Below are 288,358 nucleotides of genomic sequence, written 5' to 3' on the forward strand. Positions count from 1 at the left end.
CGTCTCCCTCCCTCCCACCCTCCCTATCCCACCCCTCTAGGTGGTCAAAAAGCACCGAGCTGATCTCCCTGTGCTATGCGGCTGCTTCCCACTAGCTATCTATTTTACATTTGGTAGTGTATATATGTCCATGCCACTCTCTCACTCTGTCACAACTTACCCTTCCCCCTCCCCATATCCTCAAGTACATTCTCAAGTAGGTCTGTGTCTTTATTCCCGTTTTACCCCTAGGTTCTTCATGACATTTTTTTTCTTAAATTCCATATATATGTGTTAGCATACAGTATTTGTTTTTCTCTTTCTGCCTTACTTCACTCTGTATGACAGACTCTAGGTCCATCCACCTCATTACAAATAGCTCAATTTCATTTATGGCTGAGTAATATTCCATTGTATATATGTGCCACATCTTCTTTATCCATTCAACCGATGATGGACACTTAGGTTGTTTCCATCTCCTGGCTATTGTAAATAGAGCTTCAATGAACATTTTGGTACATGACTCTTTTTTTTTTTTTTTTTTTTTGCTGTACGCGGGCCTCTCACTGTTGTGGCCTCTCCCGTTGCGGAGCACAGGCTCCGGACGCACAGGCTCAGCGGCCATGGCTCACGGGCCCAGCCGCTCCGCGGCATATGGGATCCTCCCAGACCGGGGCACGAACCCGTATCCCCTGCATCGGCAGGCGGACTCTCAACCACTGCGCCACCAGGGAGGCCCCACATGACTCTTTTTGAATTATGGTTTTCTCAGGGTATATGCCCAGTAGTGGGATTGCTGGGTCATATGGTAGTTCTATTTGTAGTTTTTTAAGGAACCTCCATACTGTTCTCCATAGAGGCTGTACCAATTCACATTCCCACCAGCAGTGCAAGAGTGTTCCCTTTTTTCCACACCCTCTCCAGCATTTATTGTTTCTAGATTTCTTGATGATGGCCATTCTGACTGGTGTGAGATGATATCTCATTGTAGTTTTGATTTGCATTTCTCTAATGATTAGTGATGTTGAGCATCCTTTCATGTGTTTGTTGGCAGTCTGTATATCTTCTTTGGAGAAATGTCTATTTAGGTCTTCTGCCCATTTTTGGATTGGGTTTTTTGTTTTTTTGCTATTGAGCTGCATGAGCTGTTTATAAATTTTGGAGATTAATCCTTTGTCAGTTGCTTCATTTGCAAATATTTTCTCCCATTCTGAGGGTTGTCTTTTGGTCTTGTTTATGGTTTCCTTTGCTGTGCAAAAGCTTTGAAGTTTCATTAGGTCCCATGTGTTTATCTTTGTCTTTATTTCCATTTCTCTAGGAGGTGGGTCAAAAGGATCTTGCTGTGATTTATGCCATAGAGTGTTCTGCCTATGTTTTCCTCTAAGAGTTTGATAGTGTCTGGCCTTACATTTAGGTCTTTAATCCATTTTGAGCTTATTTTTGTGTATGGTGTTAGGGAATGATCTAATCTCATACTTTTACATGTCCCTGTCCAGTTTTCCCAGCACCACTTATTGAAGAGACTGTCCTTTCTCCACTGTACATTCCTGCCTCCTTTATCAAAGACAAGTTGGCCATATGTGTGTGGGTTTATCTCTGGGCTTTCTATCCTGTTCCATTGATCTATCTTTCTGTTTTTGTGCCAGTACCATACTGTCTTGATTACTGTAGCTTTGTAGTATAGTCTGAAGTCAGGGAGCCTGATTCTTCCAGCTCCGTTTTTCGTTCTCAAGATTGCTTTGGCTATTCGAGGTCTTTTGTGTTTCCATACAAATTGTGAAATTTTTTGTTCTAGTTTTGTGAAAAATGCCAGTGGTAGTTTGATAGGGATTGCATTGAACCTGTAGATTGCTTTGGGTAGTAGAGTCATTTTCACAATGTTGATTCTTCCAATCCAAGAACATGTTATATCTCTCCATCTATTTGTGTCATCTTTAATTTCTTTCATCAGTGTCTTATAATTTTCTGCATACAGGTCTTTTGTCTCCTTAGGTAGGTTTATTCCTAGATATTTTATTCTTTTTGTTGCAGTCATAAATGTGATTGTTTTCTTAATTTCACTTTCAGATTTTTCATCATTAGTGTATAGGAATGCCAGAGATTTTTGTGCATTAATTTTGTATCCTGCTACTTTACCAAATTCATTGATTAGCTCTAGTAGTTTTCTGGTAGCATCTTTAAGATTCTCTATGTATGTATAGTATCATGTCATCTGCAAACAGTGACAGCTTTACTTCTTCTTTTCCAATGTGGATTCCTTTTATTTCCTTTTCTTCTCTGATTGCTGTGGCTAAAACTTCCAAAACTAGGTTGAATAAGAGTGGTGAGAGTGGGCCACCTTGTCTTGTTCCTGATCTTAGTGGAAATGCTTTCAGTTTTTCACCATTGAGGACGATGTTGGCTGTGGGTTTTTCATATATGGCCTTTATTATGTTGAGGAAAGTTCCCTCTATGCCTACTTTCTGGAGGGTTTTTATCATAAATGGGTATTAAATTTTGTCATAAGCTTTCTCTGCATCTATTGAGATGACCATATGGTTTTTCTCCTTCAGTTTGTTAATATGGTATATCACATTGATTGATTTGCGTATATTGAAGAATCCTTGCATTCCTCGAATAAACCCGACTTGATCATGGTGTATGATCCTCTTAATGTGCTGTTGGATTCTGTTTGCTAGTATTTTGTTGAGGATTTTTGCATCTATGTTCATCAGTGATATTGGCCTGTAGTTTTCTTTCTTTGTGACATCTTTGTCTGGTTTTGGTATCAGAGTGATGGTGGCCTCGTAGAAAGAATGTGGGAGTGTTCCTCCCTCTGCTGTATTTTGGAAGAGTTTGAGAAGGGTAGGTGTTAGCTCTTCTCTAAATGTTTGATAGAATTCGCCTGTCAGGTGGATTCTTAACCACTGCGCCACCAGGGAAGTGCCTAGAGAGGTCTTTCTATTGAACATGTTGGCTCAAACTTCTTCAGTGGCTCTAAATTGCCCAAAGGGTAAATTTGAGCCTCCTCTGATTTATGCCTGTCTGGTCTCATCTTCTGTCTCCCCTTCCTTTCCTCCTCACTCTAATCTTACTCTCTCACCATAGTGAACTGTTTGTACAGAACACATCATTCTCTCTCATGCTTCCATTCCTTTGTACACTCTGTTCTCTCTTTCACATGTACTTTCCTCACTTATATACCCAGAGAATTCTCAGTACGTATCTTTGCCACTGTGAAGTCTTCCCTAAGTCAGAGAAAATACGGGCTTCTCCTATGTTCTGACTGCCCTTTACATATATCGTTATGAAAGGAATTTCTCATTATATTATAATTCTTGGTTTGTAAACTTTTTAAGGACAAGAACAGTTTCATCCCTGTAACCCCTCTGCCCAGGACACACTAAGATTAAATAAAAGCTTGTTGAAAAATAAAATAAACAAATATATTAATACTGAATCTCTAGAATAATAATTGGTGCTGTTCTAAAGAGAACAGAGGTTGATTTAGCAAAACATTGCTGTAATGAGTCCCAGATCAAGAATGCCAGTCTTGTAAAGATCAAATAACTCTACTCATCTCCTTGCCAGCTAGCCATCAACTTTTTGCCAACAATATGGGAATATTGGTAAAAATGTGTCTACTGTGCAAAAAATAAACTGCATGGGGACTTCCCTGGTGGCGCAGTGATTAAGAATCCGCCTCCCAGGGCTTCCCTGGTGGTGCAGTGGTTGAGAGTCTGCCTGCCGATGCAGGGGACACGGGTTCGTGCCCCGGTCCGGGAAGATCCCACATGCCGCGGAATGGCTAGGCCTGTGAGCCATGGCTGCTGAGCCTGCACGTCCGGAGCCTGTGCTCCTCAACGGGAGAGGCCACAACAGTGAGAGGCCCACGTACCACAAAAAGAAAAAGAAAAAGAATCCGCCTCCCAATGCAGGGAACATGGGTTTGATCTCTGGTCTGGGAAGATCCCACATGCTGCGGAGCAGCTAAGCCCGTGCACCACAACTACTGAGCCTGTGCTCTAGAGCCCACGTGCCACAACTACTGAGCCTGCGAGCCTAGAGCCTGTGCTCCGCAACAAGAGAAGCCATGGCAGTGAGAAGCCCATGCACCACAACGAAGAGTAGCCCCCTTTCACTGCAACTAGAGAAAGCCCACGCACAGCAACAAAGACCCAACGCAGCCAAAAATAAATAAATAAATTTAAAAAAATAAAAATAAACTGCATGGTCTATTGATAATAGGACATTATTATGTACAGTGGAAAGCACATAAAAACATATTTTGAGATAAAATCAGGTATGCAAAACACTTCTAGAAGCTAATTCATCCATTTCCTTTCATCTAAGTTGGTATTAGGCCAATTATATTAAGATATATCTCTTATTTTTAATCTTTTATAAACCCCTGCAACCTTCCAGTATGAAATTTTTCTATTCTACATTTTGAACCTCCATGCTGAAGGGACTGCTGATTCTCTACTATTGTGCCTTGATTTTTTTTTATTGCTTGGAGAGCAGGTTTGGAAAAAAATATGACTACTTCTATTTGATAATGTTTTGCTTGAGATGCAAGGATAAGATTGGCCCAGATGGTCATTGGATGTGGGTCTGGAGCTTAAATTTACCCGTTTCTGTTGCTATCCATAGTAAATGATGTCACTGAAAAAGTTCGCGAATGACGGGGTTTGGGTGAGTTTGTGTTTCTATCATGTAGACTTTTCTCTCTTTCTTTGTATCCTAAAAAATTTAGGTTACAATTTCTAACTAAAATCGGAATCTTTTAGTGTGTAAACATTAACAGTGACTCAAGATAGTTGCGTACAAAGTGATGGATTGACCTTCTATATAATTTTCTCAAAAAGCACACATCAAAAATCATGTAGTTATTGGGACTTCCCTGGTGGTCCAGGGGCTAAGACTCCACATTCCCAATGCAGGGGGCCCGGATTCGATCCCTGGTCAGGGAACTAGATCCCATGTGCCGCAACTAAGAGTTCACATGCCACAACTAAAGATCCTTCATGCCACAACTAAACACCTGGCACAGCCAAATAAATAAACAAATATTTTAAAAAATCATATAGTTATTAAATTCAGCCTTAATTATATAAGTCTTCAAATTATTTGGAATTTAGAAAGAATGGAAGTATGAATGTATTGATGGAATAAATAAAGAACAAGAGTTGAAGCCTGAGCGTTTCTTTAAAATATCTTCAGGAATCCTTCAAAAGGTCTCAGATTGCTCAGAAATAAAGTAATTTATGGTCAGATCATTTTAAAACTAAAATTGCTAATCTACTTAGTGAAAAGTTTATAGCCTCACTAGTTACCATTTTGGCTTACTTTAACCTGAGCTAGGGCCACCTAAGAAATAGTCTCCATTGCCATCAGAGTTGAAATTAAAATTAAATAGATGAAATGTGTGTTAAGTTCTTATCAATAGAGTTTTTAAAATTATAGGCACTTTGAAAGAAACAAAATCTTAACAAAATTTTATTATAATCCAGTAGGGAATATGAAAAAAAAAAACAAACATGACTCTGACCCTTTATCTTTTCTCTACCCTGAACTCCCCTGAGATGGAGATAGTTATTCAGTCTTTTCTTCTTTCTGACAGAACTGTCCCCAGATGGATATGCTCCCATGGCAAATAAAAATGCCATAGGAAGCAAATGTATGGATACCAAGGGGTAAGGGGGGGAATGAATTGGGAGATTGGGATTGACATACATACATTACTATGTGTAAAACAGATAACTAATGAGAACGTCCTATTATAGCACAGGGAACTCTACGCAGTGCTCTGTGGTGACCTAAATGGGAAGGAAGCCCCCAAAAGAGGGGATATGTGTATACGTAGAGCTGACTCACTTTGCTGTACAGCAGAAACCAACACAACATTGTAAAGCAACTATCCTCTGATTAAAAAAAAAAAAAGAAAAGAAAAAAGAAAGAAATGCCGTAGGATTCATGCACTATAGTCTCCTTGTTGGGGGCTGAAAAGGGATTCATGGGAAGAATTCAGGCTGAGAGGAGGTGAGAATGAAGAGAAGGAGAGGAGGAGAGCCCCCTAGAGAAGCTCATAAATATGCAGACAGAAACTCACAAACCCCACCACAACATGGAGGGAAAAACTGGCACCCTGCCCAGAGCTACATAGCATCCTTTGTGTCTTCTTTCTGCACTGTCCAGGGGAGACACCACGTACATAATACTGTTCACTGGTGGCTGCGCAAGGGTGTGGGATGGGAAAAGAAGAGGGTACTAGACATTGTTTTTTGTGGATTTAAACTTTATTTAAATATTAGTGTATACAATTTAAATATGTCCAGTATAACACTCTTTAAGTTTTTTTGGCTTAATGTTTTTGAGATTTATCCATATCAACATGTGAAGCTCTAGTTCACTTATTTTAGTTTCTATATTGTTCTATAGAGAAGAATGGACATTTATGTTGTTTCCAATTTTTTTCTTACAAACTGTTGTAATTAGCCATTTTATATATATGTGTCTGTGTGTATTACATATGTATAATCTCCTTATACACATGCTACAAGAATTTCTCATAGCTTATACAAGTGAAGTGGATCAATTATAGCCTAAGCACAATTCTTCGACTTTACCAAGTCCTGATATTGCAATTTGCGCTCCTCTCTGGAGGTACCAGAATGCGCATTGCTCTGCCGTCACTCAGGACTTTCTGACTATAACACTTTGCTTATCTTTTGAGTCTGAAGTGCATCTCATTGCTGATTTCATTTGCATTTATCAGAGTAGCGTGAGCTTGAGCAGCTGCATATTTGCTTTATTTGTTTTTCAAAAATATTCAGTTAAAGTGTACTCATTAAAAAGTTGAAGAAAGAAAACTCAGGAAGAGAAAGGTCACCTATAGGAAAGGTTCTTGGGATAGAGGGTCTCTATTGTTATTGCCAAGGGAAATGGAGACACAGGGCACGGCAGAAAGAAAGACAAATTATTCTAGTAGGGGAAGGTGGGAATCAGTTCAGAAGCGGCTCATAGGAGGAGCTGTGCATCAGGAGATGTGGATGCTTGTGCGAGGCTGGTGTTGGCATTCCACAGAGGTTACTAAGACTCCACGGACAGGCATTTGAATCTGAGGTAACTGAGGAATCCTCAGAGCAAATTTAACCTATGATCCATCACCCTGTTGGACCAGCTGGGGTTAGAAACACATTTCCATCCTGCTTTCCAGACCCCATCTCCATAAGAAGTTAATTTGCATCACACAAGCCAGTCTTCTGGCTTTGACAGAGACATTTCATTTTTTAAAAATTAGCCCAAATATTTATAGCTTGACTAAGCTAATTTAAAACACACAGCAAAAGCGTGCTATGCCTCACGTTCACTGGGCTGCAGCTGTGGAGTGGCCGTGCATCTCGAAGCCAGCGATGACCTGTCAGGGCCACTCGACTAAGAGCCACACTTTCTAATCATCAGGACCGCTGCTCAGGTCACCTAGGACCTCTTGCTCGCTAGGTGACCATCCAGCGTGGCTGCCACTGTTTCCTGTCACTTGTCCTTCAGAACCTAAACTTTCGAGGCATTTGGGCCTGGAGCAACAGTCTGAGCGCATCTCAGATTGAGGCATGTCATGTCCTGACCCAACAAAATATTTTACAGTCCATGTCCTAATCCAGGAAAAGCTGAGTCTTACCCTTGTATAAACCTGAAAGTTTGCCCTGAAAAATGAAAGCAATGAAATCAAACAATTGGGAAAAGATAGCCTTTGTTCTGCCGAGAAGATTCCACATATGCTCCAGGGCTGTAGGCAGCCCCAGCCAGCAGGAGTCACAGCCAACATCTGAGGGCAGCCAAGGCTGCCCAGAGCACCTGAACCAGACACCAGCCATTTCTGCATCTTCTCCTTGGTGCTTCAGTGGAAGCAGGAATTATTATGAGCTTCTTTAATATTAAGAGAGACACCCAAATGTTCACAGATCTCCAGAGAATAGGAATATCAGTGTAGGTATACTGGACAAATGCTTATTTTTCTGATTAAACTAGTTAAATTCCAACTGGAAAAACTTTTGTCAGACATTAGAAAGGGCATGCAAGGAGAAATTTTTATAAAAAAATTTTTAATGGATTCACTTTGCTGTACACCTGAAACTAACACAACATTGTAAATCAACTCTACCCTCCCCCCAAATTTTTTTAATTTAAAAATTTTAAAATTTAAAAACCAAAAGATTTTTTCTGCTCTGAAATGTCACATGAAGAAAATAAAACCGGAGGAAGGGAGCCAGAAGGGGGCCATTAGGAAATGGGAGTGACCAGCAAAGAGCCACGTTTGTTTTGAATAGTTCTTGAAGCAGATGTTGACTTCACAGCCTGCATTTAATTCACACGTGCCTCCCGATAAAAGCAAAGAGAGCAAAATGACCAAGTCCAACACTTCATCACCATCAAGGAATATGCAAATTACGGTCTTAAAATAAGGCTTGGGAGAGGCCTGGGCAGCTTCACCCACATGAAGGCCATTTCTTTGCTCTGTTCTTATTGTCTGAGTACGCTCAGCGCCGGTGAAGTGAGCCTGGAGTTCCTACCAAGTGCAGTGTAATGACTCATGACATTTAACAGATGAGGAAGGGCCTCTCCAGAAATGAGCCACTGGGCTGAGACTGGGCAGAAAATAGCCTGAAATGAGTCACACCATGTAAGACGGTACAAAAGATGATTCACCAGGTCCCAAGGCAAATAAACAGGAGGGGATGCTTGTGTACCCAGGGACACTCGGTCCCGGCGGGCCAAGTTTATTGGCCTGCATCACACCGGAGCCTGTCACCAGTCCCTGGGCTGCTGCTGGGGGCGTGCCAGGCCGGGACAGCGAGCAGCACCTCCTGGGGTGGTGGCACCACAGGGGTGGCTGCTCTTCGGTCCGAGATCTTTGAGGCCGGGGGATGCATCTGCACTCAGTGCACTGAAGAGGGTGGTGTGAAATGATTTATCCAGAAGGTCTCACCGCTGGCATCAGAGAACACATTTGGAATCGTCTTCGATGTGTGTTACCTAGAGGCAGCATTCTCCCTCCAGTGCTGGGTGTAAACCATTCCTGTCATTTCGGACTCTCTATTGAAACCTGTTTCTCCTAGAATGTCTCTGTCTTGGAAGTAGCATGCGACCCCCCTATAAAATGGAAGAGAATTTGAAGCATATAAGTCACCCGTTCTTCTGTCTCCCTCCCTCTGTACACACACACACACACACACACACTCACACTCACACACACACACAGCCCTCTCTTTTAAGGAAAAAAAAATTTTCAGGACAGAATAAAGAATGCATGGAAGCGAGAGGGATGTGCTTCCCAGGACGGGGAGGGGCTGCTGGCTGGAGCCTGCCGACAGCTCCCAGGCCAGCGGCGCTGCCTGACTCATGCAGAAGCCCCAGGGACATCACCGGTTTCCTCAGTCACCCTTTAGGAGAAGAGAGACAGCAAACGTGATATTATAAACGTTCCCACAGAATCATAGTCTTACTGGGTCCAAGGGAACCACAGGCTTACCCGGCTTCTCACCATGCTGGAGAGTAAATCAGCTGACGAGCCCTACATAGCTAAAGACCTCACAGAAACCGTCACACACACACACACACACACACACACACATACACACACACACACACACACGAGACGCAAGATCCAATGGGAAAGTTTACAGTCTGATAGAGTGTCCTATTCTATGCTCGAATATTACAGCAAGTTTTGAAAGCTCCCAGTATTTTCTGATGCAATTTAAAAGCAAAGTCAATATGTGACTATTAATACCCTTATCTCAGCTGTAGATCCCATGACTGTTTCAAGAAATTAAAAACCAAGTTTAAGCAGAACTCGGGAAGAGTTCCGGTTTGAAGTCTCCTTGCTGTTGGTAGACGGGGGCCTTGCTCGCATCCCTGACGATGATAGCCCGCAGTCACGAGAACACCACGTCTTCCACTCTGCCCACATGGCCTGGTTTCTCATGGTGAGGACGCTGCTTCTCACCCGAGCCCTTCAGTGCGCCTGGGGGGAGTTAGCTGAGGAACGGGATGCTATTGCAGGGGGGCCAGGAAAAATGCCTAGGATTCTGCACAGTTTGTAGCCGTGCTCGTAGATGTCTGTAAGCACAGGACAGGCTTAGCGAGCTTTATCTTGACTGAGTATCCTCCTCCCCCCACCCCATCCCCAGCTCCATGTGGCTCAGAAAGAGCGTGTGACTAAGTGCAGGCTTCTAGCCCCCTCTCCTAAGGAGCAGCCCAGCAGGCTACGAGCAGCCCTTATCACACTGGCTCAGTGAGAAGTGGGCAGAGTCTTTGGCTGTTCTCTGCTCAAGGCAACAGCCTCTCTGAATACTTCCTTAGAGAGTCCGGACGCTCCAGGCTGCTGGGTCTCTTGAGTTTCCAGGGTTTTCTATCAAAGCCTCTTGCAGAAGTGCTGTTACCACTGTGCGCTGAGGTCTCGGTGTTCAGTAGATGCGGCTGGAAGCTTCCACTTGACGTTTTAAGGGATGTGACATAAAGCCACTAGGGAAGCAGGTGGTTCTTTGTCGGAAGTTCTAGATGCCTACATCATACATCACTTCAGGTGTCAGTCTTCTTCTTAAGCCACGTCATCAATGCTTCCAGCCTTAATTAAGGCAAGGAAACCACCTGCAGTCCTCACCCTGCAGCTAAGAGCTTTAGCCTTCCTGAGGTTCTGCCATGTTTCTCACCCATACTAAGTGTCGCTGAAACACCTAATCCCCTCACATGGGTCTTAGTGAGGGACTTGCCATCAAGAGGATGTTTTCTGAAAAGTCAAGCCATCATTGACAATCTAGTGTGTATGAGCATGCACTGGTGAATGCAAATTACTGTTTTGTATCACTTACCACATCAGCAATACTTTGTGATGACGGGCCTGCACATTGACCACAAGATCAACTGCAAAGTCATCTGTGGAATGTCACCACCTCCATAGCGACAAAGATGACATTGCTGTATTATCCAGGCAAAATGTGCAACATTGGCTCTAGCCTACAACTTGTACTGCTGCTTATAAATATCTTCTGGCTGGAGTTAGGCCAAAGTAAAAGTTACTGTGTCAAAGGTTGTACGAATGCAGGCAGTCCAGTCCCTGCTTGGTCACTAAAATCTTTACTCAATGCTCAGAACCAAGACGGATTCCCTGCTGATGTTCAGAACATACACAAAATCCATATTTTCTCTTCGATTAAAACATGCATTGATTAGCAGAGCCTGGCAATACGTAGTCACGGAAATTTTTTTTTAAGTATCACAAGATGATTCATAGACAAGAGTCATGAAACCAGGACTCAGAGTCAGATATAAAATGCAGCACAATTCTTCAGCATATATTTTTCCTAATAAAAAATATCTGCCGAGCTCTCCTTTTGCCATAAGAAATAGTTTTGGTTCTTCAGAAAGCTAGTTTACAATACTGGCTATCTCCTGAGGGTTTCCAGTACCCCTGGTCAGGGCTGTGCTTTCTACAGAGGAATCAGGGTGACCTAACAGATGTGTGTGAGGGGGACTCTGAGCTGTGCCCTGGGACTTCCCTGGTGGTGCAGTGGTTAAGACTCTGAGTTTCCAATGCAGGGGGCAGGGGTTCGGTCCCTAGTCAGGGAACTAAGATCCCACATGCCACGCGGTGTGCGAGATTAGCTATGCCCTAGGGCCTGGGCCAGGAATAGCCTGTTTTAGAATAGAAAATAAAAGCGAATTCCCACTTCGAGAGCTCAAAGAGCTTTGCAATTTTAAAAAACTAACTTTGATGGCAACTCACTGAGATAGGGGACAAGAGTTAACCAGATTCTTGTTGGAATATTGCAGTTCTAGGCAGGGGAGGGGATAGTAGGCCAGCCAACAGATTTCAGCACAAGCAACTGGGCTTAAACCTCTTTGCACTAATTTCTGGTCTATGTGCCACCAGCCTGGCTTCCTGCTGAAGCATCACTTCATGCTTTTATGCAATACACTTATCCAATATGTAAAACTAAATTCAGACTCATCTTCCTATGCGTGTAAAAAACTTCTGCTAATTGAAACCCTGGCCTTCATAGCCAGTACTGTCACTGTTAAAATACAGCCAGGGTGATGCTTGGTACCACTTGCTGTTATGTTCTAATGGAAAAATCTATATGGAATATATGCCAAATTTAAGAGTCATAAGGGCAGCTGAACAAGTGCATTTATCACTGCAATGATTATTCACAGATGTTCTGTTGAACTAAGAGCGTGTGTTTCAGTAGCGTCCTACACTAAACCCAAGATTGGGAAGCACTGCTTATTCAGCAGCCAATGAAAACAGGCCTCTCATCTGTGTGGAAACACTGACTATCAAATTGATTTTTTTAATGTCCTCTTTGTAAAAGCCAGACTATCACTAGAGATCACATTAGGTCCTAAGAAAGGATTTGGACTGTGTACCCAGTAGCTGACATTTCTAACATTCAAGTAGGGGACTGAGTCACAGCTGTGTATGGGCAGGAGTGTGGAGTTGGGGCAACTGCAGGGCCATGGAGGTGGCCTCTACGAGACGCTCTTCCCGGGGATGTGGTGGAAAGGCGGGACGCTGAGTAAGACAACCAGCATTCATTCCTGTGACCATTTACAATATTTTTAAAATAAATTTTATTTATTTATTTTTGGCTGCATTGGGTCTTCGCTGCTGCGCACGGGCTCTCTCTAGTTGCGGCGAGCGGGAGCTGCTCTTCGTTGCGGTGCGCGGCCTTCTCACTGCGGTGGTTTCTCATCATGGAGCACGGGCTCTAGGCGCGCAGGCTTCAGTAGTTGCAGCACGCGGGCTCAGTAGTTGCAGCACACAGGCTTAGTTGCTCCACGGCATGTGGGATCCTCCTGGACCAGGGCTCGAACCCGTGTCCCCTGCATTGGCAGGCAGATTCTCAACCGGTGCGCCACCAGGTAAGCCCCACATGACCATTTACAATTAATGAGAACACACGCTCAACCTGTTGGCCCAGCCCCATCTCCTGGGGGGCAGGGATGGAAGGAAAGAGCAGGTAACACCACGGTTTACTATCTTGGAAAGAGAACAAGAGACCTACTTGGTCAGGGAAAGTTTTAAGTCCAGATACTTAAATGTACTGACATAGATTTTTTTTTTTTTTTTTTTGCGGTACTCGGGCCTCTCACTGCCATGGCCTCTCCAGTTGCAGAGCACAGGCTGCAGATGCGCAGGCTCAGCGGCCATGGCTCACGGGCCCAGCTGCTCCGCAGCATGTGGGATCTTCCCGGACAGGGGCACGAACCCGTGTCCCCTGCATCGGCAGGCAGACTCCCAACCACTGCGCCACCAGGGAAGCCCTGACATAGCTTTTTGGGGGGATTGCATTGCGATTATTTTGAAAGCTCTTTCTTGTTCAAAGAAGCATGGACAGTGTCCATGAAGCACATAGACACTCAAAACCCTCCCTCTGTCCAAAGAAACAGAATGACTTCAGGTCACCGTATGTGGTTTGATTCTGCCTAAGTGTAACCTTAATCTTGGTAAAGCCGTATCTCAGTTCTATAAGAAGAAGTACAGTGCTTTGCAAATTGGAAACATGTTTAAGAAAGGCAGTGGTAAAGGAAAGGAGGTGAAGCCTAGGATTCCTTGGAAGAGAAAGTGCCCTAATTCTCTTTGTGCTTTGACCCTCGCTTGATTTCTGTCTGCATTCTCTGGCGCCTCCCCGTGAGGGGTCTCTCTGAGATCCAGGGCTCTTTCGACAGTCTGTGCACTTTACCTGCCTCTGGACCCCACGCTGCAGGACTTGGTGATGAGTCACACAGACAGCACAGGACCCACTGGCTCAGATTCCCTCTGCCACCAAAGCTCCTGGGGTCTGCCGAATCTCAGGCTACCCATTCCCTTCTCTAATTTGGCCTCATTTTCAGGATGGGATCTCTGTCTACATTTTCCTTTAATTTTTGTCAGTTAATTACCCATTCTAGTAGACTCTTCACCCTCAAAGACAGACACTACATCCTGAGCCTGAGTTAATGGAGTTGGCGCCATGATGGTCTCACCAAACCGTGTCTGGGGCCTGCCCCGTCCTCTCAGCCAGACATGGGGAGATCATCCAGGGTCACAGCTCTTGTTTGTTGGCTCCAAGAGCCCGAGTTCTCAGTCTCGGCGCTACTATTTACTCACTTAGCTGTAGGGCTATCTAACTTGTCCCCAAGATGGTGGCAATAATCCCTCTCATCCCACATGCACTTTTTTTTTAACTTTTGTATTTTGAAATATAGATTCACAAGAAGTTGCAAAAATGATAGAGTCCCATGTAGCCTTCAACCAACTTCCCCAAAGTATGATATCAGAAGTATAGCTATAGTATGACATCACAGTTATAGGACAGTATATAGTGATGTAGAGCAATATCAAAACCAGGAAATCGACATTGGTATATTACCGTTAATCGGACTATAGACCTTACTCAGTTTCCATCATTTTTTAACCTGTATTGATGTGTGTGTGTGGGTATGTATAGTTCTATACCATTTCATACCATGTATAGATTCACATAATGATCACCACAGTCAAGACGCAGAACCGTTCCATCACCAGAAAAGCACTCCTCTGTGCTGCCTCTTTGTAGCTGTGCCCCCCCTCTCCTAACCACCCCCTTCCCTCCCCAAGCTTCTGTCCTTGGCCTACCACTAATCTGTTCTCCATCTCTATACTTTTATCACTTTGAGAATCTTTTTTAATATGTATTTGTGTATTTTTGGCTGCATTTGGGTCTTAGTTTTTTATGAAGATTAAATGAGATAACATATATGAAAATACTCAGTTTAATAAGTAGTGATTCAATTATGGGATCGAATTATGAATCATAAACCAATGCAAAATGTATATTTTAATATAAAACAGTTCAGATTTTTCCTATTGCTTCACAGTTGTCTTTGGTGACATACTGCCCAGTTTTCTGGGCTTGTTATTGTACATTCTGCCAAAGAATTACAGTGGCTGCATTTGTGATCTCTCCTTCTCCAATTAATGCTGTTTTGATAAGTCAGCATTTTTGCTGCTTATAATACGCTATGTTCTTTACATGAACTAGCAGTCTCTAATATTCCCATTAGGTAGGAATTATTCTTCTTAATGTATAGGTGAGAACCCAGGCCTCAGGGAGGTAAAATGACTGGCTAGTTTGTCTAATTCCAGAGCTTCTATATCTAACTTTGATGCCAGTGTGATTCAGATATTCTCCATAGAACTCCAGTCCCTAGGGATATTGCTAAAAGAAAAGAAAAAGAGTTCATTGATTAAATGAATTTAATATACATGTTAAAATGAAGCATGTTATAAAAGTTCCTTCTTGAGAGTTTTCAATGCATATTAGCAAACTAAAGGTTCTGAGAAGTCCTGTGGTCTTTAACCCAGCATTTCCCAAATTAAATTAGCCACTGGGCTTTTTAGAAATATATAGAACTATCAACACCCCTCAGAATTAGCATTCCATAGAAAACATTTTAGGGAACTCTGCTCTGAGCATACATTTCTGCCCTATTTTTAAATGTTTGCTATTTCTGTAAACTGCCTAATCCTGTTGTGATACCAAACTGCTTCAGCCTCACAAGAACTCTACAAATAGTTCATTTATATAGCGTTATAGCATCTTACTGATGAAAGTAATAATCCTATGGCAAACTTAGTGAAATTATATATATATAATATATATATATATATATTATATATATATGTCTTTGGTTTCTACCCTAGAAGAATAGCAAGTTTACACCAACAACTCTGAGGGCAAATGATGTTAAAGAGAAAATAAACCTTCTTTCTAAGAAGTCTGCTTTTCACCTTGAATGGTGTACAGTTCCAAAAAGTTTAAGAGAAGGTCATTTGGAGGTCTCTATTTAACTAATGCAAAATAAATGTATAATATACAACCAAAGAGCAAATTTATTTTCTTTCTTTAAATTAATTATTTATTCATTTATTTATTTATTTGGCTGCGTTGGGTCTTAGTTGTGGCACGCAGGATCTTCGTTGTGGCACATGGGCTCTAGAGCGCACAGGCTCAGTAGTTGCAGCGCACAGGCTCTCTAGTTGTGGCGCTCGGACTCCAGAGCGTGCGGGCTCAGTAGTTGCGGCACACGGGCTCTCTAGTTGTGGCACGTGGGCTCTAGAGCATGCAGGCTTAGTTGCCCCGCGGCATGTGGGATCTTAGTTCCCTGACGAGGGATCGAACCCGCGTCCCTGTCCCCTGCATTGGAAGGTGGATTATTAACCACTGGACCACCAGGGAAGTCCCAAATTTATTTTCTTTAAATCTCAGCCACTACCTTTAATTATAGTGCTTATTTCCAATATCCCTTCTTATAGGTTCTTAGAACATACTACATTATATTACTTCCTGCCACTCATCACTCAAACATCAGTCCCTAGGCAGGAGGGCTACATGCTATTCCCTGTCCTTGAATTCTACTCTCTATTTAAACAAGTGCTTGGTAATGAGTGTGATGTTGATGGTTTTAGATACATAGTTATGGACTTACATCTAATATGAACCCATACTAAATGGCTCTTTGTCTCTAAAAGTTTTCCCTTTCTAATGACGCAAAATGAGTCTAATACACTATTCTATTTTATGGTAACAGAATCAGAGTAATGAGCAAACCCAGGCTGGTCACTGCTATGTTATTCTTAGAAGGTAAAGGAAAATTCATCTTTTCACTCCAGCTTAATGTTATTTCAATTTCACTGGGATTGAAAATAAAAGGAATACTAGAATTACAAAACTTCAGTGTTTATCTATTTTTTTTTTCTTATGAGCACGTCAGCTTTGACTTCTTGAAATTAAGAAATTGATCACAAGGTAATTTTCTAGCAATCAACACAAGCTGGTCTACAGACAAGTCACAAGATGGAGCTTGATCTTACGGAAATTAAGGAGGTGATACACAGAGATTAAACTGAGGGGTTAAATCAGTGCACTTAAAGATGATCCAATGACACAGCCTTTCAATTTGTCAACATTTTGCTTTTGATGATGCTGGGAAAGAGTAAGCAGAAAGCATGAAGCCAAAACTTCAGGATCAGGTCGGCAGCCTGAATTTGTACACAACAAACCACAGGGCAGTTATCGATGTGGAAAATCCGATGATCTTCAGCAGGCCTGTCACGGAAGGCAGGTTCCTCTCCCAGAAGGTGTGGGTGATTTCTACAGCTGGAACATCCTCTGATTCAGGTTCTTGGACCCATATTTCTTTCTTTGCCGCCTTCCCCAAAGCATTCAAGACCTCTCTAGCTGCCCGTTCTCCAGCCTCTACTGCTCCTTGCATGTGACCGCGCCACTATGTGGCAGTCTTCGTGCCAGCAAAGTAAATCCTGCCTACAGGCTGGCGAATCACCCTTCCGTACTGAGCCATGATCCCAGGGGGGAAGTAGGCAGTGTAGCAGCCCCCGGAGTACCCCTCCTCACACCAGTTCTTCTCTTCATAGCACACTGTTGTAAAGCTTCTTGGGATCCTGGCCCTTTGGCAGCTCACAGATTCTCCTCTTCCTTAGTTCTTTATGGACCTCAGGAAGGCGGTCAGCTTTTTGAGCAAGGATGAAGCCCATGAGGGCGGGCAGCGATCCATCTAGCTTGGTGTCATCCAGGGTTATTGAAATCGGAGCTTCCTTATCTTCGATGATCATACAGCCGCAGTAATCCTTTTTCTTCCAAAAGGCCTCCTTGTAATATGTCATGCACTTAATGATAGCCCCCACTGGAAGACGCTGGATTAACTGGTTTCTCTCTGAAGGAAGCTCTGGTCTGAAGTGTATCTTGGAAGTCAAAGTTGGAGGGATGGCGCTAATTACGTATCAGCACTCATAAAGTTGATGATCCAACATCTCTATCATGATGTTGTCACCTGACTGGTCCACATAGGTGACAGGACACCCCAGCTTCACTCTGTCCCCGAGGAGGTGCATTATCCGTTCGCTTGCCTGACCAGATCTGCCTACAGACTTCCGTTCCTGGCCCCGTTGGTAATGGAGAATATCCGAGTGGTGCCTCCACACTGCTTCACATACCACAAGAACCACAGGGCAGACACCTTGTGGGGTTCAGAGGTCACACTGATATTCACAAAGAGAGATGCAAACTGCCTAGCAGTCCTGTCTCCCCTCACAATCACTGTGGTTCATGCCTCATGATACCACCCTTTCACACCATCCACTCTTCCTGTAACATCCATTTTTCTATTTTTACTAATAAGTGTGATACAATTCACAACTTAAAAATTCTAAACTAGTATGCCATCTGTTGCTATGAATATGAAAGATAGTGCCTCATTTGGAGACTTTTATTACATTAAAGCATGAAATGTGGACTCGTGAACTCCCAGTAACCTGTAAAAATCTCTAATTTCTAATTTTGGAACATCTTTAGGATTCACATGCTCCCTCTTTTTTTTTTAATAGATATTTATTGGAGTATAATTGCTTCACAATACTGTGTTAGTTTCTGTTGCACAACAAAGCAAATCAGCCATATGCATACACATGTCCCCATGTCCCCTCCTTCTTGAGCCTCCCTCTCATCCTCCCTATCCCACCCCTCTAGGTCACCGCAAAGCACGGAGCCGATCTCCCTGTGCTCTGCTGCTGCTTCCCACCAACTGTTTTCCATTCGGTCGTGTATACATGTCGATGCTACTCTCACTTTGCCCCAGCTACCCCCTCCCACCCCGTGTCCTCAAGTCCATTCTTTATGTCTACATCTTTATTCCTGATCTGCAACTAGGTTCATCAGTACCATTTTTTTTTTTTAGATTCCATATATATGCGTTAGCATACGGAATTTGTTTTCCTCTTTCTGACTTCACTCTGTGTGACAGACTCTAGATCCATCTACCTCACTACAAATAACTCAATTTAGTTTCTTTTTATGGCTGAGTAATATTCCACTGTATATATGTGCCACATCTTCTTCATCCATTCATCTTTTGATAGACATCTACCTCGGTTCCATGTCCTGTCTATTGTACATAGTGCTGCAGTGAACATTTTGGTACATGACTCTTTTTGAATTATGGTTTTCTCAGGGTATATGCCCAGTAGTGAGATTGCTGGGTCGTATGGTAGTTCTATTTGTAGTTTTTTAAGGAACCTCCATACTGTTTTCCATAGAGGCTGTATCAATTTACATTCCCACCAACAGTGTAGGAGGGTTCCTTTTCACCACACCCTTTCCAGCATTTACTTTTTCTAGCTTTTTTGATGATGGTGATTCTGACCGGCATGAGGTGATACCTCATTGTAGCTTTGATTTGCATTTCTCTAATAATTAGTGATGTTGAGCATCTTTTCATATACCTCTTGGCCATGCCATCTGTATGTCTTCCTTGGTGAAATGTCTCTGTAGGTCTTCTGCCCATTTTTTAAATGGATTGTTTGTTTTTTTGATACTGAGCTCCATGAGCTGTTTGTATATTTTGGAGATTAATCCTTTGTTGTTTCATTTGTAAACATTTCTCCCATTCTGAGGGTTGTCTTTTTGTCTCGTTTATGGTCTTCTTTGCTGTGCAAAAGCTTTGAAGTTTAATTAAGTCTCATTTGTTTATTTTTATTTTTATTTCTGTTACTCTACGAGGTGGGTTAAAAAAGATCGTCCTGTGGTTTATGTCAGAGTGTTTTTCCTATGTTTTCCTCTAAAAGTTTTATGGTGTCTGGTCTTACATTTAAGTCTTTAATCCATTTGGAGTTTATTTTTGCATATAGTGTTAGGTAGTGTTCTAATTTCATTCTTTTACACGTAGCTGTCCAGTTTTCCCAGCACCACTTATTGAAGAGGCTGTCTTTTCTCCATTCTATGTTCTTGCCTCTTTTGTTGTAAATTAGGTGCCCATATGTGTGTGGGTTTATCTCTGGGCATTCTATCCTGTACCAGTGATCTATATTTCTGTTTTTGTATCAATATGATACTGTCTTGATTACTGTAGCTTTGTGGTATAGATTGAAATCGGGGAGCCTGATTCCTCCAACTCTGTTTTCATTTCTCAAGATTGCTTTGGTTCTTCGGGGTATTTTGTGTTTCCATATGAATTGTAAGTTTTTATTATTCTAATTCTGTGAAGAATGCCGTTGGTAGTTTGATAGGGATTGCATTGAATCTATAGATTGCTTTGGGTAGTATAGTTATTTTTGAAATATTGATTCTTCCAATCCAAGAACATGGTACATTTCTCCATCTGTTTATGTCATCTTTGATTTCTTTCATCAGTGTTTTGTAGTTTTCTGAGTACAAGTCTTTCACCTCCTTAGGCAGGTTTATTCCTAGGTATTTTATTCTTTTTGTTGCCATGGTAAATGCGAGTGTTTGATTTTTCATTGTTGGTGTATCGGAATGCCAGAAATTTCTGTGCATTAATTTTGTATCCTGCAACCTTACCAGATTCATTGATTAGCTCTAGTAGTTTTCTGATGGCATCTTTAGGATTTTCTATGTATAGTATCATGTCATTGGCAAATAGTGACAGTTTTACTTCTTCTTTTCCAATTTGTATTCCTTTTAGTTCTTTTCCTTCTCTGATTGCTGTGGCTAGGACTTACAATAGTGTGTTGAATAAGAGTGGCAAGAGTAGACATCTTGTCTTGTTCCTGATCCTAGTGGAAACTTTCAGTTTTTCACCACTGAGTATGATGCTCGCTGTGGGTTTGTCATATACGGCCTTTATTATGTTGAGGTAGGGTCCCTCTATGCCCATTTCTGGAGAGTTTTATCATAAATGGGTGTTGGATTTTGTCAAAAGCTTTTTCTGCATCTATTGAGATGATCATATGGTTTTTATTCCTTAATTTGTTAATGTGGTGTATCACATTGATTGATTTGCATATATTGAAGAATCCTTGCATCCCTGGGATAAACCCCACTTGATCATGGTGTATGATCCTTTTAATGTGCTGTTGGATTCTGTTTGCTAGTATTTTGTTCAGGATTTTTGCATCTATGTTCATCAGTGATATTGGTCTATAATTTTCTTTTTTTGTGATATCTTTTTCTGGTTTTGCTATCAGGGTGATGGTGCCTTTGTAGAATGAATTTGGGAGTGTTTCTCCCTCTGCAATTTTTTGGAAGAGTTTGAGAAGGATCAGTGTTAGCTCTTCTCTAAATGTTTGATAGAATTTGCCTGTGAAGCCATCTGGTTCTGGACTTCTGTTGGAAGATTTTTAATTACGGTTTCAATTTAAATACTTGTGATAGTTCTGTTATTGTCTAATTCTTCCTGGTTCAGTCTTGGAAAATTGTACCTTTCCAAGAGTTTGTCCATTTCTTCGTGGTTGTCCATTTTATTGGCATATAGTTGTTTGTAGTAGTCTCTTATAATCCTTTGCATTTCTGCAGTGTCAGTTGTGATTTCTCCTTTTTCATTTCTAATTTTATTGATTTGCATTCTCCCTTTTTTTCTTATGAGTCTGGCTAAGGGTTTATCAATTTTATCTTCTCAAAGAACCAGCTTTTAGTTTTATTGATCTTTGCTATTGTTTTATTCATTTCTATTTCATTTATTTCTGCTGTGATCTTTATTCTTTCTTTCCTTCTACTGACTTTGGGTTTTCTTTGTTCTTCTTTCTCTAGTTGCTTTAAGTTTAGGGTTAGATTGTTTATTTGAGATTTTTCTTGTTTCTTGAGATGAGGTTGAATTGCTGTAAACTTCCCTCTGAGAACTGCTTTTGCTGCCTCCCATAGGTTTTGGGTCGTTATTTATCATTGTCATTTGTTTCTATGTATTTTTTCATTTTTTGTTTGATTTCTTCAGTGATCTCTTGGTTATTTAGTAGTGCACTGTTTAGCCTCCATGTGTTTGTGTTTTTTACAGTTTTTTTTTCCTGTAATTGATTTCCAATCTCATAGCAATGTGGTCAGAAAAAATGCTTGATACGACTTCAATTTTCTTAAATTTTCCGAGGCTTGATTTGTGACCCAAGATGTGATCTATCCTGGAGAACGTTTCATGTGCACTTGAGAAGAAAGTGTATTCTGCCACTTTTGGGTGGAATGTTCTATAAATATCAATTAGATCTATCTGGTGTATTGTGTCATTTCAAGCTTGTGTTTCCTTTATTATTTTCTGTTTGATCTGTTCATTGGTGTAAGTGGGGTGTTAAAGTCCCCTACTATTATTGTGTTACTGTCGATTTCTCCTTTCATGTTTGTTAGTATTTGCCTTATGTATTGGGGTGCTCCTATGTTGGGTGCATAAACACTTGTTATTGTTATATCTTCTTCTTGGATTGATCCTTTGATCATTATGTAGTGTCCCTCCTTATCTCTTGTAACAGTCTTTATTTTAAAGTCTATTTTATCTGGTATGAGAATTGCTACTCCAGCTTTCTTTTGATTTCCATTAGCATGGAATATCTTTTTCCATTCCCTCACTTTCAGTCGGTATGCGTCCCTAGGTCTGAAGTGGGTCTCTTGTAGACAGAATATATATGGGTCTTGTTTTTGTATCCATTCAGCCAGTCTGTGTCTTTTGGTTGGGGCATTTAACCCATTTACATTCAAGGTTATTATTGATATGTTCCTATTACCATTTTCTTAATTGTTTTGGTTTTTTTTTTTTTTTTTTTTTTTGCGGTATGCAGGCCTCTCACTGTTGTGGCCTCTCCCGTTGCGGAGCACAGGCTCCGGACGCGCAGGCCCAGTGGCCATGGCCCACAGGCCCAGCTGCTCCGTGGCATGTGGGATCCTCCCGGACCGGGGCACGAACCCGTGTCCCCCGCATCGGCAGGCGGACCCTCAACCACTGCGCCACCAGGGAAGCCCCTTGGGTTTGTTTTTGTGGGTCTTTTTCTTCTCTTGTGTTTCCCACGTAGAGAAGTTTCTTTAGCATTTGTTGTAATGCTGGTTTGGTGGTGCTGAATTCTCTTAGCTTTTGCTTGTCTGAAAAGGTTTTGACTTCTCCATTGAATCTGAATGAGATCCTTGCTGGGTAGAGTAATCTTGGTTGTAGGTTTTTCTCTTTCATCAGTTTAAGTACATCCTGCCACTCCCTTCTGGCCTGCAGAATTTCCACTGAAAAATCAGCTGATAACATTATGGGGATTCCTTTGTATGTTATTTTTTGTTTTTCCCTTGCTGCTTTTAATATTTTTTCTTTGAATTTAATTTTTATTAGCTTGATTAATATGTGTCTTGGTGTGTTTTTCCTAGGGTTTATCCTGGATGGGACTCTCTGTGCTTCCTGGACTTGTGTGACTATTTCCTTTCCTACATGAGGGAAGTTTTCCACTATAATCTCTTCAAGTATTTTCTCAGACCCTCTCTTTTTCTCTTCTTGTTCTGGGACCCCTGTAAGTCGAATGTTGGTGTGTTTAGTGTTGTTAGAGAGGTTTCTAAGATTGTCTTCAATTCTTTTCATTCTGTTTTCTTTATTCTGCTCCTTGGCCGTTGTTTCCACCATTTTGTCTTCCAGCTCACTTATTCGTTCTTCTGCCTCTGTTATTCTGTTATTGACTCCTTCTAGCATATTTTTCATTTCACTTATTGTGTTGTTCATCTCTGTTTGTTCTTCAGTTCTTCTAGATCTTTGTTCAACATTTCTTGTATTTTCTCAATCCATGCTTCCATTCTATTTCCATGATCCTGGATCATCTTTACTATCATGACTCTGAATTTTTTTTTTAGGTAGATTGCTTATTTCCTCTTCATTTATTTGGTCTTGTAGGTTTTAACCTCACTCCTTCATCTGTGACATATTTTTTTGCTGTCTCATTTTTTTTTTTTTTTATGAGTGGGATTGTGTTCCTCTTTTACTGGTTGTTTGGCCTGAGGCTTCCAACCCTGGAGTTTTTAGGCTACTGGGTAGAGCTTTGTGTTGGTGCTGATATGGGGACCTCCGTGAGCCCTCACTCCGATGAATATTCCTTGGGGTCTGAGGTTCTCTGTTAGTCCAGTGGTTCGGACTCAGAGCTCCCACTGCAGGAGCTTCCCCCCAACCCCAGGCTTGCAAATCAAGATCCCGCAAGCCATGTGGGGAGGCAAAAAAAAAAAAAAAAAAAAAAAAGGAAAAAATAAAATTAGACTAGAAACCTAACAGACATGTTAGAAAGAATGTAAAAATAAAAATATAGATGAATCAACAACTGGAAGGTACATCAGTACCACAATATTAAAAAAGAGGAAAAGGAAAAAAGGGGGGCAAGGCCTTGGCTGTGGGGGGCAGGGCCTAAGCAAGGGCGAGGTCTGGGTGGTGGGCAGGGCCAATGCTCAAGACCTACAGGGCTGGAAAAGGCCCTGGAGGCTGTGGGGGGTGGGGCTTAGGCTCAAGGAACAGAAGGGGCCCAGGCATGCCCCCCACCCCGGTCTCAGAGGGCAGGGGACCTCACCTGGGAAACCAGCAGGCCTCCTGGGCTCCAGTGGGCAGGGCAGTCGCCCTCCTCTCCTCTTCTGCTCCTCCTGGATGGCCCCTCCTGCCTGCCTCTCCTGATCTCCCTGGCCACAGGGGTACTGATTTTGTCTGGCCTCCACGTTTCCTCTCCCCTCGGTCCCCCTGCATCCTACCAGTTCACTTTGGGGTTCCTCCCATCTCCTTGGGCATCAGTGTCCCCCACCAGCGGCCAGGCAGGCGCCCTAGTTGTGGGGAGACGCTAACTCCGCGTCTTCCCACACCGCCATCTTGACTCCTCCCCACATGCTCTCTTAAAAGAGCAATTCCAAAGAAGACTCTGTGGCTCAAATCAAACACAAAATTAAAACCAGCTTTAAACGTGCTTAACTTTAATAGAAATCAATGTGAAGGCTTCATAAATTTTAACTGACTTTAATTTCCTGCTTTGTATTTATTTTCTTTACTGATAGTCCATATAGGAAGACCCAGCAATTAATATGATTATTAGAAGAGGGTTTATTCAAATCTGCTGTCTGCTGCTATAAATATATGGCACATATTGGTAACTTATCAGAACCCCCAATTTACCTCTTTTCATATAATTAATACATCATAATCAGATTCAGAAGTTTAGTTTTAACAAATCTGAAGTGTACTCAGGAATGGGAACAAGATTTTATATATGTAAATAATCTACGTTTGTTACATTCCACCATAGATTTACCTTAAAATACCTAATGCAGTTACAGTACATCAGAGTGAAGATAGATGCTTTATACTTGTACGTTTTGTGAAACTGGGGCTTATATTATGAAGGAAACTTGGCTTAATAATTAGAACTTTCATGTTAACCAAGTTTGGGGCACTTATTTTATACAGTCTCAAATTTTAAGATTAAACACAATTTCAATCAATATTTATACTGAGCAAAAATTATGTCTGGTTCTCTTTTCTATAAAACCATCAATCTACTTACTACATTTCTGAGCTTATAGTTAACTTTACAATCTTTAAATTATTATATAAGTAACATACACTTGCAGAGCTTAGAAGTCAAACCCTGCTAAAAAGACTTGTGCCAAAAGTGGCCCCTAACCTCGGCTCAGAGGCATCACTTTCAGCTTTTCTGTTCTGTTTTTAATTGTTTACTTTTAAAACCACTTTACTGAGGTATGATTGATATGTAAAAAGCTGTACGTTTTTAATGTATACAACTTGATGAGTTTGGGAATAAGAACACACCATGAAAACATCACCACCGTCAAGGCTGTTGACAAATCCATCATCTCCCAGTTTCCTCCCACCCCCTTTAACAGTAGTATTTTGCATGTGTGTGGTAACAACACATGATCTGCATGTTTTTAAGTATACAATCATACTGTTAGCTACAGGCACTGTGCTGAATAGATCTCCAGTACTTATTTTTGCAAGGTAAGTTAATTCTGGCCCCTTCCAGTCAACTGGGGAAGGAGTGCGCGCGCACACAGACACAGACACACACACACACACACACAGACACACACACAATCACTGCAGGGAAAGGGAGGCCGTGCTTTGTGGGCTGCACCATGGCAGTGATCAGTAGAACAGGTGATGAGCCAGTGAGGTGCTGGCCTGGGGTCCACCTGATGTTGAGATGGCTTGGGCCACGAGCAAGCAGCATGCTGAAGATTATTACAAGCCGGTTTCATCAGTTGACCTACAATACCTGGAACTCACCAAAGTGGATGACCAAGTCTACTCTGAGTTCTGGGGACATTTTGAGAAGCTCAGGATAGATGTATTGGACCCAGAAGAGCTCAAATCAGAACCAGCTGAAAAAGGAAAATAGTTAAAGAACAAGGGCTTCATGTAGTTACAATAAGCTAATAAAAGTGGAGGCCATTCTACTAGAAGTTTCATGGGACCCACACTCATTCTGTCTTCCTACACTGTGGTGCAGTCTTAGAGATATCTCCTGATTTGATCAAAAGTGAACTTTGTGTTTGCTTCTTGCTTTTCTTTTAATTTAGAGGTGATTTTTCAAGAGAAAGCTGAAGATGTCTTTTCTCTATCCTAAAAGTAGAAATCCTAGTGCACGCTAAATTGTGCTTCCAAAGTCTCTGTAAGTTAAAAAAAAAAAAAAAAGTCAAATCACATTTTTTTCATCATCTCATGTGCAGATGAAGGGATTGAAGACTCCCTTAATATTTTTAGCCAAATCTTAAAAGGTACAAAATATTTGCCGTCTATTTCAAATGCCATCTATTTTAAAAGGAGAATATTTGTAGGATTTTATTTTTTAGGAGCTCCAAATACACACTAAATTAAGCTCCATAGCTAAACAAAAATTTTAAGCATTTGGAAAATTGTGTGCATTATAAATTCATATTCACAACCACTTAACAATGTATCCAGTTCTTCATTTTCTATGCAAATTAATTCCAAACTTAATTATACCAGGTATGGAATCCAAAAAGACTATATGCACATAATTAAATGTATAAAAGATAGGTGAAGGGAGACTATAAAACAGAAGACCTGATTACTTGAGAAGTCACAGTCTGTCTTGAATATTTGAAATTGAGTTTGGCCCTATAATTTTTCCCACACAGTCTTAACTTGGGCTATTTAATTTTTATTTTCAAACAAAGAATGGTGCTAGAAATTTTTTTATTGAGGTATAACTGACATAAACATTTTATTAGTTTCAGGTGTACCACAGAATGGTTCAGTATTCACATATACTGAGAAATGATCACCACAATAAATGTAGTTAACATCCGTCACCATACACAGTCACAAAAATTTTGTTTAACAGTGCTGTACATAACACCCCATGACTTACTTATTTTATAACAGGAAGTTAGTACCTTTTGAATCCCTTCACCCATTTTGCTCACCCCTCACCTCCCACCTCTGGCAACCATCAATCTGCTCTCTGTCTCTATGAGCTTGGTTTTTTTCTTGTTGTTTTCTGTTTTTCCTAGGTTACACATAGTAAGATCATACAGTACTTGTCTTTCCTGTCTGACTTATTTCACTTAGTATAATGCCCTCAAGGTCCTTCCATGTTGTTGCAAATAGCAAGATTTCCTTCTTTTTATGGAATATTCCACTGTGTGTGTATGTGTGTGTGTGTATCACATCTTCTTTATCCATTCATCCATCAGTGGACACTTAGGTTGTTTCCATATCTTCACTACTGTAAATAATGCTGCAATGAGCATGGGGCTGCATATATCTTTTTGAGTTAGTATTTTCATTTTCTTCAGATAAATACCCAGAAGTGGAGTTGCTGGATCATACAGTAGTTCTATTTTTAGTTTTTTGAGGAAACTCCATACTGTTTTCCATAGTGGCTGCACCAATTTCACTTATACCAACAATGCACAAGGGTTTCTGTCTCCACATTCTCACCAAAACGTGTTATTTCTTGTTTATTTGATAATAGCCATTCCAACAGGTGTGGGATGTCTCATTATGGTCTTGACTTGCATCTCCCTGATGATTAGTGATGTTGAGCACCTTTTCATGGCCGTCTCTATGTAGTCTTTGGAAAAATGTCTCTTCAGGTCCCCTGCCCATTTTTAAATCAATTTTTGTTGTTTTTTTGTTTGTTTTTTGCTACTGAGTTGTATGAGTTCTTTTTATGTTTTGGATTATTCCCTTATCAGAAATATAAGTTGGAAATATTTTCTCCAATTTAGTAGGTTGCCTTTCCATTTTGTTGATGGTTTACTTTGCTGTGCAGAAGCTTTTTAGTTTGATGTAGTCCCACTTCTTTGTTTTTGCTTTTGTTGCCTTTGCTCTTGGTGACAAATCCAAAAAGCCATCGCCAAAACCGATGTCCCCCCTAGTTTTATGGTTTCAGGTATTTCATTCAAATCTAATCCATTTTAGATTTTTATATGATGTAAGATAGTAGTCATTTCATTCTTTTCCCTGTGGCTGTCCAGTTTTCTCAACGCTGTTTATTGAAGACACTATCCCTTCCCCATTATATAATCTTGGCTCCTTTATCATAAATTAATTGGCCATATATGTGTGGGTTTCTGTTCTGTTCCATTGATCTACATGTCTATTTTTATGCCAATACCATTCTGTTTTGATTACTATAGGCTTAAAATCAGGAAGTGTGATGCCTCCAGCTTTGTTCTTTCTCAATATTTCTTTGGCTATTTGAGTTCTTTGTGGTTCCAAACAAATTTTAGGTTTGTTCTATTTTTGTGAAAAATGCCATGGGAATTTTGATAGGAATTGCATTGAATCCAAAGATTGCTTCGAGTGATGTGAACATTTTAACAACATTAATTCTTCCAATCCATGTGCACAGAATATCTTCCCATTTGTGTCTTCTTCAGTTTCTTTCATCAGTATTTTATAGTTTTAATAGGTCTTTCACCTCCTTGGTTATATTTATCCCAAAGTATTTTATTCCTTTCGATGCAATTATAAAAGGGATTTCCTTAATTCCTCATTCTCATAGTTCTTTATTAATGTATAGATTCACAAGATTTTTATATGTTGATTTGTATACTGCAACTTTACTGAATTCATTTATTCTAACAGTTTTTTGATGGAGTCTTTAGGGTTTTCTGTAAATAATGTGTTACCTGCAAATAGTGAAGTTTTACTTTTTTCCTTTCCAATTTGGATGCCTTTTATTTATTTATTTAGCCTAACTGCTCTAGGGCTTCCAATACTATGCTGAATATTAAGTGGTGAAAGTTGGCATCCTTGTTTTGTTCCTGATCTTGGAGGAAAAGCTTTTAGCTTTCAACCACTGAGTATGAGGTTGGCTCTGGGCTTGTCATAAGTGGCCTTTATTCCCTCTAAACCCACTTTGTTAAGAGTCATCACAAATGAATGTTGGATTTTGTCAAATGCTTTTTATCCATCTATTGAGATGATTTTTATCCTTCATTTTGATTTGCAGATATTGAATCACCCTTGCATCCCTGAAGTAAATTCCACTTCATCATGGTGTATTAGCCTTTTAATGTATTGTTGAATTCAGTTTGATAATATTTTGTTGAGGATTTTTGTTTTTATATTCATCAGGGATATTGGCCTGTAGTTTCTCTTTTTCTGTGGCATCTTTGCCTGGTTTTAGTATCAGAGTAACGTGGCATGAAACAGAATCACCTGGAGGCCTTGCTAAAACATTGATTGTGGGGATCCACTCTACACGTTTTGGATTCCATAGAACTGGAGTGGAGCCTGATAATTTGTATTTCTCTTAAGTTCCCAGTGATGTTGGTTGCTAATGTGGAGACCAAACTGAGAACCACTGATCAATGATTATCCTCAGTTTCTTCCCTGCAGTTTAGGAGAAACAGATAGTACTTCTCTCCTTTCCCACAAGTTTTACTTTGTACTCTTGATTCCATCTTCATCCCCATTCTGCAATTATTTACTCTATTCCCAGCACCTCCAATCTCTTTCTCTATGCATTGACTTCTCACCTTCTGCTTTCTTGATGCACAGGCTTCCATTTTTAAAACACAAAACAAGTGACCCATCTATCATTTCTGTGTCTCATGCATCTACCTGTTCACTGCCAAGTTTCTAAATGAAATATCCTTGAATCAAAACCTCTACATTCTCTTACTTTTCTCCATTACTCGGATCATCTCTAATCAATTAGAGTCCTAGCAGGAAACAAACAGCACTCTCAACTTGGGTAAATTACTGAAGGACTCTTTATAATGTCGGCAGGATATAGAGAAACTACAATGAATACCGCAGTAACCTGGGCTAGAAATAATGGGAGATCTTTTGCCATTCCTAGAACTGAATGGGTGAAGGGAAACAGAATCTGGAGAGAAAAGTGCTGTGTGGAGAGTGAGCTACCTGATAGGAGCCTGTGAGACGTGTGGCCCATAGCAACACCATGGAGGTAAAGGGCAGAAAAAAAAAAAGCTTTATCTTTCCTCCTGTCAATATGCCAGTATTCTGCTAGTGTTCCAAATTGGCTAATGTAACCAGAAGCCAGAGGTTGCCTAACCCTGGCTGGTAAATAAGCTGACTGGTAAAGTCCTAGAGTTCAACTCCACAAGACACAGTAGAGGGGAGAAGAACAGAGAATGGATCTGAGGTGCAAACAGAATATATCCAGCACAGACCACTCCTTTTCTTCTTCAGCATCTATTCTTGTCCTTTATTTAGGCAACAAATTTATGTCTGCAACATAGGAAACAGAGACCTGTAAGCTACCATTTCATAAGAGGTTGATGTCAATTAAGTCATACTCTTCTCATGAATACAATGGAACTTTCATATGTTAGATGATAAGACATGTCTCAAATTTAAAGGACTGAAACAATAAAAAATAAGTATTCCAAATTTAACAAAATTATATTAGAAATCAACAACAAAAGGATATTGGGGGAAATTCACAAATGTTTTGAAATTAAACAATATAATTTTTAAATAATCCATGGTTCAAAGAAGAAATCAAGAGGAAATTAGAAAGTATTTTGAACTGAATGAAAATGAAAACACAACATATAAAAGTTTATGTAATGCAGCTAAAGCAGTGCTTACCAGCAAACTTACAGCTTTAAATGCCTATGTTTTGGAAAGAAGAAAGACCTTATATCAATAATCTAAGCTTAAACAGCCAGAAAAAGAACAGCAAATTAAAGCTAAAGCAAGCAGGAAAAAAGGAAATAATAAAGATCAGGGTTGAAACAAGGGGGATGCAGGCAAACTAGGGAAAGATCAAAAGGATCCATAACGTTGGTTCTTTGAACAGAACAATAAAATTGATATGATCAAAGAAAAAAAGAGAAATGGACTACCAAAATCAAGAATGAAAGTGGGGACCTCACCACCAACTCTACACAAATTAAAAGGATTAGAAGTAAATGCTATGAACAACTTTATGCCAACAAACTAGACAATTTAGATGAACTGGAAAAATTCCTAGACACACAAATTACTGAAACTGACTCAAGAAGACAGAAAATCTCAAAAGACTTACATATAACATGTAAAGAGAAAGAAACTGAATTAATAATTTAAAACCTTTCCACAAGGAAAAGTCCATAACCAGATGGCTTCACTGGTTTATTCTATCAAATATTTAAATAATACCAATCATTTATCAACATCCAGAACACAGAGGAAAAGGGACTACTTCTTAAATCACTCCATAAGGCCATTATTAAACTAATTCTAAAGCTAGAAAAAGAGAGCACAAGAAAAACCACAGACCAATATGATGAATTATAGAAACAGAAATCCTCCATGAAATACTAGCGAATCAAATCCATCACCTCTTTCCAAGAGGCTGTTAATGGTCCATTGCTTGACTTACTGGTATATCACTAAAGTAAACCTTTTTGTCTTGTGTTACAGTTCAAGATTTTGAAGATTTAAATACACACAAATACACACAAGAAAGAAAAAAGTGCCTAGCCTATGCCTTCAAACCATAAGTAATAGTAAAAGTAAAAGGCAAACAGAAAAACAAGAATAATGGCAGAATTTGACAAGTTCCCTAAAAGATATAAAGTGTTAAGAGAGAATGGGAACATAATTGATCCATGTATACTAATACTTTATTTTGGTTTACTTTTGAGGAGGTATGAGAAGGAAAAAACAAAAAGTTTATATGGAAAATAAAATTGGGGTTGCCTTTATCATGGACGGGTAGAATTTCAATAGGTGAAGAGAAAGAAAAATTTAGGTAGAGATCTACACGAGCAAAGCTTGAAGCCTATTTGGGAGAAACATCAGGTCAGGTTTGGCTCCACCACTGTGTATAGATTTTTTAAAAAAAGAAGAAGAAAAAGAAATCACTGGAAGCCCAAGCTGAGGGAATATGAACTTAAAGTGTAGAGGGAGTAACTTAAGTTTTCAGAGCAGGAAGATATGCTTTGGGGGTATAAGTTTGAGAGTTAAGAATTTAATGGTCTTGGACCAGGAAACAGAGAATGGGGTGGCAGTTAAGGGACTCAACAATTAAGGAACTTAAGCAGTTAAGTGGACCACTTTCTCGACCTTTCAGGAGTTGGCAAGGTCAAAACTATTTTCATAACATGTTACCTGCCTTTTTCAATCTCAGTCTTTCAAGTTTCCAGACACCATGACATTTGTTTTCACAACAGATTAAATGTGGAAGCAGATATGAGAATGTAGGAGTCCTCTATTAAACCAGACAGTAAAGGCCTAAACCTGAAATACTGAGTTACATATTTTCATATATATGAAAATATAAAACAAGCTCCCTCTTCTAATTTTGTTTTGTAAAACAGTTACATTTTCATTAAAAATTTTATTTATGTTAGTATGTGTTGGCTTATGATTTTTAAATGAACTAAATTTTAAAGTTTGTTCTAATTTGCAATACATTATATGTGATAGATATGTAATGAATATAAAACAAAAGCTCTTTGGGGTCCTCAATAATTTAATCAGTATAAAGGGATCCTGACACCAAAAAGTTTGAGAACTTTCAGAAAAACTCTAGGACCTAAAACAGAGTAGTAGTAATGTGAATGAAATGAAAAAAATTAGATAAAAGATATTGCAGAGACAGAACTGACAGGAGTTGGACAATAAATGTGGGGACAAAATGGGGAAAGAGACAAAGAAACCAAAAGTTTAGCCTTAGTGATTTAGGAGAATGACAGACTAAGAGATAAGGAAATAAAAAAAGATCAGAGAGTTTGGAAAAGGCAAGAATTCAGTTTTGACACAAATAGCCAAGCAGCCAAGTAGAGACATACAAGAAAATGAAATATATATAGGGTCTAAAATATAGTTTGATGGTCATGTGTATAGGAAAGACCAGGTTGTTTTGGCATCTTACATGATTGAACATCACCTCAAGCAAAAAATATATACATCAACATTACCATGAATATCTTGGATACACTTGTCCCCAATTCCCTGGTGGGAGGTTGCTGCAGTTTCTTCTGAAAATAGCTCTTAAATTGATAATTCTGGAAGCTTCTGGGTTATATGTATTTTTACTAAGTGCTTTTTAATATTTTCTTAGTCTTGGCTAAATTGCTACAGACATTAGTAATTTCTAAGAGGCAGTCTGGTGTAGTTGTAGGTGGACCAGACTGAAAAGACAGAAGATTTCAATCTCATTAGTCACTTTCTCTGGAGTTCATGCTCTTCAATTTATATAATAAAGCAAATATACAGGGTTAATCTACAAGGACTTCCCTGGTGGTGCAGTCCTGATTCATAAGAATCTGCCTGCCAATGCAGGGGACATGGGTTCAATCCCTGGTCCAGGAAAATCCTACACGCGGTGGAGCAGCTAAGCCTGTGCGCCACAACTACTGAGCCTGCGCTCTAGAGCCCGCAAGCCACGACTACTGAGCCCACGTGCCACAACTATTGAAGCCTGTGCTCCATAACAAGAGAAGCCACCTCAGTGAGAAGCCCGTGCACCACAATGAACAATAGCCCCCGCTCGCCACAACTAGAGAAAGCCGGCGCACAGCAACGAAGACCCAACGCAGCCAAAAACATAAAGTTTTATGAATCAGCTATCAACCCCCTTATCATGAACTAAAAAATACAACCCAGCCTCCAAAAGAGTATAGAACCAACCAAGATATTAACTAGCAATACCTTTCTCAACTGACTATCTGTTGTTGTTCCTCTATAAAGATTGTCTACAATTTATTTTAAAAGCCACCTCTTTAGACTTTACGAGAAGTCCTGAACCCTAGTATTTTGTCAACAAATACGACTTTACCTGACTGGTCTTGACTTTGCAAATGTTAAGCATATTCTGCTCTGACACCTCTACCCCCAATCCCAATTCCCCATCCGATCAACACCTTTCTAAGCTAAGGAGTTCTATGATTGTTCTGGTCAATCTTAAAAACCTCTTCATCCTACTGATCCCTTAAATTGCCCATTTCTAGAGTCTTAAGACTTTCTTGAAGTCATGGGATTAAAGATGAGTTAATTATTGTAGGCAGAATAATGTTAAGGAGAAAACCCATCACTTTCCTGGGCTTTTTGGTCACAATGTATCAGGTTGCTATCTTCATGTAGTTTATAGCAGTGCTTACCTTTCATTTTACTAGCAAAAGAACTTTTTTCTCCCAAATGAAGTTTTATATAATACCCCACTATATAAAACAGGTCGTAAAGTGCAACTGCTCTGAATGAGGTTTGTGAAGACCTAAAACCCCAGACTTGGTCAACCCTGGCCCCTCCTTCACATCCCACTCACCAAAGGCCCTTAGGGTGCTTCCCAGGCAGCATGGGGTACACCACGAAAATCATCACTTTATGGCATCTTTAAAGATGCCAAGAAGCATGGAAGAATCAAAGGTTCAAATGAAATAAATCAATTACTTCAGAAGATCTCTTTACAGCAGCATCCATAAAACATTATAAAATTAATTGCTTCTCAATTTACTCAAACATACAGGTGCACTTGAGGAAAACTGCCCTTTTTTAAGTAGTTAAGGAATGGATACAGCATCAACTTCAACAAATACTGGCTACAATATATGATATTAGGAGGAATCATTAGTAATTCCTCCTATAACAGATGTCAATATAGTATAAGATATCAAACACACAGTAACAGTGAAATGGATCAAGATTATTTTTTATTGCACATTTGCTTACAAGTTTGCTGCTTTAGGTGGAGCTAAAGCTCAAGTGTTGAGTTAATTTCAGCCATATTTTCGTCAACCTAATTATAGCAGTGATTTGCCTGTATGTTCCCCTTGGCTTACTATTTCTCAGAAACATTAACTTTCCCAATTTGTCTAGGTGCTGGAGCACAGATTTAACATTTGTTTTTTAAAATATTTAACCACTCAAAAACAACCCAAACAGCATACTGTAAAGGGAACAATGTTTATGTCTATTCATATAACCCAGGCTCAGAGAATTTCTGATTATATAACATTGTAAAGGTAACTGTAAACCAACCTTCTTCCAAACTATTCATTCTTATACGTATAATTAAGCATTTATTTTAGAAAACTGTAACACTTTCAGAAATGGATTCTGTCACAATAAGGCTTCTATAAGGTCTCCTCTCCCCATCCAAAAACAATCCCCACAATGACTCCAAATCTTATAAGAAACTATTATCTTAGACTAAGCTGCTCAGAGTAGTATTCTTATTTCCTTTCCACCATACTCCACAGTTTAATGCAAAATGGAGAATGTGCTGTTGAAACCGAAATAAAATGGCATTCAAGCAGCTCAAGCTTTAAAAATCAGGCCAGAACGTTCAAAGCCTGATGAAAAAGACGCAAGAATGGAGGCATAACTACTATAGCAAACACAAAATTTTGGCCATTGATGGATCAAAAGTAATGGCTGACGCTCCTACTTTAAGCTCATCAATGTCACACTAAAAAAAAAAAAAAAAAAAAAGATATTTGGCAAAAATCTTCTAAATTATTTATCCCAAATTCTCAAATGGAAAGTTAATTTTTAATGCATCACTCTTAAATTTTACACTTCAATCACTCATGTTTTCCTTTTAAGACTATTCAGAAAAATAGTTCTATTTAAACTTAACCTAGTGTTTCCTCTCACACATTTTTACACAAAAGGTTACTAAAATCACAATTCTGAGGGATTTCTTCTTAATCATACAAACAGTATATGCTTAAAGTTCAGTAAAGAAAGTAAATCCTTTCTTATTCTACCTAGAATGATCTGTTACCAAATTTGTAAGAACTCTTTTTCCATAGCATTTATTTATAACAGTCACAACTTATGAAAACTGTATCTCAACTCCATGGTGAACTAGCATCCATGCTTATTCCACATAGGTACTGCCAGTGGTCCCTGTGGTGTCCTTTCAACAATGACAAACTCATCAGGGTTGCCAAATGCTTCATAGAAAATCAATAAATCTTGTATCGCATGCTCCTCAATCTGAAAGGAGGAAGGAAAAAAGAGAAGTTGCTTTACTCCTTCAATTATAAACCGAGCAGGATTCTATTAGCTTTCCAATTTCCTTTTGTGGAACTACCACTTTCTATGCATACAAGACAGTGGAATAGGTATCCTCCTATCCCCTTCAAAAGGAGAAGGGTTGAGGCCTGAGTTAGAATAATCAGATACCCACCTTCCCTTGATTTTAACCTAGAGCAGGGAAAAAGAAACTGAAGATGGCTGTTGGAATCCATTCATTCCAATTGCTCATCCTGTGAGATACTTTCTGTTGTTGTACAAGTCTCGTTCTTTAAGCTCTTTAGGACAACTATGAGTCTTGTCTGTTTCCTAAGCCTGGCTCTCTGGCTTTCAGCTAAGTCTGTGGAATCTCAGTGTCTCTCAAATAAGTTCTCTTCTCCTTAAGTCAGCCTGACTTGGTGTCTGTGGCTTACAACCTAAGAACTCCTACTGATACAGAAGCCAGGTGTAGAGCTAGATAATGCCAAGTTCTCTACTGGTCACTTTTAAGAACAGGCCAAAGCATCACCAGTGCTGAAAATATGAGCTTTAGCACAATTTATGAGTTGTAAATTAATCATCCTGAATACCTTCAATTAATACTTGCTGGATGCTTCAGTTTTGTTTTACATTGCACTCACATTTTAATGTGATAAATACATGCACCTCTGCAAAGCAAACAAAGAGAATTTTCTTAAGACCTCCGAATGAAATGTAGTACAGTTCTTACCCTAAATTAAACCCAAATAAGCATGTTATTTACCTGAATCAAAGCCAAGGGTTTTTCTCGACTTCTGATAAGAGCTGCTTCCTGCTGTAGCTCTTCTTCTACAATAGATGCAAAAGTGACTGGGGCTAGCAGGGAAGGAGCAGGCAATGAAGAACATAGCCAGGGACTGAAAGAAAAGGAATTATAAGTTTTCATTCATCTTGCCAAACTTTTGCACACAAAATCTCCTCTGAAATACTCTTTAACAGTGATACGTTTTTTCCTTGTGACCTATAATATAAGGGGACCTGGAAGCTTTTGTATTCAACTTACAGAATGACAAAGTGACAAATAGAAACAAGGAGAACTAATATTTTATTTGGATTGGTGCTGTAGAGAAAACTTTGGAAACACCAAAAAGTGGAATGGAGCAAAGCTATATAACTAAACAGAAAGGTAACTCAAACTGTGGAGCAGAAAGTATTCAGATAATACATTCTACTCGATACCATACTATTCCCAATTTCTTAATATTCTCTCTCAGTGCTAAAAAGCAGTCTAGCTTTGAGGTCCCAAAGCTAATCAATTAACCTTACTTGGGACTGTCTAGAAGTGGTACATCTGAAATATGGTTGCCTTCTGGTCCTGGGGAACCATGAGTAGAACATCTGCAAAACAAGAAAAACTGAAGATTAAAGCTTCTAGTACCATTAGTAAAATCGCTTATTAATAGAAATACAGAGGAGGAATTGCAAGGCCCTGACTCAGAAGACAAATTAATATATGCGATCAGACTTACCTTTAAAATTGTAAGTAAAGAACAAAAAAATCTGTAGGTGGTTATAAAATCTTGTGTATAAAACACCATGGGGAAAGATCTTGCAAGAAATGGTCTGTTTTTCAGAAACAGAGACACAGATGTAGAAAACAAACTTACGGTTACCAAGGGGGAAACGGGGTGGCAGAGGAATAAATTGGGAGACTGGGACTGACATACACACACTACTATATATAAAATAGATAACGGATAAGGACCTACTGTATAGCACAGGGAACTCTACTCAATCTCTGTAATGGCCTATATGGGAAAAGAATCTAAGAAAGAGTGGATATATGTGTATGTATAACTGATTCACTTCGCTATACACCTGAAACTAACACAACACTGTAAATCAACTATACTCCCCCCCTCAAAAAAATGGTCTGTTTTTTCTAATAATATTCATATAGCCAATTTACTGTAATCAAACATATGTTAGGACATATAGACAACTTTGTGAAGAATGTTTTATATTGGTACCATTTATGAATAAGAGTGACAAATTAGCACTGAGTTTCAAAATATATAGAAACAAGATAATTAGCAGCCAAATTTTGTGACTATAATATAGTCTAAATTTTGTAAGCAAGAAAAATACAGTAAATACTCCGATACTCTAGGGATTATAGATAGGACAGAAATTTTTTTTATTGAAGTACAGTTGATTTACAATGTTGTTAATTACTGCTGTACAGCAAAGTCATTCAGTTATACGTTTGTATATATATACACACACACACATTCCTTTTTTTAAAATGTTCTTTTCCATTATGGTTTATCATAGGACATTGAATACAGTTCCCTGTGCTATACTGTAGGAGCTTGTTGTTTATCCATTCCATATACAATAGCTTACATCTGCTAAACCCAACCTCCCACTCCATCCTTTCCCCAGCAACCAGGTGGTTCCCCAGGTGGTTCCCTCGGCAACCACCAGTCTGTTCTCTATGTCAGTGATCCTATTTCTTAGGTTCATTTGTGTCATATTTTAGAGTCCACATATATGTGGTATCATACGGTATTTGTCTTTCTTGTTCTGGCTTGCTTCACTTAGCATGATCATCTCTAGGTCCATCCATGTTGTTGTAAATGGCACTATTTCATTCTTTTTTATGGCTGAGTAATAGTCCATTGTTTATATATTCCACTTCTTTATCCATTCATCTGTCGATGGACATTTAGGTTGCTTCCTGTACTGCTGCACTGTACTGCTATGAAACTAGGGGTGCATGTATCTTTCTGAATTACAGTTTTGTCTGGATATATACCCAGGAGTGGGATTGCTGGATCATATGTAATTCTATTTTTAGTTTTCTGAGGAACCTCCATACTGTTTTCCACAGTGGCTCCACCAGTTTACATCCCTACCCACAGTGTAGTAGGGTCCCTTTTTTTCCACATCCTCTCCAGCATTTATCTGTAGACCTTTTAATGATGGCCATTCTGACTGGTGTAAGGTGGTACCTCATTGTAGTTTTGATTTGCATTTCTCCAATAATTAGCGATGTTGAGCATCTTTTCATGTACCTATTGGCCGTCTGTATGTCTTATTTGGAGAAATGTCTTTTTAGGTCTTCTGCCCATTTTTGGATAGGGTCGTTTTGTTGTTGAGTTGTATGAGCTGTTTGTATATTTTGGAAATTAAGCCCTGTCAGTCTCATAGTTTGCAAATATTTTTTCCCACTCTGTAGGCTGTCTTTTTTTTTTTTTTTTTTAATGGTTTCCTGTGCTATGCAAAAGCTTGTAAGTTTGATTAGGTCCCATTTGTTTATTTTTGTTTTTATTTCTATTGCCTTGGGAGACTGACCTAAGGAAACACTGGTACGATTTATGTCAGAGAATGTTTTGCCTATGTTCTCTTCTAGGAGGTTTTATTGTCATGTCTTATATTTAAGTCTTTAAGCCATTTTGAGTTTATTTTTGTGTATGGCGAGAGGGTGTGTTCTAACTTCATGAGTTACATGTGGCTGATAGGACAGAAACTTAAGACACAATCTGCCTTCTAAGAACTCACAAACTAGATCAGGAAACAACATATAAAATGACATAATACAACAGAAAAGAATTTAAAAAAACAAAGGTCTTCTGACTGACTATAAGGACTATAAAAACCATGGAGAAGACAGTAAAAGGGCTATAGAATGAGGGGGGCGGTGGTAAGAAGCATTCCTGTAAGGAGAAAAATTAACAAAGGAACTACAGAGCGTGGCCTAAATGTGGAATTCTATGCTTAGAAAAATACCTAGAAATTACTTAGATTAATCCAATGCCCTCTTTTCAGCAATAAGCAAATTTAGGTCCAGCTGGGTTTAACAACAGAAAGTCAAACAGCAAGTGAACAAACAGGGCCTAAAATACTGACTTCCTGATTCATTTATGCACATTTATTAGGTTTGTTTCAGCACTATGGTACTGAAAATCAGGCTGATTAAAACTCAGTCCCCTCCACTAAAAAAAACTCTGGTAAAAGAGACTTTAAAAGGTATTTAAGAATGATAAAGCAATGTGAGAGTATATAATTAATATTTATACCAATATGTACCAAGAACTATGGATTCACAGGAGAAATTAACAATATGGAGGAGGGTATAAACTCTTGGCTTCACTGAGGAAATGACATTAAAGCTGAGAGGAGTGGCACTGAGATAGGGTTTTGGTCATACAAATACATGGAACAGTATAAGATTTTTGTTGGCTTAAGTAAAGGTAGGTTGTTCTCTTCAATAAACTGAATGATTGGATTAAGAGATTAGGAGGGAAATAAAGTTAAAATGAAATAGGAGGGTCAGAGTACAAATACATTAAGAACTAAAATGTTTAAACCTGATGTGTGAGTGGGCAAACAAATTTACTGAGAGTATTTTCATATCTCATTTAATCTTTGTAATACTCCGTGAAGAAAGCATGCATTATTTCCATTATACTGATTAGTAAACTAATACTCAAAGAATATTCGATAATTTGCCTGACTCGCAAATTGGGGAAATGCTAAGGACAGAACTCACATCCAGGCCTTTTTCACTCAGAATACAGTGTACTTTCTATACACTGTGGTGTAGAATACAGTCCATTAAAAATGTCGTCTCATTCTTTAAGGACTGGTTCAAATATCACCTTTCCTCTTTTTAGAGCACTTCAATTACTGTTCTAAAACTTCACACACATCTGTCTTAACTGCTAGACTAGTCTCTCAAGGTACAGGACTCTGTTTCTTTCATCTTTGTATCTCAGTGTCCAGCAAAACACCTGGAACATAGTTGTTTGTAAAAAAAAAAAAAAAAAGTAATTAGAGAATAAATAACTGAAGCAGAAAGCCAAAGGATTTAAAATATGGGACAGAATAAAAGCAGAGTTTTTCTTTAAAAAATTCCTCATTCTTTCGAATTACTAATAACTTCTTCCTTCCAGATGTGGGTACTGGGATACAAAATGAAATGAAAATGGGTACTCATTAGGTTCTTAGTTTTAATGAAGTGCTATGACTTGAATCCTGCCGGATACCTGACCTATGACATCCAAAAAAATAAGGGAAGTCTCCAGGATGAAGTAAAAGACTTAAAGCCAGAAGAAAAATGAAGCCAAGGAGATGAACTAGAAAGCTGTTGGGATAAACCTGTTAGGAAATGATGAGAATCTAAACTAAAATGACTATAAAATAAACGGGAAAATTCTATGTTCTAATGGTATAGATAACTACCTTGGACAGGCTAAATGCAAATCCCCTTGGTTAAGTTCCTTGAAAGGTCCTTAAGTCAGGGCTGGAGATTAGAGGCCTTCTAGGACAATAAATTATAACATAGCATAACAAAACAGATAATGACTAAACTGGTGCTCAAAAATCATCCTGGTGTCTAGGGATCAGCTAAAGTGTTTTGACACGTTCAAAGAAATGCAACAATCATGTAGAACCAATTATTTTTTAATTGTTAAGTAAGAAGCAGCAACTATAAGCCCTATCTTTGAAAATGATGTCACTGGCAAACAGAACTGAATATAAGGACTAAAGTATCTGGTATAGGCCTTGTTAAATCAAAGCCAAACAATCAGAGCTTAAGCATAACAATTTTATCTATGTAACATTCTATAGTTCATAAAGTACTTTCATATGATAGGCATTACTGTTCTCGTTTCAGAAAGGTTCCCAGAGGGCTGCTGTAAGCATTAGACTTAAATCTGTTTCATAAGATGTTAGAATTCTTTCCATTAATGATTTTCCTATGGATAATCTCATTAATTATAAATTTACTTAAACAGCTATAAGTCTGTCAAAATTTCATCTTACAATGAAGCAAAATTGCCAAATAAAACAGAGCTATGACTAAACAAATATAAAAACAGTATAAGCTTTCCAAAAATAAATAGCATTATTAAGCCTTAGGTATTTGCAACACAAATAGACATCCCAATAGATAATCCATATAAAATTTAGCCTTCTGAAAATAAAACCAACATAAAAGGGCTGGCTAAAATCTTTCAAAGATTTTTGTTCAAACTGAAGAATATTAATCTTGCCAAATTTAGACTTCAAGAGAAAAACTAAATTACTTTTTGCTCACATAGTTGACTATTTTAAAAAAGAATTTTATATTATCCCAGTTACAAAGATTTTATATAAAATTAGAGCTGATATAATGATTTTGTCTCACACATAGTTTTTCTTACTAATTAGAAACACAAGATCACATTTTCTGCCTAGAATTACATAAGGAGGTATTTAAGTGAAAGGAAAATGAAAGAAAACACATTAAAATGAAAAAGAACACAGAAGTAACAATAAACAAACAGAAACAGCATTAATCCTTCTTTTCACATCAATAAGTAACAACACTGCCATTCTTCTAGTTCCCTAGCCTTGGGGGGCGGGGGGAATATCACATTTCCTACAATTAAAACAAGAATTTATTATTTGTGGCATTTCCTGAGATGAGCCCTCCACCCCTGCCACCCTGACTCCCTAAAGAATCATAAGCATTCTTGTCTTCTTGCTTTAATTCCCACCATTTCATCTGTTTATGCTGCCCTTTCTCCTCTCTTCCTTTAAAAATCCCATCCTATGTTCAAAAGCTAGTAGCAATGAAGTGGATCGATATTTTTCTAACACTATTCATATGGCCATAAATATAACGATCAAATATTTGCGACTGAATAGGAAAAGTGTTTATGAACGTAATACTCAAGCCTTTCCTCCTCAATGAAGTTTTTCCAGACAACTCTAGCCCACTGTCATTTTTCCTTCTCTGAACCACTCATACAGCACTTAGTCATATATTGCTTTGGGACTTCTTTAACACTGTTATATTATACTGCAATTTTATTCTTGTTCTGTCAGTTAAATTCTGTGTGTGCACAGACTTACCAACTTGATTTCAAACATAGTTAAGGATGCACCTGTGTATTATACTTTTATATATACCCAAGAGAGGCCAGCAGAATACTGTACGTATGTCAAGTGTCCCATAATTTGCTGAGTTAATATTTTACTTTATCTGTTATGTTTTATTATTTCCTTAAAAAAAAAAGCTCTCCTATGATAACATATTTTCTATGATGAAATTAAAAATGAAACCCAAGCTGTTTTCTTTCTCGGTGATCAGATGATAACAAACAGCTATTTAAAACATTAACTTCCACTTGCCAAACACCCAAGCTATGGAGAGCATGATGATACTACACACTCCTTTAACCAGGATTTGCAAAGCAGTCTAACAGCACACACCGGTTTTCACAATTAAGAGCCTGATGTTACAGCGCACCCTAGCGATCAAGTATGAAACCACATATCCTTAAAGTTTTAAAGTTCCACGACAAATAAAAATGTGTATCCAAAGAAAATAAATTTTAAAAAATACATTAATTTAAAATGTAAAAATATTACAAAAACAATTGTAACATGCATACCTGAACATTTATACATCTAAGGCATACAATATAACTCATTACACTAGAAGGAAATGGTACTTGAAACAGCTACAATTTTTTTTCATTTATTCTTCTCCTCATTCACCAGATGCTCACTGAGCACCTACCACATGCTAGGAAACATTCTAATCAGTGATGAGCAAAGATCAATCTTCCTCACTCTCATTGAACATACAGCTAAAAATTGAGACATTAAAATACTTGTATTTGAAAACATTAAACAAAGAATCACACGAATAGTAAGTTTACAGTAATTCCCCCCTTATCCACAGGAACACATTCCAAGTCCTCTAGTGGATGCCTGAAACTGCGGACAGTACTGAACCCTATACATACCATGTTTTTTCTTATACATACATACCTATGATAAAGTTTCATTTATAAATTAGGCACAATAAGAAAGTTACAACAATAATAAAATAGAACAATTATAACAACATATTGTAATAAAAGTTATATGAATGTGGTCTCTAGCTCTTTCAAAATATCTTGTACAAATATAATGCCTTTTCCATCTTAACTAGGAACTTACGCACTGTGGCCGTAACTTCTACATTCTGAGGTATGATAGCAAAACTGACATGAATTTCTTTTTCCTTCTTCATAATGTCATGGATAGAAGACTCATTTGTATCACAGATCTTAGCAACCTAAGGATACAGTTTTTTTCCTCTCCTTATTAGGTTGAGAACTTTCAATTTTTTCACTTAAAGGAAGCACTTTATGGCTTCTCTTTGGCATATCTGAATTGTCAACATCACTACTCTTGTGCTTTGGGGCCATTATTAAGTAAAATAAAGGTTACCTGAACAAGCACTGTGACACCCTGACAATCGATCTGATAACTCAGATGGCTACTAAGTGACTAACAGGCAGGATACGCTGGACAAAGGGATGATTCACGTCCCAGGTAAGATGGAGCAGGATGGCGAGAGATTTCATCACACTACTCGACAGCATCCAGTTTAAAACTTAAAAATTGTTTATTTCTGGAATTTTCCATTTAATATTTTCAGACTACAGTTGACAACGGGTAACCAGAACCACGGAAAGGAAAACCGCAGATAAGGAGGGACTACTCTAACTGTGCTAAGTGTGATGAGTGAGAAGCGCTATGAAGATGTAATAACAGGAAACTGACCCAGTAAGAGAATACGAGAAGTCAGACTTCTTCAAATACGACTGAACAGAGATCGGAGGAGAGTCGACTATTCAAAGGGTAAGTAAGTGGGAAGAAGTAACTGGTATTTGAGAAACTAAGAGAAGGCCAAGGTGGCTAAAATACAGAGATCATATTAAAAGGTAAAGCTAAAGAGGCTGGCAGGGGCTAGACTATGTGGGCCTTGAAGGCCATATAAGAACCCTAGCTTTTATCCTACGAGGTTAAGATTTGCATTAAAAAAAAAAAAAAAAAACCACCACACACACTAGCTCAATATATTGTAGAGAAGGAAGAAAGGCTACGGCAAGACCAGTTAGGAGGCTTACTCAGATGGCCCAGGTGAAAGATCACAGTAGTCTGAATGAGGGTGATGGCAGTGGAGATGAGGTTTAATACATAGATCTGAAAAATATTTAAGAGATAAAACTGTCATGTCCTGCTGAAAGAATGGAAATTGCTGAAGAAGATGGACATGTCAAAGACTTGCAAATGACATTTACCGAGGAAGAGAAATCAAGAATAGGCTGGTTTTATGTTTTGTCTGTGTTTTTATTTGATTTGGTTTTATGATAAGGCTATGAGGAAAACATTGTTTGGTTGTGGACATAAAGTTTAAGGTATTTCTGAACATTGGTGGTATCAAGAAGGCAGATGGAGAATTAAGTGTGAAGCTCAGATAACAGAGGTGGACAGGCAGTTTAACTTTGAGTCTTTAGGGTATAGCTGATAACTCAACATAGAAGCTCAGGAAATATCAGCATAGAAAGAATATAAGTGAAATGAGAAGACGACCTATAAGTGAACTTCAAGTACGACGAGTCATGTAAAAAGTCCGTGGTGTTGGCAATATGGAGGTCACTGCTGAACTTATTAGCCTGAACTGTTTAGTAATGGGATTGGAAGCCAGAATGGATTGAGAAGTGAGAGGGTGCTGACAGCTCTTTTGAGAAACCTGGCTGTGAAGGAAACAGGAAATTGGTAACAATAGGACAATTGCTAGAAAACACGTGGGGGATAAGTAGGGGATCGATTACCCCACCCATTCCACGTGTGAGAGACCTGCGCATATTCAAAACCAGACGGGAAAAAATCTACTTAGAAGGAAACCACGTAAGAAAAAGAGAGGGATATTTAATAGTTGAAGCCTTCAGAAGTGGAAAGGGGTTAAGGTACAAGGTACAGGTATAAATCCTAGCCTTAGATGGGAAGGATAATAACTCTTCTACTGTAAAACAAGAAAGGAAGATAAGATGAATACAAATAGAGGCAGATTTGTGTCTTGAAGTAGAAAAAATAAAGAAGTTATGTCTTTCTATTTAAAAGCATGGTCTACAGGACAACACTCGTCATATAACTTACCATATAACTTACGTTTTTTCTTCTATCAATCAGAAGACTATTCATTTTTAAAAAAATATAATAGATGTAGGGTCATTACAGAGGATGATAAACAACCAATTAAATTTTTTTCTAATTAAAAATTTGAATAGAAAAACCTCATGAGATGTGTATACATATGTAATGCTACATTTATGAAATAAATATATATAAAATATATATGTATAAGTGTGTGTATGTTTACAAGGAGCACTCAAATGTAGTTTGGACATGGAATGCCAAGGAGTTGACACGTTAATTTTGAATGTAAAAAAATATATAAAAATCTACCTCATAAATCTTTAAAGATTATTTCAGGATACAGAACCACCACAGCACATTTTAAGGCAGGAAAATGATTATTACCTTACAACTTTTGCAGCCTGGGAACTTTCAATTCCTTTAAAACAAACTTTTTTGACATGATCTCCTGAGCTTTGGCCAGTAATAGATTTTTTTTCTTCTAGTAAGAAATCCCGGAATGACTTGGATGAAACTGAATGTAGAGAAGATGCCCTGTAAAAAAATCAATAGAGATCATGTAAAAAACACTCCTTTTTGCTGGAAGTGGCAAGGGGATAATGGAGAGAATATATACCAAAAATTTTACAATGATATAATTACAGTTTTCAATGTGATGTTGGATCCCTGCTGTCAATTGTAGACTAATCAAAACTGTGTGATAAGAAAAAAACAATCAATGGAGAACAACACTGGTGATAACCCAGATGGTGAAGTAAAAACAGCTATTATAACTATGCCTCTGGTAACAACAAAAAATATGGTCAGAATAAATTAATAAGAAAATCTGTATAGACCTATACCTACCTCTTTTAAAAATTGAATTAATCCCACCAGCTTTTTATTGTAGAAATGAACAAAGTGATTCTATAATTTATATGGGAATACAAAAACCTAGATTAGCCAAAGTCGTTGTAAAAGAGAGATACAAAACTGGAAGAAGATAAAACAAGGTACAGTAATCAAGACAGTGGGGTATTAAGGATCAACTGATCAATGGAACAGATTAGAGAACCCAGTAATAGACCCTCATGTAGACAATCATTTTACTTTCAATAACAGAACTGCCAAAGCAACCCAGTGGGAAGAATGTTTTCTATAATAAACAAATGGTTTATAGAAGGAAAAAAACCCTTGACCTTTACTTCACACCATACCCCAAAATTATTTCAAGATGAATTATAAAACTAACAAACATAAAAGCTAAATATCCTGGAAGAAAACAGAAGACTATCTTCGTAACTCAGTGGTAAGCAAAGGTTTCTTATTAAGAAAACAGAAAATATTTGTAAAACATACATCTGGCAAAGGACTTCTACCCAGACTCTAAAAAGAAATCCTAAGGACTTCCCTGGTGGTGCAGTGGTTAAGAATCCACCTACCAACGCAGGGGACACGGGTTCAAGCCCTGGTCTGGGCAGATCCCATGTGCTTCTGAGCAACTGAGCCCGTGCACCACAACTACTGAGCCTGCACTCTGGAGCCCGTGCGCCACAACTCTGAGCGTGCTCACCACAATGCTGAAGCCCGTGCGCACTAGAGCCCGCATACCGCAACTACTGAGCCCACACACAACTACTGAAGCCCGCGTGCTCTAGGGAAGGTGTGCTGCAACTGCTGAAGCCCACGCACCTATAGGCCGTGCTGCACAACCACAGAAGCCACCGCAATGTGAAGCCCACACACTGCAACGAAGAGTAGGCCCTGCTCGCCACAACTAGAGAAAGACCACGTGCAGCAATGAAGACCCAACGCAGCCAAAAAAAAAAAAAAAGAAATCCTAGACCTAAAAAAACACAAATATAGAAGACAAGGCAATTTCAAAAGGCATACAGAAAGGATCTGAATAGACACTTCACAGAGGAAGAGGAGAAACCACTACACGCCCACCCAAACAGGTAAAATTAATTGACAATACCAAATGTTGGCAAGGATGTGAAACAACCAACAGTCTCATAAATTTTGCTGGGAGGATAAAATGATACAAATGCTGTGGAAAAGATCTGGCAGGTTTTTTTAAAAAGTAAACAAACATGCATTTTCTGTAAAATCCAGCAATTCTACTCCCTAATGTTTACCCAAGAGAAGTTAAAATATATGTCTACAAAAAGGACTAAACAAGAATGGTCAGAGCAGCTTTATTCTTAAGAGCCAAAAACTGGAAAAAGTCCAGGTGTCCATCAACAGGAGTAAACACAAATTATGGTATATTCATACCTTGGAATACTACTAAGTAATAAAAAGGAATAAACTGTTGGTATACACAATCCAAATAGATCTGAAAAACATGCTGAGTGAAAGAAGCCAGACACAAAAGTATATTATGTTTCATTCTAATTACATAAACTTCTAGAACAGACAAAACTCAACTACAGTCAAAAAAGAAAAACCACAACAATGGTTGACACTGGGGTGAGAGGGGGGCAAAGATAAAAAGAGAACTTTTTGAAGAAAATTTTCTGGGATAATGGTAATGCTCACCAATTTACTAAAAAGGTAATAAACAATGACCAAGTGGGCTTTATTTAATGCAAGGTTGTTCTAACGCTCAAAAAAAATTAATATATTTCATCACATAAAGGAGAAAAATCCTATGGAAAAGTTCTATGATCCAGTCAATGGATGCATCAAAAAAATTAAATATTTAGGGATACAATTAACAAAACTTGGATGGACATGATACATATATTTAAAACTATAAAAGACTGCTGAGAGATTTTAAAGAGAATCTAAAGGATACCATGTTCATTCTTAGGGGACTCAATGACCCAATATTGATAACCTGTCAATACTCTTCAATTCATCTACAGATTCAAAGCAACACCCAACAAATCCCAGTAGGCTTTTTTTTTTTTTTGACAAGCCAAATCTAAGACTTATTTAAACATGGTCAAAACTAAAAATAGAAAAAATAATTTTGAAAAAAAGAACAAAATCAGAGGAATTATACTATCTGATTTCAACACTTATAGAAGCTATCATCAAAAGCACATACATATAGGTCAAACAGAACTGAGTAGAGTCCAGAATTAGACCCCCACACACATCATGGTCAACTGACTTCCAGCAAAAGTGCCAAGTAATAAAATGGAGCAAGAACAATCTTTTCAACAAATTGTGCTGGAACAACTAGATATCTGTATGAGAAAAAAAAGAATAAACAAAAACCTTGATCTCTACCTTACCCACATATAAAAAGAAAATCACAAATCCAATCACAAAAGCTAAACTTAGGAAACAGCTAGATCAAAACAAAAAAGTTTTGTAACCTTAGAGTCAAAGACATAAAAAGCCCTAACTTTCAATGTAAACAAACCAAAAAAATGGATGTAATGGGTTTTACCAAAATTAAAAACTTCTGCTCCTCCAAAGACAATGTTATTAAGAAATGAAAAACCAAAATACAGACTGGGAGATAATATCCACAAAACATATCCAAAAACATCCTTATTTTCAGAATATAGACTCTCAGAATTCTAGATTAACAAAATAGCCCAATAAAAGGCAAAAGATCTGAAAAGACATTTCAGAGATATGAAAATAGCCAATAAGTCCCTGAGAAATACAAAATAAACCACACCTACTAGAAGACCTAAAATTAAAAAGATTAAATATACGAAGTGTTGGAAAGGATGTGGAATAATGGGAACTTTTACATGCTACTAGTAGGAATGTCCAATGGCATGACCATTTTGGAAAACTGTTTGGTACTTTTCCTAGGAAGTCAAACATTCACTTAACATACGAACCAGCAATTCCAATCCTAAGCATTTACTCAAGAGAAATAATAACATACGACTTATACATAAGTAACTTTTTCATAAAAATAAACTCAGTATTTCTCAACAATAAGAAAGGAAGAAATTATTGATACATGCAACAACATGGATGAAGCTCTAAACCTTTATGTTGAATGAAGGAAGCCAGACACAAAAGAGAGCATACTGTACTTACGTGCCATTTACAAGAAGTTCCAGAACAGGCAAAAACTAAGCTATAGTGATAGAAATTTCATCAATGGTAGCCGGGGGCATGGGTAGAGGGTGGGGGTTGGTCAAGATAGTGGGATGGTGGAAATATTTTTCTTAATTGGAGTGGTGATTACACAGGTGATACATTTGTCAAAACTCCCACTGTACCCTTGAAATTAGTGCATTTTACTGTATGTAAATTATACCTCGGTAAAGCTATTTCAAAAACACAGAATGCACAATGAAATCTACTGCACTCCTTCTGAATGACTAAAACAAGTTTTTATGGAAAGGAAGTGGGAAAAGGTCAACTCACATAACACTAGTGAGAGTGTTTAGTGGTATCTACTAGAAATGACTATATGCATATCCTGCAACCCGGTCATTTTATTCCTGGTTATGTACGCAACAGAAATGCCAATATGTTCAACAAAGACGTGAACCAGCATATCTACAGCAGCACTAACCCTAACAACAGTGAAACAACAAAGCTCCTAAAATGCCAGCAAGAACTGAATGAGTGAAATAAACTGTGGTATATGTACACAATGGAGTATTAGACAGTACTCATCAAGATATGAATGGATTTCATAAAGATACTGTTGAGCAAAAGAAGCTAGAAACAATACTGATTGTGTGTGTGTGTGTGTGTGTGTCTTAAAAAGGGAGAGATCACGCCGTGGAAGTAGAAGTCAGGAGAGGCGACTTCTGAGATGCTGGCAGTGATACGTCTTGCTTTGAGTGCTGGTTGCACAAGACGTGTTCAGTCTGTGAAAATACAACAACCTACACACTTATGATAACCGCACTCCTAACTATACATTATGTTTCCATAAAAAGTACTTAGAAATTGAAATCTAATTTTACATGGAGAACATAGAGGAAATAAAAATTAAGTTGATCTAAAGAATCAAATATACACAAAACTAATCACACCCAGTATAGGTGTAGAACTTTGAGAATTAGTTGAGTGGAATGCACTTTAGAATATCTACCAAAAAACAGTATACAAATTAAAAATCACCTTTACAGGTTAATTTAGCTTCCAAAGATTTCATGCTCAGATTGCTATGGTATTAGAATCTTTTTATTCAACAATGTTTTACTGCAATCAAAAATGTAAAAAGGATTTGCAGGGTAGTAGTCAGGGTCAGGCACACAGGCTCTATGGCTGCTACTGCTGTAGGTTCAAACCTTGGCTCTGTCACATACCAGCTTTGACCCTGGGGAGATACTAACCTCTGAGCTTCAGTTTCCTCATCAGTAACATGGAGATACTGATACCATCTCCTTCCTTACAATGCTTATTATGAGGATCAAATGTTAACCTATGGTAAAATACTTAAACAGTACCTGATGCTATGTTAAGTCTGTTACTATCCACAATTTTCACAGCATTTAACATAACTAATTTAAGAGAAAAAGAAGACAGTGAGAACACAGAAATTCTGACATGAAGAAATATACTCAGTTCATAGGCATAATATCTTTCCTTCCTGAAGTTTAACTTAGAAAAACTGATTCAGAAATGTAACCTTTAGCTATGATTTTGTATACTAGAACTACACTGTAACCTTAGCATCATTTTCAGAAACCCTTAATAAGTCAAAATTATGAATAACAACATAAGCAATTTCCTAGTATAATATTAATTTCTTCTATTTTATTTACTCAGAATACAGAATAAATATCTTATTTACTCAGAAAACGAAGTGAACACAAATGCTAACCAGTTAATTCCCCAAAAAGTTAAATTCATACTTTGAAGAAACCATAAAATCCAAACCCAGATTAAATTCATAAACTATTTGGGGTTCCCCATAAAAAATTAGCAAGGCCTTCTAATATCCTGTATCTTGTCTGAATAACTCATCTGTACCTGATTCTGACCTAACCACCAAAACACTTTTACATGCATCATCTCATTTAACCCTTACAATAACAATCCTTAAAGATAAGTATTTTCATTACTACCTAAGTTTAAAAGAAGAGTACAACCAAAGTTGAGGGATCTGAATGATCCTAAGATCACCAGAGATAAGGCAGAACTGGGATCCAAACCCAGTTCTTAATGATCACAAAACTCATGCTTGGCCATCTAGTCTATCACTGGCTTCAGTAAGAAATGAAAACAATACTCCTTGTAAAGTGCCGAAGATGACACAGATGGGAGGAAAATAATGGTGATTCACACTGTTTTGTTATCATATGAACTAAGCATCTATTCATAACAAAATCAGCTAAAAACTTTTACCGAATTTTTATCTACTCAATAATTAAATCAATACAAACTGCCTCACATAAAATTTTTCTAAGGAAAAAAACTAACCAATAACTTAATACATGGTAAAGAAATCAGTTAATCATGTGAACATACTACAGATTAAGTTACAATTTATTTAGTACATAATAAATGGTTGACATTTATACATTTGATTATACAACACTGAAGGTGCCAGGCTAAATGTGTTTCATTTATTAACTCAGTGTACTCTTCACAATACCCCTGTGAAATACTGTGTTTAGCCCTATTTATGAACAAGGAGACAGAAGAAGATTAAATAACTGATCTGACAGAGAAAGATTAAATAACTTATCTGAATTCACACTGCTACCAGGTAACAGATTCACAATGTCAAGCTCAGGCAAGGCTCCCTCCAGAACCCAGGAGATCACTATAAGATCACCATATCAAGATCACTGTACTCTACTACTGTGTCCACATTTAAAAACCATTTACCCTATGTAAAATCTTAAATCATAGAAGGGAAATTTTCTTTACAGATTTACCAGAAACATGACCTACTACAGTATTCACGTGAAAGATATTTCTTCAAAAGGAGCTTACCTGACTTTACCACATAATTTTCTCCAAAGCACATACATATGCAGAACACTGAAAAATTAAATACAAAGAACCACTCTCCGTTTCCTTACCAACTCCTTTCTGCTCCCGAAAACACACATACCTGAAGGTTTCTACTGGCAAACAATGTAACTACGGTGGAAAGTACAGTGTCTCATTAGTCATTAGGGAACACTGCTGGCGAATACTCTGCCCAAGAAATCCGCTGAATGTCTTCTGTAAGTAGTTCATGTCTCTAAATACAGAAACTTCACAATGATCTGTGTAAGAACCACACGGTGTCAGATTCATCTTAGTGGTAATTTGGGAACTTCTAGATGTGGTAAATAATATACACACTAAAAATTTTTATTTCTTTAATGGCTACTTAGGATAACGTCTCCTTAAGAATAAATACAGGTAACAATGCTTACAAGACATCTTAAACTCACGTGTTCATGAACCATGCACAGTGGTTACCTATAAGATGTCTTATGCAGACTTCTTTAAATGAGCTCTGTTATTCTTTCCACTGATCATGCCATACTTTGAAACAGTGTTTGATTTCCAACGATTTTACTTTCCTAAATCAAAGGTTCTGGCTCTTTTCCATTTTAGCAGCCACAGAAACTTAATGAAGAAGCATCTGTAGCCACATAAAAAAATTAATCAAGATTTTGTTCCTCAACTAAAGCAGCCGTGAAATTTTTGCTTTAATGAATAAAATTTCTAGCTCTAAAAAGTTAAATAATTGAAATTAGTTTATAATTTATAGGTTAGCTCTAAATGGAATTTGGAGAATTTACATTCATACATCAAGCCAGGCCACAAAGATTGTGCATTCTTCCACTCAAGATGACTGGTGAGAAATGTTGTATTATTTCTCCAAGTAAAATAAAGGATGATGAAAAGTGACCAACTCCCATGTACACTTGGCGTTTTCACATTAGATTTAAAAGTCAACTGGTTAGAACTTCACTGTAATGCAAAAACCAGTTATCTTTCATATTTAACGCTGACACAAGGTGCGTGAATGTATGAACAAACTAAGTAAAATTCCTTACCACGACCAGAAGCAAACTTAGAGGGCTAATGTGTGATTTGCTAATGAACGGCACATTAACCTCATTATTAAGATAAACACAGTATAAAAACACCTTCTAATAAATAAATAAATAAAATCACATTAGACGATTCATCAGGATGAAGATGTCCCTTTGAGAAGAATTTAAAAAAGATAAATCACTACAGTAATGAATATAGTCCATAAATACAATCTGTAAATCAGATTAAAATGCTAATTTCAGATGAATTTTCTACTCTTTTCAAAGCTGGGCAAAGTTTAAATTCTACCAACTTTCTATAAACCAATATTTACAAGAGATATTCTCAGGAAAACAAATCTATTACTATTTTATTTCTTTAAGCATATACCACATATATTTACAACCTATGTGTAACTGATTAAAAATGAAGTGATATACTAAACCTGCAGCCTTCTAAGAATTCAAGAAAGAAAATTCAACAACCTAAAAATGACTATTTCCATTTATACTAAATATACATCATAATTCAAGAATACCAAACATCAACCATTTTACATAAATATGTTCTTAAAAGTTCTAACAAGGGACTTCCCTGGTGGTGCAGTGGTTAAGACTCCATGCTCCCAATGCAGGGAGCCCGGGTTCAATCCCTGGTCAGGGAACTAGATCCCACATGCATGCATGCCACAACTAAGAGTTCGCATGTCACAACTAAGCAGCCCGCAAGCCACAACTAAGACCCGGCACAGCCAAATAAATAAATATAAATATTAAAAAAAAAAGTTCTAACAAATGTTTTCTGATCCCTGTCATTAATTTATATGCATATATTATATACATATATACTTATATATGTATAATTATATACATTTATTGACATATGTTACATACATATATTCTACTAAGTTAACTCAGCCCACTATTTATTTAATAACTCAAACAGTACATAAATTCAGAAGAATTAAGCAGAAATGAACTTTAAAAGATCCTTCAGATACCAAAAATTTGGTCTCATAAAGTGATAAAAAGGGTATAAATGATTGATTTTATGACAACTCAGATATCTCTCACTTTCATAAAAATTCAGAATAAATTACCTATAATTGGTCAGTTAGATAAATTTCTTTGGTTCCGTAAAATACATAAGATCCATTATTCATTTGTTTGTATTTAGATTTTCCAGTCGCATTTTCATCAACTAAATATATAATAAACATCACTTATAATTCAGTCACCAAATTACTTTTCAAAGAAAAATACCCTGATTATATTTTTGGCCAAATTTTATAGCATTCTTCCCCCCACGTTCCTAGAATTCTCCTTAATATGCCATAATATATTTCTTTTGAAATTTAGACAGTCTCTTCAACGTAGGAGTCTGAGTTCATATTGCTAATGATGGCTAGGGAAAATTTTTTCCTAAACCTGAAAATCAAAGTCTGAAGTTTCAGATAAATGATTACTCTAATCCTTTCCTCTAAAATCCCATGTTGAATGAACAAGAGAATAATCAGAAAGACATAAACCCACACAGGCAAAAGAATAAGGCATTAAGACAATGGCAAACTAAAAGTAATAATACACTATTGGAGGACAGAACAGGGCCAGAATGAACCTTGATGTAGTGGAGATAAAGAAAACCTGTCATCAAGTGGAGTGGGGGTAGAGTGTGAAGCTCGGAACCCTGAAAAGTCTCCTACGTTGGAGACATCTTAAGTATCAAATCCCGAAGTAGCCATGCAGATGAAAACAGGAATACTGGCTCAAGGTTTACTTGTGGAGTGGCAGAGAATGCCAGATGCCCCCCCCCACATCTCCACGTGGTCAGATGACTGTACTTCCTTCACCTTGGTAGGAGGAGGATTTGATTGAAAATCACCAGTATACAGAGGCAGGTAGGACTAAACTGCTGTGTTTAAAATCTGTATACTAAATGATGAGATATGTGAGAATCTAGACCAAACTGTGAGAACCTCAGTCCCAGGCCTAACTGCCTCACCCTGATCAGCTTCCAGAAAGCTGGCAACCAAATACAAAAATTAAAAGGCTTCTCCTTAGAGAAACTGACAGACCAAGGAGAAAAAACACAGAGACAGTGGTGCGGGGGTCCTCTAAGGGCACCGCTGGGTCACCCTGCAGTCGCAACCATCAGTCAACCTGTCCCACACGGGCACACAGGTTCCAACCAGGACTTAAACAATCCACCAAATAAGACAAAACATAACGAAAACATACATGAAAAAAGAGTGAATACACATCAATGTAAATCAATGACTATTTTTAACTTTTATAAATGGAATCATATAGGTTTTTTTTTCTGATTGGCTTCTCTTGCTCAATATTACATTGATGAGATTCATTCACACAGTTGTATTTAGTCCTAATTCATTTTCATCATTATATAGTACTCTACTATACTAATAAACTATAATTTATCCATTTACTGCTATAGACATTTAGGTTGTTTAGTTTTTGGCTTTTACAAATAAGGATGATAAAAATATTCTGATACATTTGCCTGGTGCACACATACATATATTTCTGTTGGATATATATTAAAGAGTGAAAAAGTTTATAGAGTACAGGTATCTTTAACAGTTGAATATTGAACAGGATACTAATAAAAGGGCACTATTGGCAAATAAGAAAGAGCTCTTGGCAATTAAAGATTTTAGTAATTAAAACATTCAGTAGGGGCTTCCCTGGTGGCGCAGTGGTTGAGAGTCCGCCTGCCGATGCAGGGGACACGGGTTCATGCCCTGATCCCAGAAGATCCCACATGCCGCGGAGCGGCTGGGCCCGCGAGCCATGGCCGCGGAGCCTGTGTGTCCGGAGCCTGTGCTCCGCAACGGGAGAGGCCACAGCAGTGAGAGGCCCGCGTACAGCAAAAAAAAAAAAAAAAAAAAAAAAACATTCAGTAGAAGGGTTGTAAGATAAAGTCTGGGAAATGTTCCAGAAAGTATTTAGAATAGGAAGATAATTATATGAACATTAGAAGAGCAAAAGTAAGAAAATTAGGGAAATCCAGGAAGAGCCATATCCAACTAATGTGATTTCTAGAGAAAACAGTACAGAACAAAGTATCAAATAGAATACAAGATGTTCCTAGAACTTAAAGACATGCTTTTCCCAATTAAAAGAGCCCATCAAAGTACCCAGCATAATCTATAAAAAAAGAACCCACGTCAAGGCACATCACTCTGAAATTTTAGAACGCTAGAGATAAAGAAAAAGGGAAAGGGGGGACTTCCCTGGTGGTCCAGTGGTTTAAGAGTCCTCCTTCCAATGCAGGGGACGCGGGTTGGATCCCTGGTTGGGTAACTAAGATTTCCACATGCCCCGGGGCAACTGAGCCCACGTGCTCCGGAGCCTGTGCCACAGCTAGAGAGCCCAGGCGCCGCAAAGAGGAACCTGCATGCCGCAACTAAGACACAATGCAGCCAAATTAATTAATTTTAAAAAAAAAAGAAAAGAAAAAGGGAGGAGGGGAGAGGGAGGAAACTGGTAAACATAGTAGGAGTAAGGAATTAGAATGGCATTAGACTTCACAACAGCAATAAGAAAAAGGAACTCTACAAATGATTTGCAACTCAGAATTCTGTTCCAATCTACCAGTCAAGAATGGTGAGAATAAAAACATTTTCAAAGATATAAGAGAGCCCGCCTGCCGATGCAGGGGACAAGGGTTTGTGCCCCGGTCCAGGAAGATCCCACGTGCCGCAGAGCGGCTGGGCCCGTGAGCCATGGCCGCTGAGCCTGTGCGTCCGGGGCCTGTGCTCTGCAACGGGAGAGGCCACAACAGTGAGAGGCCCGCGTACCGCAAAAAAAAAAAAAAAAAAAAAAAAAAAAGAGAGAGAGAGATGCCTCCAATAAAAAACAAAAGTAATAAATTACCTGGTATGTTTCATCATAATGGAGAGAGAGAGAGGTAGGTTTTAGAGAGTTTTGGGGGGAAAATTAGTGATGAGTACCTAGGCAGTACAGGAAAACTGACAGAATTAGTTATTCTAGGGAAAAAACAGAAGAGTGTAAAAAAAGGAAATAAAATCATCCTCACAATATGACTCTGTTGTGAATCTTAATTAACCAGTCATAAAAGAGAAAGTTTGGGGCAGGGCAGGCAACTGCTATCTTTCATGATAAGAAGCCTTGAAGTATTACCATACTATTAAATATTTTAAACTATGTGTTTTGATTTAAAGAATTATTTTATTGGGGCTGGAAAGAACTCCTATGTTTGAAATAGATGCTAAACCAAGAGTATTTGTCCAGTAGTTGGATTTCCTAACTTGAGTGATCATTGTTTTGTTCCTTCTTTTGTTCGTTTACTTTTTATGTTTAAATAAGGAAACTGGTTGATGGCAGGGCTAAAACTGTATTTACTAATAAGCCCAAAGCTTCCTCATGTGCTTAGCTAATTCTCTCAAATTGCGACATATTTAGTATCTTGAGAGCTAATCAAAGAACTTTTTTTTTTTTTTAAATTAATTATTTTTTTTTTTTGCTGTGTTGTGTCTTCGTTTCTGTGCGAGGGCTTTCTCCAGTTGTGGCAAGCGGGGGCCACTCTTCATCACGGTGCACGGGCCTCTCACTATGGCGGCCTCTCTTGTTGCAGAGCACAGGCTCCAGACGCGCAGGCTCAGTAGTTGTGGCTCACGGGCCTAGTTGCTCCGTGGCATGTGGGATCCTCCCAGACCAGGGCTCGAACCCGTGTCCCCTGCATTAGCAGGCAGATTCTCAACCACTGCGCCACCAGGGAAGCCCCCAAAGAACTTTTTTTTTTTTGGTCTTTTCCATACTTTTGTTTAGGGAAAACATAACTCAATATTGTAACAGGGGACTTCCCTGGTGGCACAGTGGTTAAGAATCTGCCTGCCAATGCAGGGGACACAGGTTCGAGCCCTGGTCCAGGAGGATCCCACATGCCGCGGAACAACTAAGCCCGTGCACCACAACTATTGAGCCTGCGCTCTAGAGCCCGAGAGCCACAACTACCGAGCCCGCATGCCACAACTACTGAAGCCCGTGCACCTAGAGCCCGTGCTCCGCAACAAGAGAAGCCACCGCAATGAGAAGCCCACACACCACAACAAAGAGTAGCCCCTGCTCACCACAACTAGAGAAAGCCTGGGCGCAGCAATGAAGACGCAACACAGCCAAAAATATATTTAAAGTAAATAAATAAAATAAATTTATATTAAAAAATATATTGTAACAGCTACTCCATAAACCCTACAGAGGCAGTGATTTAATCAGTTTTGTATATATTGCCTTATCATCAGAAACTAGAACAGTGCCTTTCATGTAGAGAAGGTGCACAACAAATACCAATGAATTAAAACATTCTACTTGGGCTTCCCTGGTGGCGCAGTGGTTAAGAATCTGCCTGCCAATGCAGGGGACACAGGTTCGAGCCCTGGTCCTGGAAGATCCCACATGCCGCGGAGCAACTAAGCCCGTGAGCCACAACTACTGAGCCTCCACAACGGGAGAGGCCGCGACAGTGAGAGGCCTGCGCACCGCGATGAAGAGTGGCCCCCGCTCGCTGCAACTGGAGAAAGCCCTCGCACAGAAACGAAGACCCAAAACAGCCAAAAATTAAAAAAAAAAAAAAAAATTCTACTAAACCCATTCCCTCAAGTTTTACTCTCTTTTCTCTTTCACTTGGGTTTTCTCACCTCTTGTTTTCTTTTTCTGTGATCATGTTTTAGATTTACTAGTAGGTCTGATATTTAGTCCTATTGGTGGCAATCAAAGTAAAATGAGTTGCCACTCTCTTCAAAACAATTTACATTTTAATGGGAAAAATATTGCCTCTTACAAATAGAAAAAAGTGGCATTAGAAGTAATGAAGGGATTCCCCCAAACCAAGAGTAGTCTCTAATACCCTCTTCAACGCTTGTGAGAACAACAAGGTTCTACTGATCTTTCCTGCCCTTCATACTATCCATGTATTTTTTCTCCTAAAATTGATTTCCAATTATTATGATATTAGTTACCAAAAAAAGGGAGGATGGGACGGGAGCAGAAGTACAACCTATTTTTCATATGTCAAAATTGCTATCTGACCTCTTTGGAGATTATTCCTATTAATGTTGCATTATGGGTAAATTCTAATTGAGAAAAGTTATATAACACAATGTTAAGTAAACAGCCCTGCTTAAAAGTGACAATGACACGCTATGATTATAAAAAGTTAAAGATATTCATGATGCATACAAGGAATATACAAAGAAATTAGGGTGCTAAAAGAAAGCTGTTTGCTTTTATCAAACTTCTCTATGATATACATGTTTTATAAAAAATGAAAAAATCAGAATGTTCCCTTAAACTGCCTTAGCAATAAACATTAAAATACCAAGAAGAAATTTTATCTACACATATGAAAAAAATTCAAAAATCATGATGCACTTCTCAAAACAAACAAAAAAATAAAGTATTTCCCAAGGTCCAATTTTTAACTTGAAAGCAAAGACAGGAATGAAATATTTGAAAAGACAGGAAGGAAAAAAAGAAAACACCCAAAGCCAAGAACTACCTTAAAAGCTAATGTACAAAGCTTATTTTAATAAAATTAGAGCATACCATGCATTCGTTGGTTTGGGGGTTTTTGAAGGAGCACTCAAAGCTGTTTCCATGCTATTCATTCCTGAATTATTATCTTTGGTAGTCATTGCAATCATTTTTCGTTGCTTCTGAGACAGTTTAACTCCATGAGAAATCATTTTTCTAGAAATTAAGTTAAATTAAACCGATCAGTTTCACCGCTTCTGAGAAACTTTAATTCCATAAGAAATAATTTTGCTAGAAATTAAACCAATTAACATTAATTTCTGCTCAACAAAGGTTACTGGTAATTATATTGCTCTGTGTTTATCTGATGGGATTTTACTATTACTAGATCAAAATGACCACAAGTTTCAACAGTGGCAATATATGTAATTAGTTTATACTATCAAGAATCAAGTAATAGCTACATGGGAGCCCTCCTAATACACTTGCATCACACTTGTAACAGAAACAGATCATTTTAGAGGCAAATTTCTGACATGTAATACTGTATTCCACAAGAGCTAGACTATCAACCCAACTCAGTCTTCAGCATATATTTAAGAAATAATGTTATGGAGGCCAAATTACCTAGAAAAGAGCTTACAACTAACTTTAACATCAAATGCAGAAAAATAATAGGAAAGGTCCAGTAGGTCTTTCCAGTTCTTTAGGGCAGAACTATAACACAACATGGTCTTTCCTTTTACATGATTTTGTAACCAACCCCAAATTTGTCTTTGGTGTAGCTCCACATTTTTGTCTACTTTCTTCTATTTGCATGATGGTTCTGAGATCCATAACAGGAGGGCTTACAGGACTAAAAGACATATAAAAGTTACTTTACAACCCATTCATTTATTCATGAAGTCCAGCACCCAAACATTACTGAAACTGTAAATTATATATAACATCATTAATGAGAGGATAATTTAGGTCTATTTTGTCAGCTGTGGCCAACTTCAAAAAGGATATTTTGAATGAAAGCTACTTTTATATATACATACATAATAATAAAATGCATTGGAAGTCATAATGTTAAGAGATACATGTTTAATAAAATAGTCTAACATTAGTGATTAGAAGATGCTTCCAGGTGTTCCCACAAATATGTTTACTTAGGAAAAAAGGTGTCTACTTTCTGAACTATCTTTAGATCATGAAGCAGCATAAACCGGGACATCATCATCTTTATTCCAACTGTGCAAAATACAGCATATTTCAAAATAATTACACAAATGGCCCAGATGACAATATAATTGGTAAGTCAATTAACAGTCTTAGCCTATTATAAACCATACTAGGTAAAAAAGATGAAGCATAAGCTCAATTAGCTCTTTGAAAGAATACTGTATGTTAATTGTACTTATTCCTTCAGTTTTAAAAACTGACTTTTCTAAGTAAAAAAATATGGATAGAATATAGGTTAAAACTACAGCATAACATTAAATGAATAGCCTCTGAAAATTAATTGTAACAACACATTTTGTGAGATCTTAAATACACTTTAATGTGCAAAAAAAGAAGATATAGTAAGCCTACAAATGACAAAATGGTCTTCCTGAGTGGGAGTTTTTACTAATATACACTATCCATTAAAAGAGAAAAAGAAGCTGATATCAAGTCACTGTGTGTGTGTGGGGGGGGGGTCACTGTGTGTGTGTGTGTGTGTGTGTGTGTGTGTGTGTGTGTGTGTGTGTGTTACAGAGTATTTTACTAAGTATTCCCTGATGACACTGCAAAGGCAACTAAATTCTGTCTGGAAAAAAGAGCCTATTTTAGCTGGTTAGTAATTTGTATGCACTTTAGCTGGTAATTTGTATGCATTTAGGTAATTTTCTGTATATTAGAAATTTATATTAATTTTTTAAATGTACTTCATTAAAAAGTTTCACTTGACTAAAAATAAATGATATTTCTCAGACTAACAAGTACAGAACAAAATAAAAATCCTACCTGAAAGAGCCAGAAACCCAACTGGAAGAGCTCGTAGTATCAATTCTGTTACTGGGAATGGGCTGTGGAGCAGATATTTTAAGTACTGGTGATTTTTCCCATGGTTTTAAATCTTCCCTAAAATGTGTAGGAGGTGTACCATTAACATAGGATTTAATTTTCCCCTGGAGGTAAAAAAAAAAAAGAAAAAAAAAAGTTAAAAAGTGAGTAATAGCAGGTACCCCTAGCACAGTAGCTAACACATAGTTGGTACTCAGTAAATACTGGTTAAACTATATTAAAGAGTAAAAGCTTACAGCAATAATTATCTAGTATTTTCAATTCAGTTCTTCTACAGTTTAGTATCTTGATCAATTCTCAAACCATATCAGTGGCTATAACCCAATTATTAAGAGCTTTGGGAATAATTTTTAGGGACATAAGTTTGCATATCAAGTTCTTATTTACCTGAGCATTAAACAGAAATGTTAATAAATATAAGTTGTTCAAATAAGATATGAAACAGTAACTTTAAAATTAACATCCATGACTTTAACATGAAACAAAATGAAGGTCTGATATAAATGTCATACAATTCACTCTGAATGTAATTAAAGGACTCTGAATACAATTAAAGCCAAATAATATTGACACTTCAAAAGGGCCCCTAAAACTATTGCTATTACAATAGGTCAAGGAAGTTACTGAAATCACTGCCAGGACAGATTCTTCTACTATTGCCAAACATTCACAGTATGCCTTCAACCTTCTTTTAAACCTCAACTGTCTTCCAGGCCAACCTAAGTGTAATATGAATTTCCCCCAAACTTCTACCTTACATAAAAAACTTTTTATGATAAAACTTTGTTTTCCATCAATCCTTGAGGCCTAGAAGACTCTTAAGATAGGGTCGATGTTCTACTGTCCCACAAATCTCTAGATGTTCTAATATATCTTGTGGATGTACAGAGGTTAGAAAAACATTACTCTATATCCGGTAAGTTTCACACTCTCCTTCCCTGTAGATTAACAACTACAGAATTAAATGTTAAGAGATGTCTGAAACATGGCCTCCCCCAGAGTTGACCAGCCTAGGAATTCAGCAGCTTAGTGTCAATTATGCTAGACTAGGAGAAGAACTCCATTCCAGATTGCATTGCTCCAGTTCACACCGCGGCAGAAAGACACTAAACAGATTTTGGTATTAGGCTTACTTTCAAAATCATTTTCCTATGACAATTTTTAGCTGGTGTTAACTGACATTTCACAAAATATATTTCAAGTAATTTAGCTATGAATATATATTTCAATATGCCTATACAGTATTGCTATACTTTACATCAACATTACTTTTATTGCAGAAAGATTAGAAATACAACATCATAAAGGGCTCAAAACTGCAATTAAAATCTTTAAAGCTAGAAATATTAGGCAAATTTGAGAAAACTAACACTACATATATTATGTCATTAATTGTATTTTCTTATAAACCAGCCAGAAGAGTGTTTTAAAGTTAGAGTAAAAATAAAACTAAACTGTCTATAAGACTAAAATTTGAAGAAAATAGTGCATTAATAAACAAAGACAAACCTCAATCTTATCTGAATGAAATCCTGTTGTGAAATCAGGAGACTGTAAATCTCTAGGACTACCCACTCCTGCATAGCTTCCTTCAGAGTCTGATGTCAACAGTTCTGGAAGAGATTCCACAGAATTGGTCTTACCAGACTTTAGTAATCCTAAAAGGTAAAAAATTTTTCATATTTAAACACATATACAGTAGACATATAGGTATTACATTTAATGAACCAAATAGAACTAAAAGCGTCCATTTATCCAGATTTAGTAACATTTAAATTATAGTCACTGTACTAAAGTCTTAATAATTGAAGCCAACTGAAGAAAGAAATCAGTTGAGGTGAAAAACTGAAATGGAGAATTTTAAAACAACAGTTTTATTCATTTTAATTACACACCAATTAAGCAATAAACCTGAGGAAGATAGTTATTTGGTACCTAATTTAAAAAGTGACTCAGAACATTTTTTCCCCCATAAAGATTAGACAGCAAGACAAAATTAATAAACTCTAGACTCCTCCCCTTTCCTTTTCTCATCTGTCTCTGCACCTATGCAAAGGGGGATTAGTCCCAGTCTGTGTGGGAGAAGCATTATAACCTTTCTGCCACTCATCTAAGCCAGCAGACTGTCCAGGTAGCAGAGGCTTTGCTGAAGCCTACTGTGGCCTGTTTGAGGGTTTTCCCTTCTGCAAAATATCTGTGAATTGAGAGCTATTTTCAATTAGCTTATCACCTAAAGCATAAGTTGTTATGAAATGTATATACCATTTGTTCTCTTAGGCAAGCTAAATACCTGTCTCCCTGCTACAGTCTGGTTTCCTGGCTCATTAGCAAATCAGTCATTTCAAGTATAAACAGAGTAAAAAAAAAAAAACAAACTTTTGCTTAGGTTCATGTGTTTATTTCCACATATTTAAAATGTAGTACAATCTAAACAAAGTGGCAAAATAAATACATTATAAAACATATCTCATAAATTCAGTAAGTGTTGTTTTCTTTAAATGTAAATCACTGTGGGCTTCCCTGGTGGTGCAGTGGTTAAGAATCCGCCTGCCAATGCAGGGGACACGAGTTCAATCCCTGGTCTGGGAAGATCCCACATGCTGTGGAGCAACTAAGCCCGTGCACCACAACTACTGAGCCTGTGCTCTAGAGCCCGCAAGCCACAACTTCTTAAGCCCAGGCGCCTAGAACCCGTGCTCTGCAACAAGAGAAGCCATCGCAGTGAGAAGCCAGCGCACTTCAAGGAAGAGTAGCCCCTGCTCACCGTAACTAGAGAAAGCCTGTGCGTGGCAATGAAGACCCACCGCAGCCAAAAATAAATAAATTAAAAAAAAAAAAAAAAGTAAATCACTGACAAGATATGTGCCTTTTTTGTTGTTATTGCTAAAATATAATTTGGAATAACATTCAAACTTTTCTCCCCCACAATGTTTTAAATATTTTTAAGAGTAGCATATTTTTATATAAGAGAGTATATTTAATACTGGGATGCTCCCAAAAGTCAATTAGAAACAAATCTAATAAATAAAGAAGACGATTGAAGTGGCCAACAATTATCTTTGATAAAAAAACATTTTCACAGAATGACTTCTAACTTTAAGGATCAACACAAACAAACGTTAAGCCTTCATACAACTGTCCTTGATGAAATTAGCTTCATACTCAGATTTTCTCCCAGAATAGGTTACTTTGGCTCCCAGTTAAATTTAACCTTTCAATCATTTTTTGCTTTGGCCACAGAAGGAATAGTGTAGCAGGAAGAATACCGAACAGGAATCAAGAAAATAAATTCTACCTCTGGCTGCTACGACCTGAAATCACTTCAAAGTTTTCTGAGCTTGTTTCCTCAAGTTTAAAGGAAGGGGTGTAAATTAATTCATTATTAAGGTCTCTTCCAGCTCTGAAATGCTAAGACTCTTAACACATGTGTTATCAATAACATTCTTTAAAACAAACCAAATATCTGCTTTTTCCATAAATCTTTTAGGTATTTGGAAAATCACTAGCTCCACGACTGTCTATCCATTTATTCATCCTGCCATCAATCCACCTATGCCGCCTTCTAAGGACTACAGGTAATTCATATAACACAGAGGATGCAAAATCACAAAATTTAAACTTTAAAAAGGTCCTAGGGGGCTTCCCTGGTGGCACAGTGGTTGAGAGTCCGCCTGCCGATGCAGGGGACATGACGGGTTTGTGCCCTGGTTCGGGAAGATCCCACATGCCGCGGAGTGGCTGGGCCCGTGAGCCATGGCTGCTGAGCCTGCGCGTCCGGAGCCTGTGCTCCGCAACAGGAGAGGCCACAGCAGTGAGAGGCCCGCGTACCGCAAAAAAAAAAAAAAAAAGGTCCTAAAATAGGAATCAGGATATGCAGCAAATGAGAAAGACCTATAGACCTATCTTCAGTACTTCATCAATCAATTTAGGTATATTAGCTTTCTTTTTTAATATCTCGTGTGTTATCTAAAATGAGTATTCTTCACGTTATTTATCAAACATGTCAAATACCTCATTGGTACTTTTCAAAGTTGCCTGTATAAGGCTGACTGACCGTGAAAACACTGCTGATAGAAACTGCACCAGTTTGTGTTACGTCTATAGACACACCAACTATTTCTGAAAGCCATGCTGTGCTACCATTCCCTTTTGGTTACACTTCAAATTTTTATCTAAAGAAACTGTTAAAATTTAGGTCATTTAATCTGGATCTAATCAGATGAATCCAGAATGTGGGATAGTCTACAATACCACTGGCCTCAACTTCTGAAAACAAAACAAAACAATACAAAACAAAACAAAACAGAAAGGTGTGGTGGTGCTGTTCTACTTAAGAGACTAAAAAGACATTAATAAGCAAAGACAGTGTCAACCCTGATACGACATTAGATTTTTTTTTCTTAATGTTAAAACAGAAAAGGCTATAAAAACATGTTTGGACAATTAGGGAAATCTGAGCACAGACTACAGCTCTAGATAATATTAATGTTAATTGTCTTTCAATGGGATAACGGTATTGTGGTTGTATAGAATAAGGGTTGTATCTCCCTTATGCTTAGGAGATTCATATTAACCTTGAGGGGAAAATGTCATGTCTACAGCTTAGTTCCAAGTGGATCAGGTTAAAAAAACAAGTGTGCGTGTAGAATGTTTGGAGGATGAGGGAACAGAGCATGCAAGACAAAGCCTGCAAGAAAAAGCAGATGTGGTAAGAGGTTAACAAGAGATCTGGATAATGGGTACACAGGTGTGCATGGTATTTTTCTTTCACCTTTTTAGTAACTTAAAAGATTTTCAAAGTTAAAAACTGGGGAAAAAAATTTTAGAAAAACTATATAACCTTACTTTCAAACAGGCTCACATAATGCCTAGATATAAAATGTGTTGTATTTTACTACTGGATTATAACCTCCTTAACACGCATGAATGGAATCCCATGTGGCATCTCACTAGAAGCACTGATATATATGAACTGAATGCACGTGTTAATAGTATCTCTGTCATGTTTTGCCCACCTCTAACCCTCTATGCCTCTAGACAGAGTGGTCTTTCTAAAAACATAAACCTTATCCAATCACACCCTGCCTTAAAAAATCCATCAATAGCTAACTGTAGCCTTCAGATTAAAGTCCAAATTCCTTAGTTTGGCATATAACACCCTCCAAAATCTGACCCTCTCCAACCTATCTCCTATCTGCACCTACCCGATATGGCTGAGCTATGCACAACAAACATGCAGTCTTTCTACTTCCTCCAGGCTTGAAACACACTGCCCCATTCTCTTAGCATGTCAATCTGCCTCCTTTTCTTGGCTAAATCTCTGCACTCTTCAAGATCCAGCTCAGGTATCACTTTCCTCTAACAGATGTGCCCTGATCTTCTCAGACTAGTTTGGGTGCCCCTTCTGTGATCACAGAGCAAACGTCAATCACAGTACTTATCACAATGCATTATCATTTTCTGTGGCCTCCCTAAGACAAGGACTATTTTCTATTTCTGTAGCCCCAGCAGATGGCATAATTGTATTTAATACATGTTAAATGAATTAGATAAGGAACAGAGACATGAAAGATTAGATCAGAAAATATACCCTAAAATATTTTCCACTAACCTGTAGATGGTGGACTCTGAATAATATCTGAAAGGTTATAACCTCCAGAACTATCTGACCGCCTACGTGGCTTCTTTTTTGCTTTCGTTTTTGTCTTCTTGAACACACTTTCCCTAGGAAAAAAAGCAAACATAAAAGTCATTTTAAAAAAATTAAGTTACAGGGCTTCCCTTGTGGCACAGTGGTTAAGAATCCACCACCTGCCAATGCAGGGGACATGGGTTCGATCCCTGGTCCGGGAAGATCCCACATGCCGCAGAGCAACTAAGCTCGTGCGCCACAACTACTGAGCCTGTGCTCTAGAGCCCGTGAGCCACAACTACTGAGCCTGCACACCTAGAGCCCGTGCTCTGCAACGAGAAGCCACCGCAATGAGAAGCCCACGCACCACAACAAAGAGTAGCCCCCGCTCACTGCAACTAGAGAAAGCCCGCATGCAGCAACAAAGACCCAACGCAGCCAAAAATAAATAAATTAAATAATTTTTTTAAAAAATTAAGTTACAGATGAAACAGGAGAAGAACTATGCATTTTGAGCAACGGAATACAGCATTTTGGTCAAAGAGAAAACACAAAAGAATACATATGTTCTAGTCCCATTTATCTAAGTGGCCCAGAGCAAGTTACTCAATTCCACCAAACTTCAGTGTGATACTATCACTTGTTCTAACCCTAGCATTTCTGTGAAAGTTAGAAACAAGATGGTAAATAAGAAGATACTCTGAAAAGTAAAATACTGTACATGTTCACACACAAGCTATTATAATCTATGACCTGGAACTAGAAATACTTGGTGATAATTTTTAAAGTATTTCAGGGGCTGCTTAATTCCTTGAATTATTATTAATCAGGAAAGAGAAAATAATATTATCTATGAGGACTACAACAGTCTTATTTCACCTAAAAATTATAGATCTCATTATATAATTCATCCACAGTAACACAGGTCAGCTGTGAATACTATTATTCTATGAAGGATAATGTATTTATGTCAATGTTAATCATTTTATTATAATTTTTAATGTAGTAACACATCATACATCCAAGTCAGATATTTATAAACCTCAAGTATTCCAATGGCTACCACCAAACTCTAGAAAAGAGGTTAAAAAATTTTTCTGGAACCAAGAGCAGCTTTTCAGTGAGCTACAATTATACTCATACATATATATACACTCACACATGTATGTAGCAAATGACTTGAACATCCGAAGATTTTATTTTAACAGGTCATTTACCAAGCAGAAGGAAAGTAATTCTATAACCAGCTGATAAATTAGCCTAAAATGCAGACTGGAAATTCTAAGCAGGACTTATTAAATGGTCAACAGTGGGATTGTGTAGAACCTGGGATATTTTATTGAAGGACTCCCAAATGCCAGTCACTGTGGGTCATCTCTCTTGAACGAGTAGGGTTCTCTACAGAGAGGGATCTAGAAGAATGGCTAATGAACTCCCCTTGGTTCACCCTCTCTAGAAGGCAAATCGCTTGTCTTCTGCCAAGATGGAGGAGGGGCAATGAATCACTTGGTTCAGGAATACATCAATGCTCTTTGAAAAATTCTCAAAAAAAAAAATGCTCTTTTCCAAATCCAACCACTTACACTGGTCTTCATAAACCTAGTACCTGTAATTCTTAAGCCTTTCCAGAATTCTGTTTTAGTTTTTTCTGTTCTAAGTCATTACTGCTCGGCAACCACTTTCCAACTTCCAAAACCGTTAACATCTCCTGACTGCCATTTACTCCTTTCCTGTTCTCTTTGCTCTAGCGCAATATGACTTTTTAATTTCTTTACTATAATCTCAGCAGGGTTTGGAAAGGTAGTTAAGATAACTGCACTTATTCGACCCAACATACTTAACCAGAAGGCTACATTCCTTTTGTGTTTATACTTAACTTTGTTATATCTGCAAATATTAATTATGCATTTACTTTGTATTATATCAAGGCTAAAAATGAACATAAATACCTATTTTTTATGTTAGGTTTCTCAATTTTTCTTTCCATATTAATATAAAAGTGCCAACAGTGTCCAAGACTGGGGATGGGGGAAGGAGAAAAGGAAGGGAAAAAAAAAAAAACAGAGCTTACGAATAATTTTGTTCCATATTTATTTCTTCTTTCAAAAAGATATCTCCATCTTCTACATCCAAATAGCTAATGTCTGGTCCATCTTGATATGGTGTAATGATTCTTCTATCCATTGCTGGAATCTATAGAAAAAAAGATATCACTTTTTAAATATAAATACAAAATTTGTAGAGGAAAGACATCAGCTACCTTTCTGTCTCCCCTTCAATCTACAACCAGTAAAACATCCAGAGCTCAACAAAGTTGCCTCTGCCCAACACACTAGGACACTAGAGAATTCCACACATTTGTACATCTAAAGGTGGGTAGGCTGGAACACATACAGGAGAGAGGCAGAACAGATCAAAGAGTGGAGTCTGTGCCTGCAATCCTGGGCCTCTAACCATGGTAGCTGAGCCCACAGCTTCAGGGAACCCAGTACCAGCATGTGAGGTGGTACACTTACAACTCTGGCATCCTGAATGGAGGGGTGCTCACAACCACAGGTAGCTTGGTAGCAGTGGAAGTGGGCCCTGGAACCCAGCCGCCATCCCCCACCATCAACAGTGGCGGAAGCCCACGAACCTTATACAATATCAGACACAGTACAGGCACCTGTGCAACCCTGGCTCCCAACACTCCCATGATCCTCCTCCCCCCACGCAAAGACTGTTACTTAAGGAACCCCACAAACTGGGGAAGAGCCCAACATTCCGATGATGACAGGAGCTCTGGCAGAAGAAAGGCAGTAAGGACCTGGGAGGCACAAGAAGCAATAATGAAGGCACAGAAGCACACCTCTTACAGAGCCGGTGGAGGCTGGAAAGTGCCAACTAGCAAATATAATCAGAGCCAGCTCAGGTAAGAGAAAACAAACCTGTGTTATAGTGCCACCTACTGGAAAGCAAAAGAAAGGACTCTTAACTTCTAACCTGTGATTAACTTCAAATGCACCTGCAGAGGAACAATTTAATTCAAGTACCACATACAACCACAGTAACACTCAACCACAAAAAGAAAATAACAGTTCTCCAGAAACCAAACTAAGTCACAGGATATTTCAATCTAACTGATAGAGAATTCAAAATAGCTGTCATGAAGGAACTCAATAAGCTATAAGAAGTCAGAAAGGCGGTTTAATGAGCTCAGGAATAAAATTAATGAACAGAAGAAATACTTTACCAAAGAGACTGAAACTCTAAAAAAGAACCAAACAAACGCTGGAGTTGAAGAACTCAATAAATGAGATGAAGAATGAATTAGAAAGAAATGGAAAGAGAGCAGATCATATGGAGGAGAGAATTAGCAAGCTCAAAGGTAGAAATCTTGAAATGATACAAGTAGAAGAGAAACAGAATATTTAAAAAGTGAGGAAATTTCACAAGACCTATCCAACTCATTTAGGAAGGAAAATATTAGGGTAATGAGTAACCCAGAAGGAGAAGAGAGGGAGAAGGCAAAAGAGAGTTTATTTAAAGAAATAATTTCTGAGAACATCCCAAAGCTGGAAAAGGAACTGGATACACAAGTCCATGAAATTAAAAGAATACCTAATTACCTCAATGCAAAACGACCTTCTCCAAGACATGTAATAAATATTAAAATTGTCAAAAGTCAATGACAAAGACTTTTAAAGGCAGCCAAGAAAAAGGATGGTAGCTGGGAATTCCCTCGTGGTCCAGTGGTTAGGACTCAGTGCTTTCACTGCCAAAGTACAGGTTTGATTCCTGGTCAGGGAACTAAGATCCTGCAAGCCATGTGGTGTGGCCAAAAAGTAAAAAATAAATAAATAAATAAATAAGGCTGGTGGTCTACAAAGGAACCTCCACTAGGATAGCAGCAGATGTCTCAGCAGAAACCCAACAGGCCAGGAGGGAGTGAAATGACAATCTCAGAATACTAAAAGATAAAAACCGTCAGCCAAGAATACTCTATCCAGCAAAGACATCGTTCAAACATGAAGGAGAAATAAAGACTCTCACACAGAAGCTGAGGGAGTTCATCAACACAAGACCTGCCTAACAAGACATGCTGAAAGCAGCACTTCTAACCGAAAAAAAAAAGACAAAGGGACACAAAACTTTGAGCAAGATGATAAAACAGAACCATAAAATTGCAACTCTACGAGAGCATAAAGGTTAAAGGGAGAAAAAAGAAAGCAGAAAAATAACTATAAGCTATTTCTGTTTGGTAGCAAACTCACATCAAAAGGGAAAATGTGAGAAAACAAAAACATAAAAGAGGATAAAAAAACTCATACAGGTAAATGAAGATAACATACTATTAGCAGAAAAAAGACTTTTATCTGTGAGACGTTTTATACAAAGCTCAGGGCAACCACAAACTTTGTTACAGAGCAGAGACATGAAACATAATAAAAGAAGAAACTAAGAAAAATACCACAGAAAACCTCCAAACCAAAATAACATACAGAAACACAAGGAAAAAGAAACAACAGAGATATCAAGCAACCAAAAAACCCACAAATCTCAGGACTACATCCTCATCTATCACTAATCCCCCTGAATTTAAATGGACTGAATTCATCAATCAAAAGACAGAGTGGCTGGATGCATTAAAACACAAGACTCAACCAAATGCTGCTCCAGGAGACGCACCTCAGCTCTGAAGACAAACAGGCTAAATGTGAAGAGATGGAAGATGATACTCCAAGCAAATGGCTGCCAAAAGAAAGCAAGTGTAGCCATCCTTATACCAGACAAAACAGACTTCAAGCCAAAAAGGTAACAAGAGACAAAAAATGGTCAGCATATGATTATAAAGAGGACAACTCATCAAGAAGACATAAAAGTGACTAATGTACATGTACCTAACATAAGAGCACCAAAATATAAACAACAATACTAACATAACCAAAGCAAGGGAACTAGCAGCAACAAAATAATTGTAGGGGACGTTTAACAGCCCACTTACATCAACAGACAGATCATCCAGACAAAAGGTCAACAAGGAAACAGTGGCCTTAACTGAAATGTTAGATCAGATATATTTAACAGATTTAAACAGAACAATGCAGCAAAACACACATTCTTCTCAAATGCTCATGGAACCTTCTCAAGGATAGGCCATAAATCGGGACACAGAAGAAGTCTCAATATAGATTTAAGAAGACTGAAATTCTATCAAACATCTTTTCCGATCACAATGGTATGAGAAACTAGAAATCAAGAACAAGAACACTGGAAAAATGACAGATACGTAAAGGTGAACAATATGCTACAGAACAACAATTAGGTCACTGAAGAAATCAAAGGAGAAACAAAAAATTACCTGAAGACACATGGAAATGAAAATACAATATACCAAAATCTATGGGAAACAGCAAAAGCAGTATTAAGAGTTTGTAGCGATAAAGGCTTACCTCAAGAAACAAGAAAAACTTACACCTAAAGGTACTAGAAAAAGAAGAACAAAGCCCAAAGTCAGTAGAAAGAAGGAAATATAAAGATCAGAGAAGACAGAAGAAAAGATGAATGAAACTAAGAGTTGGTTTTTTGAAAAGACAAACAAAACTAAGAGTCAGTTCTTTGAAAAGATAAAACTGACAAACCATTAGCTAGATTCACTAAGAAAAAAAAGACAGAAGCCCTGATAAATAAAATTAAAAATGAAAGAGAAAAGAAATTTGATACTACAGAAATATAAAGGATTATAAGAGAATACAAAAATTGGACAACCTAGAAGAAACGGACAAATTCTTAGAATCATACAACCTTCCAGGGCTGAATCATGAATAGAAAATCTGAATAGACCAATCACTAGTACAGAGATTGAAACAGTAATCAAAAAGCTCCCAAAAAACATAGGTCCAGGACAAGACTGCTTCACAGGTGAATTCTACCAATATTCAAAGAAGTTTAATATTTATACTAAAACTATTCCAAAAAACTGAAAAGGAAGGAATGCTTCCTAACTCATTTTACAAGGCCAATATCACCCTGATACCAAAACCAGACAAAGACAACACAAAGAAAGAAAATCACAGGCCAATATCTCTGATGGCTGCCAGTTGTAAAAATCCTCAACAACATATTAGCAAAACGAATTAAAAAATACATCAAAAGGATCATACAACATGATCAAGTGGGATTTATACCAGGGATGTAAGGATGGTTCAACAACCTCAAGTCGATCAACATGATACAACACATCCACAAAATGAACAAAAATCATGCGATCATCTCAATAGATGCAGAAAAAACATTTGACAACATTCAACACCCATTTATGATAAAAACTCTCGACAGAATGGTGTAGAAGGGATGATATGTGACAAACCCACAGCTAACATACTCAATGGTTAAGTAGTAAAAGCTATCCCTCTAAGATCAGGAATAAGACAAGGATGCTCAATCTCACCACTCTTATTCAACATAGTATTGGAAGTGCTAGCCAGAGCAATTAGGCAAAAAAAATAAATAAAAGACATCCAAATTGGAAAAGAAGTAAAACTGTCACTATCTGCAGATGGCATGATTTTTATATACATTAGAAAACCCTGAAGATTCTACCAAAAATCTGACACAAATAAATGGAAAGATATGCCAGGCTCAAGGATAAGAAGAATTAACATTATCAAAATGTCCATATTACCTAAAGCAATCTAATTCAATACAATCCCTATCAAAATCCCAAAAACATTTTTCACAGAAATAGAACAAAAAATTCTAAAATTTATATGGAACCACAAACGACCCTGAATAGTCAAAGCGATGCTGAGAAAAAAGAACAAAGCTGGAGGTATCATATTTCCTGATTTCAAACTATATTACAAAGCCATTATAGTCAAAATGGCATGGTATTGGCAGAAAAACAGATGCAAAGATCTCTAAACAGAATTGAAAGCCCAGGAATAAACACTTGCATACATGGACAATTAATTTACAACAAAGGAACAAAGAATACACAATGGAGAAAGGACAGTCTCTTCAATAAATAGTGCTGGGAAAACTGGACAGCCACATGCCAAAAAATTAAATTAGACCATTATCTCACAATATACACAAAAATTAAGTCAAAGTAGATTAAAGGCTTGAGTGTAAGACCTGAAACCATAAAACTCCTGAAAGAAAACACAGGTGGCATGCTCTTTGATATCAGTCATAGCAATACCTTTTAAAATATGCTTCCTCAGTCAATGAAAACAAAAGGAAAAATAAGTGGGATTACACCAAACTAAAAAGCTTCTGCACAGCAAAGGAAACCATCAATAAAACAAAAAGACAACCTACCAAATGGGAGGAGATATTTGTACATCATATGCCCTAAAATAACTCATACAACTCAACAACAACAACAAAATTACCTGATTAAAAAACGGACAGAGGAGTTGAACACACATTTTTTCAAAGAAGACATATAGATGGCAAACAGACAGATGAAAAGATGTTCAGCATCACTAATTATCAGGGAAATGCAAATCAAAACCACACTGAGATATCACTGTACACCTGTCAGAATGGCTAGGGTCAAAATGACAAGAAATACCATGTGTTGGCAAGGATGTGGAGAAAAGAGAACCCTCATACACTGCTGGTGAGACTGTAAATTGGTGCAGTCACTACAGAAGACAGTATGGAGATTCCTAAAAAAATTAAGAATAGACTACCATAAGATACCCAGCTATCCCATTTCTGGGTATTCATCCAAAGAATAAAAAACACTTATTTGAAAAGATATATGCTCCCCTATGTTCACTGCAGCATTATTCGCAATAGCCAATATATGGAAACAACCTAAGTGCCCATCAAGGGATGAATGGATAAAGAAAATGTAGTATATGTGTATGTATATATAAATACACACACACACACACACACACATATATACACATACAATGGAATACTACTCAGCCATGAAAAAAAGATGAAATCTTGCCATTTGCAACAACATAGATGGACCATGAGGATATTATGCTAAGTGAAGTAAGTCAGATGGAGAAAGACAAATACTGCATGATTTCACTCATAGATGGAACATAAAACACTAATAAACAAACAAAAACAAAATAAATGAACTAAACCAAAAAAAAACCCCAAACATGTGGCTACAGAGAATAGAGTAGTAGTTACCAGAGAGAGAAGAGGAGTGAGGGGGTGAAACAGATAAAGGGGATCAACTATATGCTGACAATGGAAGTTAAATGTTTGGTGGGGAGCAAGCTGTAGAGTATGCAGAAGTAGAAATACAACAATGTACACATGAAACTTACATAGTGTTATCAGTCAATGTTACCTCAATAATAAAATCATTAAAATCCAATTTTTACACTGTCCTGATCTTTAGTAAATAAATAACGAAAGACCCCAAAGCATTCAATAACTTTCATTTATAAAGAAATTTAAATATATTAATTTTATCATTAAATATCTTCAATTTTTATTCTCGTGTTTACCTGTAGAGCTTGTAAAGAAATCTTATGTCCTCATTTTTAAAAGATCCTAATGAATCAGAATTCATTAGGAAATTATTCCATTGCAAAGTCTGACCAAATATACTGCTTTAATTGATATTGTAATTGACAAAAACATAAAGCTTACCATTTTTCGGTAAAACACAGAAAGATCCTTCAAAACACCGTCACTTAAAACATCAAGAGACCTAAATAATAAGATATAAAATTCTAACTTAACACTCAAGTTTAATACCTGTTAAGACTTTCAAATATGCAGAGACATTTTATATTGTTGAATAAGGAATATTTTTTTAAAGCATTAATATGCCAGCTGCAACAAATTCTTTTTGGAAGTATGTGTAGTTATATATTTCACATAAACAGCAAACGTATTAGACAAACATACTGAAAACTCAAGGAACTCTTATAAATAAGTGATAGAAAAATATTTTCTATCATAATAGCAAGTATTCAACTTTCATTTTCCACAAATATACTCTTTACTACAGAAGGAGTACTATACTGACAGAACAATGGCCTAACTATCAGGTACCTGAATTCTATCTAGAATTATCACTGCTCCCAATTACCTACATGACCTTGAGCAACTCACTTTCCCTCTCTAGTCCTTAATATCTTCATGTGTAAAATGACGTTTGGGGACTTCCCTGGTGGCGCAGTGGTTAAGAATCCACCTGCCAATGCAGGGGACACAGGTTCGATCCCTGTTCTGGGAAGACCCCACATGCCGCAGAGCAACTAAGCCCGTGCGCCACAACTACTGAGCCTGCGCTCTAGAGCCCGCGAGCCACAACTACTGATGTCCGCACAGTCTAGGGCCCACGTGCTGCAACTTCTGAGCCCACAAACCACAACTACTGAAGCCCACACGCCTAGAGCCCATGCTCTGCAACAAGGAGTAGCCCCTGCTCGCCGCAACTAGAAAAAGCCCACACAGCAACAAAGACCCAACGCAGCCCAAAATAAAAATAAATGTAAAAATTAAAAAAATAAAATGACATTTGGACCAGTTCAATTGCATTCAAAGGAAATTTTAAGGAACTCTCAGGTTCCAAGGAGGTACTTTGAGGCATCAGTAAAATTTAAATCAAAGTTTACATTCTAAAATGTACTTCAAGCTATTTTTAAAACTAATACAAAGCAACCATATTCAAGTCTGTACCATACTAGTTTTTTAACATTTTGAAGACAATTAACTTGTGATGTACATCAATTTTATGCAGCTCTGTTTTCTTAACATCTCTGTGCATGTTTATTTACACTTCTGGCAAACACATATTTGACTAGGAATGGTTACATTTACATAAATCTTTGCTTTAATGTAAGTTATAATGTCTACTCATGTAAAATTATTCACCGCAGTACATGTGCCACCCTTAATAGTTCAGCTGACAAACTTGTCACAACATAATAATGGAACAATAGTAATGTGACACATCATCCTCCAATATCATATTTTAGATAGATTTGACTTGTTTCACACTGTGGTTGATTCTTTTCTGACAAATTAAACAAGTTAATTTGGCAATGCAAGGGGAAAAAATTGCTATGATTAGAATGACTAATGTAATGTAAGCAAAAAAAATAAATGTATTCTGAAACCTCTGCCAGGTTCTGACAATGAAATACCAGAGGCATTTTGAAATGACATTGTCTAATATCCCATAATATTAATTTGCATTTGGAAAGCATTTTTCACAAAATAACAAAGCATTAAATAGCCAAAAGAATTTTCTCTAAATTGAACCCTAAATGGCAATTATTAAGGAATCTGTTAGTGATTCACCTTTTAAAAATGGTAGAAAACTTTTATTTCAAACATGTTTTAGAATTAGTTTCATTAAGCATCATCCTGACTTTGAAAGGTGAGTTACCAAAAAACCGTTACCATTTATAATTAATTATACGGATCAAGGTTTTCTTGATTATTTGACAAAAAAAGTTTCACGGGTTTTCTCATCCTCATGCGAGTATATAAACAGAATCTACTTCGTAAGGTTTTCATGAAAATTAAGTGAATCCATACAACACTTTTAGAATGCCACCTGGCACATACCAATAATTATCATTATTACTATTACTATTACTGTGTAACTATTATTATAGTACTATTATTAGTTATTACTATTAATAACTATTATTATGGCAGAGTTAGCTATTATTACAATTAAAACAAAATACAGCATTACACTAGACACCGACTTTAAAAATGCAACTGACACCAAGAAATCTAATCTGAAATTCCCGTGCTGACCAAAAAGACTTACTTTTCTCATCACTGACTTTATAGAGAGTAAATGTAGTAAAATTGTGACTTTATGCTAAAAAATAAATCTGTAAATTTATTTCATTAAACAATTCCACTGTGGTAGAGAGTCCGCCTGCCGATGCAGGGGACACGGGTTCGTGCCCCGGTCCGGGAAGATCCCACATGCCGCGGTGCGGCTAGGCCCGTGAGCCATGGCCACTAAGCCTGCGCGTCCATAGCCTGTGCTCCACAACGGGAGAGGGCACAACAGTGAGAGGCCCGCGTACCACAAAAAAAAAAAAAAAAAAAAAAAAAAGAAAGAAAAACAAACAAAAAATTCCACTGCTAAAATAGTTGAAAACAATGGGATTAAATTTCCCAAAATTCCTCTAATTCTAAAATGTCTATGACTCCTAAATCATTAGCATTTATCAAATTCTTTCCATCCAGGTAAACATCAATATAGCATGAAATATTAGCTTATAAAACAGGATACATATATTTAGCTGATTTTTTTCACGTAAAGTGTGTCATTTTTCATAAGAAAAATTTCATTACCATGAAAGCTTCAACACACATATCAGCTTGCCATAAACTAGACCAACTAAATTTTTTCAGGCCATCTGCTGCAGCCTAAGTTTGACCAAAGAATCAATATGTAGTATAGGAAATATCTTAAAAGAGAATAAATACAAAGAGAAAACAGAAATCAACCAGTAACAAACTGTATGCATGCATATATGTGAAGTAATTAAGCGCTGGCTTAATTAGTATTACAGATAGTTTCCAAAAGCCAAGGTAAAAACTACATAGTTACAAATTAGCCTAAACAAGCAAAGATATGAAAACATATACAAATATACTTGTGATAATACTGTCCCACAACCTTCCAACCAGCATGTAAGCACCACTGAGGGCAAGGATATTTTGTCTTTATTTGTTGCCGGTAGTATCTTAGCAATGGCTGGCATATATTAAGCATCCAAATACTGATGGAATGATTAAATCCCCTTACATTTTCACTTTTTCTACAAAGCTGGGATTTATCGTTATTCACTTTTAAATTACTAATATATTTGTTATTATATATAAATAAGTGCTTTTGCAACAGTCTGTATATATCTAACCTACCTTGCTTCAAGTAAAGCTGCCATATTCAGTCCTATAAACTGTAAACAAGATAGTTTCAACTGTTCAGCATTATACATTGCTGCGAATTCCAGTAGCATAGCAGCATTCTTAAGGGTAACTACAAAGGAAAAGATATGCGAAATGAGATGAAAGGCATGTTACTACAGCAAATGAAATATACTTATTTCTCAAGTTGTCAGGTTTGAACATTTAGAAGAAGGAAAACTGAAAGTAGTGTCTTGCCAAAAGTAAGTTATACTAGGGCAAATATACAACTCATTTTCCATCCCAATATACCAAAGTAATTTTAAATGACTTGTTCAGAGGAAGTACAAACACGTAAAATTTTAAGCAAAAGAAAAAACAGAAGGTGCATTACAGTGTCATCTAAAAGCAAACATATAAGAATTGACAATCTTCTACCTAACCTTTTCAGAATATTTTTAACTTTCACTGATAAACAACATTCCTTTTCATTTATATAGCACAGAATAGTCATTCTCCTATAAAACTAAAAAAGTATACTTAGGAGTAGGAGAAACTGATGAAATCATTCTACAAAATATATTTATGTTGAGTCATCTATCAGACTTTACGTGGGTATATTTACATATATAAACACATACAAATACTATATATTTAGAAAATAAGTACATTTAAATCTTACCATATTATTGTTCATGCCAGTGCAGAATCTGGCATACTGTACAAAACATGCTAGATTTTGTTACAATCCTTGTTAACTTTATATATGAAGTGCGTTTTGCTAGAGACTGTCCCAGAATATTCTATTTACCTAGCATGTAACTTTGGCCTCCCAAACCCCTCCATTCTTTTTCTTACTTACTCTGAGTCCCAGCCAACAGAGGAACACAACTACTTTCTACACCTGGCTTCCTCTTCTTTGTTCTTTCTCCCTTATAACTCAGGCAAAAGTTATATGCAGACAATAATGATCGCTGCCTCACTCCTGACTAACCTAAAGTTTCAACTGATGATGAACCCAAATTCTCCCATTTCACAGAAATAAAACTGGATCATACAAAAACTTTAGAGTTGTTCAAGGAGAAGATACTCCAGAGCTCAAGAAAAGTGAGTAAATAAGACTCTAGAGCTAAGACAAACTATCAGAAGTACAAATTAGAAAAATTTGACAGAAAATCCCTTCACACTTCCTGAAGAGGCAAAGAAAGAGAACAAAGTTAGATTAGAAAGCCAAGAAACTTTTATATCAGGGTGAGGAGATTTAACCTTTATCCCAGAGTAAGCGATTAAAAATATATGAACAAGGGAAGACATTATCTCCTTCCCACAGAAAGATTAAAGAAGTTAGAAAAGAGAAACAGGACTTAAAAGACCACTATGACACTACACAGAAGGGATGGATAACAGTGATCTCAACTAGCATAGTGACAGTGAGAATAAAAAGGTAGGGGAGGGCTTCCCTGGTGGCTCAGTGGTTCAGAGTCCGCCTGCCAATGCAGGGGACATGGGTTCGTGCCCCCGTCCAGGAAGATCCCACATGCTGCGGAGCAGCTGGGCCCGTGAGCCATGGCCGCTGAGCCTGCACGTCCGGAGCCTGTGCTCCGCAACGGCCACAACAGTGAGAGGCCGGCGTACTGCCAAAAAAAAAAAAAAAAAAAAAAAAAAAAAAAGAAAAAAAAAAAGGTAGGGGAAATGTGGTCAACACAGTTAAGATTAATCAATTTTGACAGCTGCAATTTGGGTATAAAAACAAAATAACAAAAAATAACTTTGGGTTCCAAAGTTGAGAGTTAGGATGACAGCCATGCAATTAACGGAAATAATAAACAGAGAGAAAAATAAGAGTTTGAGAGATAAGAGAAGTTTTTGATCAAATATATTAACGGGATGGTTACATAAAATTTCCAGCAAATAGCAGGGTAGCTAAGTGTAGACTTACAGACCAGGGCAAGGGTAAAAAATTTCTGCTTTCAAACTCTCATCTTTCAGATTCCAAAATAAGTTTCATGCCATCTTTATTATTCAAGCTTTTATGGCATTTCCAAAAAATTAATGTATTTCAATTCTAAGATGTTCATGTTTTCACATATTAACATCTCTAAAATAAGGATGTGCTTACAAAAGATGACACGAAATAGTTTAAATGTCTTGAATTTTTAATGATACAAAAACATGCATTTTACCATAAACTTCATCAGAAAGTCAATAAAATACAGTAAATCCTGGATCAACCTGAAAACACACTAAGATTCCAATTCAAAAACTCACGTTTTTCACTTAATGCCACTTCACAAATCTCTTTCAATCGAGATATGAGAAGCTGATCAGCCACCACAAGAACGCTACAAACAAAATCCACATTTTGAGATTCTAAAAAAAAAAAAAAAAAGAAAAGAAGCGTCACTCCTTACTATTATTTTGTAAACATTATACTTAAGGGGCAAAAGTTCAAGTAATTAAGACACTACAAACGAGAGAATTATGATGATTATTTTCTAAATGTTGAAATGGCAAGTATGATAAACAGTCATAACATCAAAATATTTCTGTCTTTTCAGTAGAAAGCTGTAAAATAAACACACCCAAAATGCCCTGGTTCATACCAGGACCATAAAATGGGCAACTTGAGTAGATCTTTTTTAGTCTAAAGAACCACTAGAATGCCTGACTTGTTTAAAATCTCCCACTGCTGTTGGACAAACATTTCTCAAACTAATAGAGGGGAAAGTCAGATCTCATCATTAAAGGTAATATACAGGTATATGTTAAATAGATACATATGTTAAAACATATATATACTTATGGGGGGTAGAGGGGGCAGGGAAGGACGAGGGAGAGGTGAATAATGCTCTTAGGCTTCCTTATTTAAAACAAAATTGGTCATCTAAGAGTACTTTTTTTTTAATTATAGAAGTTCCTTAATTTAACATACACTTGATCCAGTGTACTATTAATGACCCTAAGCAATGCTAGAATCACTGCCAGAATAGTAATATAAATAGGAAAAAAAAAATACCACCACCATAGGAAGAAAAAAAATGCTTAAAAAGAAAAAAATGAGAGACTTTCCTGGTGGTCCAGTGGGTAAGACTCTGTGCTCCCAATGCAGGGGGTCCAGCTTCAATCCCCAGTGGGGGAACTAGATCCCACATGTGTGCCACAACTAAGGGTTCACACGTCACAACTAAAAGTCCACACACCACAACTGAGAAGTCTGCATGCCGCAACTAAGAAGTCCACATGCCAACAACTAAAAGATCCCACGTGCTGCAGCTAAGACCCGGCGCAGCCAAAAATAAATAAATAAATAAATAAATAAGCAAAAAGCCCTCAAAATGAAGATGAAATATATGCATTAAAAAAAAAGAAAGAAAGTAGAAAAAACATTTTAAAAGATGAGGGAGAGGTGAAGTCATTGCAAATGGCAGACTAAGAACTACTTCAAAAATTCTCCACAAAAGCAATGAGAATATTACAAAAAATTATCAAAAATCAACTTTTTCAGAATTCTAGAAATTAGCCAAAGGCTTGCAATAACCTAGGGAGCACTGACTCAAAAAACTTGGCGGAATCTTAAGAATAGTAAGCTCTGGGACACTAGCTGCTCCTACTTAGATCCTCCTCTCCTGTCCTCACCTCTCCTCCTCAGTAGTCTTGAAAACCATCAACCCTGCAATCACAGGCAGGTACGAGCAGCTACATCCACTGGAGGAGACAGAACAGTTGTGGAGCAACATTATCAAGAAACTGTCATTATTTGACCTGTCTGGCAGTTACCTGGAAACCCAGCTAGCAGGGGTTTATTTGACCTGACTCAAAGCTTGCCCAGTGTGAACAGCCTCAGAAGAGGGCATTTATTCAAAACAATTAGCAATTACTTAACACCAAAGCTGCCCAAGGCAATAAATAAGGGATAGAGCAAACAAGAAGCAGGTAGGGAAAGAGATATTGTCGTGACTGAATGTTTATGTCCCCTGAAAATTCACATGTTGAAGGTATAATTTCCGGTGTGATTATGTCTGGAGACAGGGCCTCTAAGGAACTAATTAAGGTTAAATGCAGTCATAAGGTAGGGCCCTGATCTGATAGGATTAGTGTCTTTCTAAGAAGAGACATCACAGACCTATCATCTCCCCCGACTAATCCTCTTCGTGTGTGTGTGTGTGTGTGTGTGTGTGTGTGTGTGTGTGTGTGTGTGTACTCTCTCACTCTCTCTTTCTCCACTCACACTCACACACAAGCACTGAGGAAAGGTCAAGTAAGGACATAACAAGAAGGCAGCCATGTACAAGCCAGGAAGAGAATCCTCACCAGAAACCAACCCTGCTGGACCTTGACCTGAGACATTAGCCTCCAGAACTGTGAATAATAAATTTCAGTCTCTGTTATTCTGTTATGGCAGTCTGAGCTGTGTCCATAAAGGGTTTTGAAAAGTTTTAACATATTCCTATGAATCTAGAAGGTCATACATATGTGGAGGGCTGTGCACATGCCCAGAAAAAATTTAAGAAGGCCCAAAACTCTTACTTCTGGCTGACCTTGAGACTGCAAAAGCAGGAAATGAATCTAAGGCACAGCTGTAAACTGCCCAGCTAAGAAATGAAGCCAGGCCGCCACACACACAAAGAGCCCCTAGGCACAGGCTGGGAGATTTACTGGTTTAGGCATTTAAGGAAAATTCTGTCTAATTAGTAGCTGACCACTAAGCTGACCAAGCAGAGACCTCAGTGGTCCTATATGACAAAGAATACGAATTTTAAAGAATTAGTTCCAATAAGTCACTAAACAAACAGCAAAAACAAAAATCCCTGGGGAAGGAGGAAAATCTGATTTCAAGAGTTGCTACATATTATTTAGATATGTCCAGTTCTCAATAAAAAATTATGAAAGATGAAAAGAGGGATGTAAATATATGGTCTATATACAGAAAAAAAGCAGCCAAGAGAATCTGTCCCTGAGAATGCTAAGATGCTGAGCCATTACATATTACAGACTTTAAATCAATTATTTTGAATATGTTCAAAGAACTAAAAAAATCATGCCTAAAAATCTAAAAGGAAGTATAAGAAAAATATCTCATGAAATTAAGACTATCAGTGAGGACAGAAACTATACATCAATTGAGATGATCCAATCAGAGGAACAGAAAGCAAACAAGAATGAATAAAAATACACTGAGTATAAGAGACCTATGGAACACTATCCAGCCTAGATAGATACTTATGGGAGTCCCAGCAGGAAAAAAGAACAGACATAAAGAATATCTGAAGAAATAATGCAGAGGGGGAAAAAAGTAAAAGTGAAGAGGATTTGTATGGAATCAAAGTTAAGTTGTGAATACCAAGATAGGGAGCAACCCCAGTATCCATCAATAGACAAATGGATAAAGATGTGTGCGTGTGTGTGTGTGTGTGTGTGTGTGTGTGTACCTCACATACAGTGGAATATTACTCAGCCATAAAAAAGAATGAAATTCTGCCATTTGCATCAATGGACCTAGAGGGTATTGTGCTTAATGAAATAAGTCAGAGAGAGATAAATACTTCATGTTATTAATTATATGTGGAATCCTGGAATCTAAAAAAAATAACACAGATGTATATAACAAAACAAAAACAGACGCACAGATATAGATAACAAAAGCAGTTGTTACCAGTGGAGAGAGGGGAGGGGGAGGGGGCAAGATAGGTTTATGGGATTAAGAGTTAGAAACTACTATGTATAAAATAAATAAGCAGGGCTTCCCTGGTGGCGCAGTGGTTGAGAGTCTGCCTGCCGATGCAGGGGACACGGGTTCGTGCCCCGGTCCAGGAAGATCCCACATGCCGTGGAGTGGCTGGGCCCGTGAGCCATGGCCACTGAGCCTGCGCGTCCGGAGCCTGTGCTCCACAATGGGAGAGGCCACAACAGTGAGAGGCCCACGTACCGCAACAAACAAAAAACAAACAAAAATAAATAAGCAACATGGATATATATAGTGTACAGCACACAGAAATACAGACATTATTTTGTAACAACTTTAAATGGAGTATAATCAATAAAAATATTCAGCCACTATGCTGTACCCCTGAAACTAATATTATAAATCAACCAAACATCAATTTGAAAAAAAGTTGTGGTTTAAAAACAGACTGTTGTAATTATAAAATATTATTACATGTAAGCCTAATGGTAACCACAAAGCAAAAACCTACAGTAGAAACACAAAAGGTAAAGAGAAAGGAACCAAAGCATACCACTACCAAAAAATCATTAAATTACAAAGGAAGACAGCACACACAAGAGGAAGAAGGGAACAAAGGAACTGCAAAAACAGTCAGAAGACAACTGACAAAATTCCAGAAGTACATCCTTACCTACCAATAATTACTTTAAATGTAAATGGATTAAATTCTCCAATCAAAAGCAAAGTAGCTGAATAGATTAAAAAACAAGGTACAACTATATGCTGCCTACAAGAAAATTACTTTACCTTTAAGGACACACACAGGCTGAAAGTGACAGGATGAAAACATATACTCAATGCAAATGGTAACGGTGGGGTGGGCATACTTGTATCACACAAAATAGGCTTTAAGTCAAAAACAGTCACATGAGACAAAGAGGTCAGTATATAATGACAAAGGGATCAATACATCAATAAGATATAACAATTGTTACAGGCATACAGTTGAAGCACCTAAATATATAAAGGAAACAGTAAAAGAGCTGAAGGCAGAAACAGACATCAGTAAAACAACAGAGGACTTCAATACTCCATATTCAATAGGAATAGATAATCCACATAGAAAATCAATAAGGAAACAGCAGACCTGACTAACAATACATGCCAAATGGCCCTAACAGACATATAGAGAACATGCCATTCAACAACAGCAAAATACACATTCTTCTCAAGTGTACGCAAAACATTCTACAAAACAGATGATATGTGAGGCCACAAAACAAGTCTTAACAATTTAAGAAGACTGAAATCATATCAAGTATCTTCTCTACCAACCACAATGGTATAAATGGTATAAAATCAGAAAAACAGGAGGAGAACTGGAAAATTCACAAATATGTAGAAATTAAACAATATAGTCCTGAACAACCAATATGTCAAAGAAGAAATCAAAGAGAAAGCAAAAAAATATCTTGAGACAAAGGAAAATGGGAAACACAACGTATCAAAATTTACAGGATTAAACAAAAGAAGTTCTAAGAAACACATTTATACTGATAAATGCCTTAAAAAGAAAGATCGCAAAAGAACAACCTTAAGGTTTTTACACAACAAAGAACTATAAAAAGAAAAACAGAGCCCAAAGTTAGGAGAAGAAAGGAAATAATATAGATAGAGAAGGAATCAATGAACCAGACACTAGTAAAACAACAGAAAGGACCAATTAAACTAAGAGTTGGTTATTTGAAAAGATAAACAAAATTAACACACCCTTAAGTAGACTAAGAAAAAAGAAGACTCAAATAAATAATTGTAAATGAAAGAGGAAACATTACCAGTGATATCGCAGAAATACAAACGATCATAAGAGACTACTATGAACTATATGCTAATGAATTGGATAATCTAGAAGAAATGGATCAGTTCCTAGAAACATACCAAAACTGAATCATGAAGAAATAGAAAATGTGAACAGACCAATAACACAGTAAGGAGATTGAATCAATAACTAGAAGTCTCCAAAATAAGTAAAGCCCAAAACTAGAAAGCTTCACAGGTGAATTCTACCAAATATTTAAAGAAACATTAACCTCAATCCTTCTTAAACTCATCCCAAAAATTGAATAGGAGGGAAAACTTCCAAACTCATTTTATGAGGCCAGCATTATCCTGATACCAAAGGCAGACAAGTTCACTACAAGAAAAAAAAATTACAGAACAATATCCCTGATTAACATACATATATATATCCTCAATAAAATACCAGTAAACCAAATTAAACAGCATATTAGAAGGATCATACACCAGAGTGGGATTTACACCTGTGATGCAAGGATAGTTCAACAATGTGCAAATCAATAAACATGATACACCACGTTAACAGAACACAGGCTAAAAATCATACGATCATCTCAATAGCTGCAGAAAATGAATATGACAAAATTCAACATACATTCATAATAAAAACTCTTAAGAAATTAGGTATATAAGGAATGTACCTCAATACAATAAAGGCCATATATGACAAGCCTAAAGCTAACATCATATTCAACAGTAAACACCTGAAGGCTTTCACCTAAGATCAGGAACAAGACAAGGATGCACACCCTCACCATGTTTATTCAACACAGTATTGGAAGTCCTAGCCACAGCAATGAGACAAGAAATAGAAGGAATCCAAGTTGAATAAGAAGAAGTCAACTGTCATTGTTTGCAGATGACATGACAGTATACATAGAAAAGCCTGAAGACGCCACCAAAATACTCTTAAAAATAATGAAAGAATAAAGTTTCAGGGTACAAAATCAATACGCAAACACCTGTTGCATTTCTGTATGCTAACAATGAGCTAACAGAAAGAGAAATTAAGGAAACAATCCCAGGCACAATCGCATCACAAAGAATAAAAGACTCAGGAATAAACTGAACCAAGGAGGTGAAAGATCTGCACACCAAAAACTATGAAACACTGAGACAAGAAATTAAAGAAGGTACAAATAAATGGAAAGATATCCCATGTTCATGGACTGGAAGAACTGATATTGTTAAAATGCCCATTCTACCCAAAGCAATCTACATATTCAATGAAATCCTATAAAAATTCCAATGGCATCTTTCACAGAAGTAGAAAAAGTAATCCTAAAATTCATATGGAACCATAAAAGACCATAAATAGCCCAAGCACTACTGAAAAAGTACAACAAAGCTGGAGGCATCACATTTCCTGATTTCCAAATCCTATTACACAGCTACAGTAATCAACACTGTAACGTAATGCCATAAAAAGAGACATGTAGACCAATGAGACAGAATACAGAGCCCAGAAATAAACCCTCATATATACAGCCAATTAATCTTTGACAAAGGTGTCAAGAATACAAAATGGGGAAAGGACAGTCACTTCAATAAAGGGGATTAGAAAAACTTAATATCCACATGCAAAACAATGAAACTGGACCCACATCTTACACCATAACACAAAAATCAACTCAAAGTGGATTAAAGACTTGAATCTAAGACCTGCAACTATAAAACTCCTAGAAGAAAAAAGGGGAAAAGCTCCCAGACATTGGTCTTAGCAATGATTTTTTAGATGTGACACCAAACCACGTGAAACAAAAGCAAAAGTAAACAAGTGGTATTACATGAAACCAAAAGCACAGCAAAGCAGTCAACAAAATAAAAAGGCAACTTTGGAACGGGAGAAAATATGTGCAAACCGTAACTGATAAGAGATTAATATCCAGAATATATAAGGAACTCCTAAAAATACAATAGCAAAAAAAAAAAAAAAAAAATTACAGACTTAGAAAACAAACTTATGGTTACCAAAGGGGAAAGGTGTGTGGAGGGATAAATTGGGAGTTTAGGATTAACATATACACACTACTATATTTTAAATAGATAACAAACAAGGACCTACTCTGTAGCACAGGGAACTCTGCTCAATATTCTGTAATAACCTAAATGGGAAAAGAATTTGAAAAAGAATAGATACATGTATATGTATAACTGATTCACCTTGCTGTACACTTGCAACAACCTGCAACATTGTAAATCAACTATAGTCCAATACAATATAAAAACTTTTTAAAAAGAAACATAAAAAAAATTTTTTTAATGGGCAAAAGACCTTAATAGACATTTGTCCAAGTAAGACATACAAACGGCCAACAGGTAAATGAGAAGGTGCTCAATGTCATTATTTATCAGGGAAATGAAAATCAAACCCACAGTGAGATGTCACCTTATACCTGTTAGGAAGGCTATTATCAAAAAAACCCAAGATAATAGGTGTTGATGAAGATGGGGAGAAAAGGGAACCCTTGTGCACTGTCGGTGAGAGTGTAAATTGGTGCAGCCACTATGGAGAACACTTCTGAGTATTTAGCCAAAGGAACTGAAATCAGGATCTTAAAGATATACCTGCATTTCCAAGTTCACTGCAGCATTATTCACAATAGTTAAAATATAGAAACAGCCTAAATGCCCATCGACAAATGGATAAAGAAAATGTGGTATCGACATACACAGAACACAGAAGCATACCACTCTATGACTAAAGATACCTGGTAAATAAAACATGGGTGTGTTGCCTGACAAAGTATACAAATGAACTGTCTTTATAAATTTCAGTTCAATTATTAGTCTATTTATTTTACTTCAGGTATGTTCACACAGGGGAAAAACAGGCAAGAAAGAACTTTTGTAGACTATCAAAACTATACTCCCTGCTGTCAAGTCCTCATCTTAATCATATAAGTAGCTGGGTATGGAAATGTTAAATCTAATCTCAACCAATATTAATAAGTCTTATATATTCACATAGGTAATGAAAATTTTCTTTTCCATTCCTTTACTATTAGTAATCATCCCTATTTGCTTATTTTAAATTTAAGCCTCTGTTGATGGCTTATTTCAATTAGAGTAGAAATTAAGATTCACGTGATTTTATCATTTTTAACTATATCTTAAATATCTGAAATGTCTTAACTCTTATTAATACCTTTTATCACCACAGCTTCATCAGTATAGAGGTAGTCCAAAATAACTTTCAGTATGTCAGAATGTATTGGCATTTCCAGAGCTGCACAACTGGAAGCCTAAATAAAATAAAGTAAAATAATTAAACTACAAAATACTACTACATTCTGACTGAGGTTACTGGTATGAAAAACTTTTAACAGGAATCACATCAAATGCAAAACAAGATAACATTTATATAACACAAAGCTAAAATGAGATACATTTAAATTTAAAATGCCTTGTAACATGAAAAAGAATCAAGAAAAATTGAGAAAAAAAGAAACAAACTGGTATTCCAAATACAAGTCCAAATAATAATGGAGAATTTATTTAAGTAAACTTTTTGCAACAATTTTCATTTTGGAATGTTGCTATTTTCCAGCAGGCTTATGCATAAATAAAGTTGAAAACAAAGCAAAAACTGAGTTAAAATATTTTTAAATTTCTTTAGCATATAATTTCCCAAAAGTATAAAGTATAACTACCAGCCTACGTGTTCTCTTTAAATCTTACCTCAATCCATGAGCTACTCAGCATACTATGAAAATATTCTGAAAGAAAAAAAAGTTGAGTAAGAATAGTGAAATACCAAAACAAATAAATCAGCAACTAACAAAAGTGTACCTACCAAGTCTAGCACAAAGAACGCATTTATGACAAGGAAATTCCTTTCCATCCACTGATTTCATGGTCACGTCACATAAATAAGAACTGGACAAAAAAAGTTTAATTGAAGAGCAATTTCTTTACATATTTAGCAAATAAGCAATAAGAAAATCCACTATAGGATTTGTTTTAACATTTGATTTTCTCTTAATTAAAGGTGGCAGACAATATACAACTTGAGGGTATACATATAAAGTAAGTACTTCATCTCCTTCCACTTTAGGGAAGATAATAAGGCCTTACAATAAAGATATTTGTAAAGGGAACTGAATACAGATAAATATTCAAAGAAGTCTTACTTTTTATTTTCCTTTTTCAATACAGGCCCGGTGTAATAAGTAACATCATAGTCAAAGGTCTTTAATTCACTTATTTGTACAACCTATTCTGTGCTAAGCACAGTCTAGAAACCGCCAGTTTTTTTTCTCCAAGACTTTTCACCTACCAAGTACACATACCTAAAAACAAAAACTTTTAATAATAAACATATTTAGAATAGTATATCTATTACGGAAAAAGATTATACTAAAGAAAATAATCTTCATAATGCTGACGAGGCATAATTATATTGGTTTTGGGGTTAACATCATTACCTACTTATAAAAAAATACAAAATTCAGGCCAAAAATTTTTTTTAATTCCTTTCTTCATTAGAAAGTAATCAGAAAAAAATGAACTGTATCAATGTCTTATTGAGCAGTTAATACTTTCATCCATTTGCCTCAACAGCTCTCCAACATTTCCAGAAATAAAGAAGACTAATAAAGGTAAGAGGGTATTCACATACACATTTTGCTTCACATATGAGTAAAAAGAGCTCTATTTCCACACTTAGAGGTCTCAAAATCTAGGGATGAAAAGTTTATCTTCATTTCCTGACTTACCATTTTCTCTGACTTAGCTTTGGTTTATTACCAGTTTTCTTGGCAATGACATTAATTTCTTCATTCTCAAATCGGACTCCATCTAACCTATCAAGGATAAAAATTAACAACTGGTGAATATATTCCCCTACAAAAATGAACAACAACAAAAATCCAACAAATTAGCCCACATCTGAACATAATTATATAATCTGTATCACCTGGAAGAGTATCTCAACTAACTCCCATTCTGTGATAAAGAAATATCATACCTAATATTGAAAATATATTAAACATCATTATGCATAAAGCCCTTCACTGTTTGCAATTAAAAAACATGATATACTACCCTCCCTTGCTCCTGCCCCACAACTAAGGTTATACTGCCACAGGCAATATAAATACCTTAAAAACAGAGAATTCCAAAAAATCTGGTTTATAAGATGACAGATACTGTATTAGGCACTTCATACATGCTATATGACCAAACTACACCAACAATATTAGGTCAATATTATCCCTCCCCTTTTGTATACTGAGAAACTGAGGTTCAAGGAAATAAGAAATTTGCCCTAGCTAGGTCATAGTAGAGCTAAGAGGCATGTATAGTTCTTTCTAACTGCAAAGACAGTACTCTTTCCAGAATACCACCACACTGTCTGCCACTCCAGATCCCTGTTATACAAACACCATTGAGAGTTCAAACCCACTAACAGCCTTCCTATCCTTTAATGGTTTAATCCAGGGAATCCCAGAGATAGCTTTCGCAGAAAATGGAGAAAGAGATCCATGCAAAGAAAGATACAAATCCAAAAAATAAAGGGGAGGTGGAGAGAAAAGGAGATGGAGACGGAGACTGAGGGAAAGAGAAAATAAGAGAAGGAAGATGAGGAGGGAATGGGGGGAAGGGAGGGGAGGAGGAGGAGAAGCAGGTCCAAGAACAGAAGCAAGAGCAGTAGCGGCAGTAAATCAAAGCAAAAAAAAAAAAAAAAAAAAAAAAAAAAGAATTTCTAAAAGGAGGACATAATGAGGTACATGAACAGATATTAAGGAGGAGTCATACCTACTACTCAAATCACCGAAACCAAATTTCTTTGCAACATTTTGCAACATTTTTACAGGATCATCTTCCCCAACACTTTTTACTTTTTTGGAAGATTTGTTTTTGCTTTTCTGCTTTTCACTAATTGTATGAGCTTGATTACTTTTGTAAACTTCAAATGCTGACTTCTGATTATCTTCATGGGAATTCATTTTATTCAAATGACAATTCAGAGTGCTCTGATATTCTTCTGGTTTTTTGTTTAAATTTATTCTTGGTTTGAAGCCATGAGTTAAAAAGTCACAAGTATCTGTGTATATAAATTGTAAAAGGTATTCAAACAAGTCAGGATGAACCTTCTCTACCACAAAGAGATGGCACCCTGCAGAATCTTCATCTTTCCGGTAAACATCTATAAAGTCTAAAGTAGTACCATCTGAAAGAAACAATTTCTGGAAAAAGTCAGAACGCACTGCCAAAATATATTTATGTGCAGGGAAGATTCTATTGCCAACTTGAAATGTCACATCATGGATGTTGTCCATTTCATCCGTTTCCCTCAACAGTTTGCCAAACTCTTCAGAAAAGGATGATGAGGACACAGCTGGAATTTCATAAAGGCTAGAAATGAAACAAAAATTATTTTTACTTTCCAGAAAATGAAAAAAAGAAAGCATCCCTAGCCAATTCTCCTTTTAAAGTATAATTTCTTTTTTATTAAACTTAGAAAACTTTAAATTTAGCATTTCCAATAACATAAGAATATTGCTCACACAGTCTTTGATACTGTATCACCCTTTAAATATTTTCTATTCCTTTACGTATTTTTTCCCCTAAACTAAAATGACAAGAATTAAGTGTTCCTTTGAAAGCAGTTTTCTTTCTACGAGAAAACACCAGAATATAAATTTGAACGACTGTTTCACAGAAATTTTATAAATGATTAAAAATATCACTAAAAACATTCAAAAAGAGTATAGTTTTCAACCTTTTCCTCTTTTATATCCTTTAATTTCACAAGTGGAGAAAAACATATACAGAAAAATGAGTAAATACTTCAGGTCCCAGATCCCAGAATAGGTTAGCAACTTAAGGAAGTAAAGATAAATACACACACAGACATACATCAGTCCATAACCCTGGTTCTTTCAGTACTGTAAGCATGCAATCATACCTTCCCAATCTACATTTTGCCCTTCTAGGTAGGGTGACCAACACCCCTGGTCAGCCTGGGACTGAGGGCTTTCCCAGGAGAATAGACTTTCAGTGCTGAATATGGGACTGACCTGGGCAAAGCAAGAGGAATGATAACCCTGTCTCTAGGACTTTTTCCCTCTTCAATAAGACCCTTGATATTTATCTTAACCTGTCATCTCTGTACTAATGTGACAGAAGATTTGCACTGAGATTCTCAATGCCCTCCAGATGACTCTATACTACCTCTTCCTTTATCATTTCTCATTGTATTCAAGAGTCAGATATTTTTATAAACTACATAACAAATATTTATAATCTATTTCTCAGAATCTGAGAACGTAGAGTACATCACAAAGTACTAAAGACATGAATAAATTTTGTGTGTATATGTACATATTATCTTCAATATTTTCAATAAATATTAGTTTACAAACTAAAAGGAACATTCAACATTTCCAATGTAACAAATTCCACCCCTGAGTTAACCTGGTAACATGACTGTATCAATACGTCTGAAGTCTCTACAAGACTTGACAACAGCTCTTCAATTAAATTTGTTCCAAGAGCTACTGAAAACAGAAAACCCAGTGATTGTTCCTTCTAAAAATGAAATTTAATACATACAAGAGTACCTTGTTTTAGGATCTGACTGCAAGATTGCAAAGTTGCATCCACTTGGATCTGTGCTGACACTAACAGCTCTATGGGCAAAAGTAAGTCTCTCAAGTCGAATTCTTTCATATGCACTATTTATATCAGAGACCCAAGACACATCTGGTGAGGAATTATGAAGGTTTGATAAGATCTCTGCTAAAAAGAAAAAGATAAACTTCCATTAATCAAGGCTCTGTTGAAACTGTTAAAATGATTTAGGAGTAAACAGAATAGAAGAACAATTAGGAGAATACGGAAATATCTTTTGTCTGTATTAAGTCCTTCTGAAGAACTACATCTTCCCTCTCTTTAACATAATTTACACCCTATAAATTGGTTGCCTTATAAAGGAAATTTTGGTGGGTCAATTCTCAATTATTCATGATATTATCCTCCAGATTGCAACCAAAGCTGTCTAAAAGGCAAATACAATGTTATACTACCTTTTAAAACTCCTCAGCTTCCATTAAAATTTTATTTGCCCCCTCCCTTCTTCTCCCCCTTCCTTCATTTATTCAGCAAGTATCTGAGTGACCACACTGTGCTACTGTGATAAAGTGCTTCTCAGTGTATCCCTAGTAATACCATAATGAACCTATAAGATAGGCATGTCCCTACCATCTTGAAGTACAGTGTAGCAGAGAAGGCAGACATTAAACAAGTGATTTTATCATTAAAAGTCAGATCAAAGCTATTTAAAAAAAATATGATATGTGCATGCAAAGAAATGATTCTGACTGTAGTATGAAAAATGTTTAAAGTAAGCAAAAATAAAGACAAAGCGATCATTTAGGAAACTAAGAGTCCAGAAAAAGAACGAACACTATAGACTAAGGTTGTAGCAATGAAACTAGAGAAAGTGAAGATTTCAAAAATATTTGAAATGGAAGTGACAGAACCTGGTGACCAATGAGATGTAGAGGGTGAGTGAATATGGAGTGTGAAAGGTACCCATTTACTTAGAAACACTGAAAAGCAGATGCATGAGCATGAGATCAGAATTCAGTTTTAGACCACTAAATATGACTAAGACACAATTCTGAGGACTTGCAACACTTACAAGTCGAACGTGTATTCTAGTTACTCTCTCAAAAATTCACTCTATTTCAGCCTCACAGGGCTTTACTAATCTTCCCGACACTCAGTTATTCTAATTTCTATGCTCTCAAAAAACTTATTACGTGCACACTAGTATTTGTCTCCATGAACTGCAAATATTTATATACATGTCTATTGCCCCTACAAACTCATAGGCTGAGAACAGGGGCCTGTCATATATTTTTGTATCATTAAAACCTAGCCCTATATCCGGCACATAGTAAATATACCTTAACTGTTTACAGACTTGTGTAATCTATAAAGAAATAAAATATGACAACTCAATAAACTATCCAAAAATCATTCCTTTGTGGCTCTATAATTTTGAAGGATATGTTTAGAACTTCCTGAGTAATTATAAATGTTCTTTATATATCTTTTAGCATATAATAACTGATTTATTTATTCAACAGATGACTTAATGAGGGACTATTATGTGTCAGGAAATATGCTGAATGCTAAGTAATACAGAGGAAACTTTGATTCCTCTATAAGGATATAGAGACCTTATATCATGGTCCTTGCCATCTTATAATCTGATAGGAGACCAGCATTAGAAAAATTAATCACAAAGATAAATACATAAAAATAAGTTGCATGATGAAAATACAAAGAGAGTATTAAAAGTAAAACAGGGTTGGGCCTCCCTGGTGGCGCAGTGGTTGAGAGTCCGCCTGCCGATGCAGGGGATACGGGTTCGTGCCCCGGTCTGGGAGGATCCCATATGCCGCGGAGCGGCTGGGCCCGTGAGCCATGGCCGCTGAGCCTGTGCGTCCGGAGCCTGTGCTCCGCAACGGGAGAGGCCACAACAGTGAGAGGCCCGCGTACAGCAAAAAAAAAAAAAAAAAAAAAAAAAAGTAAAACAGGGTTACTAAGTTTAGATTAAGCAATCAGTGAAAACATCTCTGAAGAAGTAAAAATTAAGCTGAGATGTGAAAAATCAGGAAAGGCCCTGGGACTAATCATAGCTGGACAAGACTGAATACCTGAAGGTCAGTGTGTCTGAAGAGTGGTAAGTGAGAGGGAGAGAATTCAAGAGGAGTTCAGAGATGCAGCCAAGGGTCAGAGTAGGAGCCATGTAGGCCATGTTCAGGAAGTGAGGAAACCATCAGAGTTTTTAAACACAGGAATATTAGGATCAGAGCTTAAAAGCTCACTCTGGTAAGAGAATAGATAAAAAGAAGCAAGAGTGGAAATAAAAAAACTTATTTTTTGCATTCAGTCATGTGATGACTTGGGCTAGGGTGGGAGCAATGAGATGTAAAGAGGTAAATGAATTCAAATTTTTCTGGAAGGAAAAAAAATCAACAGATTACTAATCACAGATGAAAGAAAAAAGCTGCTAACCTAAGTTAAAAACCAATGTTAAATAACCCACAAGTTTGTAAATTTATAATCAGATAATTAAGAATGAACTATATAATTAATGAATGACTTCTATTTTCAATGGTAGCATCTTAATTAAAGGTCTCCTTTATATTCATCAAGGAATGAATAAAACTTATCTCTAATTATTCAGCAATTGTTTAATAAAACAAGCTGTACTTTTTAAAATTCTCAATGAACATAAAAACCTTATTCTTCCTGTAATTTTCCTCTAAGTCCTAAGATACTTTATAAAAGTTTAATTTTATATATTCAAACATGTAAAAAAAACAAAAACAAAAAAACCCATAGCATAAGCCACTCAATTCTCAGTTCGGGGAGTGAAAAAAAAAGTAGCTTGGAAGATGGTTCAAATCCATCTGGGAAGTTTTTTTTTTTTTAACTTTATATATCCCTGCCCCTAGAGCCAAGGCTAGAGACTAATGTGCCCCTGTTACTGATGGGAATGTACCATGACCTCGGGGCATACTAAAAGGTTGAAAACTCCGGATTTTAAGTGGATTGAATTCCCTTTGTTTACCTGCATACACACAACCAAAATCAAAAGAAGAGATTTAGGGGTAAAACCTAGTAACACTTGTCAGTTAAACCTAATGATAAATACTTATAAAATTAAACGTTAGCTAAAGGTATGCCATTCACATATATGAACTAACCTTTCTTTTCAGAACTCTTTCTTTTTTCTTCAAACCATTTCCCTCTAAATCCCTCTCCATCTCCTGTGACAAAAAGAATTTCATTTCTACTTAAAGCAATATCAGAAATGAAGACTTGGCGTGGATAGGCCCATCGACACTGCTTCAGAGAACTGTTGTTGACTGATCTCCAGCAAAATACCTAAGGTAAAACCAAATTACAGTGGAATAGAAAGCAATATAGCATCTGAACAACCAAAAAATGAAATCAAGAGATATTATCTCTAAAAATAAAAGCTCTGATTAGTATGTTTCAATGTTCATTCTTTCATATTAAAAGATAAACACTATAAAAGTCAAGATGGTGTCTCTTTCAGAAAATACATCAAGCTAATGTGAAGCCTTAAAAATGCTTTAAAGACACTCCTCTTAAGAAGTAATTTTCACTGTTACTTGTTTGGGGCAAACAGATACAATGGAAAGAAAAACAAAAATCTTAACGCTGAAACTTGGAATGTCAGACTTGGTGTAGTATTTACAAGAATGTAAACCACCCTATGAAAATCCAAACTTTACTCTCAAGAGGGAAAAAAAAGAGATGTCTGCATAACTCAGGTAAAACAAAGTCTTAGAGACAAAAAAATCATAGAATTCAATGGCTTCCACGTGGTTCTGCAAACCTTAGTGTTCCTGAGAAATGGCTCAGGGGCTGCTGCTCAGGGATGGAGAACGATGAGAGACAGGGTGCTGGGCTTCCCAATCCAGCTCTATCCAGAGCAGCAACCCTTTTATCTGCTTCACAGATTGGTATTCCAAGTATGATTTCATTTGAGCAATTAATACTGCTGATCTTTAAAAGCTCAATCCCCTCATAATTAAGAAACCTAAAGCACAGAATGGTATCTGCCAAGGTCACTCAAAAGCTATGTACACAAAAAGTAGACTATATTGATTAACTGATTCCATCAGACCTTGGTTGTCATTTTTACAGGAAAGTAATTAATTTTACAGGAAGTAAATATCCACGTGTATAAACAAGCTAGATCCGTATTAATGTAAATGAAATAAATCCGGAAGTCAAATGTTTTTATATTCAACTTGTTAAATGCAATTCCATGCCTCTGCTTCCTGCTTTTAGTACAAATTAGATCTCTAAATCTTAAATATAGTTCCCTCAAATAAAATGATCAACCACAGTAGATTTATGCCCGTAATGTACCAGCAGGTGGAGCTTTACAATTAATTCTTCAATTTCTAAAATGTCAAATTTTATAGCACTTTATAAAACCTCAGAAAACTTGCATGTTTTTATTTTATAAACAAAAAGCAGAAAGCAATCCGTGTTTTTCCAGTCACAGTGTAAAATTTTTTCAGTGTTTCTAATGTATAATACATATTTTTTAATTGACAATTTTATCAGAGGAATAAAAATTAGAACTCTATTTACTTAAATGAAAAGAGGTAAGAGAGTCTTTTTTTTTTTTTTTGGCTGCACCGTGCAGCATGCGGAATCTTAGTTTCCCGACCAGGGATTGAACCCGTGCCCCCTGCATTGGGAGTGTGGAGTCTTAACCCGTGGACCACCAGGGAAGTCCCAGAAATTCTTTATATAGTGATCTTGAAATATATTACATTTCCTATGATAGTTATGATCTCTGAATATATATTATGTGTACATTTGTTTAAAACCAAATTTGAGAGAAAATTTCCAATTATGTATTTTTAATATTGCCAGCTTAGCTTTTTACTTTTTTTAAGAATAGTTATATATCTCATATCTATGCAATTCAATACCATTTTTTCAGGACTCAATGTATATATCAAATAAGCTATCAAAACCCCTTACTTCCATTTTAAGCACAATAAATGAAACTTTGAACTACAGTTTAACAAGACAGTACTATGCAACATCAGTTAAATGTCATCATACTTTCTTTGAAATACCAGCTCCCAACTCTCAATAATTAGTACTGGACATCAAAAACAAGTAGGGAAACAAAAGTCAACAGGAATCATCACTATCATAGCAATACAGTTTTACATTATCAGGTCTCCTACAGCTATCAACTGAGAACAAGATTACTATGCTTTTGTATAAATATATACTCACCCTTCCAGCTCCATCCATTGCAAGAATGCAAATTTTTTCACCCCCATTTTCTTTCAAATGTTCAGGATCAACTTTGTATTCCATATGCCCCCCAGAAACAAGAACCTTTTTCACATTTAGTTGTCTGGGTGAAAAAAAACATTCTAGATTAACATATTCTCTAAAACATACAATCAATTTTAAAGAAATTACTCTTCAAACACTAATTTAGGGTGATTACTGTGAAAGGTGGAGTAAGATGATTTGACCTCTGGTATCCTTAGTTCCTCCTTTTATGAGTTTCCCCGACACAATGACCATTTCTTTCTATAGCAAGTCCTTCCCTCCCCAAAAGTCTCTACCTACCCAGATCCACACATTAAATATCTAAAACCTCACTTGCTCATGTACACACATTCTCTCTAGATTAAATAACTGATAAGGCTAAAAGCTCCTAAATATATCTGCATTTTAACAGAAAAAATTTAAGCCTCAAATCAAAACAGAAATCCTTAATTTCAAATATGGACAACTTTAAATAGATACACCTACCATAAAAATCATTAGTATTGCTAATTTAATAACTCATCCACTAGCCAATTCATTATACATTTCATTACATCTACACACGTGATGTGCCTATAGTATTGTGTGAAACCTGCCTGCTATTACTCCAACGATTATCCTCCCTTTCAGATATTTTACCCACGTTTTAAAATGTTTTTCTTTCTTTTTTGTTTAATGTTTTTCTTCTCAAAATTACTATGTTGTAACCAGCTGTAACAAAAGAATTTTCTTAAGTGAAAACTTGGATGTAACTTATATTTATGTAATTTAATGTTATCAGGGCAAATTTTATAAATGTAAAGTAAAAACAAAACCTAACATTCCACAAATCATCTCATGCTCAGAAAGAAACCTACATAGTCAGTTCTAAGAAACATGTATGTTCACATTTTCATGTTTTTATAACTGAAATATGACCTACAATTGATAACCTTCCAGTTGTTACACACAGAAGATAAGTTGTATATATTGATGGTTGACATCCGCTCATGAGCTAACCTCATAGTTGGTATCTGTTCACGAAGTTACCATCTCATTGACATTAACAAAAGCACATTCTGTTGCATTTCAATTCAAATCCCTGATTACTTTAAAAGTTGGATATGGGCCTCCCTGGTGGCGCAGTGGTTGAGAGTCCGCCTGCCGACGCAGGGGACACGGGTTCGTGCCCCGGTCTGGGAGGATCCCATATGCCGCGGAGCGGCTGGGCCCGTGAGCCATGGCCGCTGAGCCTGCGCATCCGGAGCCTGTGCTCCGCAACGGGAGAGGCCACAACGGTGAGAGGCCCGCGTACGGGAAAAAAAAAAAAAAAAAAAAAAAAAGTTGGATAGCTACTCTCTAGAATTCCTACACACTCCTGCTTCTACTAACTAAGCTATTGTATCTGCTCAAAGATCTATTTCTCTACTTGTATTTATTACTACAGTTATAATGAAATATTATGTAAACCAATGAAATATTAGTCTGAAAAGAACACTTTCTATAAAAGCTGAATACTTTAAAACGACACAATAAATATGACAAGCAAAAAATGGCTGTCAAATCAGATATGGATTAACCAACTATATAAAATACTGAAAATGTATAAAAAATATAGGATTCTGCCCTTAACTTACTTCACACTTGTTTTTAAGCACTTGCTCCTTAAATCATTCAAAATGAAGTAACAGGTAACACATTATAAGTATTATAAGTATGGTTTATGCACAAAAGACAGAGAACTCCAGTTGGTAGGCCCATCTTAGTGTTATAATTCCCTGCTTTAACTGACTTTTTGATTAGACAGCCAACTGCTTGTTTACTGCATGTTACTAAAACAGGTAACAACTGGCTATACAGACAAAAAGATAATAAAATATACCACTTAGGTATAAATACAAGGACTGAGTAGAGGGTCCACAGAATATGATTATTTTTTTAAAATAAATAAGTGTATAATATATAAAAGGCTACACGTGAACCAATGATGATAGTGTCACAAACCAAGAATTATGATTCATCTAGTTCTGCGCACCTGAAGCATAAAAAAAGGGAAACTTATAGGTCATATTTAACCATATGTTATCATAATTCAGAAATACTGTTTAACAACCTACAAAGAACTTTTGTATATATTTACTGGATGTCTGCCAAAAGACTAAGATTATCAAAGGCAAAAATTCCTGACTTTCCCACCGTTCAATTTTCTCCATTTGACATTTCAGAGAATGCATAAAGCTGATACTCAGATATTTGCTGGAAGAGCTGAATTGTTATTAAAGTGTTTCTTTCACAAAAATACACATACTTAGAAGCCATCTTCTTGCACTGATAGTCTGCAAGTAAGTAAATATCTCCCTTTGTGGTAACACAGACAGTTGCCCCATCACTAGCAGCAACCAGAGACACAGTTATGTCCTTATGATGAAGGGCAGAGACTTGACGAGGAGCAGTTACGCACTTTTCTCCATTGGGATCTAGTAAATAACCTAAAAAATTACACAAACAAATCACAAAATATCCGTTTTAAGAACACAATTTATTTCTCAGATACTGTCATCAGGGATTTCTTACCCAGCTGTCCACCATTTAGTCCCATAGTGTAAACAGCTTCTCTAGTCCACAGCACTGTATGAAACCTGCCTGCTGCTACTCCAGTGATTGTCCTCCCTTTCAGATATCTTGCTTGCATCTATTCAAAAGACAAGTAAGACTTCCGTTTACTATGTACCTATGAACTAACAGAATTGTGCACAAGATCCAGTAGACCAGGGTAGCAAATACATGGCGTTATTTGCTGCCAGTACCCCCCTCGAGTGCTAATGGCATTCATCACTCATATACCTCAGCGCTAACACTGACACCCCAACTGTTCTCAGAATACAAGACAGCTTGATGCAGCCACCTTAAGTCAGCAGTTTAAACATGTACAGAAAAAAAAACTGACACAGTATAAAAGCCAAATCATTAAACTTTTGTTAACAAGCAATATGCAAAACAGGCATTCTCATTCTTATTAAAAACTACGATACTTTTTTTTTTTTTTTTTTTTTTTTGCAGTACCCTCTCACCGTGGTGGCCTCTCCCGTTGCGGAGCACAGACTCCGGACACGCAGGCTCAGCGGCCATGGCTCACGGGCCCAGCCGCTCCGCGGCATGTGGGATCCTCCCGGACCGGGGCACGAACCCGTGTCCCCTGCATCGGCAGGCAGACCCTCAACCACTGCGCCACCAGGGAAGCCCAAAACTATGATACTGTTGAATTTGACAGATCCAGAGTACCTCAACAGTGACACTACTGACAGTTTGAGCCAGATCATTCTTTGTTGTGGGGACCGTGCTGTGCATCGAGGGAGCTTTAGCAGCATCCCCGGACTCTGCCCACTAGGTGTCGGTAGCACTACTCCCACCCCTACACCCAGCTGTGACAACTAAAAACGTGTCTAGACATTGCCAAATGGCTCCTGCGGGTACAAAACTGTCCCCACTTAAGAATACTGGCTATGTCCGTATCAACCCAGAGCTCCACGGTAACCACACAATGAGAATAAAAATGGGAGTAAAATCTACCATTCCTAAAGAAGTCTGCAAAATGATTAAATATCTACAAATTCCACAGTTGGTTGGGGAAAATGGGCCTAAGAAGTACCACAGATTGCAAACTATCTCTATTATTTGGAGTAATTCCTGTTGATTCATTACCATCCAGATGGAAAAGCATTGGATTTTAAAGCTTATTACTAAAAATGTATATCTAATAATCATTTTAAATCCAGAGGATTAAACCAGTGAAGTCTAACACCCAAAATGCAAAATCTTACGAGTTGAAAACACATTTGCTGTATGTGATGATTCCAGTAACATATTAATTTAAAGCACCAGTCCTGTCCTGCGTACTAGGTCCCTGAAGTTGAGGAAAGGCCACCCTCTGGTGGTGGTTGTACAAACGGGAAAGGGAAAACAGAACAAAAACAGTTGCTTTTAGACCTATGTTCCCTCACATAAACTTGCCAGGTATGATTTCTGCACAGAGACAGATCTACCATGAAGCCAATAAGCTTAAGTTTCTGGATGCCTCATTTACATGGCCCATTTTTTACTTATAAAATTTCTGTTTTTTTCTTAAGGAGGGCCTCAAAATTATTTAAGTTTCAAACCCAAAATATCTGGATTCCCCGAAGCTTATGAACACTTACAAGTTGAATCTAAGGCAGTTTGCTGCCTAATTTCCCAAGTGCTTTCTTTCTCACTCCAAACAAATGTTAATCTGTACATTACTATGCTTAATTTCTCCTGTGAAAAATAAAACATATACCACTGAAGAAACACACTGTTGAATACAAGTAAAATAAGTTGCTCTGTCAATGCCTTCCATTTTTTTGTCCATATAGGTTTTATACCAATGGTCACCTTATTATTTAAAAAAGAGAAGTTTGGGCTTCCCTGGTGGTGCAGTGGTTGAGAGTGGTTGAGAGTCCGCCTGCCGATGCAGGGGACACAGGTTCGTGCCCCGGTCCGGGAATATCCCACGTGCCGCGGAGCGGCTGGGCCCGTGAGCCATGGCCACTGAGCCTGCGCATCCGGAGCCTGTGCTCCACGACGGGAGAGGCCACAACAGTGAGAGGCCTGTGTACCGCAAAAATAAATAAATAAATAAAATTTAAAAATGATAAAAAATAAAAAGAGAAGTTTACCTGTCTGGGTACATTACAACTGGAAGGTGGAGGAATGATTCCTAATTGATGAAAAATATTTAGACCAAACGTATAAACACATCCATCTTCAGTTAATACAACAGTATGATCCTTAGCAGCTGCCACTTGGGAACAATTATGACCACTCAGTCCTTCCACAAGCCTAGGGACCTACAGAATAAAAGTAACTTTAGTATATTAACCATTTATATAAAGTACAAAATACAAACAGAATCTTATGATCCCACATCCCAAGTGATACGACTGCTATACAGCTGTATCTATCATAGGCAAACTGTACGATTCAGCAAGGGGGAGAAAAGTTTAATGGACATTGCTTTATAAGTAAAATACGAAATCCCAATAAGACATTTCAATAAAACAATTTGATTCAATAAATGATTTTTGAGCACTTATCATTTATCATACACCAAGTGCAAATGTGTCTGGTTTGAATAAAGGGAGCTCTTCAGCCAAAGTATTCATTGGTGTAGTGAAGAAATAAATAAGTATACAGGAATCAATGCAGCCCTTCAATGCATAACCAAACATATGATACCATATTCCTTTAAAGTCATATGTTCTGGGTTCAAATCTTAATTCAGTCATTTACCAGCTATTTGATCTCAAACAAACCTCTTATCTTCTCTCATTTTCTTCATCTGAACACAAAATAATAATAGTATTTTGGATGATAAAACATCAGCATGAGGAGTAAATGAGTTAGTAAGTACAAAACACGACACTCTGGCTCAGAGTAAACAACTGGTAAGTGAGTGTTATTATTATTGTCATTGTATATAAAATGAGGATAATAAGGCCTATAACCTCACAGGGCTGTTGTTAGGCTTAAATCAAGGTAATGATATCGCATAGAAAGCATGAACAATGCCTAGAACATAATATACCCTCGAAAAATGGCAGAGACTACCATAGCTCTCTCTCATTTTTAAAGACCTCTTAACTGATGAAGATGCCAGCAGTCCCCTCAAAAAAAACTTACCTTAAAAATAACCTAGTGAGGAAATAACTTTCCTGAATGTAATCATTATTAGGTTTCTTCCAATTAGCACTAAGTTTCAGTAGCGTAAGAGTCAATTTTGTGATGATACAATGAAAATATTGGCCCAATTTTCAGACCACAAATATCTTAATGAGAAGTTAAAAATGAATAAAAACTTGGACCCTGGACTACAGGAAAAGAGTTTTACAATTAGTCTGATTTTTAAAATTTCAACTATGGAAATATTTTAAAGCTTACTTATGTACTCTCCTGACTCCATGTTTGCTATACAATATAATTTTTCTTTGATGCTTTAGAATTTTGCATCATATCTAAATCCTTATTTTGAACACAATATACCAGGAAAGTAACTGATCTTGTAAACTCTATTATCAGTCAGTATATTATTTTCTCCTTATAGTTGGTTAAAAAATTTTTTAGTTAACTGAAGTTTCCAGTTTATACAATTTTACCAAAGTTACCTAAACTGTATAATGACATTTCAATTACCAAGCATGTCTGTTCATCTCCATGGCCTAATCGTCCTCCAGGACCATGACCACAGGTATAAACTTGCCCTTTCTGAGACAGAAACACTGAGTGAAATTTACAAAGCACCACCTACAGGAAAACAAGAGAACATTATTAAACTTCTGTGAATAAAACATCCTTTATTTTATAAAAAAAGAAATAACAGAATATTACTAATTGTTTAAGCTAGATAATGGGTACATTAGGATTCATTATACTGTCCTCTCTACTTTGTACATGTTTAAAGTTTTCCGTAATAAAAATTTATAATATATGGTGGTCTCTTTTAAAACTATGTCTAAAAACACTGACATTAGGGGAAGAAAAGTTTAGAAGGAATTAAGCATGTGTTACCCACAAGAGACTAAACAAAGGAAAATGCAAATCTTAAGTATTCAACTACAAAAAGTAGTAGTCAGTTGTTTTCCAATTTCATAAAATCTCAAACAGCAAGAATTGAACAGAGTAAAATATGAAGCATAAAGATTACCAAACAGTGATTATTACTAAAGAAAATAGTGAAAATGCCTTAAGAGTATTTTTTCAACATCACCTTAAAAACAGGGAGTGGGGGATAAACAGCATGTGCTTTTTATACCTCTGATTTTGTCTAATATATCTTTAATATAATTACATGGCTTTAAATAATTTTACACTAATTTTCAAGCTTTTCTCTTTTCCCCACTTCCTTCCCAGAACTCTCCTTGCCCTCTGACAAACAGTTCCATTTTCATACATTCTTACCAGAAAACAAGGTTACTAAAAGGGTTGAACTGCATCAGCAGAAGGCAATAATAGGAAACCAACAGCAGTTTTAAATATGCATGCACTTACATACATAACCTGCAGGCCACACTTTGTTATTTTTCAATGCATCAGTATACTTATTTTACCTTAATACTATCTAAATATCCATTTTTATTTTTAAAAATAATCTGCATTTACATCTCTTATGCCACCCATAAATATTTCTAACTTAGGATATTAAAAAAAGGATTAGGAAATAAAAAATCCTAGAATTATTTTCCAGAAAGTCAGCATCCTTTGGAAAAATAAAATCATGGACTTCCCTGGTGGTGCAGTGGTTAAGAATCCGCCTGCCAATGCAGGGGACACGGGTTCAAGCTCTGGTCCAGGAAGATCCCACATGCCACAGAGCAACTAAGCCCGTGCACCACAACTACTGAGCCTGCACGCCACAACTACTAAAGCCCGCACGCCTAGAGCCTGTGCTCCGCAACAAGAGAAGCCACCGCAATAAGCAGCCCAAGCACCGCAGTGAAGAGTAGCCCCTGTTCACAGTAACTAGAGAAAGCCCGTGCGCAGCAACGGGGACCCAAAGCAGCCAAAAAAAAAAAGTTACAAGCTGAATTGCAAGCTCTGTTTACACATATCCCTAAACCACTTGGCGAGTTCTGTAAAACATGTGCCTATGATAATGCAAAAATCACTATCTTATTTAGCTGTACCACAAATACCTGAAAAGTCTAAAAATAAAACCCAAAATTGTATTCAAATGTGTAATACAAAGTTACAATCTGTAAGGGAAAAATTATTTCATGAAACCAGAAGTAATACATTTTGTTCAATTCTATATTCAATATTAGAATGCCATTCTATGTCTGACTTCTAGAAAACAACCAATACCAGAGTGTAAGACCTCCAACTTTAAAACCTCTGAATTTTTTAAGGAGGTAACTGACATGGATTTTCATCTTAATTCTGAGGAATATATTATGCTAACAATCATCATCTCTGTCTCATGGCAGTTAATTCATCTGGTACTATACTACAGAATCAGCCCTTTTTCAGTGAGTAATAGGGCTCTCAATGTAACAGGTACTCAGTAAATATTCCCATTAACTTGCTTCCATTTTTCTTACTGAAATTTACACTGCTTTCCTTCCTCTCAAACCTATCCACAGTGCTTGTGTTTCAATCCTCCTTTCCGTAGTTAAAAAAAAAAAAATCCCTTACATCCTTAATTTCTTCACAAAATACTCTCACATCCTTGCCTTAACTGAAATGTAGTTTTCTCTTTGGGTATACTGTTTCATCCTTAACCCTACAAAGTGGAATATGCTCAATTCTTCTACAGCACATGTATCTTAGGATCCGAAGGTACAATCAACCCGTTTCCTAATGCCACCATTATTCCTTCACTTTTGTGTAAAAATCTCTGCTCCGGAAAAATCTCACCTCATGAAATCTGACTATATCATGTACTAAGTCAGAAAAGGAAAACAGGTATCTTTTTAAGTGCCTCAACCCTGACCAATCATTAGTGGCTGTTGATGGGTGAATTCTGAGGACCTGTTCAAGTTCAGTTTAAAACAGAGAAAGGAGAGAAGAGAGGAGAGAGGAGAGAGGAGAAGAGAGGGGGAGGGAGAGAGAGAGAGGGAGGGAGGGACGAAGGGAGAGCAAGAGTATGCTGTGACTGATGGGCGACATCTACCTAAGGCTCTGAACTAGGTGAGGAAGAGCAGCCAGCCCTGCTCTAACAGCTTTGCTCACCCTCACTAGAGACTCTGACCCCAGGCCTATGACTCTGGTCCATCCCAAGTTCCCTCGAGGCCTATGGAGATGGCCAGTCAGCATCCTAGCCTTCAGGACACCACTCTACTCTCTACTTCTCTAGTCACTCTTCATCCCCATGTGGGCTCCTGTTCCTGGCCTCTCAATTGTTAATGTTCTCTTGAGTTTAACTCTTCTATTTCATTTTTTTAAAACTGCTATTGTGATACATTAATTAATGACTTTTGATGTGAAAAACAGTTTTCTACAGAACCCCAAATATGGTGGCCATATAATATATAATCCAAATATTTGGGGGAATAAAAGGGGAAAGACATTAACTATTACATCAGGGAAAAAAAATCACACAGAGATGAACTCAAAAGACATATTCTGAGGTGTAATCTTCAGGATTCAGAAGTTGAGATTTGTAGCTTTAAAAATTAAGTAGAGAATGTTTAGGAGTGGCAAAATTAGCACTTCAGACAGTTAAATTTAACTTGGAAAGAATGTCCGGAGTACAACTGAAATGAAACTCAAGAGGAAGAAAGGCTGAGGCTAGAGATATAAATTACACACACACACACACACACACACACAAAGAGAGTTACAGAGAAAGATGAGTATGCCAACAGTAGCAAAATCCACTGACGTGGAATCATCCAGAATAATGATTTAAGGCCAAAGACCAAACCTTTACAATTATCAACTAAAATTTTACAATTACTTAAATTTAAGAACTCAGGTTCACTTACCTAAAACTAATAACAAACTTCATTTGAGTATCAACAACAAATTCACTTGAGAAACAATTTGAAGAACTCTAATTAATTAAGTAGAAAGAAAAGCTAGAAAATCAACACAACCTCTACCTTTTTAAAATTAATATCTGTATAATGCCTTCTAACTTCTAACATGTCTTACACAAACATCTCATAGTTTTATGATATTTTACATAGTCTAAATATGATTAAGACTAACAAAATCTAAAAAGAATTAGTAAAGTTCTGTTGATCAATCTCTTCATTCAAATATGTTACTGCACCTTCACCAAAGTTAACATAATCCAAATGAAAAGATAAGCTATCAAATACAAAAGTTCTTTTTAATCTCTAAAAGTACTCAGATTGTATTTCAATATACCTGCTTGATATAAACCCCACTCCTAGAGAACAGATCCACCAACTCGGGATGATGTTTGCTATTCTGGCTTCCATGACCCAGGGTGAAATTTGTATTATCTCCCCAAGTGTAGACATCTGTAGGATCTAAAATGAAAATTAGTTTTTATACTCTTTTACATTTTAAACAAGTATCAGTGTAGTTTATTTATAGACATACTCCACTAATCAGTTTACCTCAAACATGATTCTTCACAAAAACTAATTTAATTACCATATTTAGAAAGATATTACCAACCCTCTCTTTTAAATTATGAATCTAATAATTTACTATGTAACTCTAAGAACAGAAATCAGAAAATCCAATTCAGCACAGGCCTGTCCCAATGTAAGCAATCTAACACTTTACCCTTGTTTCTTTAGAAGTTAAAGTTTAACTGCCAAATTATTAAAATATCACCTGCCATATCCACCTAGTTTCCATGAAAATAATACATATAATTATTTAAATGTAAAATGTTATTAAAACATTTAATATATAAAGGTTCTAAATGAAGCAAACATGATATTAGTTCCTATTTCTAGGGAAACATCATCTTCCAATAGTTTGCTCTTGATAGATGCAAAATCACACTAGAGATTGGGCCAATATCCATTAAACTGGGATAAAACTTAATCACAGCTAATTATGATATAAATCTTCATTTTTATTTTGGAAGGCTTATAAAGTTCTTGAATGGAACTGTAACTGTAACTTGCAATATAGTGTCCAAGATAGAAATAAAAATGAAGAACATGTCCTTACTTAGCTTGCTCACTAGTTAAAATGCAAATTAACTAGTGCCCCCATTAAAATCTCTTCTCCTTTTCAGTCAATCTCCATTACCAAAGTTCACAGGGCAAAAAAATTGAAGAGATAAGTGCAATAAGAAGGAACATGTGGGTAGAAGAATCACTTCCTTTCCCCCTCTACCTCAAATGCTGTTACTTTTTGAATGCACATCGATGGCTTTACAGTAGTTACAATTCTAGCTGCCTTCCCCTTTTAGGCTGTGTTTTTACTCTTATACACAGAAATGAACACTGAATCTGAAAAATGTAAAATAAACCAAAGTGCTCTGAAAGAAAACCAAAGTTATCAACCAACATATACCAGTGTAAAAGTTCTTTGCAGATATCCACACAAATTTTCTCAGGTATTTCTATAACAATAAAATTTCATTAAAATTTCCTAAGCTGTACCTTAATGGAATATATTTGTGGAATTTTCTTACCGGTATTTCTGAATACTACATGAGCTGGTCTATCCTTCATTACAAGATCCAAAGCTGACAAGCCTTCTTTATCTTGAATATACAGACTAACACCATGCTAAAAAAAAAAAGGAAAAAATATGTGTGTGTATATACAGATATATATGTATTTATTTTTAATCATTTACCTATAATCAGTAATTTATCAAAAAGTCAGATGATCAAACCCATAAATACATTAAAAATAAACATTTAATAACAATTATCTCCTGTGCTCATACACATTTATTTCTCACATAAAAGAAAACTAAGAGAAATCGAATATCGAATTCTTGGGGAAATGAAGAAGAACCAGAAAACGTGAACAAATAAAATAACATTTAAAATCAAAATGAAAAAAAAATCAAAATGAACTAGATATGAAAGTTTCCATGGTAAGGCAGGTCAGTTACTGAGAAAGCCCTAACTTTTGGTCTGGGTCTACATGTGTGTGTACACACACATGCTTTCTTTTTTTGTATTTAAAGAGCCAAACTCCACATCCAGCTAAGGGCTGTAAAGATTTCTACACAATGGCAAACAATACTTCTTACTTTTTATATATATGTTTTTTAGGATTTACTGTATATAATGTGATCACCTATGCTCCACCTTTTTGCCTTAAATTCCATTACATCTATTACTGACATGAAGACAATTATATTCTTTTATTTCTACTTGTGTGATATATATTTTTATATTTTTCCACTTAAAATTTTCTACTTAAATTTTCAGAGCATTGTCTCTTACCACTTATAGTTAGATTGTATCAAAAAAAAAACCTGAGAATGCACGTGTGTGTGTGTTTTAAGAATGAATTTAAAGTAATCTGTAGTTTTATATCTCCAGAATTCAAACATGAAACAGAACATTTTCTGTCCCGTTTATTTAAGGCAGTTAGAACACCCTATCCCTAGCACCATATTTACTGCTTTTAAAATATAACTGGAGGAGGGGAGAAACAGACCAATGTTCAATTCATTTTATTATTACTACATACAGTGTTTTAAACATAAAATGTACTCCTTTTCATAAATAACTTTTAATATTTGCTGATAGTTTAATAAGGCATTCAACAATAATTTTAACTCGTGTGAGTGATCACTGCCTCTCCATCTACACACACAGTTTACCTGGGCAGTTACAGGTTGAGATGAACCATGAAGTTTTTAAACTCTAACCACATGTTGGAATACTCTTTTTGGGTTACTTAAGAAAGAGAATCTCCTCTTACCTCGTAACAATGGATTTTAATAAATTAAAATCAAGATGGTTCCAGATGGTTTTAACACTTGATTTCACAAGGGTTGTCAGTGAACAAAAATACTCATTAGTGAGCTAACGAATAAAACAAAATTCATAAGTGATCTAAGATCTTAATAAATTTAAAAGTGTATGTTGCCTGCTCCTTTCAAAGTTAGATATAATAAACCCATGTGGGAAGACCTGAGCTTGGCCTTCATAAGGCTAAGAAGGGGAGATTCCAGGGCACAGCGTTCCAAGCTACGAATCTGACAAATAGGGTCCCAGAAAGTTAGATCCCTGGAGAGTTTACTTTATCAGTTTTATAAATTTGTCCTAAACTTTATATATTTACCAACTGGACCCTAATGAGACTACATACAGTTGCATCACCCTAAGTAGCCCCAACTGCATAAAGGACTAGGAACCCTTTTTTGCCTTTACAGCTCCCTACATATGGAGGTCTCTGACACTTTCTAATATGCTCACCTTAAACTCTAAAGGTAGTAGCATCAGTGTGTAGTCTAGTCTATCCCATTTATTAAAAGATCAACTCTTTACATATTCCCAAAATAGTAGATAAGTTCATTACCTTATTAAATAGCATCTAAGTATAACCAAAAAACAAACCAACAAACAAGAAAATGATTCTTTTTTTTTTCCTATTACAATATCCCTAGCACTTAGATCATTGCCTAATACACATTAGGCACTAAAAAAAAAATGTATTCCAAATACCTTACAAACAGTATATCACTTAATCCACACAATCTTATGATTCAGGAAGTTCTTCCATTTACAAATGGGAAAAATTAAAGCAAGTTCTTCCAGGTTAGTAATATAAATAAACCACCAATATTAAAGAAAAATGGTATAGAGGTAACAGACACAGGAGGACCCTACAAACATAAACATGCCTCCTGTCACAGAATCAAGAAGGTAATGAAAAGCTGCATAAGATATGCTGTTTCTACTCTGGCTTTTGGTAGACAAGAAGTTTCTGCTGAGGTTTTTCATCTTTGGCAATCAGGAAACTGATAGCATGGGTGTTTATTTATTGTACAATTTTAGCACTTAATTTTAAAATTTCATACCTATAAAGTTTTTATCGAATGTAATTCATTTAAAATGTGTTTTTCTGTACAGCCTCTTCTTGCTAGTCCGTAACACCTTAAATGCTATAGCGCTATCACCAAAAGTGGCACTGACGTGAACACCCCTATCATTGCAGCCCTTCCAATTAAAGGAGTGTTAAACGGGGAAAGAAGTCTGTGCTAAAAAAATGCAGATGGCTTACAGCAACATGCGAATACTAAATGGATAAAAGAGGTTTCTGTGGGAATATTTTTATCAGTGGGAAGCATCCATGTTAAGTGTCTATCACGGATCAGAAGGACTCTGATGATAATAAGACAGTCAAGCCAAGAGCAAGGTGGCCCAAGGCACAATTTCCTGGTTTCGCCTAGCCAAGATGGCGAGGATGACTGAGGATTTCTAAAGGGAAATGAAACCCAAAGGGAGGGAAGTTCCAAAATTCAGACCAGAACCGACTTCAAACTGAAGCCCCAAATCCTAACACCGGACTGGCAACCCCGAGGACCTCAGAAAATCCAAGGACACTCTCAAGCTTGAAAGGATTGGCAGTCATCCAATTTTCCAGCAGAAACTGGTGGGAAAGGGTAGAAGTGGTAGAGCTGACAGAGGCTTTAACTCTTACTAACCCAGCTTTTCCTGTAAAAGAGGTTACAATACGGGAACTAAACTGACACCCAAAGGTTTCAGATATAAGAGGAGTTAACAGTACTATTACTAAACTTAAGAAAAGTTTTTCTTCACTGAAACTCCCTGGGGGGGGGGGGAATAAGGAAGGTGCCACTATTATGCTCTTTTTATAGATGAAACTGAAGTTCAAGACTTAGTAACTCATCTAAGAGGACTCAGTAAGTAGTAAACCTAGATAGTTTAGCTCCAAAAAAGGATATTTTGCTATTAACACATACTGAAAATTATTTTGATCAGTAAATGTTACCACCTAAAGACAACTATGTAAACAATTTTTCTGAAGTCAAAAACAGACACCAGGACTTCCCTGGTGGCACAGTGGTTAAGAATCTGCCTGCCAATGCAGGGCACACAGGTTCGAGCCCTGGCCCGGGAAGATCCCACATGCCACAGAGGAACTAGACTCGTGCACCACAGCTACTGAGCCTGCACTCTAGAGCCTGTGAGCCACAACTACTGAGCCCACGTGCCACAATTACTGAAGCCCACACACCTAGAGCCCGTGATCCACAACAAGAGAAGCCACCACAATGAGAAGCCCGTGCACCGCAACGAAGAGTAGCGCCCACTCACTGCAACTAGAGAAAGCCCGCACACAAACCATCACCCAACGCAGCCAATCGATCAATCAATCAACCAATAAATAAAATTTAAAACGAAAACAAAAAACAGACACCAAAGATAAAGACAATGAAGATAAGCACCCTAATGCCCTAATGTGACCACAAGTGCCTTGAGGACAGGAACTGCTTTGTTCTTCTCTGGTCCTCCACAAACATAACTAAATGCCTATACACAAGCTAATTGTTCAATTTAAAACTCATGACTTCTAACAGTTTTTAATTTGCATTCATTAGTGAAATGACATCCATCGGGGTATATATCAAAACACTTCATATTATTTGGCTAAACAGTACAACAAACCTAGATTTCATCTGCTTGATGGGAAATTTAAAATAAACTGATTCTAATTATTTTTTTAGAGGTAGATTTTTTTTAATAAATTTATTTTATTTATTTTATTTTTGGCTGCGTTGGGTCTTCGTTGCTGCACGCGGGCTTTCTCTAGTTGCGGCGAGCGGGGGCTACTCTTCGTTGCGGTGCGCTGGCTTCTCCTTGTGGTGGCTTCTCTTGTTGCAGAGCACGGGCTCCAGGTGCACGGGCTTCAGTAGTTGTGGCGTGTGGGCTCCAGGCGCGCGGGCTTCAGTAGCTGTGGCGCATGGGCCTAGTTGCTCCACTGCATGTGGGATCTTCCTGGACCAGGGCTCGAACCCGTGTCCCCTGCATTGGCAGGCAGATTCTTAACCACTGTGCCACCAGGGAAGCCCTGATTCTAATTATTTTTTTAAAGAACTATAAAAACTTTACCCTAGCCAAACAAGAATTAAACACACTACTCAAAACACAGTCCCTACATGATTTCAATAACCAGTGGCCGTTTAAAGTAGATAATAATATAGTTATACAAAAGGAAACAATTTCTTAAAAATACTAAAAGATATATAGTACTGAGTAAATGACAAAATGGGATTTACTTCAAAATAACATGGGGTGGAGAAAGTCAGTGGAGACATACATAACACAAAATTGACCAACAGTTCATGATACATTGTAAACTCTGGTGTATGTTTAAAATTTTATATCATAAAAGGTTTAAATTAAAAGGATATATGAGATTTGAATTCTAAAGATGAGTTATAATAGTTAAAGATATCAAACAACTGATAAGAACTCAAATCTCTTTTGGAAAATAAGTGGAATATATGAAAAAGATTAAGAAAAACACACGCCACACCAAATAGTTTTAAATAAACAAATGACACTTACCTTCAATAGAGACCAAACACAATCAATATGTCCATAAAAAACGCTTCTATGCAAAGCTGTCCATCCTGACTCCTTGTCTTTCACCAATGGATCCACTCCTTTCTCAATTAGCCAATCTAACACTCCTTTCTTTCCACAGGAGGAAACAAGGTGGAGGGCATTTCTGCCAAAGGCATCCTTGATAGTTGCAGCATTGTAACAATGACTGGAGAGAAAGGCCTTAATCTGGTTTTCACTCCCCTTTGTTACCACAGAAAGGACATCCAAAGCATGCTGCAGGGATCGACATTTTGATGTGCAGTCGGGGATGGAAGAATTCATCCTAATTGTTTTAATACAGCTTACTTCTTCTGAACAGTCAGAAAATTTTAAAAAATGAAAAAGCCACGACACAAAGGTGCTATTCGGAAAGATTTACAGAGAATAAATGGCCTGTTTCGGGTTATAATTTAAATCCTCATGGCAGCAGTATAAAACTATATGGATTTGTACAATTTACTTTGGCACTTAAATCCAAAAGTTATAAATAGCCCTATCAAGTTTATATCAAACACGAGTTCTTTATTTAAAAAAAAAACCTTTCCACAGTTTATAAATGATTCCTGGAGTCAAGCACCACGGGGGAGGAGGAGGGGAACTCCCCCTCCACACTGTCGGGTCCTTTTAAATATCCATGATTGCAAGTGTGACCTATAAGAGAAGGAGAAAGATAAAGTAAAAAATACACAATCTATCTCTTGCTCAAGTATTTTACAATACAATTACCTCCATATTTAAGTGCCCCTAATTCCTATTTCAAAAACAAACAAGCAAATAAATGAGCCTACCAACTTCTCACTGATAGGATAGTCGCTCCTCCTTCCCAGTGATATTTTCTCCCTATGGAATGTGTGGCAAAGTTAGAGCTTCACTGACAAAAGCTCGACCTCCTCTCCCAGTTTTGATAAGGGAGGTTAGTTCTGCTCGGCCACAAGCCTGATTGGAAGGTGGCTCCATCCACCTCCACCCGAGAAAGTTGAGGAAGAAAGGGGAGTGGATCCACCTGGCAGCAACCCTGCAGCCTGTCTGCCCGGCTTCTACAAATGGTACCATACAGATAACTGGAAGGGTCAAAGGGCTCTCACATCCGTGGTATGTCTAAGTTATTTGACTTCACCCACACTTTATTTCAGAATCCAGACATTACGAGTAGACATGTACATGTGGAGTGATGAAGTTAATGCGTTTAATCAGGACTCCCCAAATGGAGGCCACCCCCGTGGCCTCACCCACATCACAAATCTAAACCTGTCAGTCTGCACCTATAGGACACACCTGTCAAGGAAACCTAAAAACAATCAATCCTCCAACTCCGCTTTAGCGAGTTCACCTCAACTCTAGAAAACAGGACCTGCTCGCCTTATTAGGAAATCTCCAGCCTCCTAGCCAAGCACACCCTGCTTCAGAGCTGCCTCTTCTAACATTCTGTAAGTCTCTCTTGCCCAAAATCCCTTGGAAGATGGCTTCACCGCCAGTGAGCACTGACTGCCCCCCTACCCCGCAATCCATGCGTTGTTTTCCCTTGAACAAAGGACATCCAAGTCGTTACTAAATTGTTTTAATTCTGTCATTTGACAGGAGAGACAGAGAGAAAACGAGAGAGAGGGAGGAGTGGGGGAAGGGAGGAAAGGAGAGAGAGAAGAGAGATTACTTTGTGCTATTCCTGTGTTTGAAGTGCTTTTCAAGCCCTGGAATTGTAGTCACCTGTCCATTTCAAAGGTGACTTTTAAAAGAAATGCACTTCAAAGCCACCTGGATATTGTTTTTCAGATGGCCACAGTTCTGCATTATCTGCTCTGTTATTGTTGTTAATATCAATAAATTTAACTAACCATGTTAAAAACAAACAAACTTTCCACTAATAGAAAAAATTTTCACGTACTGAGATATGGGGAAGTCATTCTGGCTTATACACGATTTGGCTTGAACTTTATGCTCACTGAAACAGCCTGTCTTATGGCCTGTCAAATGCACATTGTACATCTGCTTTAACCATTAAAAAAGAGTGTAGCTCATCATCCAGTAACACAAAAGGTTAAGTTGCAACCCACTGCAGAAGCCCACTGACAGTACATCCTGAGGGAAATTCAGGATGGGAGAAACAGGATGAAGCATTCTATGCTTTGGATCTACCGGCTCCTAGGTAGGTAAGAAGACCAGATTCTTGCACCTTCCCATACACAGGAAAACACTAAAATCATTAACATGAGATATCTGTTCTTTGTGATTAGCACTAATCTTTTACCAAGATGTATGCTTGACTACATGTATTCAAACACTACAAGTATTTAAAACATACAGAAAAAGGAGAAAATTTTTCCTTAATCTATCATCTCCACAAATCATTAAGAGACCAACAGAATAAAAGTCAAAGAATATGACCACATTTCTCAAAAAAAAGGGGGGGTGGATTTAAATGGATTTTTAAAAAGAAAGAGACACATCATTCAAAAGAAATGTAAATTAAAACTATAATGAGACACCATTTTTATCTATCAGAATGACAAAGATCAAAAAGGTTGATATTACTATGTATTGACAAGGTTGTGAAGAAATAGAAACTCTAACTCCATTGTTGGTGAGTATAAATCAGTACAGTCTTTATGGACAGCAATTTAGTAGTATTTACTAAAATGTAAAATGCACCTTCCTTTTGACTCAGTTTTACTCCTAAGAATTTAGCCTGTAAAACTATATCCACGTGTGAAATGGCATAAGTACAAGAACATTCATTGCATCACTGCATGGAAAAAACCTAAATAGTTAAAAGATAGTTGTGGCATGTCCACTCAACAGAAGATTATTCATGTATCAAAAAGAATAAAGTAGCTATATATTTTCTAACATGAAATAATCTGCAAGATATATTGTAAAATGTTTCTTAAAACTAGATGTATCTGTAATGTCACGTATGAGAAAATGTACATGTAAATATGTTTATGCTTGAATATGCATGAAAGATGTTTAGAAGAATACACAAGAAAATGGTTAATAGTGGTTGCTCTAGGGAAGACCACCAATGGTTGGAGACAGATATGGAAGGCAGACTTACTTTTTACCACTACTAACCTCTTCTGAATGCTTTACCATGTATACGTATACCTACTTTAAAATAAACATCTTAAAAATATAAATAAATGCTAATATATTGATTAGAGAGGCCACAGAAAAGTCTAGAAAACTCAACCATGATACATGAGCCTCTAACTTTTTTCCAATATGCTAATGTGTCTGCTTTGCCCATTCAGATCTGGAGAAATGAAATATCATTGTCAACTACTTGAAAAGCTACTAGCCTTCAGTTTCTTCACTTCCTGTTAGAAAACTAACCACCAATATAAAATATTAGAAATTTTATATCTAGATTGGACTACTTTAAGCATTTCTCCATCAGCTTTTTATTTATCATCTCCTAATTATCTTCTTCTTTCAGTATTTTTGTGCTCTGGATTTTAAATTAGTAGTCAATCCATCTATAATGGCTAGATTTTAAAGCTTTTATAGTAGAAATTCTACATAAATTCTCTTCTCCAAGGTATCAAATTAAGTTCCACAAAATACTTTTTTTCATTTTCATTTATTTTAAAAATACAGTCGGTCCTCCATATCTGTATGTTCCACAACCGTGAACTGAACCAAGCTTCAACTGAAAATATTTAAAAATTCCAGAAAGTTCCAAAAAGAATAGCTTGAATTTGCCTCATGCTGGCCAACTATTTACATAGCATTTTCAACTACAGTTGACCCTTGAACAACACAATGACCCTCTTACAGCTGGCTTTCCCTATACTAGGTTCCTTGTATTCACGGTTCAACATCTGCAACTTCAACCAAAGGCATCCTGTAGTACTGCAGTACACATTTACTGACGAAAATCCGAGTATAAGTGGACCCATGCTCTTGAAACCCATGTTGTTCAAGGTTCAACCATATTTTCATAGCACTGACACTGTATCTAGATATTCTAAGTAATCTAGAGATGATTTAAAGTATACTGGAGAATATATGTAGATTATATACAAATACTATGCCATTTTATATAAGGGACTTGAGCATCTGTAGATTTTGGTATCCGTTGGGGTCCTAGAACCAATGCCCCGGTGATACCAAGAGACTACTGTATTTATCTGAATGACAGAGGAAAAACGGTTATAAAACTATTTAGAGCAACACAAGTGAGTTTACATATACGTATAGGAAAAATTTCTGTGCACCAGCCATAAACATTCCAAATCTGTATTTTCCACTCCCATTTCCAACCACACTAAGTCAGAAATCCTAAACCTAACTAGTTCTTAACTATTCTGATTTCCCCATCTGGAAATGATAGCACAGAAGCAGACAACTCCTAGTCCTTTCTAGCTCCAGTTCTGTTTCTACTAGACTATATATAAATAAGCAAAGTGCTTGGTAGTTAGTTGACATGAAGAAAAAAGTACCAAAGCCTCAAGTAGTTTAAAATGTTTAAACTGGAAAACATGACAGATGGCAAAATAGTCACGTGTAGTTAATTTCATCCCTTTGAGGCTCTAAAATTTTGCCATCTTTGTGTTTTCAGTGTCTTCCTAATACCTGAAAGGAACTACTTATGTGAATAACTCAAACCCTACAGGAAATAATTAAGATACAAGAGAAAAGAATTCCCTAATTTGTTACTATACATAATTTAAACACTTAAAAGGGAAAAAGGAATATTAAATATAAACAAAAGTGATACTATACTATAATATATAATGAGAGAGGCACATACAGAGTACTATGAACATAAATTAGGAAGGGACTAAGTGACTAAGAGCTAAGAGCTAACATTTCTTAGAATCGTACATACTTGGATTCAAATATAGCAATGCCAGCTGTTACCAATTACATAACTCTACAAATTACATAATCTCTCCAAGCCTTCATTTCTTCTGAAAATGAAGACAATGCCACCAACCTCAAAGGGTTACCGTAATGATAAATAAAGCTGCTTATCATGGTACCTGCTACCAAATGTACATTTAACAAATGGCAGCTTTGGGGCTTCCCTGGTGGCGCAGTGGTTGAGAGTCCGCCTGCCGATTCAGGGAACACGGGTTCGTGCCCCGGTCTGGGAGGATCCCACGTGCCGTGGAGCGGCTGGGCCCGTGAGCCATGGCCGCTGAGCCTGTGCGTCCGGAGCCTGTGCTCTGCAACGGGAGAGGCCACAACAGTTGAGAGGCCCGCGTACCGCAAAAAAAAAAATAGCAGCTTTTATTACCATCATTTCTTCAGTAACAAAGAGATAACAAATTTTTATTCCAAAGTTCATGTTTGGGCTTCAATGTCTCTGCTACTAGTTTCCATGCATTCTTCTCCTATGAAACCACACACACTAAGGTTACCAATGACCTCCAAATTGCCAAATACTTTTGGTAATGTTACTTGACTTCCCTGCTTTCGAGTCATGACCACGACATTCTCGTAAGGCATCTAGAAAGGAGTACTGAAAGCACAGGGAACCACTGAAGCATATGCATGGGATCTCTCTCCTATCACCTCTTCCAAGGGCATTTTCCCTTCCCCTGACCTTCAAACATTAGGCTTCTCTCAATGTTCCACCTTCAGTCTTCTTTTCCTCTCTAATTCATACTCACCCTGCATAATTTCAATCTCTTCATGTTAACTTTAACCTGTGCTCATAATCCTCAAATCTGTCTCCTGCCCTTACAACTTTCCTAAGTTCCTGGCCCAATGCCTAGCGTTAATCGTCTTCATGCTTTCAACAAACTCTTACTGAAGGCAAAGAAAGCAAAGGAAATACTTATTAAGCATGTGATATTTTACATGATGTGATATTTTACATCAAAGAGGTTAAGTAAGCCACCCAAATCACACTATCAGTAAAAGAGGAGTTAGAATCCAAACACAGATCTATCTCACAGTAAAGTCCAAGCTATTTCTACAACACTATGCCTGCCTCTTCAGTGCATCTGCAGGACACAAGGTACTGCGAAAACAAAAATACATAGGACTTAAATATTCTAGATATTCTAGTACAGACTCATGGATAATATTTAAGTGAAAATATAGCTCATTTAACAACTGTAATGACTGAACAAGATTTACTATCTATTACGCAGTCTCTACCATCAGTGGGGCACAGTTTGGTAGAGGAGAATGATTTTTATTTCAGCAAGTACTAAAAATATATGATTAAAACCTACGATAAAGATATAACAAGTGACTCACAGGAATGGGGAGTCAACAAGAGGGATAAAGGGAAGATTCCCCAAAGGAGATGAGGTGAGTATGTGTTTGCCTGATAAATTCAGGGCCAGTGGGCATTTGAGGCCGAAGTAACAGTCCATATAAAAGCACTAAACTCACCTTGGTCCATTCTGAAACTTCTAAGTAATTCAGCAGACAGACATGCATAAGGCCTAATATATACACAGGGATGAACTAGATGACAGACAGCCTGAGGTGCCTTTCTTCAGGGATAATGAAAGTGAGCAATTCAGAAACATATTTAGGACCTCGAGTTGACAAGATGTGGTCAACTCCTAGGTTTCTGGCTTGACTACAGATAGAGCAGCCAAGAAGAAGAGTAAAGGGTAAATACTTCGTAAATCAGAAAAATAAAACAAACTGAAAACGAAAGGAACAAACAGAAATTAAAAGAGAAAATGTTTGCTTTATATGTGATGAATACGAAGTGTTGATGAGAAATTGAGGTGGAAGAGTGTAGCTAGCTGCACCGGTGATTGCTAACCTTGCAGACTGGTCCACCACAAAGGCGCCAGCCAGTAGAGGCTGAGCCCTCAACAATGGCTCACAATCCTATTTAACCTTGGTGCAGAGTTCAGTTTTCTTCCTAAAACACAAATCTGATCATGCTATTCTCTCACATATCCAAGACCAAAATGAACCAATATCTATATTTCATGTGTTAATAGCCTTGTGACCTCAGGAAGAGGATGCCAGTTAGACTGGGCAACCACGTAGCACACAAAGTTCAGACTGTGAACTCAGAACACTGAGCTGGTAACCACTAACTAAATGACCCTGGGCATGTAACAGCTGCCTAAGCTTCAATTCTCTCACTTGTAAAAAGGGAATAAAAACTACTTATCTCCTGAGTTGTTCTGAAAAATAAATGAGACAATTCATGCACATGTAAGCACCCAAGAAATGTTACAAAGGAAAAAGGAACATAGTGATATAATATATTGATCAAAAAAAACAGAATAACTATATCAAAGCCCTTTCTGCTTGGAATGTTTTTACCCAAACCTTTACAGGGCTGCCAAGTTGTCCATGGCTTACAAACATTACATCTACCATCTTTTGAACTTTCACATGGACAAGCATAGCGCTTTACATAAATGAACTAATTTAATCCTCTTTCCAGCCTGTATTGCCCGGTATGTATTAACTAAGAATTGGGTTCCTATTATCTAAAACCTTGGTCAAGTAGCTTAATCTTCCTAATCCTCAATTTCTTCATCTGCAAAATGATGATAACAGAATGATGATAACAACATGCCTTGTGGACCTTGGCATGTGGACCTTGGCAGTGTGGACCCTGACTACACATAAAGATTCTAAGCTCCTTAAGGCAGGGAAGAGAATGCCATACTTACTCACATTTGTCACTAAATATAATATGTATTCAATAAGTAGGCTTACATTTTTAAAGAGCTCTCTAAAATCAAAATATCTTCCCTAAAAACTTGTATCTATATTAACTGTCACAAAGCTACAAATTATAGTGATTCATAATTGACGAATTTAAAAAATTTTAAATTCCTTCTGAAAGCCCTGAAATTAGTTCACATAATTTTAAAACATCAAGACTTACTACTTTAGGAAATTAATAATTTAGCTTTATCAATATTGTATTTTATTTTATTCTGTTTTCTCAATTATTCTCTGGGTACAAAGGATAGAAACTTCAATATTTTATTAGTGCAAAACCCAGTTTCACAATTGAACAATTCCCCAAATTCTAGGAGGCAAGCACATCTCTGGAGGTGGCAAAGAATTACTGCCCTATTAATGATAATAAAGGGACTTCCCTGGCAGTCCAGTGGTTAAGACTCCGCACTTCCACGGCAGGGGGTGCGGGTTCGATCCCTGGTAGGGCAACTAAGATATGGCATGTCACATGGCACGGCCAAAGATGATTTAAAAAAAAGAAAAAAGAAAGAAAGAAGATAATAAACTAACTTTGACATCATTTATCATAATTAACCAAGTAACACTGAGCTCCTTACGCAATATGGTCTATTGAACTTTATGGTTCCGAAGCATAATGCAGAATTTAGCATACTGAAAGCCCTGGACAAAAGTTGTGTTTTTTTGTTTCTTTAACATTTTTATTGGACTATAATTGCTTGACAATGTTGTGTTAGTTTCTGCTGTATAACAAAGTGAATCAGCTATATGCATACCTATGTGCATACGTATATCCCCATATGCCCTCCCTCTTGCATCTCCCTCCCACCCTCCTTATCCCATCCCTCTAGGTGGTCGCAAAGCACCGTGCTATGTGGCTGCTTCCCACTAGCTATCTATTTTACGTTTGGTAGTGTGTATATGTCCATGTCACTCTCTCACTTTGTCACAGCTTACCATTCCCCCTCCCCGTGTCCTCAAGTCCATTCTCTACGTCTGCCTGGACACAAGTTTTTTAAAAAAATTTTAAATGGAAGAACCATTTTTTAAATTCCTTGAAGTAAACCGCTTTGACTAAGTATCTGTACTTTCAGCAAATATCTATACTACAATTCTTTTTAGAAAACATCTCTTTCTGCCCTTATCGGCCCTATATCAGTTTCTAAAACCTATTAAAAAAATCAAGGAATTTAAAATAAAAAGGGCAGTGAAAAGATCAAGGAGCTATGGAAGGACGTGAATTCGCACATCATGAGCATAGAAACACTACCACTCATAAAAATCACATTCTTTCAGTACTTCTGATAAATCTCGACTTTCAAACGCCCTACTTCCAGGCATGGGAGAAAAAAAAAAAAAAAAAAAAAGATGCTACATCAATCTCTGCTTCCTGAAAAATATCCTGTCCGGCTAACACCCTTTAAGTTTTACTACCTACGTTGGAAATCCAGAGTCACGGATACCCTGGGTTACTTGTCTCGCTGATGAACTAAAACTTTTTAGAAATCGGCAACATGATACAAGAACAAAAGGCCTCTATCCTGTGTCCCCCATGCCCCCAAGAAAGAACGGGTCCCTTTTCACGTAACAGGTCGATTCACACTGAACATCGTTAGCCTCCCCAGACTGAACTAAAACTTCTGTGACGCCACGAAAGGGATAAGAGACGTGGGCCCCTCGAGGAATGGCTTCAAATTCAAGGCTCCAGGGGAAGTGACAAGAGACAACTATCAGAAACTAGCAGCGCAACGTCGCTGGAGGGCTTGGCAGGCAGGACCGCAAGGTAGCGCGGCGCCCGCACAGACCATTCATTAGCTCCGGGCGGCGACGGGGAGGCGGCCGCCGGGACCCGGGGCACACGGCCGGCCCCGCGCCGCCTCTCGCGGAGCCCGGCAGCCTCGGCGCCGCTGAGTCCCCTCCCCGCGGCCCACCCGGGACACCGTCGCCCGCGGTCACCCGCGCCCTCCGGAAAGATAACACTGTCCCGTCGCCCCACGACTCAAGGGACGCTGTTGCCTCTGCCCGTTCCGCACGGTCGGGCCGCGCCGAGCCCTCCCTCACCAGTCGCTAGATGAAAATGCTCCGGTGGTCTCCGCGGGGTGGGCACACGGTCGCGCAGGGATTCATCCTCAGTGAAGGCAGCAGAAGAAAACGAAGGGCGCCAGGGGAGGCCGATCCCCAGGCCCGGGTCAGCTCCGGAAGCGGCTGCAGCAACAGCCGCCGCGTCTACAGACGTCTAGAAGAGGGGCAGGGACGAAGGGCCGGCACGGGCGGGACCCAGGAATAAGGCGGGCGCTGATTGGCTGGTGCTCGTGTATGCCTGTGGAGGATTGGCTGGTGTCTGCCCAGAAGGCCTCGCGAGGCAGCGCCTAAACTGGTCTTTCCCTGGCACCCTAAAGGAACTTGACTCCTCCGGCCTTGGGGCAGCCAGCAGTAGCCTGGGGCGGGGAAAGGCCATGGCCGAGGACTCTAGACCAACGGGGGGTGGTGGAAATGTCCCTCCCGGGGTCAGCAGTCGCCCAAGGAGAAACCTCCCTCTCCCCGCAACTGGAGACTTGGAATGCAGGATAAACCCTGGTGGAGAGACTGAGTTCTGGGGACCTGGACGGATGCCTTGGTCACCACGCAGCAGAAACCACAGGCGTAGGCAACTTGCACCTAAGAGAGTTTCCTCCCGTCGCCCTACGAAAGCCCAGGGCGTCGTCTCAAAGAGACTCAGCCTCGCCTCTCCCCGGCCGCTCCCACCCCCGGATTTTCCGGGGTCACTCCCTGGGTCAGAAGGCGTCCCTGCCTTCTTAGATCACTGTGCGGAGCCAGCCGCCGACCCGGGCCAAGCCACTCACCAGGTCACGCTACTCAGTGCCTGATGCCAGGCTCGTACTACGCTTTTTACCCCTTAACTCTGCCTCCAAGGGACGTTTTAAAAATGGTCGAGTGAAAAAAATTAGGGAGGACAGCAAGTAGCCAATAATCGATACTAGGATAGCGAAAAGGAAACATCCTGCCTGGGAGTGCCTGAAACAGTAGGCGCCCAGTAAATGTTTGTTCAGGGAGGGTTACTGTAACTCAGAAGAAACAACACTAGGAGTCAGGAGGTGTATGTGCAGGTCTGCCACGTGGTCAGTTATGCACGTCCCTTAGTCTCCTTCACCTATAGAACGACGGAGTTGGACTAAGATGTCGTCTTAAGGGCTGCCCATTCAGCGTCACTCTTTCTGGAGCCTGCCTTGCGGAAGCCCAAAGCCACACAGCTCGTTAGTGAAGGGGAAAGGAGAATAGCTCTGCTGCTACCCCTCCCCGTACAGTGTTCTGTCTCTTTGCCCCTTATTCTAAGTGCCCTACTTCCTTCTTTGACGTGTAACAAAAACTAATTTGTAATGTTAAAATTGAGTGATTTTGAAAATAAGCTATGTACGATGACTTTTATATTCGTGCACAAAGAAGCTAGCAACGGCAAGTAAAGTCAGTAACGTAAATGAATGCATCGACCTAAGGTCAAATATTTTATCAGTCTCTGGACAAGTTAATTCGCTTTTCTGAAGCCTCAGTTTCCTCATTTGTAAAACAGGAGCAATAATGCATTTTATGGTTGTGAAAATGTAATTATATAGAGATATATCGCACTTAGCAGAGTGCCTAGCACATAGTAACACTTCCTAAATAGTAGATGTTACTTTTTATAAATAAGTATTTCCTTAGCAGCAGAATTATTCCAATTCCATTCCAATTATTCCATTCATTTTAACAATAGCCAGTGTCAGGCACTTGTGGTAAGCCATAGGGATCCAATAGTGAACAAAACATTTATACACCCAGATAATCCCACACATAATAATTTGCGGGACTTCCCTGGTGGCGCAGTGGTTAAGAATCCGCCTGCCAATGCAGGGAACAAGGGTTCGAGCCCTGGACTGGGAGGATCCCACTATGCCGCGGAGCAACTAAGCCCGGGCGCCACAACTACTGAAGCCCGCGCACCTAGAGACCACGGGCCATAACTACTGAGCCCGCGTACCACAACTACTGAAGCCCGCGTGCCTAGAGCCCGTGCTCTGCAACAAGAGAAGCCACCACAATGAAAAGCCCCCGCACCACAACGAAGAGTAGCCCCTGCTTGCCGCAACTAGAGAAAGCCTGCGAGCAGCAACGAAGACCCAATGCAGCCAAAGATAAATAAATAAAAATAAATCTGTAAAAAAAAAAAGAATTTGCAACTTTTACAGGAACTGCAAATAATACCATGATAAATTTAATCTAACTTCCCAAAGAAATTGAACTAAGACTGGAAGAATGAGTAGGGGATAACCAGATGAAGTGGGAAAGAAAGAACACTGCAAGCCAAGGGATGTGGAATTGCTCCCCATTTTCCTGGAAAATTAGGTGCCTTCAAAGATACTGGTCATTTGCAGGACAGAATATTGAAATGATTAGGAAATAGTACAAATGAAGTACAATTCAATTTCATTTGACACATTGTAGATGTGTTTGGTGAAGGAAGAGATCAAAATTAGCCATTTAAAAAATAATTCTGTTTGTGTTTACACATAGAAGAAAGAAGAGATAGAAATATACCAATAACAATGATTATCTCTGTGTGGTGGGTTATGGGTGATTCTTAATTTCTATCATTTTGAATTTGTCATTTTTATTTGCACTTTTGTTACTTGATTAATTAAAAAAATCAAAGTTAAGAAAAAATAACTGACTGGAGTTTCTAAAGTAGGCTTAAAGCAAGAAATAAATCTAAGGACGGCTTTAGAAGATTGCAGTGATTTCGAGGAGAAGTAGGGGAATAGTCCAGGCATCAGGAATGGAGTTTGAGATGAGGCCAAGATAGATCACTGCAGAAGTGTTTAAGCCACACCATTTCCAATACACTCCCCAAATGCCATTGTTTCCCAAATAAATTAATCATGCTATCCTTCATAATCAACATGTATTGTGCTACCACTGAAGTTGTTCAGAGATAAGGAATGCCAGTGCTGTCCCTGCTTCAGCTGGCGACAGAAGAAAGAATATCAGAACTTGTATGTTTGCAATGGACCAAAGCCCAGACCTGTTCAGGTTCTGCAAGAATGGTTATCCATACAGGAAGATCGGCAGGGCAGCTGGCCTACAGATGACTAGAACCTTATTGTTTGGCCTAATTATCTTTTACTTCAAACTGTCTTCCACGTGAGAACACTTGGCTGGAAGCAGCTTTCGGACATACACCTCCGCGTGACCATTAGGGAAGATAGCACTGAGCCCTCTGCCTCAAGCACAAAATTCCCAGGTGCCCCGATGTACCCTGATACTGGCTCAGATTAGGTGAGGACTCAAGGGTATCCTGACTGACAACCCTCATTAGAGTCCTGTGGTTGAAGCATAGTGACAAGTAGTTTCCCAAGAGAAGACAGGGTGCACAGCAGATGAGAAACAGACAACTCAAGGGTGTTTCCATGCCATTAGCTCCAGGGGCTATGGTCCCAGCTGCGTTCTTCCTATGTAATGATTCTCCTTCCAGTTCTCACGTAGAGGAGGCCACCTCCTCACAAATCTGTGACGCCTTCGCTCATGCCCTTTCCCAACCGTTATCCCGTCTTCTCTACTAGTTCTATAGCTTATTCATATCACTGTGTCACACTGTGTTTTTTTAGATTTATTAGTTTCACATGTGGGTGCAGTAAAAGCAAGGGTTCTGAAGGCAAACTGCCTGAATATAAAAGTTTACTCCTATTTTTACTAGCTGTGAGACCTAAGGCACGTTATATAACCCATCTAGGCCTCAGCCTCCTCACCTCTAACACGGGATTAACGGTACTTCCTTCATAAAGGCCTTATGAAGTTTAATGATTTGATATATGTAGAGCTCTTAGTACAGCTGTTAGCATCTAATAAAAGTTGACATCCCTGAACTCTTCTGGATGAATATATTTGCATGAGAGAGTTTTGAGGGGTGGGATTGGGAGACCCAAGGAATGACCCACAAGATGGCAGTGTTTGAATATAACTTTAGAACTATATAAGCTTGAAAGTAGAATCCACCAATAAATCTAAAAATTCTAGGCAAATACTGGAGAAATTCAAGACAAATTCAAAGTCTACATGAGACAAGCAAAAATTGTGAGAAATCAAACCAATAAATCTGGCAAGCTTAGCACTCTTTTTATAATCAGAACAAACTCTATCTCCCCTTTACTGTGAGAATTTGTAGTGCTCTTTTCCCAGGCCATCTTACTTAGAATTGATCGTGTTCCTTCTTTATCTAACTACATGATTAAATCAGGTCGTTGTCACCACTGCTTCCTTAAGAAGAAGAAGAGGGAGTTTGATTTAAAGATTTAAGAAGAAAAGCAAGTTTGATTTAAAGTGGCAGACTGGACACATACTACAGCCACATACTACATGCCACAAATCCCTAGACCTGGCGGAAAAGACATCTTTACAACTGAATGTTAAAATTCATAAATAAGTGCATTGGAAAACAAAAGTTTAGCTATTGATGGCCCAGAACTTAGGGAGATTCCCTGAAAGATGGATAGGAGGCGGGAGTGGACAGTAGAAAGTAGTAACCCATAAGATACCATAAGCATATCTTATGGATGGCTATTATAATAGCAGAAAAATAGACTTTGAGACAAAAAGTATTACCAGAGATAAAGAAGGATATTTAATAATGATCAGAGGATCAATTTCTCTGGAAGAAATAATGTGTATGTACCTAACCATGAATATGGATGTACCTCATAACAGAACTTCAAAATATATGATGCAAAAACTGACAGAACTAAAAGAAGAAATAGGGGCTTCCCTGGTGGCGTGGTGGTTGAGAGTCTGCCTGCCAATGCAGGGGACTATGGGTTCGGGCCCTGGTCTGGGAAGATCCCACATGCCTAGGAGCGGCTGGGCCTGTGCGCCACGGCTACTGAGCCTGCGCGTCTGGAGCCTGTGCTCCGCAACGAGAGAGGCCGCGATAGTGAGAGGCCCGCGCATTGCGATGAAGAGTGGCCCCCGCTTGCCACAACTAGAGAAAGCCCTCGCACAGAAACAAAGACCCAACACAGCAAAAATAAATAAATTAAAAAAAAAAACCAGAAGAAATAGTTGCATAATTATAATCTCAGCAATAAAGACAACAATTGAACAAAAAAAATAGAAAATCCATAGGTAATTTGAACAAGATTGTCAACCTCTATGATGGTTAATTTTATGTGTCAGCTTGACTGGGCCATGAGGTGCCAAGATATTTGGTCAAGTATTATTGTAGCTGTGTCTGTGAAGGTGTTTCTGGATGAGAATAACATTTGAAGTGGTAAACTGAGTAAAGCCGGTTGCCCTCCCTAATGTGGGTGGGCCTCGTCCAAACCTCTAAAGGCCTGAATAGAAGAAAAAGGGTGAATAAAGATGGAGCTCCTCCTTCCTGGCTGCCTTAGAGCTGGGATATCCGTTTTTCCCTTCCTTCAGACTTGAACTGAAACATCAGCTCTTCCTGTATCTCTGGCCTTCAGACTGGGACTGGGACTGGAACTACACCATTGGCTCTCCTTGGTCTTCAGCTTGCCTGCCAATTGCAGATATTGTGACTTGTCAGCCTCAATGATCACTTGACCCAATTCCATATATCTAACCTGTTCTGTTGGTTCTGTTTCTCTAGAGAACACTGACTAATACAACTTCCTTGATGTTTAGCTGTTCTCACATTCAATGACTGCAGAATACATATTCTTTTCAAGTGAACACGGTCCATTCAGCAAAATAGACCATATACTAGATCTTAAAATAAGCCTTAATAGAGTTAAAACACTTGGAATCTAAAGAAAGTTGAATAGTATTTCATACTGAATAAAAATAAAAATACAACATAACATTTGTATGATGCAGATAAAGTAGTGCACACATACAGAAATGTATAGCTTTCAATAGTTATGTTAGTAAAGAAGAGCGATCGAAAATCAGTCACCTAAGGCTCCACATTAAGAACCTAGAAAAAGAAAAGCAAAGTGAATTCAAAGTGTGCAGAAGGAAGAAAATAACAATGATAAGAGCAGAATTCAATTAAATCGAACAGAGGAAAAAAATAGAGAAAATTAGCAAAACTGGAAGTTGTTCTTTGAAACGATCAACAAAATTGATAAGCTCCTCGTCAGTTGTTAAGAAGAAATACAAATTGAGAACTGTCAAGAATTTCAAGGGTTTGAGATTGCACCCTACTTGGAAAGCTAACCAGGTTAGCCTGCCACAGTTTCATGGCTGCTGGCGGACTAAATGGTATTCCTGGGCCAGAGACAGGACTTTATTGCTCATGGCACAGCAAGCAGAATGAGCTTTATGTTTGCATCACTTCCTTTAGGCCCCCAAATCCCTCAAGAATAATATAGGTGTTGCCCAAGTAGACGTTGCAGATGTAGTGAGTTGGCATCCCAGCTAAGGAATTCCAAGCTTAGGGCAACTTAATATTTTAAAATATACTGCAAGCAAACCTGCCTGTTTTTGCTCCTGAAGTAGAAATTATCTTTATTATACTGGGCAGTAAATAAACCTGTCCTCTACTCTGGAGGAAGCCACTGTCATTATTTACCAAGGCTATTTGCTATACCAACAATATCCTTGAGAAGCTAAGTGCTCTCCTCACAAGATGTGCAGAAACATGAAGACATGTAAGCAGATAGGGTTGGGGGTGGGGGGGTTCCCTGGAGAAAGAGAACCAGGCATAGCTTTCTTGACATAGAGAAGCCATTCTGGGCCTAAGCCATTTTGTGATCTAAGCCTGAACAATGCTTATCCCTAACAGATCTCAGTAATTGAGATTTTAAGGGAACAAAAGCATGCAGGAACAAACAGCTGTTATCAGGCAAGACAAGTGAAAATAACAAAGATAATAAATCAGCTGTAAAGACTGCCAGTTCTGTTACAGTGATAAAGGTTAGCCTGAGGCACATTCTTGAGCTCTTTTGCAGAATTCAAACTCCCCCCAGCGCTCAACCACCAGGTCAACTGGAACTAAAGGAATGAAGAGGTTGATGTTGACATTTTCTGATCCTTGTGACTTCAATCAACTAAAGCTTGGACTCTGTTAACCTTTGCCCCAATTCTATGTTGAATTCTCCTCTTCTCAAGCCCCTTCATGAATATGAATACACTGCCCCAACCCCTTCATTGAATATGCATGTACCCTTAGCATTTTTCCTGTTTAGGGAGACAGTGCTTTGGGAAAGATCCCTGGTATTCTCCTTACTTGCTGCAAGTAATAAATCCTTCTTTCTCCCATTCTTTGGCTTGGTTGTGTCTTTTGACTCAATAGCCACCAAGAGGCAAACCTAGTTTTCAGGTAACAGAAACCCATGGGTAATAGTCTCTCAATAAGAATCCCAATTACCAGTTAAGGAATGAAAGAGTAGTCATCACTACAGATCCTACAGATGTTAGAAGGAAAAATAAGAGACATTAGAAACAACATTACGTTAAAAAATCAGAAGAGTGGTTTGCATTTGAGGAGTTGGGGATAGGGTATGAGAAAACTTTCTGAGGTTGTAGAAACACTTTGTATCTTGACAGGGGTGTGGGTTACAAAGGTGTATGCATTGTCAAAACTCAACAAATATACACTTAAAATGTGTGCATTTCATTGTTTAAATTTTACTTCAAAAGAAAAAAACAGTAAACAATATGAACTTTAGCAATGATTTTTATGCTGAAACATTTAGGTGTAAATTGACACCTGCAATTTACTATGTAATGCATCAAGAAATACAATTTGTATAAAAAGATGAATAGATGGTAGATATGTGATAAAACAAGTATATTAAAAATGTTTACTGTATAATCTTGGTGGATATATAGTTGTTCACAATGAAATTCTTCCAAATTTGTGGTATGTTTAAAATTTTCAAAACAAAAAGTTGGAGGAAAACAGACTTAAAAATTGTATAAATCAATTACAATGTATGGACTTTATTTGGATCATAATTTGGACACATAAGCTGTTAAAAAAAATGATGAGACACTAGGGGAAATGTGAATGCTGGCTGGTTACTTGTTAATTGTTTTTATGCCTGTGTAGGAGATGCTGTCAGTTCCCAGGTCCCATGGTCACTCACCCTTACTACTTAAGGGCATGCTACCCAGAATTCAGCTGTCAGCATCTGCATTTCTTTGCTGAGGGCTTTCTCTGACTGCTGAAACCTTTGCCTGCCCTTGGTTGTCTGCAAATGCTGAGGAGTTAATGCTTGTCAGAGCAGCTTTCTGCCAATGTCTAACTTACAACCTTCCCTTTGTCTTACTTCCCCATCTTCCCTCTTGGGTCCCCCTCTCAAATAGACTATTTGCATTCATATCTTTGTTTTATTATTAGTTTCTGGAGGCACCCAAAGTATGACATTGGGATAATGGCATTTTAGTTATTTTTTTTAATTCTTCATTTTTGGAGATATAAATTGAAATATTCACAGATAAAATTATATTTGGGGGATTTGTTTCAAAATCAAGTGTTTGTAGGGAGAGCAGGTGGAGTTATGGATGAAAGAAATGACAGAATCATGATACTGTTGAAGCTCAGTGATGGACATGGGTGTTCATTATACATTTCTGTCTACTTTGTATATGTTAGCAATTGTACTAAATGACCAGTAGGGGCTAATGGTGATAAAGGGAGGTCTGTTAAGAACCTTGGGCACAAACTCTGGCCTGGGCTCTATCAAGCAGACCCACCTGAGAAAGACATTGCTTTAAAAGTTGAGCAGAGAACCTGCACATGAATATTCAGAGAAAATTTATTTGTAATACTTCCAAACTAGAAACAACCAGAATGTCTTTCAGTGGGTGAACACTTAAACAAGCTATGGTATATCTGTACCTTGGAACACTACTTGACAATGAAAAGTAACTACCTTTTCACTGTTAACTAACACAATAGTTACATCTGAAGATCTGAATAGTTAGGATCTGAAGGGTAATATGCTGAGTGAAAAAAAGCCAATCTTAAAAGATCATATATGACTGGATTTACATAACATTCTTGAAATGATAAAAGCATAGAGACAGAGACATTAATGGTTGCAAGGGTTACGGACAATACGCAGTAGGTAGGGTAGCACAAACGAGATTTTTACGGTGATGGACCAGTTTTGTATCTTGTTTTTGGTAGTGGTTACTTGAATCTATACATCTGCGTAGACCTGTACACTCAAACTCACTCACACACATACACACAAATGAATTCATATAAAAGTGACAAAATCTGAATAAGGTCTATGGATGGTACCAACGTCAATCTCCTTTTTTCATTTGTATTGTAGTTATATAAAATGTAACTATTGGGGGATACAGGGTGAAGTGTATAAGGGACCTCTCTGAACTACTTTTGCAGCTTCCTGGGAATCTATTATTATTGCAAGATAAAAAAGGTTTTCTAAAATAAAGAAATGGAAATAAAGTTTAAAAAAAAAGGCACCCAGATTTCAAAGGTAGTTAGGGTGAAGGCCCTAGCACTTGAGTTCCATATCCAGTGTTGACAGTGCAAAAGAACAAGCTTCCATTCCTCTATCCAGAAGCAGAAGGGATACAGTCTTCACTGGAAAACCCAGTAGCCTAGTTAGTACAAGCCCTGTAGCATGTAAACCTGATTATAAGGCCCTCTCAGAAACTGTAAGGTGCCCAACATCTTAATACATTCCTTTTCTGCTTAACTAGACAATGCAGGCTCTGTTTTTTGCAGCTTTGAATGCTGGCTGGTTTTTATTCTGATGGTTTCAACTGCATATCTTAATTTTCTGAGGGATTTGAAGGGGTGATAAACAAAGCTAAAGCGTATCTCTACACACTGAAGCCACTGAGAAATTGATATCATGCTAGAAAGTAATAAGGATATGCAATATTCCTCAAGAATTTCTTTGTTTTGACCCTGATTAGAGCTGCTTGGTTACCTCTAGAAGCAGAGAGAACTGGAGCTTAGGCTGCCTTGCAGCGATTGGTGGCCCTCCCTTTCTGAGGTTTTTTGTTATTCTGAAATCCCTAAGAAGCAAGAATTCTTGCCTGTACTTCTGTGTCCAGAAAATAGATTTTTCTTCTGTAGCTTACTCATGATATGCAGCACTGCCCTCCCTAAACCCCCTGAGTGGCTCATCCTGGTTTTCAAACGGAAGGAAGACTATGCCTGGGAAATCTTCCTGCTTTTAAGTAGAGCTTAAGTGAGGGCTCTGAAAGGGGGATGCTGAACAGAGCTGTACAACTGCCCTATACAGTAAGCAGATCAGAAGTGGACAAGAGGACGGGCAAAGGACCACAGAAGCAAGAGAACAGACTGAAACATGTAGTTCAGAAAAAAGGAATAAGACTTAGAAAAATTATCTTTTCCTAAGTCAAAGAAGGAAGAAGAGAGCCAGCATTTTTAAGGACTTCATTACTTCCCCTGTTACCTTTATGACTGCTTTGCATTCAATGTGTATGTGGTTTTGGATCCTTACTGGTGTTGGTCGTTTGCACCTAATTTACAAATTAGGTACCTAGTTTACAAATTAGGTACAGCTTTTAATGTGAAGGAATTCATTTACAAAGTTCACAAGAGCAGAACCAATGAACAACTGCATTTGAATGGAAGTTTTCTTTGGTCCCCAAACAGAAAAGGCCATTTTTATTATACATTTGTTTCTTGATCCCAGTTTTAGGTTTGTGGGTAAAATGTAGCTGAATAAGCACTTTCTAAAAATTTACTTAATTGCCCAATAGACCTGCCCCCAAATGGAGGTGACAGAGAGGATCAACAGAGGTACACGTTGTCACTTGTATAGCAGTTTCTTCTTCACAGCTTTGTTCCTTCTGTATCTTCTAAAATTTCCACCATTAGATATTTAGATTTTTAGATTTTTGACAAAACCCAAAAACAAAACAAAACAAAAAACAGGGAAGTTGGGGGTAGCTTTGGGTCAGCCAAGGTCCGCCATTAATTACCAGTATCATTGCCTACTTTTCTCTGGTGCTTTCCAGTTTGGAAGTTCCTTTAACATCCTTTGTTTCCGATTATGATTTTGCTTCTTAGCAACAATCTTGAGATTGTAGGGGCTTACATGATAATCAAAAGGTTTAAAATAAAAAAAGGTGATGCCCAAAGGGGTTAAGTAACTTTTTCAAGGTCACAGAGCTAGTAAAACGATCCCTCGTCACTCACATCAGAAGCAGAGTAAGCCTGCTGCCCTCTCTCAGGCTAACAGATTAAATGAGAGAAAAGAGCCCTGGGGAATTTCCTCTAATCACCCCACATTAGCTGAATAGCACAGATTACCTTCTACTTCCTCTCAAATCCCATTGCACTTACCATCTGTAAAATTCACCTGAACTCTTCCTCATATTTTGCCTTGTCTTTCTTTTACGAGTTGAATAAGTGAATGAGTGAATGGTGCACGCGTATGCTTTAACCCCCTCATTATATAGTACAAGTATTAGAAACAAGTACCTAGACTTCTGTATTCTCACAAAATTTACCACAGTGCAATGCTTATAAATAATTTTTATTTGAATTTAACTAAATTAGGTAATAGCATGGAAAATACAGACTTTGGCCCTAAGAAGATAAAATAGAGAAAAGGAAAATTTTAATAAAGGTATACCAGGTACTTTTGTGCTTATGGAGTCTACTACCATCATTTAAATCATCCTTTTGCTAAGATATTTAATTCCCTGACCTTCTTAGTGCACACGCCCGCCTCAATTCAATCATAACACTGGATCAACCTACACGTACCCATCACTCTTCTTCACTCCTTACCTTGGCTGGCCTAGAAACAAGATAGCAAGCAACAGAAAGATGAACACACTTGCTTAAATAATGAAAGGTGGGGCTTCCCTGGTGGTGCAGTGGTTGAGAGTCCGCCTGCCGATGCAGGGGACACGGGTTCGTGCCCCAGTCCAGGAAGATCCCACATGCCCCAGAGCAGCTGGGCCCGTGAGCCATGGCCGCTGAGCCTGCGCATCCGGACCCTGTGCTCCCCAACGGGAGAGGCCACAGCAGTGAGAGGCCCGCGTACCGCAAAAAAAAAAAAAAAGAAAGGTATTTGGACTGAAAAGCCCGAAGGTAAAAACTGCCTTCAAAGGCGGCTTGATCTTACAGCTCAAATGATGTGAGCAAGACCAAGCTTCTCTTTGTCTTTTCACTCTGCTCTCCTCAGGGTTGGCTCTATTCTCGGGCCAGGCATTGCTCCATTGCCTTCTAATGTGCAGCAGTGCTGCTGAGAATTCTGATGCCATTCTTGTTCCTGGTCCTTGGTATGTGACCTATTTTTCCCCATTGGAAGCCTTAGGGTTCTAAAATTTCGAAATAATCTTTTTTCCTCCTATCCAGCAGGGAAAAACAAATATGTGTCCCAGTATTCACAGCAAAAGTCCTAGGTCATGTGCCCACCACTGAACCAGTCACTCTGGGCAGGTAATTCAGATAAACGGATCATTTTAAGCTCTCTTCTGTGTTCCCATATTGGAGCTAGAAATGGAACCAATTTCCCTAGAATCCCATGGATCCCAAATAGAAATCAGTAGCTACTGGAAAGGGAGAAACAGATACTAAAGAAATAACTAACACATTCTCCACTTTCCTTTATCTTCTTTTTTTTTGCAGTTTTTTTAATTTTTTTTTTTGCTTTATAACAAATTTAATCAGTTATACATATACATATGTTCCCATATCCCCTCCCTTTTGCGTCTCCCTCCCACCCTCCCTATCCCACCCCTCCAGGCAGTCACAAAGCACCGAGCTGATCTCCCTGTGCTATGCGGCTGCTTCCAACTAGCTATCTGCCTTACGTTTGGTAGTGTATATATGTCCATGCCGCTCTTTCACTTTGTCACAGCTTACCCTTGCCCCTCCCCATATCCTCAAGTCCATTCTCTAGTAGGTCTGTGTCTTTATTCCTGTCTTACCCCTATGTTCTTCATGACATTTTTTTTCTTAAATTCCATATATATGTGTCAGCATACAGTATTTGTCTTTCTCTTTCTGACTTACTTCACTCTGTATGACAGGCTCTAGGTCCATCCACCTCGTTACAAATAGCTCAATTTTGTTTCTTTTTATGGCTGAGTAATATTCCATTGTATATATGTGCCACATCTTCTTTATCCATTCATCTGATGATGGACACTTAGGTTGTTTCCATCTCCGGGCTATTGTAAATAGGGCTGCTATGAACATTTTGGTACATGTCTCTTTTTGAATTATGGTTTTCTCAGGGTATATGCCCAGTAGTGGGATTGCTGGGTCATATGGTAGTTCTATTTGTAGTTTTTTAAGGAACCTCCATACCGTTCTCCATAGCGGCTGTACCAATTCACATTCCCACCAGCAGTGCAAGAGTGTTCCCTTTTTTCCACACCCTCTCCAGCATTTATTGTTTCTAGATTTTTTGATGATGGCCATTCTGACTGGTGTGAGATGATATCTCATTGTAGTTTTGATTTGCATTTCTCTAATGAGTAAAGATGTTGAGCATCCTTTCATGTGTTTGTTGGCAGTCTGTATATCTTCTGTGGAGAAATGTCTATTTAGGTCTTCTGCCCATTTTTGGATTGGGTTGTTTGTTTTTTTGTTATTGAGCTGCATGAGCTGCTTATAAATTTTGGAGATTAATCCTTTGTCAGTTGCTTCATTTGCAAATATTTTCTCCCATTCTGAGGGTTGTCTTTTGGTCTTGTTTATGGTTTCCTTTGCTGTGCAAAAGCTTTTAAGTTTCATTAGGTCCCATGTGTATATTTTTGTCTTTCTTTCCATTTCTGTAGGAGGTGGGTCAAAAAGGATCTTGCTGTGATTTATGTCATAGAGTGTTCTGCCTATGTTTTCCTCTAAGAGTTTGATAGTGTCTGGCCTTACATTTAGGTCTTTAATCCATTTTGAGCTTATTTTTGTGTATGGTGTTAGGGAGTGATCTAATCTCATACTTTTACATGTCCCTATCCAGTTTTCCCAGCACCACTTATTGAAGAGACTGTCCTTTCTCCACTGTACATTCCTGCCTCCTTTATCAAAGATAAGGTGACCATATGTCCGTGGGTTTATCTCTGGGCTTTCTATCCTGTTCCATTGATCTATATTTCTGTTTTTGTGCCAGTACCATACTGTCTTGATTACTGTAGCTTTGTAGTATAGTCTGAAGTCAGGGAGCATGATTCCTCCAGCTCCATTTTTCGTTCTCAAGATTGCTTTGGCTATTCAGGGTCTTTTGTGTTTCCATACAAATTGTGAAATTTTTTGTTCTAGTTCTGTGAAAAATGCCAGTGGTAGTTTGATAGGGATTGCATTGAATCTGTAACACTTTCCTTTATCTTGACTGATGGATGTTACTAGAAGAACTCCAACAACTGTGTAATTCACAAATGAAAATTTGTGATCTCTAATATCTGCAGGATTCTCGTTACATTAATTGTTCTCCCTCCTTCACAGCTGGCTCTCTACTAAGTGCTTTTCCTTGGCTTAGTGATCAAGTATCTCTCTTCACAAAAACAAAGCTTAACTGGAACCAGTGCCACTTAACTATTACCTTGTTTATCTCCCCTGGCAGCCAAGCACTTGAAGTCTTCACCCAGTGGAAACCATAATCAAGTGAGACAAAAGCAAGATCCTTGCTACCCATAAGTTATCAATCATCACACCTTCCCAGGTGCCACGAGTGATGACTACTTCTTTACCAATCTTCCGTCGTCTGCCCTCCCTGCAGATAAGATTTACTGAGATATCCAATCATAGAATTGCTCTCACTTTTGGGTAGTCAGTAAACCCCTATTTCCTTATACTCTCTCCCAAATTACCCAACTAATCCAGTGAAGCTCAAATCCAACAAATAGGTTCTTTCTAAGGCCCCCTTATAGAAACACCCCTTGGTTCCTCATGGTGAGTGTTCATTCTTCTTGCAGTGAGTAATAAACCCAACTTGTTTAAATAAAGGTATGTACCTGGTAGTCTTTGGCTGGAGGTTGTTGGCAGCCCTTACTGTATCCATTGATGTAGTCACTGAAATCCATTAAGTACCCTTCATCTCTCTTCTGAATTACTCCATTGTCCTAAAAAAAAAAAAGTTTTTCCCTGTTCTCAGTCGTATTTTCTCTAATCTATTCAGAAACTCAGATCTAATCATGTCACCTCCATGAAGGATGAAGTCTAAATATTTTAGCTTAGCCTGTGACACCCTCCTTACAATCACAGCTCCTGTCGTATTAGTCACCACCTCTCCAATTCCATGCACCAGCCATGACGAACTTGCTCACAGCTCTTCCAAAGCATTTTTCTGAACTCTGGCATGGCCTTTGGACCTCTTCTGATGCCTAGAGAATCTAGCTAATTTTCACTTAATTTTTACTTCTTAAAGACGTAGCTCAAGGACTTCCCTGGTGGCGCAGTAGTTAAGAATCTGCCTGCCGATGCAGGGGACACAGGTTTGAGCCCTGGTCCGGGAAGATGCCACATGCTGCGCGGTAACTAAGCCCGTGCGCCACAACTACTGAAGCCTGCGTGCCTAGAGCCCGTGCTCCGCAACAAGAGAAGCCACCGCAATGAGAAACCTGTGCACCACAACGAAGAGTAGCCCCTGCTCGCCGCAACTAGAGAAAGCCCTTGCGCATCAACGAGACCCAACACAGCCAAAAATAAATAAATAAATAATATAATAAATTTATTTTTTAAAAAAAGGACTCAAGTATTTTGTCCTCTGAGAAGCCTTCTCGGATACCTCTGGGAGTCACTGGTTTGTGTTTACTTCTCTCATAGAATGTACTATAATTATCTGTTTTCTCTATGAGGCTACCAACTTCCCAAGGCCCATACCTTGTCTTATTCCTCCTGTTACCCTCCTACAGGGGATCATACCCAGGGTTCTTCCGCAATGTTTGGAAATGAAAGTGGGGAGTGGGGTTAGGGTGCTCAGGGATTGAGAACAGCTTTGTGGATGGGGGTCAGAGATGATGAATGCTTCGCAGTTTATGGGACAATCTGGCACAAAGAATTATCTCCCCCAAAATGCCAATAGCATCTCCATTATAGCACAGGGAACTCTACTCAGTGCTCTGCGGTGACCTAAATGGGAAGGAAATCCAAAAGAGAGGGGATATATGTATACATATAGCTGATTCACTTTGCTATACAGCAGAAACTAATACAACATTGTAAGGCTACTGTACTCCAATAAAAATTTTAAAAGAAAAAGGAAGAAACACCCTAGGTTCTCAATAGGTATTTATTTGTTGAAGGAATGACTAAATAAACATGAATGAATAAGTAAAGTAACGTAAAAATGAAAGAATAAATTAATGAATAAATGAAGAGGGAGAAAAGTAGGGAGTACTATATTTGGAGATGCAAGTATACCCCAAGGGGAGGTATCGATTGGCAAATTCATGCTTTGACAACTTAAAATTTTCCCCTGGTCATATTTGCTGTCTCTTTCCTCCTGGGATTGTGAGGGCAAGGTGCAAACTGAATTGAAAGAACTAATTAAATAAGTGAATAGATTCATATGAAAATATCTGTTGGGGGAGATAAAACCAGGCTATCTTGGTGGGGGGGATCATTTATTTCACCTCTGACATTTACCTCACCTTTTTCAAGACAAGACATCTTAATTCTGATTTAAACTTTATATTCAACCATTTAACCTAAGACCCATTACTTGCAGCTTATTGTTGCCGCAAACTAAAATCCCCAGGGAGCAGACACACGTTGTGGTTTTATTACCAATGTAAGTACTGTGTGACTCATATCCTTCCTTGAGGGGAATCTCAGCTAGGTAAAACTTTGCCAAGGCTCAACTTTTTCTGGAATAACTTTGTCATTAAAGACATAGGCACTGAATCAAAAGCTAATTGAATCAAAACTGTGGATAGTTTAATCTGGGATTCTAGACCCATTTAGTGCATAAATAATTGGTACCAAGTGTCTTTTATGCAAGGATGCCAACTGTTTCTGGGTCCCAGTGCAATTATTTCTAGTTTTGAAGGCAGTGTTTTAAACTCCCTCAATTTATTCACATACTCTATGACTAAAAAGATTTCAATGTAATACCAATCCATAAAATATTAGCTGATGGTCATGATCTAACCCTTACTTCAAAAAATAAAAGGCATCCTTAAAAATCTTTTCTTTTTTTTTTAAATCTTAAAAAAAAATTTCTATTCACACTTTTCATGGGAATACTTTTCTAAACTTCTAATTTCCCTGGAGAAAATCACAGCAAAGTCTTCTCATAAGAATGACCAGGAAGGACTTCTGTTCATTTAAATAATTGTAGACCCCGCACTTTAAATGTTCAATTTCTTCATTTACTGGTGGTAAAATGAAATACTGCCATAGAAGAGAGACAAGGGAATTGTGGGGCTATAAGTGAGAGATCACAATCCATTGAGAGGATCAGAGTAAACTGCTAAACTGAGTGATTTGTAAAGGAATTTAGGGATGAATAGGATTTGGGGGAGCATCTGAAAGCAATCTCTTATTTCCATGATTGCCAACATAATGGAAAATTGTGAAAGACTTTGAAATGTACCCAAAAGATCTGGCTGACTTCAATGGAAAAACTAGGTGAACTGGCTCATAATATTGGGTTACTGGGCCTTTCATTTGTCTGTGAGCTTTTTTACAACTCTATTATTTGTACATAGGTGATAGAAATGCAGATAACTCCTGTTCATAGACAAGACAATCTGTCTGCGGGCAGTCTAGTCCCTCTCCACTACATACATTCGGTGCACGCCCCTCAAGTAGACTCCTGGTGTCGGAGTCCTAGTGCCCAGGTTGTCAGAAGCACTTCTACTGCCTCTCACTGAGGTCTCTTGTTGCAGAGCTTGATGTCCAAGCAGGCTTGGATGGCTTTTCCTGTGGAACACATATCTGTCCTTCCAAGTTCCTGCCGACACACCAACCTCTCACTCCTGTGTCCCTAACACACAGGAATCACCCTGTCCCTTTTTTGAATATACAAGTTAAACTGTCTCTTTAAGAAGATATAACCACAGACACTGGATTCTAGACCATGAAGATAAAAATATCTCTTATGTTCATCCCTGTCCGTCACCTTCTCTTAGTACCTGAAGCATAAAATTCCCTCTGAGGATGAGAACTCTTACACAGGGGTCATTGGTACCTTCAAGTTCTCAGAGTAGGAAGTTGTCTCGTAAGATGAAATGTTCTTTTGCTTCCTAATTATGTCCATAAAACCCAGGAAATTTTAATAAGAAACCTAGATAATTTAGAAATATTTTTTGGAATCACAGACATGCTTTAAAAAATACTTAACCATTACTACACTGTTTCCAGTTTTATGAAAATGGAACAACCTTATAGTTGCTGCCAGTCCTGAGTTCATTGTGATAAAAATGGCCCTAGTTCCTGGTTAAAGTCAGCAACCTGTCAGTCCACTCTCTTCAGTAGATATCTCCTACTGCTGCAGGCAAGAATTTGTTTTAGGTGCTATTTTGTTCATTAATAAAATTATATACCAGAAATTATATACCAGTGCCCCAGTACTGTGATGCAAACAGCTTTCCATCAGGAGTGGGATCTGAAAAAGTTATTTCGTAGTGAGGGCACAAAGCCCACGGCCCAGCATCTATGCCTCCTCTATTCACACATCATTGACAAGGGTGGAGCAGAAAGAGAGAGATTGTGAGAGGAAGGTCTTAACTATTGAGTCTCATGATTCTACTCTCAGGAGCAGCATAAAATAGTGTCTAATAGGTTACCAGAAAGTTCAAGCACTAAGAGAAACCAGAATGACATAGAAGGCAGGCTTTTCTTACCGTATGCCCAGGAAAACTCTGAGTTAATGCCCACCCAGAGAGAAGAGAAAGAGATGCCAACACAGGCTATGTATTACTTTAATTGAATCTCTGTATGTGATTTGATTAAGACTTTTGAAGCAGGGGTGGGGGGTTGGGGGATGGCGAAGCATATTTAGGGTTGCAAGATAGCACACTCATCACAACCTTGCATCATGCCATGTTCCGGTTATGTAATTATGAAATAATTGAACTGCCCTCATACAATTATATAAACATTAAATGATCACATTTGAGAAATGAACCGCTTGATCCTGCTCAGTTCCTAACCCATAATAAACCTGGCACCACTGGAGAGGGTTGGAAGTGAGACAAAAAGTGAGCACGGCTTGGCATCCTTCCACTCAAATTCCTGTTGTGGAAGGGTGGCCCTTTCAAAGAACACCAGAGACCAAACTGGTATTGAATTTAAAGATCTTTAACAACAACGATCCCAGCAACTACTTCAACTTCACCGCATGTCAATTCTTTTACTTTTTTCATGAAGATTGTTGACATTATTTTTATTTTCATAAAGAAGAATTTAAGCCAAAGGTATAACCATTTTCAAGCATTAAGAAACGATAGAGCATAACGCAACAATCATCAATATCATTCACTGGCCTGTTTCACCGCATGTCAATTCTAACTACCAATTATGACACTGCTGCTAATGCCATCAGCCAAACGGGAGGCTTTGAACTGGGGGAGTAGGGGGATTCGAAAACCAAAGAGATCAAGAGACCACTATCCTGTTTCTGAAAAGGAAAACTCTATAGTTTAGCTGAAATTAAGAACAGGCGTTTTGAGCCCTTTTTAATTGAAACTGCTTTAGACAGGTGTAGCTCATTCAGTTACTCGTTGTAATTAACACAGAAAAAGGATAGTACTGGGCCCCAAAATCCTCTCTCCTGAAACGTTCATTTTCATCATATTCATTTTCACAGTTATGAATATCTTAAGGAGAAAAGATTAAGACCAAAGAAATCCTTTTGTAAGCACCAGGGAACCATGAGAGGAAGACCAAATGTATTTAAGGACAAATTTCCAGATGATGGGTTGTACTGGGAAATTCGGGATTTCACCCTCTGACTCAGCAGATACGTATCTCAGCAGACACTCTATGAGGTCTGAGAGTCATCTGTTCAAGTAACTCCTATTATTTGAAGCATTTTAGACTTGCCCAGCATGTTTTATATTTCAATTCACTTTCGTGTCTATCAGTTTATCCACAAGATCACGACAGAATGAAAGAATGCACAACTGGAAGAGGTCCTGAGAAATGCGTTCGAGGTCTCTGAGGTAAGCATTGTTAAGGACTCACCTCTGTCACCAGTCAGGAAGCAGGTAATGATGGACACATGCAGATCTGATCAGCTTCTCAGTGCTGGTACCAGAGAAGAACCCGGCTATGAAAGGCAGAAGTACTTGAGAAACAGCAGGTTATACCTACAGATCAAGATGGATTCCTGGTCCTGGAAGTATCTCACAAAGCCAAGCCAGCCTCAATTCCAAGTGAGAGATCAGTCTTTGAAAGGGCACGCTGATCCTGGGAAATAACAAATAGATTAGACCATAGTTTCTGATTTGGCTATCATTTTTCTAATTGTTGCTTTCTTCCTATATGTGTGTGGGGGGCAGTTGTTTATTGATTTTGAACTTTGCTAGCATGAGGCCAACTTCTAAAACTCTGGTGTTGTCCACATAGAAGTATATCTCTTTAGTAAATATAACTGATGGAACTTTGTACATATTCATATATTTAACATTTAAAACAGTAGATCTAAGTGAGAAGAGTTGGAAGAGGAGAACGCCTTTGTATTTTAAGTGGCATGATTACTGCAGTTTTCTCAGATTATTAACATTTTTCTCTTCCGAGAAGAATCAGTGTTTTATTTTAGTGAGACAGAAGAGGAGTGGTAAGAAAGCCTAAAGTTAAAATAGCAATGCAGCATCAATGACTCTGGATTTTCAGTTATGTTTTTTGGCTCTCCACAAAACAGATTAAAACTTAAAATTCTCAGTGACACCAAAAAGGGCCCCCAGGATTGGATATCCTCATAGGAGGTACAACAAAAATAGAATTAAGCCTGGAGATTCCAAACCAGACCCTAAGAGTAGCAGTTGTTTTTCCAGGTTCATTTAAACAATCCCTAGATTGAAACAGAGCTTTTAAACATCTGTGCCACTAGATGGCACTATATAAGCACTTTTATTTTCACTTTTCCCATCTTCCCAAAGAAATAGGAAGGAGGCAAAATATTAGGTAAGGGAATCGATTCAGTCCTTGAAATTGCTATCGTTTATTAATTTAACTAAATCTTTAAATTATAAGCCTAAACACCTTGTAACCGATTTGCCAATACCTTAATTCTCTATCAGCAGGTACAGTTCCATTGATGAGAGATTGGCTCAAAGGCCGCTTTAGATTTGTTATTTGGCAGACAGGAAAGTGAGTAAGAAGGCAAGAAAACTGATAATATGTGAAAGGGCAGACAGGAAAAAGAAATACATTTATAAGAAAATGTCTAATCTTGAATTTTCTTTGGTTTCCATTAAAACTTCCAGTACCTCAGAAGATTGTCAGTGTAATGTTCTATCAGCAGTACCATAATTTATTCTTTTGTTACACCATGGGGATTGGAGATGAAAAGGCCCGTGCTAGCAGGAGGCACAGGAGGAGATTATATATGCAAATCATTCCGCAGCTCTTGTACCAGGAGAGGGTTTGTCTTGTAATATTTCTTTTAAGTCACACAGAGAAATCTTTGGTTGGTTGCCAAAAAGCAAAATTGGGAGGTTAAAAAGAAGGGGAAGAAAGGAAGAGACGATTTGAAAGGAGTATGCAAAGCTGTGATGAACAGTCAGATGATGTGTGATAACTGAGGTGTCTGTGATTTTTTTTTTTTTTTTTAAACTGAGAATGGAGGGGATGCAGGGGTGGGTAAGGAACGCACAGCAGTTCGGCGAAGCAAGGTTAAGTGTATTCAGGCCTGGGGAATTGAGGACATCTGGTCATATCCAGACCAAATGTAATCTGCGTGACTGGCAGTTGGTGAGCATAACCCAGGTCACCTGCTCTCCTAACCCAGGTTGGCTGCTTCTTGATTCTCCTTCCCAGGAGCAGTCAGCCACGTTCCACAGAGCGGAGGTGCCAGATGCCACTTCTTTCCCCGCAAAAGTCAAGTGGACACTGAGGGAGAGTTTTAAAGACATCAAAGAGCCTGAATGGACAACCACATCCCTGTAGCTGTCAGTTCTACTGGTCCAGTAAGGTCAGGGAGGATGGAGATGAAGGAGCTGGAAGACGCGGGTGGGGATGGGAGTGAGGGTGGTGGAGGGCTGCTTTGATGAGCTTTCTTCCTCTAGCACAGAGTCCGTAAACTTGGTTTTCTTCCTTTGTATACTTCAGCTTACAAACACTGGCTCCTCTCTGAAAAGGTCACCCTGCTATTCAGGCAGAATTTGTGACTCTCAGCAGCTGGGAAAACCTTGGAGCCAAAGAGAACCTATTAGGAGAGAAAAAAACCCAAACTCATCGCTAAGCCAAGATATGGGGAAAAGATTAACCTCTAAAAAAAATGTTTTATGACAACAAGAACACACAAAATTTCTCTTTGATTCATAACCTTAATAAATTCTGCATATCGTCTGCAATAATTCTAAGGTATTCTAAAAACACTTTTATATTAGAAAAGAGTTTCATATTAGTTTAAATTATTTTAGGAAAGAGATGCCCTATTCCACCACTAAAAAGTTATGGAAAAATCAATAAGAAGACTTTCTTTACGCTCACTAATGAAGAAAGAACCTAATAAGGATTGCTGAATTTTGGAGACTGGGGAGTTGAGTTTATACCCACAATAAAACATTAGGCTACTACATCAGAAAAGCCTTGGTTCATTTATTTTGACACAAGTATTCAAAATAATTTAGTTTCCTTGGTAAATGGTCTGTAGACTCTCCCGAAGTGTTGCTAGCTAGAATATTATTAATGGGAATTCACTCAACACATCTCATAATTTTGCTGAGAAATGAGATGTGAACACTGCATTTTATGGGAGCAAAAACTGGAGGAGGGGAGCGGAGAGAGGAACAAGGATAAACAAACAGTGGGTTTGAATTTAAGGAGTTCAGAGCACCAGCAACTGGGAGAAAGAAATCAGGAAACTTGGATTTTGCTATCAATTACTCAGATTCAGCTTAAAAAATAACCTCTGTGGTTAATGAACAGGCTGGGGATAGTTCCATATGAACTGTGGGCACATTGCTGGGATTTTCCTAAGCATTCAATGTCATCTAGTTCCCACGTGCTAAATTCATTCACTTCACAAATGTTCCCAATGTCTTCATCCATCTAGTACTTCATTAAGTTTATGCTGGACATCAATTCTAACATGACCATGATCCCAGCCCTACCCCAGGCTGCATGAGGGGGGCCTATTCCGTGGCCAGGAGCTTGACCAGTTGTCCCAGTTCATGCAGAACTGAGTGGTTTCTTAGGATGTGGGGCTTTCATTGCCAAAATGGGGCAGCAGCAGGTAAACTGGGATAGTTGGTCACCCCATCACTGCTCCCCCTGAGTAAACTTCTGTTAGAGCTCCTATAAACGGACTGTCATTTTGATTCTCTCATTTGTCTCTCTCACTAGACTAAGTTTCTTGTCTTTCTGTGTCCCTAGCATCTAGCACAGTGCCTGGTACTTAACTGATACACACAAATGTTTGTTCCACGCATAAAAGAATGGAGAAATATATGGGGGGAACGACAACAACTTTCTTTCTTTCCCCACGTAGGGGAGAAACTATCCTTCCTGTGTTTCAATGCTATTATAGAGGGTTTTCAGAGACATAGGTCCATCAGAAGAAGGCAGGGTTTCATCTGTAGCCCAGAGATCTCTCTTCATAAGGAAGAGGCCCAAGGAGCCACCATGAGCTGCCCGCTCTCTCCTCTTTTGTGCAACTCAAGGGTTTTCTTTTTTTTTTTTTGCGGTACGCGGGCCTCTCACTGTTGTGGCCTCTCCCGCTGCGGAGCACAGGCTCCAGACGCGCAGGCTCAGCGGCCACAGCTCACAGGCCCAGCCGCTCCGCGGCATGTGGGATCTTCCCAGACCAGGGCACGAACCCGTGTCCCTTGCATCGGCAGGTGGACTCTCAACCACTGCGCCACCAGGAAAGCCCAGGGATAGAGGTTTTTGATGTGGACAGCAATAGTACCACATCTGAAGAAAGCAGGTGTTTGAAAAACTGGCTCCTAGTGTATATTAAAGATGGAGGAAGGGGTGGACAGGACATACTGAGAAGGGTATACATTGTGACTAAAAGAGTTTGTGGAACCAACCACCCCCGAAAGCTCCCTTTGGATGAGATACTAGACACGATTTACTCAAAGCTCTCACTTCCTCAAATACCCTAGATTTCAAGATTTGCAGGGAGGACAAGCAAGTATCCAGACCTGTGCCTGATTTTGTTTTTATGTCTATTAGTGAGATAGATATGAGTGAATATGATTATATGATCTTTAGGGACTTGGGAGAAAAAAAATCCAGTCTAGATCACACCTGGAACGCAAAACCCTGGAGAAATTCCACTTATGAAAAGAAGGACCTTTAAAAGAAGAGAAAGTTTGGGACTTCCCTGGCAGTCCAGTGGTTAAGACGCTGAGCTTCCACTGCAGGTGGCGTGGGTTCAATCCCTGGTCAGGGAACTATAATCCCACATGTTGCTCAGCATGACCAGAAAAAAATTTAAAAAAAGAAGAAAAGGAAGAAAAATTTACACAATGAGGTACCACTTCACACCGGTCAGAATGGGCATCATTAAAAAGTCTACAAGTAACAAATGCTGGAGAGGGTGTGGAGAAAAGCGAACCCTCCTACACTGTTGGTGGGAATGTAAGTTGGTGAAGCCACTGTGGAAAACAGTATGGAGGTTCTCAGAAAGCTAAAAATAGAATTACCATATCATCCAGCAATCCCAATTCCTGGGCATATATCCAGACAAAACTGTAATTCAAAAAGATACCTGCATCCCAATGTTCATAGCAGCACTATTCAAAATAGCCAAGAAACGGAAACAACCTAAATGTCTATCGACAGATGAATGGATAGAGAAGATGTGGTACATATATACAATGGAATACTACTCAGCCACAAAAATGAACGAAATAATGCCATTTGCAGCAACTTAGATGCAACTAGAGACTATCATACTAAGTGAAGTAAGTCAGAAAAAGAAAGACAAATATCATATATATCACTTACATGTGGAATCTAAAATATGGCACAAATGAACTTATCTACAAAACAGAAACAGACTCACAGACATAGAGAACAGACTTGTGGTTACCAAGGGGGAGGGGAATAGGGGAGGGATGGATTGGGAGTTTGGGGTTAGTAGATGCAAACTATTATATAGAGAATGGATAAACAACAAGATCCTACTGTATAACATAGAGAACTATATTTGATATCCTGGGACAAAATATAATGGAAAACACTATAAAAAATAATGTATATATGTGTATAACGTAGTCACTTCGCTGTAAAGCAGAAATTAACACAACACTGTAAATCAACTGTACTTCAATTAAAGAAATAAATAAAGGAAAATAAAAGAATGGAAAGTTGGGAATTCCCTGGTGGTCCAATGGTTAGGACAGTGTGTTCTCACTGCAGAGGGCCCAGGTTTAATCCCTGGTTGGGAAGTAAGAGCCCGCGAGCTGCACGGCATGGCCAAATAAAAAAAAAAATTTTAAAAAGGAAAGTTTGAAAAACATTCTAGGACAGAAAGCCGTATGAATTTTACTAAAAAGTAATTATGTAAATATGTGTGTAGGGGGTTCAGGGTCAAATTTTAGTTGTATTATAATCTTATATGCCAAGAAATAAAGCATCTTTACTTCCCATAACTGGTGTGGGAAGTAAATGAAGGAACAAGAGATAATTTTTTAATTTAAATTTTAAAGATTGTGTACAATTCTGTGGCAGAACAAGAGACTCTTTAACTTGCCCATAAAATCACTTCTAGATTAAACAGTTGTGTTCAGGTACACATTTTGTCAATTCAAAGGTTAGTTCCCTATTGGTGATGTTCCTCCCTCTTCGTTTTTCTATTCAAGATAGAGTCTGTAGGGGAAAGTACTCTTGGCAATGTGGGCACTTGGCATTTATATGATTTTCTATTGGTCTTTACTATCTGGTGGATAGTCTGAAGTAATCCCTGGACCAGTGTCCACTGACGTGTAACTGGAAAGTCCATTGTACCTCATCAGCAGTGCCCACCCCAAGAGTTGTTCATCCAACTTCTGATTATCTTCCTCTAGAAGGGGAGAGACTTCTTTCTTTTTCTTTCTCTCTGGAAAAATCTTCCTCTACAGCATATCCTTCTTTTTTTCTCATAGCACTAAGCACAGTGGCTCAGCCTCAGTTGTGGGTGAGTTGCCCTCTACACACCTTGGAAGAAACTCTGATTTGTGTCTGCCAAGTATAGCTCTCACTATGGGATCCTTGTCATAATGTAGAAACAGGAATTACTGAGAACCAAAGAGCACCGAAACAGTGTCCTTATTACACATATGAATAAACTGGAAAATTGACAACCCTGGATCAATGACTGTAGGACATCTTTACTAGATCCCATCTAACTCTAATCTTAAATGAAAAAACAGAGTAGGAAACAATTTTTTTTTCAGAAAACAAATGGAAAGAAAACAATTCATTTATTCGAATATTTAATGAGTCTCTTCCATGTGATTGCCATGCATTTTGCTGGTTATATGTCCAAAAATTAGACTGAGCAAATGTGAGGAGGGGGGAATCCAAAAGCAAGTTATGATTTCACACACACACACACACACACACACACACAGATTTGATTTGAAATAACATGTGATCCTCCTACTTTTGACTTCAACCAGAGAAACAACAGAAGCCTATAATTAAGTCTGTATGTTTTGATTCAATACCATAGAATACATGTTCTTTATTTCTATAAGAAAAACTTCTGAAAGGTGAAGAAAACATTGTATCTTGCTAGTCTCTAGAATAATTTTGGAAGTTTTACCCATTTCAAAAACAATATTCAATTATATTTAGTCTTTTAAAACTTCCACGGAAGTTTCCTCTGACAATGCAATCATTAAGTTCCAAGGTTTTAAAAAATCATTAACCTTCTAATATATTTGATAATCACATACTGATATGTACTGTATTAAGTAAACATTAAGAAAAAGCTTTTCTTAATATCCACTTTTCTAATATGCACTTTTGACACTTTTGACTTCTGGGATGAAATAATGTGAACTAAAGATAGTTATCAATTTAATTAAAACTGAGTTTTCTAATATTGAGATTAGTTGACATGGATATCAAAGGCATAGCTGGTTAATTTACATTAACATTGGGACAAGAAAAATTTTTTTTTTTTTTTTTTTTTTTTTCTTTTTGCGGCGTTCGGGCCTCTCACTGTTGTGGCCTCTCCCGCTGCGGAGCACAGGCTCCGGACGCGCAGGCCCAGCGGCCGTGGCTCACGGGCCCAGCCGCTCCGCGGCATATGGGATCCTCCCAGACCGGGGCACGAACCCGTATCCCCTGCATCGGCAGGCGGACTCTCAACCACTGCGCCACCAGGGAGGCCCAAGAAAAAATTTTTATAAACAACATTTATGCCTCTGGTTTTTGAGATCTTTTAATATGGAAAGGGAAAGCAATCAGAAGATAATGGGAAGAACATTGGTTATAACAGCAAGAATTCAACTGAAAAGAACTGAAAGTACAGAGACCTGATTAACCCCAGCTGCACCAAACCACATGGGATGGAACAGATATTAACTCTCACCTTTACTTAGAGTTATGCAATTTTCCTGGTTGCTCTGACTGATTCTGCTGCTACCATGGTTAGTACACTCATTTTATTTAACATAAGTTTGTTCTAGCCATACTCACGCTGCACGTATCAGTGAGGTAAGGAATCGGCCAGTGCAGCTTTCTAAAAACCAGGCAGATTTCTGTGGCAGCTGCCTGTCGATTTCAAACTAAGCTGAACTGAAGAGCTTTGGTTCTCTACCCCTCCCCTCTGCGAGCTCACCTCAGTCACTTCACGGTGGACTCACGGTGGACACAGAAGACGGGGAAAAGTCTCTGATCCTTTTCAAACCTATTTTAGGCTCATGGATCAATACATACTGAACACCAACTTGGAGAAACTACAGAGACCTTTACCTTCTTTTATACTTTTCCAATATTGATCTTTCTTTATTTCCTATATTCAGGGAAAGTGTGGGATGGGTAGAAGGCTGCAAGCAAACTGGTCTTATGGAATTAAGATAAAACAAACAACAAGCCTCCGAATGTTGGTGCAACAATGAAAGCGCACAGTAGGCATGAACAGTGTTGGCATCTAGAACTGAGGGAACTGCTATGCTCTGAAGATCCTTCGGGAGCTATAATTGTGTTGGATATGTCCTAGTAAAATTACAAGGGAAGCAAATTTAGGAGATAGTAATAGCTAAGATTTATTGAGTATTTTCTATGTATCAGGCATTTTCTTACAAGCTTTATTTTATTTAATTTTCACAATCCCATCCTGAGGGAGGTACTATTCATTATCCCCATTTTACAGATAAGGAAGTAAGGCACAGAAGGGTAAATTGTTGGACTTCCCTGGTGGCGCAGTGGTTGAGAATCCACCTGCCAATGCAGGGGACATGAGTTCGATCCCTGGTCCGGGAAGATCCCACATGCCGCGGAGCAACTCAGCATGTGCGCCACAACTACTGAGCCTGCGCTCTAGAGTCCGCAAGCCACACTACCGAGCCTGCGTGCCACAACTACTGAAGCCCGCGTGCCTAGAGCCCGTGCTCCGCAACAAGAGAAGCCACCACAATGAGAAGCCTGAGCACCATAACGAAGAGTAGCCCCCGCTCGCCGCAACTAGGGAAAGCCCGCGTGCAGCAACGAAGACCCAACGCAGCCAGAAATAAATAAATAAATAAAATTTTTAAAAAGAAAGGTAAATTGTCTAACATCACATGGTTAGTAAATGGTGGAGTACTTATACTCAGGGCAGACTGACACAAGAGGCCATGCATCTATTTAATCTCTATACAAAGAAGTTGCATAATCATGGTAGACCTCAGTTAACTAAAAAACAAAATGCAGTGCAGGAATAAACCCTGGTTTATTGGCATGTGGTCAGATGATCTTAGACAAAGATATCAAGAACACTCAATGAGAAACAGTCTCTTCAACAAATGGTGCTGGGAAAACTGGATAGCCACATGCAAAAGGATGAAGCTGGACCTTTATCTTACACCATAAACAAAAATTAATTCAAAGTGGATTAACGACCTAAATGTAATACCCCAAACTATAAAATTCCCAGAAGAAAATACAGGGGAAAGTCTTCATGAAAATGAATTTGGCAATAATTTCTTGGATGTGATACCAAAAGCATAAGCAACAAAAGCAAAAATAGGCAAATGGGACTGCATCAAACTTTAAAACTTCTGTGCATCAAAGGACACAGTCAACAGATTAAAAAGGCAGTCTAGAGAATGGGAGAAAATATTTGCAAATAACATATCTAATAAGGAGTTAATATAAAGAACTCTTAGAACTCAACAACAACAAATAACCCTAAAAAAAATAGGCAAAGGACTTGAGGAGACATTTTCACAAAGATAATATACAAATGACCCACAAGCATATAAAAGCTGCTCAACATCACTAATCATTAGAGAAATGCAAATCAAAACCACAGTGAGCTAGCTATCACCTCACACACATTAGGATGGCTACCATTGAAAAAACAATAAGTGTTGATGAGGATATGGAGAGATTAGAACTCTCGTCCACTGTTGGTGGGACTGTATCGTGTTGGCCAAAAGATTCGTTTGGATTTTTCTGTAAGACCTTACGGAAAAATCCGAATGAACTTTATGGCCAACACAATGGAATGGTGCAGCTTGGAAACAGTACAGTGGTTCCTCAAAACATTAAACACAGAACTATCATATGGTCCAGCAATCTAGGTATAGATCCAAAAGACTTCCAAAACAACTAAAAACAGAGTCTCAAAGAGATATCTGGACACCCGTGTTCACATCAGCACTAGTCACAATAGCCAAGAGGTAGAAGCAACACAAATGTCCATCGATGGATGCATGGATAAACAAAATGTGGCATTTACATACAATGGAATATTATTTAGCCTTAAAAAGGAAAGAAATCTTGTCACATGCCACAGCAAGGATGACTCTTGAGGACACTATGCTAAGTGACATAAGCCAGTTACAAAATGACAAATACTGTATGATCCCACTTATATGAAGTATTTAGAGTAGTCGAAGTCATAGACACAAAAAGTAGAAGGGTAGCTACCAGGCAAGATTGGGGTGGAGGTGGATTTGGGAGTTGTTTAATAGATACAGAGTTTCAGTTTTGCAAGATGAGAAGTTCTGGAAATCTGTTGCATGATGATGTGAATATAGTTAACACTACCAAACTATACAGTTAAAAATGGTTAAGATGGTAAATTTTATGTTTTATATATATATATACATATATATATATGTATATATATATATATTTTTCTTTACCACAGTGAAAAAAACAAATAAACAAACTGGAGACACTGGCTAGCTGAAAGGCACATACTGACACTTTCCTTCTATGAGTTGTAAGATCTGTTCCTGCTCTTATATTATTTTAAAATACCTCGAATTGTGCACGAGAGCCCCTATCTCTTTGCAGAACCTTTCTCTACAGTCATCAGTGTCCACAATCTCCAGAGCATTTTATGACCTACCAATCCTATCCCGTAGTACTATTCAGAGTCTCAATTCTTCTGAGTCCATAATCTAACAACTTTGCAAATAATAGGGAGTTTCGGATTTATCAGATAAACCAATTCTGTTAACATACTATCTCACTGAAACAATACCGCATTCCTCAATCCAGATATGTATGTGTATCCATAAGGATACCCTCAGATAATAAAACTATATCTGATGAAAGAAATGTCCTATTGAAGGAAATGTTTTGTTGAGGAAGGGGGGCAGGAAGGGTTTTGCCCCTCAAATAACTGAGTGGCTTCTCAGTCAACCAAGAGGAATATTAGGCCAGAGAAACAAAACAGTGTGCCTGGAAGGGACAACACAATACTTGGGGATTCAGGGAAGACAGCAAAGACAGGAATGTTTCCAGGAGAGCTGAGAATAGAGTCTAGTTGTTGGTCAATTCATTTATGTCTCATTAATATTCAACATTGACTGGATTGTATTACTTTCTTTCCCCACTGATGTCAGGTCATGATTATTGGAGCTGGGTTTTCCCCTCCCATTTGTGCATGCCCCAGGACATCTCCCAAAATGAGACTGTCACACAGGGATGTACTTCAAGGGAACAGCAGAAGAATGAGAAAGATAGTAAGGACGCTGGAAGACCCAGTGTGGAGTGGGCATTACTCTGCCCAAGGTGAAAAAGCTCTAACAGAGAGAGACAAGATGGTGGTCACTAGCAAAGATCTCTCCTTTAGCAACAGTGTAGAGAGATCTCATATCTCTCCAGGTTCCACAGGCAACTTTTTCTCCTGTTCAGTGGCTTCCCAGAAGGTGATGAATTAATAGATTACAGCCAGAGAAATGGAGCAAGGGCTTCTAGAAAGGACAGATGATGATTCCACAGGCTCAAAGCAAAGAGGGAACTGAATCAGTATGATATTTCAGCAAGGGCTCTGCTAAACTTTAAAGTTCTTGCTTTTGTGTTAAATGAAGATCAACCATCAATCTCTCTCCAGTGTTCTGTGTAATGCAAAGTCACATAATTCAATGACAGATGTTTTCTGGTAAACTTTTTTTTCTTTTATCTCTGCCAGAATAGCAAGGTTGTATATTCTTAGCATAATAAATGGATATACATGCACATATATGGAGACCATTTTTCATTTACAAACAAATGAATTGGGTTCCAGAAGTTCACATTTGAATCAGTTGACTGGAATTTGGAATGACTGTATGTATAAAAATATTGTTAGAATTTAATGCTTTTAAATTGATGCTCTCATGAGACACAAGGAATTCTTACAGAAAAATACAAGAGTAATAGTCTTTCCCCAATTCTCAGGGTAATGTAATTATTGGATATTGTTTTCTTGGTTTTAAGAGTTTTCCCCATATATTCTCTCTCAATAATAAAAGAACATCTGAGAGCTTATTGCGAGTTCAGTGTTTTGAATACATCATCTTATTTAATCTTCACAAGGATGCTATTTCATAGATAGAAAAAGTCAAATGACTAATTTCCCCACAGGCTACTCCAATAAGTGGAAGAGCTAGGGTAGTGGATTTAAACCTGTTCAGAAATTATTTCACATTTCTCCCACTGAGGGTTATGTCCCCTTCCCTAGAAACTGGGCTGGCCTTAGTGACTCACTTGTAACTAACAGATCCAGTGGAAGTGACAATGTGTGTGACTTCTGAGGCAAGGTCAGAACAGGTCATGCAGCTTCTACCTGGCTCTTTTGTGATGCTTGTTTTGGTAGAAGCTAACTGGCATGGGAGAAATCTGACCATCCTGAGACCTCCATGCTAGAGAGGCCACATATAGGTGACCTGGTCATCAGCCCAGCACATCAGGGAGCCATTTACATTTCCAGCACATGGAGAGGGTGTGGAGAAAAGGGAACCCTCCTACACTGTTGGTGGGAATGTATATTGGTGCAGCAACTATGGAGAACAGTATGGAGGTTCCTTAAAAAAACTAAAAATAGAATTACCATATGACACATTAATCCCACTCCTGGGCATATATCTGGAAAAGATGAAAACTCCAATTCGAAAAGATACATGCACCCCAATGTTCATAGCAGCACTATTTACAATAACCAATACATGGAAGCAACCTAAATGTCCATCAACAGAGGAATGGATAAAGAAAATGTGGTACATATATACACTGGAAGAGTACTCAGCCATAAAAAAGAAAGAAATAATGCCATATGCAGCAACATGGATGGACCTAAGTCAGAGAAAGACAAATATCACGATAACACTTATATGTGTAATCCAAAAAAAATGATACAAATGAACTTATTTACAAAACAGAAATAGACTCACAGACTTAGAAAACAAACTTATGGTTACCAAAGGGGGAGGGGGGGGATAAATTAGCCTGGGATTAACAGGTAAACACTACTATATATAAAATAGATAACAAACAAGGACCTAGTGTATAGCACATGGAACTATACTTGATATCTTGTAATAACCCTAATGGAAAAGAATATGGAAAAGAATAGATATATATACACAATATATATACAAATAACTGAATCACTTTGCTATACACTTGAAACTAATACAACATTGTAAATTAACTATACTTCATTAAAAAAAAATTTCTAGCATAGCCAAACTTTCAGTTGCCTGCAGCCCCAGTCTGACTGCAAATACATGAGAGACTCCAAGTGAGAACTACCTGGTTGCTGTGTAAAAGTTAGGGTGACTGTTAAGCAGTAATAACAAGCAGAACAGCCAGTAATAGAATCCAGGTCTGCTGGACCCTAACACTCATCTTAAGCTACACATCTCACTACTTTCCTTAAACCTTTGATACTGTTACTACTCTTCCATAACAAAATCTAGTATGAGATTCAATGTAGTATATATAATTACATATTTAGGCTATTTATCAATAATTAAATTTACAATACCCATAGCTCTTTTAGTTCTGAAAAAATTTCCCTGAATTTTATTCTCTCTTAAACCAGAAAATCACTACCTTACATATAACGGTAAAGCTCTCATTCACTCCAACCAACATTTACTAAGTACCTACTATATGCCAGGCAGTATAAAAACTGCCGTACGTACAAAAATGAATTAATATGAGCCTCATCCTCTTGTCAATGATGGGAGGCTGGCAGAAAATGGGGAAAGATGTACATATCAACAAACTGGACAACAAAATAAGAAGAGTTCTGTAATGGGGGAAAGCACAGAGGAGATGCTAGTTGAGTAGTCTAAAAGTTGAGCTTCCAAGGTGACTGGAGGAAGGAGAGGTGGAGAACAGAGAAGGGAAAGGACCCCTTGGTCCAGTTCATCTCCTAACCTCAAGTTCTTACTCCAAGACTCTCTGAGTACCAACCAGTCAGAGAAAGATGGTCTCCTGGAAAAGCAGCTCTGGAGGGATGTTGAGCTTGAGAGAACCCAGAGGTAGACATCGGATGCTATTGTGTCAGGAGAGTTTCTGAATTAAAGATTGACTATATTCAGTCTACCGGGCATTGACTTTGGATAAAGACATTTCTCTTTTTTTCCCTAGAAAATAATCGTAATGGTTCTTACTCTTAAACTGATTTTTTGTTTCAGAGTAACGGCTATGGAGATTCCCGATTTCCCTGCTGGGAGAAAAAAAAAAAAAAAAGGCTTCAGGGATAGAAATTATCATTATTCTGGTAGTATAGTTCTACACATTAATAATAAGGAAAACATCTCTCTGTCTTTGTTCAAGTAGTATGCTCTGCTCAAGGGAGCTACTTTTAACACATTGTATCTCTTGCTTAATGGGGTAGCTAGCAACTTTTTCTGATATGCTTGTCTCATTCATTTAGCCTCCCACAGACAGGGACTGCCCTATTTGTTTATTTAGTTAGTTAAGTTAGTAATTTTTGTGCCCATTTTTATTGTCTTACATTTTATTTGTCTGCCCAGCCTCCTTCTGTTTTGGGAACTGTCTCTTTTGGGAACAGTTGGGGCTGTCGATGAGATGACCTCACCTGTCCTACTAGGAGTGAACCTGTGACTCAGACTGGCCAATAAGAGTATTACATTCCCCCTCAAACACTGTGATTGGTCCAAGGGTGGGCATGTGATCCAAGCTGCGCCAGGAAGTCTTTCAAGAACTGATATGGATGGTCAGGGAGAGAGGCTTACTTACTTAGTTTGAGGCCATGCAGGAGTATGTAAACCTGGTGCTGTCAGGACTCATGTTCTCCATTATGTAGGCACAACCAGTCTGCAAATTAAAACCAACACACACACACACACACACACACACAGAAAAATTAGTAAATGAATGAATGCAGAGAATGATTCCTGGAAACTTCATTTAAGCACTTGGTTCTGTGCAGGAAGCCACTAACCCTTGAACTTTTAGGTGAAATAAGTCAATTTTTATTTTCCTGACTTAAGCTAGAAATTGAATTGGGTTTCTGTCACTTCTAGCCAAGAGTCCTGGATAATAAAATTTATCCTTGTATATAGATTCTCTTTTGGGGATCCTGGACCCAATTCCAACATGTGTGTTGGGGGGTGAGGGGCTTCCTGCACAACACCAAGCAATTCTCAGATACCAGCAGGCTGTCTGAGAATTCAACTCAGTTCTGATGTCTATTTACCCAGCGATAGCATCAGATTCCACAGGTTAAGGGTTCGGTCCCACCAGACGCCCCGTATCCCCCCAACCTCCTCCAACCAACACACACAGACACACTCACTCCAGATACCAGTCACAAGCTCAGGCTGATACCTGTGCTTCTGACTGACTAGCTATAGATCAGAGGTTCCCAAGGCTCCCTGCTTGGGTTCGATTAATTTGCTAGAGTGGCTCACAGAACTCAGAGAAATATTTTATTTACTAGATTACTGGTCTATTATAAAAGGGTATAACTCAGGAACAGCCAGATGGAAGAGATACAGAGGACAAGGTATGGGTAAACGGCATGGGTTTCCTTGCCCCTCCAGGATGACACTCTCCCAGCATCTCCATGTGTTGGTTCACCAACCCAGAAGCTCTCTGAACCCTGTCCTTCCGGTTTTTTTATGGAGGCTTCATTACATAGGCATGATTGACTAAATCACTGGCCACTGGCAATTGATTCAACCTCCAGGAAGTTGAACTAAGAGTTCCTATTCTCTTATCACGTGGTTGGTTCTCCTGGCAACCAGCCCCCATCCAAGGTGCTTCCCCAAATCACCTCATTTACACAACAAAAGACACCTTTATCACTTTCAACACTTAGGACAAGGGTTGCCAGAACTGTAAGCCACGAACTGTGGATGAAGACCAAATATAATGAGAAATACATTTCAGTCATCTGAATGACCAAATATATTTCTTATAAATCACAATATCACAGATTCATAACTCTGGAGACAACTTTAACCATCCATACGATATACCATCTCACTACTCTCCTTCCAAATTCCCTGACATACTCAATCCATGTGGTGTGATTATTAAGTGCAAAGGCTTTGAACACAGACAAAACTGGGTTTTGATGTCAGCTCTACCATGTACAGGTTGTGTGTCTTTGGGCAAACCAATGATTTCCTCAAACCTGTTTTCTCTGTAAAATAGAGATATTTTAGCATGCATCTCCCATATTTATTTTGAGGTGAATAATGTAAAGCACCCAGCTCAGGACCTCTTCCACAGGCTATCCTGGACACTAAAAATGTGGAGGGGCTTGCGCAACATGCACGTCCAAGGGTGCTTCTTTCCTTCATTCCTCAGGTCACGTCAAAGTGAACTTTACAGAGGACAGTATTCTCTTAGACATTTCATAATGCTCTCTAACATCACAGCACACCCTGGGGACTTGCAGGTCAGAGCCATACCCTCACACTATGACTGCGCCCAGGAGTCAAGGTGGTCACTGACCCAGCTAGAGAGTTGGACTGAAACGAAGCCTCTTCTAGAAATTCTTCCATCACTCTCTTGGCAACTGCAGACAGAACCAGATGAAGGAGCACTGGGCAGTGGGCCAAGCTGGCTGGAAGTCCCTAGGGGTTGGTACTGCAGCCTCCAGTCTCTGAAAAGAACCAAGGACATCCCCTCAAATTAGTATTCAGCACCGAGGAAAGCATCAACACTGCATCCTTTTCCCCAGCTTTTGGTAATCTGTTTTTGCCTCACTGATTTCAAAGAGGAATGTAAACTCTTGTCATGGTTGGTTGAGAGCTTGAGTTTAGAGGCAATGAAAAAGAATTTAGAGTTGAAAAGTGTACATCCTCAACTGTGTTTGAATTCTCCCAGTGCTGGACTCAACTTCTGGATTGGTTGTTGCAGGTTAGTTTGACGCTTCAAAAACTGCTTTACTGGGCCTCCCTGGTGGCGCAGTGGTTGAGAGTCCGCCTGCCGATGCAGGGGATACGGGTTCGTGCCCCGGTCTGGGAGGATCCCATATGCCGCGGAGCGGCTGGGCCCGTGAGCCATGGCCGCTGGGCCTGCGCATCCGGAGCCTGTGCTCCGCAACGGGGGAGGCCACAACAGTGAGAGGCCCGCATACCGCAAAAAAAAAAAAAAAAAAAAACAAAAACTGCTTTACTGTTTCTTATAATAGAGAGTGTTTCGAGCTAATCCGTGGTGCAAAGGAGGCAGGAATCTTGGCAACAAGACCAAGGTGAATACCACTCAGATACTTCCCTTACACCTTGCTCTGCCCATAACTCACACCTTTCCCCAGGAATGGGGAAGGAGGAGAGGCCTAACCTCTGTCTCCACAACAGCCTTCCAGGGTATTAGGAGGGGACAATTTCAATGTGAAACGAAGTTTGACTGAGGTTGCTTCTGCCTTCCAGGAAGTGGCCAGCAGTGGTCAAGCTGTCCTTCATCCTCCTCAGTTTCCGTTTTCAAAGTTACCTCAAATAAATATACAATCTATTCTGGTGATTCTCCATCAACTGACCCCACCCCACCTGTTCTGGGCCACAGGTGAGGAATCCTGCAGACTCCTTTGTCAGGGATCCCTTGCCCTCTAGCTTCTTCTTTTTTTTTTTTAATTAATTATTTATTTTTGGCTGCGTTGGGTCTTCGCTGCTGTGTGTGGGCTTAGTCGAGGTGAGCGGGGGCTATTCTTTGTTGCAGTGCACGTGCTTCTCATCGTGGTGGCTTCTCTTGCTGCGGAGCATGGGCTCTAGGTGCCCAGGCTTCAGTAGTTGTGGCTTGCGGGCTCAGTAGTTGTGGCTCGCGGGCTCCAGAGGGCAGGTTCAGTAGTTGTGGCACACAGGCTTAGTTGCCCCGCAGCATGTGGGATCTTCCCGGATCAGGGATCGAACCCACATCCCCTGCATTGGCAAGCAGATCCTTAACCACTATGCCATCAGGGAAGTCCTGCCCTCTAGCTTCTGGTTGGGTTCAGCCCCTGGGAAGCGTCTGCAGGAGCTCAGAGGGAAAGAGGAAGGCAAGATCAAGGTACGTCTTCCTCTCCTCCCTCCCAGCTTTGGGGCCTATAACCCCTGAGATAACACCTCTTACTGAAACTGAGCAGGGCCCTGTGGGGCTCCTGGGCACAAAAGCCTTCCTGTGTCCCCCATTTCTTGATTACAGGAAATAGGCTTCATTCAGCCTCCATGACCTTCCCAGAGTTCCAAGAGGCAAGTTCAAACAGATGCTAATTAGGGAAGGGAGGGGATGCAGAGACAAGGGAGGAGCCGTCAAGAAACAATAGTGCAGCCTTGGGGCAGGGCCCTGGTTCCCCCTCAAGGGATATATCAACACATAATATCTTTGAGCTGTTTTGCAGATACTGAAACCCCCAGCAGGTGGGAGAAGTTAACAGTACACTGCCCACCAGCACGCAGACCCCAGACAGGTTGTAACCAGAAGGTTGACGATGCTGACTCCCACTTACCTCACCACCAACCAATCAGAAGAATGTCCATGAGTTGACCACGCCCCCTGTGAAGCAGTACTATAAAACTCCTCACTACCCCCTCCAGGTCAGGACACACAGTGTTGAGGGCAGGAGCCTGCTGTGGCCCCCTTTGCCTGGCAAAGCAATAAAGCTGTTCTTTTCTACTTCACCCAAAACTCTGTCTCTGAGATTTAATTCAGTGTCGGGGTACAGAGGCCAGATTCGCCATCATTACTGGCTCTTCCCCAGCTCCAACTGTCAGGAACACAGAGACACCTCTTCCCTCCCTCGCTCCTTCAGACCTGGGGGGGTTGATGGCTTCCTACTGTCCTTGTCCCGGGGACCACAAGGTTCCTTGTTGGTTTCTCTAACCCACCCACACCTCTGGAAACAGTCCCTTAATTAAATTCTCTTCACTTCAAGCCCTTTGAGTGGAATTTTGATTTCTGCCAGGACTTTGACTGATACACAATTAAGTTAAAAACAGCTTGTTTGCTATGCAAGCACAATTTCAAGACAAATTTTCTCAATTCCCTTTCAATTAGACTAAATCTAGAAAGTCCCTTCTACACAGAACTTCTGGAACTCCCATGAGAAATGTCATAATTCAATCCTGGGGTAGATGGTTCTTTTCAGGAAAACATCGTAAGATGTTTATCTTGGTTAAAGAAGGCCCCCTTGTCATTTGCCTGGGGGGAGGGGGAGAGAGATGGAGAGAGAGAGAGCTTATTTGTATTTCTGCAGGAAACCTTGAAGAGAGGAGTGAATAAATGAGTAAAGGGCCTGGGAAACAGGGAGAAAGGAAAGCAAGCAGGGTCATGGAAGAGAGGAAGGAACCTCACGGTCTGGCAGGAGACAGGCAGTGAGAAATTCTCAATGGTGGGAAATGGCCCAAAAGTGTCAGGAAGAGTGATGTCTGGAATTGTTTAAGGTTATTTTGTGTTCTGTGTTGAAATGACTGCTGCTGTGTTCTCTTTGCCCTCTCTTCTCCTACCACACCTTCCCTCCCTCAAAAGATCAATACAAGTCAGCTACAAGAACAGCTTTGTGAAACTAATGCTCCGGGGGGCATGAAGAAGAGAGGAGGTCCAAGGTGGACCCCTTGAAAGAAAATGGGGCTTTGTTCATACGAGAGGGATGTTAGGAGGAAGTAAGTGTGGAAAAGCAGGCAGCTGGGAACCCTAAGGAGAACTGAACTCCTCAGAGGTGTTGTGGGTAGAGACAGGACTTCTTTCATTTTGGATGTAAAATGATATAAAATGAAATAGCTCCAGAAGTTTGGAGAGTTTAAGGACATCTTGGCTGGAGCAGTTGGGCTACACTTGAATACTATTATTTCATTAATACTGCAGCCCATTGGGATGGACTCCAGAAGGCAGGAGTTATGGGACTATGGTCATGGGAAGCTTATATGAATCACTGAGAACAAATACGGACAATAAGATTAAGATTAACCATCCATGAAAGTGTGTTTCTGAGTTTGAAATTTTTAAATAGAATTTCTGAAGTAGCAAGTGAATGCATGGGTGTTTACACTGACATTCTAAGTGCTTAGAATGTACCTGACACAAATTAATTGCTATGTTAGTGTGCTTGGTGTTTTACTTTTTCAGATGAGAAACTTCCATTAACAAATAACTTCTTGATAGGACCATACAATTACAGTAGGATAGACCGACAGAGATAGATGGGTAGATAGATGGATGGGTGGATAGTTAGAAGGGTGGATAGATAGATTTAAAATATTAGGGCTTCCCTGGTGGCGCAGTGGTTAAGAATCTGCCTGCCAATGCAGGGGACACAGGTTCGAGCCCTGGTCCGGGAAGATCACACGCGCCACGGAGAAACTAAGCCCGTGTGCCACAACTACTGAGCCTGAGCTCTAGAGCCCACAAGCCACAACTACTGAGCCCATGTGCCACAACTATTGAAGCCTGTGCACCTAGAGCCTGTGCTCTGCAACAGGAGAAGCCACCGCAATGAGAAGCCTGCACAACGCAAGGAAGAGTAGCCTCCACTCGCTGCAACTAGAGAAAGCCCATGCACAGCAACAAAGAGCCAATGCAGCCAAAAATAAAACTTAAAAAATAAGATAAAATATTAAACAAATAATAGTTCTTATTTTATTGCTGTTGTGACCTTGGCTTCACTGCTCAAAGAGTGGCCCTCCTTTTGTTCTTTGCACATAAGTTGTACCTTCTGATTGTCATAAAGGCCATGCAGCTACATAATTTAAGACATCCAGGTTTAACTCAAGAACACGAGTGTAACTGGGTGTTTATAGTCTATTGAAAGCACCACTTATGGAAGAGATAACATGAGATTCACAGGAAAGCAACCACAGTGAGTGTTATTTTTGTCTACTGTGTGCAGGACCACATTTCAAACACTTTAGATACATGTGATACTTAGAGCTACCTTCCTATTATTACCCCATTTCACAGTGGAGGAAATTGAGGCACAGAGAAGTTAAGTAACTTGTTGGAGATTTCACAGCTAGTAAGTAGCAGGGCCAGGATTCAAACCAAGATAGGTTGATTCCAGAGCTGAAGCTCTCAATGACTAAGTTACCTAATCTGAAAGCCAGAAATAACCAGCCAGGTAAACACTCCACCTTGGTCCATCTCCCTAAATATTTTATTGTCATTTTGGGGGGCACAATTCTAAAACTGCATAAAATATACTAATTCTATATCACTGAATATGGGAAGGATATCATCTAATAGGGGTCTATTCATTCTTTCCACAAGTATTTAGTGAGCACCTACTAAGCACCAGAAACTCTTCTAGGAAGTGGGGCAGTAGCTGTGAACATGTGGACAGAAATCCATCCTTCATGGAGCGTAGATTCTAATGAAGTGGATATGGACAAGGAACAAAATAAGCATCAATATTATGAAGAAAAATAAAGTGGAAAAGGATGAATAGACAGGGAAGGCCTCCGCAAGAGGGCTGTTCATTTGTTTAGGAGGCCATGGGGAAGGAAAGGACATCTATGTTCTTTACTTCCATTCTCCTTTCCACCAAGATGACGCGTGAGCTTGAGTGGGAGTAAGGTCACCCCAGGAGCCTGCTTACCATAAGTCTAGAAATACACTCTTCAACCAATGCAAAGCCAGAATGTTGCTATTATGTTGTTGCTGTTCCTCATCCAAAGCGTTTTTTAGGTCCTTTTAGGTTGCTGAGCCTTCCCAGGCAGTGCTACCCTGTGCTGTCTGTAGTTCTTGAAAGATCCTTCTAAGCCAGAGCAGCTCCTTCACCAGATCAACTCTCCACTCAAGTGATGTGGAGATTTGCACTTCGCCCAATGCTGGGCAAGTCAGGGTCCTCTCACAAGGGATGTTTGGTTTATCAAGAGATGATTGGATTCCCTGAGGCTTGATCTCAAACTTGTCTGAAGTTGAGACATTGACTGATGAGATTTTCCCTTCTCTTTCTAGTTTGTGTGTTTGTGCTAAAAAGGCAATACAGAACCTACAGAGACAAGCACTATAGAAATATAAACCCATGGTAGGAGCTAACGCTGATCAAGCATGGGTTTTCCAGGGATTCACACATATGATCTCACCTAGACACTCTGAATGACAGTTCGCACACCAGGATAAATAAAATTCGAGCAAAATCCCCAGCATGAAAAGAATATATTTTAATTCACCAAAGGGTTTATTTCCACTCCTGAAAAAATCTTCAGAAATCCTAAATGGTTACCATTTACCTTTTTTCTCTCTGCTGCTTGAGGAAGGCCATTTCCTCGTTCCTAAAACAGAACCCCGACCTACTTGCCTGGTTTTGAATATTACAGAAAACATAAGCTAGGGGCTTCCCTGGTGGCGCAGTGGTTGAGAGTCCACCTGCCGATGCAGAGGACATGGGTTCATGCCCCGGTCCGGGAAGATCCCATATGCCGCGGAGCAGCTAGGCCCATGGGCCATTGGCCGCTGAGCCTGCGCATCCGGAGCCTGTGCTCCGCAACGGGAGAGGCCACAGCAGTGAGAGGTCCGCGTACCGCAAAAAAAAAAAAAAAAAAGACCCATAAGCTAGAGACTCGTTGTAACGGGTGATGCTGTGACTGAGGGGCATTTTTATGCAACAGTTCTCATAGTCAGTGCTTGACTTCAGTCTGTTCAAACAGGAAACCAGGGTGACAATGTCAGCAGAGAGATGTATTCTCCAGGAGCACCCAGATTGCACCCTTCTTCCCTCCACACCTGTTTCCTCTGCATCCAAAACGAGGTAGCAATGATCACGTTCCACTGTCACCCTTCCCTCCCCTCTTCTACGGTTTACTCCTGGCTTCTCAGTCGTTCTCAAGCTTTAGAGGAATTCGGGATCCCCATGGAGGCCACTAGACACATTCCTGAATCCCTCCTCCCATTCTACAGATTTTTTTTTAGGAATATTATTTTCCCCCAGCTTCATTGATATATAATTGGCATATAACACTGTGTAAGTTCAACGTGTACAAGGTGATGATTTAATATATGTATATCTTGTAAAATGATTACTGCAGTCAGGAAGTTAACATGCCCGATACCTCACAGAATTATCATTGTGTGTGTGTGTGTGTGTGTGTGTGTGGTGAGAATTTTACAGTACTGTTAACTATGGTCACCTTGCTGTACATTAGATCCCGTCCTAAAGATTTTGATTTAAGAGGCTTGGGTCAAGGCTCAAGATAATGCTTTTGTTTGTTTGTTTTTTTCTCGGTTGTGCCACGTGGCATGCAGGACCTTAGTTCCCTGACCAGGGATTGAACCCCGGCCCTGGCAGTGAGAGTACTGAGTCCTAACCACTGGACCGTGAGGGAATTCCCAAGATTCTGCATTTTATGTATTTTTAAAAAATAAATTTATCTATTTATTTATTTTTGGCTGCGTTGGGTCTTTGTTGCTGTGCGTGGGCTTTCTCTAGTTGTGGTGAGCAGGGGCTACTCTTTGTTGTGGTGCATGGGCTTCTCATTGCGGTGGCTTCTCTTGTTATGGAGCATGGGCTCTAGGTGTGTGGGCTTCAGTAGTTGTGGCACGCGGGCTCTAGAGCTCAGGCTCAGTAGTTGTGATGCATGGGCTTAGTTGCTCCGCGGCATGTGGGATCTTCCCGGACCAGGGCTCAAACCCATGTCCCCTGCATTGTCAGGCAGATTCTTAACCACTGCGCCACCAGGGAAGCCCAGATTCTGCATTTTAAGTAAGCATTCCACATGATTCTGTTAGAAGGAAGTTTGAGTACCACGATTTGAAAACCAGTGTTAGTGGAATCAAAATAATGTCTCAGGAGAGGATCTACATAGAATTTTGGATTTCAGGTATTTTCAGTGTAGAAAGAAGACTAAACCTGAGACCTGTAGAGACATAGCATTATGGGATGTTTGGGCTGCGACAGAAGATCAGTCTAGTCTCAGGCCTTCATTTCACCCACGAGGAGACACAGGCTCTGGGAAGTTAGGTGATATGCCCCAGGGTTTATGTCATGTGTGTTCAGAATCAGGGCTAAAAATAAGGTCTCCACTCCCATTCAGGTTTTCTCTTCTCCATCTTACATTCTAAGATGAAGTAAAATCTAGGGGATTAATTAGAAAAAATTCTTTTGTCTTTTGCAACCCTTTGTAGGGCTCTAGAGTTTTTCTAATTGTCTCTCAAAATATAATTCCGGTCTATTTAAACACTTTGGAAGGGTAACAAAGGAGCTGACTTCCACAAAAGCAGAAAAGAGCACGTAAAAAATACAGCTGGTAGAGGACAAGCTTACCTCTGCGAAGAGATTCTAAACAATGTTTTTATGCTTCAAATACCTGTAATTAGACCCCTCTGTATAATCACTCCAGTCTCCTTTTGGCTTTTCCACATATGATCTTTCTTTGTGCTTCAGCACAGCAAGGTCAAACAGTGTCTGACTGATGCACACAGGATGAGCAAGGTGCACGTGTCATGACTGCTAATACAAGTGGCATCATTATTTTCAAGAACCAGATATTAAGCACCAACTACGCCAACATGGAAAAACAATCCTTGGACCCTCACATGTCAAATGCTTCTCCATTTTGATAAAATAAAAATTGGTTTCACAGTTGTGCTGCTAAGCAGTTTTGCAGAAAATTTGTAGCTTTTAAACACAGCCAGTGATTTCCATGTGGAAAAAAGACAATCCTAAGTAATATATAAAATTATTATATAAATGGTATTGGCCTGATTGCTTAGAATATCCAGCATCCCAGACATTCTCTTCTGCAAAGGAAAGGATTCATCAGAAGGGAAACTGCACATTCAGAACTTGAAATCTGACTTTCTTGAAGGAAGAAAAGTCTCCACTCTCTCCACAACAGACAGTGGAACATACTAGAATAGAAAGAACGCTGGTGTCAGGTCCAGGTGACAGAAGACCTGGCTTGGCTACTATGACAGTTTTCATTTCAGTTGCTCATGTGCCCAAATGAGGCTTTTCCAGCCTATCAGACAGACTGTCATGAGGCTTCCATGAGTTTATATGTAAGATGATTAAACAAATATTGCTATGTAGTAACTCAGACATTCATTCACAGTGAAATAGTATATATATATGTATATATATGTAGTATATATATGAACATTATAACACGTGGTTTATGGAGGAAATGGTGACAATATTTACCATTATATAATCCCTATTTCTGGTGAAAGAGCAACACAACCTTTTGCAAGCCCAGCCTTGCATAAAGCATGACTGTAAGGTTATTCTGGGCTCCCACAGGGGCTTGGAAGCAGCTTGTAGGTGCTGACTTGCTCCAACGTCCAAATCTCCAATTCAAGCGGGAATTAAGCCAAGTATCAAGAGAGAGAGAGGCATGTCTGCAGGGGAGGGAAACACGAGTAGAGATAAATGAGAGTTACACTCTCCCTGCTCGTTTATCAGTTCCTTGTACATAAGTCCAAACTGAACATTTTCTCTAAGTGGATCACGCACTGCAAGATCTTTGCCTCTGTAATTTGTCAAATCAAATTCACTGAATGAGAAAAGTCAACAGCTGTGGTCTGAGTGCCACTTAGTCATAATCAGAGTTTGGAGCTGGAAGGGATGCATTTTTAGGAAGCTTCTTAGGTGATTCTGATACCTAACCAAGTTTGGGAATCAAATTCAGATTTGGGAATTGAATTTAGCAGTTCTCAATCTCTGTTAGAAGCAACAGTGAATTAAAAAAAATTACCCAGGGCTTCCCTGGTGGCGCAGTGGTTGAGAGTCCGCCTGCCGATGCAGGAGACACGGGTTCGTGCCCCGGTCCGGAGGATCCCACATGCCGCGGAGCGGCTGGGCCCGTGAGCCATGGCCGCTGAGCCTGCGCGTCCGGAGCCTGTGCTCCGCAACGGGAGAGGCCACAACAGTGAGAGGCCCGCGTACCACAAAAAATAAAACACTACTATAAAATGTTTCAAATATGAAACTTCACTTTGCTATACATAATTTTATAGTATTCATTTTTATTTTTTTCTCTTTTTGGAGTTTATTATTTGTTTATCAAGGTAATAAATTTAATAATTTAAGAGTCAGAAAACATTACAAGGCTTATAATAGAACACAGCTCTCTCCTGCTTTATCTCTTTGCGTTCCCAATCTCTGCTCCCCACAGGAAATCTTTCAGCTATCTTAGTGCTTTCTACTGGTATTATTTGATATGATATGCTCATACTATTATTTCAAGATTTTTCAATATTGGACATTGCCTGTTGATTTTTTATCAAAAAAGGGTATTTATCACAATTATACCTGCCCTGCCCGTTCCTGGAAATAACTGGGGATATACCAGTGGATAAGACAAAGTCCCCATACTTATGAACTTACATTCTAGTATGAAAAGGTAAAAAATAGACAACATTTCTTGGATAATTCCAGAAAGTGGGATCCATGATATGACGAAGATTAAGAGGAGAAGAGGGGGCTTCCCTGGGGGCGCAGTGGTTGAGAGTCCACCTGCCGATGCAGAGGACGCGGGTTCGTGCCCCGGTCCGGGAAGATCCCACATGCCGGGGAGTGGCTGGGCCCGCGAGACATGGCCGCTGAGCCTGCACGTCCGGAGCCTGTGCTCCGCAACGGGAGAGGCCACAACAGTGAGAGGTCCATGAACCGCAAAAAAAAAAAAAAAGAATAAGGAGAAGAGGAAAGGATCCATGTCCCCTTCCTCCATTCACTGAGTATACTGAGAGCTCTAATGAAATGTTTGATGCTTTCATTGGTATAATTAGATAAATATGACTCAACACTGATGCATAAATTATACTATGATTACCCTTCATTTATTGTACAACTATTTTCTCTGAGTCTGAAATGGCCTCATCATTGCATCTGCTTAGTGTTTCATGTATTGAAAACTAATTCATTCCTAAATATGCTGCCAGAACTAGAAAACTTTTCTCAATAAAATCAAATACTACAGCTGATCTCTCAGTTTCTCCCTCTTCCTCCTCTTCTTCCTCTTTCATTATTCCTTCCAGAGACCCATGTCCTCTTGCTCCAGTCCTGTCTGGGAGCTTTCCAGGCCTGCAGCACAGCTGTCACCCTGGGACCTCTTTTATCATCCCCCAGGATTTCCCTCTGCTCTCTCCTCGGCACAGCTCCTTTCCTGGACACCTCATTCTACACCTCCTTGATTTAGTCCTCCAGTAGCTTCTGGAGAAAGAGTGCACAGGAAGTGAATGTGTGCAGCCTGACATGACTGAAATGCTTTCATTCTACTCTCATCCTTGATGGAGAGCCTGGTATAGTATTCTAGGTTGGAAATTATTTTTCCTTAGGAATCTGGAAGGACTGCTCCATTGCTAACTGGTGTTCAGTAGTGCTCTTGAGAACTCTGATGCCATTCTTGTTCCCAGTCCTTGGTGTGTGACCTATCTTTTCCCATTGGGAGACTTAGGGTTTTAAAATTGCAGAATAACTGGGCTTTCACAAGATCTTTTTTTTTTTTTTTCTGGAGAGGCAAAAATGTGTGGTGACTAGGAGCACAGATTCTAGAGCCAGACTGCTAGATCTGTCACTTAACTAGCTCTCTAACTTTGGAAGGTACTCAACTTTTCTATGCCTCTGTTGGCTGTAAAATGTTCTGTAAGATGTTATGGAAACACCTGAATGAACTTTTTGGCCAACCCAATAGTAATACTTCAAAATGTTTAGAACAGTGCTGGGCACAAAAGCCCTCTGTAAACATTAGCCATTATTATTATTATTATTAACTTATTGTTTATTGTGCTGGATATTTAGTAGACTATTTTAATTTGGAAACTCAAATTTTCACAGTTGGGACATCTGCCTGTGTTATTTCTTATCTATGTATGTATGTACGTATTTTATTTTGGCTGCACCGGGTCTTAGTTGTGGCATGCGGGATCTTGTTGCGGCATGCGGGATCTTTCAGTTCCAGCATGTGGACTTCTTCGTTGCAGCATGCAAACTCTTAGTTGCGGCATGCATGCAGGATCTAGTTTTCCGATCAGGGATGGAACCCGGCCCCCTGCACTGGGAGCACAGAGTCTTACCCACTGGACCACCAGGGAAGTCCCTGCCTGTGTTATTTCTTTGGTAACTTCCTTCCTTTCTTTTTTATAACTTCCTTCTTTTCATTTTTTCACACTTTATTTCTGGAATCCTTGTTATTAATCAAATTTTCTCAATGTTATATTTCAATCCATCTGCTATCATACTTTAAATATCCAATATCTGGGCTTCCCTGGTGGCACAGTGGTTGAGAGTCCGCCTGCCGATGCAGGGGATGTGGGTTCGTGCCCCAGTCCGGGAGGATCCCACATGCCGCGGAGCGGCTGGGCCTGTGAGCCATGGCCACTGAGCCTGCATGTCTGGAGCCTGTGCTCCACAGGGGGAGAGGCCACAACAACGGGAGAGGCCAGTGTACTGCGCAAAAAAAAAAAAAAAAAAAAAAATCCAATATATTTGTCTTACATTTTGAATGTACGTATGTGGGTATATATACATACACACATACGTATATTTATGTATATATAATATACACATATGTGTACTATATATGTATGTATTATATATGTATGTATAGTATTTTATATATATATATATATAAATAAAGTTTTTAAACAGATGCAGTATTTTTTCTTTCTGAGGATATTTGTAATAAGGTTTGCTTTTATTGTTAAAATTTTTCTCTGCTTTTTTTCTAGCTGTTATGTTGAAGGATTTTCTTTGGTGATTCTTGACTGTCTATTCATACTTGAAGTGAGGCTTTTAAGCTGTAGGACTTGTCAACCAGTGAGCTTTGCTGTGGGGAGATTGGGTCAGGGTGGGAATTCCCTGAAAAGACAGATGGGCCCCTGTAAATGTCAGTTTCTATAGGTCTTTGATTTTGACCTGGTCAGCGTTTTCTAGTCTCTTTCCTGAAAGTATAGCCGGGCTACAGTGTTCCAGAAGCTGAGATGTGGCAGGGGTGGAAGGGAACAGTTTTTCATGCAGATTCTCACACAATCCCCTTGTTTTTAACAAATGAGACAGAATTAAACTTAAAAGCTAGGGGCTTCCTTGGTGGCACAGTGGTTAAGAATCCGCCTGCCAAAGCAGGAGACACGGGTTCGAGCCCTGGTCTGGGAAGATCACACATGCCGTGGAGCAACTAAGTCTGTGTGCCACAACTACTGAGCTTATGCTCTAGAGCCCATGAGCCACAACTACTGAGCCCCTGTGACACAATTACTGAAGCCCGTATGCCACAACTACTGAAGCCTGCACCCCTAGAGCCTGTGCTCTGCAACAAGAGACGCCACCGCAATGAGAAGCTCTCGCACTGCAACGAAGAGTAGCCCCCACTCGCCGCAACTAGAGAAAGCCCGTGCCCAGCAATGAAGACCTAACGCAGCCAATAAATGAATAAATTCATTAAATAAATCTATAAAAAAATAAACTTAAAAGCTTTTGCACGGTAAAGGAAATCACACACAAAATGAAAAGACAACCTACAGATTGGGAGAAAATATTTACAAACAATGCAACAGACAAGGAATTGATTTCCAAAATATACAAACAGCTCAATATCAAAAAAACAAACAACCCAATCAAAAAATGGGCAGAAGACCTAAATAGATATTTCTCCAAAGAAGACATACTGCTGGACAATAGACATGGGAAAAGGTGCTCAACTTCACTAATTATTAGAGAAATGCAGATCAAAACTACAATGAGGTATCACCTCACATTGGTCAGAATGGCCATCATCAAAAAGCCTACAAATAATAAATGCTGGAGAGGGTGTGGAGAAAAGGGGACCCTCCTACACTGTTGGTGAGAATGTAAATTGGTGTAGCTACTACTACGGAGAACAGTATGGAGGTTCCTTAAAAATCTAAAAATAGAATTACCATATGACACATTAATCCCACTCCTGAGCATATATCCAGAAAAGATGAAAACTCTAATTTGAAAAGATACATGCACCCCAATGTTCACTGTAGCACTATTTACAATAGCCAAGACATGGAAGCAACCTAAATGTCCATTGACAGATGAATGGATAAAGAAAATGTGGTACATATATACAATGGAATACTACTCAGCCATAAAAAAGAATGAAATAATGCCATTTGCAGCAACATAGATGGACCTAGAGATTATCATTCCAAGTGAAGTTAAGTCAAAAAGAGAAAGACAAATACCATATAATATCACTTATATGTGGAATCTTAAAAAAATTATACAAACGAACTTATTTACAAAATAGAAATAGACTGTCAGACATAGAAAACAAACTTATAGTTACCAAAGGTGAAAGGGGAGGGAGGGATAAATTAGGAATTTGGGATTAACAGGTATACCCTACTATATATAAAATAGGTAAACAACAAGGACCTACTATTTAGCACAGGGAACTATACTCGATATCTCGTAATAAACTATAATGGAAACGAATCTGAAAAACAATATATATATGTATACGTATAACTGAATCACTTTACCGTATACCTGAATCATTGTAAATCAACCATACTTCAAAAAAAAAATCCCCCTTGTTTTTAGAATGGTGTTTCCTGGTCCAATATCTCTACTCTCTCTAGGGTGGATCTAGGTTTTGTGGGGCCTCAAGCTTATATCATTTGGAGGGTGCTCTTCTGGACAAAAAAACATAAAATTATGAAGCACAATTAAATACAAGGCCTTGGAAGGGACCTGTGCATGGGGAGCCTGAGGCCTAGGCTTCAGTAGCTTCATGGTTGGGTTGGCTCTTCATCTTGCTTCTTGCAGATGCTGGAGGTGTATGCCTGATGTTATTGGCTGAAGAGGGCATCTGGAGGTCTTATTGTTACTTATCATCTTTCATCTAATTCTCTACTTTTTAGCCGCATCCCGCACCCTGGTTCTTTGGGAATAATCAGTATCTTACCATCCTGGAGCTTTATGGCATTTACAGTTCAGTTGGTACACTTCTTGCTGGGGCATCTCTCACTGCAGGCAGCTGGGCTTCCACTTTCTCTGCTGAGCTAAGTCTCATCACTCAGCCATCTACTTTCCACCTTCTAGAACCTTGTGGATACCTCTTAGCTGCTATTATTACCCACCTTGTTCTCTTTGTCATAGCGGATTTATTCCTTTTTTATTCCGTTGAGGCCATTTACATGGGGTTTTAGGAGAGTACAGAGATAAACAGGCTCAATTTGCCATGATTAATTGGAAGCCTTATTCTGTCCTTAGATAGTTTTATATTTGTCTTAACTTTATTGCTTTATTTTAGTCACTTAAATAAGTTTATTATAAAACTAAACATTAGTCGTACTACATATGTGAAACTTAAATACCTCAATGTTCTCATAATCTGGTATTTTTTGAGCCAATAAATCAACACTTGTTGGCCCAACAAGCTAGTGTGCTCTCATATTAATCAAATTGAATATTCTGTAAAGGAGAATATACCAGAAATTGTCTAAAATTTTTTAAAACAAAATTACAAAATGATTCATATTACCAAAGGAGTCTACCAAAAAATCCCTATGTTTTATGAAAAAATACTTTGTCTAGTTTATTTTTCTACATGACGTTCAATAAATGTTTGTTAAATAAATAAATGCTCCCAGAAAGTCCTATCTCATCCACTCAGATGACTTCATTTCTATCAGAGTATTTCCTTTCCCAAATTACTCTCCAAACTCTTAGCAAATGAGATGTGGAAATATTTATGGTAACGTTTTCCAAACTCCGCTCCTTGGAATCTCAGATTTGCAAGAATACTAATATACAATATCTAAGAAAACAATGTACAGTCAAGTACACTTTATAAACTCTGATTTCAGTAAAGTTCAATAAATTTCTTTATGTCAAGGACTTCTTAGGGTCTTAACTATGATAATATGCATTGTGAATCTTTAAGTGTGGGATAATTACAAGTATTTCTCAAATAGATTGTATTACCAATCCTGTTTAGACAGCATATGATTTATTCCTTCCAGAGAAAATTGCATCAAAATACAATTTAGAACATTTTTTGCCAACAGTATATTTCCTAATTCTGGACTTGTAAAAGACAGGTCCTGAGAAGGAGTTTTTTTTCCTCCCATTAAAAATTCTATTCTACATCTTGATTTCTCAGGATTACCCTGTCTTGAAACTCTCTGGAATATCAGGGCAACTGTCTTCCCACAGGATCTAAATGATGCAGAGTCCAATACAGCCTGTGTCAGAGAACTTTTGATGTTAGAGTTACAGGGGGAAAAGCAGAAATGAATAGCAGATAATATTGGGATGGTACAGCCCAAGAGAGGCCATCCAAGGAGTCCTGAACTGAATATCTTGCTCATACCTTAGGATCAGGGTTAATTTTAAGGAGAGTCAGGTAGAGAAAGAGAACACACCAAGGGTGATCATTAAGCACTCTCCTTTCTCTCTCTGCCCGTCAGCGTTTCCCAAACTTTCTCTCTGTATGTGTTAAACATCCATATTTTATGGCCAGAGCCTCCAATTCACTGAATCAGAGTCTCTGGAGAAGGGGGTGAAGAATCTGTATGCAGAAAAATTGATTCTCAGGACTGGCAGGTGTAGGAAATACTGCACTTAGAACCACAACGATAGGGCTTGCTGGCCACTCCTGAGCGTGACCTCACTCTGCTCTCAGATCCATGATAATCCTGTTGGAGAAAGCGAACTCACCCTCTGTCGTATGTATCTGGTTTGCTTGAGATTCTGACTGCATAATTTCTGAGCCCAGTCTCTCATCCTGGTTCTGATTTCTGGCTCTCTATTTAATACTTTGGATTGGCATGCAACTGAATGAATAATCTTGCCAGGGCAGCTCAGAAGAAAAGATCTGAATACCTTCTCCTAATATTTGAGGGAACTGAATATGTTAAATAGATTCACGGTAACTAAAGAACAGCTGTGGAAGGGGATTTAAAAAATTGGTTAACACAGAATTCAAAAGTACAAAAAAAGTAATAACTAAGAACTATGATTCTTCTATATTGTTTCTACCAGCTCTACTGTTCTTGTGCTTGGAAGCTACTAGTATCTTATGAACCCTTCTGGAGATACTCTAATGCGTTTATAAACATTTATGTATATGTGTGTACACGTTTCTTTTACACAAAGGTGCTATAGACTCTGCTCTGCACCCTGCTTTGAGAAAATTAGGTGAAAATACAATTTGTCTTGGAGATTTTTATAGATTGAATTGGGTCCCCAAAAAGAGATGTTGAATTCCTAACCCCCAGCATCTTAGAAAGTGACCTTATTTGGAAATAAAGTCATTGTGGATGTAAAGAAAGTTAAGAAGAGGCCATACTGGAGTGGGTTGGGCCCTTAATCCTATGTGACTGGTGTCCTTATAAAAGGAGGACGCAGACGCACAGTGAGAATGTGATGTGATGACCGACATCGGAGGCAGATACTGGAGTGATGCAGCTGTAAGCCCAGGAATGCCAAGGCTTGCTACAAGCCATCAGAAGCTAAGAACAGACAAGGAACAATCCTCTCCTATAAGTTTCAGAGGGAGCAGGGTTATGCTGACACCTTGATTTTGGACTTCTAGCATCCAGAACTGTGATATAATACATTTCCATCGTTTCAAGTCACACAGTTTGTAGCACTTTTTTCAGCAGTCCTAGATCTTCCCAAATCAATAGAGAGCTGCTTCATTCTAGTTGGCGGCTGCATTAGTATTCCATTGTATGGCTGGACCATAATTTATTTTTCTTTTTTAATTAATTAATTAATTAATTTCGCCGCACCACATGGTTTGCGAGATCTTAGTTCCCAGACCAGGGATGGAACCCGGGCCACGGCAGTGAAAGCGCCAAGTCCTAACCACTGGACCACCAGGGAATTCCCTGGACCATAATTTATTCAGTTCTCTATTGAAGAACATTTTCAAACAACTTTGCCATTAAAAACAATGCAAACCATCATCCGATGAATGGATAAAGAAGATGTGGCACATATATACAATGGAATATTACTCAGCCATAAAAAGAAACGAAATTGAGCTATTTGTAATGAGGTGGATGGACCTAGAGTCTGTCATACAGAGTGAAGTAAGTCAGAAAGAGAAAGACAAATACCGTATGCTAACACATATATATGGAATTTAGGGGAAAAAATGTCATGAAGAACCTAGGGGTAAAACAGGAATAAAGACACAGACCTACTTGAGAATGGACTTGAGGATATGGGAAGGGGGAAGGGTAAGCTGTGACAAAGTTGAGAGAGGCATGGACATATATACACTACCAAATGTAAGGTAGATAGCTAGTGGGAAGCAGCCGCATAGCACAGGGAGATCAGCTCGGTGCTTTGTGACCACCTAGAGGGGTGGGATAGGGAGGGTGGGAGGGAAGGAGATGCAAGAGGGAAGAGATATGGGAACAGATGCATATGTGTAACTGATTCAATTTGTTATAAAGCAGAAACTAATTAAAAAAATTTGAAAAAAAATGCAAACCGAATAACTACATATATATATATATATATATATATATGTCATTTCACACAAATGTGAGACTATCCTGAGCTAAATACACAGGAGCGATGGATGCTTAAATTGAAATAAGATGTTTTGTACGTGAACAAGTAAGAAATGATTATGACTTGAGTAACCTTAAGTTTCCACAAACAGAGTATAATAAAATTGTGCTTAAGCCACTAATGATGCTAAACGGCAGGGCTATGTCCTCACTTCTCACCCATCCCTCTCCCTAACTGTCCACCTGCTGTGTGACCTTTTAGACAAGACTCCCTTCTCTCCTCTGGATCTCTGCTGCACTTGAGATTTTAGTATGTTTTTCTTTTTTTTTTTATTCAAGTATAGTTGATTTACAATGTTGTGTTAATTTCTGCTGTACAGCAAAGTGATTCAGTTATATATATATGTGTATACATACATTCTTTTAAAAAACATTTTATTGGACTGAATTTGCTTTACAATGTTGTTAGTTTCTACTGTACCGCAAACTGAATCAGCTATACGTATACATATATCCCCAATTTTTTGGATTTCCTTCCCATTTAGGTCACCACAGAGCACTGAGTAGAGTTCCCTGTGCTATATAGTAGGTTCTCATGAGTTATCTATTTTATACATAGTATCAATAGTGTATATATGTCAATCCCAATCTCCCAATTCATCCCACCCCTTATATACCTTCTTTTTAATATTCTTTTCCATTATGGTTTATCACAGGATATTGATACAGTTCCCTGTCCTATACAGTAGGATCTTGTTGTTTGAGTTTTTAGCATTTTAATGCTACGTTCTTACAGTAGATACGAGAATCAAATTTAAAAAAAAAACTTTGTGAAAGCAATCGCCCTGCGTAAAGACAGGAATTGCTATTGTTTTTTCCTGTTGCGATAACTTTATATTCCCTTCATCCATACTCTATTCTCAATAACACACACACACACACACACACACACACACACACAGTTGCACTGGGTAATATCTGTTTCTCACGTTTCTTGTCATGTATTTAGTAGTTTCTTACTGTCTCTTCTTTATATTTGCCCACAACAGTTAGCATACTGTCTTTTCTACAAACATTATGCGCCACCAAGGAAGCCCCTGGGGATACATTTTTTAACCAAAGCATGTTAAAGAAATCAGTACAAGAGGACTCCCCTGGTGTCTCAGTGGTTAAGAATCCGCCTGACAATGCAGGGGACATGGGTTCGAGCCCTGGTCCGGGAAGATCCCACTTGCTGCGGAGCAACTAAGCCCGTGTGCCACAACTACTGAGCCTGTGCTCTAGAGCCCGCAAGCCACGACTACTGAGCCCACGTGCCACAACTGCTGAAGTCCGCGCTCCTAGAGCCTGTGCTCTGCAACAAGAGAAGCCACCACAATGAGAAGCCCGCGCACCGCAAGCAAGAGTAGCCCCCGCTCGCTGCAACTAGAGAAAGCCCGCACGCAGGAACAAAGACCCAATGCAGCCAAAAAAAAAAAAAAAAATTCAGTACAAGATACATTTAGTTGTCACAGATTATCTATGACAAGAGCCACACAAAGGAAGGAGGTAATTTCACCTTGATTTCCTAGATCATGAAGACTTTTCTTTCTAGAAAGGGTTTCGGATCAGGACTCTGGTCACATGGTTGTTATTCTTAGTATCCTCAGCCTTGTCGCCTGCCAAGAATTGTCAGAGCTAAGAGGAGGCTGTTGTTTATATAATTGGTAAAGCGCTAGGAAGAGTCCTAAGTCTTCACACATCTCCCCTACAGCATTCCAAAGTACTTAAAATTCCTACCTTCAAGTTAATGCTCTCTTGCTCAAATGTAAACGGCCTGAAGGGATATCATAACAAAGCATTATCAGTCATCAGAAACTCAGAATTGGTCTATTAGATTCTTTTCCTGCTGACTCTATTTTTTTTTACATCTTTATTGGAGTATAATTGCTTTACAATGGTGTGTTAGTTTCTGCTTCATAACAAAGTGAATCAGTTATACATATACATATGTTCCCATATCTCTTCCCTCTTGCATCTCCCTCCCTCCCACCCTCCCTATCCCACCCCTCCAGGCGGTCAAAAAGCACTGAGCTGATCTCCCTGTGCTATGCGGCTGCTTCCCACTAGCTATCTACCTTACGTTTGATAGTGTATATATGCCCATGCCACTCTCTCACTTCATTCCAGCTTACCCTTCCCCCTCCCCATATCCTCAAGTCCATTCTCTAGTAGGTCTGTGTCTTTATTCCTGTCTTACCCCTAGGTTCTTCATGACCTTTTTTTTTTTTTTTTTCTTAAATTCCTGCTGACTCTAGACGGCCAAGAAGAAAGTAAAATCCAACCAGGAAGCTTTCACTAAAGCCAGCCTTGTGCTCTTGCTGCCGTCGTGAGAGAGAGAAGTCAGGCCAGATATACATCCCCCATCACTCTTTCCACTGACCAGGAGACCAGAGCTCTTTTGCAAAGAGGAACTACTGGGATTGGAGAGGTCTAGAGAATTGGTCTACAAGGATCTTCTTCACTTGCTTGCAGTCAACTGTCATGAAGAGGTAGCTGTTAAGTTTTTCTAAACTTTCAGCATGACAAGTTGATGACTCTGGAAGTCAAAATGGTTCATCACATTCTTTAATACATAATGTTGGAAGTGCCTATGTTTTGAACCAAGCTATGTAATGCGATGAACGTATTCTGTACTGTCCTCTGCTTTCCCTTTTTGCCGTTTCTTTGATCACTGTGGGTCCACTGATCTCCATCTATTGCCAGAGGCTATTTGACTTCCTTGATGAATATTTATGGCTAAAAAAGTAGTCACTGCTTTCCAATGGGTCTTACCTACTGATGCTAGTCCCCAAGCCTGGGATCTGCTTGGGGACTGACCGCCTGGTTTGTTGAGATAGTTGGTGTCTTTCTCTCTCTCTCTCATCTTTTCAAGTCTCACAAGACTAGAAAAACTGTTGGAAGGAGGTGATCTAGGTAGACCTGCCCAGATTCTTAGCCATGACTTTCAAGAATTCACATTCATTTCAGGAGCAGTAATTGCAAATAGAAAAATCTGAAAGTGCTCCATGGAAGAAATACTTACTTTGCTTGAGAACAGCCAACATATTGCAGGTGGTTTCATAAATTAGGTTCACGCACAGATGTTTCCACTCAAATATTGCTTTCTGTTTTTTATTTATTGAACTTGTCATATTATCTCTTTGTGAAATTGATCTGTTATGAGAAAATTTTATCTAAATAAAGAACTCTCCACTTCTTATAATAGTATTTTTATTCAGTTACTGGCTCGTTCTCCTCTGCCAAAAAACATGAGCAAGCCTCTCTCCATCCTAAAATTTTTAAACATCCCTTCGTGGGCACTATTTCCTACTCAAGTGAATGTTTCACATCTCTCCTTCTCTTTCTGGTAGACTTCTTGAGAAGCCTCCTTGTCCTAACTTCCCATTTTCTCCTTAACTGATTGTAATAATATCATTAATAATAATAATAGTTAATATTCGTTGAATGAATGATGTCTGTGTGCCAGGTACTATGCACCTTACACGTATTATCTCATTTAAATCTTCTAAGCATCTGATGAGGTGGTATCATCAGCAGCCCTATTTACACAGATGAGAACACTGAGGCTTAGAGAGTATTTGTATGTTGCTCAGCAAATCAGACAATGAGTGAGTGGCAACACAAAAACTCTAGTTTCCTCCTGTAGATGCTGTCTAAATCATTGCTACAATGCACAATGCATACTGTCTCTACCAACTCACTGCAGCCAATTATAGCCTAATCATCATATCCATGGGTTTATTTTTAGTCTTCACTCTACTTAATCTTCCCATAGCAGTTGCCACTGTTGGACCTTTGGACCTTCCTACATCCTTCATTTCCGTGGTAGTACACTCTGCTGTTGCTTCCACATTTCTAAATATCCTTTCTGACTTCCTGATTTGTCCTCCCATTCTCTCTTAAATGTTGGGCTTACCTGACTTTCTGTTTTCCTTTAAATGTCTCCCCTGGGTGATCTCAATGACTCCTATGTCCTTAACAATCAGCTCAACTCAAATTCCACTGTCCCTTTCTCCTGAGCTCCAGGTTCATCTCTACATATAGGCACTAGAAACATACAAATCAATTTTATTATCTTTCATTTAAAGCCTGTTCCTCCCTCTGCATTTCCTCTGTCATTTAAAACATAGATTATTGGGCTTCCCTGGTGGCGCAGTGGTTGAGAGCCCGCCTGCCGATGCGGGGGATGTGGGTTTGGCCCCGGTCCGGGAAGATCCCACATGCCACAGAGCGGCTGGGCCTGTGAGCCATGGCCGCTGAGCCTGCCCGTCCGGAGCCTGTGCTCCGCAATGGGAGAGGCCACAGCAGTGAGAGGCCCGCATACTGCAAAAACAAACAAACAAACAAACAAAAAACATAGATTATCTAAACATACAAACTGAAGTATGGGGTTGGGGGGAAGGTTTTCTTTTTTTAAAAACATTTTTCTCTTCATGCCCACATTTAATTGGTTATTATATCTAGTGTATTCCAACTTTTTAATTTAAAAATTCGTCCACTCATTTCCATTACCATTCCTGCTGCTTTAACTCAGACTCTCACCCCAAGTATTGTGTACTGTACTTTATTGTAGCCCCTACAATAGTTAGCCCAATTTTGTACACAGATATAGACCATCAGGCATTTGTTCAGTGATAGATGAATATCTATTCAACACATAACACTTCATGAAGATTATGCTACTGTCTAATACTTATACAGAACTTGCTCTCATCAGACATAATTCTAAATTAATCTTCACAATTTTTTTTGAAGTAGGTACAATTATTATTCCCATTTTATAGATGGAGAAACAGAGAAAGGAACTGACCTGCCCAAGTTTATGCAGCTAATAAATGGCAGAGCTGGAATTAGATCACAGTGTGGCTTCAGATTCATGCTCATAACCATTGTATTTCCTTATGTTTCCTTTTGCTCTGCTTCTTTGTATTACACTGAGGTCCTAAATATTTTTCCATTATAGCTATGACAGACAATACTTACTAAATTCCCAAACTTAGAGATATAGATCTGGAACTAAATTCACACTCTCAGCTTCCTCCAACCTCTCATGTAATCCTAGAGCAATTCAGGACCAAAATTAGTTCAGAGTTTTGAAGGAAAACTGGATTTTAAAGTAGGGCCACTGGCCCAACAACATGCAAGATGCAAACAATCAGCATGGTTCCTATACCTCAAAGCAAAATTAGATCTCGGGAGTAGGACCTGGACCTCCTGGTGAGTGTTAGTGTTGCCACATTGGACCATGGGTAGCACTGAGTTGAAAAGCCAAGGCTATAAGGCAGGACAAAATATAGTATGGAGCTGCCATTGGGACAAGGTGAGGAGATGGTCTAGAAGACCCAGTGAGCAAAGGTAAAAGAAAAGTCCATGTGGAGGAATGGATTAATGTCAATAAACATAAAGGGGTCAAGAATACAAAGAAACTGAGAACCAAGTTGGGTCATGGAACTATGGGGCTGAGCCCAGAGCAGCAACGTGCTCTTCATCACACTGTGTATCTCCCTATGCTACTCCCTCCCTGTGCTTCCGGGAGTCAACAATGGAACCAAGTGGGACAGAGAGCAGCCAGAAGAGAATGTGTGGAGGACAAGTGTGCCTTTGGAACCAGGGTAAAATCACTTCAGATTTCTTACTCTCTGTGGTAGAGTGGATAGGTTTTTGAACTGAGTATCAGAAGACCTGCATTATAACTCGATTCTACAATCAGTTGGAAATGTGACCCTGGAAAAGCGCCTTAAACTCTCTGGAGCTCACTTTTCTCCTTTGTAAAATTAGGCTTCAACACGGTGGCCTCTGATAGTAATACAGTTACAGAGTTTAGTATCCTTTACACAGTGGTCTTGACACTTCTTTGAACATGGACTCTCTTCAGTAAAGAAATCTGAGCAAGTACCTCCATTTAGGAATGTGCTGCCTGGACAGATTTACTGTAAGTTATTTAGAAATATATAAATTTGTCCATGTACCACTTTACTAATATATTAAGTATACTATGAAACACAAAAATAGAAACATAAATGCCCTAGCTGCCTACTGTTCGTTTATTGATTAAAGAAACAAAATAGTTAAATGTCAAGTGCGATGTATCATATTATCATTCAGAATCTCAGGGCATAGTATACAGGTAGGGTGAGGTTTATCATTACCATGGATGCAAATGCCTATTTAAAATAGTTGTAGACAATTTTGATTTTTTTTTTTTGTCCACGTCTTGTTAGATCTGATGAGATTGCCATTACTTTTATATGGCAATTTGGCTGACAAAGAGCTCTTTCTTGGGTTCAGAAAAGTGTCAGGAACGTCAGTTTCTTGTTCACTGGCTCTTACAGGTTAGCATTAGCTTCATTATGAAGTTTCTTTGCAGAAATCTTTTCAAAACATGTATCCATTAAATAAGCATTAGTTAACTAGATCACACAGCACATACATTCACTTCACCTGACTTCCTGGGTTCCCTCAATAGCAGCCCCTGAGGGGAGGACTGAATGCAACTTGTTTTCTTGGGAGCTTGGCTCCCGGAAGCACAGGGAGGGAGTAGCATAGTGAGATACACAGTGTGATAAAGAGCACGTTGCTGCTCTGGGCTCAACCCCAGTAGTGACCTTTTGAGAAGCCACGTGAGACAGACCTCAGAGTCCTCGTTCCCGGATGAGGGCATGGCAAGGGTACTTAGCCAGCAACTTCCATTCCCCGTTGGTTGATGGATGTCGCTGGCGGCTTTACATACCCTTCACTTCTGGGTGGCAACTATGCTTGACAGAGCCAATTCCCATGGTGCTGGAGAATCAGGAGGAAGAAGAGAGATGTTGGTGCTAGAGGTGGGAAGCTTTTAGCTTGCTGCCAACTGTGCACCGCGCCTAAGGTGAACTCAGGTGGGCCCAGGCAAGTAGGGGGTGTGGTATCTGCAGTATCTGCTACACCTGGTGATGGTTATGATTAAGGTTAGGATTGGGACACTCTGAAAAACTGAAGCAAACAAAGAAAGGAAAGCACCAGCGTCTACTTCTCCCCCTCCTTCCTCAGGAGGTACTAACATATGTTGGCTATCTGTGTATTAAATACTGATAATAAAGTATAACTGCTTTAACATTTTTAGACAATATATGTAAAATGTAAGTCCTAATATTTTCTTTCCACATTTAGAAGGTCATCTTGTATTCCTCTTGGGAGCCTGCCAGGTGTGGCAGGCCCCAGCAACCTTTATGCATCCAATGCCAAATTGTGGGTTTCTGCATGTTCTCCAAGGCCAAGTGTCAGAATATTCTGGAGACCTCTGGAGGGCGCTGAAACATCAAGGAGCCCTCTTACAGGAAGTACTTCAGTGACCTGCCGACTATTCAAGAAAATGGACTAGAGGAAGACAATGATATCCACATATAAGTTGATCTATAGGACATGTTTCATTATTATGTTATTGATGTTTATCATCACGGTGAAGCTAAAATTTTCTCTAAACACATTTATGGCATTGTCACAGTTCTATACTTGAAGTTAGAGAAATTAATTGAACAATTTGACATTCAAATGACATTGATTAGTTAACTCCTATATGCTAAATCTCTGGAAAAAGTGGTATGGGTTATAAAAAGATGAGTAAAGTCAGTTTCTTACTTACAGTATAATAGGGGGAGTAAATATTGCAGATAAGTAACCATAAAGCAAGGTGGAACGTGATAAGATCCATAAGAAAAATACCAAGGGCTGTGAAAATTCTAAGATAGAAAAATTATTTCTGCACCAAGAAATTTATTTTTGCTTGTGGTAATAGCAAAGCCCAGCCCAAATTCCATGCCCTGGAAATTTCATTAAACATGGCCCACTTCCTAGTCCACTAGGTGAAGTTTAATAACAAGCAGAGTTGGGCTTAGAAAACACAGACAGATGGGCCTTTAACTCAGTGATAACTGCACTGGGCTCTAAAAAATGCTCTCAAGAGACAAAGCAGAATACTTCTCTAATTCTTAATTATAAAAGATCTAGCATCATGTGGTCTGTCTTTAAGCCACAAACTTTTAGGAATACGAAAGGACCATTGGAAACAAAAATTGTGCAATATTTGTATGGACAATATATTGCTGCAGTTTTCTTGAGCATGAAAACATTTTTCTCAATAAAGATTTTATCATAAAATGAAACCATTATGTGTCTTTTTTTCTTAACCAAAAGTCAATTTATAATGAGATTATACACATGAAAGAATTTATAATATGTTTTAATAGGAAATCAAGTTCAGGAAAGTTATTGACAATTGTAATAAATAATATTTCATGCTCAAATAACTAGAAACTCTGTACTTTTCATATAAGGTACAACTTGTGATCCAATAAGTACATTTTTTGATTCTGTCCAAAGACTAAAAAAAAAAGTTATGATGAATTGCCTGTGATAACATCTATTTGTCACACTGGCCATATAGAACATATATTAGACAACAGTTTTTTTTTTTTACATCTTTATTGGAGTATAATTGCTTAACAATGCTGTGTTAGTTTCTGCTTTATAACAAAATGAATCAGTTATACATATACATATGTTCCCATATCCCCTCCCTCTTGCATCTCCCTCCCACCCTCCCTATCCCACCCCTCCAGGCGGCCACAAAGCACCGAGCTGATCTCCTTGTGCTATGTGGCTGCTTCCCACTAGCTATCTACCTTACGTTTGGTAGTGTATATATGTCCATGCCTCTCTTTCGCTTTGTCACAGCTTACCCTTCCCCCTCCCCATATCCTCAAGTCCATTCTCTAGTAGGTCTGTGTCTTTATTCCTGTCTTTCCCCTATGTTCTTCATGACATTTTTTTTTTCTTAAATTCCATATATATGTGTCAGCATACAGTATTTGTCTTTCTCTTTCTGACTTACTTCACTCTGTATGACAGACTCTACGTCCATCCACCTCATTACAAATAGCTCAATTTTGTTTCTTTTTATGGCTGAGTAATATTCCATTGTATATATGTGCCACATCTTCTTTATCCATTCATCCGATGATGGACACTTAGGTTGTTTCCATCTCCGTACTATTATAAATGGGGCTGCTATGAACATTTTGGTACATGACTCTTTTTGAATTATGGTTTTCTCAGGGTATATGCCCAGTAGTAGGATTGCTGGGTCATATGGTAGTTCTGTTTGTAGTTTTTTAAGGAACCTCCATACTGTTCTCCATAGTGGCTGTACCAATTCACATTCCCACCAGCAGTGCAAGAGTGTTCCCTTTTTTCCACACCCTCTCCAGCATTTATTGTGTCTAGATTTTTTGATGATGGCCATTCTGACTGGTATGAGATGATATCTCATTGTAGTTTTGATTTGCATTTCTCTAATTATTAAAGATGTTGAGCATCCTTTCATGTGTTTATTGGCAGTCTGTATATCTTCTTTGGAGAAATGTCTATTTAGGTCTTCTGCCCATTTTTGGATTGGGTTGTTTGTTTTCTTGTTATTGAGCTGCATGAGCTGCTTATAAATTTTGGAGATTAATCCTTTGTCAGTTGCTTCATTTGCAAATATTTTCTCCCATTCTGAGGGTTGTCTTTTGGTCTTGTTTATGGTTTCCTTTACTGTGCAAAAGCTTTTAAGTTTCATTAGGTCCCATGTGTTTATTTTTGTCTTTCTTTCTATTCCTCTAGGAGGTGGGTCAAAAAGGATCTTGCTGTGATTTATGTCATACAGTGTTCTGCCTATGTTTTCCTCTAAGAGTTTGATAGTGTCTGGCCTTACATTTAGGTCTTTAATCCATTTTGAGCTTATTTTTGTGTATGGCATTAGGGAGTGATCTAATTTCATACTTGTACATGTTCCTGTCCAGTTTTCTCAGCACCACTTATTGAAGAGACTGTCCTTTCTCCACTGTACAATCCTGCCTCCTTTATCAAAGATAAGGTGACCATATGTGTGTGGGTTTATCTCTGGGCTTTCTATCCTGTTCCATTGATCTATCTTTCTGTTTTTGTGCCAGTACCACACTGTCTTGATTACTGTAGCTTTGTAGTATAGTCTGAAGTCAGGGAGCCTGATTCCTCCAGCTCCATTTTTCGTTCTCAAGATTTCTTTGGCTATTTGGGGTCTTTTGTGTTTCCATACAAATTGTGAAATTTTTTGTTCTAGTTCTGTGAAAAATGCCAGTGGTAGTTTGATAGGGATTGCATTGATTCTGTAGATTGCTTTGGGTAGTAGAGTCATTTTCACAATGTTGATTCTTCCAATCCAGGAGCATGGTATATCTCTCCATCTATTTGTATCATCTTTAATTTCTTTCATCAGTGTCTTATAATTTTCTGCATACAGGTCTTTTGTCTCCTTAGGGAGGTTTATTTGTAGATATTTTATTCTTTTTCTTGCAATGGTAAATGGGAGTGTTTTCTTGATTTCACTTTCAGATTTTTCATCATTAGTATATAGGAATGCCAGAGATTTCTGTGCATTAATTTTGTATCCTGCTACTTTACCAAATTCATTGATTAGCTCTAGTAGTTTTCTGGTAGCATCTTTAGGATTCTCTATGTATAGTATCATGTCATCTGCAAACAGTGACAGCTTTACTTCTTCTTTTCCGATTTGGATTCCTTTTATTTCCTTTTCTTCTCTGATTGCTGTGGCTAAAACTTCCAAAACTAGGTTGAATAAGAGTGGTGAGAGTGGGCAGCCCTGTCTTGTTCCTGATCTTAGTGGAAATGGTTTCAGTTTTTCACCATTGAGGACGATGTTGGCCATGGGTTTGTCATATATGGCCTTTATTATGTTGAGGAAAGTTCCCTCTATGCCTACTTTCTGGAGGGTTTTTATCATAAATGGGTGTTGAATTTTGTCGAAAGCTTTCTCTGCATCTATTGAGATGATCATATGGTTTTTCTCCTTCGATTTGTTAATATGGTGTATCACGTTGATTGATTTGCGTATATTGAAGAATCCTTGCATTCCTGGAATAAACCCCACTTGATCATGGTGTATGATCCTTTTAATGTGCTGTTGGATTCTATTTGCTAGTATTTTGTTGAGGATTTTTGCATCTATGGTCATCAGTGATATTGGCCTGTAGTTTTCTTTCTTTGTGACATCCTTGTCTGGTTTTGGTATCAAGGTGATGGTGGCCTCGTAGAGTGAGTTTGGGAGTGTTCCTCCCTCTGCTATATTTTGGAAGAGTTTGAGAAGGATAGGTGTTAGCTCTTCTCTAAATGTTTGATAGAATTCACCTGTGAAGCCATCTGGTCTTGGGCTTTTGTTTGTTGGAAGATTTTTTATCACAGTTTCAATTTCAGTGCTTGTGATTGGTCTGTTCATATTTTCTATTTCTTCCTGATTCAGTCTTGGCAGGTTGTGCATTTCTAAGAATTTGTCCATTTCTTCCAGGTTGTCCATTTTATTGGCATAGAGTTGCTTGTAGTAATCTCTCATGATCTTTTGTATTTCTGCAGTGTCCGTTGTTACTTCTCCTTTTTCATTTCTAATTCTATTGAGTCTTCTCCCTTTTTTTCTTGATGAGTCTGGCTAATGGTTTATCAATTTTGTTTATCTTCTCAAAGAACCAGCTTTTAGTTTTATTGATCTTTGCTATCGTTTCCTTCATTTCTTTTTCATTTCTTTCTGATCTGATCTTTATGATTTCTTTCCTTCTCCTAACTTTGGGGTGTTCTTGTTCTTCTTTTGCTAATTGCTTTAGGTGCAAGGTTAGGTTGTTTATTCGAGATGTTTCCTGTTTCTTAAGGTGGGATTGTATTGCTATAAACTTCCCTCTTAGAACTGCTTTTGCTGCATCCCATAGGTTTTGGGTCGTCGTGTCTCCATTGTCATTTGTTTCTAGGTATTTTTTAATTTCCTCTTTGATTTCTTCAGTGATCACTTTGTTATTAAATAGTGTACTGTTTAGCCTCCATGTGTTTGTATTTTTTACAGATCTTTTCCTGTAATTGATATCTAGTCTCATAGCATTGTGGTTGGAAAAGATACTTGATACAATTTCAATTTTCTTAAATTTACCAAGGCTTGATTTGTGACCCAAGATACGATCTATCCTAGAGAATGTTCCATGAGCACTTGAGAAAAATGTGTATTCCATTGTTGTTGGATGGAATGTCCTATAAATATCAAGTCCAACTTCTTTAATGTATCATTTAAAGCTTGTGTTTCCTTACTTATTTTCATTTTGGATGATCTGTCCATTGGTGAAAGTGGGGTGTTAAAGTCCCATACTATGAATGTGTTACTGTCGATTTCCTCTTTTATGGCTGTTAGGATTTGCCTTATGTATTGAGGTGCTCCTATGTTGGGTGCATAAATATTTACCATTGTTATATCTTCTTCTTGGATCGATCCCTTGATCATTATGTAGTGTCCTTCTTTGTCTCTTCTAGTAGTCTTTATTTTAAAGTCTATTTTGTCTGATATGAGAATTGCTACTCCAGCTTTCTTTTGGTTTCCATTTGCATGGAGTATCTTTTTCCATCCCCCTACTTTCAGTCTGTATGTGTCTCTAGGTCTGAAGTGGGTCTCTTGTAGACAGCATATATATGGGTCTTGTTTTTGTATCCATTCAGCCAATCTGTGTCTCTTGGTGGGAGCATTAATCCATTTACATTTAAGGTAATTATTGATATGTATGTTCCTATTCCCATTTTCTTAATTGTTTTGGGTTTGTTATTGTAGGTCTTTTCCTTCTGTTGTGTTTCTTGCCTAGAGAAGTTCCTTTAGCATTTGTTGTAAAGCTGGTTTGGTGGTGCTGAACTCTCTCAGCTTTTGCTTGTCTGTAAACATTTTAATTTCTCCATCAAATCTGAATGAGATCCTTGCTGGGTAGAGTAATCTTCGTTGCAGGTTTTTCTCCTTCATCACTTTAAATATGTCCTGCCACTCCCTTCTGGCTTGCAGAGCTTCTGCTGAAAGATCAGCTGTTAACCTTATGGGGATTCCCTTGTGTGTTATTTGTTGTTTTTCCCTTGGTGCTTTTAATATGTTTTCTTTGTATTTAATTTTTGACAGTTTGATTAATATGTGTCTTGGCATATTTCTCCTTGGATTTATCCTGTATGGGACTCTCTGTGCCTCCTGAACTTGACTATTTCCTTTCCCATATTAGGGAAGTTTTCAACTATAATCTCTTCAAATATTTTCTCAGTCCCTTTCTTTTTCTCTTCTTCTTCTGGAACCCCTATAATTCGAATGTTGGCACGTTTAATGTTGTCCCAGAGGTCTCTGAGACTGTCCTCTGTTCTTTTCATTCTTTTTTCTTTATTTTGCTCTGCAGCAGTTATTTCCACTATTTTATCTTCCACCTCACTTATCCGTTCTTCTGCCTCAGTTATTCTGCTATTGATCCCATCTAGAGTATTTTTCATTTCATTTATTGTGTTTTTAATCGATGCTTGATTCATCTTTAGTTCTTCTAGGCCCTTGTTAACTGTTTCTTGAATTTTGTCTACTCTATTTCCAAGATTTTGGATCATCTTTACTATCATTATTCTGAATTCTTTTTCAGGTAGACTGCCTATTTCCTCTTCATTTACTAGGTCTGGTGGGTTTTTGTCTTGCTCCTTCTCCTGCTGTGTGTTTTTCTGTCTTCTCATTTTGCTTATCTTACTGTGTTTGGGGTCTCCTTTTTGCAGGCTGCAGGTTCGTCGTTCCCGTTGTTTTTGGTGTCTGTCCCCAGTGGCTAAGGTTGGTTCAGTGGGTTGTGTACGCTTCCTGGTGGAGGGGACTAGTGCCTGTGTTCTGGTGGGTGAGGCTGGATCTTGTCTTTCTGGTGGGCAGGTCCACATCTGGTGGTGTGTTTTGGGGTGTCTGTGGACTTTTTATGATTTTAGGCAGCCTCTCTGCTAATGGGTGGCGTTGTGTTCCTGTCTTGCTAGTTGTTTGGCATAGGGTGTCCAGCACTGTAGCTTGCTGGTCGTTGAGTGAAGCTGGGTGGTGTTGAGATGGAGATCTCTGGAACATTTTCGCCGTTTGATATTATGTGGAGCTGGGAGGTCTCTTGTGGACCAGTGTCCTGAAGTTGGCTCTCCTACCTCAGAGGCACAGCACTGACTCCTGGCTCCTCAATTTGGGATGATTCGTTGTCTATTCATGTATTCCACAGATGCAGAGTACATCAAGTTGACTGTGGAGCTTTAATCCACTGCTTCTGAGGCTGCTGGGAGAGATTTCCCTTTTTCTTCTTCGTTCTCACAGCTCCCAGGTCTAAGCTTTGGATTTGGCCCCGCCTCTCCATGTAGGTCGCCGGAGGGCGTCTGTTCTTCACTCAGACAGGACAAGTTTAAAGGAGCAGCCACTTCGGGGACTCTGGCTCACTCAGGCCCGTGGGGAGGGAGGGGCACGGAGGGCGGGGCGAGCCTGCAGCGGCAGAGGCCGGTGTGACGTTGCACCAGCCCGAGGTGCGCCGTGCATTCTTCCGGGTAAGTTGTCCCTGTATCCCGGGACCCTGGCAGTGGCGGGCTGCACAGGCTCCCGGGAAGGGAGGTGTGGAGAGTGACCTGTGCTCACACACAGGCCTCGTGGCGGCTGCAGCAGCCCCAGCGTCCCACGCCCGTGTCTGGGCTCCGCGCTTTCAGCCGCAGCTCGCGCCCATCTGTGGAGCTCCTTTAAGCAGCGCTCTTAATCCCCTCTCCTCATGCACCAGGAAACAAAGAGGGAAGAAAAAGTCTCTTGCCTCTTTGGCAGGTCCAGACTTTTTCCCGGACTCCCTCCCGGCTAACTGTGGCGCTTTAGCCCCTTCAGGTTGTGTTCACGCCGCCAACCCCGTCCTCTCCCTGCGCTCAGACCGAAGCCCGAGCCTCAGCTCCCAGCGCCGCCCGCCCCGGCGGGTGAGTAGACAAGCCTCTCGGGCTGGTGAGAGCCGGTTGGCACTGATCCTCTGTGGGGGAATCTCTCCACTTTGCCCTACCCAGGTACGTGGGGAGTTTCTTGTCTTTTGGGAGGTCTGAGGTCTTCTGCCAGCGTTCAGTAGGTGTTCTGTAGGAGTTGTTCCACGTGTAGCTGTATTTATGGTGTATCTGTGGGGAGGAAGTTGATCTCCGCGTCTTACTCTTCCGCCATCTTCCCCGGAAGTCTCGACAACTCTTTGAAAACACATTTCAGTCACTACTTCCAAACTAGTATTTACGTGTAATTATATATAATTATATTTTAATTAATTAAAATACAATTTTAATATAATTATGTATAATTATAATTATATATATTTTATTTATGTGGATCTGATAAGCTTTCTTTCAATTTCAAAATTTCTCAAAAAAATAATTTCTCATAACACCAACTTACTGAAGTACCAAGCTAAATTCCATTGTTTGAGGCAATGAATATCCCAATATTGAATCTATATCATGAAAAGTCTATTATTATTTTTTAACTTATTTTTCCACACAGAGTAACTAGTTTTTTTCTTTAGGAAAGAGTAAGAAAAACATCAGTTTGCATTAAAAGTGCTGTGATATAATTTCTAAACTTTTTTTTATGAAAACTTAAAAACTTATTCTAAAATTCCTATTAGCTAGGAAGGTATCAGATTGATTATTTAGGTATTTCAAACTACACCAAGATTGAAGTAGATGACTGAGAGCTTTTAATTAGTTTGTAATTTATCCATCCAACCACCCATGTAGTCCTTCAATAGGTGCTTTCCTTGACACTGAAGATAAAAAGAAGAAAGGACTACAGTCTGATGTGGAAGTCAACCATGTAAACTATTATCATACATGAGGTGTCGTAACTCACATGGGTAGTGAAGAGGATGGAGCAGTACATGCTATCTGAGGCCAACACGTTTCAAGAAGAAGGTGATATTAAGCCAAGTATAAGAGAATGAATCAGTTTACCAGGCAGGCAAAGAAAATGTGTGTGGAAAGTCCTCTGAGCAGACTGTTGAATATTCAGAAAATAGAAATAAAGAAAAAATATGACAGGTTTAGGGAACCATAAACTGATTGCTATTGCAGGAGAAAGGGATACAAAGAGTGCTTTGAGGCAAGTGGTAGGATGGGCTGTCAATATTACACTAAAGGGTAATTACCTTATTCTGGAGGTAATGAGGTACCTTCAGGGCATTGAGCAGAGAATGAACTGCTCAGAAGTTTGCCTTTAGAAAGACCCCTCCAGTGACAGTATGAAGGATGAGTTAGAAAAGGAGGGACTGGAAGTACCAGGTTTTGAACATGTATTTCTATTCTCCATATGGAATGTCTTCTGTCCTTCCAGATCCACCTATGTTCATATCAAGTTCTTTAATCTGTGAGATTGAAAGTTTAACACTCCCACAAAGCTCTCCCAGGACTCTCTTATTTATGGTCATTATTATGTTTGAAACTTACTTGTCCAATGGTGTTCCTTTTTTTTTAAATTGGAGTCTAGTTGCTTTACAATGTTGTGTTAGTTTCTGCTGTACAGCAAAGTGAATCAGCTATACATATACATATATCACCTCTTCCTTGGATTTCCTTCCCATTTAGGTCACCACAGAGCACTGAGTAGAGTTCCCTGTGCTATACAGCAGGTTCTCATTAGTTATCTATTTTACACATAGTATCAATAGTGTATATATGTCAATCCCAATCTCCCAATTCATCCCACCTCCACAATGGTGTTTCTTTTTAATTAAAAAATTTTTGTTATGAGTTTTAAGTTTTGACACATAATTTACATACCAAATAGTTGATCCATTTGATGTACACAATTAAATGTTTTTTTAGTATGTTCATAGAGTTATGCAACCATTACCAAATTAAAGCAATTTTAGAACATTTCCATCACCTCCCCAAAGACATCCGTACCCATTAGCAGACCCTCCCTATTTCCCCCACTACCAGTTCCAGCCCTGGACAACCACTAATCTACTTTCTGTCTCTAAAGATTTGCCTATTCTTGATGTTTCATATAAATGGAATCATACAGTATATGGTCTCTTTTAACCGGCTTTTTTTCATGTAGCATAATATTTATAAGATTCGTTCATGTTATACCGTGTATTAGTACTTCATTTATTTTTATTATCAAATAATATACCATTTACTGACTTTTTATTGTCAAATAATGTACCATTATAATGTTGACATTATCATAAACAAATGTACCATACTTATCATTTGCCAGTTGTTAGATATTTGGGAACAATGCTCAAACTGTCCAAATAATGTTCAAGGTGTGAAAACACTTTTTGGCTAGTAAGCATAATGCTATGAACATTCATTTGCAAGTTTTGGTGTGGACATATGTATTCTTTTCCTTGGATATTTACCTAGCCATGCGACTGCTGAGTCACGTGGTAACCTTTTACTTAACATTTTGAGCAGCTGTCAAACTGTTTTGCACAGCAGCTGCACCATTTAACATTCCCAGCAACAATGTACAAGGACTCCAATTTCTCCAAATCCTCACCAATGCTTGGCATTACTTGCCTTTTTTTATTATAGCCATCCTAGTGAGGGTGAAGTACTATCTCACTGTGGTTTTGTTTTTCATTTTCCTAAGAGCTAATGATATTGAGCACCTTTTCAAAGGCTTATTGACTATCTGTATTGATATATCTTCTTTGGAGAAATGTCAATTCGGATACTTTGCCCATTTAAAAAGTAGGTTTGTCTTCTTGTTATTGAGTTGTAAGAGTTCCTTGCATATTCTAGATATAAATCTGTTATCAGATACATGAGTTATATATGAAGAACGGATAAGTGACCTGGAAGACAGAATGGTGGAATACACTGCTGCAGAAAAGAATAAAGAAAAAACAATAAAAAGAAATGAAGACAGCATAAGAGACCTCTGGGACAACATTAAATGCAACAACATTAGCATATTAGGGGTCCAAAAAGGAGAAGAGAGAGAGAAAGGACCCGAGAAAATATTTGAAGAGATTATAGTCAAAAACTTACCTAACATGGGAAAGGAAAGAGCCACCCAAGTCCAGGAAGTACAGAGAGTCCCACACAGGATAAACACAAGGAGAAACATGTGAAGACACATAGTAATCAAACTGGCAAAAATTAAAGACAAAGAAAAATTATTGAAAGCAGCAAGGGAAAAATGAAAAGTAACATACAAGGAAAATCCCATAAGGTTAACAGCTGATTTCTCAGCAGAACCTCCACAAGCCAGAAGGCAGTGGCATGATATACGTAAAGTGATGAAAGGGAAGAACCTACAACCAAGATTACTCTACCCAGCAAGGATCTCATTCAGATTCGATGGAGAAATCAAAAGCTTTACAGACAAGCAAAAGCTAAGAGAATTCAGCACCACCAAACCAGCTCTACAACAAATGCTAAAGGAACTTCTCTAAGTGGGAAACACAGGAAAAGGACCTACAAAAACAAACCCATAAAAATTAAGAAAATGGTCATAGGGACATATATATCGATAATTACCTTAAACATGAATGGATTAAATGCTCCAACCAAAAGACACAGGCTTGCTGAATGGATACAAAAACAAGACACATATATCTTCTGTCTACAAGAGACCCACTTCAGACATAGGGACACACACAAACTGAAAGTGAGGGGATGGAAAAAGATATTCCATGCAAAGGGAAATCAAAAGAAAGCTGGAGTAGCAATACTCATATCAGATAAAATAGACATTAAAATAAAGAATGCTACAGGAGACAAGGAAGGACTCTATAAGACAATCAAAGGATCAATCCAAGAAGAAGATATAACAATTATAAATATATATGCACCCATCACAGGAGCACCTCAATACATAAGGCAACTGCTAACAGCTATAAAAGAGGAAATTGACAGTAAAACAAAAATAGTGGGAGACTTTAACACCTCACTTACACCAATGGGCAGATCATCCAAAATGAAAATAAATAAGGAAACAGAAGCTTTAAATGACACAATAGATCAGATAGATTTAATTGATATTTACAGGACATTCCATCCAAAAACAGCAGATTACACTTTCTCCTCAAGTGCCCACGGAACATTCTCCAGGATAGATCACATCTTGGGTCACAAATCAAGCCTCAGTAAATTTAAGAAAATTGAAATCATATCAAGCATCTTTTCTGACCACAACACTATGAGATTAGAAATGAATTACAGGGAAAAAATGTAAAAAACACAAACACATGGAGGCTAAATAATACATTACTAAATAACCAAGAGATCACTGAAGAAATCAAAGAGGAAATCAAAAAATACCTAGAGACAAATGACAATGAAAACACGATGACCCAAAACCTATGGGATAGGGCAAAAGCAGTTGTAAGAGGGAAGTTTATAGCTATACAAGCCTACCTCAAGAAACAAGAAAAATCTCAAATAAACAATCTAACCTTACACCTAAAGGAACTAGAGAAAGAAGAAAAAACAAAACCCAAAGTTAGCAGAAGGAAAGAAATCATAAAGATCAGAGCAGAAATAAATGAAATACAAACAAAGAAAACAGTAGCAGAGATCAATAAAACTAAAAGCGGTTCTTTGAGAAGATAAACAAAATTGATAAACCATTAGCCAGACTCATCAAGAAAAAGAGAGAGAGGACTCAAATCAATAAAATTAGAAATGAAAAAGGAGTAGCTACAACAGAAACTGAAGAAATACAAAGCATCCTAAGAGACTACTACAAGCAACTCTATGCCAATAAAATGGACAACCTGGAAGAAATGGACACATTCTTAGAAAGGTATAACCTTCCAAGACTGAAACAGGAAGAAATAGAAAATATGAACAGACCAATCACAAGTAATGAAATTGAAACTGTAATTAAAAATCTGCCAACAAACAAAAGTCCAGGACCAGATGGCTTCACAGGTGAATTCTATCAAACATTTAGAGAAGAGCTAACACCCATCCTTCTCAAACTCTTCCAAAAAATTGCAGAGGAAGGAACACTCCCAAACTCATTCTATGAGGCCACCATCACCCTGATACCAAAACCAGACAAAAATACTACAAAAAAAGAAAATTACAGACTAATATCACTGATGAATATAGATGCAAAAATCCTCAACAAAATACTAGCAAACAGAATCCAACAACATATTAAAAGGATCATACACCATGAGCAAGTGGGATTTATCCTAGGGATGCAAGGATTCTTCAATATATGCAAATCAATCAATGTGATACACCATATTAACAAATTGACGAATAAAACCATATGATCATCTCAATAGATGCAGAAAAAGCTTTTGGCAAAATTCAACACCCATTTATGAGAAAAACTCTCCAGAAAGTGGGCATAGAGGGAACCTAAACCTATCTTAACATAATAAAGGCCATATACGACAAATCCACAGCAAACATCATCCTCAATGGTGAAAAACTGAAAGCATTTCCTCTAAGATCAGGAATAAGACAAGGATGTCCACTCTCACCACGATTATCCAACATAGTTTTGGAAGTCCTAGCCATGACAATCAGAGAAGAAAAAGAAATAAAAGGAATACAAATTGGAAAAGAAGTAAAACTGTCACTGTTTGCAGATGACATGATACTATACATAGAGAATCCTAAAGATGCCACCAGAAAACTACTAGACCTAATCAATGCATTTGGTAAAGTTGAAGGATACAAATTTAATGCACAGAAATCTCTTGCATTCCTATACACTAATGATGGAAAATATGAAAGAGAAATTAAGGAAATGCTCGCATTTGCCATTGCAGCAAAAAGAATAAAATACCTAGGAATAAACCTACCTAAGGAAGTAAAAGACCTGTACTCAGAAAACTGTAAGACACTGATGAAAGAAATTAAAGATGATACCAACAGATGGAGAGGTATACCACGTTCTTGGATTGGAAGCATCAATATTGTGAAATGACTATACTACCCAAAGCAATCTACAGATTCAATGCAATCCCTATCAAATTACCAATGGCATTTTTTACGGAACTAGAACAAAAAATCTTAAAATTTGTATGGAGACACAAAAGACCCCTTATAGCCAAAGCGGTCTTGAGGGGAAAAAAAAATGGAGTAGGAGGAATCAGACTTCCTGACTTTAGACTATACTACAAAGCTACAGTAATCAAGACAATATGGTACTGGCACAAAAACAGAGATATAGATCAATGGAACAGGATAGAAAGCCCAGAGATAAACCCACGCACCTGTGGTCAACTAATCTATGACAAAGGAGGCAAGGATATACAATGGAGAAAAGACAGTCTCTTCAATAAATGGTGCTGGGAAAACTGGACAGCTACATGTAAAAGAATGAAATTAGAACACTCCGTAACACCAGACACAAAAATAAACTCAAAATGGATTAGAGACCTAAATGTAAGACCAGACATTAAAAAACTCTTAGAGGAAAACATAGGAAGAACACTCTTTGACATAAATCACAGCAACATCTTTTTTTGATCCACCTCCTAGAGTAATGGAAATAAAAACAAAAACAAACAAATGGGACCTAATGAAACTTCAAAGCTTTTGCAAAGCAAAGGAAACCATAAACAAGATGAAAAGATAACCCTCAGAATGGGACAAAATATTTGCAAATGAATCAACAGACAAGGATTAATCTCAAAAATATATAAATAGCTCATGCAGCTCAATATTAAAAAAACAAACAACCTAATCCAAAAATGGGCAGAAGACCTAAATAGACATTTCTCCAAAGAAGACATACAGATGGCCAAGAAGCACATGAAAAGCTGCTCAATATCAACCAATTATTAGAGAAATGCAAATCAAAACTACAGCGAGGTATCACCTCACACCAGTTAGAATGGGCATCATCAGGAAATCTACAAACAAAAAATGCTGGAGAGGGTGTGGAGAAAAGGGAACCCTCTTCCACTGTTGGTGGGAATGTAAATTGATACAGCCACTATGGAGACCAGTATGGAGGTTCCTTAAAAAACTAAAAAAAGAATTACCATGTGACCCAGCAATCCCACTACTGGGCATATACCTAGAGAAGATCATAATTCAAAAAGACACATGCACCCCAACATTCATTACAGCAGTATTTACAATAGCCAGGTCATGGAAGCAATCTAAATGCCCATTGACAGATAAATGGATAAAGAAGATGTGGTGCATATATACAATGGAATATTACTCAGCCATAAAAAGGAACGAAATTGAGTCATTTGTTGAGACGTGGATGCATCTAGAGACTGGCATACAGAGTGAAGTAAATCAGAAAAACAAATATCGCATATTAATGCATATATGTGGAACCTAGAAAAATGGTACAGATGAACCGGTTTGCAGGGAAGAAATTGAGACACAGATGTAGAGAACAAATGTTTGGACACCAAGGGGGGAAAGTGGTGGGGGGGGGTGTGGGTGTGTGATGAACTGGGCGATTGGGATTGACATGTATACATTGATGTGTATAAAATTGATGACTAGTAAGAACCCGGTGTACACAAAAATTTAAAAAAATAAAATAAAAGACTGTCCCTAACCCAACGTCACAAAGATATACTCCTATGTTTTTTCTAAGAGTTTTTTAGTTTTAGCTCTTACATTTACTTCTATGATCCACCTGGAGCTAACTTTTTTTGTACATATGTAAGGAAGGAGACCAACTTCATTTCATTTGCATGTGGATATCTAGTTGTCCCAGCACCATTTGTTGAAAGATATTTCTTTCCCTGTTGAATGGTCTTGGTATCCTTATCAAATACCAACCAAACTTAAAGGTGAGGGTTTATATATGGACTCTCAGTTCTATTTCACTGACCTGTAAGTCTATCCTCATGCCATCACCACACTTTTTTTTTTAATTGGAGTATAGTTGACTTACAATGTTGTGTTAATATCTCCTGTACAACAAAGTGATTCAGTTATACATATATATACATTCTTTTTTATATTCTTTTCCATTATGGTTTATCACAGGATACTGAATACAGTTCCCTGTGCTATACAGTAGGACCCTGTTGTTTATCCATTGTATACATAAGAGTTTGCATTTGCTAACCCCAAACTCCCACTCTGTCCCTCCCACACTCCCCTTCCCCATTGGCAACCGCAGATCTATTCTCTATGTCTGCATCACCATATTCTCTTGATTAAAGCAGCTGTAATAATGATATTACATACATTATGTACCGTGGTCATATATTACAACCATGGTACATAATAGATACCATGGTCATATAGGTCATATATAACTCATATAGGTCATATATGATCTGAAGTTGTCAGGTGTGTAAGTCCTCCAACTTTGTTCTTTTTCAAGATTATTTTGGCTATTCTGAGTCCCTTGCATTTCTTTAATACTTTTAGGATCAACTTGTCAATTTCTATTAAAAAATCTCAAATAACAATTTAATAGGATTGTTTTGAATCAGTAGATCAATTTGTGGAATATTGCCATCTTAATATTAAGTCTTGTAATATGTGAACAAAGGATTTCTATCCGTTTATTTAGGTCTCCTTAAGTTCTTTCAGCAATATTTGGTAGATTTTCCCACTAGATTTATTGGGATATAATTGAGGTATAAAATTATATATATTTAAAGTATACAATGTGATGATCTATGTATACATTGTGAAATCATTACCACAATCAACACATCCATCACCTCCCATAATTACTTTTTTTTTTATGGTGTGTAAGATCTACTCACATAGTCACCATCCCATACATTTGCTCCTCATAACTTATTAATCTTATAACAATAAGTCTGTACCCTTTGACCAACCCTATTTCCCCTCCCCTCAGCCCCTGGCAAATACCATTCTACTCTGTGTCTATAATTTTTTTTGATTCCATATATAAGTGATACCATATAGTATTTGTCTTTTTCTGCCTGGCTTATTTCACTTAGCATAATGCCCTCCAGGTTTATCTGTGTTGCCACAAATAGCAGGATTTCCTTTTACTTTATGGCTAAATAATATTCCCTTGTGTATATATACCATATTTTATTTATTTATACACTGATAAACTGTTAGGCTGTTTACATCTTCGTTACTGTGAATAAAGCTGCAATGATCATGGGAGTGTAGATATCTCTTCGAGATACTGATTTCATTTTCTTCGACTATATACCAAGAAGTCGGATACTGGGATCATATATTTCCATTTTTAATTATTTGAGGAACCTGCATATTGTTTTCCATAATGGCTGCACCAATTTACATTCCCACCAACAGTGTACAAGGGCTCCCTTTTCTCCACATCCTTACTAGGACCTGTTATCTCTTATCTTTTTGATAAAAGCTAACTAATGTGAAGTGATATCTCATTGTGGTTTTGATTCGCATTTTTCTGATGATTAGTGATGTTGAGCACTGTTCATGTACCTATTGGTCATTTGTATGTCCTCTTTGCAAAAATGTCTACTTAGGTCCTTTGCCAAGAATTTAATCAAAATTGCTATTGTTACTGTTTGACGTGTTTCCATTTTCATTTTAAGAATATATTTTTGCTTTCCCCTTTTGATCTTTTCTTTGACCCACTGATTGTTCAGGAGTGCATAATTTGCACATATTTGTAAAATTTCTAGCTTTCTTCCTGTTATTGATTTCTGGTTTTATACTATTGTGTTTGGAAAAAAATACTTGGCATGATTTCAGTCTTCTTAAGTTTGTTATGTCTTATTTGGTCTAACATATGATCTCTCCCAGAGATGTTCCATGTGGGCCTGAAAAGAAACTGTATTCTATTGCTTTTGGATGGAATATTCTGTATTTATCTTTTATGTCCATTAGGTCAAAAGTGTAGTACAAGTCCAATGTTTCCCTATTACTTTTCTGTCTGGATGATTTCTCCGTTGTCGAAAGTGGGGTATTGAAGTCCCTGACTATTATTGCATTGCCATCTATTTCTCCCTTCAGATCTGTTAAAATTTGCTTAATATGATTAGGTGCCCCAATGAGGGTGCATATATATTTACAAATGTTATATTCTATGGATGAATTGACCCCTTTATCATAATATAATGACCTCCTTTGTCTCTTGTTAGAGTTTTTGACTTAAAGTCTATTTTTTCTGATGTAAGTGTAGCTGTCTCTGCTCTCTTTTGATTTCCATTTACATGGAATGTCTTTTTTCGTCCCTTCCCTGTCAGCCTGAAATGAGTCCTTAAACCTGAAATGAGTCTTCTGTAGGCATCATATAGTTGGATCTTGTTCTTATTTTATCCATTCAGTGACTCTATGTCTTTTGATTGGAAAATTTAATTTATTTACATTAAAAGTAATTGTTGATAGCTAAGGACTTACTATTGCCATCTTGTTAATGCTTTTTTGGAATGTTTTGTAGTTCCTTTGTTCCTTTCTTTCTTGCTGTCTTTGTGATTTGATGATTTTATGTACTGGTATACTTTGATTCCTTTCTCTTTCTCTTTTCTCTATCTACCATGGGTTTTTGCTTTGTGGTAACCATGAGGTTTACATAAAACCTCTTACAGTGATTAACAGTCTATTTTAAGATGATAAGTTAACTTCAGTTGCTTAACTTCAGTTACAAAACTCTACCCTTTTACTTCCTCCTCCCATTTTATATTTTTGATGTTAAAATTTACTATTTTAATGTTGTGTATTCATTAAAATTACTGTAACTATAGTTATTTTTAATATTTTTGTCTTTTAACTTTTATCCTAGAGTTAAGGGATTTACATATCATCAGCAAAATGTCAGAGTATTCTGAACTTGACTATATACTTACTTTTACCAGTGTGTTTTGCATTTTCATATGTTGTCATGTTACTAATTAGTGTCCTTTCATTTCAATGTGAAGAAATCCCTTTAGCATTTCTTGAAGGCAGGGGTAGTGGTAATGAACTCTCTCAGCTTTAGTTTGTCTGAGAAAGTCTTTAATTTTCCTTCATTTCTGAAGGACAGCTTTACTGTGCAAAGTGTTCCTATTGGCATTTTTTTTTTCTTTCAGCACTTTGAATATATCATCTCACTCTCCCCTGGCCTGCAAGGTTTCTGCTGCAAGGTTTCTGCAACGTTTCTGCTGCAAAATCCACTCATAGTTTGATGGGGGTTCCATTGTACGAGAGGAGTTTCTTCCCTCTTGATGCTTTCAAATCCTCTATTTGTCTTTGACTTTTGCCAGTTTTATGACACTGTGATTCTTCTTTTGGTTGAAATCTCTATGGGGATTTATGTGCCTTAGGTAGCTGGATGCCCATATCTCTGCCCAGACTTGGGAAATTTTCAGGCATTATTTATTTAAAAAGCCTTCTGATCCCTTCTCTCTCTCTTCTCCTTCTGGGACTCACAAACTGCAAATATTGTTTCTTTGATGGTGCCCCATAACTCATGTAGGCTTTCTCCACTCTTTTTTTCTCATCTGACTGGATAATTTTAAATGAATTTTCTTTCAATTCATAGGTTCTTTCTTCTGCTTTGGTCAAGTCTGCTTTGATTCTCTGTATTCCATTTTCATTTTGTTCATTGTATCCTTCAGCTCCAGAATTTATGTTTGGTTCTTTTTAATGACTTCTATCTTTCTGCTTACTCTCTTTGTTCATATATTGCTTTCCTGATTTCACAGAGTTGTCTCTCTGCTGAGCTTCCTTAAAACATTTTTTTCTCAATTTTTTTGGGTCAGGGAATATGTAGATCTCCATTTCCATGTGGTCAGTTACTGAAGGATTATTGAGTTCCTTTGGTGCTGTAATATTTCCTTGATTTTTCATGTTCCTTGAAGTCTTATTTATTTATTTATTTATCTATCTATCTATTTATTTATTTTTGGCCATGTTGGGTCTTTGTTGCTGTGTGTGGGCTTTCTCTAGTTGTGGCGAACAGGGGCTACTCTTCATTGTGGTGCGCAGGCTTCTCATTGCGGTGGCTTCTCTTGTTGTGGAGCATGGGCTCTAGGTGCGCGGGTTTCAGTAGCTGTGGCTCACGGGCTCAGTAGCTGTGGCTCACGGGCTTAGTTGCTCTGCAGCATGTGGCATATTCCTGGATCAGGGCTCGAACCCATGTCCCCTGCATTGGCAGGCAGATTCTTAACCACTGCACCACCAGGGAAGTCTCTCCTTGAAGTCTTGCATTGCTGTCTTCCTGATTTTCAGATGTTAAATCAACCTGCATTCCTGTGTGTAAATCCCACTTGGTCATGATGTATGATCCTTTTTCTATGTTGCTGAATTTGATTTGGTAGTATTTTTAAAAGAATTTTGAATTTATGTTTATATGAGCTATTGGTCTGTATTTTTTTCTTGTGATGTCTTTGTCTGGTTTTCATATCAAGGCAATATTGGCATCATTGAATGAATTAAGAAGTGTTCCCAAGACCTAAATAGACATTTCTCCAAAAAAGACATATAGATGGTTAACAGGCACGTGAAAAGATGCTCAACATCACTAATTCTTAGAGATATGCAAATCAAAACTACCATGAGGTATCACCTCACACCAGTCAGAATGGCCATCATCAAAAAGTCTACAAATAATAAATGATGGACAGGGTGTGGAGAAAAGGGGACCCTCCTACACTGTTGGTGGGAATGTGAATTGGTGTAGTCACTGTGGAGAATAGTATGGAGGTTCCTTAAAAATCTAAAAATAGGGCTTCCCTGGTGGTGCAGTGGTTGAGAGTCCACCTGCTGATGCACGGGACACGGGTTCGGGCCCCGGTCCAGGAAGATCCCGCATGCCGCGGAGCGGCTGGGCCCGTGGGCCATGGCCGCTGAGCCTGCATGTCCGGAGCCTGTGCTCCACAACGGGAGAGGCCACAACAGTGAGAGGCCCGCGTACCACCAAAAAAAAAAAAAAATCTAAAAATAGAGTTATAATATGATCCTGTAATCCCACTCCTGCGCATATATCTGGAGAAAACCATAATTCGAAAAGATACATGCACCCCAGTGTTCACTGCAGCACTATTTACAATAGCCAAGACATGGAAGCAACCTAAATGTCCATCGACAGATGAATGGATAACGAAGATGTGGTATATATACACAATGGAATATTAATCTCCCATAAAAAAGAATGAAATAATGCCATTTGCAGCAACATGGATGGACCTAGAGATTATATCAAGTGAAATAAATCACACAGAGAAAGATAAATATCATATAATATCACTTATATGTGGAATCTAAAAAAAAAAAGATAAAAATGAACTTATTTACAAAACAGAAACAGACTCACAGACATAGAAAACAAACTTACTCTTACCAAAGGGGAAAGGGGAGGGAATAAATTAGGAGTTTTGGGTTAACAGATACACACTACTATATGTAAAATAGATAAACAACAAGGACCTACTGTACAGCACAGGGAACTATATTCAATATCTTGTAATAACATATACATATATATATATATAAATTACTTTACTGAATACCTGAAACTAACACAACATTATAAATCAACTATACTTCAATAAAAAAAGAAATGTTACCTTCTTTTCTATTTTTGGAAAAATTTGTAAAATATTAGAACTCTTATTTAAGTGTTTGGTAGAAATTACCTGTGATGTTGTCTAGTCATTGGCTTTCCTTTGTAGGAAGTTTTTCTGATTACTAACTAAGTCTCTTTACTTGTTAGAAGTCTATTCAGACTTTCTATTTCTTTCTGAGTCAGATTTAGTAGCTTGTGTCTTTTTAGAAAATGTTCTATTCATCTAAATTATCTAATTTGCTGGTACACGCTTGTTCATAGCATTATTTCATAATTCTTTTCATTTTTGTAAGGTTGATAATGTGTCCTCTTCCATTTCTGATTTTAGTAATTTGAGTCTTTTTTTTAAATAGATCTTTATTGGAGTATAATTGCTTCACAATACTGTGTTAGTTTCTGTTGCACAACAAAGCGAATCATCCATATGCATATATATGTCCCCATATCCCCTCCCTCTTGAGCCTCCTCCCATCCTCCCTCTCCCACCCTTCTAGATCATCGCAAAGCACCGAGAAGATCTCTCTGTGCTTTGCTGCTGCTTCCCACCAGCCAGCTATTTTACATTCAGTAGTGTATATATATCGATGCTACTCTCACTTCACCCCAGCTTCGTCCTCCCACTCCATGTCCTCAAGTCCATTTTCTATGTCTACCTCTTTATTCCTGCCCTGCAACTAGGTTCATCAGTACTATTTTTTTTTCTTTAGATTCCATATATATGCATTAGCATACAGTATTTGAGGGGTTTTTGGGTTTTTTTGCAGTACGCGGGCCTCTCACTGTTGTGGCCTCTTCCGTTGCGGAGCACAGGCTCCGGACACGCAGGCTCAGCAGCCATGGCTCACGGGCCCAGCTGCTCCGCGGCATGTGGGATCTTCCCGGACCGGGGCACAAACCCATGTCTCCTGCATCGGCAGGTGGACTCTCAACCACTGCGCCACCAGGGAAGCCCCGATATTTGTTTTTCTCTTTCTGACTTACTTCACTCTGTATGACAGTGAGTCTTTCTTTTTAGTTTAACTAAAGTTTTGCCAATTTTGTTGATCTTCTTGAAGAACCAACTTTAGATTTTGTTGATTTTCTTTATTTTTTATCTATTTCAATTATTTCAGTTCTAATCATTATTATTTCTCCCTTATCCTTGCTTTGGGTTTAATTTGCTCTTCTTAAATGGAATGTTAAATCATTGTTTGAGATTGTTTCTTTTCTTTTTTTTTTCCATGTAGGCATTTATAGCTACAAATTTCCCCCTAAGAACTGCTTTAGTTGCATCTCATAAGTTTTAATAGGTTGTATCTTCATTTTCATTCATCCTAAAATATTTTCTAATTTTTCTTTTGATTTCTTCTTTGACCCATTGGTTATTTAGTAGTGTACTGTTTAATTTTTTCATTATTTGTGAATATCCCAAATTTCTTTTTGTTATTAATTTTTAACCTCTCTCCACTGTGATCAGAGAAATACTTCTACAATTACAATCCCTTTAAATTTATTGAGGATTGTTTTATAGCCTAGCATATAGTCTATCCTGAGCATATACTCAGACAAATGTGTATTCTGCTGTTGTTGGGTGGAATATTCTAAATATGGCTGTTAGATCTATTTTGCATATAATGTTCAAGTTTTCCATTTCCTTTTTTGATACTCTACTTAGATGTTCTATCCATTATGGGGGGGTATTGAACTCTTCAACTATTTTTGTCAAATTGTCTATTTTTCCTTTCAATTCTGTTTGTTTTGCTTCATGTATTTCAGAGTTTTGATGCTATGGGCATATATGTTTATAATTATGATAACATTCTGATGATTTGACACTTTTATTATAAAATGCCCTCTTTATCTCTAGTACCATTTTCTTTCCATTTTAAAGTCTATTGTATTTGATATTATTATAGTTATTCCAGCTTTCCTTGGTTGCTGTTTGTATGATATACCTTTTTCCACTCTTTTACCTTCAGTCTATTTGTATCTTTGAATCTAAAGTGTTTCTCCTGTAGACAGTATATAGTTGGATCATGTTTGTTATCCAGTTTGACAATTTCTGCCTTGTAACTGGATTATTTAATCCATTTGCATTTAATATTATTATTGATATAACTGGATTTATGTCTGCCATTTAAATTTTTGTTTTCTATTGTCTAATGTCTTTTCTGTTTCTGTTCCCCCTACTGCTCTATTTTGAATTAAGGGAATATTTTCTAGAGTAATATTTTAATTACTTTTTCACTATTTTTAAACTTATTTTGTTAGTGATTGCTCTAGGGCTTACTATATACATATCATCAAAATCTATTGATACTTCAGATTTATACAAACTTAATTACAATGTGATATAGAAACATTAACTTCTATGCAATGCTATTCTCTCTTTCTCCTTTCCCACTATCATTGTTATACATGATACACGTATATATGTTAGTAAACCACCAATAGTACTAGCTTGTATAATTTTATGTGTATTAAACAGGCTGAGAAAAAAATGAGAACGTTTATATTTACAGAGTTTGTTATAGTAACCTTACTGTTTACTGTTTTTGGTTTTCTAGGTATGTTCCAAGGATTCAAGTTACCATCAGGGGTCATTTCCTTAGCTCAACACAGCTTTGCTCCCATCTACTTTTTTGCTGCTGTTATTGACAGATATATTACATTTCTATATGTTCTGGCCCAACAGTACAATTATATATATAGTATTTTATACAATTGTGTTTTAAATCAGTTAAAAGAAATAAGAAGAAACATTCATTTATACTATCTTTTATAGCTAAAATGAATTATTTTATTAATTGAATAAAGTAAGTTTAAAATAAATTAAGTGTTATAGACTGAATGACTGTGTGGCTCCCCCCACCCACCCCCAATTCCTAATTCATATGCTGAAGCCCTAAAGCTCAATGTGATAGTATTGGAAGGTGAGGCCTTTGGGAGGTGATTAGGTTTAGATGAAGTCATTAGGGTGAGGCTCCCATGAGGTTAGAGTTCTTATAAGAAGAGGAAGAAACACCAGCGATTCCTCTCTCTGCCGCACACAAAGAAGTGATCATGTGAGCATATAGCAGAGATGGTGGCTGCCTATAAGCCAAGACAAGAGGCCTCAGAATGTAACCTACCCTGCCAACACCTAGATTTTGGACTTCCCAGACTCCAGAACTGTGAGAAAAAACATTTATATTGTTTAAGTCACCCAGTTTATGGCATTTTGCTATGGCAGCCTGAGGTAAGCCATTAAGTTAACAATTAAATTCAAGTAGGAATAGTTTTTGAAGCCATCTCTAAGATTTGTTCTGACCTCAGGAGGGCTCTTCTTAGCTCTCTCTTTCAATGACTCCCTGGTGAACTGGCTGGACTATGGTTCTGCTTGTTTTTTTTGGTTTTTTTTTTTTTTTTTGCGGTACGCGGGCCTCTCACTGTTGTGGCCTCTCCCATTGCGGGGCACAGGCTCCGGACGCGCAGGCTCAGCAGCCATGGCTCACGGGCCCAGCCGCTCCGCAGCATGTGGGATCTTCCCGGACCGGGGCACGAACCCGTGTCCCCTGCATCGGCAGGCGGACTCTCAACCACTGCGCCACCAGGGAAGCCCCTGCTTGTTGTTTTTAATTATAGGAGCTTTTTTTTTTTTGCATGTACCCTTAATTTAATAAGTGTTAGTTTCTTTAAGATATATAAATCAATTGAGAAAATTTTTTAAAAACCCATTAGAACTAAATGGGCAAAAGATATGAACAGATGGATTTAAAAAGGAATTACAAATGGTTTTTAAACATATGAAAAGATTGTCAACCTCATTTATAATTAAAAAATACATATTAGAGCTATGCAAAAATTATATTTTCATGTGCAAGACTGGCAAAGATAAAAAAAAATGATAACATAGTCCCAACATTGCTGATGGGAATATACATTGTTACAATAATCTCCAAACAGTGCTTCACAATACCTATCAAAATTATAAAAGCCCATATTTTTTTAACCATGAAGTTCACTTCTAAGGATTTATGCTAGAGCTATACTGGCATATGTGAAAGATGACATGTGTACTCAGTCATTGCTGCATTGCTTGTAATAGCAAAAAGCTGAAAATCTCTTAATAGGGGTTGTTGAAATAAATCGTGGTATATCAGTTTGTGGTAGATTGCAGCACTAGCTCCATTTCTTCAGCCCATCCTCTATACAAGCCCCTGCCATTTTACTTTGCAGCACTCGGTCACTGTGCACCTGAGGGGTCTAATTCCTTATTCCTTGGCTTTAGCATTTGATTTTGCTTTGGCTGACAGAGTGGTGATAGATGTGATGCCAGCTGTATCTTAAAAGGGACTTATATGGATTAAGCTTGCTTGCTCTCGTGCTTCTACTGCCTTGGCTATTCCACTGGTCTTGGGAGGAAGGTAATAGCCATTTGGAGCAGAACTGTCTTCAGATAAGGTGTTTCAGTCAAGCCCAACCTAGAATAGAGCCCACCAATCAAATCAATTTGCAGAAGTGTGAGCCAGCCCAGATTAGCAGAGGTTGCCAACCAAGCCCAACCCAAATGATCCAATCCTCAGCCAACCTACAGATGCATAAGCTATGCTTATAAAGAATTGTTTTAAGCCACTGAGTTTGGAGGTGGTTAATTACACAGCAATAGGTAGCTAATAAACAGTCTAGTGAACACCATCTGCCCATTATTACCCTAAGAATGAAGAATCTCTGAGTCTCATTGTTCAATTAAACATAGTGCAGAACAATGTGTAGTGTTCAGTTATTTGTGAAAAGGAATTTGCATACACGTGCATAAGATCTAACTGGAAAGATATACACAGAAACCTGAAAAAAGTCGGCTGTCTATGGAGACGTTAACTGGATAGCTGAGGGACAGGATTGGAAGGAGATTTCCCCTTGTATTACCTTCCTGCCACTTTTGAATTTTCAACTGTTTAAATGCATTATATATTTCAAAAAAGAAATTATTTTTAAAAACTGAGGCTACTCATAGAGCTCCAAATTCTTCTAGCATCTAATAAAGCAGAAAAAATTCTGAAATCAGTTAAATTTTTCTTCCCTCGCCCAGTGCCAATTTTGCTTAGATAATTGTAGGATTCTTTACTATTTCCTTAAATCAGGAGTTTCAATGATGTTTGTCTAGGTGTAGAACTCTAATTTATTATTATTTCTTCATAGCTAGAATATATATGTAAAGAACTCTTAAAACTCAATTGTAGGGCTTCCCTGGTGGCTCAGTGGTTGAGAGTCCGCCTGCCGATGCAGGGGATGCGGGTTTGTGCCCCGGTCCCACATGCCGCGGAGCGGCTGGGCCCGTGAGCCATGGCCGCTGAGCCTGTGCGTCCAAAGCCTGTGCTCCTCAACGGGAGAAGCCACAACAGTGAGAGGCCCGCATACCGCAAAAAAAAAAAAAAAAAAAAAAAAAAAAACCACCTCAATTGTAAGAAGATAAATGGCTCAATAAAAATGGACAAATGAATTGATCAGACACTTCATGAAAGAAGATACACAGGTAGCAAATACACACATTAAAAGATGCTCAACATCATAGCAACAACTAAAAGCAAAATTAGATACCACTACACGTTTTAGAATATCTAAAGTTAAAAAAAATCTAACGATATCAAGTGTTGGAAGGATGTGGAGCAACTGGAAGTCTTCTTCACTGAGGGGAGAATTGTAAAATGGTATAACCACTTTGGAAACTAGTTTGGCATTCCTGAAAAAGTTAAAAATGAATCTACCATATGACCTATCCATTCCACCTCTTGATATTTACCCAAGAGAAATGAAAGCATTTGCCCAAAGACTTGAATGTGAATGTTTATCGCAGCTTCATATGTGATAGCCCCAAACTGGGAAAAGTTCAAATGTCCATCAATAGGTAAAGGGATAAACAAATTGTCCTATATCTACATCATAGCATACTACTTAGTAAAGAAATGAAAATCAATTATTGATACTCATAACAACATGTATAAATCCCAAATTAATTATGCTGAGTGAAAAGAAGCCAGATAAAAAAGAGCACATACTGTATGATTCCATTTACATAAAATTCTAGAAAATTCAAACTAATCTATAGTGACAGAAATCAAATTAATGGTTGCCTGGGCATGGGTTGGGGTGAGGGTGACATGTGGATAGAGAGATTATAAAAGGTCATGAGAAAACTTTTCAGGGTTATATGTCAATTTTCTTGAATGATGGTTTCAAGAATGTGTGTATATGTCAAAACTTATCAATTTGTTCACTTTAATTATATACAAAAGAAAACTGAAAAAGAAACCAAATATTAGGATTTGTAAAGCTGAGTAGTAGACACAAGCTTTTGTTATACAATCCTCTGTTGTTATGTGTTTTCTATATTTAATAACAAAATATTTTAATTCAATTAAAAAAGAAAACTAGATTTCCCACACTTGAGTTAATTGATTTAATAAACTGATGGAAACAATAAGTTTCCATGAAAACAAGGCTTTTGTCTGATTAATTCACCATTGCATCCTCAGTTCTCAGGACAGTGCCTAGAAGCACTTATGCCCTCCAAAGTTAATTAATCTAACAAATAATGAATAAACTCAATTTATTCATAACTACTGATTATTTTCTTATTTTAAGGAAGATTTCCAATTCCTTAGATTAAAGTTTCAAAGTTATGGAACAATTTTAATGATTGCCTGTACTGTGGAGGGTGCCAAGAGAATAGGAAACCTTCAGTATATACATAATTGCTTGTATTCAGGCAGCTTGCAACACCAAAGCCCTACTACTTGTTGATGGGTGGTACCCTGATTATTGAACACTTACTGGTCAGTGGCTGTGCCATACTAGTTGTAACCTATTTTGAATATCACGTCTTTGCAAATGTCATCACACCAATATTTTGTGGGTTCAAGTACCTCCTGATGTCACACATTCCTCCAGCAGGCTTTTGTTCAAGTTCAATAATAGGGATCCTCTGACATGCCCTTTGCACCCAACTCCTTTATTCTACCATTTTAAATGAATTAAAATATTTTGTTATTAAATATAGAAAACACATACTCAACACCCACCCACTGTTCAGGCCATATGATTTGATGCTGGCTTGATTTTGTCTCTCTAGTTAAACTCTTTAACTTCATTCTTTTTTTCACTGCCAAGGTAATGTGGTAAAATTCTATTCCAAAATACACAATATTTTCAGCCTTCTCTTCCTGGACTTTTATATGGGGAGCTAAACCAGATCTGATAAATATTCACTTATTGGCTTTGAATATTTCAAGCAGCGCTAGCAGGCAACTTACTGACCTATGTGCTTTAGCTCACTGGATAAGACTTGTAAAACAGATTAGAGACACCTGGGTCATATATCTGAGCTTTGGCCCAAGTCTATCTGCTGAACCTCTGCCATGGACATGCAATAGATTGCCTGTCAATGTGCCAGGATTAGAAAATTTTTAAGGAAAATTTCTGGCTTTGGCGGTGGCTCTGTTTGGAAGACAAAGTGAATTCCATACAAAAAAGCCACATTAGTAAACATTTATTGAACTGTATTAAATTTAATTGAAATTAATTAAATTTGGATGGTAGCTACAATTGCAACTGTTCCCATTGCTTGGCTGAATTCCAGTTTTGGTTTAGAACCCAATTTGGGCAAGGACTAGAGAAATGGAAAATCTTCAGTGTCAACTTCAAAGTTGAATTAATTTACATTAGAAAAGGAGTATTAGGTAACACTGCTGATTTAAATATTTATGACAATTTCTTTTGAAAAGACAATAATTTCAACCAAATAAGCCAGGTCTTCTTCAAGCAAATAAATTCACTGTTCCATCCTTTACTCTAGGTATTTTTCAGCTTCCTTACAGTCAAACTTGACTCTTCAATCTAGGGTTATTAGGATTTCTCTTGGGCATCATTTAAAATAGAGAAACTATTATGTTACATGTTTTAGAATTATAAATGCCTGTATTCTTGCCTCCATATTGAATAAATCACCAAGATTTATAGATTCTACCTCTTAAGTATCTATACAGGTTACTTTCAAACTTTTTAAAACAAGTATTTTAAAAGCCCCTTTATATAAAGCATACCTTCACACAAAATTTAAAATATATATTATACCAACTATAATATAAGAGAGAAATAAAAGGAGCATAATTAAATGTTAACTAACATGTAGTATAACATATAAATAACTATACTAGACGATCTAATGAAGTAGTAATTCACTTCCACCTACTTATAAACAGGCTAGGATTTAAGAGAAATTAGACTAAGATTCAAATGAATAGTGAAAAGATAATAGTTTGTCTTTACATTAGACATTTTGAAATAAGAATTACTGTAAATGCAATAAATACAAATGCACACTGATACAGTTGGGTTGTATTACTGTCTCAAATAGCATGAGTGGCATAGCTGTAAGAGATAAAATTTTGGTAGAGTCCCAAACAAAACAATATTTTTTCTTCAATGAACATGGTAGCTGCATTCCTGGAAAATTCAGTGTATATTAAAACCATTTTATAACTATTTGCAATTTAAATGTAGAATGGAGTTGTTTCTAGGCTGAGATGATTATAATCAGGTTTTTCACCTAAAAGAATGCCTAGATGGATACTTGAAAGTCATGTGGGAAGCAGCATAATTTTTCATTGTATGATATTGTCTCTCTAATTGCAGGATAGCTAACATCCCTGTCCTCTACACACTAAAGGCCAAGTAGCTCTCCCCAATGATTGTGGCAACAGAAAATGCCTCCACAAATATCCAAAATGCCCACTAGGGGCAGTGTCACCCTGTTGAGAACCACTGGTCTATATAATCTGTTCCTGCCTTGTCAATCTTTTAACACTGCTTTAGTTTAGTTCTTCAACAGGCATCACTTGGATCTCCCAATTTCTCTCCCTGCCCTCAGTCTCTCTGCCTATAACTTACCCTTCAAACAGATTGCAGAGGTGATCTTTGTAAAATGCACATCTGATCACGTCGTTCCCCTGCTAAATATCTTCACAGGCTCCCCAGCTCTATAGGATGAAATCAAGCTTTTTCCAATAGAGGGCAGTAATCTGATCCCACCGTGTTTCAAATCTGGCCTTGTACCACTCTCTCCAATGCGTGCTGTGCTCTTCCCCATGTAGTCTCTAAACCTGAACAAGTTCTCTAAGTCTTTTCACCAACTTGCCAATCTTTTGTCTAACAAGTTCCTACTAATACTTCAAAATGCAATTCACGCATTACTTGCCCCATGAAGTCTTCTCTAGTCTCCCCACTCCACCACGACCCTTGCAGTCACCATGTTTTGTAACTGTTAGGTAATCTGCCTTCACCACTAGACTGTGAGTTATCTGAAGGCAGGGATTTTTATCCTATTTACCTCTGTACCCCAAGAACATCAAATAGGTGGAGGGCATACAGTAACGACTTAAAAAGTTAAATACACTTAAAGTTGAATAATCCTGTAATGTTCACTATTTGGAAAGTTCTGCAGATTGCTATATAATTGTTTTATTTACGTTTCAAGGTTTTCTCATCCTTGAAGAATCACATATTTACATCCAGTTTAATCTTTCCAATTTTACAGCCTTTTAGCTTGTTCTTTCTTTAGTATTTATTTAATTTCTATAAATCCTGAAATGTCTTCGCTATATTTTCTTTTACTAGCTCCAACCCCCATTGTACTGACTCATGAAACAAATATGTCCTTCTCAACCCATTCCCTAGTTAATATTTTACTTAGTTTATGTATCTCAGACAAGAAGCTTATTTCTTTCACAAATGATTTGAAATCAGCACATGAGAAGAGTTTTCTTTTTAATCATTAGCAATTAAAATATATTTTCCCTCCCTGGGCTTCCCTGGTGGCGCAGTGGTTGAGAGTCCACCTGCCGATGCAGGGGACGCGGGTTTGTGCCCCGGTCCTGGAGGATCCCACATGCCGCGGAGTGGCTGGGCTTGTGAGCCATGGCCGCTGGGCCTGCGCGTCTGGAGCCTGTGCTCCGCAACGGGAGAGGCCACGGCAGTGAGAGGCCCGCATACCACAAAAAAAATATATATATATATATTTTTCCCCCCAAATTTACTGTCAAGTTGATTGTTCCGGTTTTAAGTGTTGGTTCATGGTTTTACGACATGTGTGTTCGACATTCACCAATGTTTGATTTTGTTTTAGAAATTTTTTAGACTTGAGAGTGTTCACCTTTATCAACTCCTTTGCTAATTTAAGGCAGAGACCAAAATTAACTAGTCTTAAATAACCTTGATGTTTGTCCATGCTGCACCACATGGTTTCTCTCTTCCAGTTAATATGAGGGTAGCCATAATCGCCCATCATTTAAAAATATACATTATTCCTTGCCTTTCCAGGATTTAGCAGCAATATCTCAAAAATTTACTAATGACTCTCCTTTGGGTCATTAGAAGAAAAACGGTTCCTATAGGAACAATGTGCTAAATAAATAGTAGTGCAGAGACATTTTCCTGGAGGCTACAAAATGACCTATGAAATACACTAGATTGTTTCTTCTCCATTAGGACATTCAGATCCTTCTTTTATTTTATTTTGGAATGGAAGAATAAATGGGGGAAAATGTGCTCTGAAATGCTCTGTTCTGCTTTAGAGCATGTAAATAGCATCATGCACAAAAAAATTTTCAAGCTGTCAAGAGTAAAGCAAGTATGATAATTCTGGATAATGAGATGCTGAAGACAATCAAAATAGAACTGATCCTAGTAAGCTTTTCTCACTTGAAGGAAACTTCTTTAAAAAGTAGTTACTGATCTTAATGTCTTTCAATAGGGCAGTTAAAAAATGTGGTAAAACAATCCACAGTACAGAATATTTTGCAGTCTATAAAATAAAGAAGAAAGCATACCTATATGTATGGACACAGAATGATATATGGTTGTTTTAAAAACTAAAAAAATCATGAATAATACATATACTATGATCCCATTCATGTAAAAAATAGCAAAAACAGAAGTAAAATATGTACAAAGAGAGAGACTGGAAAGATACACATATTCAACTGCATTCAATGTTCTGCACTGAAAGCTCTTGTTTCTGTGTTTCTTCCACCAGGTTATGAACTCCTTTGTCAGCAGACCAAATACAGGATGCCAGGTTAAGTTAGAATTTCAGGTAAAGAACAAAATTTTTTAGTGTAAGTACATCCCAAATACTGCGTGGGACATATTCATACTAAAATATCATTCACTGTGTACCTGAAATTCAAGTTTAGCTGAGTGTCCTGTATTTTTACTTGCTAAATCTGGCAATTCTACTTGAAGGAGACCTTAGACTATTCATCCTTGGATTCCTATCACTAACACAGTTACAGGGATATGGTGGGTGCACAATAAATGGCGAGAGGGCGAGTAATTAAGAAGAACACAATAATAACAGGCAACTTTGCCTGTTCTCTCAATTCTCATGGAAATGCCATAACGTTTTATTAGTGGTCCTATTTTACAGATTAAGAAACAGAGGTATACAGAAGCCACACAATGAGTAAGTGGTGGAGCTAAAAATGACCCCAAATTTCTGAGTCCTGATTCAGCAGCCATAACCAACTGCCAGCTGCAGAAAGTACAAGAAAATCAGGAGAAAGAGAACCAGGGGAGAGGCTTTGGTTCTGCCTAAGTGGTACAGACTAGGACTTTGCACAAACTCCTCAATTTTACCTAGAGGCAGAATGTGAGATATTTACGAAAAGCAGACAAATCTGGGCCTGGTCCCTACCTCCACCACACATTAGAACAAGTTATATAATTTATTCCTGCCTCAGTTTTTCTCCTCTTTAAAACTGCAGTGAGAGAACCTACCTGAGTACTGATGGGAAGAACAAAAGAGATAATTTCTGTAAAGTGATCAGCACAGGGATTGGCAAGTAAAGGACACTGTCAATGCTAGCTATCCTCAGTTCAGAGCCGCAGTTTTTTCATTTGTAAAACAGAATAATAACACGAATAACAAGACAATAGTACTAATGGTATCTATATTGCCGAGTTGACTCTAAGATTGGATGAAAATGTATCTTTCTAAATTCTAAAGTGCTTCTCACTCTCCTAAACAGAGCAGAACCAGAATTAATATCATGCCAGAGCATTACTACAGTTTTTTTTCCCATGAGTAATTAATTTTGTTTAAAAATTATCATACAGTAAAACTGATTCTTTTCGGTGTACAAAGTTCTATGAATTTTGACACATGTATAGATTTATGTAACCACCACCACCATCGGGATAGAGAACATCACTACAGCTTTTCATATTCTTTTGTCAAAGTGTTTCACATTCGTGTTAAAAAACACTTTTAAAAACAAGAAAGAGATTTAGATAAACGTGCTGAAGATACAAGTGAACAAAACTGGCCTTTTGCACAAATGGTTGCATCCTCCAACCCCTCCAGGTCTTGTCTGGGTCATTTTGGCTATTGGCTCTGCAGACTATCTCTTCCCATAAAAGTAATAAGGAATCAACTTGAGAGTTGGGGTCTTTTTTCACACTAAAGGCACACGTCACAGGCACAAACTTCGGCATTCTTTATTCGATCCTTTTCCTATTACCAGACCTTAATTTCCCCAAACTGTTTTCTCTAATTGCCATTTTCTTTCTAAAACGAACAAGCCTTGAATAACCAGCACCTTCTCATCTTTTCAGGGAAATTATTTGATCGGGAGAAGGAGATACAGAGTCATTGAGAGAGCAAGGATTGAGCTTGCAGGACCCCAAACCTCTCCGATGTAACAAATCCCCCCTATACTCAGTCATTGAGTCTCCTTTCCCGACTTCAGCCTCTCGGTTCCCTGCCTACCTGGCGCCTCCTGGGGCGTTAGACATTGGTACCAAACTTCTGCTCTCCCCAGGCGGCCTCCCTCCCACTCCCACCCCGTGAGCTCTCCCATCTTAAGTGACTTGCACTGACACATCGCTGTCACATCTGGTGAGCGGGGCGGGTCCGCTTTCCGGGTGACTCACGTCCTCTCTGTATGCCTTTTGTTTCTAGGACGCTTTGGCGGCCGTTTTTTTCCTTCTGCTTTTAATTTGGGGAAGGGAAAAGCTCATGAATCAAGAGTGAATCTCTTCTCCACCAATCTTTTCCCCCCCTTCTTCTTAAAGTTAGCTGTCTCGCTTCACAAGTTCCGTAACTTATCCGGAGAAGCGCGGGGGCGGGACAGGTAGGGACGCGTTAATTACACCTAAATCTGAAGTTGGCAGTCTAATGCTATCACTTTGGTGGGAAGACTCGCGAAACTCCCTTGCAGGCTGCTGGGCGTTTTACCGCTGCCGCCGTGCGTTGTCAGCTCCCTTCTTTACGCTGCTGCTTCGCGTTGCTCTGTCACGCCTCAATCTACCCGGTTACTGCCATAAATGCCCGAATCAGGACGAATTCCACGAGATTCACCAGCGGTTTTGTTCCTGTCCAAGGTAAGTCCAGCATGAAAAACGAGGAACCACCACAGGATGTCGGGGAAGGGGGAGAAGAAGGGATTCCCTCACCTTTTCCGGTGCATTCCTCGTCAGTTTCCACCAGGAGGAGGTGCGCAGCGCAGACTCCCCCCTCGCCTCCTTTATTCAATCCCCCCACCGAGGTCCGCGGAGGCTGGCCGCGCGGCCGGAGCAGCCACTCCGGCAGGCCTGCCCTCCTCCGCCCCCCGGATTGGTTTTTCCCAGCTGCGGAGGTTGGGCCTGGGGCTGGGGTGCGAGGAGAGTCGGCACGCAGCTCGGACCCGAGAAGTCCCCGCGACTCTGGTGGGACTGGGAGTTGTCTCGGGAGGTGGCGGGCGGGCGCGCGGAGGTGAGAGGTGGGGAGCCAGCGGAGAAGGCGGGTCCGGGGCCCCTCCCCGCCCTCGGGCAGGAGAGGAGCGCAGGTCCGGGTTCCGCCGTCGCTTTGTTCGCGGCCTCTCCCCTCCCTTTCGGAGATGACTGGAACGCCCTCGGATCCGAGGGGCTGGCGGGGGCGCGGGCTTGGCGCCAGCTATACGCTCCTCCACTTAATCCAAGAGGGTTCTGAGAGATGAAAATACTCCTGTAACATGAAACTTCCCTCTCATCCTCACCTGGGCTGGGAGGAGAAGTCCGGGCGGGGGGCGGGGACCCCGGAAGGCAGGTCGTCTGCGGAGACGGTGGGGGGAAGGACCTGGGAGAGTGAGAAGTTTGGCCGGGAGGCGCTGGGGATTAGGCGAGAAGTTCGATGCGGGGGAGCGGGGCGGGGGGCGGGGGGACGAGTCGGATCGGGAAAGGAGGAGGGCGGGAGCTGCAAGGGTATATATAGTAGGGGCCGCAGCAGAAGGAAGCCTTTGCGCTCCGGCATCTCGGGTCGCGCGCCCCTCTCCCGGGGTACGGATCTGCGTGGCGCAATGGAGGAGGCGAGGCTCGGACGGGCTTAAAGGAGGGAGGTCTCGGGTGCCGAGTGGGGACGACTTGGCTGGCAGAGGCCGGTTCCTGCACTCGGGGAGCTGCGGGCGCCGCTGCTCCTCACGCTTCTCTCCCGCTTGTCCCAGGTCGCGCCGCGGATCCTGCGCGAGGCGCCAACAAAAGAGGCGAGGAGGTGCCACCCGGGGGCGGCTGCTGGAAGAGGCGCGGAAGGAGGAGCGCGGCGCTGAGCGTCCCGACCCGCCGTGCGTACTTTCTGGAGGGAAGGGGCCGGGGACTCGGCCCCGGGAGGGGGAGGCCCGGCGGCGAGGGGTTTAGCCAAGTTCCTGCGGCGGCGGCGGCGGCGGCGGCGGCGGCGGCGGCGGCCCTCCTCAGCTTCCACAAGACGAAAGTTTTCTCCAGACGCTTCCGGCTGGCCCGCGCCCTCCGGGCCCAACCTCCCGAACCTTCGGAGCGGGCAGCGTCCCAGCCCAGCTCCGGGGAGACCTGAGCCGCGATGCCTGGGGGGTGCTCCCGGGGCCCCGCCGCCGGGGACGGGAGGCTGCGGCTGGCGCGGCTGGCGCTGGTCCTCCTGGGCTGGGTCTCGTCGTCCTCCCTCCCCTCCTCTGCGTCCTCGTCCGCCTCCTCGGCGTTCCCGGTCTTCGCGGCGTCCGCCCAGCCCCAGCTGCCGGACCGATGCCCCCCGGCGTGCGAGTGCTCCGAGGCGGCGCGCACCGTCAAGTGCGTGAACCGCAACCTGACCGAGGTGCCCGCGGACCTGCCCCCCTACGTGCGCAACCTCTTCCTCACCGGCAATCAGCTGGCAGTGCTCCCCGCCGGGGCCTTCGCCCGCCGGCCGCCGCTGGCCGAGCTGGCCGCTCTCAACCTCAGCGGCAGCCACCTGGAGGAGGTGCGCGCCGGCGCCTTCGAGCATCTGCCCAGCCTGCGCCAGCTCGACCTCAGCCACAACCCGCTGGCCGACCTCAGCCCCTTCGCCTTCTCGGGCGGCAACGCCAGCGTCGCGGCCCCCAGCCCCCTGGTGGAACTGATCCTGAACCGCATCGTGCCCCCTGCGGCCGAGCGGCAGAACCGGAGCTTTGAGGGTGCGGTGGCCGCGGCCCTGCGAGCGGGCCACGCGCTGCGCGGGCTGCGCCGCCTGGAGCTGGTCAGCAACCGCCTCCTCTACCTGCCCCGCGACGTCCTGACCCAGCTGCCCGGCCTCAGGCACCTGGACCTGCGCAACAACTCGCTGGTGAGCCTGACCTACGTGTCCTTCCGCAACCTGACACACCTGGAAAGCCTCCACCTGGAGAACAACGCCCTCAAGGTCCTGCACAACGGCACCCTGGCAGAGCTGCAAAGCCTGCCCCACGTCAGGGTCTTCCTGGACGACAATCCCTGGGTCTGTGACTGCCACATGGCGGACATGGTGGCCTGGCTCAAGGAGACAGAGGTAGTGCAGGGCAAAGCCAGGCTCACCTGTGCATTCCCGGAAAAAATGAGGAATCGGGTCCTCTTGGAACTCAACAGCTCCGACCTGGACTGTGACCCTATCCTTCCTCCATCCCTGCAGACGTCTTATGTCTTCCTGGGTATTGTTTTAGCCCTGATAGGCGCCATTTTCCTACTGGTTTTGTATTTGAACCGCAAAGGGATAAAAAAGTGGATGCATAACATCAGAGATGCCTGCAGGGATCACATGGAAGGGTATCATTACAGATATGAAATCAACGCGGACCCCAGGTTAACAAACCTCAGTTCTAATTCGGATGTCTGAGAACCACGCGAGGACAGCACAAGGACAGCTATGCATGAGATGTAGACTTCAGCTTCTGTCCTGTCCTAGGCTTGCTGCACCTCCACCCTCCACTGTAGCCGCCACTGACCTTGACTGAAAGCAGTGAAGGGCATCTGCTCCCTTCTTATGTAAAGTTTCTTGGTGTGTTCTGCTACTGTAAGACAAGGGACAACTGTGCTTAGTGTTTTATCCTCTCCCTTTTCTGGGAAATCAACACGTCTGGAGGGATGTTTTCAAGTTTCAGCATGAACATGGCCTCCTGGCTGTCTGTTTCTCTTAGTACAGTTCAAGGTTATCAAGTGTACTCCCACAGATAGCATTCAACAAAAGCTGCCTCAACTTTTTTGAGAAAAAGACATATTTCATAAATATCAGTTTTATTCTCATGTACCAAAATTGTGGAGAGAATGATTGCATTCCATAAACTGCCCGCAGACCTTAGCAAGCTCTTCAAAGTAACTCCATAGCACACAGGAGCGCCTGCGTCTGAGAGCATGCTTACATTTTCCTGTTCTGCATTATTACAAAAAATAACTTGCAACTTCAGATAACTTCTTTGACAAGTTACTTTTTTGATTGCAGTTTATATGAAACTGGGCTGACGTTCTTTTATAAACTGCATCGAGATCCAGCAAACTAAATTGTTCAAAAAAAAATTCAATAAAGATTCTTAAAAGAATTACAGTTGTGTTCAAGTTTCCTATTTGAAAAAAGATTAGGGGCAGTGATATTAAATGGTCTTGGTTCTGATGATAATTAAGGTATTAGTTATTATAGCTGAGAATGAAACGGGAGCAGTGTCTTATACAGACAGACTTTGGAGATAGTTTGGAGATGGTGGATCCTTTCAGGGTTTACATAGAGAATTTGAATATTCATGTGAAAGTTAATGCTATTCATTAAACAATTTTGTAAAAGCATTATAAAGTTGGTAAGAGGGAGAGTTTTGTATGATAAGCAGTTCACAGTGTGGGGCTTTTTGTAGACTAAGTTGTTAGGACAGGACAAAATTATTTATGTAATAAAACTCTCCACGTGAAATGGTTCTGTGCATTTTTCGAGCAGAGTACGAAACAAATATAATGCAAATAAATGTATGAAAATGAAGTGTCTTAAGACACAGAATATTCTAAAATAAAAGATTTCGAAGAGTAACTTTAAAAAGTTATAAGGTCATAATGTAAATTGGAACTTAGATTTTCCTGAGAATATATTTTTTTAATGCTTAAAATGGAACCTATAGGGTTGATAGTTTGATTATCAGAGACTCTGCTAATGTGTTTAAAAAATAATTGTTATGATAGGATATGAATTTGAGGAAATAACCAGAGATAACTGTCTAGGTTTACAAACGAGTGTCTCAACTAATCATAGGTTCTTATGTTCAGTTCAGCACTTAAGAATTTGGGGACATTTTGATTTTGGCTAACCTCTATGTTAGTATATACACCTTTGTGAAGAATAAATCACACTTAGGTGTAAATAAAAGCAATTGGTTAATCAAGTGATATTGTCAATAATAGACAAGATTTTTTTTTCAGAGTTTATTATTTGCCAAGTAAGTTTAAAAGTAAATTCCATTAATCTCTAAACTCTTATATAAAGTGACTTTTAATTTAGCCATTATTGCTTAATTTAAAGTGTAGGTAAACTTGTGTCAGTAGGTCTTAGGGCCCTTCTTTCCCTTTAAAATGATCATGTTCTGGAGTGTTTTATATTTGAAATAAAATTTAGGTTTCCATACTTTCATAAATGAAATAGGATTAGATAGTACTTTAGTTCTAGAAATCTTTTTTACAATAGAAGCATAGAAAGCTTTTCCCTCTTTGAGTTAAATTCAGAAGTTTTCAAAATAGAGCTAAAAATATCTGAATCTGTTCCTTGTTTAGATTAGATTAGACAGACAGAATATGTTGTTTTAATTTTAACTATATTAAGTTTCCTAAGGCTCATTTTATGAAATAGTATGCATTATTTTGGGGTTATACGTCAGATCCTATAATTACCTAAGAAAAGGTTAAATATATGGTACTTAATATTATTCCATTAAACATTTTAAGTGTTCACCAGGAATTCATAAACTGGCTGGCTGCCACTATTTCCTAAGGGTGATGCCAAAACATAGCCAAAAAATAGCGAAAACATCTAATAAATAAAAGCACACCATCTTAGGAATACACTGCCATTGGGCTTTCATTGGTAAGTCTGCTGATATTGTAGAAAACAACAAATTGTAATATTTATAGAGTCTCCGTTTGGAAGAATGATTTCTCCTTCATCATGTGACAATCTAACAGTTAAAAACTGAGCTCTATCTAACATCCGGGAAAGCGGTAGATTTGTCAGTCTAGCTTTTCTCATCATCAACTCACTGAAGCAGAATCTGTGATACAGTGAAGCCGAGTTTTTGACCATTAGGTGATGGCTTTTTTGAAATTTATGATTTCCTGCTTCTTTTTCAGCCCCTTGCTTCTTCCTTTGTATAAACTTCCCAATTTTATATCATATCACTGCTTGCTCTTCCCCAGTACATGGAAGTAGACATTGTTAAGGTAAAAAATGTTACTGCTTGAAAACATTTGTTATTGGGTAGTCATGATACTCGAAGTCTATAAGCTTATAAGGCATTCCGAGTTCCTTGGCAGATAGGTGCTATGTAAATCCAATAAGGATTATAGGCAAAAAGAAAATGGAAGTATTGCTTTAAGTGCACTTGTTTTAAACACTGTTCCTTAGTACCATTATGCATTGTTGATCCTAGAAACCTACACATAGTCCATTTTTCAAAATTATTTTGGTTGGTGATACATTTTATTACTCAGCTTAGCAAAGGTTTCAGCAGAAAACACCATTTATCCTTTATAAGTTTCATTTGAAGAAAGTTAGAAAAATACTTAAAAATTTAAGTACTTGATAAATCCCTCAATTTAAAAAGCTATTAAAATATCCAATAAATTTCAATTTAAAGTGGCAAGAATTTAGGCTAATACAGCTATTTGACCCTGAATTGTAACTCGCCCTTTTCAATGTAACAATTCAGTTTTAATATATGTATCATCAATTTTGCTGCCCCATGCGTCTCAATGGTGACCCATGAGGCACATTTATACCTTATAACTGATAGATCTTTCTTATAAAATAAGGATTCTTTGAAGCACATTTGATAACATTTTTTAAAGAAAAAAGAGCTACTTAAATTGATACTATCGATAATAGACAAGATTTTCTTTTTTTTTTTCCTCAGAGGTGGACAAAGGATTGGTTGAAATAAATGGTACATTCTTTTAAAATACCTTGATTGGCAGCAAATGTGGATTATGCTCATCTCAATATTTAATCGGAAATAAGTTACAGCTTTGTTTTCTGACTTTTTAATTAAAGTGGGTGGAAAAAAGAAGGTCCCAAATGAACTATGATTGTTTCCTTAGGGATTCCGTTCGACTCAGTCCCTTTTGGACTAATGTTCCAAATAGGAGGCTTACCTTCTTTAGGACATCAGAGGCTTTGCAGCTCTAGCTTGGGAATCTTTCCTATCATTTCTGCTGGTTTGCAAGTTAAAACCAGTTTGGCCCGTGCTTTCTTTCTGCTCCAAAATCCAGCCTTCAGAGAGCAGCACCCTGCAGTGAAGACAGACATTTTTCAGATGAGATTCAAGTTTCACTTTTACACTTGTGCAAGGATCTTTCACAGTAAAGGAGAGGGAAGGAGGAAATTATATTTCTAGATCATATATGAAAAATACCTTGATGTATTTTTAAAATCAGTAATACTGCAGCACTGCACTAGAAAATGATTAGTTTAAGAAAATATATTCTGTATTGTCTAGGTGATCCTGTCTTTTAGGAGGAGAAAAACAGCTCCTTGAGGATGTTTTGTACAGGTATTTTTCCATCCCTAGTAACGTTTGATTAAAAATGCAGGCTGGTTTTATGTTTTGTTTTATCTTAAAACATTTTAGCAGCTCTAATTTTGTCATGGGTTAAAAAAATCTAGATTTAATAACATTTAATATATGATTTATGTATTTTTGACAAGAAAAAGAATTCCTAGTATTTCAAAATTGGATGGGCTCTTAAATGTGTCAAGCCCAGTTTCCCATTCTACAAATGAAAACCTGGTAATTGTGACATGTTAAATAGCAACAACCAGGACTAGATCTCAGGGTTCCAGACTCCCTTTCTAGTTCTTTTTTTGCCACATGGTGGTATTGCTAATTACCTACCTTGAGACCTCTGAAATTCTCTTGTTTAATTTAAAAAAAGGCAATTGACGTGAATTTGTTTTATTGCTTTTGCTTTGTGCTCAAACATTCACTACATTTGTTTAAGATTCACTTTCAGTGCATTCAAAAAATTAGTGTCAGACCCCGGAATATGCTTACATAAAGTTCCTCTGAGTCCACAGTATGATAGGAAATATTTCGGAAATTTAATGGTGATATTTCTTTGGAAGAGAAAAAAACTCTGGAAAGCTGTGCGAGCCTGTGTAATTCTATCTTAAAAGATGAGTTAGGGCTTCCCTGGTGGCGGAGTGGTTGAGAGTCTGCCCGCCGATGCAGGGGACACGGGTTCGTGCCCCGGTCTGGGAGGATCCCACATGCCGCAGAGCGGCTGGTCCCGTGAGCCATGGCCGCTGAGCCTGCGCATCCGGAGCCTGTGCTCCGCAACGGGAGAGGCCACAACAGTGAGAGGCCCGCGTACCGCAAAAAAAAAAAAAAAAGAGAGAGATGAGTTAGCTCAGCTGGTGAGAACATCAAACAAATGAGACCAAGTTCACAGGCCATGAAGTCGGTCAGTCACCAGGTGAGCAGTCAGCTTTGCATGCTCTGTTTGGCTCTCCCGGCTGGCACCCACTCCGGGTGCAGGCTATCACCCATTCTCTGAGGACCGAGACCAAACAGGGAATCCAAATAGACGGAAATCCATCATCACCCTGGAAAACCAGTGGGCCGGCGGGCCACAGCCCTGCAGCTCTGCTGCTGTGCCAGTTCACTGTCTCTGCATATACAGGACCGAACTCATGGCAGTCCCTCTGTCCTGTAGCATGCATGCCACAGATCACAAAAGGTTTCTCATCCTATGTGAATTTTGAGAAAAATCTATCATCGGTGCCTTTTTGTGTGTCACGTGGGAAATTCATTAGGTTTGCTTGGCTATTGAAAATGAAAATGTGGTATAAGATTCAGGATCATGGTCACCATGTCACAAACCTGTATGTAAGTGTTTATAAAAACAGAAATGCAGTTTAGCTGACATTTTCTGATAATAGGATTTATTGGTGGTTCCCATTTGGACTTGGTGAATGTAAGGATACATTTGCTTTTAAGGAAGCCAAAGCTTAAAATATAACCAACTATAATATTTTTTGTGAAAAGTAAATATTTGAGAATATGTTTTCAAGAACCTGAAGATGTTATCAAGATAGGCTTTTTTAAAGTGGAAGTTTACAGTTCTCCTGACCTCCCTTTTGCCCCCTGCAGTCCTATTTGTACAACTTTGTGTTTTCTTCCCCTAAAGAGAACCATGATACATAACATTTCAAGGTGACGACTTGCACACAGGAGAACTGGACTGACTGAAACATCAGGTCAGTTTACAAACGTTCCTTTCTATGTGCAATGCAGATTCTCTGAGTTTGACAATACAGCTAGTTAAATGCCTTCAAGGAAGACTTTCATCTTTCAATTAGACACATTCTGTAGTTATTCTTATAGATCATGGCAAACACATGACTATCAAACATTTAAAGGACATATTTTTAAATTAACTCATGTTTCTCATAGATTATTTACAAATACAGTGGGGACAAACACCACGAATAATCCTATCACTAAGGAAAAGGGCCTTAATGTCGAGATAAACTGCTTGCTGTTGGCATCACGCTGTACCTGCCTTTCCACTCACAATGGTGTGATCATCCCCCCTACCATTAAAAACTATTTTAATAGTTTAAAGTACTGCAGACAATCACATATTTTACACACATAGGATGTTTCTTGCTAATGTTCTCATAAGCATTGTTATACCTACCTGTGTTTCTACGTCTCCCATATTTTTCCCTTAAAGTAGATCCTTGAATGAGAATTACTGCAGCAGAGGGTAATCTTTTTCTTCTAAACTCTAAAAATATTTTTGATGTCTATTTAAGAATATTAAATGTAGAACAACATCGTTCACTATATTGATTTTCTTAAACAAAGTGCTGAATGCTCTGTGGACAGGATTTTGAACAGAAAGAAACTTTAAGTTGCTAATTAACTTGTCACCGTTTTTGATCCACAAATGTCTACTCTCTGTTAAAATACCAAAAGTAGAAGATAGCTAAGTCCATAACCCAGTTATAAGAGTGTGTATGTGTGTGTTGCAGGGTTGGGAGAGGTGATATGGGGTGTGGAAGAACCTCTGGGAAACTAGTTACAAGTTAGCAAGCAGTTTTTAAGACAAACCTATGTTTTCCTGAATTCTATTCTCTTTTTAGATGATTTGTGTGTGTGTTCTTAGAATTAATTTACATTCATGCATGTGATCTAACTGTGCTAATCTTACTGTTAATCTGCTTTAAAATTTCAGTGAAGTCCTATGAACCATTTATTCAGTTCACTCAATAGATATTTATTCAATGCTTTGTATATACCAGACACTGTTGTTGCATTGGAGTAAAAAATGAGTTTCTGACATAAAATTGCTTCTGATCCAGTTGAGAGGATAAACAATGATAATAGCTAACGTTTTATTGAGTTCTTAGTATGAATCAGATACTAGACAAAACCCTTCACGTGTAAGATCTTATTCTCATTGGAAGAGAAAATTGAGGTTTAGAGATGCTAGGTGACTTGCCCAAGGACAACCAGGTAGCAAGAATGAGATGTGGGATTTTTTGGGGGGTCTGTTTCCAGGACCTGTGTTGTCAACCCCTGAGCTTCAGGAGCAATAAGATGTGAATGACTTTGTTATAGGGTAGAATGTGATAAAGCACTGCCAGAGATTCAAACTGTGTGATATGGGGTTCAAAGCAGGGAGAGAGCTTGTCTAAATTGGAAGATTCAGAAAATCGTTCATGGAGGATTGGCTTTTAAGATGATTTTGAAGAAGGGCCGATAGAGACAGTGGGTAGAAGAGAAAGCTCAGGACAGAGCATAAGCAAAGAGAATGGAGGCAATTAAAGACCAGGTGTGTTCTGGGAACAATAGCATTTGAAGCATGATGTTTATCAAGGAGAATAGTGGAGAGTGAGGCTAGAAAGATAAATCTGTAGTTACGATCAATAGTTTCTGTTTAATTCAGCGGCCAGTGGGGGAGTTATTGGAGGTCTATGAGCAGGGGAGTGATACGCATAGATGTGGTCATCCCCTAGTGGGTGAGATCCACATCCCCTCCCCAGATAAGTTTGGATATCAAGCCTGATGACACCACACATGCATAAAGAGGGTAGCAAAAGGTTTATTACTCCCATATGGGATTTTCTGGGAGGGTAGAGCTTGGCTTTGTTTTTCATTGTGATTAGGGGGTGGGACCAGAGTGAGAGTTGGGGTATCTGTGGTTTTAACTACCCAGCAGGTGCCAAGGGATGAAGCTCATGGGGCTTCTTATGAGCTTGCCCCAATGTGGGACAGAAAGTTGTGGGGGAAGGTATGGGCTTGAAAGCTGTCAGTACATCACAGATGAAATCAGACTCAATTATAATTCACCACTGATGTTTGACTGATGATGTGCTATGTCTCGTTTAATTGAGGTTGAACTTATTTAAGTAAGCTATTATGGCTCTCTGAGGCTTACAGCATGTGGCCATTAGTACGGTGAAAGCTCCATTGAATGTCTCATTCTAGAGTCTATGGTATGTGTTTTGAGAAGTGAAATGCATGCTTTGGTCACCATCAGTAATGTCTGGAACTCTGAAAGGGATAAGCAATGTCTTGAGGAGGCCTTTTATTTTGGCTCTAGTATGGGCAAACTTTATGTGGACCTTGATGTTTATCTTAGGTATCTACAGGGCAATCAACTCCTTGGATAAGGAGTTGTTGCCATTGGCCAGACTAAATGGACAGATAATTGGTAATGCTTCCAGATTCTGTAAAAACATGCACTTTGGACCAATTTTTGATCAAGCATTTTCCATCTCTAAGATGACTGCATGAAGTTTGGCCAGCTGTGCTGACCCTTGAATCTTGTCCTTGATCTAGGCTGACTTGGTTAGGTGGTGGATAGCAGCAGCTTGCTAGCAGGCTCCATCACATGTTATGGTGACCTTATCATGGATAAAGTAAAGTTCATCCTGAGTAATCTCACACACACACACACACACACACTCTCTCTCTCTCTCTCTCTCTCTCTCTCTCTCTCTCCAGGTGGCCAGCAGATCTCCCTGCTCTTTCCCCTTTGGAAACCATAAATTTGTTTTCTATGTCTGTGAGTCTGTTTCTGTTTTGTAAATAAGTTAATTTGCATCATTTTTTTAAGATTCCACATATAAGTGATATCATATGGTGTTTGTCTTTCTCTAACATACTTCACTTAGTATGGTAATCTCCAGGTCCATCCATGTTGCTGCAAATAGCATTATTTCATTCTTTTTAATGGCTCAGTGATATTCCATTGTATATATGTACCACATCTTCATTATCCATTCATCTGTTGATGGACATTTAGGTTGCTTCCATATCTTGCCTATTGTAAATAGTGCTGCTATGAACATTTGGGTGCATGTATCCTTTCAAATTAAAGTTTTCTCTGGATATATGCCCAGGAGCAGGATTGCAGGATCATATGGTAACTCTATTTTTAGTTTTTTAAGGAACCTTCATACTGTTCTCCATAGTGGCTGCACCAATTTACATTCCCACCAACAGTGTAGGAGGGTTCCCTGTTCTCCACACCCTCCCCAGCATTTATTATTTGTAGGCTTTTTGATGACGGCCATTCTAACCAGTGTGAGGTGATACCTCATTTTGGTTTTGACTTACATTTCCCTAATAATTAGTGATATTGAGCATCTTTTCATGTGCCTCTTGGCCAACTGTATGTCTTCTTTGGAGAGATATCTATTTGTTCTTCTGCCCATTTTTCAGTTGGGTTGTTTGTTATTTTGATATTGAGTTGTATGAGCTATTTGCAAATTTTGGAAATTAATCCCTTGTTGGTCGCATTGTTTGCAAATATTTTCTCCCATTCTGTGGGTTGTTTTGTTTATGGTTTCCTTTGCTGTGCAAAAACTTTTAAGCTTAATTAGGTCCCATTTGTTTATTTTTTGTTTTTGTTTCCATTACTTTACTAGACGGATCCAAAAATATGTTGCTTCAATTTATGTCTAAGAATGTCCTGCCTATTTTTTCCTCTAGAAGTTTTAGAGAATCCGGTCTTACATTTAGGTCTATAATCCATTTTGAGTTTATTTTGAATATGGTGTTAGAGAATGTTCTAATTTCATTGTTACATGTAGCTGTCCCGTTTTCCCAGCACCACTTATTGAAGAGACTATCTTTTAACCATTGTATATTTTTGCTTCCTTTGTCATAGATTGACCATAACTGCATGGGTTTATTTCTGGGCTTTCTATCCTGTTCCATTGATCTAGGTGTTTATTTTTGTACCAGTACTATACTATTTTGTTTTGTAGTATTGTCTGCAGTCAGGGAGCATGATTCCTCCATCTCCGTTCTTCTTTCTCAAGATGGTTTGGCTATTCAGGGTCTTTTGTGTTTCCATACAAACTAAAAATTTTTTGTTCCAGTTCTGTGAAAAATACCATTGATAATTTGATAGGGATTGTATTGAATCTGTAGATTGCCTTAGGTAGTATGGTAATTTTAACAATATTGATTCTTCCAATCCAAGATCACAGTACATCTTTCCATCTGCTTGTGTCATTATCAGTGTCTTTCATCAGTGTCTTATAATTTTCATAGTACAGGTTTTCTGCCTCCTTAGGTAGGTTTATTCCTACCTAAGGAGGCAAATGTATTGGGATCCCCAGCTATAATTGTTTAAATGTATTGGGATCCCCAGCTATAACTGTAACTTGGGCACCAGTATTGATTAAGGCCTTTAAGGCCAATGGGTGCATCTTAGCTGATGTTAAAATTAATTTAGAACCAGTGTTGTAGAGGCACAAAAGCCAATCAGTGCTCTGTTGGATAAATTATTTTAGTATATTCTGGATTCACAATTGGGTCAAATTGCTGAACTCTGTTTCATTTCTGATACCTCCCCCTATAGCAAAGTCCCCCATACCTATACTGGTTACTGGATATACTTTGGAGGGTTCTACTTTACTCTGCTCATATTTATAAGCTTCTTCCTACAGAGAGTCCCAACTCAGTACTGTCAGGGTTAGAGGCCCCTCCACGGTGATTACTGCTTTAATGGGTTGAGAGACACTGATCTTAAGTCAGTTTTGAAATAACTCTTTGGCATGTTGATAAATCTCTGCACTCAATAGAACCCATAGTCTTTGTTGGTCCATTTTGCAGTTATCCAACAGAGTAATGGCATCCTTGGCCCTTCAAAAAAATTTTTTAAGTATAGTTGACATGCAATATTGTATTAGTTTCAGGTATACTACATAGTGGTTTGACATTTATGTACATGACACACTTCTTTTTGGTTTGCCCAGATGTGAGGCAACAAATGGAGAGGGAGGAGTGGGGCTTGAAAGTATCAGAGAACAAACATCAAAAATGGAGTCAGACTCTTATTGTTTTGCTCCAGGAAGACTTGTCTGGCAGTGATGTAGGGAGACACAGAAGATACATGGCTGTTTCAATAGTTAAGGTAAGATGGTACTTTATATTAATTTTTATCTCACAAATCAAAAAGAAAAAGTTTCCCTGATCAAGTCTAAAGAAGGTGGCCACTATTTAGCGTGTCAATTCTTAGGGCCAGCTGGTTTTGACCTTTGAATGAATGAATGAATGAATGGAGGAGACTGGCTCTCTCTAACAGCCAGGGTACTTCATACTCTGTCCTTTCTTCATCTTTTCTATCCTTCGATTTGTGTTCTAATGAGAAATGAATTCACCAGAGAGACTGCTTGAGCAAATCTGCAATCTTAATAATTTAATACTGGCTAATCAAGTTAAGTGTTGGGTGGTATTATGTTCTAATAGTCCTAAGAGTAATTTGGTCACATACAGGTAGGGAGTTTTAAATTAGCTTTTTACTGTTAACTGCAGAGACATTTTGTATTATGTAAGAAGGTGCTTTGGCATCAAGTGCTATATTAACATTAAATTATTTTGTCCTCTTAATGGGAGAGTGTAGTAGGGACTATTTCATAGATGAGGAAACCGAGGCACTTTGGAAGTTAAATAATCTGCCCATTGTTCACATAGCTAGTAAGTGGTAGAGCTAAGATTTGCAAGCCAGGATCCTAGAATTTGAATCTGGCTCCAAAGTCCACTTCTTAACCACTGTGCTATATTGCTTCTCTTCTCACACGTACCATGATAATCACGATGCTATACATTCTTAGGGAAATTAAGACTATATATAACAGGTTTCTCTTTAACATGTATGGTATTTGGGGTTATGGATAAGTCACCAAATAATTTAATTTCAGTTTCAAAGTCCTTAGGTTTTCACTTTTTGATGTTAAAGTATAAACACAAAATCACTACATTTCAATGGTATTTAATGTATGTGAAGAAATGGTAAATATAAGGCCCCGAATAGGATATTGTATATGGACGAGAGCAATGTGAGAATTCCATTTGCAAATCTGAAATGGAAAAAAAAATCACAATAGCTTAAAAAAACAGCACTTTCTTTAAGACAAATAGTATCACTATTTTACTTTCAATATCTAGATGGGTTCATTGACTTCCTTTGTGGCTTTGAATCAGTTTTATGCGATTGGCTGCATCCATTCTGGGGAAATGTTTTCTACAAAGTGAAACTTAGTTTTGAAAATCAGTATAATAAGACCAATGTAGAGAAATCAGACAGTTCAAGCCTTCTCTTCAATGTTTGGACCTTAATTATCTGATCTGAGGTCTGTGTTTATCATTTGAATCAGAGTGGTTGTAAAATTCTCCCTGTTAGAGTTTAGAATAATTTATCCTGTCTTTTCAGCTTAATCTTGGCTGGACAGTTGTCCTCTGGGTGGAGAAACTGAGAACAAGTGCTCCTGCCCTTCTTGTGTATCTTCCAGGGTGTTAATCCCACTGTTCTCAGCAAGGCCCAGCTTCAGGGATTCCTCTGCTGTCTACATAAACCCTCCCTGACGTGCGCTGTGATGAGGATATTTTTCAAGCTGTCTGCATCTTCGTGTACAAACCAGCTTATTTTAACTGACTCTGTTGGTCGCATCAGCAAAATAACCTCTCCGTTCAAAGAAACAACTTTTCCAATTAAATTGACATTTAGAATAAATACAAAATGCATTTTTAGGTTGCCTCTTCTTCCCCTACACTTGACTGTTTTGCTTGTGCAGGTTGCCACAGTGTTAGCCAGATGATCTTTAATAAAAGATATAGCAACATAAATAAAAAGCAAAGAACCATTAAATCAGATTTTTCCATATGTCTCATCTACCCCCTGGAGGGAGGTAAGTTGCTTTTTCCTTGGGAAAGCCTCACTCAATCCTATGACTTTGTGTTCAGAAAAAATGGCATTTAACTAAACACAGTCAGCAATGTTGACGCTTAGGATGTTTGACGATTTGTTACTATCCCTTCTTTGGCTTGAGAAACTCAATATGCAGCCAACATTTTGCCAAGAGAAATGAGTGCAGAGAGTTGATGGTACTTGACTGGATGGAATTAGTTTGGGCCCATCTTCAAACTGAATCGAGTTCCAAGCTGGGTTGAGGCTTAACTCAAGAGGACTTTCCTAATGGCCTGACCAGCTCCAAAGGCTCTGGCAGTACCATAGTCTGCAGGGTAGATCGAGTGCATTAATTTGGATTAGGCTTAGTTGTCAATGGCGGAAAACTCAGTAGAAGTAAATTTACTTCTTTATCTTACAAGTTCGTAGATTTGAAGTCCAGAGGTGATATGGCAGCCCTGCTCCATGAAATCCTCAGGAACTCACAATGCTCCTAGTTCATTTCTCTGTCCCTGGTAGGCAGGCTTGATCCTTTTGGTTTAAGTTGGCTTGAGTCTGGGATCCCTTTAGGATGAGCCCTTGGGAGTCTTCCTTCATCCAGTAGCTAGTGGACCAGTCTTGAGAAAACAGCACATTTGCCAGGATGTTTTTTTGCTTGTTTTTGTTTTGTCAGCAGAGAGGATAAGGTCAGCCTCTCTCTCTTTTAAATTCTGTTTCCGACTGTTACCTCTGTACTTTGCTCATTGAAAAGCAGCATTTGTATTCATTGCAAATGTGGTGAAAGCTCTATTTTTTTTTTTTTTTTTTGGAGGCAGACATGATGTTTCTTTTTCCCCCTGTAGCTAACTAAAGTGAATCATCTAACTGTCGTTCAAATTAGTGAGGTTTTCAGTTCAGGAAATATTTATTCAACACTTTCTAAGGGTCAAGGACTATGCTAGAGGATATGGGAATAAAAGATGAACAAGACAGGATTGATGCATTCTCATAGTGGAAAAGAGGCAAGCATACAGATAACTCGAATACAAAGCAAAATGTGAATATAAAAGCTACACAGTGTTGTGCAAAACCAAAGGAGAGGTAACTTTTACTGGATGACTCAGAGAGGGCTTCATGGAGTCAACGTCATTAGATCTGGGCTTTGGAGGACTAGAGACAACCGTTGGTCACCATTCCCATCCTCCTCCTGGACAGTACAGCCCATCTCCCGTTTTAGAGGCTGAAAGTACTAGATGATTGTATTTCTTGCCTTCTTTGAAGCTAGAGAATGAGTATGGATGATTCCTTTTAATTAGCACCTTAGCAGAGGTTTGCTAAGTGCATGCTGGAAAAGCTTTTCCTTTCCTTAAAAAAGGTATATGAGAGGAACTCCTTGCTTCCTCTCTGTTGACATAGGAAGGAATGCCTGGAGCAGTGGCAACTATCTTGTGACTATAAGGAAACAAGCCTCAAGACAATGCCAACATGCTAAAGACAGCAAAGTAGAATGAAAGAAAGCACATGGTTCTTTCTCAGAACTTCTTGCTATGTAAGATAATAAATGTCTGTATTGTTTAAAGCAGTTAGTTGAGTATTCTGCTACCAGAAGCTATAAGCATCTTAATTGAGAGAGTGGGATTTTCCCAGTCAGTTTGGGGTTATGGTAGGTGGTGGGGTAGGGTGAAGTGGTGCTGGAGAGAGAATATCCCAGTCAACAGAAACAGTGTGAACAAAAGTGTGGAAAGGAAAAACCCAGGTTATATTAGGGAAATAGCAAGTGGTTTGTTTGGAGCCAAGAGAAGGGAGGATGGCGAGTTATGGGAGGTAACTGGTAAGATAGTTTAGGACAAGAGCATGGAAGGCTTCGTAGGAATATTTAAGAGCTTAGAACTTATTCAAAAGAAACAGTGAGCAGTTGAAGGTTTTTGTGTAGGGACAACTGTAATCAAAACTATGCTTTTTTTGGGCCTCCCTGGTGGCGCAGTGGTTGAGAGTCCGCCTGCCGATGCAGGGGATACGGGTTCGTGCCCCGGTCTCGGAGGATCCCATATGCCGCGGAGCGGCTGGGCCCATGAGCCATGGCCGCTGGGCCTGCGCATCCGGAGCCTGTGCTCCGCAACGGGAGAGGCCACAACAGTGAGAGGCCCGCATACCGCAAAAAGAAAAAAAAAAAAAAAATTTAGAATTAAAAAAACATTTTTGACTTAACTTTAATAATTAGTTCTGAAAATTAAAAAAACCCATCTCTCCTTTATAAGAAAGATGCATAGCTGTGTTTCAGATCAATGCTTCTCAAACTGTAGTGTGCATGTGAATCATCTAGAGGGCAGTTGTCTGGGATGGAGCCTGAGATTCTGTATCACTAACAACCTCAATGCTGATGCTTCTGGTCCACTGACTACATTTTGAATAACTTGGTTTTAGAGGAACAGAAAAAAGTATTGCTCCTGTTACCAAGCTCCTGTTACCAAACCAGAAGAATGTATTCTGCAAACTATCTGATAGATCAGTTTAATCACATGTAAATTGGTCATGAAATGCTGTGATCAGGAAAGGCCATCATTCAATACTCAGCTATTTGCAACTGCAAAAATGCATGAAATTTTAACTTAGTTACATTTTCTAAAATGTTTTTCTTTTGTGCCCTGAATCACTCTATAGCCCTGATGTTCTTCCACAATGGGTTTAAACTAGTCTAGGCTGCAGACTCCAAACATCAAATACAAGCTCATATTTTGGATCTGTGTGTGGAAGGAAACTTGGAATTCGTCTTTTCCAAGTCTTTGAACATATTTAAGTGCAGTCATTTTCATTAAATACTCTTAGCAAGTAATTAATGCTCTGTTTGGAGCTACACGTGAGCTCGTCTTCCAAATGCTGGATTTGTGTTTGATACAATTTTGCAGACATTCAGGCTAGTTACTGGTCATTTCATAAACACTCATGAAGTGGGAAAGGAAGGAATTTAGGCAGAACTAATCCCGTAGCTAATAACAGATGAGATATAATTATACAAAGGTTGTGTTTTTTTTAAAAAAAATATTGAACTCTGGGCATTTAACAGAAAGCTATTTCTGCAAAGCTGATTTTCCCCCCACCCCTTGACTAAAATCATCTTGCACAAGTAAAGGTGAAGGGAAGTAAATATTTATCTCACTGGTTAGGTGCAGGCAGGCATGGGTGCAGGGTACGCTGTGTAGGACTCCTTCCCCTGCACAGAACTAACCCTCCAGGCAGCTCCTGAGGACGGGGAGCCAGATGCAAATTAGGTTTTTTTTGAAAACTGGCAGTTTTCTCTGCCTTACCTGTGGATGTCAGCAAACTAGTCATTAAATATATTTCTGTCAATGTTCATTTGTCATATTTCGTCTTTTTTAAAGATCAAGTCTGAGGTCAGCGATGAGTACCACAAATCTTAACTGGAAGTGATACCTAAATTATAAGCTACAAGAATGCCAGACTCTGGTAAGTCAGTTACTGGCCTAAAGATATTTTCATTTCACTTGAAATTCTCAAATTGTTAGTTTCCTCACTAGCATGTAGATCTCAGTTTCTATAGTAGGAAAAATTCCCTAATTAAAAATGAGAAGTAATAAGAAATAAACATCCAAGAAAGAAAGAACAGAAATGCCATTATACAATAAGCCAAGAGATATTATGACCGAAGATGTATGGTATCTGATACACAATTGCCTGCTCATTAAATGCCAGAACATCTAGTGATACTTTAGTGTACAGCATTTAAAAACAAATTTTAGGGCTTCCCTGGTGGCACAGTGGTTGAGAGTCCGCTTGCCGATCCAGGGGACACAGGTTCGTGCCCCGGTCCAGGAAGATCCCACATGCCGCGGAGCGGCTGGGCCCGTGAGCCATGGCTGCTGAGCCTGCGCTCCACAACGGGAGAAGCCACAACAGTGACAGGCTCACGTACCACCAAAAAAAAAAAAAAAAAAAAAAAAAAGATGCGAACGTGCATTCGCATGTCCAATCATGTAAGTTCGCTCCCGTGTCTGGCGTGCACTGTCACGTGCGTGCATCCTCTACAAGTGGCTGTGCTTTTGCGTACTTTACTGTACAGTACTATATAGGGTACAGCAGTACAGTATCTTTATTTCAAGCCCAGGGATGTCCAAAAGCAAGCGTCAAAGCAGCGGTGATGTAGCTGGTACTGCAAAGGTAGTACCAGCTTACAAACAAATTGGACTTACGAACATACTCTCGGAACGGAATTGTTCCTGTTATAGTTGATTTACAATGTTGTGTTAGTTTCTGGAATACAGCAAAGTGACTCAGTCATCTATTTGTCTATCTATTCTTTTTCAGATCCTTTTCCATTATAGGTTATTACAAGGTATTGAGTATAGTTCCCTGTGCTCTGCAGTAGGACCTGGTTGTTTATTTTGTTTATAGTAGTGTCCTTTGGTAACCATAAGTTTGTTTTCTAGTGCACAGCATTTTTAACCCAGCTACCACCCTTCTTCCTCCACATATCAAAGCGATTTAACCTAAGTTGAGCATTCAACGAGTATCTACTCTAGCAGGCATTATCCAAAACAGCATCTCACCCACGCTAACCCTCCCTCTGGAACAGAGCCCTGCACCTCCCCGTCCCCTTCCTAGTCTATGGCTTTGTATCATGGGAAGTCCCAAGCAAGCTTTTGGTAACCAGTGCTATACAGACATGAACAGATGGTGTCAGCCAAAGAACCGCATCACCGACATCCATTCAGATGCTCTCTTGGTCCCGACTAGGCTTCATAACAAGTATTCTCAGACTGCCAGAGGGGGAAGAGAACCTAGCCAAGTGCTCCATTACACCTGTGCAGCCGGCTAAGATGAAGAACTGTGGGGTAACATTTTGATTCATTAAAAATACTTCGCTTTAACGGGGAGATCAGCTCGGTGCTTTGTGACCACCTGGAGGGGTGGGATGGGGAGGGTGGGAGGGAGGGAGATGCATGAGGGAAGGGATGTGGGAACGAATGTATATGTATGACTGATTCACTTTGTTATAAAGCAGAAACTAATAAAAAAATTTAATAAAAAAAGAAAAGAAAGGAAAGAAATGCTGTTAGACTATGACATGCCTTCACTTGTAAGATGTGCTCCAATTTCAGGTATATGTAACAAAAATGTGCATCTTAGAATTGATAATGTTATCTGCTTTTTTTAAATTAAAAAAAAAAGAGTCATGTACCACAATATTCATTGCAGCTCTATTTACAATAGCCAGGACATGGAAGCAACCTGAGTGTCCATCGACAGATGAATGGATAAAGAAGATGTGGCACATATATACAATGGAATATTACTCAGCCATAAAAAGAAACAAAATTGAGTTATTTGTAGTGAGGTGGATGGACCTAGAGTCTGTCATACAGAGTGAAGTAAGTCAGAAAGAGAAAAACAAATACCGTATGCTAACATATATATGTGGAATCTTAAAAAAAAATATATATATATATATGGTTCTGAAGAACCTACGGGCAGGACAGGAATAAAGATGCAGACGTAGAGAATGGACTTGAGGACACGGGGAAGGGGAAGCTGGGACAAAGTGAAAGAGTGGCATGGACATATATACACTACCAAATGTAAAATAGATAGCTAGTGGGAAGCAGCCGCATAGCACAGGGAGATCAGCTCAGTGCTTTGTGATCACCTAGAGGGGTGGGATAGGGAGGGTAGGAGGGAGATGCAAGAGGGCAGGGATATGGGGATATATGCATACATATAGCTGATTCACTTTGTTATACAACAGCAACTAACACAACAATGTAAAGCAATTATACTCCAATAAAGATGTTAAAAAAAAATACTTCGCTTTATAAAACTGCCTCAGGATAAAAGTACAAAACTTAAACCATTAATTAATAGGCATAAAACAACAGTGATAATTAAGATCGCATCAAAACCTCCTAGAGGAAGCCAGAGTAAACAAAAGGCAATTAGAGATGGTATTGAAATTGTGAGTATGTTTCATCACAAGTTTTCACTTCTTTTATTAAGAAGATATGGGGGTTTGCCCTAGATTTAATTTTACATCAATTTATCTTTCAGTGAATTCAATAAATTTCACTGAATTTATTATTCAGTGTTGGTCAAAAGATCAAGACTGTATTGAGGATGATACCAAACTATTCTCTGTCCACTGATTTTCTGAGCTTTTAATACCACCAATAACAGCCCATATTACGGTTCCTACCCGGGGAACCCTAAAGCATTTAGAGATGCAATCCAAGAGATGCTGTGTAAAACCAAAGTGATGGCTTGGGACTATTATTAGCCTTATTTTGAGAAGGAGTAAGTGACTCCAAAGGTTTAAGAATCATGTTCTCGGGCTTCCCTGGTGGCGCAGTCGTTGAGAATCTGCCTGCCAATGCAGGGGACACGGGTTCGAGCCCTGGTCTGGGAAAATCCCACATGCTGCGGAGCAACTGGGCCCGTGAGCCACAACTACTGAGCCTGCGCGTCTGGAGCCTGTGCTCCTCAACAAGAGAGGCCGCGATAGTGAGAGGCCTGCGCACCGCGATGAAGAGTGGCCCCCGCTTGCCGCAACTAGAGAAAGCCCTCGCACAGAACGAAGACCCAACACAGCCAAAAATAAATAAATTAATTCAAAAAAAAAAAAAAAAAGAATCATGCTCTCTTGGCAGGAGTGGGCAAGAGAACCTTCACTGATCTGATACCAGAACTGCAACAGGCTACAGACACTTGAGCTCCTCCAGGAAAGACGTTTCTTTCTGCTTTTCTGAGCAGATCTGATTTAGCCACATTTTGGTGTAGAATGCTATCTGTTAAAGAAGTTCCAAATAACACTAGGAGAATCTGCTTGACGGTGTATTCTGTGTATGTGTGTGCAAGGACATCTGTGCACGTGAGTGTGTTTCCACCCCCAACTCTCCTGCTCTGAACCACGAGGCAGCGCTGGTGCAGTGACATTTCCTGCCCGTATAGTTCCCTCTTGTGCTTTCAGACTTTATCAACACTTCTCTTTATCTTGGATTACTTCTCCGGAGTCACTTAAAACGAACTGGAAAATTAGAGGACTATTTTAACATTAACAAAGTGGTATTTTCTCATGAAAGCAAACAAGAGCGAATCTTTTCATTTTCTTTGGCTGTCAGTTACAAGATGAGGTGGAACGGAGTAACAGAAATTAGCTTAATGGAAAAACAATGTATCTTTTAGAGCAGCTTTGCAGTTAGAAGATACCAAGTACAAATTTCAGTGTGTTTATAGATATACACATACATTTATTTATTGCAAACAAATAAGATGCTGACCCATGAGGAACAGGAGGCTTAATACATTTGCGAACTCCTCTATATCCTTGATATATCACTACTGTTGATTTATAATAAAGGAGGAAAACATCTGGCAGGCTGGATAATATTTCTGAAGATTCATTTTATGTAGAGTGAAATTTTATATGGTGTATTTTCCTTTATGTTCTGGTGTTTTTGCAAAATAGTAAAATAATACAAATTGAATGCAGTTTTTTTTTTCTAGGAAGAATAATTGTGTATTTTTCCGTTGCTGCTTAGCATTGGGAAAATTGTACCTCCTGGGGATAAAGTGTTAATAAGAATGGTAAATGTCTACATTTAGTAAAAGGGGTTCATTTACATTGCACAAAAATCCTTACTTGGATGAAGCTTTTACATAGGGTAGTTGTTTCTGAATAATTGGTTTCTTCCCTGGTGTTTAAGCAGCTCTTCATTGGACCCTCCTAACACTTTCAAAAGTGATTGAACTCACTGTGACACTTACTGTTTAAAATATGCACATTTCAAAAAACAAAACTGAGCTAGCCTGTTCTAGGAGGCGCAAACATCATGCATTTATTTTTGGAAAAAATTGTTTTTTCCTAGTTGAAAGCCATAGCAATTTATACTACATACATGTTTTAAAAATTATTTTCTAATTATGTTCAATAAACAAATGTACATCTTCAAGAAATCAGTATTAAAAAATATCCATTGTATATCATTTCCCCCAATATTTAGAGTATATTTGTTTCCCTTTTTCTAAAAGTTAATCTAATTTATATTTCCTTTTAAAATAATTGTTTTGGAAAATTGCCAAAATTGAAATATTTGTTCAGATAAAATGTGTACTAGGTGAGTACATGAAGTCAGTGGGTAGCTTATTTATATTACTTAATTCCACACTGATGGTGGAATTCCATACTTACGCATCTCATGTCATTTTCCTGGACCATCATAACATTTCCGTGTGGAAGAGGTGAAAAAATATTTATTACAATTCCAAAGATGAAAGAAACTTCCGAATAATGCATAGTTATATTTTTTTCCTGGCAGTAGCAAATGAATATCGGCTTAACTGTTTTATTTGAAGCTTTCATGAATAGCATGAGAAATATTTGATCGTCTCTAAAGAAAATGCATCTTCTTATCAAACCCACATAATTAAAGCAGGAGATCCAGTGTTTCCATATCTCCCACCTACTAGCTCCAGGGACAGATTCTCCTACGTTTATTTTCATTTAGATGACAAAGGGCATGCATTTCAGTGTGAATTTTGGAAAGGGAGAAGATCTCAGAAATTGTGTGCTGACTTCAACTACTGCAGCATTCCATTTGTATTTTGAGTATTGCAGAATCTTGGATCATGTGAACAGGGAACCAAATTTGGAGAAGCAGTCACAAAGTGCGATGAAGAACTTGGATTATGGCATCCAAGAGGACTAGTTTCAAATCTTGGTCTCTCTTGCTTCCTATTGAACATAAGCAAGTGGCTTTTGTGAGTCCTGATTTTCTCCTTTATAAGGTAGGTCTTATAGTGGTATTTACCTCAAAGTGTCAACACAGTCAAATGAAATAGTTCATGTAAAATGCTTGGCACACAAAAGTAGACAATAAGTGGTATATGTTGTTGTATCAGTTTCCTCTGCCGCCGACCTGATATGCTCAGTGATGACTTAGATCATACACTTACCTTTCACCTAATTAGAAAATTATGCAGTTTTTTTCAGTTGTGATAATTGAAAATTTTAAGAGTACTAATGCCTTTATGTAATACATTTATTACATCATATAATAATAGTTTACTTGTTCTCAGTTTAACTGATTCCTGTGTAGGATGATAAAGAGGGTAGAACTATCTCATGATCCTCACTTTTCAGTGGGGAAACCGAAGCAAAGAAAAATTAAGTGAATTGACTAAAGTTACACAATCCATAGCAAAAATAGGAAGTTGAGTATTTATATTAAAATTCCAAAGATTCAGAACTTTTATTTGAACAGAAGAAAGCAAATTTATATCATAAATTATGTAATTGTACATTATATATGTAATTGATTCTATAAAGATATTTAACACATTGATTTCGAAAGCACAGAGTTTTCCTTTGCAGTTGAGTTTTCATGCTAATAGTGGAAAAGGTTTTCATACACTTTAACTGTATTTGAATTTATTTCTAGAATACTGGCAGAAAAAAAAACCTTACTTTTGAATGATGGAAAAGTCTTCCAAAATATGGCAAAGGAAAAAAATCTTTTTTCATGGCACTTAATGCCAAGTTAATGCTTAGCTTAGCTCCTGATACACGTTTCGTGTTTCTTGAGGGCTTTGACACTGCTGTAGTCATCATGCATATTCTTATACAGACATCACGTCCTTTATATTTTGTATAAAATTCTATTCTCTGGCCATATATAAATTGTCATTTTGCTATTCACAATTTTTTTACATACAATTTCTCACTTTTGATTTCACCAGGATGCACATTTATTTGCCATTTTATTTAAAAATGTCCTGCAAGACAAAGTATTCTTGCTGACAATAAGTACCTGACAGATTAAAACAATAATATGGTGGCCCAATTCCCTAGTCTATTATTCAAAGATCTTTTCACCTAATTAACCAACCACCATCTGCAGACGTGTGAGAAGAATTTCTCTAATTTTATTCCATCTTCCTTTGAGATAGAGAGATGAATGCCTGCTGATTTTATCATTTTAAAGAGTTCAGTGATTTTATCATAAGAGAATTCATAAATCCAGCCAACTTGATTAGTCTGTTTATCCCATAGCTCTAGGTCTCCTATATTCACATATGCCATTTCAGACTTCCAAGGAGTAGAAAGATCTCACAAAAGAAAAACTTTTACATTATTTAAACAGCGTAGTATCCACGAAATAAACAGTATACTCTTCTCGGCTCACCAAGCAGGTACTTCTTTGCCCTCTCTGGGTCCCCGGTGAGCTGCAACTCATTAAACTCAGATGCATTTGGACATCAGAACCCCTCTCTAATAAGGAAAGGGGTCACCTCAAGGAGAAATTCAGAACTGCCGGGCCGATCCACCTCCCACCAGAAACCTGCTTTAATGAGCATGTTCTCGCTTCGCAGGGCAATCCTCATGCTCTCACTTTGCTCTCAGGCAGAACACCTGGGATTCTTCAGCCTTGCCATGTGTGGAGAACAGCCCAAAATAGGCCTGCTAAGACTTCCAAGATGGATTGCTAGACTCTGTGAGTCACCTCCGAAACCTGAAGCTCTGTGCTCTGTGATTTCTGTTTGCATCATTAGGATGAGGAATTTCAGCAAAGCTCACCACAATTACTTGTAGCTAATCTTAGCAGATATAAAAGCAAGTGTTTTCTTTTTCCAATCCATACACATACAAAGGGCAAATAAAACCCAGGGTTGTATAACCCTTTCACAGCTACCTTCCTCAGCAAAATGTTCATCAACAAAAGCTTTTGCGTATAAATAAATACAGTGTTCCACTAAAAATGAGAAATATATTTCCCAACTTGATACGGTTTTGAACATTTACCTTTACATGCAATGCCAGAAAAGAATGATTAGACCTGGAATATCAAGCATACAGATTTCACACTGGGTCTTCATAACAGGGAGACAGGTCAGGCTCTGGAAGGACCCATGGGTCAGCTGGCATTCTCGTGAGACTAGAGCACGAACCCAGTTGGGATCGACAGAATACAGAGAACTAGAGTTACCATGCAAAGGCTGTGCTTTACCAAAGTGAACTCCAGTACCCACAGCCTGTGTTTTCCCCATATTTTATGATTAAAGAGACATATTAATGCTAGTGGGCTTTGTTTTGGTATAGGTACCAATAGCAAAGTGAGAGGTAGAACCTGGAAGTAACTTGGAAACAGAAAAAGGATGATGTAAGTTAATGGCCTAATAAATATGGATTCAATGATCATTCACATCTAGGTTGCCTCTTATTTAAAGAAGAAGCATATACACTGTTATGTAACTTAATACCTCAAACAGATTTAAAGGTCATAGCAGGTTGGACTGTTTGGGTATACATGTACTCTGGCAAGCAAGAAAAAAGGAAAAGTGAAAGAAAGAAGAATGCGGAAAAAAAAAGAGATGGGAAGTACAAAGTAGGAAAGGAAAAGCAGAGAAAGGAGAGGCACGGAAATGGTGATTTTTGGTGCCACAGACTGCCTATGCCAGGTCCAAAAGATACACAAAGGAAAATGTCTGAATAAATTAAGCCACCACCTCTCAATTACTTAGGACATAGGGAGAAAGGGAGAACATGGTGAAGGAAATGAAGATAAAAATTTAAAAAGCTAATTTCAGCTGGTGGTTTCAATTTGCCCTAATGATCTAAGCACATTTTTCAGAGCTTAAAGTGTTTATGTCAGGTTCATGGAATTACACTCTTTAATGCCTCACATTCATGTCCAGATGATAAATGATGACCTACATTTCCAACACACCCTTAGCCAATGTTCTCAAATCACTTTAGCAATATTTGCCCTCACAAACTTTAAGAGTACCAAGCATTGGTTCGTAGAAAGGAGAAAACAGACTCAAATAAATAAGTGAAATCAGTCAGTTGTTGTTCAAGATTCCATTGTGAAGGCTGGGGCTGAGTGAAAATACAGATCAACTCATTCTGTTCACACATGCTATCTTATATCCTTCTTACTTTCTACCAAAGTTATTGGTTCCCAGACTGGGCAAAGCTGTAATTTTAGAAACTTCTAAAGAGTACAGGAATTCTTTTAGACCGAATGTGACTCACAATACAAACACATGAGCCATTGTTTGGTTCTGTAAGTTCCAAGACAGTGCAGGTTTGGTCAGAAATGTAATTACCTTAAGGGCAGACAGTCTAAATAATAACTGGAAGAGGAGGTGTTTTTATAGAACGTAGTTTATGGGGGTGTAGGATACACGCCCCCAGAAACCAGGTTTCTGACCTCTTTCAGGAGAGAACATTTTCTTGAAGTTTGAAAGGGTACAAGGAGCAGGACACTGATTGGTTCTTACTTCTCTGAGGGAACTGGCAGGAGACTGGTGTCTGGAATCAGCTGGCCAACACTGTGAGAGCCAGTTGTTCAATTTTCAGGAATTTTGTGAGACAGTTTTTAATTAGAGCTATTAATAAAAATTATATTAAATAAGCTTTCAATTAAATAAGTAATAGTAAAAAGATAGGTAATAAATACTCAGAATTCATCACTTCCTAATTATTTTATTGTATTTTACTAGTATCTGTACTGTTGAGGTTATTTATGTCTATCATATCTGTATGGTAGGAATGCTATAAAGAGCATGCTTCTATGCATCTCTTTCTGATTTCACTTTCAATAACTTCATGTTGGTAACCTGAAGTAGCCAATGGTGAGAGTATCGACACAAGGGAAACCGGCAAGCAGCAGGGCTAATGATTTGTTGTTTTGTTGATTGTCTAGACCAGGGTTCAGAAAACTAGGGCCTGCCCATCACGTATCTTTATAAATAAAGTTTTATTGGAATACAGTATTGCCCATTCACTTATGTATTGTCTATGGCTACTTTCACACTACAATGGAAGAGCTGAATTGTTTTGAAAGTGACAGTGTGGCTTACAAAGTGTAAAATATTTAGTATCAGGTCCATGATATAAGTTGGCCTACCCCTCATCTAGACTTAAAAAAGTGATGAGGAAAATGTTGATAATGCAAATTAAACTAAAAGCATGTTGTTGTTTGCAATTGTTACATTGTGAATAGCACAAAAAACTGAGGGAAGAATCCTTCAGTATTGGAAAACTATTATCTGATTCAGCAAAATAATCACTCACATTCTTGATAAGTGAGTGAAATTTCAACATAAATATGCTAAACTAAGACAAATTTTAGTGTAATGAATATAATCTGTATGGGACTGAGCAACAGTTAACCTAAAACAATAAATAAAACAGCAAGTTATTTCACCAGCAAAATAGTTTTATTCGGGAGCAGCAAACGATTGCAATTTGGGATGTACAAATATGGCAATCCACATGCAAGTCCAGCAAAACAAAGGAGAGGAAACTCTTCTATAGAAGAGAAGGGGAAGTTGGGAGGGGCCGTTAAAAACCAAAAGTCCACTGAAGGAAACTGGGAGTTTGAAGTACAGTGGTTTTTCATTGGCTGAGCTGTTGACAGGCAAGGAGAAAAAAAATCCTTCTTCCTCCTTCTGGTGGTAGTAAAGTAGTGTCACTTCCTGCCAGAGGTGCAAAGTACGTCTCTCTCTGTTGGGATCTGTAGTGGCGTTGAGTGGTATATGCATGACAGCTCCCCCTTCTGGCCTCCCACCTCCATTTTAGTGAGATTTTCCTTTATTAATTTTCCCATTTCTCCCTTTTGATCAAGACCTTTCTCTGAAAGCACTGCTGATCAAGAGTCTGTTTGTTTGTTTTAACTAGCATTCAGTGGCTTTTTATCTCTCAATGCCAGGAAGGACCTTTCCTGGGTGTCATGTCCCTCGTCAGAGGGAAAGTGCACAGACAGGAGACCTATTGTTGTCACATTTGAGTAATAAGGAAGGGTAAGAGGGATTTGTCTCAGACATCTTTCTAAAGTGTGTATCTTATTCATCTAAGGGTCACAAGGATGGTTCAACATAACATAAATCAATCAATGTAATACACCACATCAACAAAAGACAAAAACCACATGATCATCTTAATAGATGTAGAAAAAGCATTTTATAAAATTCCACATCCATTCATGATAAAACCTCTTACCAAAATGGGTAGAGAGGGAACATATATCAACATAATAAAAGCTATTTATGACAAACCCACAACCATCATAATACTCAATGGTGAAATGCTGAAAGCCTTCCCACTAAAATCTGGAACAACAAAGGCATGCCCATTCTCACCACTTTTATTCAACATAGTATTGGAAGTCCTGGCCACAGCAATCAGACAAGAAATAAAAGGTATCCAAATTGGAAGGGAAGATGTAAAATTGTCATTATATGCAGATGATACGACACTATATATAGAAAACCTTAAAAATTCCACACAAAAATTAGTCAAACTGATAAACGAATTCCGCGAGGTAGCAGGACACAAGATTAATATACAGAAATTGACTGCATTTCTTTACACTAACAGTGAAATATCAGAAAGCGGATGTAAAAAAAAATCCCTCTTAAAATCACATCAAAAAAAAATACTTAGGAATAAACCTGACCAAGGAGGTGAAAGACTTATAGGCTGAGAACTATAAAACATTAACAAAGGAAACTGAAGATGATTCAAAGAAATGGAAAGATATCCCATGCTCTTGAAGAGTACTGTTAAAATGGCCATACTACCCAAAGCAATCTACAGATTTAATGTGATCCCTATCAAATTACCCATGCCATTTTTCACAGAACTAGAACAAATAATCCTAAAATTTATATGGAACCATAAAAGACCTAGAACTGCCAAAGCAATCCTGAGAAAAAAGAATAAAGCAGGAGATATAAGCCTCCCAGACTTCAGACTATACTACAAAGCTACAGTAATCAAAACAGCATAGCACAAAAACAGACATATGGATCAATGGAACAGAATAGAGAGCCTGGGAGAAAACCTACACACCTACTGTCAATTTATCTTCAACAAAGGAGGCAAGAATATACAATGGAGAAAAGAGTCTCTTCAGCAAGTGGTGTTGGGAAAGCTAGACAGCCACATGTAAATCAATGAAGTTAATTCCTCACATCCTACACAAATATAAACTCAAAATGGCTTAAAGACTTAAACATAAGACATGACACCATGTAACACTTAGAAGAGAACATAGGCAAAACATTATCTGACATAAATCGTACCAGTGTTTCCTTAGGTCAGTCTCCCAAGGCAAAAGACATAAAAGCAAAAATAAACAAATGGGACCTAATCAAACTTACAAGCTTTTGCATAGCACAGGAAACCATAAACAAAATGAAAAGACAACCTATGGATTGGGAGAAAATATTTGCAAATGATGTGACCAACAAGTGCTTAATTTCCAAAATACACAAACAGCTCATACAACTCAATAACAAAAAACCAAACAACCCAATCGAAAAATTGACAGAAGACCTAAATAGAGATTTCTCCAAAGAAGACATACAGATGGCCAACAGGCACATGAAAAGATGCTCAACATTGTTAATTATTAGAGAAATCCAAATCAAAACCACAATGAGGTACCACCTCATACCACTCGGAATGGTCCTCATCAAAAAGTCTACAAACAACAAATGCTGGAGAGGGTGTGGAGAACAGGGAACCCTCCTACAGTGTTGGTGGGAATGCAAATTGGTGGAGCCACTATGGAAAACAGTATGGCGGTTCCTCAAAAAACTAAAAACAGAGTTACCACATGATCCTGCAATTTCACTCCTGGGCATATATCCACAGAAAACTTTAATTTGAAATGATATCTGCACCCCAATGTTCACTGCAGCACTATTTACAATAGCCAAGACAAGGAAGCAACCTAAATGTCCATCGACAGATGAATGGATAAAGAAGATGTGGTATATTTATACAATGGAATATTACTCAGCCATAAAAAGAATAAAATAATGCCATTTGCGCCAACATGGATGGACCTAGAGCTTATCATATTCAGTGAAAGAGAAAGACAAATACCATATATCACTTTTATGTAGAATCTAAAATATGACACAAATGAACATAACTATGAAACAGAAACAGAATCATGGATATAGAGAACAGACTTGTGGTTACCAAGGGGGTGGGAGAATGGGGGAGGGACTGATTGGGAGCTTGGGGTTAGCAAATGCAAACTATTATATATAGAATGGATTAATAACAAAATCCTACTGTAGAGCTCAGGGAACTATATTCAATATCCTGTGATAAACCATAAGGAAAAGAACATAAAAAAAGAATGTATATATGTAACTGAGTCACTTTGCTGTACAGCAGAAATTAACACAACACTGTAAATCAACTATACTTCAGTAAGATACATTTTAAAAATAAAGTCTGTATCTTAGAAGAGTGAATATAGAGAGGACACACTAAAAACATAAGGAATTAAAGAAATGCTTTGGGAAGATGTATTGTAGGAATAAACATGAGGTAATTAAACAGTATTGTTATCTCAAAAGAAACTGTTTGGAACTAAATGTTTTCTCAGTATTATAGCCTATAGGCTGCAAAGTCAGAGACTATGAGTTCAGATAAGAATCCAGAAGGTTGGTTAGCAGTACCTGATAGGGGCCTTTCCAGCGAGGTTGAAGAGAGCCCTTCTGGAGATGTCTTTTCCAATAGATGGAATATCCAGGTTGCAAGATGTGATGCTTAAGGTCTTCATTTCCTGAGAGCACAATGTGAAAAGATTACTCTAACAAAACATTGTTATTTTTAACAGAAGCAATTAGGCCTGTGCAATATCGAAGTATATCTTCTTTTGTCAATGGTGGGTCAAAAGAAGCAGAAGCCAATTGCATTGGGTGTCTTATGATTATCTCAAAGGGTGAGAGTTTATAAGTTCCAAAAGGAGTGGATCTGAGAGTTAGAAGGACCAATGTCAATGCTTTTCGCCAGGGTATTTGGAAGGTCTCTATGAATTTTGCCAAGTGGGTCTTTTTTTAAAAAATTTATTTAAGTATAGTTGATTCACAAAGTTGTGTTAGTTTTAGGTGTATACCAAAGTTATTCAGTTCATGTATATATATCTTTTTCAGATTATTTTCCCTTATACGTTATTACAAAATATTGAGTATGGGACTCCCCTAATGGCACAATGGTTAAGAATCTGCCTGCAAATGCAGGGGACGCGGGTTCGAGCCCTGGTCTGGGAAGATTCCACATGCTGCAGAGCAACTAAGCCCATGCGCCACGACTGCTGAGCCTGCACTCGAGTCCGCAAGCCACAACTACTGAAGCCCGTGCGCCTAGAGCCTGTGCTCCCCAATGAGAAGCCACCGCAATGAGAAGCCCGTGCACCACAACAAAGAGTAGCCCCCACTCGCCACAACTAGAGAAAGCCACCCACAGCAATGAAGAACCAATGCAGCCAAAAAAAAAAAAAAAAACTGAGTATAGTTCCATGAGCTAATTATTAGAGAAATGTAAATCAATTGGGCCTTAATACTGGCCTTAGTACATTTGACTAACCCTAAGGATTAAGGATGTAGCACAGTGAAAGTGTTGTAAAACTGGCCCAGAGCACAGATTTGTCATAGTACCTGGCCAGTAAAATGGGTTCCTTAATCATTTTGAAGTTCAAGAGGAGTTCCCCAGGTAGGAATAATATTTTCTAACATAATTTTAGCCACAGAAGAAGCAGTAGCCTGTCTATAAGGGAAAGCTTTGATCCAGTGAGAAAACATACATACCATGAGTAAAACATATTTATATTTATATCCATGAGATGGGGGCAGCTGTATGAAATCCATTTGCCAAACCTTGAATGGCCCATTCAGCATTTCAAAATACCCAGAAGCAGTGCAACGAGGTTTCCCCGGATTGTATTCTGGACAGGGGGACAAGCAAGGGAGGCACTCTCTGTGTCTTTATTAGTATTTCCCCAACCAGATTGGTTCATGAATACTATCATTTTGTCAGTGGACTAATGGTTCAATGCATGTACAATCGCAAGAAGTGGGAATCTTAGAATTCCTGGTGGGACCAGTTTGTTATTTAACTTGAACCAGAGTTCTTTTTATCAAACCAACAGTTATTAGATCTCCAATATTGTTTTTCCTTTTCTGGGATCAAATGTTGGGCATTTCTCATCAATTTTTCTAGACTGTTATTTTGGGGAGCAGCCCTTTGGACCATAACAGAAATTTGGCCATTAATTCCTTTGAGAGCAGCATTTGGGGCACAAATATCAGCAAGGTGGTTTCTTTTAGCCTCTAGGGAGTCAAGCCTGGCACGCCCAGGAATCTCAATAATAGCCAAGGCTTCTGGGTAGAGTATGGCATCTAATGGATTTTGGATATAAGAGCCATTTAAAATTTCTTCCCCATTAGAGGTAGGAAACCTCGTTGTTTCCACGGCATCCCAAAGTCGTGGGCTGCTCCAAAGGCATACTGACTATTGCTATAAATGTTTGTCATTTTGCCCTTGGCTAAATTATAAGCCCAAGTAAGAGTGTATAATGCAGAGTGAAGTAAGTCAGAGACAGAAAAACAAATACTGTATGCTAACACACATATATGGAATCTAAAAAAAAAATGGTTCTGAGGAACCTAGGGGCAGGACAGGTATAGAGACGCAGACATAGAGGATGGACTTGTGGATGCGGGGAGCGGGAGGGGTGGGCTGGGACGAGATGAGAAAGTGGCATGGACATAGATACACTAGTAAATGTAAAATAGCTAGCTAGTGGGAAGCAGCCGCATAGCACAGGGAAATCAGCTGGGTGCTTTGTGACCACCTAGAGGGGTGGGATAGGGAGGGCGGGAGGGAGACGCTGGTGGGAGGAGATATGGGGGGGTGTGTCCATGTATAGCTGATTCGCTTTGTTGAGCAGAAGCTCCATTGTGGAGCGGTTATGCTCCAATAAAGATGTTAAAAAAAAAAAAGTGTATAATGAAGCGAGTTGGGCCAAAGTAGCCATTGGTAAAGGTGCTGCCGCAGTGATATCAAAAGGAGTTGCAACAGCTTATCCAGCACTCTATTTACCATTTTCTCCCTTTAAATGAGAATCATCTGTAAACCACGAAAAATCTGCATTGGTTAGAGGAATCTCCTGTAGATTATTACCAGGTGTCAGACTATAATACCCTTATGGGTCAACGATGGTCCCCGTGTTTGGAGATGAGTACTCCAAGGGCATTCCCTTCCTTCTCACATATAAAAGGGAAAAGGGAAGCTGATAGTTAGACTATCCAAGGGCAGGTGGTCTCAATAAGCTTTTCTTTAAGCCTTCAGAAGCTGTCATCTTGACCTCCCCAATTAATGGGGTCAGGTTTGCTGGGTTTCAATAAAGCATATAGGGGCTGAGCCATAAGAGAGAAATTTGGAACCCAGTTTCAACAGTAACCAGCTAGCCTGAGAAAACCTTGTAATTGGTTCTTAGTTTTAGGTTTGTAGAAGTTCAGGGTGCCATGACGGCTATCAGGATCCAAACGCAGCCACCATTCTAAGATCAGGTGCTCTCAATATCGAACCTGAGTTTGAGCAGACTGCAGCTTTTCTTTGGAGATTTTATGTCCCTTTTGACCTTAAGTCAAACGTTTTAGTAAGTGGGTGCTGTCTTCCTGTGAGGAGATTTGAGAAGGAGAGCATCTATATGTTGTAAATCATCTATATACTGTAACTAAGTAGAACCCGCAGAAAACTTTATACCAGCTTTCAAGGTTTGTGAAAAGTAAAACGGACTTTCTGTGAAATCCTGGGGCATTCTTCTCCAGGTGTAATGCCATCTTTCCCAAGTGAAGGCAAAAAGATATTGACTTGCCTTACCAGCTAGAATACTAAAGAATGCACTACATCAATCAAGTACAGTGAAAATTTGGTCCCAGTGGGAATGGATGTCAGTAGAAACAACAGGGTGTCCAGGGATCATGGCGTTGTGTATTGCTCAGGGGTCCTGGACAAACCTCCACCCTTGGCCCTTGGGTTTTCTCACAGGTAAAACAGGAGTATTACAGGGATTACTGCAAAGGATGATGATGCCCTGAGCCTTGAAATCTTCTGTTATGGGCTTTATTCTATGAAGGGCTTCTTTACTTATAGGGTATTGACTAATTCTGGGGAGAGATTCTGAGATCTATTTGAATCTTTTGTGGGAGGTGCACTGTGAATTTTTCCATTATTAGAGATTTTGCCCATAAGGGTGGTGATGATAGCTGATTCAATAGGGAAAAATGATCAGTGTTTCCAGAACCAGCTCCTGTACTGTCAAAGGCAGAGAAAAAGATGTCAATTAATTAACACCTCTTGGTTGGCTAATTTGATGGTTTCTGTTCAATTCTAGAATATTTTCCCCTTTTGGAAGAAAGAAATCCTGGCATGATACTTTTCCAAGAAGTCTAAGCCTAATAAATGGATAGGGGCAGAGGCGCTGAGGAGAAAGGGTGTGCATCTCTCAAGGGACCTAAACAAAACGGAATCGGTTCAGAGAGAGGAACCTCTTGAGGTTCATGGGAGACACCCCCTATTTGAACTGTTTTAGTGCTATGAGGCAGGGGCTGCTTCATAGCAGTGGGTTGAGCACCAAGTGGTGTGGCTCCAGTGTCAATTAGGACAGAGAGAGATTCATTCTACATCTGGAGAGTTGTTTCCTCTGAGCTAAGGAGGATTGGGAAAAGCAACTGGAGTTGCTCAGAAGTCTGTCACTGAGAAATGGGAAGACATTGGAAAGGCCGGTTAGAAAGCTAAAGATACCTGAAACATTTACATTTGTAACAACCATTTGTCCAATGTCCTGGCTCTTTGCAATAATAGCAGAAACTAGAAGGTTTTGCTTCTGTTTAGGGAACTTCATTTGCCAGAGTTAAGATTAAGAATTTTAGCAGTCTTGGGCTTCCCTGGTGGCGCAGTGGTTGAGAGTCCGCCTGCCGATGCAGGGGACACAGGTTCGTGCCCCGGTCCGGGAAGATCCCACATCCCACATGCCACGGAGCGGCTGGGCCCGTGAGCCATGCCCGCTGAGCCTGCGCGTCTGGAGCCTGTGCTCCACAACGGGAGAGGCCACAACAGTGAGAGGCCCGCGTACCGCAAAAAATAAAAAAATAAAAAGAATTTTAGCAGTCTTTTTGGCGACGCTTCTAGGGTTTGAGTCTGCTGATTTGCCAAATTAACTAAATCTGGAGTGAACATAGTTTCCCATTCCATCCTGGTCCTTTCAACTAAAAGAGAAAGGTCCTGATTAAGCCCATTAATAAACATGGAGTTAAAGCCTAACCCAGTGGACTTTAAACATCTGAAGAAAGACAGGATTTTCTTTAAAAATAACCTGAAGTCAACTACAATAGTCACGGAAAGTGTCATCGGATTTTTGTGCGCAAGCCTGAATTTTGTTCCCATCGACGGGCTTAGGAAAGGCTTCTGTAATTGCTCAATGGGGGTTTTCAGCGAGTGCTGCAGCCTTTTGACAAGTTAAGGGTTTGCCTTTCTAATCCCTTCCAGTATGTTCCCATTGGGCTAGTTTCATCCAGCGTTTGGCTTGACCCTCACCAGCAAGCATGTGGACTAACTCATATAAATCTGAGAAACCACGTTGGGAGGTTTGAATAACTCTGTGAAATTCTTCAGCAGACATATGGTGGGGAGGTCCTCGGTTACTTTAGGGAACTCTTTAACTGTAGCTCACAGTTTGGCCTTAGTCCAGGGAACCTAAGTACTTGGGGGTTTATTTGGATCCTCAGAAGATTTAACACTAAAGGGGCAGTTTCTGCTAAGTTCAGAGAAGGAGGAAAATGGCACTAGAGGTGGAGCCTGAGACAGAGGAACCCGGGAGACAAACGTGAGGCTTTGGAAGGCATTTTGTCTTTCTTTAATAGCTCACCTCAATTAATTGAATTATCGTATTCTGCACAGAGGCAATTTTTAGACTCCTGATAATGGTTGGAAGCCTCAAAATACCAATCAAAATAAACATCCAATTGAGTTTGGATGTTTCAGAGCCATGGCTGTGTAACAGATTTTAAGAAAGGTAAGTTTGGAGAGTTCAGAAGTACCCCAGAATGGCCATCGATGTTCTAAGTTACTTTTGGTTAAGTCATAAATCAAATAAACACGAGAAGGGACCACGGTTTTTAAACTAACATTGGCTGGGGCCTTGGGCGGGGGGGTGACCTCAAAACATTTAGATAACTGGGATCCAATTTTTCAGAGGTTTTTCCCTAGAGCAAAGAATAATTCTTAAATAGCCTGCAGGCCAAATACCAGCACAGTTACAGTAGGAACTGCCTGATTTCAAAAGAGACGGAAGCGTGAGTACTCACAGCCAAAACAAGGCCTTAACAAATAAAGGACAAAGGCTTTAAACAGATCCTCAGTAAAGGCTGAAGAGCTTCAAAATGCAAAAAGAGCGGAGCTTGGATCCAGCAAAAACACTTACCCTCAGATTTCAGGGTCAGCAAGAAAGCAGGAGTTCCGTGGGCTCCAAGGTAGCGACACCTGTTTGTTCACCAGCCTCGGAGTTCTCAGCGTTCTTCTCTGGATCTCTGTGGGACCTCCATGTAACGTTAACTTAAAACAATAAAGCAGCAAGTTATTTACCAACAAAACGCGTTTATGTGGGAGCAGCAAAAAATGTAACTTGGGGCACGCAACTACGGCAAACCACATGCAGGTCTGGTGAAGCGCAGGAGGGGAAACTCTTAGAGAGAAGGGGAAGTTGGGTGGGGCTGTCCTAAACAAAAAGCCCATTGGAGGAGAGTGAAAGCTCAAAGTATAGTGGCTTTTCATTGGCTGAGTTGTGACAGTCTCTCATTGGCTGGGCTGTTGTCAGGCGGGAGAAAAATCTTTCTTCCTCCCTCTGGTGGTAGTAAAGTACTATCATTTCCTGCCAGAGAGGTAAAGGACCTCTCTTCCTGTTGGGATCTGTATGGACATGAGAGCTTCTCCCTCTGGCCTCCTGACTCCATTTTAGTGAGGTTTTACTTTATTAATTTTCACACAGTTTAACAGTCGATCATGTCAGATTTAATGACACATTTTATTGGGAAAGGAGTTAGTGGATTACCTTACACCCATGAGAATGGCTACTATCAAAAAACCAGAAAATAAGTGTTGGTGAGAATGTGGAGAAGCGGGAGAACACTTTTGCACTGCTGGTGGGAATGTAAAATGGTGCAGCCACTATGGAAAAAAGCATGACAGTTCCGATTCATAGAAACAAAAAGTAGAAGAGTGGTTGCCAGGATTTAGGGAGAGAGAAGAATGAGGAGGTGTTGTTCAATGGGTATAGAGATTCCGTTTTGCAAGATGAAAACGTTGTGGAGATTCGTTGCCCGACAGTGTGAATATGCTTAATACTATTGAACTACACACTTAAAAATGGTTAAGATGGTAACTTTTGTGTTATATGTGGTACCGCAATTAAAAAAAGAGTTAGTGGATTGAGATACAATGCCATTAGTCAAATCATGGCTGAATTGCAACCGTGGGTTGGCTATGGATAGAAGAATTGAGGAAAATCAAAACATCCAGTGAGAATCAGTGGGTCATATGGCATTTACCTTAAAGAGTATTGCATATTTCATTATCATTTGTAGACCATGTGTTACTTATCCTTTATATGAGTAGAGAGTTGAATACAATTACGTATAAATATATGCACAAACATTGTTGTGCCCAGAGAGCTGGCTGTTTACATTTACCAGCACACCACTGTCAGGACTGGGCTCCCAGCCATGAAGTGAAGTCTGGGCTGGTGGAAGGACCTTGGCCTGGGTCAGGCGTCTGGGCTCTACTTCAGACTTCTCCACTAACTATATGGACAACTTGCTTAGGCTCTCGAGTCTCAGTTTCTGCATCTGTTAAATGAGAGCCCGACTGGGTAACCTGATGATTTTCTGCTGTAAAAGTCTATGACCATATCAGATTGTAAGCTCCATGAAAGTAGGGGTTGTTTCTCATCTTTGCATTTCTAAAAGCACTTAGCACAGTTCTTTGCACACTCAACTAATGTCTGTCAAATTAAGTGAGCAAGTAGAATTTTTCTCAAAATGTCGGTGATTCCTAAAGATGACAATGGCTTATGTTTCCTTTATTATCATGCAGAAGCTGCTTTATCTCATTGAATCCTTTCAACTCTATGCAGTAGGAACAGTTATTAACCCCACTTATACAAACAAAGTAAAAGAGGGTCCCAAAATCTCACAACTAGTAAATGACAAACTAGGATTGGAACTCGAGTCTGTCTCATTTTACAAAGCCTCTTAACCACTGCCCTATGCTGCTTCATATCACGAATTAAGGTCTTCTCCACAATTCTAATCACGGGGAAGCCCTCTGCAATGCTAGAAAGTGAACTGACAAGCAATTCTTTACATCCCTTCACTGCAACCCCAGAATTGTTATCATCTGTGGCTGTAATTAGTGATTTAGTGAGAATCACTTGTAGTTCCTCTAAAATGCAAATTTCTGAGCCCCACCCTAGACCTATTCAATCAGAATTTCTGGGATGAGGCAAGAAAGCTGCATTTTTATCTGAACTATTATGATTTGAGGGTCCCAAACATTTGGGAGAAGCACTGGCCTAGAGCAGGGACTTTCAAACACTTTAAACCACAATTCACTTAACAAAACATTTTACATTGTGACCCAGCACTCACATACATATTCCAAAAGAATTGTGAGCATTTTGGGACTTCCCTCGTTGCTCAGTGGTTAAGACTCCATGCTCCCAATGCAGGGGGCCTGCGTTCGATCCCTGGTCAGGGAACTAGATGCCACATGCATGCTGCAACTGAGAGTTCACATGCCACAATGTAGGAGGCTGCAAGCCGCAACTAAGACCTAGCACAGCCAAATAAATTAAAAAAAGAAAAGGAGCATTTTGATTTCTTTATTATGTGCTTTTATTCTATACATGTTCAAAAGCCAACATGTGCAAGGCCATTTAGCGAAGTGCCACCATGGGTTTTGCAGTTTGTAATTTTAAAAAACAATAGTCAAAAGCTGCTGTATCTCATAAATTATGCAATAAGGGGTTTTGAGTAAGATTGAAAAATAGGAGTAAAGCTACATTCCCAGCAGGAAAAATACTGCTTGACATCTCAAAAAATTAGTTCTCCCTCCCAGCTTTATTGAGGTATAACTAACAAATAAAATTGTATAAAGCATACATTATGATGATTGCTACACATATACTTTGTAAAATGATTACCACAATCAGATTAATAAAACAACCATCACTTCAGGGCAATTATAATGTTATAATAAAAGAGGCATCTAGTCAGAGTGGAGGAGTCAGGTAAGGCTGTCCTGAGGAGGTGGTATTTGAGCTAAGTCTCAAAGGGTGAAGAAAAGCAGAAAGAGGGCTTCCCTGGTGGCACAGTGGTTGAGAGTCCGCCTGCCGATGCAGGGGATGCGGGTTCGTGCCCCGGTCCGGGAAGATCCCACATGCCGTGGAGCGGCTGAGCCCATGAGCCATGGACGCTGAGCCTGAGCTTCCAGAGCCTGTGCTCCGCAACGGAAGAGGCCACAACAGTGAGAGGCCCGCGTACCTCAAAAAAAAAAAAAAAAAAAAAAAAAAAAGGCAGAAAGAAGCCGAAGAAGGGGGAAGTAGGACATTCCTGTCAGGTTGGGTGTCCCTGAAAACAGTCTGCCATAAGGACTCAGGACTAGGTAGTTCCGTTGAAGTATGATCCCAAGAAGCTCGAGTGAGACAGAGAAAGAAGAGAAAGTCAATAAAGGTGGTGTTTTGAGTTCATTACAACTGTGGACCACTGGGACTTTATTCCAGTGAGGACTTTTGAAGGAACATGTAAAATGTACTGAAGAATTGCCTCTCTCAAGGGCAAGTGCTAGGGCAAGGGCATCTCTCCATTGACCCCAGTCCTTACTGGAATATGGTGTGTGTGCGTGCGTGCGCGTGCGTGCTGTGATGGAAGTGGAAAATTGACTGTCTTATTTTCTAATGGGTAAATACCCTCATTCTTTGAAGCCAGTGACAAATGGGTGGAGTTGAGGGATTCAAACTATCTTGTACCATTTTCCAAATGTTCTTTATTTCAAGTGAGAGTTGAGGGCAGCCAAATTTTTCATAGTCTACTTCAATTTGGATAGATTCTTTCCACAGTCTCATGTAGGTAATACATCCAATCTCAGTTTTTAGTGTTGTGAATGTTCATTTCTTTCTATGTTCTCTGTTTTAGTGGAAAGTTAAAATGACCTCAACAAGGACTGGTCTTTTGACAGTTTGAACCCTTGTATCAGTACAGTGTGTTTACCCTACCAAGCATTAGTGTCAGGAGAAATGCTAACATCATCTCCAAAAGGAACATTTGTGGAAATCAACTTTTGCTTGACATGAACATGTTTAGAACTGCTTCTCAGGTTCTGTTATTCCTAGTTTTTATGAGTGCAAGAAACTAATCAGGAGAATTATATTAATTTATTCATGATCAGTAAGCAATAGAGACCAAACTGAATCTCATAATTGTAAAGTTAAAAAGAACACTGTGTACTAACACAAGAAAAATATGTGGATAGGAAAACGATTTACTAATTTAAAAGCAAAATATAAAATTTAGGAAATTTATCAATAAAATGTGATTTTCTCATAATTATCTCTCAAATTACATAATCAGATTAGAATAACTTTTTTTGTAATAAAGTAATTTGTAATAGAAGCTAATCTCTGGATTAAAAAAATGAGTTTTAGTGAAGAGAGATAAATCATTGCTGGAAATATTATTCAAATATTAACTTGTTTTTATTCTTTATATTTTCCAGATTTTATTTTCAAAATGGCTAATTTATAGTATTTTCCCCAAACATTACAATTTGTCATTTCTTATTCTTTCAAAGTTGGCATGCTGAGATTGCTTTTTAACAGATTCAACTCGTTACTTCAAAATGAAAAAGGGTTTAGGTGCAAACAGCTTCTTCAAAGTACAGGTTTATGAGATTTAAGAGCTTTTTAAAACAGCACTGACAAGAAAAATACTCTAAATAATAATTGAAAAATATATGGGAATACTCCATCACTAGTACATATTTTAAAGTCCAAATTTATTTTTTCTTTTCTTGGAACTTTTGAGGAAATCCATTTTTTGTGGATATCATAGTCTTAAATAATTAAAGTATATTTTTCAGGGGTAAAAACCTTTGACTTCATTGGAGCCTCTGTCTCATGGAATTAGGTTTAAGGCTGTAACTACTCAGAAATAATCATTTACACAATTCACTGACCTCTTTATCAAAAGACACCTTTTAAATGCACATCATGACACTGTAGAGAATAAACATGCAAGTACTGTCAAATCTATTCTAAAAATGGAGGCACTGAATTACAGATTATAATTAGAATGAGAGACTAAATGATATTTAGTGCCATTTGCAAGGCTTACTTCTTGAAATCCATGCCTGGCAAATGATTACTGTCATATGTTTAGTATCTATTTGTTTTTCAAAAATACATCTTTATTGGAGTATAATTGCTTCACAATGCTGTGCTAGTTTCTGCTGTACAACAAAGTGAATCAGCCATATGCACACATATATCCCCATATCCCCACCCTCTTGCGTCTCCCTTCCACCCTCCCTATCCCACCCCTCTAGGTCATGGCAAAGCACCGAGCTGATCTCCCTGTGCTATGCTTCTGCTTCCCACTAGCTATCCATTTTACATTTGGTAGTGTACATATGCCCATACCACTCTCTCACTTCGTCCCAGCTTACCCTTCCCTCTCCCCGTGTCCTCAAGTCCATTCTCTATGTCTACGTCTTTATTCCTACCTTTTTATTTTTAGATTCCATATATATGCGTCAGCATATGGTATTTGTTTTTCTTTTTCTGACTTCACTCTGTATGACAGACTCTAGGTCCATCCACCTCACTACAAAAACTCAATTTTGTTTCTTTTTATAGCTGAGTAATATTCCATTGTATATATGTGCCACATTTTCTTTATCCATTCATCTGTTGATGGACATTTAGATTAATATCTATTTGAATACAAGGATCCAATCATTTTGCATACCCAGACTTCAGGGCCACCTTCCCCCAAAGTACATAGTCAGCGTGCTATTAACTATTGATGTTTCCATGATCACTAGCAGCATCTGTTCCTCAATGTTTTCAACATGACATTGGAGAAATATTCGAACTTCAAACTTAGAATAAACTTCTAAAATTATATGTGTGGAGTGCTTTTCCATTTAAAAACCAGGTAGATATGCATAGTACTGATAAATGTTTAGCAATCAGCTCTCTAGTGGGAAAAAAGCCCTGATTTAAAGCATTTGTAATTCCAAGCTTCCAATATAATGACTTCACTGAATGCAGTGTTGTTTATATAATATTTCCACCACACTGATTACCAACACACCTACAAAACCTTAGGAGCATGGTAATAGTAAAATACTTATGAAGTGATGAGTTTGAATATTTATTGCCTTGTTTTTAATATAGTTTATTTAATTGTAAATTTATGTAATTTAATATTTATTATCGACTGTGTTAAAAAAAAAACAGGCTTACGAAGGTCTTAAAAATTTAACAAGCAGCTCTTGTGAGCTGGTATGAGCCAGCTCCAGCATACCACTGGGCTATAAAGATATTATTATTGCTGATTTATAGATGAGGACACTGGGGCTGAAGAGAGGGAAAAAAAGTTAGCATTTATTGACCACACAGTGTTGGACACAATAATCAATCATAACTCACATAACCCTCAAAACAACTCAGTGAGGCAAGAAGTATTATTCTGGTTTTACAGATGCAAAAACAGAATTTTCCTAATGTCATAACGCTATTAAGTGACAAAATCAGAATTAGAGCCGAGTTTCTCTGACTTAGCATTCTCACTTTTTTTTTATACCCCCTATTTCTTGCCCACATAAACTATGGAAGAATACCACTGGCTATCAGATCAGGAACTGTGAGACACAGCAATGGATCATTTGCCTTTTAAAATACTACTTTTTAGTGGTGACTGTGGCTATAGATTTCAAAAATCACAATATATAAACAGTGGAAAATTAATACTGTCTGCATTGATTTGATTTCAGAATTAAAGATACTGGTTTTAAAACTTTAGTAACTAAAAAGCTTGGGTAGGGGCTTTCCTGGTGGCGCAGTGTTTGAGAGTCTGCCTGCCGATGCAGGGGACACGGGTTCGTGCCCCGGTCTGGGAGGATCCAACGTGCCGCGGAGCGACTGGGCCCGTGAGCCAAAATTACTGAGCCTGCGCGTCTGGAGCCTGTGCTCCGCAACAAGAGAGGTCGCGATAGTGAGAGGCCCGCGCACCGTGATGAGGAGTGGCCTCCACTCGCCACAACTAGAGAAAGCCCTCGCACAGAAACGAAGACCCAACACAGCCAAAAATAAATAAATAAATAAAGCAAACTGTCAACAAGTAAAAATAAACACTATTATGTATAAAAAAAAATTTAGCAAAAAAAAAAAACTTGGGTAAAAATAAGGCTAAGAAAGAATAGAGAGAAATATATCCTAGTACTGTAGTTATAATATCAAACAGTATGACGTAATGATGAGTGGAGGGTGTAACACAACCGAAATTGTAAATAATTACTTTTTGAGTACTCAGGATTATGAGGAACAATGCTCAGTATGGAGATGAGACAGATATTCAATAAAACAAGGTCTAAAGTGAATCATTATTCAAGATCAATAACTTACTTTTTTATTGTATGTTGCTTTTAATTGGACATCAACAACAAAAAGAAATCAACATAAAACAAGCTGACATCCCTTGTCACTGACAGATTCTTTGCAATTGCTTTGAAGATTAATGTACGTGATATCATCACATGATATTAAAAAGGCTCCAAAAGCCTTAGTACAAAAGCTGTAAGAAAATAAAGATTTAAAATAACATTAAAGTATTCTAATTATGATTAAAGTACCTTGCAAGAATAATGAAAATATATTTAGAAGTGAAAGATCTACCTTTCAAGAAGTCTCATTGTAAGCACAATATTCATTCAAATTAACTATTTTTTTTGAAGCCATGTAAGGTTTGTGAGAAATTTCTGTGCAAATATTACGGTATTCACAAATAAAAGTTGTAATGCATTGTATTTTAAAAAAAAAACAGGTTTGTGTATTTCACATAGCATGGATAAGATCAAGAAGTTTACAACCACGAAGTTCCAAATCTCTTTGTGTGACAGGAACTAAGACAGGTCTGGGGCCTTGGACCCTTTGTGGCAGTGCTGCAGTGCTTGCACGTGGACACACCTCTCCTTGAGCAACAAAATACAAAGAAACTGTATGGGACTAAAAATAACTGCATGCGTGCTCAGTGGGGGCAAATTATGGACAAAAAGATACAAAAGACCAAAATACTTAACTGCCACTTCTGAAGAGTCGGGAGCAAAAACAGGGTGTCGGGAGCAAAAGCAGAGTACTGCACATGCCCACTGAACTCAACGCCACCTGAGGGATGGGCAAAACACCTAAGACACCCCTCCGGCCTGACCCTTGGACACACCCCTACCCTGACCTCATATAAGGAACAAGCTCTCCCCACCCACCTTAGCGAGCGAGCAAGGGAACCTGCTGTTTGTTCTCACTCCCCCTGCTGCAGCAGGGGCCCCAATAAAAAGCCTTGCCTGAATTTCTTGTCTGGCCTCTAGTCAATTTCTATTGATTGGGGAAGGCCAAGAACCCTGGTGGGTATCAGATTTATACTCAGTTGAGGACTGAAAAGTGCTTTGCATTCTGAATGTTGAAAGGTGTTCTGGTATGATAAACTATTGTACTTCTTTTTAATCACCTGTCTTCTCTAAGTTATTAAACTTCCATCATAATTGATTTTCTCCTTTCAAAATTATATCACCAAAAGTGACATTTGAAACAAGCACTGAATTTAAACAGAGATTTCCTTGTTTTCTGTCGCTGCCCTTTCTGGTGGTTGCTGGGAGAAGAATGGCCTCTGGGGGGATTCACAGAGTTGTTTCTAAATGGGAAGCTCCCTGCCCTTTTCCAGGGCACCAGCAGCTCTTCCTGGCGGTGCCACCAGCGTGAGTGGTCTCAGAAGGGGTTTGAAAGACTGGGCCTTATCCCTTGTCTCATCCCTCTGCCTGCTGACTTGAAGCTTGAAAAACAACAAGTGAGAGGGACAAATGGCCATTACCTGCCCTCCCAGACGTGTCCCACAAGGACGATGCCTGACTGTGGAGCTGAACGTGCTTCCAATGAAACAGAAACAGAACCAAATCAAACTAAAATTGTTAAATTAATTAAATTATTTACAAATAAATAAACTAGGAAAGCAAGGCACTCATGCCCAAAACATGAAAACATGAGAACATAGAGCTAGACTTTATCTTGATGTGTTTCTAGTATCTTTACACATGGCATTTTTGTTTCACTAATAATTTATGAAGTTGTATCTAATATGTTATGAGATCACTTATATATGGAATCTAAGAAAATTATATAAATGAACTTATTTACAAAACAGAAATAGACACACAGACTTAGAAAACAAGCTTATGGTTACCAAAGGGGTAATGTGGGAGGAGGGATAAATTAGGAGGTTGAGATTAGCATACACACACTACTGTATAAAATAGATAATCAACAAGGACCTACTGTATAATGCAGGGAACTCAATATTCTGTAATGACCTATATGGGAAAAGAATCTGTAAAGGAATAGATCTATGTATATGTATTACTGAATCAGTTTGCTGTATACCTGAAACTAACACAACATTGTAAATCCAATGTAAAACTATACTCCAATATAAAATAAAAATTTTAGAAAACCAATTTAGATTCTTATTTTAACAGTGCTCTAATTGTTCTATACTGTAAAATTCATTATAAGGCAGACTTGGATATCTTGTGCAAGGACAGTAAGTAATCACTGGAAGTATAAGAAAACCTAATAAAAACACTCTAACATTTAGCGTGGTCCTCCACTATGAATTTGTGACAATGCACAGATTAGATGTATATTGCAAGGTTTATGCTACTGCATCTCAATGTCACCATTACTTCTCTGTATTTTTGGTCCGTGGTTCAGAAATCTAAGCCAGGATAGCCGATATCTGAGTTATGGTCTGGTGATTCAGCCAAAAAAACATCAAAGATGTTTCCTTCCACTATTCCTTGCCTTTTCCATTATCTGTCCCCTGCCTTATTCTTTGCACTATTAAAATGTAATAGAGACCCGGGGAAAATTTATCTCTTTTTAAGCATGACTCATATATTTGTCTGAGGGCATAGGCATTATAGTGATAGGTGCTTCCAAAGAACCTAGAGATAAAAAGAGGCATCTAAATCAATGTTCAGAACACCAGAACCATTATTACCTGATAGGAGAGAGAAGCAGGTCAGAGTTGGGAACATTTTTCTTAGGATTAAAAAAAAAACAGAAGAAAATACTCTTGTGTTTTTGCTGACGGCAGCAAATTCTTTTGGAAAGGAGGCTAGACTATGAGAGTAGGGTGTGGGGACCAAGAATAAGACCTTGACCCAGCCCAGCCTACCGGGTGTAAGCCTCCAGTTTTGCCAATTGTATCGAATAAAAGAATATATAGTTTTTCCGATCAGACCCCTATGAGGATTAGATAAATATTTCTTAATTTAATAGAGTAGATTCCCACCTGGGTGACTGTGATATTTCATAATTGTCATTATTGATGATGTATTTGTTCATCAGGTGTTAGATGTAATACTACGGCAGACATATTGGAAGTAGGGGACTTTCATTAGTTGGATTTGTAACTGGTTCTCAGAGATGAATTTGTCAATATTTATTATTCCAGTTCAGTAAAAAAAAAAAAAAACCCACAGTTATGTATATTGATATATGTGAAATATACTTTCTCCTTGAAGAAAACTATGTGGACATGTTTTACCTTGAAGAATTTCTAGTATAAATTGTTTAGATTTTTTTTTTATGCTCCACTGGTCCAAAATTTGAGAGTAATACATTTAAATTCCAGCAAACCACCCCCCCGCAAAAGCCACTTATTAAAACTACTCAATAAAATCTATAATGATAATAGCATTCTGTTTTCTAATTTTATATAGAGAAACATCTCTGAAAAAGATAATTACTCCCTGGACTAAAATTTCACATTTTCTAGCACGGGTAGGTATTTAGAGTAGGTATTTGATACATCTAGAGTAGGTATTTGATACATTTTTTAAAATAAATGAAAACATATACAAAGAGATCTAATTTGATCCCTGATTCCAGAATTTAATATTTGTTACTTAAATTTAAACTTTAAAATTCAAATTTTAATTTAATATACTTTATGAGATGAAAACAGACAATACCAACAATTTATAAAATAGCGTTAGATCTCTCTTTTTTTAAAAATTTATTTTACTTATTTATTTTTGGCTGTAATGGGTCTTTGTTGCTGCTCACGGGCTTTCTCTAGTTGTGGCAAGCAGGGGCTACTCTTCGTTGTGGTGCGTGGGCTTCTCACTGTGGTGGCTTCTCTTGTTGTGGAGCATCGGCTCTAGGTGTGCGGACTTCAGTAGTTGCAGCATGCGGGCTCAGTAGTTGTGGCTTGCAGGCTCTAGAGCGCAGGCTCAGTAGTTGTGGTGCATAGGCTTAGTTGCTCTGCAGCATGTGTGATCTTCCCGGACCAGGGCTTAAAACTGTGTCCCCTGCATTGGCAGGCGGATTCTTTTTTTTTTTTTTTTTCCAGAAGATGTTGGGGGTAGGAGTTTATTAATTAATTTATTAATTTTTGCTGTGTTGGGTCTTCGTTTCTGTGCAAGGGCTTTCTCTAGTTGTGGCAAGCGGGGGCCACTCTTCATCGCGGTGCGCGGGCCTCTCACTATCGCGGCCTCTCTTGTTGCAGAGCACAGGCTCCAGACGCACAGGCACAGTAGTTGTGGCTCACGGGCCTAGTTGCTCCGTGGCATGTGGGATCCTCCCAGACCAGGGCTCAAACCCATGTCCCCTGCATTAGCAGGCAGATTCTCAACCACTGCGCCACCAGGGAAGCCCCAGGCAGATTCTTAACCACTGTGCCACCAGGGAAGCCCCAGATCTCTTTCTGAGAAAAACACATTAGACTTTAAGCTACATTAGAGCAGAGGCTGTCTCTGTTGTTTGATGTGCTCACCCAAGTGTCCTGAACAATGCCAGGCACACAGTAGGTTCACAATAAGGATATTTGTTGTCACTGAAGCTCTTTAATTGGACTAAAGAAAACAATTTGTCTTCACACCTAAAAATAAAAGATAGGGTATACTATTTTTTTATTTCTCATTTTTAAAATTTTATTTTATATTGGAGTATATCCGATTAACTATGTTGTGATAGTTTCAGGTGCACAGCTAAGTGACTCAACCATACATAGACATGTATCCATTCTACCCCAGACTAAGATGGGATATGCTTTTGCTCTATTTTCTCATCCCTTCTTGTGGCAACATGGATTTTTGTGAGGTTACTGAATGCATTTAATCTAGATAGATTTTTTTATTCCTAGCACTCTGGGTTATTGAATTTTCAAAGTTATTGAGTTTTCAAAGTACTTAGACCACTCTAAGAGGTGTATGTTAGGAAGTGACATTAACAAGTATACAAGGCGAATAGACATTTTTTGGTTCAAAGAAATTTTCAAAAAAAAATTTTTTTTTTGCGGTACGCGGGCCTCTCACTGTTGCGGCCTCTCCTGTTGCGGAGCACAGGCTCCGGACATGCAGCCTCAGCGGCCATGGCTCACGGGTCCAGCCGCTCTGCGGCACGTGGGATCTTCCTGGACCGGGGCACGAACCCGTGTCACCTGCATCGGCAGGCGGACTCTCAACCACTGCACCACCAGGGAAGCCCCTTCAAAGATTTTTAAAGACTATTTTTACTTTAGATTTAAGAATGGTTCATTCAGTGTTTGGATTATTTTAAATTTTGACTTGTTTCTCTTTGCTTAGGGAAAATAATTAACATAATAACAGTAGCTATAACAATAACAACCCACCTACCATCTACTGAGTGATCGCAATGGGCCAGGCACTGTCCTGAGCACTTCACAGGTACTGACATGGTAGCCGTCAGAGCAATCGTGCAACTGAGCACGAAAGTTACCTCCATTTCATAGATGAGGAAACAGGCAGAGAGAAAGTAAGTGACTTGCTCAAGTTTGCACAGCAGGCAAGTGCCAAAGCCAAGCTGTGAACCCAGGCTGTGTGTCTTCCACCCTCATTAGCTGACGAAATCAAAGCCTTTATAAACTTTATAAATTATATCATATGAATTATATACGAGTTATATACATGGTATAGGATTAGCACTCCGATTCAATGAATGATTATTCAAGGACTACTTAAAAACTGTTTTCCCTTGAGTAAGCATAATCACAAATAATAAAGTTGCCAAGAATTCAAAAAAAAATTTCATATCCTTTGGTTCTTCTGTCGGTCACGGAAACAGAAACCCCTCCAGGTGTTTTAAACAGAGGGGTCTTAATACAGTGAGCTGGTTACATAAGGTGTTGGAAAGGCTGGAGATGCAAAAAGAAGGTGATGTGGTTATCCACAGGTATGTGACAACACTTCAAGGTTGAGTCTGGGAGTAAAGAGGAAATGCTGTCACCGGAACCCACACTCTCTGCAGGTAGGTTTGCCAGAGCACCCGCTGATGCTGTGGGATCACTGGGACCACAACAGTCACTACCTTGCAGAAAGCCAGGAACCCAGGAGCTGGCAGTCATCTCCCACCACAGCTTCCTCTGGAACCAGATCCAAGGCTGCTGGAGTTCTTCCTGCTGCTGCTACCTCGGAAACCGCGCTTTGAGAGCAGGGAGCGCGGAGCCCACACACACTGCTGCTGCTGCTACTGCCTGGGACACTGCCAGAAGCAGAAAAGGCAAAGAAAAGTGGCTGATCCCTTTCTGCCACCTCACAGCTCCTTCCAGCAACTCCCACTGAGAGGAATAACTTGCAGTCACCTGGCCAGAGTGTCTGAGAAATAGAAGTGGCAGAGTTCCAACCCCCAGAGATGCAGGTCAGAGTTCAGAGCCATCAGGCAACTTTCGTTGTGGAATTTTGTTCGTTTAGAGGCAACAGAAACCATTTAAAAAATGAACCTAGGGGCTCCCTTGGTGGCGCAGCGCTTGGGAGTCCGCCTGCCGATGCAGGGGACAAGGGTTCGTGCCCCGGTCCGGGAAGATCCCACATGCCGCGGAGCGGCTGGGCCCGTGAGCCATGGTGGCTGAGCGTGTGCATCCGGAGCCTGTGCTCCACAGCAGGAGAGGCCACACAGTGAGAGGCCCGCGTACCGTTAAAAAAAAAAAAAAAAAATATATATATATATATATATATATATATATATATACATACAGATGTACATACTACTCAATAATGAAATAACAGCTGGGGTTATTAGTTGCCAACAATAGATCCACTGTATTTAGTTTAAGTAAGAGAGTAAGTCATTAAAGATTATTTTGGATAGTCCACAGAGTAGCTGAGAGGGCTGAATGACGTCAACGGTACTCAACTGGGTAAAATGCCCACAGTTTACAGCAGAGCTCCTCCAGCAAAGACCCCATTGCCATATCTGGGCACAGACACCATGCTGTGCACTGCTGACACTAGACATTAAGCACCCACATCTCCTTCACTGTTTAAACCCAAGTGCCTTCCACTGTCCGTGCTCTTCAAAGAATGAATTCTACTTGGTGTCTCTGTCCTCACATTTCTCCCTTTGGAATCAGAGTCTTGCATGATGTCTTTACTATATGCCTATCATCAAGGGAGGCTGGGAAAATTAAGTGTTTGACCTGTACCTTGGGGAGATGGTATCCATAATGTCATTCAGTCCTGGGACAAGCCACTGTTTGCAAAGTACCTGACATAATGACTTACATGGCCACTAACATTTGTTGAATACTTACTATATGCCAGCCACAGTTTTTATCACTTTACAGATATTTACGATACTCTATAATTTCCATTTTACAAATGAGAAAGCTGAGGCACAAAGGGATTTTTTTTTTAGTTTCATATGGTGATCAACTTTTTTATTTTGCCCGAAGTCAATGTAAAACCACTTAAGTCACTTTTTTTTTAATTAATTAATTAATTTATTTATTTTTGGCTGTGTTGGGTCTTCATTTCTGTGTGAGGGCTCTCTCTAGTTGCAGCGAGCTGGGGGCCACTCTTCAATCGCAGTGCGTGGGCCTCTCTTGTTGCGGAGCACAGGCTCCAGACACGCAGGCTCAGTAGTTGTGGCTCACGGGCCCAGTTGCTCCGCGGCATGTGGGATCTTCCCAGACCAGGGCTCGAACCCATGTCCCCTGCATTAGCAGGCAGATTCTCAACCACTGTGCCACCAGGGAAGACCCAAAGGGATCTTTTTAATCAGCTCATGGTTCCATAGCTACCAAGTGCCAGATCCAGGATTTGAACTTAGGTTTCTGGTTTCCGAGTCTGAGCTCTTAACCACTCAACTATACTGTACAGGGTAAGTGCTCAGTAAACAATAGCAATTTCCGTTTATCTTTTTTTCCTTTTTTTTTCTTTTTGCTGGAGCTTAGGGCATAAAGAGAGGAGAGGTCAGAGGATGCTGGAGGATGGCTAGGTCAGGAAGGAGCTTGGAGTCATGTTGAGGAGTCAGTATGGACTTCATCCTGCTAAGCAGTGGTTCTCAAATCCAGCATTATATTGAGATCACCTGAGCTGAAGCAGTGGCTGTAGAATTCAGATCACTGACTAATTCCCTAAATGTATAAACAGGGAGAAGACAAGAGGACCAAACAGAGAATTCTCTTTGTTTAGTTTTTAAACTTAAAAAAATATGTATAGGAAGAAGAGTCCAGAAAACTGACTGAAAAAGACTGGTTAGAAAGGTGAGAGGAGTAACAAGGGAATGTTATTCTAGAATTTGGGAGAGAGCACTTACAGAGGATGAAATTAGCCAGGAGCATCAGATACTGCAGGGAGGTCAAATAAGAGAATAAAAAACTGGCCTTTTAATTTAGAAACGTGGAGGTGATTGGAATCCTCTTAGCAAGAGTAATTTCAGTAGAGTAGTGGAAGTAGCAGCAAATTGCAAAAGGTTGAGGGATGCAGAGGAGGATGTGTAGACAGGAAGGGAGGAGTCAAAATGGGTCCAGGGTAGGCTTTTAATTAAGGTGGGAGAAACGTGAACATTGTTAATATGGTGCTGAAGGAAGGATCCAATTGAGAGGAGGTTGATGATACAGGAAAAAGAAGAGATAATTGAGAATATAAAGACTTTGAGTAATTGAGAGCAGATAGGATCTAAAGAACAGAAAGAAGGACCAGCTTTAGGCATAAATTTCTTGCTCTAGGACATGAGGAAAAGATGGCATAGTTATAGATAAGTACATCTTTGTGGGGAAAGGAGTGTGAGAAAGATTGCTCCTGAAAGACATCATTTTTATCTGAAATGTGAGGAAATATCTGCTGAGAGAGAAGAGATGAGGGATGGGATGTGATGTCTGGAGAGAATGGTGGGTGTTAGGGGCAACTCCTGAAGGGAACGGGAAGGAGAGCTAACCAAAGGGTGACCCAGGAAGCTCAGCTGAGGGGAGAGGCAGTATATTTTTACCATGATGTTCTGCATTAGTTCTCAGGAGTCTGGGCATAGGAGCATGGAAGGCAAATGAGAGTTTTGAGACAGATCTTCAGTTAGCAGGGCTGGAGCAGAGGGGATTGATTCTAACAAGAAATCTGTGGAAATGATGTGCCATAAAGTCTAGACTGGATTAGAAGGAATTTGGACAGGGAAGTGGCTGGCATTGGCGGGGGGGTGCGTGACGACATGTGAGAGAATAGAGCTGGTCAGAACATTGGAAACTGAAGTGAATTCAAAGCTAAAATGTATCAGGAACAAGAGAGTGAGATTTTTAGAAAGATGAGGGCTGTGATCAGAGTAGAATATGAAGGTGTTTCAGGCGGTGGTGGCTCAGGGAATGGAGTGACTGAAGAGGATCAAAGGAAGAGGATGCTGGAGATAAGAAGCTCAAAGTTGGGATGTCTCAGGAATATTTACAGCTATAACTTAAGACCTAAAATTACTTTATAAATGAATTTTTCATTTGTCCCGAGCCATGAGGGTTTATTTCTTCCCACAACTCAGCAAAAGGGAGGGTGGGATTACTTTGGTGAGTATCTCTTTTTCTTTTTAATTAATTAATTTATTTTTTGGCTGCATTGGGTCTTCGTTGCTGCGTGCAGGCTTTCTCTAGTTGTGGCGAGTGGGGTCTACTCTTTGTTGTGGTGCCCGGGCTTCTCATTGCGGTGGCTTCTCTTGTTGCAGAGCACAGGCTCTAGGCGTGAGGGCTTCAGTAGTTGTGTCACGCGGGCTCTAGAGTGCAGGCTCAGTAGTTGTGGCGCACGGGCTTAGTTGCTCCACTGCATGTGGGATCTTCCCGGATCAGGGCTCGAACCCGTGTCCTCTGCATTGGCAGGCGGATTCTTAACCACTGCGCCACTAGGGAAGCCCGGTGAGTATCTCTTGATTGTCAACTTTGACCTGTTAAGTGTTCTTTCATCAGCAATGTTACTCTGCAAAAATGTTCATTGTTGTTTTCAGTAGGGCAGACTAACTCATGAAACAAATAAACCCCAAAATGTATTGTAGCCCAACCAAGATAGAAGAAATGATATAGACTATGTTTCAGCCCACAAATCAGGAAGAGATATGATTAGAGCTTTTTTGGTTTTTACAAACAGGATGGGATTAATAAAATAGGGATAAATTATACTGTGTTCTTTTTTTAAAATTTTTCAATTTCTGGAAAGGAATCTTCAGAAGGCTAGAAATGCATGTAGGATCACTCAGTGGTGTGATAATACACATGTCAAAGACGGAGGTGAGGCAATACTGGCTAAGGACAGATAACAGAGGATGGATGGGCCTAAGGAGAGGAGAAGAGACACTTGCAATGCAATGCAATGCACTTTCACTGAAGCAAGCGTGGCTCCAGTCTCTAGATCAACTTCACCATCATGAAACCCACTGTCTTCCTCTGAACAAACGCCTCTTCCGCTGACTTCCTTATTTCTGTTAAGGGACCTCTGAATCTTCTAATCTGCTACACTTAAACACTGGAAGTAATTTCCTTTTATGCTTCTTACACCTTTATAAGTTCTGCACACACCTCATACGTCATCAAGACCTCTTCATTTATCCTTCATCACATCTTCAACAGCCTGAAGAATGACCTGTCAGGCTCATGACACCCCAGTCCTGGCAGAGGGAGCAGGGCCTTTCTGCCTTAGCAGTCCTAACAGGCAGCCACATGGGTTACCTTGGAGATGGCTGGCATTGCCCTAGGAATGCTTCTGTGGACTGGGTTATAAGACTCCACTTTCACAAGGATCTGCCCCCTTTCAACCCTGGGATAAGATTCTGTTAAATGCAATGAAACTACATGCCATTTTAAAAAGGCAAAGCAGCAATACAGGGCTTTGTTTTACAGATTCAAAGCTTATAGGAAGCGTACAAGTCCTAGATCCTAAATCGTATTTGACACAAACATGTACATTCACATACACAAACTCTTTTTGAAAATACCCATTTAAAAATGAGTGTCTTTAATCTGCTATATAGTCAAACCACAAACCAAAGAGGTACTCCTTATTGAGCACTGTTCTAATTCAGAGATGTTCCTGGCTATACTAGTTAGGGTAGGCTAACTGGTGCAACATAAACTCCCCAATGTCTCATGGGACAAATAAGAAAGAAGTTTATTACTTGTTCATACGAAGCCCCAAATGGGTTTTCCTTGCTCATAGATGGCTGTCTTTCAAGCAATGATACAGGAACCCAGGTTCTTTCTGTCTGTGCCTCTACCCTCTTTAATATGTGTCTTCAAAGATCAGCTTCAAGCCAGTGAAAGGAAACAAATGTGAAGGACTGATTGCACAGGGAAGACTTTTCCAGGGCTGGAAGTGGCACACAGGACTTCCATTCACATTCAATCGCTAGAATGCAGTCATACGGGAAATTTCACCTGTGTGCTCAGGAAGATGAGACGTGAGGTTAGTAAACAGTTATCAGTGTTTTCCACCACGGTGTAGCAATTGGACTGATGTGGTGAATTTACAGGAACAAAAACTGCCCTCCTGTTTCCAGCCTGGTGATGGGGGGGGGACACAAGGGACCACTGGCCGAGGAACAGGTCAGGCCTTTACATGAACAGAAAGCCAGGGGTTACACTTAAGGGGGATATCTCCACTACACATTCTAATAAAGTCTCTTCATTGTCTAAAACACACCAAAAGGAAGTTTTCTTAAGTGAACACACTCTTCAGTAATACAAAGTTGGCAAGTTGACAGGTAGAGCTGTGGGCAGGAGCAGTTTGAAGGAATTAGGCAAGAAGCCCAGACCAAAGCAGCGAAGCCCAGGCAAAACTCCAAGAATCCCAGGGCGATGCCGGTGTGAGGAATCGGATAAGCGAAGAGATATCGAGAAGCCATAGAAGCCTTGGAGCAGAGTAAAATTGGGGTCACCAACCTTGACGCTGAGACCTGGCCTTGCCATTTACTAGCTGACACAGGAGAAGCCGCTTAACCTCTCTGCGTTTGTTTTTCATCTGTCAATTTAGGGTAATAATATCTACTTCACAACGATTCATTGGAGAATCAAAGGCGATAACGTGCGTGAAAACTCATGAAGCCTGGCAAAAAGAGAAAGAGGGCTAATTTTAACTCTATTTCTATTTTCGTAAGCTTAGGGTTTTGAAGAATGCTGTTTAGGAAGGAGAAGACTTGGAACCCGTTTTATGTATGTCAGTCCCTAGTCATGAATCAGAAGGAGAGTGAGAAGAACTAGCTTGTGTAAAAGGCTATCCTTTGGGCTGGGGAGGCTTTACATATTCAGTTTCCTTTATAAAGTCCTGCCTTACTGCATGACTGCCTTCCTCCCTTTCCATCTGTTTTTCTTCCCTTTTTTCTTCCTTCCTTCCTTCCTTCCTTCCCTCCCTCATTTTTCTTCCTTTTTTCCTCCATCTAGTTTCTTTGTTAGATAAGCCTAGACATTGAGGAGGGTGAAACCAATTTCATATAAAAGTGTTCTAGACAGGAGTTTGCTAAGGTAGGGTTTTAAGGATTGAATCAATAATAGAAACAGAAAGGATGCATTGCTCGTGAATGTGTTCTTTGGTGCAACTCTGGGGAAAAAATGTGTAGTATGTACCCTCAAGGTGAAAATTCCTTTTGACCTGCATTAACTCTTCTGGGTAAACATCCAAAGAAATAATCAGAAAAATAAAAGTCTTATGAGCAAGGATTTCCATCCATCATAGTTTTATTCACAGCAGTGAAAAATTTGAAACAGGCTAACTGCTCAACATTAGACACATGGTAAATTAAACTAGGTTATAGCCACACAATAAAATATGTAATTAATAAAAGTTGTGATTAGGACGTGTTTCAGTAATATGGAGAGTATCATGATGAAAGAGCAAATGAAACGGGTAGATTACAAAGTGAGCACAACCCTGTCAAAACTGCAGGCAGGAAAAGCCTAGGAGGTAATGCATCACAGTGGCAATAGTTGTTGTCCATAGGTAGGTGAATACAAGTGCTTTTTTTCTTCTTTCTACTTTTCTGTATTGTCTCTATATGTGTAATGAACTTGTATTATTTTTTCATTTGAAAATACAAAGTCAAAAACAAAGAACCAAAAAAACCCCTCAAACATGGGCTTCCCTGGTGGCGCAGTGGTTGAGAGCCCGCCTGCCGATGCAGGGGACACGGGTTCGTGCCCCGGTCCGGGAAGGTCCCACATGCCACGGAGCGGCTGGGCCCGTGAGCCATGGCCGCTGAGCCTGCGCGTCCGGAGCCTGTGCTCCGCAACGGGAGAGGCCACAACAGTGAGAGGCCTGCATACCACAAAAAAAAAAAAAAAAAAAAAAACTCAAACAAATAAAGAAAATACAAAGTCAACTTCAGTTTCTGGGAAAGTTGTTGATACTAACTTGCCTCATTTTAGCCTAGTGCTACTGAACAAAGAGATGGTGTAATTAACAGCAAATCAAGTTCCCTTTGTGCATCATAATGTAAATTACACTCTCAGAGGTGAATAAAATGTATCTATCTTTCTCTCTATATATAGATATATAGGTACCCATACTAATATGTAATATGGGTTTTAACATTAACCATTTCCTCTCTCATAAGTCATAGTTTTGCTTTATAGGATTTAATTGGTAAGAATAAAATGTAAATTATTGGTGCAATATTTTCAGTCCCTGTCATCATGACGGCACAGGTTCCATAGTCTGACTCACAGGGTTGGCATGTATCACAAGGATTGTGTTGGAGTCTCTCAGGGTGAGAATGAACTTCTCTTAGAGTTGACTTGATAATTATTAACTCTGGCTACTGGTAGCCATGGTAGCCAAAGAAGTCTACCTTCTTTGTAGGCTGTGGTGATGGGGGCTACAGATAATGAAAATATTTGGATGATCATTATAGACATTGACAAACATCATGACCTCACAGATGTTCCTGTGAGTCTGGCTGGGTCCATTGCAACCCACAGTGGGAGATGAAAGAAACTTAATGCAGCCTCACTCAAATGTCCATTTAATTAAAAAGTATTGATTTAGAGTGAAGCTCTTGAAAGTTCCAGGGAAGAAGAGATGAGAAGAGATGAATAGATTATCAGGCAAATGAGTCATTAAAAGTTGGTCCAGAAAGTCAAAAAGGTTGACAGTGTTCATATGATTTTATGGTATTAGAAGATATTGCTAAACAGATAGGGAGAGTTGGCCAAGGAATAGTAAAATATGATTTTCTCTATTCAACCCAATACAAAATTTTGTAAACCATAGAAAGTGGATATGGAGAGTTCTTATCTTAATACTGACAGTTTTATTTGGATTCACTGAAAGGTATACTGGCTTCTACAGCCTGGTAAAATTGCATTCAATATTAAAATTACAGTACTGAAAACCATAAAGTTTACCCATGAGGCTGAATATGACAGATTTAGAACGGGCCAGGAAAATATACCACAGCTGACAGGGAAAAAAATACGACCTGAATCTGAATTTCCTGCCCCTGCAAATAAAGGTGCAGTCCGAGTCCAGGAAACATTATGGTCTATTTATGATAATAGGAATTTGTAGGTGTCTGGCTTCAGGTGACCCTCTCTGGTATTTGGCATCAATATTAGTCCAGGCACAAAGCTGTGTTTTATTTCCTTGCAGAGCTTTCATGATGAAATTGAAAACACTGATTTGTGATCACCACGCTAGAGCAATCTCAACACACGGACGTTGTGCTTTGTTTTATTTAAAGGACCTGCATCAGAGATTTCTATTTTGCATTATGTTCAAAACCTCCAGCAATGTTTCTCAAACTTCAGAGTACATAAGAATCCCTTGGGTTTTTAGAAAAATGCAGATTCAGGAATAAGCAAAATTCATCTACATGAAGGAAGTCAGAATAGTGGTTATCTTTGCAGGGGTAATGACGACAAGGGGCATGGGGGAAGTTTCTGGGGTATGTAAAATGCAGTAGATGTGTAAAATGTACTAAACACTACACTTAGGAACTGTACATGTACCAAATGTGTCTGATTCTGCAGTTATCATTTTTAAAGCCAAAAATATAGTACAATTTAAAAATAAAGATTCTTAGTTCATGCTTCAGGAAAAAAAAAATGCTTTAAGGACTGGACCCATTGTAATAAGCCTGGGCCCACAGTTGGCTGGAATGAACTTGTCAACCAAACATCAGACATGAGGAACCGGAAAAGGTAGACAAATTGTAACTTTGCTTCTCACCATATTGAGTGCTACCCACACCTATTTTTAGAGCAAGCAAAATCTCAGCTGGTGCTTTCTGTGGTAATTCAGAAACTCTAACTCTCCGCAAAGCATCCAGATTTGTCACATCTTAAAGGTTTTGTCTTTGTGTGGCTAAAGAAACAATAACTGAGGTATAATTCTTAGAATTACAGTTAGGGTGCCTAGGAAAGATGACCTTTTTAAGATTACCTTTTCTCTCTCTTGTACACTTACCATGTTGAGGCCTGCTGTGAAATAGAAACAGCTCTTATTCACTATCTAACTGAAAGAATCTATTGGTTCAGACTTAACCTCAGTAGAATGGAAGTATTTTCCCACTGTTTCTTTGCTCAACCCTGCCATGTGTTTCATGGAACTCTTCAGGAGGCCCAAGGACTCCAGAAGTTTATTCCTTGCAGGCGTGAGTTTCTGTTCAGTCACCAGAGGATATAGTTTGGGTATTTCTTTTTTTTTTTGGAAATTTATTTATTTATTTTTGGCTGCGTTGGGTCTTCGTTGCTGCGCACGGGCTTTCTTTAGTTGTGGTGAGCAGGGGTGGTACGTGGGCTTCTCATTGTGGTGGTTTCTCTTGTTGTGGAGAAGCTCTGGGCACGTGGGCTTCAGTAGTTGTGGAGCACAGGCTTAGTTGCTCCATGGCATGTGGGATCTTCCCGGACCAGGGCTTGAACCCATGTCCCCTGCATTGGCAGGCAGATTCTTAACCACTGCACCACCAGGGAAGTCTAGTTTGGGTATTTCTTGCTGGCAACACTCTCCTCAAGTCTGTCACAAATCTTATTGCCCATCTGTGGAATGAGCTTCCAGAGGGAAGTCACCGAAAGTATAACAAGTGACAGATGGAACATTCTCCTAAGCTAAATGGAAAAGTGATCAATCATCCCCCACACCGTTGCTGAGTTATAGACAGTGGAAATCATGTAATGTGTCAGGTCCACCTTGATAAATTCCCCTTGTTAACCAGCCAGAGAACCCCCAGTAATGAACAGGGAAGGGAAAGCACACAAAGTGACCCCAGGACTAACTTTTTAATTTCTCCCAGTTATGAACTCTTTTGCCTGCAGATGTTAAACAGTTGCTAATTTCTTCCAGTCTTTAACATGATTTGGCTCCTAGTCATAAAACAAAAAGAAAAGATGCCAGTGGAGATAAAATCCTTCTGCATACGATGAGCCAGCTACAACCAGACCGGATGCCTGAGAAATAGCACGGGCTGAACTGAGTCACGGCAAAGGAATCAGTGTTTAGTTATCTAGTTGAGCTCATGTTGGTCTAGTTTTCTCATACCCTGCCCAAACAGAAACATCAAAGAAACAACAAGATACCAGAAACTAGCACTGCTTCAGAAGATGCTGTCTTTAATTTGCTCATTTATTCAACAAATATTTATGGGATGCCTACCATTGGCCAGATATTGTTTTAGGCTCTGGGGGTACAACAATAAGCAAGAGACCAAAAAAGGAAGTCCTCTTCTCATACTCTATGAAATGATTTATGATTCATAATGTGAAAATTATTATGGTACTGATGATGAAATGGATGAAATAATACATAGTAGTTTAAATATGTTTTAAAGGGAGAAGGAATATGATAAGAAAATATTTTTCTCAAGCTCTAAAATAGAGCTTTTCTCCCAAATTTTAAGTAAAATGAAGGAAATCTCAGGATTGTTAAACTATGTTATTATTATTATTATAAATACTGTACTCAGAAGAAAATAGAGGTGACTTCTAAACACATGCAAGTAGATGAATATAGGTGCAGATCTAAGGTATATAGTCACCTGCAGGTTTCCCCAGGCCTTCACCATGAATACCTGTTGGACTTCCTCAAACCCATTAGGTAAACCAACCAAAAAATAGAAAACTGGAGGCTCATTCCTTCTTGCTCAGAGTTACTATAGGATCCTGCAATCCCACTCGTGGGCATATATCCAGAGAAAACTTTAATTCAAAAAGATATGTGCACCCCAGGGTTCATTGCAGCACTATTTACAATAGCCAAGACATGAAAACAACCAAACTTCCATCAACAGATGAATGAATAAAGAAGATATATACAATGGAATACTACTCAGCCATAAAAAAGAATGAAATAATGCTATTTGCAGCAACATGGATGGACCTAGAGATTATCATCCTAAGTGAAGTAAGTCAGAAAGAGAAAGATAAACCCCAAATGATATCACTTATATGTGGAATCTAAGATATGACACAAATGAACTTATTTATGAAACAGAAACAGACTCAAAGATCTAGAGAACAGACTTGTGGTTGCCAAGGGGGAAGGGATGGGGAAGGGATTGATTGGGATTTTGGGACTAGCAGATGCAAACTATTATATATAGGAGGGATAAACAACAAGGTCCTACTGTAGAGCACAGGGAACTATATTCAGTATTCTGGAACAAACCATAATGGAAAAGAATATGAAAAAGAATATATATATATGGATATATCTGAATCACTTTGCTGTACACCAGAAACTAACACAACATTGCAAATCAACTATACTTCAATAAAATAAATTTTTAAAAATTTAATTCCTCAGTTCCATGATCTATGTATATTTATATCAAATCAGAAAGTTCTATTTGATAGCGCTGTTCTAGGGAGTTAGATCTCTCTCTCATTTGCCCTTTGTAAGACAGAGAGACTGGAATTATTTACTTCAATTGCATATATTAAGGTCAGTTTGATGGTATCAGACAAGGTTAATGCCAAGACACTTCTGGGGCAGTCTTTGGGAGATTTGCAGTGCCAGTAGAAGAAAAGGGTTGAGTAAGTCCGAAAGAGTCTCCTTAACTCATAATATTTTGCTACCAATATTACCTCCAAAATGTAGTAGTTGATGTGCAGTGGTGGACACCAGAGGAGAACATCTGACTAGTTCACCTGGGACTTTTTTCTAGTCCCTTAGCAGCTGAGGCAAAGAGGTATACATGGGGCCGTAGAGGTGTGGTAGCTATAAAAGTCATAGCTTTCCCAGACTCAAGAAGCATGGCCCATTACCCCAAACCTGAGTCACTTACACCAAATGCATTTCAACATCTGCTGTAGGAAGATTTGTAAGGAAGCTTGGCAAGTCTGTTGAACACAAATGCTGCTGAATGGAGAATAAAGCCATCTGAAGCTTAATGAAATGAGGGGAGTATTTAAATGTGCTAATAAAGAAGCTAATGAAGGAAGTCTTCAGATCCTAACCAAACTACAGCAGAAAATTAATGACAACATCATACTTACCTGGGAATTAAATGGTTGAACATAATCAATATTGTTGAACTGAATTAAACTTGCAACATTTTAATCTAAGTTTCTAAAATTACAAAGGATGCATCTTTGTGAAATGCTTGGATTTTTCTTCGTGAATATGGGGTCAATAGTAAAGATTCAATGACTTGTTTTCCTTCTTTGCTTTAAGTCCTGTATCATATTGCTTATTCCCTCAAGAATAAGCAATAGTCTTACTTCTCACAGTCATCTTCCTAGTCATGTCTTTCTCCTTAATCTAGTGTGTTTCTTCACACATAAATAGTCATGATAACTCCTTAGTAAGTAGCTTATATTCTGTATTACTAAAATACACCAATAGTCTTGCAAATGATGGATATTAAGGACCTAATCATACCCTATGGAATGCCACAGCTGGAAGGGAATTTGGAAATAGTCTAGTATTTCCAATCTCTAGTCCACTAATTTTTCAACCATGTCATGCTTTAGAAAATTTGTAACAATGATAATAATTTATTGAGCACTTACTATGCTCTAGGCTCTTCACTAAGGACTTTATATGAATTATCTCTTTAATCTTTCTACAGCTAATCTTTCTACAACAATAATTAACTTCATTTTGAAGGGAGGAAAATTATACTTCGAGAGAGTAAGCAACTCGTCCAAAGTCATGTACCTGCTAAGTACCTGGGCCAAGATTCAAACCAAGTTAGGTCCCAGAGGCCACTGAACTGTGGCATGTCAGGGCAGGCAGCTCTAGGAAGATGGACAGAAATGGTCACATGCCTAGTAAGAGGAAAATACCATTTTTATCATCAATGGAAATACCCTTCAAGAAAAGAATAGAACCAGCAGGCAGAGGCTGTTTGCCAGGCATTCTTTATATTTCAGAGGTAAGCTGAATAATACCAATATTAGTAGAACAAATACAGATGGCAATGAGTATGGTTTTAATTCATATCAAATAATTATCGTGTGCTTTATTCTATTTTCATCAAAACCAGAATGCAATATGGCCCTCAAAGGTAGGTCATAGGAATATACCTATCTAGGAAAAGTTATTCTATGATTTTTTTCCCCTTTGCTCAAACAAAAGACAGGTCTGAGGAAAAAAATGTCACATGAAACATAGCCTAACAAATCTCAGAAGATCAACACAGAATAAATAGGGCAAAGAATTCGCAATTTTCTTTAGATTCACTCTTCAGAACATTTATATATGTAATTTGCAGTTTGAACTGAAATCACCAGTTTGGTAAATAGTTCTCGACCCATTTGCATACAATTAGGTGTATTTTATTTTTCACTATGTGACATATATATAAATAAAATTATTCAACACACAATTCCTATTTATCAATATCTGAGTGAGAAAGTAAATGAAAGAGATACGTGAATCCATAAAAAATGGAATGGTAGACAAGGTATTGAAATTGTTTATTGATGTTGTGTACTTGTCATTGATTCTTATTCTGAGTGTTAGGACCACGGACAATTAATAGATTTAAACAGAAACCTATGTTGACTTCTTAACTGATGATTCAACATATATATTTTTTTCCTTTTATAAACTCTTCAATTTGTCTTAGTAACATGCACATAGTTAAAAAAAATCTAATAGCCTCAAAATCCTTATGATGGCAAAGTAATAACCTTTGGTCCCACGTTCTCCTTACTTCCCAGCCCAGCTTCCTAGGGACAACTACTTGTAACTTTTTTGCTTCTTCTGGTAGTTACTCCCAAATCTCCAAGGAATAGGCTATTTGGTTGTTCTTTGATCTATCGATTTTAATCATCATCTATTAATTTCCTCATTATGTCAGATGAGTGTGTGTTCTCTTACACACACACGCATACCTCTCCTACACTATCCTCCCAAATTAATCGTAACATAGCTTTTTTTAAAAAAATATTTTTTTGTCTGCGTTGGGTCTTCGTTGCAGCACGCGGGCTTTTTCTAGTTGCGGCGAGCGGGGACTACTCTTCGTTGCGGTGTGCAGGTTTTCATTGCGGCCATTCAAATCTTATTGTTGCCGAGCATGGGCTCTAGGTGCGCGGGCTTCAGTAGTTGTGGCTCACGGGCTCTAGAGCACAGGCTCAATAGTTGTGGCGCACAGGCTTAGTTGCTCCCCAGCATGTGGGATCCTCCCGGACCAGGGCTTGAACCCGTGTCCCCTGCACTGGCAGGCGGATTCTTAACCACTGCGCCACCAGTGAAGTCCCCATATCATAGCTTTAAAATTAAATTGGTAATGTATGTATTATTTACTGGAAGGCTAAGAAATATACTTTGATTACATTTACTTTCTCATGCAGCTTTTTTCTTTGACTCTCTACTGTTCTCTTCTTTTTTGCATATGTGCTCATTTTCCTGTGTTCAGATTTTCAACAGAGGCATATCAGATTGTGTTAAGCCCCTATTTTGGGGGGCCAGAGCCCCCTTTCCTCCTACTCCAGATTGGACTGGTTATGCTCTTGACCTGTTGCACACCTGTCTTCTTGGAACTTTTTGGATTTGCTTTTCCCTCTATTCCATCTTTCTCTTAGTTTATATCCTTGCTTTTGGACACATCCTCAAATAACTTCTTAAGAAAGAGTTTGTGGGAGGTTAAGTTTTGAGTCTTTGTATGACTGCCATTAAAAAAATCTACATGAGTGGCTGAGTATAGAATTTTAAGATATAAAATAAATTTCTCTCAAAAACTTGGGCATCTAGTAATGCTGTTGGGAAGTACACCGCCATTCTGGACTTTCAGTTTTTTAAAAGTAATCTGTGCTTTCTCTCTAGAGATAGTTGGACCATCTCTTCATTCCAGAATTTCTGAAATTTACAGTTTTGTTCCTTGGTATAGATGTTTGCCTATTCAAAGACATGAAAAATCAATGGGCCATTTAAATCTGGACATTCATGTTGTCCTTGAATCTGGAAAGTTTTGTCTATTTCCTTTTTGATTATTCCTTCCTCTCTGGACCTCCTAGACTGATCTTTGATCTTTCAGTGTTTCTTTCTTATTGTCTCTTTTTGGTTTTGTTCTGCATTGT

The 288,358-nt window shown here is 38.8% G+C and overlaps 3 protein-coding genes and 1 pseudogene across 14 annotated transcripts; 2 read left to right on the forward strand and 2 right to left on the reverse strand.

Moving 5' to 3' along the window:
• Positions 1-17,013: 17,013 nt before the first annotated feature.
• On the reverse strand, positions 17,014-24,468 carry LOC309811208 (amine oxidase [flavin-containing] A-like; annotated as a pseudogene). Its single transcript has 2 exons — positions 24,299-24,468; positions 17,014-18,082 (listed from the first exon to the last, which is right to left on the reverse strand). The product of its transcript is annotated as an amine oxidase [flavin-containing] A-like (transcript).
• Positions 24,469-34,860: 10,392 nt separating this feature from the next.
• On the reverse strand, positions 34,861-222,350 carry IBTK (inhibitor of Bruton tyrosine kinase). Of its 9 annotated transcripts, none has more exons than XM_082633399.1 (34): positions 222,266-222,350; positions 162,580-162,730; positions 160,855-160,932; positions 148,006-148,426; positions 146,242-146,466; positions 141,066-141,173; positions 116,475-117,164; positions 111,606-111,702; positions 110,354-110,478; positions 106,676-106,786; positions 105,163-105,333; positions 103,043-103,160; positions 102,777-102,957; positions 100,445-100,568; positions 98,356-98,536; positions 95,194-95,371; positions 93,386-93,985; positions 92,344-92,430; positions 91,422-91,504; positions 91,307-91,344; positions 90,774-90,870; positions 82,372-82,473; positions 80,119-80,236; positions 76,864-76,924; positions 70,325-70,446; positions 68,233-68,345; positions 64,131-64,279; positions 62,562-62,725; positions 61,333-61,425; positions 60,642-60,785; positions 46,540-46,689; positions 37,492-37,563; positions 36,950-37,082; positions 34,861-36,168 (listed from the first exon to the last, which is right to left on the reverse strand). In XM_082633399.1, the coding sequence occupies exons 7-34, from the start codon at positions 116,793-116,795 to the stop codon at positions 36,037-36,039; spliced, it is 4,065 nt and encodes a 1,354-aa protein (XP_082489525.1). In that variant the 5' UTR covers positions 116,796-117,164; positions 141,066-141,173; positions 146,242-146,466; positions 148,006-148,426; positions 160,855-160,932; positions 162,580-162,730; positions 222,266-222,350; the 3' UTR covers positions 34,861-36,036. The 9 variants fall into 9 exon arrangements, with proteins under 9 accessions (XP_082489525.1, XP_082489524.1, XP_082489523.1 ...); XM_082633398.1 differs by having other exon boundaries at positions 147,993-148,426; XM_082633397.1 differs by lacking the exon at positions 148,006-148,426.
• LOC309810987 (uncharacterized protein) lies at positions 222,201-223,631 on the forward strand (the record flags this gene model as incomplete). 3 transcript variants are annotated; one of them, XM_082633419.1, is made up of 2 exons in its annotated part: positions 222,201-222,563; positions 223,270-223,631. In XM_082633419.1, exons 1-2 carry the CDS (start codon positions 222,230-222,232, stop codon positions 223,629-223,631), a joined length of 696 nt encoding a protein of 231 aa, XP_082489545.1. In that variant the 5' UTR covers positions 222,201-222,229. The 3 variants fall into 3 exon arrangements, with proteins under 3 accessions (XP_082489545.1, XP_082489546.1, XP_082489547.1); XM_082633420.1 differs by having other exon boundaries at positions 222,201-222,517; XM_082633421.1 differs by lacking the exon at positions 222,201-222,563 and adding an exon at positions 222,570-223,105.
• On the forward strand, positions 223,541-225,597 carry TPBG (trophoblast glycoprotein). The gene has a single exon (XM_082633418.1). It carries the CDS (start codon positions 223,638-223,640, stop codon positions 224,895-224,897), a length of 1,260 nt encoding a protein of 419 aa, XP_082489544.1. The 5' UTR covers positions 223,541-223,637; the 3' UTR covers positions 224,898-225,597.
• The last annotated feature ends 62,761 nt before the right edge of the window (positions 225,598-288,358 follow it).

The sequence above is a fragment of the Mesoplodon mirus genome, assembly GCF_964341445.2.
Source record: "Mesoplodon mirus genome assembly, chromosome: 10".
Taxonomy (NCBI): Eukaryota; Metazoa; Chordata; class Mammalia; order Artiodactyla; family Ziphiidae; genus Mesoplodon; species Mesoplodon mirus.

Excerpts from the sequence above, each read along its gene's own strand:
- TPBG (XM_082633418.1), top strand. The coding sequence starts at position 223,638 with ATGCCTGGGGGGTGCTCCCGGGGCCCCGCCGCCGGGGACGGGAGGCTG.
- IBTK (XM_082633402.1), bottom strand. The coding sequence starts at position 116,795 with ATGAATTCTTCCATCCCCGACTGCACATCAAAATGTCGATCCCTGCAG. Across the intron at positions 110,479-111,605 it reads TGTAGTATTCAGAAATACCG|ATCCTACAGATGTCTACACT; the intron begins GTAAGAAAATTC and ends TTTTCATTTTAG. Across the intron at positions 80,237-82,371 it reads AGTGGCATTAAGTGAAAAAC|TTACCCTTAAGAATGCTGCT; the intron begins GTGAGTTTTTGA and ends TTTCCTTTGTAG.